A 255,903-nucleotide genomic window follows, 5' to 3' on the forward strand; every position below is an offset into this window, starting at 1 on the left:
TACCAACTTCAAATAACCTTTTATTAACCATTTTAACTCGATTAGAAAATTGATGGCATATTTAATAAGCCATTTATTTAAAAAGATACTCTAAATGTTCATAATGCAGGAATCTATGTAAAAAGCCTCCTCTAGTCTATATTGAACATTTTTTTCATATAAAAAAAACGAAAAAATACAGTTGAGATGCAATCTGCGTGATTTTTATGTGTATATGCTGGGGAATAGGGCATGAACAGGTGATGAAATTTCATGCTGTGGGATGAAAGTGAGGTCAGTTTAAGGTTAAAACGGTAAATGTCTGCATGGAACACACACAACACTGCGGGGATTAATTAGGGGTAAAGGATCCTTTTAAAAACCTAGACCATTAAGGGGCTAAAGATTCATCTGTTGTCAAATCACATAGCACACAGTTTTGAAGCTCATCAAAACAAATAAATACATCGTCATACCCTTTCATTCAGCCTTAATCCCTACTATCTTTCTCTATAGACAAATGTATTTAATATATCATATTTAGCAATATTTTATCTCATTTGTGTTGCAAATGTTCTGAGGGTTTTTTATATAAGTATAAATTCTACAAATTTTCTAGACCCTGATTCAGTTTAGCTGCATTAATGTTAGCTGTCATTTGTGAAATCTGAGAAACATTTTAAGTACATACACAACAGAAGCATGTTCTGGGATGGTTCTGTGAATAGGAATGAATAATGGTTAAACTAACATTGCAGTTTGCATTAATTTACATTTCAGTGGATAAATTGATACCTAACCATTGACATACTTGTAGTTTTCCTTTTATGAGCTATAGCCCGAAGGTGTGTTAATGATTTAAACATTCGAACATGAAATTCCACAATTAAAACCAAAAGTGAAGATATCTTTAAATTCACTTGCACTAAAATCCCATCTAGAGCTGACCACTATACACAATGAGAAACTTTTACATTCGGGATAAATATTTCAGAAAACTTTAATCAGAAATGTCTGGTCGTTTGTTTGCTTTTCACATTTATGTATTATTATTATTTATTATCATTATTAAGTTTGTAGCAAAAAAAGTATTGAATGAATGTAATAGCTTGTTAACCACTGTGCATTTATTGTTTCACGCAGGAGTCATCATTAAAGTGAAATAGGAACATACTGTGTATATTTTTGACTTTAAATGCTACTGATGTCTTTGCCATGCTGAATTCCAGTATTACCTCAGCAGAATGAACTTTTCTTGACCTCGGATCCCCGAAAACGGGTTTTCTCTTACACTTGTGCAACTTTTGCAGTTAACAGTGTATCCTTCTCTTCCAAGAAAGGCGTTTTATTTTCTCATCCAATTATCACGATGCTCCAGAGACGCAGTGAGCTTGTGAGGTCTTCAGATTTTCGGAACGGGAATTATTATAATCCCTTTGGAAAATCAGACTTCTTTAAACCGCTGGATGGAACAGTAAAATATGCAGGACTGTAGCGCCACCTGGCGAATTATATCAACTGCGGTTGAGGCTTTAGCACTGGCTGTTTTACTCACCAATTAACGTGTAATTTTCTTTTTAGTCTCTCACTATCATTCTTGTTATTATAATCATTGCGATATTTTAAGTTATTTTTGTGTTTTTTAAGAAACGGTTGTGCGCCTTCCTAAAGAACCCCGAATAAGTGTTGAAATAAGGGGAAGAAAAGCGCGCAGACACGCTGTGTTATCGCATACTTGACATACTTCAAATATTTAATGTGTATTCAACAGTTAATGGAAGAAGCCGAACGGAAACACGCCCCCACCCCACCCCCTTTTTAATTTATAAACTCATTGTGACTCTTTTGCTTGCCTTTTTGTGTGTTTTCCTTTCCCAGTTTTTTTTTTTCACAAGACCAAACATTACAAATGATTGTGCCGTTTTGTTATAAACGGTGCCTTGGAGGAAACATGAATATTGAAGCAGTTCCATGTGCTCAGACATACATAGTTTTCCATGGTTCGATTCACGTACTGGAATTTCCAGAGGAAAGAAAATCAAAATTCTAACTTTGGTGGACATAAACCGATTAAACATAAATTAGGAGTTTTTATTCTGGCAAATCTCTAACTATTAATAATGACAATACGAATTTGACGGTGTATTTAGACGATCCCAGAAAATAAGTGGCTTTAAGAGCAAGTCCTGCAGTACCTGGCCGATCTGTGTATCTCGGCTCATTCGTATTATTTCATAAAAACGTCTGTTTTGGGGTCTCTTTAATTTTTAAAGACAAAACTATATACAGCTTTATGCTTTATATACAGGTAGACGAAAAACAAAGTAAGCGAGGTCATTGTCATCGTCGCGAACTTGTTTTCTTAGTGGGATCGACTGAAATTCGGATTTGTAGCAATTTAAGTGTTTCATGCTGCTCTTTAACAGTACATCGCTTGCCGCGATTTTTACATTAATAACCATAATATGTTGTAAAAATCGTGACATTTCAGCGGAAAACACTATTTCAATTTTAATTCCTTGGAGGCGCCGGATGAAAAGGGGTGCGCACACACACACACACACACACACAATTCTAGTGTCACTTCAGTGAAATTTTCCAGAAGCGCAGGTGAAGCCCCCGCTGTAAATGTCTCCTCGTGCAAATAACTACACTATACTTAGTCCAGCAAGGTTATTATACACCGCTCTTTTTTTCCTCAGGAGATACGGGTGAAGTACATAACCGCAGGGACTTTTGAGGCTGCTTGACGAAGTATGAAAGTATTAAGCATGAAAAGCTTCGGCAGAGGAGGACGTGTCCCTTCTTCATCACGGTGTGGATCATTTTACTGAAACATTGTATAATATTCATGAAGCGGCATCATTTTCATCAGTTTTCTGAGCGGACGAGAAGGATGAGCGCTCAAACTTCGTATCTGTGAGAAACAAAAAGAACATGTGCAAACAGATTCATTCGTTGAATAAATAATCTACGAGCAGGCCTGGGTTAAATTAGAAATTAAGTAAAAGAGAGAAAAAAAAAAACGCTCTTATTTCATTTGTATGTACTCTTAGTCCAGTTAAAACGTACATCTTCAGTTTTTGTTAAAACTACATGAAACATATAAGAAAGTAATGTAACATTTACAGTAAAGTGTGACCACAGTGAGTATTAAAAAACGTACGCAGCATCGAAGAAACAATCGTGTCAAATGTAAGTATTCCTAAGAGTTCGCACCCTTCACAGCAATCCCGTACAGTAAATTCAAACTGAGCACTGATTCACTCTCTCTATATATTGTATTTTACATCGCATCACCACCTCTGCGCTCCTCTACACTTCAGTCCACGTCACTATTTGCCTTTCATTCTATTTTTGCTTTTATTTTACTCTTCTCAAATATAAAAACTCAGATACCTGCCTCCCTTGTGATGCAGGGAAAGTTGATGAAGTATGATTTTGCTGGTCGGGAATGTGTGCAAAAATTGTTCACAAGTTAAGCAGGGAAACTAAACTCAGGAGAAGGGCTGATAGTCCTGCTGAAAAGTGAAGAAATACTGAGCCTCGGGGACAATTTGAAATCATAATAAAAACAGTGGCAGCCTGCAGTTGAAGTGCAGGAATAAATAAATGTTGCACAATGACATCCTTAGGATGGAATAATGTGATCTGATGAGAAAAAGTGAGGTCTTCTTAGTTAGAATTTCATCAGTAACTAAGCTGAATGTTGAATCATAAAACTGATCACAGGTCACTGCTCAGGTTTACTGTGACACTGGACACTTTTACCATAACCAATGTGCTGAAGTGCTGGTTAAATAATGAACTTTACTCGTGAGCGGTAGGGAAATCAGGTTCATCTTAAAATCAGCCTATGTACACATTCAAATACTTATCCATGCAGATAATACTGTTATTTATACAACTATGTAAATTAATATCTCAGTATTTTATGGGTGCAGCCACTGTGTCATGCCTAAATACAACAAAAAGTGATCATATTTTTAAATCCTGGTAAGTCACTTATAAACATACACTTGGAAACTTACACCTTCTCTATGTAATCATTATAACATATTTAATATATCTGCATTTAACTGTATGTTCATTCCACCTCCTCTGCAATGCACATTAAACTTTTAGGATGAATGATCAAGTTTAATTATTCGTTTGGCTGTTAATCTAGAAGAAAACGCTTGTATTGTTTGGACTAAACGACGATTAGAGGTCATATGCAGTTGATGAGAATGTTTGAGTGTTTAACACTACAAATATTACATGGGTACCCCCGCCCTTTGGCTGAAAGCAGGCTCCAAGGGACACTTTATGTGTAAATATTCATAGGCATAATGCTGGTTCATGAATTATTTAGCTAAATAAAGAACTCTAATACTACAATGTTTTTATGAATCTTATAATTGCAGTTTTTAATTGTTATTAATCCACGCACAGTAAAACTGACAGCATTAAATTCTCTAGGAGTGTTTATATGGACCCCCATGTTCAAAATTAACTCTGTCAGAGTTGACTTATCATTTCTGGTGTTACTGCATATTTGACAGTTGCAGGGGTACATAAGTCTAACAGGAGGGACTGTGAGATTGAATGTGATGCTCATAGAGAATGAAAACCTATGAAAATAAATATTGTAGTTAACTGTTTGAAAGGTGTTTATACAGAATTAGTCATTTGGGCTGACGGTTGGGGTATGCTGCTCAACAGATACTATGCAAGCGAACTTACAGAAAAGTGACAGAACAAACTGCTTCCATTCAAATTGCTCTCACTTAGCAACTTTTGTCTGTGCTTAAAACTAGAATTAAAGAAAAAATGAAGAACATGAGAATAAAAGCAATGCAACTGCTGGAACTTCGGTGAGCATTACAGAATCTCTTCAGTTCTTTCACTCTTTAAGAGAAAAAGAGAAAACCCACATATTCACCACTCTACCAGAGAAATATTCTGTCCAGCATGTCCACTTCGTAACCTGATAACTCTGTATTCATACCTGTTGAATGTGACAACTAAACGTGATAGTGGTATGTTTCAGGTATTATTAGTCACCTTTACAGTAGGAAGGCCCACACAAGACAAGTCTTCATTTGGTTTACCATACATACTCTGTGCTTCTACAGATGACATTTTTTGTGCACTCACTGCATTGTGAGTTACCACCATGCATGTCACTTGAGACAAGATAAAACAAAGAAACAAACTAATTAATTAATGTTAAAATTGATAAAAAATAAAATAAATAAATGTGATATAGCATGCTATTGATTCATGCTAGACATGCTTATATACCCCTTTAATAATATTATATTAGAAACAATTAAGCAGTTAATCCAGTTGACAGCTGCATATAAATAATGTGCAAAGGTTTGTAGTGAACATTGTATTTTTTCCTGGAAAATGTGTCAAAGATCTGTTCATTTATTTAACAGTATCCTTCATGTAAACATCCAGGAAAAAGACAAAGAAAGATCTGATGTTCTGGCTTCTGTACAGTAAAAGGAACATCCAGGTAATGCCATTACAGTGTTACTTGAACAATATGTTTTTGGTAAATGCAAAACAGTAATATATGATTTCTTCTGCTATTCTGTATGTTTTTTTTTTAATAATGTCCAGTTCCATTTATGTGACATAACACCAAAACGTGCAATAAAATAAAAGCATGACATGATCTAAATAACCTTTCTGTATTTTTCCAGGCAAAATCCAGTGTCAGATTTCAGCTACCTTCCCTTCTGTCACACAATTAGCACATATTCTTGTAAGTCCCTTCATCATAGTACAATCGTCAGCTGCACTTTGATCTGGGATATATACTATATAAATAATATATATACATACATACATATATATGTGATACATCATCATGAGCCTCTTATATGTTTATATTTATATTTACTTAGCTGATGCTTTTCTCAAAAGCAACTTAAATTGTCAAGCTACCACTTAAAATTATTTACCCATATATACAGCCGCGCAATTTTTACTGCACTGCAGTGATTCAAAGTAGCATTTTGCTGAAGTGAATTACAGCAGGAGGTGGGATTCAGACGTGGTTCTCTTGAGTTCAAAGGCAACGGCTTTAACCACTACACTACCCCCTGCCTCCTTACAGTTGTAGTAAGATGGGAGACACCCCTAGGAGCAGGGGCAGCTGCTTGTGTAGTGGTGAGAGCTGCTGCCTTTGGAGCCGAAGGTTTCTGGTTTGACTCTCGCATACTGCTTTAATGAACTTGAGCAAGGTATTTACCCTAAATTGTTCCAGTGAAATTACCCAGTTGCATAAATGGGTAAATAATTGTAAGTTGTGTCAGATTGTAAATGTAAATATTTAGCAAGCGTTATCACAGCAGAGAAATGTTATTTTAACACATTTGAAACGCTGACTAAGAGCAGACAATCATGAATACATGCACCGGGTGTTGATATGAAGATCTGAAAATATTACGGACTGGTGGAGCACATGAGCTTTGCTCTCAACGGAATTCCACTGACTAAAAAATGAATACATGTTTAATATGTGTCCTACAAAAACGTAAAACACACTTTAAAATTATCATTTGAATTTGCTGATAACACTGAAAAGAATAGCACACCTTTGACATTCTTGCTAGTTTGGAACCATCACTTGTGACCAGAGCTCCAAACCAGTTTATTTCTTACCTGCTGAACCCCACAATTCATGAGTCTGTAATCACTTTTTGTTTAACAGAGTTGTCCAATTGAATGATAACCATAACAAACTTAACCTTTCTGAACAGATCACTAAAGAATCCTTCCTCCTCAGGACTTCACAGTAACCCTTTGGGCTTCTCATATTAAAATAGTTTTGTTTCTCTTTCCAATTTCTCACTCTTCGTCTGTTGGTCCTGTCACCTTTTGTTAATAAAAAACAAAACCTCTAGATAATGTATGTGTATTTTACTATATTGTCACAGCATAAAAATATTTTCAGACAGTGATCTTTAATGTGGTTATCTTAATTTTATTTAGCATTATTATTGATTGGAAAAACTGGAATATTTTTATGCAGTTAACCAATTAAAATTTGAGGATTTAAAATATAAGGAACAATAGCTAGTAACTTTGTCTACCCAATTTTCTTTGTAGCTTGCTTCCATGGAAATGTATAAGTTATGCATTTCAAATGACTGTCTGTACATAATATCTTGTATTCTTCTTTAATATTCACTGGTAGTTAATTATTAAAGGTATGTATTTGAATTATAATATACTGGTTATACAGAAGTAGGCAAAGCAGGCATATAGCCCCAGGCTAAATTCTTCCATTATCCATTATTTTCCAGCCTCCAATTCCTATCTCCTCACCTTCTATCTTTATGTCATCTCCAAAAACAGTGAGATATTCCTTTGTACTTACCGTCCCCTCCCCACTTTGTCCACAAAAAAATCACCCCCTCAATCTGTATGGGTACTGCTTCCTTGAAGTAGGATGTCACACTTGTCTTAAATATAATAAATTGCTATCTTCAAGGCATCACTGCATGCCAAACACTCCTGCAGAAACCTTCCCAGTCCGCTGTGTTCAGCCTTCGCACGTGTCACACATCCTCCTGCACAGAGGGCTTTACAGTAAATCATTAGCATTGTCAGATATGACTTGGCCAAGAAAGGAGGCCAAGAGTTGCAGTAACTTATATGTGAAAGGAATAAGTAATGGTAAACAAAGAACAGGCAGCTGGTCCTCGCTGTCTCTCAGAATGCGCGAACAAAAGCAGCAGCAGACGGAGGCATTTGTCTTAGCTGTCAGGTGGCAAGATTTAAAAAGTGAAATTATTAAAAATTAGGCCTTTCTTAATTTCACTTATAATTTTTTCAGTGACTTAGCTGAACTAGTTGTCCTTTCCCAAATAAGACATTAAAACACTGAACATTCCAGTAAAACAGATTTTTGGTTTTAATGGAATGACAAAGAATAAAACAGAGATCAGGAGGTTTATGATGCCATGAATTTCATTTTAGTTTTATAATGTTTAAACCTTAAGAGACTGGTCACTTCTGTTAATATTTAGCATACCTTTTAAAAACTCAAAAACAGGTGGTAATCGTTGAAGGTAAAACCAAGTGGAACAGTTTTTCCCCCAAGTCATTAATGTATTTTGTACGTGATTGTAATAAAGCAGCAAATGAATTAGTAACTAAAGCACAGGTCAATTTATTAAAACCCCAGACTGAGCTATAAAAAAATCTTCACTGATTCATTTACACTTTTTCATTCAGAAAATGCTTTTTCCAAAGCGACTTCCAATGAACACCGTCAGCCCACACATGTGCACCCAAGGTGACCGACCAATAATTCTAGATATTGTACAGTACTCTACTTACACGCAGTCACTCATTTATAAACCAGTGAAACATTCTCTCTCATACACTATGGGCAATTTAGTTAGTAATTCTCTTGAAAGAATGGCTTTTGACTGTGGAGAGAAGCCTACAGAAACATGGAGACAACAAGAAACTTCACACAGACAAAGTAGTCCATCGAACCCATGTTCTCTTGTAACACACAGGTGCTGTGAGACATCAGGACAACTTATTGTGCCACCATGCCAGCTAATTTAGTCACCTAATCTGTAGAGGGAAGGGTAGATGGTCCAGGAGTGAAGAAGACTACCGAAATGTCCTCGGGGCTTTGGGGAACATTAGATATAAAGCAACACAAACTATTCATTGACTCATTCAGTTTTAAAATGTCATATAAAAGACAAAATGTGTTTCTGATATCATGTTTAATCATAATCATCATGGATTTAAAAACTGCATATAATAACATTATATAACACATAAATTGTTTTTCACACCAATTACAACTGATTTTGGCAGTAGTAATAGCAAATTTTTTCTTCCTAGATGATTTTAAGCATTGAGATCACAGAGGTTTTAATAATCATATATCGCTTCATGTTATGCTTACATCTGCAGTTATAGAAACAGTATTAAGTATCAAATAGTGCAATTTATCACACACACATTGGCTGAAGCCATTTGTCCCGAGCAGGGTCGCGGTGAACCAGAGCCTAACCCGGCAACACAGGGTGTAAGGCTGGATGGGGAGGGGACACACCCAGGACGGGGTACCAGTCCATCACAAGGCACTCAGAGTGGGACTCGAACTCCAAATCCACCAGAGAGCAAGAACTGGCCAAGCCCGCTGCACCACCACGTCCCCCATAATATAGCAACAATTCATATTACAAGTGAAGTTTTGGATATACTGTATATTAGTTTTGATATACAGTCAATGTATTTATAGCTAATGGATGAATGTAACCGAAGTTCTGGGTATTTGGTGTTTTATTTCTAAAAGCTCATTTTAGACAGCATTAGTTTTCTTTAATAATGTTTCTGTCCACATGACAGTAGGTTATTAATGCCTATTTCCAAAAGAAGCTTTATGTAATCCTTAAAAATGATTAACATGTCCAAGTTAGATCCAAGTTTTGAAAATATTATGCTTTAATGACAAAATGTTTTCGTGACTTTGTGATATTACAATATTTCTGTAAATTCAAATAAGTGGCCTCTGTTTGTTGTAAGAAAATGTAATAATAAAGAATAATAACCAAATGATAATGGGTGTTTAGCGGGTTTCATATCTCGGGACAACATATCCTTTCTTATTGTTGCTGGTAATGTAGCTGTTTGCTTCATTTAATATTGGGAAACATTAAGTTATTTAATTCGGTTCTTTTTTAATTTAGATAACAGACAACCTTATTACAGATTCACTTCAAAAAACATGTAATCATTTCTCCAGTCAGTTTTGTGTTCCTAGAAAATCTCTGAAATATTGAGTAAGCACATATAAATTAGCAAATTTAGATATTGCCATTCTTTTTTGAAGAATGCATAAAAACAAAGACTTTTTGAGGCCTCAAAACTAGGGATAGCCACACCCGTTATTTTTAATTGGATGGCAGTTTTTCCATTATACTGGGAAATGTCAGATAGTTAGTGGTCCAAATAAATTATTTTAAACTGTCAGACAGCCATTATTCAACTAGATAACAAAAGTGTCATTAAAGCAGCCCAAGAACTTTGGAGGTAGAAATTCTCTCATACAAGTGAAAAGAAAAATTGTAATGAAGATCCTTATATGAATTTTATAAAATTAAAAAAAAACAGTACTAAGAGAGTTTTTTTTTATGTTCATTTGAACACATTTGCCTACATCATAAAGCATTGTATTCCATGTGAATAACATGCTTCATATTGAGATTTTATCCTATGGATAAAAAAGTTTTGATTTGTTTTTATCTCATTTAAAGGTGTTCATATGTACCCTTTTATTTAGATGTGATGATGCTCCAGTCTAATGAGGTTTTCTGATATGAGTGGATTAAAATGGTCCTTATCTTTCACCAACTAAATATGTTTCATATAATGCACTGCAGGCTTTTTTTTTAAATTACCACAAGCACACAGTTACAGCTGAACACTATAGCTTTTAAATGTATGTATGTATTTTTCACTTGGCAAAACATGTCCTGTACCACACACACATCATCTGAAACCACTTAGCTCATACGGGGTCACGGGGAGCCGAAGCCTAACCCAGCAACGCAGGGTGTAAGGGGACACGCCCAGGACAGGACGCCAGTCCGTCACAAGGCACCCCAAGCAGGACTTGAACCCCAGACCCACTGGAGAGTAGGACCCGGTGAAACCCACTGCACCGCTGTGCCCCCTCTTGCCCTGTACCTGTTTTTTTAAAAATGATCTTGTTTTGATAAAAGGGCATATGTTACAAAAAACTGTCAATTCATTAAAATGCTAAAAGTCTAAAGTCTAAAAGTAACTTCTGCATGACTCATGTCAAATTATTGCATCTGTCCATTTTAGATATCAACTACATTCTGATATTGGTACATATTAGTAAAGCAAGTTTTTGCCTGTTATTTTAATAACATCAGTTCCTAGTTGCTTTAGCCAATTTATTTTTTGTGTTTTTTATGTTCAGAATAGATAGATAGATAGATAGATAGATAGATAGATAGATAGATAGATAGATAGATAGATAGATGTTAAACCTGATTGTATTATGTTCAAATGAAAATGATGGGCAGATATAGCTAATGTGTGTCGCAGTATGTTAGTGCTATTTAATGTTTGCATTTAGCATGGAACACATGGCCTTTTAAATCACAATTTTGCCTCAGTTATTTTTAAAGAACCAAGCATAAAGTGGCCTAACTGACTGAGCAAAAGCAAGAGATAGCATGAAAGGAAAAATCTGATTTTTTTTTTCCCTTTTGATTCAATTTAGAAATCTGTTTCATAAAGGTACAGCAACTTGTAAAAAGTTTATGGTAAAAGTAGTGGATATTTATAATTGAGTAATTTGATATAAATGAATTAGCACCTCAGATTAACTACATATATCTGCCTGAAAATTGTTATGGGGAATAAGGATATGAACTGACATAAATTGTGAATTAAAAGGAGTAAATCAATGTAACCAAAATATCAGCCTACATAAGGCTTATCTCGTGAGAAAGACCCCCTCAAGAGATATTGACGGTTCAAGGATCAAGGATCTGACCAACCGCTAGAGGGCAGGCTACTCCTTAGGTGAACTGTCATGGTGGATGTCAGTCCACCTTGGGTTTTGTCGATTATCTAGAATGCTGCACTAATTGAAGGCATGTCTTCATTTTGATGGGAAGAGTCCCTTTATATATTCTTGAATCAGCATTTTCAGATAATTACTGGTTTTATACCCATTTCCATTCCATCTTTTAAATGGGCCTGGTGTATTGTATCTTCGGTCCTCCTAGTATTGACCCTCTGCCAGTCCCATGTACTTCATGGCTACTATAATGTATCTATTCCAAGATTCACAAACTTTGCTATGTGCCTCTTGCCCAAACCTCCATCCCATTGCCTACTGTACAAAGAGTGTGGTCCTTCTCTACTAGCTCCTTCTGCCGACTCTCAACACCAGTTCTGCTGCAATTTGCAGCCTACTCTGTGTCTTGGTTCACCTCTGTTTCTCCTGAGGATAAGTCTTCTTTAACATGGAGCTCTAGCCCTGACCATACACAGAAGCTTGAGGCTCAAATGATGGTGTACCTCCACTACTATAGGCAAAATATAAGGCACCATAGGACATTGAAGAGGTCTTGGTAGGACCAAGTCTTCTGAATAAATCAAATTAAATTTCTGAGATTAGGGATTATACAAAATACCAATTTTTCCTCATTGTTGTTTGTTAGCCACTCCTGAAAATGTGTGTTTAAAATATTTAAATCATACATAGCTAAAGAAATATATTTCAAAGCCATAGAGACTGAAGACATCAAACTTGTCAAAAATATTCTCAACATTTAAGAAAAGGACTTCTATATCTGTTTAATGTATTCTTTCCACACAACCATTTTGCTCTGAACTTCCTAAAATATGGAAAACATCAAGCCATTTCACAGCTGTGATCTCATCAGTATATGACTTCCTTCTCACACTCCATTACTTTGTTCATGAACATGTAAGTACTTACCGATCAACAACATTAAAACCACTAGCAGGTGAAGTGAATAACATTGATTATCTCATTACAATGGCACGTGTCAAGGGGTGGGATATATTAGGCAGCAAGTTGTCATGGTTGGTTCTGGAAGGAAGTAGCGGACCCAAATGCGGAGTGGAATTCATGATTTATTCAGGGAAATCCGAGAGCCTTCGTCACAGGACAGGCAAAAGGTCTTCGAGGCGCAAACATCGTTAAAGGGGCAATCCAAGAGGCAAGGTTGGTACACAGGCAAGAGGCTGATGATCATAAGGAGGCACTAGGACTAAGGAGTAGGGTTATGGGATGGGGAAAGGACTCAGGGAGCAGGAAGGAGTAGAGCAGTAGTAAGGAGATCGCAAGCAACAAGGCTGAACAAGGTTCCACGTCAGCTCCTGGTCTGACGCTGCCTTTTATGCATCAGTCTGAGCTGTGCCCCAGGTGTTCCACGTTGGCTCGGTGGCGTGGGTGTGGCACAAGTGAACAAGCAGTTCTTGAATTTCCTGTTTTGGAAGCAGAAAAAATGGGCAAGCATAAGAGTCTGAGTGACTTTGAGAAGGGCCAAATTCTGAAGACTACATGACTGGGTCAAAGCATCTCCAAAACAAAAGGTCTTATGGGGTGTTTCCAGTATACGGTGGTTAGTACCTACCAAAAATGGTCCAAGGAAGGACAACCGGTGAACGGGTGACAGCGTCATGGGCGACCAAGACTCATTGATGTGCATGGGAAGCGAAGGCTAGCCTGTCTGGTCCGATCCCACAGAAGAGTTATTGTAGCACAAATTGCTGAAAACATTAATGCTGGCCATGATAGAAAGGTGTCAGAACACACAGTCCATCGCAGCGCACTGTGTATGGGGCTGCATAGCCGCAGATTGGTCAGAGTGCCCATGCTGACCCCTGCCCACCGCTGAAACGCCTACATTGGGCAAGTGAGCGCCAGAACTGGAATATGGAGTGATGGAAGAAGATAGCCTGGTCTGATAAATCACGTTTTCTTTTAGATCATGTGGACGGCCGGGTGTGTGTGTGCGTCATTTACCTGGGGAAGAGGTGGCAGCAACATGCACTATGGGAAGAAGGCAGTGGATGCTCTGGCCAGTGTTCTGCTGGGAAACCTTGGATCCTGGCATTCGTGTGGATGTTACTTTGACCTGTACCAGCTATTTAAAGATTGTTGCACACCACGTACATCCCTTCATGGAAATGGTATTCCCTAATGACAGTAGATTCATTCAGGAGGATAACGTGTCCTGCCACACTGCAAAAATTGTTCAGGAAGGGTTTGAGGAACATGACAAAGAGTTCAAGGTGTTGACTTTGCCTCCAGATTCCCCAGATCTCAATCCGATTGAGCATCTGTGGGATGTGCTGGAAAAACAAGTCCAATCCATGAAGTCCCCACCTCACAACTCACAGGACTTAAAGGCTCTGCTGCTAACATCTTGGTGCCAGATTCCACAGGACACCTTCAGAGGTCTTGTGGAGTCCATGCCTCGACAGTCAGAGCTGTTTTGGCAGCACAAAGGGAACCTACATAATATTAGGCAGGTGGTTTTAGTGTTGTCACTGATTGGTTATAAGTAGATATAAGAGCAATATCGTCAAGTTTTCGGATGAGGAAGATTAACCTATCTGTGACGTGGGCAATATGAGGAACTCAACATGAGGAAGTGATACCAGGACTTACAGGAATTCATTCTTTCTCTTTCCCATTATTGCATCAAAATTATTAATATACAGACAACTAATAACCACATGTCCTGTCTGATTTCAAAGGAATGAAAGAACAGCACTTCCACTGGTGTAGGCCAAAAAAGTTATGAAGACCATCTCCTTCTACTTTGTACTTGACCAGTGTTGAAAATCAAGCTTTTCAAGCCTTGTGCAAGACTCCGCATTATGAAATGGGTGAGGGAGAAGACATTCTTGTGCTTGTGCTTTTAATAGACAATGCCAAACCTCGGTCTTTTCTGACCAGCACCATGGGGACCACCAAAACACTGGCAAACTGTTGACTTCACTGTCAAGCATCCCTTGAAATAGGGTGCACAACTCCAAGCAGAAGGTTAGGTTGACATGATGTTTCAGCTCTCTTACCAGCGGGGATCAGATGTAACACAGCAAAGGTTCAATCATATTCCTTGTTGTGCTGGGAAAACACACCTGCACACTTCTGTAGGGGGGCCTCCAGCCTCCCCTGCTGGCAAGCAGTCAGCCTTTTCTGCAATGATGAAGCAGACATTCAGCCTAGAAGGCAATATGTCAGCCTTTACCCTATCTTCAGTGGTCAGCTTCGGCACAAATTGCCTTGGAGTCTTTGCATCCTTAAGGGTCCAAGAAAGGGAAAGGAGTCAATGAACATCAGGGAGCAATAGCGCTCAATAAGTGTGGGGGTAAAATGGTGGTGCATATATTTTTGCTTCAGTAAAACTAAGCTTGTATACCCGCTTTCTGAGGCGACATCTCCCTTTATTTGTGAAAAATTATTTACTGGCAGTGAGACTTTTTTTTTAAAATTACATGCTGAATGATAGTGTTAAAAAGAGCTTTTTATATTTTTTGGATTTCCCTTCAGACTTCACTTTTAAAATCTCAGTTTTCCTCTCTAACAGGCGGCAACAATTATTCATTTTGTACTGACAACTGAACAAAAATACTACGCCAATATTGACATAACATGTCCCTATGTGATTTTAATGGTTTTAAGGTTTTTAACATTTTGAGTATTTCATATTCCGTGTGTTTTAAGTGCCTAGCTAAGATAATGTACTATATAGTAATTCCATTTATTGAGGACCAACCACGGAAAGGAAAAGCTAACAGCAGAAATTTCAAAATAGGAATTTCGATTGATGATAAAATGCACTGTGTCCCAGATATTTACAATTTTCTGTGAATTTTCACTCTTTTCCTGTCCTGCAGGTGTTTTTTCGAATCAGACACAGTGACATGTTAAAATAAAACTCAATGAACATCAAATCAAAACAAAAAAATTAACTAAATACAGAACCAATGAAATCATTTATTATAAAAACTGCAGAAAATTTCATTCCAAGAATACTTTTAGCCATGGGAAGCAGAAGACTGTGGTTAGGAGGTATAAAATATGGGTTTTGATACTAAACAGAGATTCTATATCCTACATGCTATAGTTAAGTGTGTGAAAGCACATTATTATTGTGAAGGCAATGGACATCAAAATGGTACTGACACATGATATTTTGAAATTCCTCTTAATACATGTTTTCTTTAGCTGACACTTTTGCCTAAACCGATTTGCAATCTTTGATCCATTTTATAACTTTCGTTTAGAGCCAATAAGTTAAGTGTTCTGGTACACACAGCTTAATCCACAGAAACTGAGTACCTGAAAAAAAATCCTTTTTTTGGACCACACAGTGAATATACAAAGGGGAAAACAAAAAGGACTTTGGAGTCATTTAATAACAAAGCAGATGTGTAAAACATGGCATAATAGAATAATAACAAAGAAAATGTGTGAAGTGTTGCAGGGTGGGATGCTATTAAATAAAACTGTGTTCAGGAACAAAGGGACTTCAGGAAGACAAAAACAGCTGCCCTTCCACTAGTGCTGTTTGTCTCTCTGTCTCCCTACTGGTAAAAGAGAACACATAAATAGGCATAACGAAGCAATCATGTTCTGCAAAACTAGTCCTTGTTGGCATGCTCTCCCCTTTAGCACTATGAACCAATGCTTCATGACACATGCATTAAATAGGTTTAATTGGTCTTGTTTTATTTTGCATTTTATGTAAAATTTGATCTGATCAGAGATTTGAAGCTTCATTAGCAACTATTCCTAATTCCAAAAGTGATCACTCTAGAGTTTTATTAAAGAACATTCGCTATTTGTGAACATCAGCGACATGAAAAATACCTAGGTGGTCGCTGAGGTACAGACTGAAAGAGGGAAAAATCCATTTTGCTGTATATTCTGCATGATATGGTAGTACAAAAAACAATTAATGACTTATTAGTTAACAAGGAGAAAGGCAAAAATAAGATTTGTGTAACATGTCTGAACTCCTGTTATTGAGACACACCCAAGATTGCTTTAGTAGAGGCCAAGCACTAAACCATGGCGGTAGAATTCGGTATGTGAGAAAGAAGAAGTTACAAAGTAGTATGAATAAAATAATACAAATCAATCAGTTCAGGGTAAGTAACTTGCTAAAGGATTCTAGAGCAATAGCGGGAAGTAGAACTTGAATTGATAACCTTCATGTTACAATTCTATGTCCCTAACCATTATGTTCTATGTTCTCTTCTGGACCATTATTATAGCCGTCTTGCAAATCATAGGTGTTACATGCCCTTTGGGACAACACAAGGGACACAGCTCACACCAGGTAGCAATCAGCCAAATAGCTCAATCATTCACATACAAGTTTTTAATCAATATAAAACTTCTGAAAACTGGCAGGAGAAGGAGATGAGGCAAACTCTGAAAGGAGCAAGGATGGCTGATAAGCATCACTATCATTGATAACGCTCAGCTTTATTGTGTTTATGTTAATTTTTACGGAAGAATAGACATTTCCTTCAGCCCCCAGGACAATAACTTTTTTTTAGATTTCACCACAAAACTGCATCTGGATTAATATATTGACAGGAAATCATCTATTAGTCTTATTCTTGTAACTGGAAGACTAATATTACAGATTCACAGTGAAATTGTCTTGTTTGCTGCGCACTGTTAATTTGTCTAAATGTTTATTCGTATTAAAAATGCACCTTTGTACATGTTATGCAGGTAAAAAAGTATTTTTTATCATATTTTTCAGGAAGCTGTGGGGATCTTTATATAAATCCACAGAATTTGTAAAATAATATATGTATGTGTTTTTAGATTCCTTCGGCTGTTTTGAGCTTTACTGGTCATATTTAAGAATGCAGGCTGACAAATGATCAATTGTAATAAATTTATGACTCACAAAAATGATTAATAGACGGAGTCCTTAATATCATCCAATCTTTTATTCTTGAAATATTTAAAAACATAACTTTGATAGTACTTCCATTTTTTGGTACAAGTTTGAGTCCCATATAGTATAAGATAAAGTCAAAAGCAAAGACACACTCTTAGACAGAAGTACTAACAACACCAGCACGTTACATAAAGCCAAAATATAGACTGTAGCAAAATAACTGGAATCATATTAAAACATAATGTGAGAACTACCTTGTGTTACCTACTGATGTGTGTACAGTTATTCAGTGAATATGAAAGTCTTTGAAGGACTTGAATGGATGGAACAAAAAAATATCATCTTTCATTGCATGGTATATTATGTTCTCTTTTTCTGTAAATAAATACTCAGAGATTCAACCCCATGCCACACGTCTCTGGTGTACAGGTAATATTCTCCTTGCATGACAGGTTAGTTGGTGTCTCAGAAAGAGATTAAATAGATTTCACCTTGTTAAAGAATATGACACAAAAATTGAACAATTTAGATCAGCATAGTTTGTTCAACTGGTCGTTTCTGGTGCCCATGCACGGCTCTTAACACATAAATGACAGATATGATCATTGCAAACGTGTTGGAATAGAACTGCGTTTATTTCCTATATGCAGGTTATGGGTGTACAAAGTCTGGCAGAATTCTTTAAAAGCATTAAGATTTGGCTTGAACTCTGGTGCACATATTTATTGACTTGCTATAATGACTATTAGAGTTAATATATGTAGATTTAATTTCTGATGAGTGACTATTTGACTGCTAATTTTACTAAGATTTATGGCATGCTTTCCATCTCCCGAAGGCAGCAATACTTTTATCTTTAATAAAAGAGATGAGGATATAAATCAGTTTTTGTCAGCAGTTCTGATTAAGATTATGAATATACTGTATAAGGGAGGCTAAGCAAACTTGCTCTAGATCCCTCTATACTCCACCAGATCACACATAAACAAACCCTTATTTTATTTATCATAATTTCTCATCTGCAGCAGTAGGGTCAATGTACCATAAAGCTATAAACCGTACTACAGCTGTGCATAAATTCAACTGATGTGTGTCTGAAGTAACTAATTCATAGGGTAGACTTTAGAAAAACAAGCAGTGAGCCCTGAAATTGCAATACCATAAGGCATTAAATTACTGAGCACAGAATCAAGAGTATTCTTAGTATGTCTCTTCAATGGCTGTATTAAAAAGAGGGAGAGTTCTGCCTTTGGGAAGTACTGAGAAAATAAAAGGTAAAACGAGTGAGCCTTATATTTAATGACGAAGAAATGGCTGTATTATGTACACAATAAGATGAGAAACACGGTATGAATTTCATTCTGATTAATGAACATTTTGAATTCTTTCAAAACCCAACATATTTCTTATTTCATCACATTTTTCATATGCAGCTGATATATCTATATCTATATATATACTATCCCTTCTCATTCAAACACATTTCAGTTTTATGAATGTTGCAATTAATAAAAGATTTCATTTATATGACTCTCATCCGCAAGTCCTTGACAGGAAAGTAGTGCACCCAGAGGAAGCCCATTCCAATACGGTGAGAACATGCAAGTTCTACACACACTGAGCTGGAATCAAACTTACAGCAAGTCATTCCTTATAGTACCTAGATGGTGAGACAGGTGAGGTTACCTGCTGTGCCACTGTAAATGTTAGGGATAACTGTGTACTTCTTATTTTGTTACACTATTTTTTATAAATGACAGTATTTTTTTAATGGAAAGACTGAGTATTAATAGTCTGACAATATGTAGAGTGGCACTGATATTAGGTCTCCAATGAGACATAAAGCACGATTGCAATGCAGGGGTGCAGTTCCAGAAATCACATGACTACATTTTTAATTTAGCCACTATCTTGACATGTTTCTGTGAGGGAACATCCCAAACTTCCTTCAAGTGTCATCTGCTTTGTACAGCAGCGAATCAAACTGCTCTGTTGAGTCACAATAGCTGGATGGTGTGAGAGGAGATGGGTTTGATCCCTGCTCAGTCTATATATAATTTGTATGTTCTCCCTGTGTTCATATGGGTTTCCTCCCAATGTCCAAATATGTAAGTTGGTGATTCCCAGTTTTGCATGTGTGTTACTAATGTAACTCTTTACATTTATTCACTTAGCAGATGCTTTTGTCCAAAGCAACTTACAACAGATACAATGTACTGTTACTAGCCCACACACCTTATTCACCAAGGTGACTACATTGCTAGATACACTACTTACAAGGGGTTACTCATCCATGCATCAGTGAAACATACTCACTCCGTGACACTCACACACTATGGGGGAACCTGAACAGCATGTCTTTGGACTGTGGGAGGAAACCAGAGCACCCAGAGGAAACCCACACAGACACAGGGAGAACATGCAAACTCCACACAGACTGAGCAGGAATCAAACCCACGTTCTCCCGCACCACCCAGGCACTGTGAGACAGCAGCACTACTCACTGTGCCACCGTACCACCCAACTCTTGTGTGTAAATGAGTGATTTACTGTATTTAATGTATCTAACATTGTAAGTCACCTTGAATTAACAGGTATGAGCTAAATACTGTATAGTATTTATTGTAAGCAGTAAGTTGCTTTGGAGAAAAATGTCTGCTATATGAAAATTTTATAATAAATCAGCTTGAGTTTTGAGCTGGTCGACTGTATGAATATAAGGCATATATTCCAAAATTCAAGAATAGTAGTTCAACTAATTCAAATTCCCAACTTACATGGAAGGAATACAGCAGTACCAGCTGAAACCAGGTATTGGAATATTAGAATATTGTAAACTATTAACCCATTTCTGAAATGTCTTTTATATCAAAATTCATCAATAGGGATATGTTTACATGTTTGGATAAGAACTACATATATTTTAAAGGCCAGTTTTTAAAGGGGAATAGCATTGGGCAAGATGTTGTCAAGGGAGATTAAATTGATTTCTATGGAGAAGTTATCCAATCTGGAAAACACCTTCTGGATGTTGGGAAATGGGAATTCGCTCACTCACTCATTATTGTTAACCAAGTCAGGGTTGCAGTCATGTGAAGCCTATCCTGGAAGGACAGGCTGCCAGAATAGTCAGGGTACACACTGGGTGGGACACCAGTCTATTGCAGAATACAGATTGAGAATTTCAAATTGGTTAAGCCAAAAGATGAAAGAATAACTGATAGAATGAACTTTATTTAAAGGATGTCTCACAGCAGCTAGATGTAGTTTTCTTCATCAGAATACGTAGAAACAGTCCTTGTCTCCCTTGCTCACCATAAATTAATTGATTTTGCTATCGAAAACAAATTGATCTTATCAGTGCCATTAAATGTTCAGGAAAATTCCTCATACTAAGCTTTCCAAAATGAAAAAATATCATATATAAAATAATGGGTGTCTTGTTAGATTTCCATCTTGTCTAGAATAGAGGAACCTACAGTATATGTTTCCTAATGCGGGCAGATGATTTACTCTTGATAAATAACTTTTTTAAATTCATTAATTTCATGAAACATGTCGCTTCAGATGAAAAATAACTATTAGTGATTTTGCAAGTTAATAAGTCTTGTTCATTAGACTGCATCAGTACACAGAGATGAATAAATAATACAAGCCAAGCCAGTAGTGATTCTGCTAATTATTGTTCTGTGAAAGAGTAGTAGGTCACCTTTAGCAGAAAAGCGTTAATTTGAGAGAGCTATAAATATTTTGAAATGTCAGACCTCAGGATGACTGTGTCAGGCAATGTCCAAATCATAAATTAAGTACTGAAAAGACCATGAAAGAAAAAAATGGCCCTTTGGTATTTTAAAATAATTTCTCATAAAAAAAATATAATGAATTAACTTAAAAAAGAAATTAAAAATGACAGATTTGTTTATGAAACTATGTTCGCTCTTGGAAATTGCATACTGTTTCCCATTTCTGATGAAAAACTTTTAGGTTAATAAGAAATTAACAGGTACACACAAAAAGACAAAGCATATACCTATAAATGTTTTTTAGTAAGAAATACCACATACATTCATTTTACATATGAAATGATAAGTGGTATTGCAAAACGTTAAATAAATGGCAAAAACAAAGGAAAGTGATGGAATAATATAATTTATAACTTCATTACGTACTGCTGCAGCGAACCTGTACAATAAATAAAAATGAAGCTTCATTACCCAAATTAAGGAACCAAGAATATAAATTAATATTTCATTTTAATTTCAGAAAACAATTAATGGTTGGCTTGGCGGCCTAGAGGGAAGCACTGGCGGTGCTTGGCGTCTGAACTCTACGTTCAGATGTGGTTTTGATCAGGCTCAGCCTGTGTGGAGTCAGTCATATTCTCCCCTTGTTCACACGGGTTTCTCCTGTCATCCAAAGACGTGTTTTTCATGTGAATTAGTGACTCTAAGTACCTCGCTCGCAGTGCGTGAGTGAATATGTGTGTGTGACTGCCCAGCAATGGGTCGTCAGGGTGTTCCCTCCTTGTTCTCCTTCCCCTATGCTTCCAGGAGAGGCTGCATTAGGACAAGATGGTAATAAAAAATAGATGGATGGATTGTGTATTTATGAGTTAGTCAAATTTACCTGCAGCTTTGCTTGTTAACTATCTAAAGAAAGTCAGAGGCAATATTTCAGTATAGTTCACATCAATGCTAAAAGAAACATATTCATTTCAAGCACAAATTCCTGTGAATTGATTCTTCTGTTTTATAAATAGGATTAATTTCTCAGCATCCATGAGCAACATCTCACATTTTAAAGGCTGTCATTTGTTTGCGTTGTCTCCTAGTACCGTTTTAATTCTTGAGTTCACGTAGTTCAAGCTCTACTCTTCAACTATACTTTTTCCAGATGCTCAATTTAGCATGTGTATAATAAGGTATTGTCCAAAGATACTGAGAAATTTTTCTAGTGAGACAACAAGGATCAAGTCTTGACAGCCATGGAAATTAATGGGTATTTGTATCGAGAACACACACACACACACACACACACATTTTCAGAACCGCTTGTCCCTTACGGGGTCACGGGGAACCGGAGCCTACCCGGCAACACAGGGCGTAAGGCCGGAGGGGGAAGGGGACACACCCAGGACGGGACGCCAGTCCGCCGCAAGGCACCCCAAGCGGGACTTGAACCCCAGACCCACCGGAGAGCAGGACTGCGGTCCAACCCACTGCGCCACCGCACCCCCTGTATCAAGAACATTTTTCTGGAAATGTAATATCGAAACATAAGAGATGTTAGTAGCACAGCATATCTATGTAGTGTTTACTGCTTTTTAGGCAGTATCAAAAAGTTTTCTTTTCAAATCAATAAAAGCAAACAGTTATAAAAGCTAGTGATTTGTGATGAAAAAACAGTCAGGTACTCATACACACCAAGTTTTACAAGAATTCAAGCTTTATAAAGGAGCCAGCTCAACGGATAAATATTTAGGTAGGTGTTCTCATTTTGTATTTTGAACTGGTGTTTGGAAAACTAATGTGCAAATATTGCAAATTATTCACTTTGAATGCTTTAGTACTTTAATATGTGAACGATTCAGTATTTAAAAGTAGGAACATGGTATAAAACAGCGTGATGAATGAATGTCTACAACTTGGAGACGACAAATGTGTAAAGGCATTCTGGTCCAGCTGGGAAAGTTAGGAATGATTTTTCTTGATAAATCATTGATTTTTAGTTGGAGACTAATTTATATATTCTCTGTAGCAACACAGAATTTCAGATTGTATTTACAAATAATAGTTTGTTGCCAGAGGGTGCAGTGGCACAGCAGGCTTGGCTGAGTCCTGCTCTCTGGTAGGTCTGGGGTTCGAGTCCTGCTTAGGGTGCCTTGTGATGGACTGGTGTCCCATCCTGGGTGTGTCCCCTCCCCCTCCAGCCCTGCGCCCTGCGTTGCTGGCTCCGGTTCGCTGCGACTCCAGTCAGGACAAGCGGCTTCAGCTGGTGTGTGTGTGTGTGTGTGTGTGTGTAGTTCTTTGACACTCTCATATCATATTAGACAAATGACAACCATAAAATGAACTGTCATCATTACAACTGTTGTGTGTTTTATTAAAAATATCGCCAAAAAAATGATGGAAATAAAGAGAAATCATCACTGTTTGTCACTTGGAGACTATGTGCCTCCCTGCTTATTGTATTATGTAGAAATGTGTGCGTTTTTAGATGGCTCTGCCTGTAGTTTGGAATTATTAAGTTTTCAGTTTCTTTATTCCCAGTATTTACTTCTTTTATTTCCATGCCTGAGACTCAAAGATAACATCTCAGAATCCTGTGAGAGGTGCGTTGCTTTGGAGACAAGCATCTGCAAAATGAATAAATGTAAATGTAAAAGAGTGGTCCTGCTTATTTATCTTCGTTTAATTTATTAGACAACATTTTTATTGTTCTCCATTCTGTATATAGCATGTGATATTTGTACATACAGAACAATCATCCAGAAATTATTTTTTGTTCTGATGCTCACATGTCATATAAAATTTTCTTGCAGTTGTACATATCTGCTTTCTGATGAAGGATAATTTTAAGTCAATAAAATAAAAGAAAATAAAATCTGATGAAATAACTTACTGATGTTTTGACTAAGACTGTAAGATACTCTGAATTTCAACCATATTATTTCCTGGTAAATGTTAATGAAAAAATAATAATACAATACAATGTATAATAATGTAATAAAAAATCATTTTAGAAACTACTTTAGAATGATTTATGCTGGAAGGATGTGTATTGTAGCTAATGCTATGTTGTTATGCTCGAAACGCCATGATAAATTAAGGGAATTTCAATCATAGTAGCCCTGACAGCTAAACAGCTAATCTGATCAATTGTGTGCCCCAAGAGCAGGTTTCAAGATGATGTTTCACATGTATGAAGAGAACCAACCTTTTTTGACAGGTTTCACGTCAATGGCAAATACTAGAGCTTACAATGAGGTTTCACTAAACAGATAAGGTTGGTAAAGTGACATGCGCAGGTAGAGTATTCACATGCAGTCTGTTTTCAGCTTCATTAAATTGCAGTGGTACACAGTCTGCTGACAAGTTGAGGACAGTTCAGAAATCTCACCCTTCAGGTGTCCTTTCAGATTATTATTTGGAAAAGCCACCCCTGTTATGTCTCACGAAGTATCCTTGGAAACAGCTAATGAGGGGACAAGCACAGCTTGCAAATTAGTTTATTACACCTATATGGACCTGCCTGAAATATCTCAGTTTTCTGCAGACTCCCCATATTGTGTTACCTTGCCTTAAATCAAGACAGTACATTTATCTGAAAAACAAAAAATGAGTGACAAGCTGTCTCTAATTTGAAAGGAGTTATGAAAATGATCACCTAAATAAGGGATGAATTCTCTAGACAGCTTCATGATTTTCTTTCTTGCACTGTATAATTTCCCAAGCCTCCCATGAACTTGTCACTACTGAAATGAAATGAAATTCACAGTGTTTTCTCCTCATTGGTAATTATACTAATAAACTGATATACCTTCTACAAATGCACAAGTCTTCTATATTGCCTTATTAGCATACATACATAGCATTTTTGGCAAAAATTGAATGGAGCCTCTTTTTACTATACTTTTTCTATTCTGTGTTTTCCCCAAAAATGAATATGTAAAAGAATGCAATGATTGCAGAGAGCTTTGTGTCGTGTATCTGGCTCTGTAAGTCACCTTGGATAATGGTGTCAGTTAGATACTGGTTAATAACCATCGCAAAACACTAGACAAAAAAATATGTTTACCTTTGCTAGATGTAAATAAACGGAAATGTAAACATATTTTTTGTAATTAAACATCCACCACACATATTAAACGATTCTGGTGTCCCACGGTATTTCTGCATCTGCTATGAGATTGAGATAGCCAGCTATTTTGTATAACACAATAAAATTGGGAGGCCATGGAGATGAATCTGGAGAGGGTAAAATAGAGACAAAATGAACAGTATCTCAGTTAACTGCAAGTATGTTCCAGCAATTAAATCGCAGTAATTTATATATTTTGACATGTATATTCAATCACCGTTCCTTGTGAAGACAGTTATCTCATTACCCAGGATTTAATGAAATGCAGGTATACAGTTTCTGAGATTATTGGAACAAAAATAAGTTATAAACCCTGGTTCATATGCCTCTTAATAAATTTGTCTGGGAGCATAAAAGGAGGGCAACAAAAAGAATGGGAGATTTTACAAGTGCTTCATTATATATAATTTATTTCCCACTCTTAGTCAAGGAACATTTGTTTCATTTGCTTCGCGTCATTTGTATCGTTATGGTGATCAATTGTGCAAAGCATAGTTTTATTGTTTTATTTGTGTCCCATTTTTAAATTAAAGCTTTTGGTTTTCTAGTTATGTGAGAAAAATGTCATTAATTCATAGGCAAATGTCACATTAAAAAGTATCCAAAGAGACATAGTGCATAGCTAACATTTTCAAACTGTATACTCACTTCAATAACTGGATTTAATTCTAGCAATTAATGTTGAGCATTTTTAGAAAAGGCCCTACTTGGACTGTGTCAAGGTGAATTCTTGCACCAAGCTCAGGTCATTATCCACATCACTGTCTGCTAACCTACACAAAATATTTTGATTTTAAAGTAAGTATACTCCATCAGTATCCCCTCGTACTGTTATCACCATTCACTATGTTCTAAATATCACAAAGAAGACAAGAGAATAAAAGCATATCTGAATCTGTCCTCCAAAGTGCTGACAGAACCAGATGTGGAATAATCTTCATTCTTTCTCATAAGTTATTTTCATATTGTTTTCATTTTAATATGATTAAAATAAAAAAGAAATGCTTGGCCTATGTGGTATAACATTGCTCAGACATATTTTAAATTGTAATATTTGGTCTCATATGGCATTTCTTGTGAGTGCTGACTGTTTGCTGTACAAATTTTAAGGTACAAATGAAATTTGTTCTAAGTCAGAATTCTTGTTACATTTTCATTTATTCATTTAGCAGACACTTTTCTCCAAAGCGATGTACATGTGGCAGAAGTCTTTGCTGTACGAGATAAATTTGTTGTAGGATTGTGCTATACCTCGGAGATATTTCAAGTTTTTCATTAATTCCTTATGTTCATGTGATTACTGCAGTGTTTGATATTTCATAGCGCTTATTTCGTTTATAACATTTTTCTAAGCATCGCTTCTAATAGCTCTGGACTGTTTTACAGTATTTGACTGCATCATGTGACAGAAAGCTCTAGGCAGCAGACTTAATGAAGGCTCGTGATAAAATCTCACTGCTACTCATTACTGAAAGAACAATGTTTATCTCCTCCTTTGAGCTAATTTAAGCCTGTAAAGAGCATTTGCAATTCTGAACAATGATGGAAGTTTTTTATAGTGTCATCTTTCAGTTATACACGTCACAAACAGCCATGGGCACATAGACATATGCATTTGTTTCACTGATTTTTGTACGCTGTACATGCATCAATTTCCTAACAGCTGGATTTAACCAACCAACATCAACACCCACTTGTCCCGAGGCAAGCCAGAGCCTCTCCTAGGAACACAGGACGCAGGGCTGAGGGAGGAGGGGAATCACCCTAGATGGGACACCAGTCCATCGCAAGGCACCACAAGCAGGACTCAAACCCCAGACCTACCACACAGCGGGCACCGGACAAGCCCGCTGTGCCACCATACCCCCCCAAGCTAGGTCTAAAAATAAAATAAATACACATTCAGTTTTTTGTATTAAGCTATAATCATGTTTAATATGTTTTAAAATAACTTTGAAATACATTGTATAGCACAGTGGTACAGTAGGTAGCACTGCCAGCTCACAGCATCTGGACTCTTGGGGTATATTTTTGAATCCAGTTTAGTCTGTGTGGAGTTTGCACACTTTCACTGCGTGTGTATGGGTTTCCTCCAGGTGACTCAGTTTCCTCCTACAATCCATAGGTATGCATTGAAAACGAGTTGGTGTTACCGTCTAGGTCCAAAGGCCTGTAATATTTTGTGTGTGTGTGGAGATGTATGTGTGTGTTTCTCTTTCTGTATCTGCAAGTGGAGCTAGGGAGTCTAATTGACATCCAGCAATGCTGGCCAGCAGAAATGGAAAAAGGCTTATCAGCCACATGGCCACCTGACCAGGGACAGGCTGACTCTTCCAGAAAGATTTGTGTTCTTGCTGGTGTTATCAATGAGCTCTGAGTGAACTGTGTATTTTATATGGGATTTTGTTCTCGTCCATATGTGCAGTGGAAGTGGTGTGAGGGCTTTGTAAAGAATCGGTAAAAAACCTCAGATGTGTATTATGTGTGATATATGTGCAAATACTTCAAGTGTAAACAAGCAACAGATACAAAGGGCTGAGTGCTGTTTTCTTTTGTACAATTTTCTCCTCTTTTTATTTAGTCAAGAGTCACGTTAGATTGTTGTATTTTTGTTTGTTGTATTTGATGGGGTAGATAGTGTCACTAAGGGTAAGGTTCACTTTGTTTGTCGTGTTTGCAAGTCTCACCTCTGAAGAAATGGCTTATGGGTTGCCAGTAGTCAATGAAGCAGATCCCATGGCATTTTGAAGGAACTGATTCCTTCTGGTGGTAGAGTCTCAATAACCCTTTATTGCAGCCCAAAGCTAGACTGGCCATTAACAATTGGTGACGGTAAATTGCCCGTAATATGTGTATGTATGGCTACCCTGTGGTGGACTGGCATCCTGTCCAGGGTGTACCCCCTCCTAGCCTTGCACCCAGTAATCCTGAATTAGCCACCAGACCATCATAACCCTGACAAGAACAATGGAAAATGAGCATATAGCAAATTTACTCACATCATCTAGTGTTTTAAGATTTTTTCCTTTCCAAAAAAAAGTTTAATTTGTTAAATATCTCTTCTTATCTGTGTTTCCATTAAAGATGTCATAAACAGAATAAAAGTATCAGAATGTTGTGGGACTAAAGGATTTGACAGTCTTGGTTTTCTTGACAGGAAAGGTGTCATCTTGGTCTTTTAGTACAGGTCCTTAGCTTCTAGCTTCTCTATCCACGTCCTAGACCTTATCAAGTTGAAGAAAAATATGATGGGGAAAAAGAACTGAACATCCTAGTCACCTGCCTCCATTTGAAATTGCTCAGACAGTTGTTATGACATTTTATTCCATGCTTTTTATGTGAACAAGTGTTTTCCACTGTCTAATTCATAGACTAAAATAAATAAATAATAAATTACTTTACTGTCAAAAAGCATAAACATGTAACTTTCTGTTAATGTGCATTGTCAAGCTCTTCAGTGTAAATGAAACAGTCAAAAACCAGAAGTGTTTTTTTCACATGAATATAAAGAAAAAAGTTTGTTGGCTGTTCTGCATAACATCATTTCAGTAAACAGCAGTTTTAAAATTTCATTACCTTCACAGCCAAACACAAAGTTTGCATATACAAAGACAACACTGGGTAAATATTGCTAAAAAGCAGAATATTAATGTTCAGGACCAAGTTGTCAAAAAGGTTCAATTACCACCTTTGTTTTCATTTTCCATCTCCATTTTACCAAAATTCTTCAATCATAAATGAAGAATTCTATTTAACAGTAATGATGCATGTATATGCATTTATCCACACAAACAGTGCATTATACTATTCATTGATAATGCAGTAGACTGGAATAATAAAGTACTTCATGGGCGGAAAGTTAGGGGTAATCATTTTTTTGCAGAAAATTAGTAACTTCTACAGCATTTTGTCTTAATTATACTCAAAGCAGACCTTTACATCTATCCAGAAGGAAGTAGGTGGAATGACAATTTGATTACAACGTGTTCTTTTTTGTACCACCAAAGAGGTTTATGTATGAAACAGAGGGAAAGTACTTATTACTCGTAAGTGCTGTGCTGTTGCAGTCTGGGCGAAGAGAGCTGTTAACAGATATAATTTGTGCAGAATAGCTGGAGGAAAGCTTTTGATATGCAGAAGAGCTGACCCTGGCTCTGGGCCTTTAATTGGGTTTTTAATTTTCCAGGCCAGCTGACAGTATCAAATATGATTCTGTGCTTACAACGATGATTGGAGGTGGTGTGCCATGAGTGCTGTGACCACCACTGCTCAGTGCATTGCAAAGAGCACAGCTCTAAAGTAAGGAGGCAAGGGGGAAAGAGACAGAAATGAGTCTAAAATTATCTTAATAATCAAGCACAATTCAAACATTCTGTTTTACTGTGCAAAGGCCTGGAGTTTAGGGTAATGACAACACCACCTACATAATAACAGAAGGGTTGCAAAGCTGTCTATGAAAGCTCCTTTCACTTCTGCGCCTCTGTTATTACTATTAATGCCGAGTAACAATGCAGAACGTGATTAAAGTTGTTCTTAAATTCTACCTACATTTTTATTTGTACACCCAGCTGAGCATGCAATAAACAAGTACACTTAATGCATTTAATGTGAGCCAGCACATGAATGAACAGAGTTTTAAATTTATGGCAAATTTTTAAGAGTACCTTGAATTATATACTGTAAATACATGAAAATGAAATAGAAGCTGGACAAAGTCATCCTATTTCAATACAGTACATAGTTTCAAGTCAGAAGTATTTAGTTACTTTAGTCAGGAATTTTAAATCCTGTACTGTATATCCAAGCATTTTTTTTCATTTTGAATGTTCAGCTTCAAAGTAAAATAAACATAAATATGTATCGTTTATAGTGGCTTTTTTGTGAAATGAAAATATAATGTACCAATAATGCTACAACACTAAAAATCCTTTTTCATTATTCACTACTGAATTACATTTACTTAGCAGACGCTTTTCTCCAAAGCATCTTCTAACAACCTCTATGTAGCATTATCAGCACACCTTATTCACCGCGGTGACTTACACTGCTAGACACACTAGGTCAGTCATCCATACATCAGTGGAACACACTGTCTCTGTCACACACACAGATATTATGGGTAAACCTGAAGAGCATGACTTTGGGAGAAAACAGGAGCACCCAGAGGAAATCAAAGCAGACATGGGGAGAACATGCAAACTCTACACAGACTGAGTGGAGATCAAACCCATGTCTTCTTGCACCACCCAGGCACTGTGAGACAGCAGCGCTACTCACTGTGCCACCCTGCCACCCTGAATTGGGTATTATTGCATGTTGTGCAACTTCCAGCATGATTATACAGGCTCATACACACTTCTTATACAATGTGCACTGCCAAAAGCAGTGGGATTGGGAAAACTGACTGTTCAACAATCACATTCTATATATAAAACTCTTTGGCTGATGCAAAATGCATTTTTGTTTATTGAGTTACATGTTTCTTTAGAGAAGAATATCTACTAAATGGAAAAATTTAAATGTCCAAGATGACTAAGAATGTAAGGTTTGTATACAAGAATGTAAGAAAAAATGTGAAAAAAAATGTGCGGGAGAAATTCCTAAACAATGATATATTGGTAAAGCTTAAATCTTTCAAGTAAACTTTCACCTGCTTCATGCTTTCCCTGAAATTGGATTTAAATGTCTAATTTTTAAGCATATGAAAACAGTTTCATGATGTCATTTGGCCATTTTTAAATATTTGTGTGATCAGCACTGGAATGCTGAGATTTTTTGTTGGAAGACTACTACGTTTTGATGGAATGGAAGATCTGAGACTGGTCTATGGTTCTTCAACACATTATAGTCTGTTTGGCTTCTGTGGCACTCTTCACATTAAAACAGCTGGAAAAAAAATGTCTCATGGCAAAGAGGTGTTAATTATGTTAAGTCAAGTACTAAATTAAACTGGTTTTGTATTACTTACAGTTTCTTATGCAGACATTCTTTATCTATGATTTTCAGAGGTCACAGATTTAAGGTGTTGAATTATGCATTATGGCCAGTTGAACAGTTCAGTACTATACTGACTATATGTACTAATACCCAGTCACAGAGTGATAATTCTCATTAGAAAACTTGATAATAATTTGCTAATAGTTTAAGTAATTATGCAGCCTCTTAAATCCACAGGGTAATTATTAAAAATGTAATATTAATTTAATTGCATAATTTTCTGTAATTGAGTATTTCAGAAGGTTTTTAATGTAAACGTCAAAATAAATTACAAAACATTGAGACTTTTGGGAAAAGGTAATTCCTCCAAAGGCTTATCTTAAGAAAATATATTTTTCTTCTATTAAGAAGCAGTAGCCTCTGATTGAAATAAATCCCTATTATAATTTTCTATTAACATAAACAAAATATTGTTATTTTTGGGGACTCATTGAAGACATGTGTTTTTTCAAAACAATGAGGAATCAAAGCAGTGCACTGCTGCCAGTATGGTATTAATACCTCCCTGTTCTGAAAATAAATTCTATGTCATATTCTGAAGTGTTATTCTTTTAAAAACATTTTTTTCAATAAATTATAACTGCAGTGTTTTTGAAAGTAAGTTGTAGTCAGTTTGAGAACAACATGAAAACACAGAACCAAAAAGGGTCCTTTGTTTAATATGTTCTAGTTAAAAGTCCATTTTTCTTTTGTAAAACATAAGGTTTGATTGACAGGGAGTGAGTCCTTGTTTTTTTTTTTTTTTTTCTTTTTTTAGCTTATGAAGTTGTATAACTGTAATTGTTTAAGAAAGCTGTCAGATGAATGCATCTACAGATCTTCGTCTAATGTGAATTTAACGAGAACATGTAATTTTTGTTGTCATAATTCAATCCAACATCTTGCCAGTGGCTTAGTATATGCATATTCTGTACATTTAAGAATTTGCTGGCTATGTGAACAAATTCTAGCACCATTTTATGTGTCACTTTGTGTAAAATCTCACGCACACTCACATACACACTCACACACACACACACCCACACGCACACACTCACATACACACGCAAGGTGTTAATTGAGCTAAGAACATATCTACATCTGTGTAAACATTAATTTTCAAGGCATATTCAGCTTTGATTGATGTATATGCACATCAACTTGAAGAACAGGTTCAGAAGTGAGATATGAAATTTAAATTAGATCAAAGACATGTGAGGTATTGTTTGAACACCCCATCCACCCTGTCAAATTAATGGTCTTTGTAAAACAGCATGAATAATGCCTAGCAATTCCCATATAGGTAGACAGATAAGATATTAATAGGAAATCATCACCTAACAACTGTCACCTCAGTCCTCTGATAATGTTCCTGATGAATAGAGGAGTTCCTATGTATAACATGTATTGCCTAAATAAAGGGTTAGTACAAAAGTGACCACAGTAAAATACTAACCACCAAAAGAGGTGCCATAGATTCTTCTATTTGTTTCCTTGGAAAAATCCAAACATTTGAAGCTCATTCAAAGAAACACCCATAGTCTCCAAAATTATGAAGTCTTTAGAAATCCTTTGAAGAAAATGAATAGCTTCCATATCATCTGATGGATCAACCAGAGCTTCTAGAAGCTTCAGTTATATACAGGAAAACCAGATGTTTAAAGGCTTGTGTTCATACTCTGAAAGACCGTACAAAGCATTAAGTTTTTCAGCAAAATCAATCTTAAAGAAAAGACAAAAAAAGTCAAAATTAAAACAAAATATTGAAATGTTGAAGCTTTGCTAAAAATAAACATACAATCAATATTAATTCAACACAGATTCCGTATTCCATTTTTGAAGCTATTTCATTACGCCATCCAAAATGCTTGTATAATTGAAAACTACAAAAAGCAGTTTTGTTTATCATGTCTGTTGTTAACAGTTTTGGAGCCAGTTTTAAAATGAATGGTGTAGTATGTAATAAATTGGCTGCAGCATTAGTGCAAATGTTGTTTGCAAATGTCAATAATTTTGGTTTTCTTTTTTAATTTTTCTCACTATTTTTTGAAGAAAAATGCATATAAAAAATTGCTTAATCTTTTCAGTTAATCTAACAGTGAGTTAAATGCTTCAAACACTCAGAAAAATTATGATTTTATTTTTATGAAATCAATGTATACTGAAAGCAAGTTGTCCATGTTTCTGCAGCTTCCCTTATTATTTTCCCTTTTAGACATCCACCAGCTCCTGCTGTCCAACCTAAACCCAGCCCATGGTGTAAATAATATCCCAAGCCATCTGATTAATTTATTCTGCTATAAGCATTTATTTTTTAACATCACTTTCTCAGTGGGAGCCACATAACATGTATTAAAATCATTGAATTGCATAAGCCAGTCCACAGGAGAATAGGTGCATATCACTGCATGTGGCACACTCTATATAGTCATTCGAAAGCATCTTTTTGTTCAGACTCATCCTGACATAACTTGAAACCCTTTGTTGCGGTGGATTTTTATTTACTCTCTCCAAAGAAACACCCAAAATTCAACATTTATAAAGAGATTATGTAGGTCTTTCCTACTGATGCTTGGGGTGCCTTGCAACGGACTGGTGTTCCATCCTGGGTGTGTGTACCCCCCCCCAACCCCCACTCCCCCTTCAGCCTTGCGCCCTGTGTTGCCGCAATAGGTTCCGTCTCACTGCAACCCCGCTCGGGATAAGTGGTTGTTGACGATGGATGAATGGATGGATAGATGGATGGATGGATGGATGGATGGATGGATGGATGGATGGATGGATTATGAACAAGAAGTCCAAGGCTGAAAGTTGTCTGTAGTTGCCAACACGATAAAATGCTCTATGTTACACTTTATAACTAGTTGAAACTAATAAAAGTTTTTCTTTTTATAAATGTTTAAAAACACACACACACACACACACACATTTTCAGAACCACTTGTCCCATACAGGGTCACGGGGAACTGGAGCCTAACCCGGCAACTCAGGGTGTAAGGCCAGAAGGGGAGGGGACACACCCAGGACGGGACACCAGTCCATCGCAAGGCACCCCAAGCGGGACTCGAACCCCAGACCCACCGAAGAACAGGACAGCGGTCCAACCCACTGCGCCACCGCACCCCCCTATCTGTTTAAAAACATGTTTGCTTTTTTTGAATGTTTCCACAGTATTTTTACACTTGCTATATTGAACATCACTGATTACTCCGGATAAAAAAAAAAAAAACTTGAGGAAAGGTTTGCACTGAAAAGTACTGTATACTTGAACTATGTGAACTCACACACACACACTTTCAGAACCGCTTGTCCCTCACGGGGTCCCGGAGCCTACCCGGTAACACAGGGCGCAAGGCCGGAGGGGGAAGGGGACACACCCAGGACGGGACGCCAGTCCACCGCAAGGCACCCCAAGCGGGACTTGAACCCCAGACCCACCGGAGAGCAGGACTGCGGTCCAACCCACTGCGCCACCGCACCCCCGCAACTATGTGAACTCAGTAATTAAAAAGTAACTAGGAGATCATCAAAACAAATGACAGCTTCATGAGTAAGCTAGATAGTTCATTGATGCCATGATACACACACACATACACACACACACACACACACTTTCTGAACCGCTTGTCCCATACGGGGTCGCGGGGAGCCGGAGCCAAACCCGGCAACTCAGGGCGTAAGGCTGAAGGGGGAGGGGACACACCCAGGACGGGATGCCAGTCCGTCGCAAGGCACCCCAAGCGGGACCCGAACCCCAGACCAACTGGATAGCAGGACCCGGTCCAACCCACTGTGCCACCGCACCCCCCGCCCTGACACCAAGATAGCAAGGCCATTTTTTCAAAATGGAAGAAACAATTTATGGATGGACGGATGGTATGCTTTGAATTAATACTTTTCTTCTGATAACTTCAAAGTGAACTGTTCTGAAATATTGTCTCAACTTTTGGAGATATGTAACAAGCAAAGCTGCAGGTAAATTTAATGAATACTCCATCCATCTATCCATCCAATTCATCAATCCATTATTATCTTGCAGAAAAAATGGCCTCATTTGATTAGTAACAGTTTCTGCCTAGCCCCACTCTGGAACAATATCGTTAATGTCATCAAGTTGATTTGTTGAAAACAGCTGATCACCTCTCCATTCTTGTTTTGAGGCAGTCACTTAAACATGAAATAAAAGATGCTTTATTAGAGAAGCTGGTGGAACAAAATGTCACTGTCTCACCTGTGTTGTCTTATGCTACTTTTGGGGAGGAGGTTACCTCTGTTGCACACCCCTATGAGAGTTTAGAGGACCAGAATGTAGGACCGATGGATGCGAATTTGTCTGAAGCAGAGGTTCAGGTCAAAACTCATTTTCTTTTTCTCCCGTGTTCACTGTGTCTGGTAATTGCATTCGGTGCGTTTGGCAAGAATTAAAGCAGAAGTGCGGGAAAAAGCACATCAACATGCCCTTGAGTTAAAGAAACCGGAGCTCCATATGTAATTTGAATTGAATGTGGTGAAGGGTGAGTTCGCTGCTGTTACCAGTGAATCCTCTGGTAAGCGTACACGGTCTGATTTATTTTACACCAGTTCTGCTCATATCAGCATTCATATCATGCTCATATCATTTGTTGCTCTGTCTTCATTTGATGTCAGCAGATATATACCTCTTGTTCACTCATTCAGAAAGGGGGAAGCTGGTTCTCATTTTAGCGTGTTTGTGCATGTAGCAAGTTCATACAACAATCTAAAGATGCCTGCCCTTTATTTTTGCATATTTTGCAATTCAAATTAACCGGAAAGGCTCGGGGAGTTTGTTCAGCGTTTCCTTTGGATGCTAGATTTCAGTAAACACTGTAAAAGATACTATTCTTCACCCTATACTACTACTAGGGGCTCATTTCAAAAATTCAGAAACTAAAGGAAATCCCAGAATCAAACATTTCTTGTGTACCACCAGTACAGCTACCAGTTTTAACTCGTTGTGTGAACTGGTTCTGTTGGAAGACTTTAAAATGGTTTGCCTGAATGTGTAGTAGAGTAACTCAATGAGCTAAAGGTAGTATGAAATATATCAACCCTAAGCTGAACACCACACACACACACACACATCATCTGAAACTGCGTGTCCCGAGTGGGGTCGTGGCGAGCGAGTTGATTCTTAAGCAGGGCCTGTCATTGTACCTGCATGCTTGAGTAGCTCCACATTGTGTTTACTGGTTCTGTGCTTCTGCTGCCTGTTCCCAGTGTGTTCCTTGCACTTCTCTGCTATACATTTGCTCTGTCTTCCAAGTCTCTAAGTTGTCATGTTACCCAAGTGTTTCAGTCACCATGTCGTCCTAGTGTGATCAGCTTCCATAAGAGTTCACAGTAGAAGTCTTTACATCTTCACAGCACAGAATCGGCACGAAGTACCTTCATACTTTGTTCTTACACAGAAACTCTGCACTTGAGTTCTCATGATAACAAAATATAATGTGAAATAGTATGTCTATGTCTACCTTACTGAAACACTGGCCTAGATAGTTACGTTGTTATATTAATAACCTTGTATTTAACTATATAGTAATGAACCAGCTATGCTCCTCCACATGAAGCTTTAAGGAAACAAAACAACCCCCACCCTCTCCTTACTTTGATGAAGGGCTTTATAAATGTGACACTAATATATCATTTCTTGCTCTGTTTTCAGGTCTACAATGACGCATCACATTTGCACCTAGTGCTCTTGTAAAGAGTTGAGTTAAATGGTATATCTGCCCATTGAAAACAGTATCACTGTGCTGGTATAGTGCTGTTCCAAGGACCAGTAACTGTGACAAACATTAATTCAGCACTGCATGTTGAATATCCAGATTGTCTTTGCCATACAATTCAACATGTTGAAAAGATAAAATTTTAATAAGAAAAATGCACTGTTTCTCTACATCCTATCCAAAAACCCGAAAATTAATCTATCCAAAAATAAAATTGCATGCTAATCCAGTATGTCACAGATTTTTTACAATTTTTCAACACTTAAAAAGAATAGACAAAATAAATAATTTTACTCATGAGGGTATATTGGAAATATGTCTTACATTCATTGCATCATAGGAGCAGGAGACACTGACATCTTTCTGATCCATTTTGTTACTTTGAGCAATTTCTTGTAAGCGCAACACTGAAAACTGCCCACAACAGAAAGACAGTACATTGTATATGTGACTTCCACAAACATATCAGCTCTTTATTATCTCCAAATAGATAAGCAACTCCAGGTGAGTGCTTCTGCAAGAGGTGTTGCTCTTGAAAGTTTCAGTATGTTTGCTGACACACACATATATAAATGTATTTTCTTACAGTGTTTACGAAATGCTTCGTTTTAAATATGTCTGAATTAATTGATGACCTTGCTAATGGCTGAATTTTAATTTTTCTATTAAATTGTTCATTGGCAGCCTCTACAACAGTGTCTGTAGCGTTTTGGCATTGTATTCCTAAGGTTAACACAACAAATGATTTATGCCCCCATTACAAATTTAATAGTATGTGTATTTTATAACTGTGTTAAATTTAGACTTTATATTTGCTAAAGTAAATAAATATATACTGTTTTTTAAAATAAAATGAGCACATGGTTACCCTGAAAACAATAAATTTTTCAAAATTAAATGAATTTACAAGTATCTAAATGAAACTGCCTTTGCACGATACAGACATCTCAGAACTAAGTTATATAAAAAATTATACAGAAAATCCATTACTTTTCTGAAATTGTAATGGTGAAGATGATTTGTCAGAACGTGAACGAGTAACTACAGACATTAAAAACCTATGAAATTATAGGTTTTTCTTTGGATAAGTACATGAACAATTAATCGGTACAGGAACCAGTAGTGCCTAGAGTAATGATGAAGCTGAACAGCACTGGAAAGCTGTCCAGTGAAAAAAAGAAAAGCTTTGCATTCTAAGCAAAGATTTCCATGCATTTATTTTAAGATTTTTATTCATTTCCTGAGCATAGTCATTGCATATGGTAATCCTTTTAATGTCTGCATACATTTCGGTGCAATAAAATTAAAATATGTATTTTGCACTCTGGATCCAGTTCAGTTTTGTAATCGACCAAATTTAACAAAGAATAAGAGAATTTCAATTAAATAATAAAAAAATAAGAGAATATAATTCACATTTTTGCCATTCCATCCATTTTGGAATGGCAAAAACATGTGACAGATTTGAACATACAGTATGATCAAAGCTCATTACAAAATGACAGGTTGCAGTTGGTAACAAGCAAGGCAAAGATTTGGAAAAGATTTTTTACCACTGAGATAATTATAAAAAGAAGCTATTCACTATCATTGATTGCTTGTCCATGTTGTAGAGCCTATCCCTAAAGCACAGGACAGAAGGGAAATTCAGGAACATTCTGGATAGGACACCAGTCCATTGCAGGGTAGCCACACACTAACACTTATAATCGACAACTCAGAGTCTACAATTCATGAAAGATGCCTTTGGACAGATATTACAACCAGGAAAATAACTAGCTAGCCATTAAAAAAATATTTTAGCACTCATAGAGCCTCTCACAGTTATGATAAGTCTTCCCATCTGCAATGCCCCAGACCACGTGTCTGATGACCCCACCTGTGGCAGATTCAGGAGGCAGGGTATAAAGATGCTGCTTGGAACACCTGACCGTGGAATCTCAGCTTGAGAAGCCGCAGTTCACTGTGATTATGCTGAAGTCTGTTTCCCTGTTTACCTTCCTGATACCTTCTCCCTCCTCTCTCTGTGCTCCTGCGTTTGGTTCTCCTGGCTAGTAGACCTTCTGCTCTGCAGCCATGACTCTCAATTTTGTGTGGTCCCCTGAACGACATCCAAAGATCGATTGACCCTTGCCTATCCCTGACCAAGTTCTTTGTCTGACCCTGATCGGAAATAAAACACCCACGCAAACCCGAGTCCGTTGGCTTGGTTTCTGAGTTCGGCCATGACACCAACCTTGTCTTCAGAATTTTAAAAATGCTGAAGACAACAATTTAAGACATTCATAAAATATATTCTTCATGAATCTAGACAGTAAACTCTTGAAAACTCTGTTTAAACCCCAAGCAGTATTGGACCAACCTTCATGTATGTTTAGTTGATGCTTTTCTCCAAAAGTGACTTAAAATTATTTACTCATTCATATAGCTGGGCAATTTTAGGGTAAGAACTTTGCTCAGCAGTAGTATACAGTTCAACAGTGGGACTCAAACCTGTCCAAAGGCAGCAGCTGTAACCACTAGAGTGCTAGCTGTCTACTGTGGTTTGTGAAAATGCCTTTTCTGAAAGTTCATAAAAAATAGGATCTTAGGAAAGCATTGGTGATTTCAAGATATTATGTCAGTGCAAACTGATGTTAACTACTTAATATGGGATTCAATATAAAGACAACAATAGTTACACTACATCAATCAGCAACAACATTAAAACCACTGATATATGAAGTGAATAACATTGATTATCTCATTACAATAGCACCTGTCAAGGGGTGGGATATATTAGGCAGCAAGTGAAGAGTCAGTTCTTGAATTTGATGTGTTGGAAGCAGAAAAAATGGGCAAGCGTAAGAATCTGAGTGAATCTGACAAGGGCCAAATTGTGATGACTAGATGACTGGGTCAGAGCATCTCCAAAATGGCAGGTCCTGTGGGGTGTTTCCAGTATGTAGTGGTGAGTACCTATCAAAAGTGGACAACCAGTGAACCGGCGACAGGGTCATGAGCACCCAAGGCTCATTGATGCGCGTGGGGAGCGAAGGCTAGCCAGTCTGGTCCGATCCCACAGAAGAGCTACTGTAGTACAAATTGCTGAAACTTTAATGCTGGCTTTGATTGTAAGGCATCAGAACACACAGTGCACGCCTCAGCCGCAGACTGGTCAGAGTGCCCATGCTGACTCCTGTGCCAAAAGCGCCTACAATGGGCACATGAGTGTCAGAACTGGACCATGGAGCAATGGAAGAAGGTGGCCTAGTCTGATGAATCGTGTTTTCTTCTAGATCATGTGGACAGTCGAGTGAATGTGCATCATTTACCTAGGGAAGAGTTGGCAGGAGGATGCACTATAGGAAGAAGGCAAACCGGTGGAGGCAGTGTGATGCTCTGGCCAATGTATGCTGGGAAAGCTTGGATCCTGGCATTCGTGTGGATGTTACTTTGACCTGTACCAGCTATTTAAAAATTGTTGCACACCACGTAAACCCCTTCATGGAAATGGTATTCCCTGATGACAGTAGATTCATTCAGGAGGATAACGTGCCCTGCCACACTGCAAAAATTGTTCAGGAAGGGTTTGAGGAACATGACAAAGAGTTCAAGGTGTTGACTTTGCCTCCAGATTCCGCAGATCTCAATCCGATTGAGCATCTGTGGGATGTGCTGGAAAAACAAGTCCAATCCATGAAGTCCCCACCTCACAACTCACAGGACTTAAAGGTTCTGCTGCTAATGTCTTGGTGCCAGATACCGCAGGACACCTTCAGAGGTCTTGTGGAGTTCATGCCTCGATGAGTCAGAGCTGTTTTGGCCGCACGAGGGGGACCTACACGATATTATGCAGATGGTTTTAATGTTGTTGTTGATCGGTGTATATCATCACTGCAAAGAACTATATGACATTTGAAACACCATAAATGATTAGCCTTTTTTTAAATTAGCAAGCAAAAATGTTTCTCAAAATAAAAAATAAAACCCACCAGCTGCCTCAAACATGTCTGTTATCCATTGATTTGAAAGCAACTGCCCAATAGTTGGTGCGGTGGCACAGTGGGTTGGACCACAGTCCTGCTTTCCAGTGGGTCTAGGGTTCGAGTCCTGCTTGGGGTGCCTTGCGATGGACTGGCGTCCTGCCCTGGGTGTGTCCCCTCCCCCTCTGGCCTTACGCCCTGTGTTACCGGGTAGGCTCTGGTTCTCCACGACCCTGTATGGGACAAGCGGTTCTGAAAATGTGTGTGTGCCCAATAGTTTGAGATACTAATTATACGCAGAATATCCATGTACAGAGGATGCTCCTTTTAGTACAATAATGTGCTATAGTTTTCTTAAATGATGCTACCCATTCCTAGATAGAATTTATTAAAGCAAGGCATATCAAGGACAACAAAAAAGTATTCAGTTACTTCATCGTATACTTGGTACCCTGTATCACATTTACATTTTTCATTTTGTTGATGCTTCTTTCCAAAGTGATTTATACCATTAAGCTACTTACAGTTATTCACCCATTTAGATGACGGGACAATTTCACTGGAGCACTTCAGGATAAGTACCATGCTCAAGGCTACAACAGTTGGAGGTGAGATTAAAACTTACAACCTTTCAATGTAAAGGCAGCAGGTCTAAACATTATGCTACCAACTGCCCCATCTTTCAAATGAGCGTGTATTGTAACAATTCTGACACTGTAACTCATCTTTATAAGTGACCTCAGACAAAGATTTAAAATAAAACACACACACACACACACACACACACACACACACACACACACCTTCTGAATCGCTTGTCCCACACGGGGTCGCGGGGAACCGGAGCCTACCCGGCAATAAACACATAAAACCATAAAATTTAGTTTTTACTGTTATAATACTGGATTATCTAGATAACAAAAGAAATACTTGTCTGTACTTGTAATGAAATAAAGAAAATACGATTTCTCATTGTTCTTTCTTTTAATATTGAGATTTCAGCTAAAACGTGGCACCACTGTTTTTAAGTTTTTTTAGCCAAAAGTATATCTTTGATTTTTTTTTTATATTTTTGTGCTACCGATCATTGCCAGTATTACCAAGTACTGCTGCTGTCTCTTGGGGATTAAAATAGGATGGACAAAGCATGGGAGCACTGATGCCAGGACACTTAAGTCCTCTTTATACAGTGCATTGGGCCAGACAATAAGAACACTGGAGGCAGGGCTAAAGCCTGGATGATTACAAGATCAGCCTGTACAATTACCATCATTTAAAATTTAAAATGGCCATTTGTTGGGCAGTAGAGCGTCCTCAAAAATGAGGCTAAAGTCTAATTTACACACTCCAATGAGACAACGACTATGGTTTCAGCCTGGGTAGGCAGCCCAGTCATGCATAAGAAAATGACTGAAAGCCTGACGAGCCCTGCCAATGGTATCCCACTCTACCTTTCTTCCATCCTTCCATCTTGTCCTCATCTTCTTAATTTTGCTTTTCCCTTGTCTCCCCTCTCTGTTTTTGAAACAGCTTACATTTGATTTCACAACACATTTGGTAAATGTGAAGTAACACACAAAAACTGGCCGTTACCAGTAAATAAATTAAGGTTTTGTACCAGTAAAATAAAAGATAACTCCTCCCCACTCTAGATAAAAACCTAAAGCAAACTTTATAGCTAAGTGTCTTAAATTTAGTTCTTTAAGTCAATTTTCACTATATAGTATAAATGTAAATGTACAATTTCATTTCAATTAATTTCAATTTATTTTTACATTTAATTTAAAATGATTACTTAAAGAATCTGCATAATCCACACAAAAGAAAGTTCAGCTGATGCATTTCACCAAAGTCACTTGCAATTTTTTACCCCTTTATAGATCTAGGTAATTTTATTAGAAAAATTCAGGATAAATACACTGCTTAAGACTACTACAACCAGAAACAGGACTTAACCCCGCAATTTTTGGATCCAAAGGCAGTAGTGCTAACCACTACACTACACTTCCAGCTGTCCTTCATTAGTACATTCACAAATATAGAGATTTAGCTGGATATTCACGGCTGCTTGAGTTTGTTTCAGACTGATCACTAAAGCTGTTTGGTAGAAAAGTTTGACAGATTTTTTGGCTTCAGACATGAAAATGAAAAGGAAATTGAATAGAGAAAATATTCAACTCTCATTTTAAAATATGAGTATTTATTTTGTAAAACATTTTTTTTTCTTCATATTTACCACAAAAATGATCGTAGACATAGGTAGTTTGTTGTGTCTTTGACAAAGTAGTTCTCAGTCTGACACAATCTGAGGATCACTGTCATAGACTAATGCCAGCCAAGCTTAAATTCTTGTCATTTCACTCAAACACCACACATGATACTCCTTCAGCAATCAGCAGCACTTGTCACTGTCAACCTATCATTACTGGGTAAGTCATGAATTATAGCCTCTGCTTTAGCTAGTTTGCATTTCACACCTTTGGAAGATCCCACCAAGTGTCCAGGCAAGGCTCTCTCTCCTCATCACAGAGCCTTGCTGCTGGGGCCACACTAGAATCAGTACCAAGTCCCCTCATCTTCTGCCTTCAGATTAAATCTCTTGGTTCTGTTGTCTCCTCCCATAGCTTCTTGTGTGATTGCTATGCTAAGGACTCCTGATCCTTCCTGTTTTTTGCTGCTGACATGCAAGTATCCACCTTCATTATTGCATGCTTCGCTGACATGTCTTCCTAGACCTGTGAATGCGACCAATCACCATTTTTAAGTGAACCTGTCCATGACAAAGATAATTCTCATCCATACCATTACTTGACTCCCTCTCTCATTCTAGTTACTATACCTCGCTCATGGCTAGACTACCACCTCATGCTATTGGACCACACCGTCTAATTCAGAATGACATAGTATGACTTGTCTTCAGACTACCTTGTTTTTTCCATGTCACATCTCTTCTGGCAATCCATCAGTAGTTGACAGTTGAATAGCAAATTATGTTCAAAGGTCTGGTACTGGTACAGGTACTGAGCTTCCTGAAGCAGATCTCAATCTTACTTAAAGACACACAAGAAGCCAACAAAAATCAAGAACTCTGTAACCTGCATCCTTGGGTTGTCCAACTGTTCTATATCCAAAGGTTTGGAACTTACGATTATGTTTATTTTCAAATTGACCCTGATTGGTGGAACAATTTCCCTTTCACTATCAAAATGCCTCTTGTCTCAACTGGCTAGATGACTGTACACAGGCTTGCTGTGCATCCACCTAAATATTTGCAGATAATCTTACAGTATGTGTTGCTCTATGTTACTTTACTTGTTACTTCATAAATATCTTAATTCATTAAGATGTCGCTATGGAACATGGAGCTTAAGAAAAGTCACCTGACAAAACCCTGTGGGACTCCAGCTGTGAGGAACTGGGGAGTACAAAGTGTCATCAGTTCAGATCTCATCTATTCTCATCTTCTCCAAAGAGGCAATGAGGATGTGTCATATGCCACTGATAGGTCAAGAAATAAAGACTGAAGAGAGCCCAGTAACAATTACAGAGAGTTGCCTTGAAACTAAACTGATGCCAATGTCCATTGAGGAGATCATTGAGGGAAACAGTTCCGAATAGTTGCCTAAGTAAATAAAGGCATTAACATTATTAAATTGGTATGTATCCGAAAGAAAAAACTGATATCCCAAATATAGCTTAATTTTGCTATTGAGAATTATATAAAATAGCATTGTACAAATAAATTCAGATGAACAACTATTTTTTTTTTTAAATTATATAGTTAAATTTGAGTTGCTGGACACCTGGTCAGCAGAAATTCTCTTTAGCAAACAATGCCGTTTAGAAAATACTACGTGATGTACTTGTCCAGCAGAGAAATCATCTTCTGAGTGGTCAAGCTAACACACCAATGAATGACCAATGTGCATAAATACACACATTTTAGCTTTAAATGATGAAATGGTTAGCTTTACCTTGAGCCATTTTGGAATGTGTTACACTGGAACAATTAAAGCTTAAGACTTAGGTATTTTTATATAAAACTACTTAATGATAACCCTGTTTGATATAGTTGGTTGTCTGTAAATTTAAGTTCTCTTCTGTGGAACACTTCTTTTCTGTAGAAATTCATGTAGAGGGATGCAATTTGCAGCTTTCACAATATGGGGGTTCAGTCACTAATTAAACCCCCCAAATGTCCTGTTACAGCAGCTGCAAGACTTTTACATTTGGTTAGTTAATTTCTCAGTGGAATGAATTTATTGGCACCTGTAGCCAACTGTGAATCCCAGAAGAGATTTTCATAAGAAGGTACATCGCTGCAAGCATAAAAATTTCACGAGCAAACTCCTTTCTGTAACTTGAAACTCTTTTGAGCATCCAGCACAGTCAGTAGGACTACTCTAAGCACCATGTCATTATATTAAATGTAACCTTTATTATTTTTGCTCTTGAAAGTGACACAACTGAGAAAACAGAAAGCAAAGAATAAGAAGGGTCATAAAATGACCTTATATACCATATTCCATTGTTTTTATCAGTGTTTTCCCTCCATTAAGCTTATGCAAGTTTCAGCACACTGTAAGTCTAACAACCGTGATAATGTGGTCCAGCTTTCAACTGTAACACAGCTGTGGAGTAACATTTTGCATCTGCATCTAAAGCTCAAAAACCAATTGTTTAGAATTTGCAGAGAAGCTTTTGATGTATTGTATAACAATAATAATTTTCATTGTTAGGAAGCAGTGATCACTATATTCCACACCACCAGTGAGTGACACTGTGCAGGTAAATTTAAGGAAAAGAAAAAAAATGAGAAGACAGCAATAAATAAATCACTGCAAAAAGTTATTTGTTTATATATTCCATTTCAGCAGTTTTTTTATGTATCAATAACTACTGATAACAAGTAAGAGAAGATAACATCGCAAGCATCTTTGAGCATAGAAAAATTTATATTTGGTCTGAAGTACATCATCAGAACTTTGGTTTATTTTTCATTATGTCAGTAACTGTATTCACCTACTTAGTAATACTGATACTACTGATAATGTTGCTTGCTTCACTTTACTTTCAGTAAACAAAATGTAAAACACATCATATCATATGAATCTCATAAACAGATTTCCTTATTGTACAGTTGCTGGGACAGCTGGTAGTGTAGTAGTTGAAGCTGCTGTCACTGGCCTCAAAGGTTACAGGTTCAAGCCTCACCTCCTACTGCAGTATGCTTGAGCAAGGTACTTACCCTAAATTGCTCCAGTAAATTTACCCAGCTGTATAAATGGGTCAATAACTGTAAATACTTTAACACTCTAAGTTGATTTGGAGAAAAGCATCAGCTAAAAGAATGAATGTAAAGTCTGAGACCACTGTAAGGTTTTCTCTTCTAGAATTGTGACTCTTCCTCTGAAATGCAGTGCTGAACAGCAACAGCAACATGAATTTATTTAAGGTGTTTTTAATATATTTTTGGTTACTGAAACTGAAGAAGAATGGTCAGTATTAAACTGACAGAGGAAACTAATATTCCAGTAGTTCCTCAAAGTCAGTCATCTAAAAAGCATTAAAACAAAGTCGCCAAACAGTCAACTTCAAAATCAGCACCCTCTTGGAGCACTGAATGGAAAATTTTGTAGCAATAATACAACTTGCATAATTAAATTTTTTGATTCAGTCATGTGACAGTATTTGATTAAGGTTAACTGTAATTCCTAATACAGAGCTAGTAATGGAGTCATTAACACAACCACTTAATTAACAACTCTTAAAATCAATGTGTGAATGTTTTTAGAGCTTTCTCTCAGTCTTTCTCAAAGTCTAAAAATCTTTAGAGACACAGTGAATGTAGGCTTCTAATGAGCTATTGTAGAAAACAATTAACAGAAATATAACAGAGTGTGTGTGCACATGTGGGTATGTATCTCAGAATAAATTATCAGAATATACAGTATTATTCTTAATCAGAGAACATTAACAATTCCTACTCTAATACAACAGTTTACTTGTTTACATAAATAAAATTTTCCCTCACCTTTCCTCTTTTTTGCAGTTTTCCATCCAGCCGAAATTTAATCAGAAAGGATCAATACGATAAAATATATTTGTTTGCCCAGAAAAAGCCAATTTCTGTAGCATTTCATGTGCCTGGGTAATATTATATGCTTTAATCTTGGTGTTATCAGCACCAAAGCCCTTCACTCCCGGGAGATCACTGGGTTTGTCACTCGCCTTAAGGCACCCTGAGAAACAGTGGACTGAGTTTAAATGGGTTCATAAATATAGCCATTTTCTTCAAGTAACTCATCGTTTTTAAGTGCATTCATGATGTAGTTAACTGTATCTCTCAAATACATAGGTACACACATTATTACACGCAAAATTAGGTTAATATCAAACATATTGAATACCCAGAATGTAAAAATGCTGACAGACTTGTACAATTCTGACAGGCCTAAAAAAACACACTGGGCTCTAAGAAATATTTCAGGATTTAGAAGTATTAGACAGGTTTTGCGTTTGAGATGGATTTTCCATACGGGTTTAGAGTCCACTGGAGGGCTCACACCTGCTGTCAAGCGAGTTGTGAGAAAATGAGGAGGATAAAAGTGGGAGACAATGTTCAACATCTGGCTGAAATTCATTCCTAAAACTAATTTGGTGCTTAGAGCGGTGGGCTACTTAGGCTAATCTGTTGATTCCTTGAAACGGTAAATTAGCCGAAAAGTTTGAAGGGTAGCATCAACGATCAGCAGCACAAGATGGACGGTAGAAATGTCCACATCAGTGACAAGGCCTGGGGTCTTAATAGATATAAAAGGGGAGTGCAAAACAGGAGCACAGATGCAGTAATTGCGTTGACAGTAAACAAGGGTGTGAACTAAATACAAGGATGTCCGCAACAAACAAGGGAGTGGATGAAATACCGGAGTGCAGTGAAGTACAAAATAAATTTTGAATTTAGGACCAAAAGTCAATGGACTAACTAAACAACTCGGAGACCTAGTGTTGAGCGTATCAAGTTAGAGGCAGTGCCAAGGTTGAATAGAGCAAAGGCCTGAACTGAACAAGGAGCCGTCTTCATCTAGTGTAGAACGAAGATGTGATCAGGGTGGCTGCGAGGATGGACGGCAGTGGGTGCGAGAACAGACGGCAGACAGCAGCCGGCTTTGGGGCCGATGGAAGCCAGCAGCAAGGGTGGATTGAGGCGGGATTTATTATGAACGGCACAGGCGTGGAGATCAGTGGGGGTTTATACAGTTTGTGCTGTGCATGATTACTACATCATAATAACCATGGCCAGGGCTATGGTCTAACACTTGTCTCTCAAAAATATTTCTTCCAAAGCACAAATTGTACATTTCCAAACAGTCGTTTTAAAAAGTTGTAACTGCATTATATCACCTGCATCAGCACTTGATGGAAGCCTTTCTTTTTCTAGATATAACCACAAATGAGGTATAGCTGCTCATCAGTATCCACCAGTGATGCCATTTTTTTAATTACAGTACACAGAGTATCTCAAGCATTATTATTACATTCACTACAATGTTGTTTACGGTCACCCAGTAGAACTTGTGTCTGCATTTCTTTTTCTTTGCTGTCCCTTAATACTAATGTGCAATTCTCTGTTTAAGGATGAATGAATTATGTATTTATTTCAAACTTTGAAGAAAGTATGTTTAAATCCCTACGTGCATTTCAGTAAGTTCAATTCCTTAAAAAGAGGAATTAAAAAAAGGAGAGCGATGAAACAGGAAATGAAAAAAGAAGAAGCTTAATTGGTCTGAAAGGACCGACTAACACATTTGTCATTCTATTGAATTGTAAAAATTAAAACACCGGCCTCAACCTCTGATGGAAATGTTACAAATGAGGCTTGCAAATGTGTAATAATTGACAGCTATTCACAGTGGCACTTCCCAGCATGAAAGACCACAAAATGGAGAAAGTTTTCAAGCTGTGTACTGATTACAACAAGGACAGATCTCGGCTGGAGGAAAAATGTTTCCATGATTCCTGAGAGAATAAATTTGCACCTATGAGGAGAAGTCATGTCCTCAACAATGCTGCTCTCTGACATACCGAGCAATGCGCTTAATTAAAAAGATGGCTAATTTGCAGTCTCTCTCTCTCCAAATTGGAATCCAGTTCACCACTGAGCTTGTTAATTTGCCCAGGACACAACCTACTGAGAGGGAGCCTGATGGTTTTCTAAATGACTGGAAAACAGATCTCAGCATCTTATTGATGCAACAAAAAGAACAACTTAAAAATGAGAGAACAAATCGAACTTGCATTATGGCGTCAAAAATCTAAATACACAAGAACAGCGGGGGATGATGAGACCATACTGATACTTCTTTCAAGATTCTGGCTGGACAAAATATTTTTTTTATTTTGTGCTGTATTTTAAAAGTAAAGGGAGCTGTGAGATGGTTTTCACGTTTCACTGATCAGCAACTACAAAAATTAAGTAGAAAAAATGAGGCTATCGCTAACTGTGACTTGTCAATCACCCTTTCGCTCAAAGGTATAGATGGGGCGTTTAAGGTTTTAAAGCAGATACGATTATCTGTAGGCAATCCTTTTATCGGTGTTTCTTTAGAAGTCAGGCTTTTGGGTGGGATGTCAAGAAAAAAGTGGAGAATGTGTTTAAAGGTATTTAGAAGAAGAACTGTATACAGCAGCTCCTAGTCATCTTTCACAAAAATGTTGGAAATCATCAGATTCAAGATGAATAACGAATGAGTCAAGAAAGTTCAAATAGCAAATATTATGCAAACTAATCTGAAAACAAAGCATGATCTCTCCTTGCGACTTATGCGTAATGTGTCAAAGTTGTCCTCAAGTTACTTGACAGATATTTGTACAATTTTTTCTATCATGTGGAGTCAAGTAGCAAGTCCAGGGATACAAGTCTGGGATTGCAATGTGTACAAGAGTCACTGGACATCTTGATCTATCAGCATTGCTTCACGTTAGCAATGGTCGATTATGCAAATCACTATCTTGTACCAGTGGTCTTGACAAAGTTTTTTTCCCAGCGATTTTAATGAATAAGAGTAGTTCTGCATCATGCATACTTTGCAAGTTATAGAAATTATTGCAAGTGATATCTGCCCAAATTAGTATTTTCAAGAAGGGGTTTTGCTTGAATATTTCAGCCAATAAACATTGAAGATAAGCGTCTGTGACTTTATAAATTTTTGCGGTGAGATTGTTTGTAATTCACTGTACCACACTTCCAGAGTGGCCCCTGTGACTTCTTTAAGTACATGTTTGAGGATTATACGTATCCTCAACAAAATGAGATTCAGCACATCCCAGACTTGACAGCAAAGCCCATGCCTTGGTTTCTGTTGCATGTGAGTATTTACGTCAGTCATAGGAAATGTGATGATGGGAATCCTCAAGGGATCTTCAGTCACCAACATCTGGTTTTCAACCTGAAGCAATAAGTAGTACTAGTAGTTCTCTCAAATGCATTAAAATTATTGATCAAAAATAAGAATTTATGTAGAGTATCATTTTCTTTTAGATATATTTTACATGTTTTTTTTTTCCTGTTGGTAATAGTAGTGATACAGTGTTAGTTTTACACATTTTTACAGAAAAGCCTAAAATGTATTTGATATCATTTATCCCTAATTTATCCCTTTCTGTGTTCTAATCCTTGATATGATACCATTGGGCTACTTTTTGTTTCTATTATCACACTTCTGCAGAAAGTGAATATTTGCATAAGTATCAAATGATAATGTAGTATCATTACAATGGTCTTGGGAAAACGGGGGACTGCCATCATTACAATTTTTCTGAATTATATATTTTTAAACTATATTCCTTTTTCTTTTTTATTATTTTATATTAAGAGCACAAAATAATACAGGCTTTTAGAATTTTTCTGCAATTTTTGTACAGGGGTACATGTAACTACAGCACCATTCATTTGTCAGCCACCTCTTGAATACAAGCCGATTATGGATAACAACCACATTACAGCTTGATACATCAAAGAGTGAGCTTACAGAGCACAGTGGGAAGCTACTCTGACGAGTTTTGGATTCTAACAGCTTACACTGGAAACATGTTATGCACTAAGTATGTCATTGCCAGTGCATCCTGAATCATTTGCCTGAAGACCCCAATGGCATCATATGCTTTGAATGGTTTTGCAAAAATGAGACGGATTGTTGAAAAAATGGATTTTCACTCAAGAAATCAGTTGTTTTTTTTGTTGTATTTAGAAATTTGACACAAAGAACTGCTTTGTTCACTGCAATGACTGTTTATTTGTAGTAAATTCAAGTGTTGTTTCCTTTGAATACAATCTGAATATGTTTTTTCTTTACTGATAAAAATTTCTTAGGAGTAAACATGATGTTAATGTGGAGTGATAGAAAATTTTATGCTATCTTGTTTTTTTGGTTTCAAATGCAAGTATTTTTTGGTTGAGGATAACAGGAAGATTAAAGGTTGCTAATAATTTCTTTTACAGCTTACACCAACAGATCAAATAACTTTATATTATTAATTTGGTTCTTGAGACAAAACAATTCACAACCCCAAAAAAAATGTATACATAAATATATACGTATAATGTTTCACAGCCCATCAGCCACATGGGGTCGCTATACAAATGAAAGGAAATATTAAATTTTTAACATTCACTTCAGTAACAAACCTGACATACAGGTGTAGCTCCTCATAAAATAAGCCTCAGTTTGCTAACATGTTGGATTTTGTACTGTTTTAATTTTAAAAAAATAAAATAAAATTGTGGCGAATCGTACTGAGAACGATAAACGTTTTTCTTCAAAGTGTCTTACAATGTTAAGCTTCCAATTATTTACCCATTTATACAGCTGAGAAATTTTTCTTGGAGCAATTAGAGTAAGTTCCTTGCTAGATGGTATTACAGCCGGCGGTGGGATCAAACCTGCAATCTTTGGATCCAAAGGCAGTAACATTTTTGTATGTTAGAATACAATTTGGAAACATACGTAATCAAAACACGTCTGACATTCATTTAACAGACAATTTTGAGATAGATAATGGCAATAATAAAATTAAATACAGATAATTTAAAAACGTCTGTTTTTTCAATTGACTTGCCCTCTTTCTGGCCAAGATCCAGCATAATGGATCTGACTTATCTGAAGCCGCAGAATCAAGGTAAAACTGTAGTTTTGCCTCCGAATCAAGATAGAAACAGTCTTGATTATGGACCATTCAACTAGATATGGGCCAGTACTAGCCTGAGAGTTGTGAGGCAGATCCCACTATCCCCTGAAACAACCAGAATTGAGCCAGAACCAGACTAGAGATCACACAGATCTGCTGGCTCTGGATGAATAGCCTGGGGCATATTTACCCAAGCAGAAAATTTATATTGTAGCTGCAGAAACCTGCAATGTATTTTTCTGCCTAAAAATCACTACTATACACATTCAGGGAATTTTTTTGTATAGTCTTTAAAATAGCACAAAATTTAGGTTATAGTACTATAATGTACTGCTGATTTGTTTAATTCATATCATTTGGCTATGACACAGTGCTGTACATTAAAATGTACCAATTCAACATTTTTTCATCTGGTCTTTGATAAGAACTGTTATCTCAGTATTGCATGTCAGTTCTGTAACCAAAAAGCTGCTGTGCAGTCAAAGAAATGTGAGTTTGTGCTGGTATCAAGAATACATTTAACTACATCCAGTTACACACACACACACACACACACACACACACATTTTCTGAACCCCTTGTCCCATACGGGGTCGCAGGGAACCGGAGCCTACCTGGCAACACAGGGCATAAGGCCGGAAGGGGAGGGGACACACCCAGGACCCCGCCAGTCCGTCACAAGGCACCCCAAGCGGGACTCGAACCCCAGACCCACTGGAGAGCAGGACCCGGTCCAACCCACTGCACCACCACGCCCCCGCATCCAATTACAGTACTTGTCTAATTTATTAGGGTCCATGAATGGAGCTCCTTTTTATTTTCATAAGAATCGAAAAAACAAAAAGAGATTTGGGTTGTAGCTTTGCATTTTCTGGCTGTACTCCATCTCACGCCCAGGGATCAGATGAGATGAGCGGTTGCCTGTAGAAAGAGAGTGAGCGAATGGGTAAATCCTTTGCTAACAAACCCACACCAAAATGAGAAGGTAAGAATCGTTATTTTGACTACTTAGTTTTGACATTCCAACTTCGGCAGGATAAAACATAGAACTAAAAATAACATATGGTTATTGTAATTGGTCAACCAGTCATAACTAATGACAGAATTGATGGTAGATGTAGACACCATGTACGCTTATCTCAAGGAACAAAATTTAATGAGGTTCCACAGGATTTAAGTGAGTATGATTATTGTTGAACCTGAAAATCCTGTATCCACATATCCTGTACAACGACATGCGTTAAATATGAACTGCCTGTACCTTACTCTATATTTATAATCTAAATCTTATTGTTGTATTGCAACAATGAATAAAAAGACATAAATATTACATCTGATGATACACTGACTCCCCATGCTATGAACAGTTGATGTAGGAATTTTTCAACGTGTTTTTACAGGTTTCTTTATTTATAGCTAAATTTTCTTCACTTAGCTATTTTCTAAAATGTGTTTGAGCGAAAGCAGCATGTATTCACACACCGAGCCAATAGATGTCAGTAAAGCACACCCAAACAGAAAAGGGCTGTGGGACCCCCTATCTCAACTTACTTCCACTTGTGTCTGCACTCTACGAGCTTTGCTGCTCAATAACCAGATGATGAAGTTATCCTACAAATCAAGTATTAATTTCTAAAGCAAAAGAAGCTTCATCGTTGATGTTAGCCACCTAATTATGAAGGTAGCTTAAAGTGGGGGTTGGAGAAGGATAAATGAAACCTTTTACTGAAAGTATTTTGAATTGTTTAGTGAACACTGCTCCAGTCAACTTGTGTCTTCTCACATTCCCAGAATAAATGTATTAAAAGTGCCTGAAGTCCCCTTACTTTTAAAATGCTGAAAAGTTGAAATATCTGCAAAAATATGCTATAAGAATGTACTGGAGTAAGATAAGTTTTGTAAATGAACTTGTCCCTTTCACCCTCTTTTGCATCATTGGTTTTGTGTTAAGTTCTAAATGAGCCACAACAGCATTTTCTGTTAAATTCAGTTTAATAAGGCTTTTTATCTGAACTCCTGCTATGTCAGTCCTGTATACTGTATTTAGCTACCTTTTTTCCAATGTTTGGCACAATACTCTCCTTTAATCAGTATGTATTTCATACTCATCTCAAACTCACTCAGACAAATTAAGACTGAAGCAATTTGTTTAGAACACGTTTTACAGCTTGACACTGAGCACTCTGACACAGTACTGTCTCTTTTCCCTATACTGAACTGTGGCAAGAATATTCAGCTATTGTATTGTGCTTCAGTTGGATGTCTTTTTCATTTTCACAGTGACAATGAAAATAAATAAACTTTTAAAATCTCATCTGCACCAGCCTCTGAACACACATGCATAGACGGGGAAGTGGAAATGATTTGAGTGTCATTTTTCTGAAAGAAATCATTAATAATCACATAAGTAAAATAAATCATTAAAAATAATTTTTTCAGGTGTAGCTTAACTGATGAGAAATCATGCAATTTTTTGCACAAGTTAGAACATTTATACCTGATATTAAAGACAAAATTTACACACACACATACACACACACACACACACACACATATATATATATATATATATATATAAATGGAAAAGCTAAACTATGGGAATGTATAAGGCCTGACAATTCCTTACTAAACTGGTCCATTTAAAATGAATATATTAGGAGGTGAATTGCAGATTTATAACCAGATCTGGAAAAGCATGAGTTTAATGTAGTCAGTCTGATATTGTTATCAGCATCATTTGCTTTCTAAAAGCCAGTCGGGTATATGAATAGTTGGAGTTAAACTATGGTACAGAAGCAGGAGTCTCATTTTGTACTCCAGGCAATCCTTAAGGAGTATATAGCAAAAGGCAAAAATTAAGCATCTTTAGAATTAGATCAAGTACAAGGACAAAGCAATATACAATGTTCAGAAACGCTGCAGTAGCTTCCTCTTCACATTAAGATTTGCAAGGGTTTTAATCACACATAGTTCCTTAGCTAAATCTACCCTTTGTTCTAGGTTGGTAACTAATACTAAATTCTACAGAGCATTATCATAGGCCTTGCCTGAGACAGTATATCTCTGTAATCCAAATCCAAAACACAGCACAGCCTATATTAATAATTTATTTCAGCCGTTCCAAATATGCAGTGTATCTGACCCAAACATTTTCCTCCGTTTATTTTCGCTCAATTTTTTTAGCATTCTGTTGTTACCGTTGTTTAATCCAGAAAATAAACTTATTTGAATACTTGAGGATTAAAGAAAATTTTACACTTCCAAACATCAAACAGAGGAACCGTGAGGTGATAAAGACACTAGCTCAGTAAGGTTTTCCTTGACTTTTTTTTATTTCTTTAGGCCATTTCTTTTGAGTGTTTTAAATACTCCAAAGGAACAGAAAACAAATTATTCTGCTATTATGGGTGCTGGCATTAGTTATTATTAAAACTTTACTGTGGAAGAAGAAATATCAGAATAATTCTTATTCTATGCACAGTAAACACCAGGTTAACTGTTCTGATAGACTGATAGAAAAAAGCAGGGAACAATACCCAGCTGAGACAGTAGCATTACTGAAGATGAGAATGTTCTATTAGAGATATGCATTTCTCGTACAATTACAGGATAACAGATTGCAGGTTAATTTTCTTATGCATTGTCTCAAGTCATCTAATAAAAATTAACTGAAAATAAACAAGGGATTACAGCAAAGGCACAAAATGACACAAAAAGGGAAATGTAAAAAATTACAATGACTTATTGTAAGAAGTGACACACTTATTTGAATTGTCAATTATTATATCAAAATAAACGAGTTTGTTATTCTTCTTGGTGAACAATGTTAATGAAAATGTGACTTTTCAGTTTTTACTGTTCTAGTTTCTCTTCAACATACTATTATAAGTTTTTGTATTTATTCAAGCAAAAAAGCAGAGATTGGCATTGTTTAGAATCAAAACACAACCGGAATAATTAGCTGTGTGTACTAACACGTGTCTGAAACTGCCAGACGTGAACATGTTGACAGTAACGCTCCAAATAAACGCTGCTTCAAAAATAGCCTATACTCCATAAGCAACAGAACACACATTGGGTTACATCATGTCACAGCACAACCTAGTTTGATGGAACAAGGAGATCACCCTGTATCACTGGGCATATTTTGAACATAGCAGTTAACTGATATTGCTTTGGAAGCAAGTAAACTGGGCTAAAAAAAAAAAACATGCATAGGTACAAACCCAACAGTGGGTTGTTTTAACAAAGCATTTTAGGAAAGCAGGGTCTGTTCGATTAAGATCATTTAAATTCATGCAAGTGTAATTTAAATGCTTTTAACCTCTTTTCAACATTAGGCTTCACAAATGATCGCTGTACTATCTGTAATGACTGCCTGGCATGCTCAAAAGAAACTGCAACTTGGGATGTAATCTTTATTGCAGGTTATCCCAAAAGAAAATACATATGAAATGGTCATGACGAGCATCCAAAGGGCACACCCTCCCATGTATCAAAAACAAATACAAAAATCAAAAGCTAGTCATAAAATTCATTCAGTTCAGTTTCTGTAATGTATCATGAAATCTATGCTAGTATTATTGTACAAGTTGTGATGGAGTGTATTATGCTACCATGTACATTGTTAAGACAAAAAAATTATTACGCAGTGCTTTTACTGTTTGATTAGCTGGCCCAGGTATTGCAAACACATGTTTGCGTTTTATCGAATAGTTTAATTAGTAGCGCCGCTATTACGCAGAAAATTCACTCTACTATACACCCACGTCTCTTCATGCAAATCTAATGAAGTTTCACAAGATGCTACAATTAGTGTACTTTGACATGACTCAAATGGTGTGTTCAAAATATTCCGCCAGCAGAATGCCAGTTTCAAGTTTTCAGTTTTCACATTTACATGGAAAAAGTAACGGACTGATTCTGCATATCGTGTTTGTTGGAAGTTCAACGAATATACAGCAGGTGTGTAACAGACATAACTTAAATGGCAAAGTGTTCAGAAATTCAGCTGAGCAAATCATGGGCGTAGAATTAATGGCTGGAGTGAGGACTTTGATGGGAAATAAAATAAGTAGGAAAATGAGGTGTAGAGCATCTTGATAGTGAGTTTGCAAAAGGAATTTCACTTTATATGCAGCCTGAATAGACCATTAACCTTTTCTTTTCCTAAAAATGTCACCTTCTTTTGTCATCAAAGAGACATTTCTGTTCCGTATCACCTAATCTCTGTGTGCTCCTATGTACTCCTAATTCTGAATAAATGTTAATAGTAAATGTCTGTGTTGTTTTCCAACAAGCAGCCAAGAGCCAAGGTCAAAGTTTACTCCAGCCAGTTACTTTTCTTCCCTTTTCTGTTTTTATGGCTATGCTTGGGTGGGTGGGGGGGGTTCAGAAGCTGAGGCTCGCCTGTACAGCGAGATGCAGCACATAGCATTCTCGCAGTGCTTCCTTGCTGTTATCTGAGCTCCCAGTCTTTTTTCTTCTGATTATACTAGAACTGAATCCTCCATTTGGTCACACTGCTTGCTCCTCTATGGTAATCTTTGAGAAGATTAACCCTTTCATTAAAAATGCTTGAGCAGGGTCAAACTACCTCCTGGCTCTGGACTTCAAGCCTGCTTTGATCTATCATCTATGGAAAAATTATCAGCAAATTCGAAGCCTTTTCATGTGATTTGTTTTTGTAAATTTGTAGAAATTATTCCTAATCCTGTTATGTGGTCCAGAGCAAATCTGAATTAATATATGAGACTTTTGTTATGTAGTGGAGGGATACTAAAGGAATGTTGAATGCAAGTCCATTCTAAGTGATGGGAATGGAAACACCCCATTAGAATGCCTATAATCCTCAGCTAGGTTTTTCGTGAATGCCCTCATTTGTGGCCAAGCGATGCCATTCACTTAATTTAGAAGAGAAAAAATACTTTGTCCCCTAATGTGGAAACTAGAGTTCACTGGCAGAAAATGGGTAATTGTGACATTACCAGTGGACGTTATGGCATACATTATTCAGCTGTGTACCACACATAACTGAGGGAGAGGAAAAAATTGCAATTTATACACTTTCTATCTCCTTTTCATGGCCAGACACCTCATCGAACAAAAGTCAGTGTCTAAACCCAAATCTCATCTGACAATGCATAGCAGCCTGTTCTATTTTCAGCTCTTTGTGGTGCCAATCTACTATCTCTTCCGTGACATTTTTTTTTAAAAAGAAACAGTACATTTCCTAAAGATTCTGCCCCATGCAACTTCCACAGTGCATTCTAGTGAATAAAAATAGATCCTGACTCTTCACTCTTAATACTGGGTCTCATGCTACCTCTTTAATGCTAACTTTATGAAAGGTAATTATGACAGTTAAGCACATCGATTAAATATAAATATAAATATATACATTCTTACCTAAAATATGTGTTAATTTTTAGCAAGCATTAAACCTTGTCATTTTCATTCTAAACTGTTGCACAGACCTTTTCTTGATACAGAATGTGCACAAACATATACGGAAAACATGCATAAATGTAGTTTTTATACCCATCTAAAATCTTGATAGAACTGCAAACTCTAATTCAATTGCACTAAAGAAGACTATTTCATTAATATGCAGTGTACTGTATACTTTCAGCATTACAGGAAGAACAATTTCACTAAGTTCCGAGAAGCACTTTTTAATTAAAACGTAGATTTAATTTTTTAATTAAAAAGTAAGTTTTAAGCCTGTATTTGGTGGAAGTCCTTTTTGCACCAGTATAGCCATGTGCGAAGAATTGTTTTGGTGAAGTGCCTAGCATCTTCACACAGCAGGATGGTGCTGTTTTTACCCATTCTTCATAGCAGAATAGCTCAAGTTCTTTCAAGTTGAATGCGGTTCATCTATGGACTGCTTTCCTCAAGTCTTGCCACACATTTTTAATGGGATTCAGGTCTGGGCTTTGACTGGGCCCTCAAGGACATTAACTTTCTTCGTGCTGAGCCATTCCATTGTTCCTATTGCTTTGTGCTTAGGATCATTGCCCTGCTCAAAGGTGCATCTTCTCTTGAGTCTCAGGTCTTTGGCACACAGGAGCAGTTATTCGTCTAGGGCCTGTCTGCATTTCTTTTACCATTTTTCACCTCAATGTTCACATAACTTTGTGCCCTCAGTATTGCTAAACATCTTCAAACATAATGCTGCTACAACAGTACTCTGCTATGGAGATGACAGAAGGTAATTGGCCACATGTGTTACATGCCGCACATGCTGCTCTTCCTTAAGGCCAAAAAGTTTCTTTTATAAGATGACAAACTCTTCCCCTGCTAGCATCCAATATCCTTTGCATGTTTGTAAGATATGTGGCTTTACTTCAGTAGTGGCTTTGTTCTAGTCACCCACCTCTTACGGACTACATTTATGTAATCTTATAACAGTTGAAAAGTTAATATTGTCCCCAGTATTGGCTTGGAAAGCTCTGCAGGAATTTTAAAGCAACTGCAAGACAGAAAAAAAGTCATGTCTATGTACAATTAAACACCTATCTGCTGTTTTCTTTTTTGCCTTTCTGTCTAGCTGCCTTTTGTACAGTTAGTACTCCTATGATCCTGACTAGAGGCAGCTTTAGCATATTGTTAGCACTGTAAAGAACTCGATTTAAACTCTATTAACTGCTAAATTAATCTGGGAATGAAAATAGTTCCTAAAATATCAGACACAGGCACTGTTGACAGTATATACCAGTCAAAAAAAATCTGGACTGGAAAATAGAAACAGTGGTTACAGTGCAAAGGTTACTCACAGGGACAGATATACAATTAACATGATATCTGCTAAAAACCACTGTGTGACTCGACACTGGGTCAGGGAATGACCAGATATAAGGCGATGCTGGGAGGTCTGTTTCATTTTTGTTTCCCAGAGTTAACTATATAAAAAAAATATCTCCGCTAAAAATAAAAAGGGATTATTTTCATTCTGTGTCTCCAACAAAAATGAAAAGGCACTTCTCACCCAAGTGAAATGCAGAAACCAACTTCAAAAACAAACAAAAAGTAACTCCCTGCTCAACAATCACCAGTTTTAAGAGTCTCAGTAAGTGTTAAATGATTGCACCTGTATTCATTTCTTAATGATAATAAACTGTCATGCAAGTGTGGCCATTAGACAGGAAGATGGGGCCTTGGCTTCAGCTGCTGCTTGCCATACTCCTCCCACCTCTGGCTAGGAGTCACCCCAGGCACAACCTCCGCTCTGCTGTGTAAATGCCCCTCCTCGGGGAGGTAAAGTCCAGAGCCTGGAAAACAAAGATGACCACATGGCTGTGCCCTTCCCCCAACAGACTGGAGCGAGTCAGACAGCTCTCCTATAGATTTAGGCAATGACCCTTTAAAACTAGACAATCATAAAGTCACCTGCTTGGAACTGGACAAGGCCAAGGTGAAGGCAGTAGATCCCACTCATTACAAAAGTGGGATGGCCGTTCAATGGCAGATAAAGGCAGCTGCAGTTCCTCTGGATAAGCCAGGAGCACTCCCTCTGGACGTGGTCATGGGTTCTATTGAGGGGCAGACGAAAGGACCAGCAAGTATGCAAAGACATCTTCTTTGAATGCTTACCACTTTCCAGCCTAGGGCAGTCCCTGGTTTCAGACTGCCAGGAAAGTAAACAGGGTGGCGAACTTGAACCTGGGCGTTCCATCTGCATCATCTGGACCACTCTTTAAGATGTCTTAAGAGGTGACAGCCCGGAGGAATTTTTAAGTGTTATAACTCACTGGCCCTGCTGAGCCCGATGCCAATACCTGAACCCTACCGGAGCTATCATTCTCTTGCAGCCAACAAGAACACTGTGCTCCTGTACCTCTGGGCACAGTGTGGGCCCTTTCACAGTTGGTACAAAATCAAAAGTTCTAGTTTTGGCTCCTTAATGATCGAATAAGGTCCCTCTGTGGCTCAGATCTGATTAATCCTTGCCAAGCATTTCAGAGGTGTTGCAAAGCCCATCTCTTACAAACCCATTTTCCTCCAAATAGCCTAGCTAGTGTATATTTGCATCACACCATCTCTCATGATCAGCTGTGTATGTCCTATCTGATTCTTAACTCTATAGGCCACTACCTGAATGATTTCTGTCAAGAGAATTATATTTCTGTACCTAAATTTCTGTCTCTTGTTTCATGCATTTTTCTACGACTTCAGCTGTACACTGGTTGGGAAAAAAGCAACTGCTACATGAATAAATGTAAATGTAATACATTCCTCATGTAGGTACTCCATTGTATGACCTATATAACTTGCAGATACACTGCTCTTCCAATTTTTTTATGTGGACAGTCTTCCTGCGCATGGAATACGGAAGGAAACGCACCTAGGAGCATCAACTGCTTCTTTTTGTTACTGTTCCTTGTGCAGGTTCCGAGAGGACTTCAATCAGTCATTCACCAATCGCAGACCCTTTCCGGAACTGTAACATCCTGGAATTTGGCATCTGGTGGCAAAACCCAATACCGACTGAAGCCAGGGCCTGTCGTATCTAAAATTCTGTCAATAAATCTTAGGTATGAGGCAGCAACAGGTGGACATATGAATCAGATGAGTATATTTGTTCCTTCATCATCCCTCAGAGGATTTAAGACTATCCTTGAAAAATGGTGCAATTCCCAACTTAAGGACTTACATGAATGAGTTGCCCTTGTAGAAGGTATTCAAGTACTTGATAAAATGTATTTTTAAATATTTTTCCACTCGTCTGTGTTATTAATAGCAAGTTATTTCTTAAATTATTACAGTTTTGAGTAAGTTATTGTTCCATGTAGTTTAAATATTTTTTATTTTACTGTCCAGTGTAATTCATAGTGTGTTGAAGATATTTTAAATACTTCATTAACAAAGCTAAAGTTTCCACTGATGAAATGGACATCCTTTGTTGACTGTTCTTCACCAAGCAATACTTGGAATGAAAAGATAATACTTGGTAAATTTCCTCAAAAATATAAACATAGATTACGGTAATATGAGAAGGATTTCACAAGATGATATACATTTCATAAATTATATTTTCAGCATTAACGAACATCCATATGCAAAAATTTGCTGCAACAATTAATCCTCCAGGAAGTCAACCCAGATTTTTCATTTATAAAACTTCTGTTAATATTCTCAAGATACTCGGAGTATATTCCAATGACATTTATAAAGGAAAGTAAAACACAGCAGAGGAGTTCATCAGTTAAGTCTTTAGGGGAGAATCTCTACAACAGTATTTCTGTCCAAAGTCAGATTGATCTATATTATGTGTACAGCTGTTAACAAGGTCACATTAGTTGAGAAATCCAAGTATCTTGACTACCAAAGTAAAATGGGTACTTCATTCTTTTCATTACTGGGTTCTGCCCTAAAATGAACCCTATTATGATTATGTTGCCATTATCTGTGCTCATAAAATAGTCAGTAGGTCACAGAAGTAGAATGTACTAGAAAATTCAGATTTTGACTTTTATTGCTGGATGATATTGCTTCAGTGCAAATCCATATGGCTAAGGAGACATTATCTCCACCATCTTTACCCTTCACACAGCATTACAGATTTCGCTTTTGTCAAAACTTGTGGATGGTTAGTTTTTTTCTTCTGTTAGACTTCATATACCTTAGTTAACCTTAATAATTTATTTAATAAATATTTTATGTGATAGAGACCAGTAAAGGTGTACAGCGTGATTTTGACTGCATTTTACGTTCTCCATTTCAAATAAAACTTAAGAAAAAATCTTGAAAAAAAACAGATAAATTATTCATTTTGTAGTGAACATCAAACATATTCATGAATATGACTTAAGACAGGTCAAAAACATTTTGCTAAGACCTTTTCATTTGTTGATTTTTACTCTCTTCTTCCTGAACTGCCAAGGGAGTGTTGAAAAAAAGAAGAGTAGGTTAGAAGTGGATGTCCTTGAAATCCAAAAAATTTATTACATTACATGCTTATAGTAACCAAGCCAAACTTTTAAAATAAATCTTCTCCGAACCATTAGTAGATGTCACACAAACCTTCAAAGGTGTGAACTATTATTTGACACTGTACTAACAGACTCACCTTATGTGCATTTCATTGTAAAATATGTGTTTACTCAACTGCAACTGGGGCTTGGAAACACACAAAAAAGCCTTCTTTATTTCTTATATTTATAAAATATATGAGGCAATTTTTTTTTTGAAAAACAACTTTTAAATACTTTTACATTTATTTTATAGTTTACATCCTGTAATTTCAAAACACTAAATACTGTTATTTGAAGGCAGTTACATTTAGTTTCAGGCATTTTGCCACACAATAAACGTATGTTTTAAAAATCTTATTTGCACAGACACTTTGATTAAATCGAAAGTTTCAAGGTAAATGATGAGAGGAAAAATGGAATACAGGTCTGAGAAACAGTGCATACAAACATGTTATGTGTAGTTGATCCCACACATGTGAACCTTAAACCTGGATTTAAAGGTGTCCTGAGCAATTCTGAGATTCATGATTTAGTTTGAATAAGAATTTCGTTGTTTTTCAAGGATAAGGTGGGAATTTTGCAAGACTTGTAAAAAAAAAAATGTGTGAATCTTTTGCGGCGCAGGAATGTATTATTTATTTTCCCATTTTCTCTCTGTGAAAAAGTAATTGTTCCATCACACCTAATAGCTGGTTGCATCACCTTCAGTTCCAGTGATTGCAACCAAAGGCTTCCGATAATTGAAGAACAGCTCTTTACAGTATCGCTGAGGAGGGATGAAGGATTTTGGTTGAAGATCTGAAAACATTCAGTGTCAAGATTTTGCAACAACAGAGGAAATCAGGAAGGGGCCAATACAGCACTGTAGTTTCAGTATTTAATTATTATTAAGTAAATACTTATTTTTAAGGAAGCATGCTGTTTTTAATTAAATATGTATGATTCTATAAGTAATGGAAGTAATGCAAGTAAATATTTATGGAAATCCAACTTCTGATGAACTGCCAACAAATTATACAACCTCAGAAAAATGGAAAAAGGCAGGGTTTGTAGTTGGGAATCATTTACTGTGTTTGTGGCAGTCAATGTAAAATATTAGTGTCTGCATCTGCATGTGCTACAGCTAATTATCATACAAAATCAGTTATAATTTAAGGGTATTAATAAATGAGATGTGGAATTATGTGGAATATACAGCCAGACACTGAAATGGATGAATTCAAGTACCTGCTCACTTGAAGAATCACAAGTCCCTTCAGAAACTTCAGCTGGCAAATATCACATATTCTATATGTCCATCTCCTTAGATACCATTCTGTCTGCCAATCATGTTACATAACAAAAAACAGACTATAAATAAAGTTTTATTATCTGAAATCTTAATAAGAAATTGTTTTGATAGTATTACTGTGTCAAAAGATTGGATAAGAACATTGTTTCTTGTCTCTGGATACTGACCCAAATCTAACATCTAAGCTCCAGAGGTAATCTATGAGCATTGTACTCTATAGCTTCAAGTAAAGAGCTACAAAAATCGTTACATTCATTGACTTTTACTTAGTTTAGATGATGCACAAGCAGGAATATCCTGCTGCAATAAAAATAAACCTCAACAGACAAAATTATGATAAAAGGATATTAGCCAGAGGATATATATATAAGCACTACAGAGACCACAGGCACTCAGCACCAAGTCATGACACAGCAGTAGTAACAGCGGTGAGCACATGTAATTTTGTATTAACATAACTGACCTTTTGGCTGAAAAACATAATATGACACATAAAAAACATAAACATAATGCAAATAATACATTGAATCACTAGGGGAAAAAGTCTTACAGGAATCTAAGATGTAATAAGTATGATTTTGATCATTCCATTCTTCTCTTATTCCGACTCTTCAAGACGTACGTTTAAGCTCTATGTCAGTAATGACATCCGTGGGTCCAAAAACCCTCTCTTGAATCTGATTAGCTGTGTGTTTGAGGATAGTGTTAACTAAGAAAGGGAAACCTTGTGAGGAAACAGTGTTTAGGCCATGGGATGCAGCTGGTCAGTCGAAATGGTTACATATTTCTTGGTCATTATTAGACAATATATTATCATACTTGCACACAGTGACTCTCATCCTAGCCCACCCCAGCCCTCCAAGTTTAAACAGCTGGCAACCTGCAGTATGGGCTGGTGGAATTCCTTTGGCATTGTCCAAACATCAAGCTCTATGGATATTGGAAAAAGAGCAAAATATGACCTAGGAAAGCATATATTTTATATTGTGCAGGGGACCACCTTAATTCAGCTAGCTTCCATAGTGTTAACAGCATGTATGTAGTGTTTGCGATAACAAGATGAGGAACATTGCGCATGTTTTTGGGATGAATCAAGATTGAACTGGTGCTTGTGGAGACTATGTATACGTTACCTATTAAAGCTCTGTGTGAGCTTTTTACAGAACATAAGCCTAAAGTAAATCAAGGAACTGCCTTTTATCTAAGCTTTTAATGATTGTGATTTAGTGGTGTAATTGAACAGTTGGAAACAAAACATATTGCGACCAGACTTCTACTTCCTATAGCATTCATAAGCGAAAGAGCCGGTGTACTTGTACTGCTTACTTACCATTGTACCGTAAGCATTTGCAACAATGCTTTATTTCAATACAACATGCAGTAAATTGATATTAATTTTATTTAGGAATTAACATGATGTACTTTGCTGTAAAAAAACATGGGATTACTATGTGATACTTGTTTCAGTTACTTAGCAGAATAAATATTACCTTTTAATGACATTTTAACAGAACATTCTTCAGCCTGAGAAGGTTAGTACCCCTTGCCACAAAGAAAACCAGGTTAAATGGTTAACACCTGCAAATCCTGCACTGCCCTCTGGGAAATTTCCCTTTAATCCCAAACCTACTGTAGCACAATCAAAACAAAAAAACCTGAGCGCAACATTTCAACCTCCTCATACAAACTGTGGCCTCATGGGAGGCTGAGATGTTCTGTGGATGAGCTTGAGACAGATAAATACCTAAATGATGAGACAGGCTGGGAATGCGCAAATGGTGTCTAACCATCGCCGATCGCCTGCAATTTGGCATCATTCTATGAAAAGCAATTTGCAGCAAACCCAAAGCAGTCAGCGCTTATTATTATAATTTCAAGTGTGGCTTCCGGAATGATTAATGACAGTGTCAGCAAAAACAAAGCCTTACACAACTTATCTCTCGTACACCTTCTAACCAGGGCAATTGAATAAGAACTGAAAAAGCAGACCTGATAATGAGACGAAAAGGAGACCAGTTGACCACAGTGATGCCAAGCTGTAGCTATTCTGTAATTTAATATATGAACACAGACAATATCTGCACATATGTACAGTACAGGCAAATACAGAAGCACAGACATAGATTTAAGTATATTTCTTCTGTATGTATTTATTAAAAATCACCCAATGATTATCTGTGTAAATTTTCCATATTGATAAGAACTTAATTAGATACCAGAGCACAGGATAAAATTAAGATGAAATTCTAACAGCAAAAACACATTGCTGGATCACTTCTATTAATGTGGCAGGCCATGGTACCATATATTCGTTACCTGAATTATGTGGCTTTTATCAATTTTTCATATACTCCCTACCATTAAGACATAGATGTGGGAGTAACAAGAGACTGGATTTCTTAGTCTCCGTTTTTTGTTAAGTTAAAGATAATTGGGCTCCGCCGCTGACAATCATGGCAAGGTTTTACGCTATATGGAAACCGTGGCTGTCATAAGATGCAGAAGACAAAACCAGGCAGATCGTGCCATCTAGTGGTAGAGTTTGACACTGCAACCGGCACTTCTCGTGGGACCTGTGGGAAAGCAAAGTAGGCAGATTTTGCCATCTAGTGGAAGACATTGGTAATGCAGCATCCGGAGAAAAAATTAAAACGATTCAAATTAATAACCGTTTTTAATTCTAATTAATGCCTTATTGCTTAGATACTAGACAAAAATTATAGGGATCAAAGAGAAATATAAAAGAAGAAAGTAATGCGGTAGCTACTGTAAATAATATGTCCGTTTTTATTATGATTCTCTTGTTTCAAATTCAACCTGTTTTTTCAGGCTGATGTAAATGGAATAATTTCAATAACACATAGCAAGTGCCGCAATTTATACAGTTAACCTGGAAGTCTGTAATGCTTAGACTCGTTCACGTACTACCTATTGTAGTTTTGTAGTTTAGACACAGTCTGCAATATCATTTTCAAAGATATTAAGAAATGAGAGTCACAGCGCATACACTGTATGTACATTTTTAAACGGGAAAAATTTAAGTGAAATTTATTTTAAATCAAAATAATTTTTCATGGAAGTTAATTTTGCTGTTCACGTAAAGTTGCAAGTTAAACTACAAATATGTTGTATTAAAAAAATAAAATCTATTATCTTCTTTCGGATATTATTATCACTGCAGCGCAACTCTCCACTTAGATTATATTATTTCCCCCATTTATTCTGAATGTATTGCATGCTGCTGGATAATCGTGTATTTCCACATACAGTGCTGGGATAAATCGCTGTAATGTGGCGGGAATTTTGGTGACGCAAAACAGTCGCGTTCGGTTGAAACCGTGATGAAAGTTTCAACTGTTTGATGCGCGGAAGGGAGTGCGAAAACTTAGTACGAGTGAAATACTGTGGTGCTCCCATTAAAAGTGTTTGCGTTCCGCATAAATGTGGTCTGTCCGTGTGGGATTGCTTGAGATCTTTGAAGCGCTCGGTTTTGTCAGCTTCCTTTTGTGTGGTACAACTGGAAAATCAAAACAAAATGAAAACACCCAGAAGAGTAGCTGAAAGGGAACGTCGATATAAAGTGTCGCGAGTACAGTATATATATGTTGCCTTACATGTCCCGCCGTTATTATTATATTCGCTTCTGTGAAGCGGGGCTTGTGTTGTGACGAGTGCTCTAGAGATTCTTTTAATAAAAACTGTAAGGAAACAAAATCTATACAAACGTCTAACAAAGACAAAAAGAGAACCTAGGGACAAGACATGAAGCAGAAGAGCTGTCTTCACGTAGTCCCACATTTAGACGAGCACACGTTTAGCAACACTCATCTCAGAAGCCAGGTCTGATGTGCAAATCAATGTTTGAATGTGTGTTTATGAGAGGAGAAATTTGCCTCCTGTGCGCTACATTTTTCAGTGTGTACTCATCCATACACCAGGCGTGAATAATATAATCCAGAATTCCATCTTGGAGAAAAATATATACTGTATATTTAATTCTTTTCAAATTCACATTTAACTTTTTTTTTTTTTCACTTTTTATATTTTACATGTATAATTAGTTTAGCAGACGCGTTTCTTGCAAAGCGACGTACATCTCGTGGAATTAAGGACAATTTTTTTCTTTAGAAATCGTAAACAGCGTGATTCGAAATTTTAAGTGTGTGGAAGAAATTTCTTTTTAGCGGAAAACGGATCGGGCAACAAAGCAGCACCGTAAATACAAGTACTGTACGTGCAGCACGTGCCCGTGGCTCGCGCGTCGTCCGCCTCAGTTCTGCTCCAGTAGCAGCGCTGCCAAAAAGAGAAGACCTGCAGTGCCACCTAGCGGCAGTAGTGCAGCGCGACACCCGCTCGGGCGCAGCTCTGCGACGTCGCCGCTCATTGTGGAGGCAGCAGTATTTTTCTGGAACTCATCTTGACTTGTATTTACCGTAAAACAGTCATGCTTTGGCGGACTTAAAGTACCAGATGTATTTTTAGATTTCCTTCACGAATCACTTTTTCGAAAGACAGACCAGTATGTGTGGAGAAAATACAACTGAAACTTTTTTTATTATTATTATTATTATTATTATTATTATTATTATTATGATTATAAGAAGAAGAAGAATATGCATTTTGGATACAAAATGAGGATGAAATAGAGGTGAACGCATTACACAATGCAAAGTGGTCAAAGTGGAGACTAGGAGAGAAAGGCTGTAATGCCAGAGGAGAATCTGGATTTAACAAAGTGCCATGAAAAAAAACAGAAAAATAAACTGCATATTCTTTCATTATTTTCAAGGGTTTTGTCAGTTATTTGAAGCTGTGGAGTTTGTATGTTCTCTCTGCATGAGTAAAAGAGTTCTGGATTGCCCTGTGATGTACTGGGACCAGGAGGTACCCTGCCTCATGCCCTGTGCCTCCAGGATAGGCTCCAGACCACCTAAATCCTGACTTGGGCAAGTGCTTATTGAGAATGAATGAATGAATGAATGAATGAATGCTTGGGACTTCATTGGGTTTTGGTTGTTATTAGGATGAGGTTTGAAATTGGTCTTATTGTTACTGATTCCTGTTTATTTCTGAACATTTTGAGATTTTTTTGTTGTTATTCAGTTTCCTAGGTGCGTGTTAGTTTTACATTTTTTGTAGTTGGGAGGCTAAAAAGTTCCGCTTTTTGTTGCAGTTCTGTTTTAAGTTTGCAATGACGGGAAGAAAAATTTCTTTCAAAATTCACGCATTCCCGCATATGTCTGGTCATTTCTCTCACCAGACATGCCTCCAGGGGTAACACTTGGTATCAAAACTATTAAGTGACTGCACACAGGGTGTGTGAACAGAGGTGCTTCCCCAAACGCACAGCAACCGGTGCTATTATTTCCTGCTATCATATAAGCATTTGTACAAAGAGGAGATTTGCATGACAGGACTCAACAACCGTGTGTTCACTCAGTGAGGACACAGGCTATGGGGCTGGATAATTATCCCAGCAACAGACTGGAGAACCAGTTCTGGCATCAACCTCTTGGATTCAGTGATGAACTAGCATGTCTGTGTGCGGAATAGCTGTGCACAGGATCAGAATCAGAATCCGATTTATCTGGTCAAGTATGCACACACATACAAGTAATTTTGCTTCAGTTTCCAATGGCTCATATTGTAGAGTAGACAAAAAATTGTGGACAATGAACTTCCAGGGGTTATGGGGCTGAGACTGACAGCCCAGGTTCTGGTAGCGCTGATGACGATGGGCCCAGTGTTGAGTTCAACCATCTTTACAATCACCATTATGTCAAGACCCAGGACTGGACTGGAGTGGAAATCAGAGGAAGCCCTAGGTTTGCGTGTCTACTGGGGACCTCATTTCCCTCTGAGCTTATGGGATGATAAACATCCCACACTGTTTCAAGAGTTTACCTGAGGGACAAACATTCCTCGACTGCAGTCTTGACCTCTGAAGCACACAGCTGAGTCCCAGCCTTCTCTGTGGGAGGAGTTTTAGCTACTGCTTCCAAGCTGTTTTGTTGACCATTACAGCCAAAGCTGGGGTTCAAGGCATAGCTCATAGCTACTGCCCTTCCCATTATCTAGTTTATGTCTCAGCCTGTATTAGTGATCCTTACTGACACTGTACCAGTGGCTCTCCCCAGGCCAAGCCAACTCCTGTCCACACTCCTTTGCTGGTAAGGAGATGCCCTTTCTCATGGGAAACCCATGGGAAACCTCTGATGCTATCTGCTCATTCAATATACCTTTTCCTCCCTCCCAAAGTGATCCAAGGTGGGTGAGGTGTAGCAGGGAGGAATTTTGGCCCCCCTCCAACTCCCAGAGTGGCAGCCACACCTGAGGAAGGCTTAAGAGACAATACACACCAGGTGTGGCCAAAAAAGCCCTATATTTAAAGAGATTAAGAAGGAGTCTTTTGGCTTGTAAGGGTTCAGAATTATTGTAAATAAATGACATTTCAACTGATTTAACAGAAATGTAACAAACATCATAAATCCACCCCAAATGTGGGCACTTCCTGGACCAGACATACCCCTGCATGTCATGTGTACATTATAAAAATAAAAAACTATATACGGGCTAAGACTGAGAACTGAGGAGAAAGGGTGGGGGGGTTGGATGCTCATAGCTTTGGTACCAGGACTCAGTGGGGTTATTGCACTCTCATTATATGAGCTATGGTTTAATACGAGTTAGGATAAACCTGTCATTTGAGGGGTTTAGCACACTGCTGCATGTTTTGTGTGATTGCTTTGTTAAAACAAGCACAAGTTTAGTTGATTTGGGGCTACACCATAGATAAGCTGGAAGTACTATAAAGCTATGTTTGATTTGCCCAGCACAAGACAACACTGGATAACAATGACATACTGTATATTGCTGTTTACAGGATACTTCATTGGACTTTCAGTTCTCACAAATATATTACATGCTCTGTTTTTAACTACAAATTAGCTAATACAAATTAATTGATTAATTGATGAATTCATGCAATCTGATGGCTTGAGTTTTCTTGGCAGGGGGAATATTCCATTGAAAGAAGACCCAACACTCATCTTTATGAGACTTCCGCATCAGCTATTTGTCAGAGTTCCTTATGTACTCCATAGATACTGAAGGATTTTAAAGCTTTAAATTTTAGAATACGTGAGTTGTGAGATCTGTCTAAATTATGCTGTCTTTCTTTAAACCTTTGCTAAACCAGTCATACACCAGGTTTAAACCTCAGAAAAAGTGACCCTAGTGACAGCTCAGTGATTTCTACATCACACAGCAACTGGGTTTAGTTTAAATTTAAACTAGTGATTTAAACCGCAGCTCCCAAGGACACAGCAATCAACTTCAAGAAGCTGTATGACTTGTTCAGGTTGAAGCTTGTTGTAAATGCTAAACACCAGCAAAGGTAATGACAGAGCAACCGCCCCAGTGTCTTTAAGTTTGATGAAGTTTATAGTTGGCTTGATGTGTTCCATTTTTTGTGTTGTTGGCTTTCTTTTGTTGGTATTATTGTGTTTGTGTTGGCATTAATTGTGGATAATGAGAAGGAAGAACAAAAGTCCCATAAATCTACCCATTGTTGTTCCCTGGCTGGTCATTTCCTAAACCTGGCACAACCCAGCCTGCTACACCATGTTAGAAAACTTGTAAATATTTAAAATGGTGTGGTATAATTACGCAGGCTGCAGTGCAGGTATTAACTCATAGTACCCCACCAGAAAAACTGCCAGGAACCAAAGAGGTACATGGAATGCAACAGTAGACACATTGGCAATAGGAAACCAAATATTACTATGCATTATTTAGCTGACACCTTTGTTCTCAGTGAGTTACAGTAACAGGTTAATGCAAGACAAAAAAAAAGGCTTACAAAGCTGCAAGACATCAATGAGCTCAGTCTAGGATGAGGTATTGTGTTGAAACTAACACAGAATCCACATTGCACAGGAACTAACAATCTTTTAACAATTCAGTAGAAACAAATGTACACCACAGCAATTCAACAACAATCAGCTACAAAAAACTTGAATACACAAGCACATTTCTTAGTAGAACAATAATATAATACATGGCAGGGGATAAAGGAAAGGTTCTCCTCACCCTGCTGTTACAATATTTAAAGAACTTTGTTTTGAAATCAGTTTATACAAATAATTAAGCTCTTGTCAGGAGGAGCTATATGAGAAAACATTTACACAGGAATCAGGAGGATCAGTCTCAAAAAAGGTCCTCCTGAGTGCGCTTATATGAGCTGGGGAGGAGGTTTTGGTTCATGGGCTCCCCAATTAGGGTCTGGAAGGTATGGTGGTGCTACACTGCCTACAGCTGTAAAAGGTAAAGAAAGACCAGGTGTTTAGTTCTTTGATTATACTATGTAATGTATAGCCTGTATAGCGTTTACATTTCAGAAATCATAACTGATATACTAATATAAGTTATTAATAAATTAAATTATTGCATCTGCAATTTGTTTGGTATCTATGGAGCTTCACTGTTTACTTGCTACAGTGGAATAATTGTCAGGTTTTGAGGCAGCCCCACCACCCCCTCACCCGCCCATCTTAAGACCATGCTCTCAAAATATGCTCCATAAGAGATTGGATCAATCTAAAATTAGCATACACTTTAAACAACATGGCTGCAACACTCAAATTAAAACATATTATAAATTTATTTCCTTGAAAATGTTTAACTTGTTTTTAGCTTTTTAAATGTGATGCTTCAAAAAGTACTTTAGCCGAATGACCTATTGTTGCAAAAAATTCAGCTGCTGCTGAGGCCAAAGTTTACATGAAAACATCGATATGGATTATTTGATACTGTCAATATATGTCAGAAAGCCATTATTGATTATCCATTTTTATAAAGCAAACTAGTTTCATATATTATGAAATCAGAAAAACGGATACAGATCATTGGTTTTCTTGGCTTGAACAAAAATTATGACATTGATGCTCTTGTATACATTATATACCCTGACTTACGATGATTCGACTTACGATTTTTCAACATTATGACGTTGAGCCGCTGATAGACATTCAGTAGAAACTGTACTTTAAATTTTGATATTTTCCCAGGCAAGTGATATGCAGTGCAATGCTGTCTTGCGATGCTGGGCAGCAGCAGCGATCTGCATCATCCAGTCTGTCACAAGGTCACTATACAGATACCCCCCCTATCCACGTTGTGTTTTGCGCATCCATAATGTCACAGAAACATCCATCTGTGTCTCCTGCTACTGGTGGGAAGAAGAAGAGGGGAAATACTCTTGGAGAAACTCAAGATAATTGCCCAGCATGAAGGCAGCAAGCCCATGGCCATCGCACGTATGCTAGGCTATGATGTTCTGTAGGTTGGGTGTATTAAATGCATTTTTGACTTACAATGGGTTTTGAAGAAACGCAACCCCATCATAAGCCGGGGACCACCTGTATACATAGCGATTGCTCCTTTACTGTGACAGTGAGTGCTAATCCAGTGTAAGACAGGATAGAAGGCAGGCACATGAGAAAGGGAAACATGGTCAGTTTTGGTTGAAAGGTGAGGTAGGTTAGGTTCGGTTACGCTAGGCAGATAGATAGATAGAATTTCCACACCGAGGGTCAGTGTTTTTATCATAGAAGCCTCATTAAGAGACTTAGCATGTTGATGGTGGAACTGGAGTTGCTGCTTTCAGTACACAGTATCAGTGCTTACAAAAGTTGCTGTTTTTTAAGCATGCTTTTTTGGTGTCAATGTACATGTAAGTATCTCTTAAAAATTATTTTACATTTGTGGTAATGCTAATTAAACAAAACTGCTCTTTAACTGATTTTTTTTTTTTTTTTTTTAATCAAAAGCAGCATGCATTTCCAATCTATTATGGAACCTACGTGATATCATAATCGGTTTAATCGTAGTCCTACAACTTGTACTTCTAGTACAAGTATCAACGTGCTCTCTAACCTAGTATACGTAGGTTCAGTACGTCAAGCTCTGTCTGTCAGAAACACTCCGATACGTGCCCTGTGTGGTAACCGAGCAAGAACTTCAGCCCTTTTTGAACGTCTTACGATATGTCCCGAAAGTTACGACAGAACAAAAGCGTAAGCAATATTCAGCTTCTAGGAAATCCCGGGAACGGCCCAGGAGTAACTCTGAACTGTAACCACAGGACCGAAGGAAAGTTCTCTATTCCGACTCATTCTGCCTAGCGCTCAGTCCTCCACTGCACCACAGTGTATTTCCAAATCTTTTGGTACCGCCACACTAAACAGATATATAAAGTTAAAACACATGCAACCCAAAATCAAATATATGATGATGCATTGCCAATTGCGGTGATTAAGTTTTAAAATATAATATATCTCAGCGGACTCTGTCCATACAGAATATGGAAAGTCAAAAGGGTCAAAAAGACTAAATCGACTTAATACCAGAATCACAAAGAGTATTGGCCAGTGTGCTCACGCACACAATGAATTTGCTGTGGTTCTGTAAATACTGGAGGCACCCAGAACCACAGCGAATTCCTTAGTTATGTGCGTCAGCAGACTGGCCAATAAAACTCATTGTAATTCTGTTAAGTCGATTTAGTCTTTTTGACCCTTTTGGCTTTCCATATTCTGTCCTAAACGCCTCGGGTAATCCCATTTCGTTCCGTCATAATGAAACCTAGGCTAGTGTGTTACTGGTAGCCAGTAGTCTAATTATTCTTGATAATATTTTTAAAAGCAAGCAATGAAAGATACTAGTTGTAAAAATGTTACTGCGCATCCATAGTCGTAGCGCAAGTATTTTTGTTGTAGTGTGAGCTTTGCTGCTACTGTCACAGTGTCAGCTGTTAGCTAGCCTGCCTGAGGAGATTCTCGAGGTTCCTCTCATGCCAAATAGCACTGAGTGATCTTTTCTCCGGAACCAAGAGCCGTACAATAATTGCAATCACACTTAAACCAAAAGGTTAATCGCAGTCGTTAATTTACAACAGGTTTGACGCGGTGACAGACGACGGTCACAGTCAGCGGCCGCACACCGTAACTGTATCCCCCAGAGAGACACCATATTCGCGCAGGCGAAATTGGGCGGGCGCTGATATTGACACGCCACATTTTTTCATGACGGGGATTTCCAGAGGAAGTAAGACCAAAGGGGCTTTCCAGTGCGCTCAAACCTGACATCAACAGCGCGGAGGAGCATGCTCTGGAGACTCCTGTGCCAACATGTTTTCCATCCCCTTTTATTATACACTATTTCTGCAATAATCATTCGTTTTTCTTCGTAAAATATATGACGACCGACTGCCGTCGTTCCGTTTTTGTTCAAACCCTTCGAGCGGGAGGATTCGCGCCGAAGCTCCGCTTTGAAACTAAAGAACTGCACGACGGTCGCGATTTCATGTAAGTACTAGCCCGCCGTGGCATCTGTTTTAATTCCACATTTGTGAGTGTTAACAAAGATCGGCCCATAAAATAAGTTATATGTTAATTTGCTGTTTAACCAGTTGATTTGACTCCAAGGAGAACAACAAGCACAGCCGATCTAGTCGTCAGCAGGCTGGATTCTCCACTCAGTGTCATACTGTACTGCATGGACCATGCAGTGGCATTTGGTGGGGCATTTTGTTGTTGCTCGGCATTAAAAATTACAGCAGTATTGTTACAGATGCATGATTTTTTTCAGCTTATTTAAAGATAGGTAATGGTGTGCATTGTTGTGCTGTTGTGCACAGACAGATGCTAGCAGTAAGCAGATGTGTGTTAGTGTCACTTGTTCGCATTACTGAAATACTGCTAAATAAATGCTGTGAGAAGCACTTTTGTAGTTAATAAATCCTAATGAGAGAATTTAACTTGAAATAATCGTTTTGGTAGTAGCAATAGTAACCGTATGCTTAGTAGTATCAAATAGTCAAGTCTGTCTAATCAACAGCATGTCTACAACAAGAAGTAGTACATGTCATGTGGATCGTAATTGGAGTTTTAAAAATAATACTATTAGCACATTAAATCACAATGCTGGTTTAAGAGGTTGTCTTATTTCCATCAATTTGCCATGGTTTTGGCTCCAGACACAAGTGATTGTGATACCTTGGGGGAAAAAAGCAGTTCACGCCAGTTCTTGAGCTGTGCTAACTTGCTTCAACGCAAGCGTACAGTGCGACACAACTAGACTAGTGGTGTACTTTAATGTGTCCTGGTTTTTCTGGTTAAACATCACCACCTTATGTTGAAGTTAACTTGATGTAGCACTAGTCACTAGTGGTATGATATTATGACAGACTGAATTAGTGTCTTCTGTATCAATTAGTGGTATCATACTCAGGCATAGGTACTTAGTAAATTTACTAATTGCCTTGACTTGATCTGTAACCAGTATACGTATTGGGTTAAGATGTTGATTAGTACTTTTTTAATTTCTGTGGAAATTATTTGAAAGTGGTTTTTAGTCCATGTGGTTAGTTAAAATGTGGTTGAAATGGTTTTTATTTATTTTCCGTTGTACTTAAAATGATTGGTAAATGCTGACCGTATCCAGCAGGAGTGGTTTTTGTTTTTTAATTTGAAATAATTAAAAACTAACATTGTATTTGGAGAAAATATTATTGATATATTTGGAAGATTGTCCTTAAGAACAGGCATTGGGGATTCTGCCTACTTTTTTATTTATTTGCCATTTCTTGTTCTGAGAGATGGACATCATCTTTGTGGAAGATTCTTGGCAGACTGGGAATTTGCAGTTGACATAACTGAGGCTAAGCTTTGTGAATACAGTCTATTGTTGGTATTAACCTTTATTTAGCTGACATTTTTGTTGAGGGTGACTTACAATTTTAAATAATGTACTTTACAATGACTTAACCTCTCATACAAGGTGACAGTCCTGAGCATTAAAACAGTACCTGCTGCTGCAAAGCTACACTACCTTCATCTTCTCTCAACTTTACTTGTATTATACTGCATTCTTGGGGATGACAAGGTTCTGAGGGTAGCTTTATTTTGCAATGGAGTCTGTATTTCAGACACTGGGGGTGGTGTCAGAAAGTGAAAAAGTTCTGGATAGGCTTCCTGTCTAGCTACCATTCAGAAGTTCTTGAACAGTTCATTCAGAGTATAGCATCTGATGAAATTCAAAACAGCTTGTTGACTGGTAAGCAAAACAATAGTCTGTGTGTGCCATAATTAATAGTTATTAAATGGGGTTTTAATACATCAAAATACATTTTCCGATGCTGTTGTTTGATTGCATGTTATCTTTGGCTGCAGTAGATGTGGAACATATGTACAATGATTAACATACTGGCATAGTATGAATGACATTCCAAAACCGCTGCTTGTCTTGAATAACATTGTACAATTCTTATTTAGAAACTGTTTATCTGAGTTTATACATGATTGCCTTTAGAGGCATGAAGAAGTTGTTGTTGTTGTTGTTGTTGTTATTATTTAACTCACTGAGTACTTTTAAACCAAACTCTGGAATTTTCTTCTTTAAACTAAATATTATGGTCTTGTCGGCAGTTTTCAGATATGTGCAAGTAATACATTTCCCTGTAATTAATTGCTTGGATGAACTGGACAGTAAGAATAAGAAGGTATTTTAGTTTCTGTATTTGTCTGCTTATTTTTTTTGAGTTTTGGTTTTGGTAGATGGCAGTCAAGGGAGGAAGACAGGAACTGGCTGATACAGTAGATGGAAAAGTCCCTCGAATACCACCGAACAACAGGAACTGTTCAGCTACCTATTAGTCCACAGCATTCAATCAGTGTGCTGTCCTTGTTGGGGGAAGAGTGTCCAACTTGGGGAATGTCCACACACACACACACACATTTTCAGAACCGCTTATCCCATACGGGGTCCATAGAATGCCTTATTTAAGCAGCATACATACAGTAAAATGCATCATCTGACTAACATGTTTAGGTTCCCTATTCCAGAACACTGAAGTTAATTCCAAAAATGTTCTTCCCCATTTTCATATATACAGTATCTTAGAGGTTTTAATATTTTGCTTATGTAATGCAATATTACTCATCTATATGTATTTTCATTTAAATAGCTGTTAATTAAGTAGGGCTGAAGCAGATGGGAGCCAATTCTGTGAATCATAAGTAAATGAGAGAACGGTGGAAGCTCATGCCAAAACAGGGAGAAAATGTAACCACCAAACAGACAACACCAGGGCTAAATTCTTATACAGAAAATTGAAGCTGTGAACATTTTAAACCACAGTAATTTCCTGTCATGGCTTGTCTAAATATAGAGATTTATATTTCTGCTTATAATTCAGACATTACAAGGTTAAAAAAAAAAAATTTAAAATTAGCCAACAGGCTTATTTTTCAGAAATAAAGACACATTTTACAGTATTCAAGAATTTGCCCCCTTTGGTTTGCTAGATTGTTAGAAATAGTAATAATAGTTTATAAGGGTTTTTTTTTAAAAAAACTCTTCATCTCTGTACAGTTAGTGATGTAACTGAATTTACTTAAAAGTTTAAACATAGGTGGTTTGAGTTGCAACTGTGGAGACAAAAGCAACTTTTGAAGGTGCTGTTGAGGTTGGTACTGCAGATGGATAGAAACCTAAACCAGCATTATGTTTGTCTTTCTGTGCAGTTTACATAGAGTGGTAAGGAAAAAAGTTTTACTGGAAAGAAACGGAACGCTTTCTGGGTTTGTAAATCTGATAATGACTTCTGTTGCAAGGCAGTCAGTTATTATTCCTGTTCAGAATGTAATTATCTTAATAGAATTCCACTGGTCTCCATTACGGTCATCAGTGTACACATTTGATAAATCTGGGTATACATTTTTTTTCTGTTACCACACAGTACAATACACACCCTGTGATGAGATGGTTCTGTTGGAAAGAATCGCTTCTACAAATTCTGGAAATGGTTCTGTGATGATGTTCTTGAGATCTAAAACCGTTGTAACACAGGAGTGAATATTTACTAAAATTTGACAGCCTTGCATTTCAAAGCTTTTTTCTGTACAGTCTGTATGGAAGAGTCTATCTAACTGGTTTGAAGACCCCAAATGATTTGGAAGTTCCAGTGTGTTTGTATTAATGGGTTTTAGTGTTTTGCCATCTTTCAGGGATGACTGAAATGCAGGCTTATTGCTACTTTGATGTTAATCTTTGGAAGAGGACCCCACATTTCGTTCTTTCTTTATAGACACTTTCTAAAGTTTTTAATATAAACTTAAATGTAGATTTAAAATTAACATTTAATTCACTGGAACTTTTTTAAAGTCCTGTACACCTGCAACATTTTCTGGGTTATTGCATGCACACACATTCAGTCACAAATGCAGTTATGTATATTGTTACTGTATTACCCACACGTGTGAAGGATAATGAGTATAATGAAGGATAACGAGTGCTTCATTGACTATAGGAGGCAGGTTATCTGAGAAGTTGATAGTCTGCATGACATTGAACATCAATATAAATGGTCCTCAACTTCTTCATGTAGTAAGTGTTGTTGCTGCATATGTGTTCAGCTTCCCCCCAGTGACCTTTCAGTGGTAGAGTGGCTTTACATTTATTCATTTAGCTGATGCTTTTCTCCTAATTGACTTACAAGTTAAGCAACCTACAGTTATTCACCCTTTTATACGGCTGGGTAATTTTTTACTGGAGCAATTTAGGGTACGTACCTTGCTCAACAGTACTACAGCTGGAGATAGGATTCAAACCTGCAACCTTTGGTTCCAAAGCCAGTGGCCTTGACCACTATGCTACCAGCTGTCAGCTTCATTGAGGTCAACAGTAAATGGCTATAGTCTACTTGGAATGTAACAGTAACACCCAAGTGGTGTTTTGCCATTGGCATCTTTTCGTATAGCGTCGCTTGAAGTCTAGAACATGCATGAAATAAGCAACATTTCTTTAAGTGAGAGTTATATAAAGTAAACTCAAAAGCCTGAAATCACCTGCTGGAAACTAGTTTTTTTTCTATGAGGATTTCAGCTGACAAGTTTGAGCAGGAAATAGCTGACATTTCTTCCCAGCTCTTCTTCAGCAGTTCTCAGAGATGTAGAACACTTGTGGGTTGCTTTGATTTGACTCTTCTATCCAGTTTGTCCCACAAAAATATTGCCTAGGTGAACTCAAACTTCTGACTGGTACTGTAGCTAACCAGCTGCTAAGTTTCATTCTCGCTAACTTATAATAGCTATAGTATGCCATTCTAGTTATCAGTAGGAAAATGCTTGAGTAGCATTCATTCAATTGAGTGGCTGAGCTGACAAGAACTGTTGAATATGAAACTTCTAGTAGTGAAAGATGAATAGCAGTTTGCAGTGAGATGTTGTTTGTTGTGAGTACAGTTAATGTTTTCTAAAGTGAATATTGAATAAATGGTGATCATTTTAGTTTTTCAATTCTCAGTTGTATTTTTTTTTAAGGTAGATTCCAATATCACATCTGACTGTATTGTGATGGAAGCAGAAATTTCAACCAATATTGTTTAGTACAAATCTGGAAGGCCAGGCAGGAAAAACAGCAAAATTGTTTACATTAATTTAATACATTTGAGAGGTTTAAAATTTAAAACATTTAATACAACTCTTCACCCTGTTTAATAATTTGTTTTTGTAACTATACATTTTAATCCCTAGAGTGTTGATATAGGTTATTTATGAAACTTGAAGATCTGGTTTGAATTTATTTTAATTTACAAGATGATGGGTGTTAAGTTTATGCTTCCACCTTAATTAACACATGCAGGTTTATGCTGCAGACATCAGTTACCCACCTTTTCCTTTACCATTCATTTACTACACTGAAAACTTGTACACAGTCTTCAGTCTTAACATTTGTCCTTACATGGCATACATCACTCCTGCTCTTCCTTTCTAGATAATCACAAAGTTCACAAAATTAAAAATTTAATTTTCAATCCTGTTTATGTACAGAATGACTGGATTGTCACTGATTTTGAGAAGAGCTTGAGATAGGTTGTATCCATGGTTACTGTCTTTTTAGGAATGAGATTCAAGTGAACCTTCAATACATGCTCATCCTGAGAGGGATGATGTAGCATAAAAAATGTGTATTTTACCCTGTTGTCTATGGTCACTTCTTTGTTTACATCCTACTTGGAATTCCTTAATTTCTGTGCTGATTTGACCAAGATGATAAACCTAACTTTCATGTGGTTTTCTTTGTCATTTTCTTCAGATTGCTGCATTGTCCTGGTGCTGCTACTTGAGTTTACAGAGATTTAAACATTTTTCAGTAAATAAAGGATTCCTCATGTACCGTTACTTTTTTTTCTTTTCCCTTTCTGAAAATTATTACGCAACTCTCCATTCAGTGAACTTTTTGTACCATTTTTACACAGGAAATTCCATTTGCATGTAACAGTATGTCTTACTGGCAAAAAGGATAACGTACATCCTTTTTAAGATCACAGGTAAGAAAACATCAAGCTTTGAAATGTTAGAATTTTTCCAACAATTACCTGTTGCAGTCTATTGATGAAAAGCTTAAAATTTTTATGACCAAAGGATCTGTAACTGCAGAGGTTGTTTGCTTTTAAGTTTTATGGGTTCCTCTGTACATTGTCCCCATGACATCTGTTATATGCAGCTAAGTTTTTGATTTGGTTAATACTATCTTTTGATGGATTTTATTGTTTACATACAGACATATTTTTGAGAAATACTCCCTTACCCAGTATCATCAGAAACAGGACAGCTTTTTTCCTCTGTAAACTTATCTGCTCCCTCTTATTTTGAATTTGTTACTGATATTTCTGAGACATTTCTCTTGAGCTGAGTTGACTTCTCTGACCTCTGTCATAATTTCTGAAAAAAATCCCCAGAGTGATAGTTTCTTTTTCAGCTTTAGGATCTGTTGCATCAGCATATCCTTTCTTGCTGCAGCCATTTGCAGTGCTTTTTCCACTGTGGCTTATTATTTTTCTCTGTCTGGTGAGAAAAATGCCTGAGAAGAGTTACTCTACATACATGCTTCAATTACCATACCATGGACAGATCAGTATAGTATTTTCTCATAATAATAAAACCTTATCAGCAGCTTTTGTGATACACTATATTGTGATGGTAATAGTATCTGAATAGACATGGCACAGTAATGTGTACAGATATTCAGGATATTTTCTGCTTTGAAAAGAATTGGTTATGACTTGAACTCCGTACCTGGGTAAATGGGTTATTAATATGATGGTTGGCCACTTTAACCTTGTGCAATCAAGATTTTGACAATTAATGATGTGTGTCAAATAAGCAGAAAGTGTACTGGAAAAGATATAGATTTACACTTAATGAGACCACTACTGAACAACACACAGAACAGATGTTTTGAAAATTACCACAGATTTGGATTAAAAAAAAAGTTTGACCCATTCTCTTCAAGAACATTGTAAGCCTCACAGAGCTGGCACAGGTTTGTAGTATGGAAATACTTTTATGTTTCTGGTATACAAGGCCATTGTACTGACACACAACCTGGACTCACGAGCACAAAACTGGACCTCTGAGCAGAAGGAGAATAATGTGAGCTATCATATTTCACTCTTTCCTACACATGAATGGGTTTATGTGTTAGAAAGTCAAAAGATGCCTTCAGTACACATTGTCTGTTGCCACCTGTTTAAATATGATGGAGTTCAAGAAAGATTGAAGCTCTTCGGATGTCAAATGGTGGCCCTGTTCCTTAATAATTAGACTTGGTTGCTTTTTAATATTTCATATACTCTTTAAGCATATTAAATATATTAGCATGATTATTTCTACCCTTTTGTTGTTCCTCCTCAGTGTTTTACTATAGTTACTCAGAGGTATGAAGCAGTAACACTGTTAAGCTTTTTAATTGGCATTGAAGGTGACACTGTTCTGTATGTATTCTGTACATTTGTTTTTTTTACATCTGTGCATCTGCTAATGAACGGTTGTCATTTCATGATGAGCTTGCAGTATTTTGTAGGAATAGAAAGTGTGTTTTAATCACTGTGGGGTTTGCTGTACAGGCCTTGAGAGTTAAAACCAACAAAGAATTATTTTGCTCTTTGCTTCTGTATTATGTGGGTAGGAATTATAATGGAATTGTTATAAAAGTTTAAAAATTCAGATCAAAATAAGGAAATTAGTTAGCAATGTGATATTGCCTGTAAAAAATGAGACAAATTGTTCCAGGAAGTTAACTGCTGTGGATTTCCCCCATTGGTTTCCCACCATTGCCCCCACCTGACAATTTCAGTCTTGAAACATTTTCTTTATCCCTTGTGAATGTTTGGCAGCAATACAGAGTTCAGTTTTGTTCCATTTGAAACGTTACTGGAAATTTTAACAAAGCTTTGAAATATCCATATTTACAAATGCATAATTTACTTGCTATAACCTGACTACCTGGTCAGCTGCTTCCTCCACAGCCATGTGATTAAGGTGTGTTATTGTACACTTACACATTATGATACCTGTTCATTGAGTTTTTACAAGCAAGTGAAGATTAGTGTTGCACAACAGTTTCCAGAAGGAATAAAAAAACTGAAAAATCCATATTTTTGAAGGTAGTTTTTTTTTTTTTTGGACCCTCAACAAAGAAGATTCAGTAGACAAAAAACATTGTAATTGCAAACTAGAGCACATTTGTGCATGATTTTGTCTCTTGATTATGGTTTATGATAACGGAGAAACTGTTGTCCGTAGTCTGTATTTAGGATCTGGTCAATGGGTGGTGGTCATTTTTTTGGCAGTAACAGTTTATAATGTATATAGTTTCCTAGTGCATCTGAGATGCCTTGGAAAAAAAAATGTGATGGAAGCTTCTCATTTAACTCGTATAACTCTGCTTTGTAATGCAGCCTGTGACCAAAATCTATAGATCAATTCCAGACACAATCTGTCCACGGCAAAGCTTCAAAGTTTGAGAGGAATAAGACAAAGTGAACAAGCAGCACCTTCAACCCTCTTAGATCACATATAAAGTTCATCTAAAATGTATAGTACATGTTCTCACATACACACTTTCTGAACCGCTTGTCCCATACGGGGTCGGGGGGAACCGGAGCCTACCTGGCAACACGGGGCGTAAGGCCGGAGGGGGAGGGGACACACTCAGGATGGGACGCCAGTCCGCCGCAAGGCACCCCAAGCGGGACTCAAACCCCAGACCCACCAGAGAGCAGGACCCTGTCCAACCTACTGCGCCACGGCACCTCCCGTAGTACATGTTCAATATATGTTAAATGTGTTGCTAAAAATTTTAGAGAACAATGTTCTCGTTGCTTTTTTTAATCTATGTAAACAATTTACCTTAGTCATGAATAAGGTGCCTTTTGTGACTCAACACAGGGCTTTTGCACTTTGCTGGTTTTTGAAATGACAACACAGTACCTTGTCTTGTATTAAGGTAATGTCAGCAGGACGGAATGTGGACGGGCGGGAGTTACAGATCCCCCTTCATCAGCGTCCTCCTTCCCTGGCGCAGCGATCCTGGACTGAGCCTGGATTCCTGCCGCTTCAGGGGGGCTTCAGAGACCGCTTTGTTCTCCCACCGGAGCCCAAATACTGCTGCGAGGCATGCCACTTTGTGCTGTGCAACCCAAAGCAGACCGAGTGTGGACACCGTTTCTGTGAGACCTGTATCTTGGACCTGCTCAGGTGAGGGTTTGAAGACCCAACATGCACAGATTTATTTTATTTATTTATTTATTTATTTATTTTTATGAATGAAGTGTTCTCTGTAGAAACCAGCAAAATAAATCTCCTTTAGCAAATATACTTGTTATATATATGCTCCACTAAAACCTTTACCGTTTAAGGTATATTAACATAATGAAATTACTGAGCCTACTTTCAAGGACTGCGGCAGTAATGATACTGAGTCACATGAACTTAAATATGGGAACAGTACAAGGCACATTTCAAGTATTCAAACTACACTGGATGGCGTTAACATGCACTTTGTTTTCTCTGAGTGATCTGGCTTTTTCGCACAGTAGGAAAAAAGTGTTGTTGGTGAATTTTTGATTCTGAATTGCCCATGCTATCTGCATGTATTGTGTGTGTGTGAGTACTTTGTGATTGACTGGCATCTTACCCATGACATACCCTGCCTTACTACCTATATGACAGGCAGAGGTGCCTACTAATTCAGTCCTGAATTGCAGAAATGGTCATTGATGATAGGTGGATTCAAGCTACGAATTACTGTTACACCAATTCTCCAAAATATGTAAATAGCTACTAATACTCAGAATAGTTGTACTGTCCCATACATCATTTTTGTTTCAATTTCATTTCTCAGGTTTTCCTAAAGAATTATTTAAAAAGAAACTGGTTTTTCAGCTTAAACCATTGAATATTTAACAGCTTTTTGTCACCCTCAGTATGATTTGTTATAGCCCTGAAGAAAATCTGAAAACAATGAAAAGTATTATTTTACAGGAGCTGTTTTCTGTCATGATTATGGAACAAAACACCTGAATTTTCCCTATGAAATTGCAGATATTTGTTGTTGGAATATTTGTCTTTTAGGGATTTTTGGTAAATCTATGACTTGGTGATCAGTTTTCCTTGGGTTTCTTTGGGTAGTGTTTAGAAATTATGCTGCAGAGTACTGCTATAAGTCTCAATGTTTGTGTTCACTTTTTTTTCTTAGTATAAGTTTGCTATCGAACTAAAATTCTGACTTAGGTTTAAGGTCTTCATCCTTTGCTATTATTGTGATATCATTGACATGTCAAAGACAACTGAGATTCCTTCCAGCAGTTCTGAATCCCCTTTCCTCCTCTTTAGTCCTACTTCTCTCATAATACAAGTTAAAAAGATATGCAGTCTTTTCTTAAAAAGTAAAATGCCTTGCAAAAAGAAATCATAACAGTTGAAACAACAAACTTTAGTGCTGGTGACAAAGATATCAGTGTAGTTCACAATGGTTGTCGTGTAGAATCAGTGATCTAATAGGGAATCGTGATGGCACAGCAGGTAGTGCACCATCATAAATTGCCTTGGACACAGGTTTCAGCTAAATACTATTACACTGGCTTACAAATTGTTACTTTCTAGAATGCCCAGGAGGGGTGGGCAACCACTGGCCTGTGGACCCCCAGAGGTTTTTTGCTCCCTCAACCTTCAGTTGGGAGTTTTTGTTCCTTTCCCCGGTGGCCAGTAGGTATACTTATAGCTCTATAATAAGTTCTTCATTATGGTAGCCATTAGTTGATTGTCTTCTTTGTTTGTATCAATTTTTCTTGCTGTATGTCTGTGTTAAAGCGCTCTGTGTCACTGTGTGAGAAGAGCGCTCTATAAAAAAAATAATAATAATATTAGTTAATAATCATTGTAAGTTGCTTTGGAGAAAAGTGTCTGCTAATTGAAAAAATGTATTGGAGAAAACTAGCAGTTGATGAATATGCAATAAAAGATCTGGGGAAAAAAATATTAATTTTTCCAAAGAAATCCACTAATGTATCAATGAGAACAAAAATTAGAATTGTTCAGCGAATAATACTGTCAATAACACTGTATGGATGTGAAAGCTGGACAAAAAAGCAGGATAGGAAATACTTATACTTAGATGGTGCTGAAGAGATTTAAGGATGCTGTGGACTGCCAGGTAAACATACAGATGGATCTAAATAAAGCCAGAACTACTATTGAAAGCACATGTGATGAGACTGATATTATCGTTCATGCCATGCAGTGGTTCTCTTAAAAGATGATGCTGCTGGGAAAATTTGGAGGAATAAGGGGACAATGAGAAACTAGACAGATGCAGCTCCGACTCCTTTGGTTGTCAGGGTGCATCTTTCTTTACTGTATAAAATGTACTTGTTATTTCATTCTGTTGAGGATGACCTTGGCGTTGAATTGACCAGTTGTTGTTTCACTGCTGATCCTTATTCCTGTGAATTTGTTTATCCATTTATATAGCTGAGTATTTATTCTCTTTTACTTATTTTAAAGCAAACGGGATCCTGTTTGTCCTGTAGACATGGAACCTTTGTTTGAAGACAAGGTATTAAAAAAAAAAAAAAGCCTCAATGCATACCTTTTTATATATTTACATACATAATAAAAGTATTTTCATTCAATCTGTGTTGCACCATGACAAGCTTTTGTCATTTTTTTTTTTTCTTTTCAGATATTTCGAGATGTATGCTGTAACAGAGAGATTATGGCACTGAAGGTCTACTGTAGGAATGAGAAGAATGGCTGCAAAGAGCAGATGAGTCTACATCAGGTCATGGTGGGTTTTTTGTTTGCTACCAGTTCTTTTTTTTTTTTTTTTCTGATGGTGTCTACATGTATACTAAGGAATTCTTTAAAATTATTTCAATTACATATTAAATGTACAGCATTTTGTTCCCACTACAATAGACTGCATAAGGGTAATTTACTCCATATCTATTCTTTCACATTAGCATAATTCTGCATTTCTTAGGTTCCTGACTGCTTTCACAGTTTACAGAATGTATATTGGATTCATAAATATGTTCAACTTAGTAATACATGTATGAGTGTTCTTCACCAACACTTTTGTAATCTGTTTTAGGGTAAGTGACTTATTGGTTTTGTAATATTCTTTTGTGTAAGCCATTAGTGTTTACCTCTTTCATATTAGGCTCAAGTGTAATTTCTACTAAGTGGTAATTGGTTTCTGACTCTCCTTGTAACAAACCTTTTCTTATCTCACAGGATCACTTGAATGTCTGTCCATATTTTGAAGTCCCCTGTCCTCTGGGAAAGTGCAAAGAAAAAATGATGCGCAAAGACATGCCTGACCACTTAGCCTGGAAGTGTAAATACAGAGAGACTACGTGTGAATTCTGTAAACACAAGATGGCGCTAACGGAGATACAGGTAGCTTCCACCACATCCCTTCAATCCAATATTCGGTATCCAGTTTATTATTTCTTTTTTCTCTCCTTATAGCTTCATGACTTACAGCTTGTATAGATAGCATCAGTAGGTTCTCTGTGCTCAATTCTGATGTACAAGATCAGTTTCTGATTTACTGAAATTGACCATTTCTTAGTGCCCAATGATGATTTTTTTTCTTTTTGTGAAAACTATTGCTGTAAAATACTAACAAGTACAGTTGCTCCCTGACATACAAACATAATTGCATCAAGTTGGTTTGTTAATCATAAAATTTGTAAGATGAATGTGACAGAGTAGACAGGGCCATGTCACCAATTCTATGTATAGCTACTCGTGTAATGTATGCTGGTGGTATTGGACTAAGTGATTTTGACAACTGTGTGTCTGTTCTGTATCCCTCCATCTCTTGGTGAAATGCACATTTATTTTGTCTGTTGTACATCAGAGAAAAGTGTCCTCTAAATAAATGCAGTGTAAATGTCAGCAGTCTGGAAAGAATCCCCAAACCAGGAAGTGTCTTGGAGTGCTGCATTTGAGATGGACTGCTTGATCACCCAAGCAAAATCAAGCTTAATAGGAAGTAAATTGGCCAACAGTCCCTCCCGGACAAATGGTTTGTCCTGCAGAAATTGTCTTAAGAGGGATGCTTCTTTCAGCTTTTCGTGTAGTCCCACAATCTTAATTTTTTATGATTTTTTTTTTTTAATATATTCAAATTTGTCCAGTTTCACTTGATGCAACTCAGATTTTCGCTGTAGAGCGGTTTTTGACTGAGCCTGTGATTCAGCCATCTTCTGTAAAGCAGAGATCCTGTGTTCAGTTCTGATTTGATTTTTCAGTTGATACTGTGATTGCCCAACTTTGTTTAGTTTCTATACTACTTAGTTTAGTTTCCATATTCCTCTGAACAGAGAGGATTTGGTTATGTGTCTCTCTCTCATCCAAACTAGTAGATTTACATGTGAAGGTAAGCTAGTACAGTTGGCAACAGAACAGATGGCCACAGCCCCGATTGCTTGTTATCGAAAGATTCAGATGCATCCTTGACGACCATCTTTGATTGTGTGTTCTGTATCGGTCCTTTCTCTGGGGGCTCCTCCCCCACCTTCTGAAATCATTTTTAAGAAAAAAGTAATCCTTGGAATGAAAAATAAAATTTTGTCAATTGTGGTAAATCAAAACTGATACCGGGGGAAAGTGTAAAAATTGTGAGACTCTGAATCAGAGTTTTAGTTTGAGTGACCATCTTGGAAAACAACCCTGTGACAAGTCCAAGGCAGCAATTTCTAACTACCCTCTCTCAGCAGAAGGTTAAGCTTTGGCAAGTGATTTAAACTGGTACACCAGCAATCTTTCTGTGACTGAAAAATACTAAATAGTCTTTAAAAAAGTTTGAGTGAAAAGTGTTATTCAAAAGTTTGTCAGGGAGCAGCTGTAGGGCAGTGATCTTATTTATCCTTTTCTCATTTTGTGTGTTTATGGCATTTTATTGAGTGGTGTCTTTAACATTGAATTTCTACTTTTGAAGAAAATACCTAATGTTGGCACAGAAGTAAGCAGAACAGCACAAAGTTCATATTGTCTTAAAGACCTTGGACCTCAAGCTCAAATTTGGGCCCAATCAGTGTGGAGTCTATATTCTCCTGGGGTTTTGAGTGCAATAAAAGATCTGGGGGGAAAAAAATACTAATTTTTCCAATGAAATCCACTAATATATCCATGAGAACTAAAATTTGAATTGTTCAACAAATAATACTGTCAAGAACACTGTATGGATGTGAAACCTGGACAAAAAAGTAGGATAAGAAATACTTAAGTCTTAGATGGTGCTGAAGGCTTCCCTCTCTTGCTCTAGTTTCTCTCTGCTTTGCAGACTCCCTGATCAAAACCGTTGCCTTAAATTAGTAAAAATTGTATTGAAAAAGTAAACAAATTGCATACTTAAAATATATAATCCTTCTGGAGTATTGAAATGTGGCATTAAGGATAGTGTAATGGCTTGGTTGTGTTGGTTGAACACTAATACATTTTTGTTTTCTAGAAACACAAAGAAACTGTCTGTCCTGCATTTCCAGTGGCCTGCCCTAATAATTGTACTTATTCTTCTATTTTAAGAAGTGAGGTTAGTCAAATGTATGGTTAATATTACTTTTTTTTTTCTCTCTCTCACTGCTAGGTGTGTATATGGAGAATATGTTGAGAAAATGTCAACATTTATTGAATTACACATTAATTTTACATTAAATATCCTCTGTAATTGATTGTCTCAATCCAATGTGAAACACAAATGTAGTAGAAAAGCAATATTCTTCTCCCCTCCTCCGTTAACGCTTAAGGCATCTGTTTTGGCTCTAATTCATTTCATAGATGTTTTAAATTTAAGGCTCAGTTTTAGCCTCTGAAACTGAGGAAGACTCATATTTCAAACCTACTTTTATGTAATAAAGGGGGTCTATAATAACTTTTGATAAAATCTAATCTATTTAAATAGCTTGATAGAAATAATACAAAAATCAATGCTTATTTATCTTCAAATTGGTGAACAATTAATATGTCTGTGACACTGAATATTAGTAACTGGTGGCATCATCTTGAACAGCAGTGACTGTAACCAAGTATTTCCTGTAATCTAGGGGACCCTCATCCTCATGAGCCTAAGGGGCTGGGTTTTGTTCCAGATGAGCACTTAATTGCTCAACCTATATTGAGATTTCCGTTGAATGTATTGCATACTTCAAATCACACTGAATCAAAAGTGATAGCTGAGAAATAGTTGTTGTTTCAAAAAGGGTATCTCCATCAAACCATGGAATTTCGAAAATGTTGGGTTTGTTGTACACTAACATTTCCTGAGCACTGTATTTATAGCTATTAATTATCACTCTTTCAGTTATGTTACATGTGGTATTAAATAAACAAGGTACACGTGACTTATGGTTTATGATTGAACTTCTGAAGAATTCTTTTGATACCCTCAAAGACAACTTGTCTTTCATTAAAGGATAATATGATATGTTCTTAAAAACAGATGTGTTTAACAGTTGAGGTTAAAAAAAAAAATAACTGAAAAAAAATTTTTCATTACCTCCTAGCTCTCCAGTCATCAGCATGACTGTCCAAAGGCACAGGTCAGTTGCGCCTTCACACGCTATGGATGCACATTCAAGGCAAGTCTTTCAGTTCTTTCATCGTTTACCCCCTAAATGAATTGAGTAATATGTAATGGAAAATAAGATGAAATTCTTCAGGCCCATAAAATTATGACCCAAGTTCTGTACCACAATATCACAACAAATAATACTTGATATTGTCTCCAGAAAGATTTAAGATCAAGTCATAGAAGTCAAAAATAGGTATTATTTAACTTGATAAACATATACCATCACTTTTAATTAATGTAATTGTTTATTGCTCAAATTTATATAGACCTTAGTAAGATTTAATGCAGCTAAGTGTTATTTGACATTTTCCCTTCTTTAGGGTCTCAACCAGGATATGAAAGACCATGATTCCAGCTTTGTCTCAGAACATCTGCGAATGATGGCAACCAGAAATGCTGCACTTGAAGCAAAAGTAATCCTAGTCAAATTTCTGAAGTAGTCACTGGTGTCCCTACAGGCTGTGTCGATACTTGTTTAATAACTTTGTTTACATAAAATCACTCAAGCATATTATTAACTGGGTGCCAGACCCGTCCACTTTTTTTGCAATAATGGGCTTATGTAATTTATGAAGCTTTGAACAAAATTTTTCCTATATGATTTTTATCTTGTTTTGTGAAAAAAGTCCACAAAGCTGCAAAGCTTTTTTTTGTGTGTTTCTGATAAATATTCAGCAACTGCTTGTTTCCCTTCGAAAAGGTAGCGCAGGGCCCACTGTGTAATCATTTACTAGGTTACCACCTGGTCTTAAAGGGTAGTAACCAACCTAAAATAGTGTAAAAAACACAATACTGGGAAAAAATAATTAAGAAATTACAAATATCCCTCAATATTTAGCAGTAATGAACAGTTTGTAGAATTTTATCCAGTGCTAGTTTAAGTGCTATAAGTGTAAAGACTGTCCTTCCACATTTCTATTTGTTAAGCTGATACTTTTCTCCAAAGCAACTGATAATGTTAAGCTACAACTTATAATTTACCCATTTATAAAGATGGGGAATTTTTTTACAGGTGCAGTTTAGGGTAAATATGCTTCTCATGGGTACTACAGCAGGAGGTGGGATTTGAACCTGGGTCCCTTGAGTGCAAGGTGGCAACTCTATACTATTGGTACCTGTTGCCCATATCACGCCAGGAACCAATGAATAACTATACACAATCTGTAAATACTGTTCACCACATAACCCTGTCCTGCTCCTATTTCAGGTTGAAGATGTAAAAGGGGAGCTGCAAGAACGATACAAGGTCCTACCAGGTTTGAACTCGCGCCTATCAGAAATGGAATCTTGCCTTGAAGAAATGAGGGAGAAGAGCAGACAGGTGGAGCAGAAGCTATCCAGTATGCAAGTCAGTATACTATTTGACCATTTTCACTGAAATAACTCATTCTTATTGTCTGTTAATTTATATTGCATTAGAGAAATGGAAAGGCAAGAGGGGACCATTGAAAGCAAGACCAACTTTGTGGATAAGGTCTACATGTCTAGGCTAAGAGAAGACTAGTACCTTAAATAAAAATTGAAGCATTTTCACTGAGTATCCAGAAAAATCCATTTTGACAAAAGCAGATCTTATTGTTTTTTATAAAAAAAGAAACAGTAACTATTATTTGTCTTAACCTAATCAGAAGGTGCTGAGCTCACATACTGAGAAGATGCTGGAGATAGAGCTGGAGCTGAGATCACTACGGTCAATGCGGGATGAGGTGGAGTCTTTACGGAATAGTGTGGAAAATATCCGATCCCGTGTGACAGCTTTGGAGTTGGGACAAGTGGGGACCAGCTCTGGAACACAAACCTTAAGTGAGTTCCCAGCTGCATACTGTTCTACAGTGTAAAGAACCTTAATTATTCCAATAGGAATAATTCGCAATACTCATAACTAAACAATCTAAGTCTTAAAACCCAGTATTCTTTAAATATTTTTAAATGTTTCAAAAAAATTTCAAAACACCACCACCAATTTGCAGATTCCATTACACTACCATGTGTCTTTTTAAATACCTAATCAAATTTATTAGATATGAATTTAATAAATATTAACAGAGGAAGTAATCATACTGTTACTCAGAATGGTTTATAGTTAAATCTTTTTTCCCTTATGTGTGTCTGATGTCCAGTTTGTTTTGTAATAAATCAAAAATACCTAAACTGAGGACCTAAAATTAATTCATAACAAAAATGATTTTCAAAATCAAACTTGGATTTTAGTACACCTTTTAAGGTTATTTTTTTCCTGTTTGTGGAAATATTTCAAAACAGAGCAGATAAGACTTTATATAACCTAGTTATCATTTGCCTTCTCTTTTAACATTAAGTATTTGGAATATTTATATAATTAGTTTAATCTTAACTGCATACTCTACATGACACCTTAGCTAAATGGTAAAACCAAATATCCATATACAGGTGGTCCCCGATCATGTCAAATGTCGTTAAGTCAAAAATGCATTTAATACACCTAATACACACCTCTGCATGACAGACTGGGAGATGCGGATCGGTACTCATCGTAAGAGAGTATTGCTCTGCACATCGCTTGCCGGGGAAAAAAAATCTAAATTCAAAGTAGTTTCTACTGAATGTTTATCGCCAGCTCACCATCGTAAACAAAGTCAAAAAAAACCGTAAATCGGGAATCAGCTGTACAGACTACATTGTGACAGAATGACAGCTGGTAGATTTTAATATGTACTACATTTAAACTACTGCTCACTTGTCTACTGTGTTTTTAATTATTTAAAAACCATGATTTTAAAATTATTGTTCAGTTACAGTACTGCTCAAAATATTTGTGGAAAATCAGCCATACATGTAACACACTGGCTTTTTGCATCTCTTGTTTAATTGTAGAAACTTTGGAGCAGCAAATGTCCCGGCATGACGACATGCTCAGCGTACATGAGATTCGCCTGGCTGACATGGACTTGCGCTTCCAGGTACTGGAGACAGCCAGTTACAATGGGACACTTATATGGAAGATTAGGGACTATAAGCGGCGGAAGCAGGAGGCGGTGGCATCCAAGACTCTTTCTCTTTATAGCCAACCTTTTTACACTGGTTATTTTGGCTACAAGATGTGTGCCAGGGTCTATCTGAATGGCGATGGCATGGGTAAGGGTACGCACTTGTCACTCTTCTTTGTCGTGATGCGTGGAGAGTATGACGCGCTGCTGCCCTGGCCCTTCAAACAGAAAGTGACACTCATGCTAATGGACCAGGGACCAGCACGTAAGCACCTGGGTGACGCATTTAAACCTGACCCTAATAGTAGCAGCTTTCGGCGTCCAGCAGGTGAAATGAACATTGCATCGGGATGTCCACTTTTTGTGGCCCAGACAGTTTTGGAAAATGGCACGTACATCAAGGAGGACACTATCTTCATTAAGGTCATAGTGGACACTTCAGACCTTCCTGACCCCTGACTTTGAACACCATCAAACTCATGGCTACAGTAAATGTGAAATGCTGTAATTCAGAGTGTCCTTAGAGATAAGGGGCAATAGAAGGTGATGGTAAGGAGAGGAAACCTGACTGAGAACACTGTGCAAGGCCTCAAGCACACAGGGAAGCAAGCAGATGAAGGTTGGAGGAACAACTGAGCTCAGCTTGGATTACATTCACCATATACCTGTCCTGTCACTAACTGCAGAGGAAAATACAATTTTATAAAGGCTAATAAAATTGGAATGATGAGGTTGAACATAGGTTGGTGAAGCAGAGTTAAATGAGTTTAATCTAAAGCTGAGGACAGCTTTGTCTGAAGAGGAAATTAACTTACCCTGGTGACTGGAGGGGAAAAAACTCAAATTGTTCACATGGGTGAAGTGGTTGAAGAGGGATCTAAGTCTGGACATCAGACTTGGAATAGGAGGAGGGTGATTTCTGTACCTCAAATTTAATGTTGGGATATTCATACAGGCTTTTAAAAGCTAACTGCAATTGAGGTATACTAAGTAAATGAAAAGGAGGTGTATTGTGTATTATGGTACATTTGCCATAATTAATTTATGGATTACTGTGGTAAACTACAGGTACAACTGTATTCATCCAGTTAGGAAAGCATACATTTATCACCAATATGAAATTGCTTTTTTAAAACTTTTTACTTCATGTAACATGATACAGAAATAGATGCTGTGCATCATTATTTTTAAATTTGAGAAATGCTTACAGAACCCTCCAGAGGATGTTGTGCATTTTTAAAATTACATAAGATCTTTGTTTCTAACTTTATATGTGCTAGTTGGATAATTTTAGTTTTATGCAATCAAGTCCTCAAAGAATATTTAACGGCAAGTACATTAGCTAATATGGCCGTTGATGAGCTTTAAAAGCTAAATTGTACCCAGGAACCGATTATTTTTCCATCAAGTAGCAGTGATTCAACCCCCTCAACAAATTCTAGTGGAGTGATTTTGCAGAAGGAATGAATGCAGTTACGTAATGTAAGATGTACTATGCAAAGAACTTTTCAAATGAACAGGAACATATAACAAACATTGGTGAGTTAGCATATATGACTTTCAATATAAGGCAGCTGTAGTGGAAACTCAACCCAGTATCTGCATGCTGAACGGAGTGTTATGTTGACAGCAACAGTACCTTGAAGAACATAACAGGACTGACCTCTAAAGATGATGATACTGACAGATGAAACAAGCTCGAGGACCCCTCAGGCCCTGCAAGTGTGATGCTGGTGATTTGCCTGAGGTGCACAATTTCATAAATGGCTATAACTCCTGGATACACCTGAGCAACCTTTGATAAACATTTCAGTTGTCACATTAGGTCCAAGCACCTCCACTGATCAATTAAATGTCTTTGTTAAATTATAGAACTAATTGTCTTGAAATAACATACAGTACCTTCAACCAGAATTTGTCCCTGTGCCACCCATGAAACTCAGCACACTTGCCAGAGCCTGTTTCACATATGAATGGTAAAACACCTCTTTTCAATGTTTCAAATAAGCTATCAGCCTTGTTTAAGGGTGCTCCATGTTGAAAGAAAACATATTGAATATGACATGAGGTGGCTATAAGTACACAGTGCTTGCATAGAGACAAGAACATAATTATAGTACCTGGAAGTATAGTAGTACCCTTGAGCAAGGTACTTATACAGAATTGCTCCAGTAACAATTACCCTACTGTACCCATGGGTAAATAATTGTAACTTAACATTAAGTTGAATAAAAGCATCAGCTAAATGTATTCCTCCTATGTGATCTGTTAAATGTAGTATTCAATTTCAGTTTATTTTTTATGTATAATGAACTTCACATGATAGTAGCTCCAGTGTTAATACTCAAACCTCCTACCTTTCTTGTAATATCCAATACACATACAAAGACATAATCACTGACAGATGAACAACATTCAGAAGGAGGCAGTATGTAGTGGTTAAAGTAGATACCCCTTACCTTGGAGGTCACAGGTTCAAATCTCACCTCCTGCTATAATACCCTTAAGCAAGGTACTTTGCCTGTATTGCTCCAGTAAAAATACCCAACTGTATAAGTGGGTAAATTATTGCAGGTAGTTTAACATTTTAAGTCCCTTTAGAGAAGAGTGACAGATAAGGGAATATACAAACATTCCAGCTGTGGATCACTGGTTGTCAATCAGATCAATGCTACAAGTTTGAGTTCAATACAAATACATTGATACTGACTAAAATAGAAATGGTTACACGTTGGTTCTACATTTCCCAAGTCTTATAAATTATATATTTTTAGAATAAAAAAAATAGTTCTTCAGATTGACAAAATGTTCCATGTCAGTTTTGGTGAAAACTGGAACCATGAATTTATTCTTCAAAAAAATGTTTAAAAAGCCATAACTTATTTCTCTTACAAAATAACCTTCCAAATAATTACTTCCAACACAATATCATCTATTTTGAGCATTCGTGGCACACCACACTAAAATTAATATACTACATCCAGGCCTTCACTTCAGCAACAGAAAATCTGCAATAGCTTCTGATTTCACCTGAATACAAAACACATGACTTAATAGTGGTAATGGTCCGATCTTCCCCAAAAATCCCTTCCTCTGTGTCCATGGTAACCCCTACCTCCTCTCATCCCACCTCTATCTCTATTATGCCAACCACCTCTTCCTCCACCATCCTGCCTCTTCTGCCATGTTGGCATTTCAGGTAAAGGGGCTTCAATTTCTGATGGACGTCCACCCCGATCAGGCACGCTACCCATTAAAACCTACCAAGAAGGGTATAGGGGAGATATCAGTAAAATGAACACTGTGCACTGGCAAGAGCAGCATTCTCATTTCATGTGGCAGTGTTTAAAATCTAAATAATGTACCTTGTTAATGGCACATGCCGTCTTCTCTCGAATCAATCCACTGCTTGTCTTCTTTAAACTGCGTATGTCTTCTCTTGCAGCTAGCAGATGACTAAGGCTCACAGATGCCTTAAACGTCAGCAAATATCTCAGGGGCTGATATGCTTTTGCCATTCTGTCTATTTGTTCCTATAAGAAAACAACCATTATCATTTCCCTTAAATGAACACAAGGACATAAATGATAATATAAGACAAATGCATAAATATAACAAAAATGACACCAGTTAAACACTGGGAATTCCTTACAAAACACACACACAAACACACACACACACACACTCTGGCTGAAGCCGCTTGTCCCAAGTGGGGTCACGGCAAGACGGAGCCTAACCCGGCAACACAGGGTGTACGGCAGGAGGGGGAGGGTACACACCCAGGACGGGATGCCAGTCTGTCACAAGGCACCCTAAGCAGAACTCGAACCCCAGACCCACCAGAGAGCAGGACCCGGCCAAACCCGCTGTGCCACCACACCCCCTCCTTACAAACATCCAAATAAAATAACTTTTGGCCCTAGTATAAAACTGTAATATGTTAAGGGATTTTACACAAAGGATTCAGGGAACAGACATGGTAAATATATACAAACACACACCATATGGTGTGAACTCTACGTTGATTCTCACAGTAGTAGAAACAAATACTGTAGCCCTAAATATGATTTTTTTTCTGAAGAACACCATACTCAAAAGGTGTTCAGAGTCAAAATTTCATGCAGATAAATGTAATTGTTCCAAACTAGGATGTTTGCTAAATTCTCACTTTTGGGGGAAAAAAATAATTAAATCACCGAGAAGGGAATAGCCATAAAAAGAATCCCATCTACCTTTGCTCTCTCTGACCAACCAAAGGACTGTACAGTGACATCCAAACGCTTAATTAACATCCTTCGTCGATACTCGTACTCGGCGCAAAGAGTCGAGTTAATCTGCTCCAACTTCGCCTGTGGAAACACAATTGCACAACAGTGAAACGGAGCACAGAGGGATAAAATGATGGTAGTGCACCAATGTAAGACCCACCAGCTGCATGGTCAAAGAATGGACACGACCCTGCATTAAGGTAAATACAGTAAGTCTACATTACGGCAGGATACCAGAGGGAAATTCACTCTTGTACTGTTCCGTTCCAATCGTCATAAAACTGTTTTTTGTAACAACTGTCCTTTGATTCTTTTTTTGTCTTGGTCTTCTCCCTTTCGCTTGTCCATCCTAAACAAGGCAAGTCCTTAAAGTACACAGTTCAAATTACCACCACTTATATGTGGCAAAAAACTACAATGAACATAAAAATAACTGTGTAAAATACTACAAATTAAGTAACATAAAATGTGCATACTCAGATGTACTGCAATTGCAAAAATGTTAACAGGACAATCCAGAATTTGTCAGATCACTGCTGCAGGTCAACAGATGGTAAAGCAACACAGACATCAAGCATGTGTAAGAAATTTTAACACACATCTAATGTGGAGTACAACAATGAACTCAATAAACAGCAGTACTGCACCAAATTCTGGTTTGTTCAAAGGTAATACAACAATCATAATTCAAGGTAAAAAATGTAAGTGACGAACAAAAGTCCCTGCAGTAAGTCTTACATTTTAAGAAAATCATAAATTATATTCAAGGTTAACAAGTATGAATGTGTTTTAAAATTCTGTTTGTGTACAGTAATGTTACCATCCTTGGGGAAGATGAAGTGTCACTGAAAACTTCGAAACGTCATACGGTAAAAAGCCAACATAACAAGAAAGCACTGAACATCCTGTAATTCACAGTACCCTGAGACGTGAATGAGTCCTTTTTCAGTCACCATACACCTAAAACTCCTAAAACATTTACACCTACATTTACTGATGCAGTTTTCCAGCTAAAAACATTCATGGTACATTGATAAAGTAAGTGGATTTATTTGGCTCTTAACATGTTGAGCAGACAGTCCAACGATAAATCAACAGTAATGGATAATAATGATGATAATATTGTATATAAGGAGAAAGATATTTAGTTGCACATTGTGTACACATACCCACTGTCCAGGGTTAAGGGAGACCTTCAAAGCAGGCTTGCCAATATGCTCTTTAGGCAGGTCTTCTAACAAAAGTTTCATCTGCAAGGAAATTCAGAGAAAACTAACAATGTTCCTGATATGCATTTCATCATAACATCACTCTAATAACTAAGGAACTGGACTGGATTGGTGATGTATAAAATATATGCACAATTTACAACATAACTACTGTTGTAAATATAAACAACATTTATTCATATAATTTCATTGTGTCATGTACATTCATATATTATCTATGCATCTCTATGCCTGTATAGCATATTCTTTTTATGGCAACAGAGTTTAAATATTATATACTATGCATTCATAAAGTATGCCATGGTAACAAAGTAAAAACAGGATTTTATACATTTTTTAAATTATATGTCTACTGTACATATACACAAACAGTATTTAAAAAGTATTCAGACTTATGTATTCATTACTTTTTTATATAGCAGCCTTATATAGTTTTTTTTTTTCTTAAATTCGGAACTCTACTACTACACGTTTGGGAATAATCCACCTTGCTTTCAATGGCGGAGAATATGTCCACTGCAGATCGTCCTTTTGGCTCCGAGGGCTTCAGTGTTCTGCAAGTGACCCTTAGATCCTGCAAGGCTGTCCTCTCTTCATCCAGCTCACAGCTGTGCAGATGTTTGCTATGCATTATTTGTGCAGCCTGCAGCTCTGAACTTAAAAACACTGTGGAAATAAAAGTAAATATGGAGGATATATAAATTACCATATAGAGCATCAATTTGACTTTGCAAAACTATTTAAGCTTCTCCAAATGCCCTGAAATGTTTTGCTCTTTGAAACTGATAGTATCTCACTCCATGTCCTTATGCAGAAATATTACTGTGTGCGCAAAACTTAAAACTAACACAAAAAGAAAATCACAGCCACTGATGTTACCGACATGGCTACTGAACAGACCTCCCACAAACACCATCAGAAACATAAGTGCAACCCTAAAAGTAAATCACATGGTATTCGTGCTTAAATTTCTGGAAGACAGAAGTATAGCAGTTGTAAACAGTGGCATGACAAGCTAAGCAAAATTGATGAGCTATGTTTAGTATTGTACACATTTACAGCATTTTCATGAATATTCAGACAAAGACAAACCTCAACAAAAGTGTCTGTTTTAAGGGTAGAATTGTACGGTGTACTCAAAACAGTGAGTGCAAAAGAAATTGTATTTACTTACAGTTTTCCTTTAACAATTTCATGTATTCCTCTCCTTTATAGCATTTAACATTTCCAGACAGCTGAGTCAAGGTTAATTTGTAAACTCAGTTGAAATAAAAACTAGTATTTAAGCTCAGGAAACAGATTTCTATACCTCAGAACTTCATTTGCAGAGTCTCCATTAAAAACATAGCTACTGTAACAAATTAAAAAAAAAAAAAAAAAGGGGGGGGAAAATAAGTAAAAAAAAAAAAAAAAATTAAGAGGCCCATAAATGGTGCTAGATTATAGCTGAAAATCACATCTACACCTCATCCCCTATACACTGAGATGGGTGTAAGAATTCCAGCTTGCATCATGAAATGATCAAATCGGACCGTTCTATAGAATTAAACAAAATTTGCATTAATACGGCCTATATACCAATGTAGGACAACTGAATACATTCAAGCTTTTCATAAAATTTAAGGCATTTTAAGACTAAGAATCTACAGAGAACCTGACAGATATGCCAGACAAATAGGGCAGCAGGTATTGTAACATTGAAAGGAGCAGATCTGGAACCAGAATAATAGTTCAAATCCCAGGAGGGACATTTCCCTACATACCCAAGTTCTTATATTAAAAAAAAAAAATAAAAAAATTTATGTAAAAGTAAAAAGTAGGAAAAGTTTCTTTACAAAAACGATCAGAGAAGCCTCAACAGCTAACAACCCGACAAGCCACTTGGTACTTATATGCATTTAATTACACAGTGAAATCAAACAATCGGTCCCAAAGTGCCCAGCATGGGGATGCCTGAGGTCCTTACTCTCAAACTGCCATTTCTGACTAAGCCATCTAATCAGTTTTAAAATAAAAATACTGATTCCAAACACCCGCTACAGGGAAGTCAGACTAGAGATGTCAAATATATTCCGCTCTTTTTATTGCCCGTTCTTTTTTTTCTTTAACAAGCACAGCATTTTTACTGAGGTGCACAGTTATACCATTTTCACTTGTGCAGATAAAGGTTTATTTATTAATGTGACAATCCACTTATCCATTCATTATCTTTCCCTTGCGCCTTCAGGGACTGGAATACAGTCATCATGAGATAAATAACAAAGCAGTTATTTCCAATCATTAAGTTTGCATTTACAAAAAATATTTTACAACCTTTGTTCTTTTATTGGCATGACTTCAGCAGCTGCTGAAAAACGTCTTGTGATCCAACAGATGCTATTTTCAGTTCTGGGAATTTTGGAGATCTAGTCTGATCTTGCATGAACAAAGTGAGCATTACACATCTCACTGACTGATTTCACATCTGTCTTTTGCTGTTAACTCCAAATGACACTGGCAAAAACTTCTTTAATACACTCAGCCAAAATACTGATGATACAGAAAGCATAAATCCTGGGATTATAATAAAATTAGGTATTTCAATGAGCGCAAGTCTATCAGTCACATTTTTAGATATTTAAGATTTCTTATATATTCCCCCTTTCGTTTTTACCGTCTCCCAATATAACATCTTTAAATACAATTGACCTGATGCCCATACTTACAAATAAGCTTGAGACAGCTGTCTTTATTTTTTAGGGATCCTAGTAGGTTCTCTGACATGAGACATGGGTACGGACAGGACATCTCTTTCAGTAATCTGCTTATCTGTAACTGAAGTCCATCGGTATCATCTGGACAAAAAATAAACAAGCTTACATTTTCAGATCATGACACTTTAAAGTTTTCAAATACTGCACCGTTTTCAATAATTGTTAAAGAGAAGCAAACAATGTGAAGTGATAATGTGGTCATACCTGCGTTGATGGGAGTCCATTCTTCCAAACTGCATAAGAGCTTAAGTCTTAAAGTCAGCCACAAGCACAGACTGGTGTATTCAGGTGAAGAAAAACCACACTCCGATGCTTTCAAAAGTACCTGCTCATTATTTAAAGGACCATCATATCTATAAATGGAAAATAATTATTATTAGCTAAATATTAGTTGCACTAGTTCATATTACTCGAATAAAAAGGAGCAGGAAAGTAGATGTTACTGTTCTTCTCTGATGTCAACGGTACTAATTTCAACATACATTTCTTGTATATATCCATTTTTAAACATGGAAAAAGAGAAATAATTAAGATCTAATAATAATAATGAGAAGAATAATAATGAAATCCATCACCTTTAAAGTCTATGTAATTAAAAATATATGCTAAAAAAAATTTAAATACTGCAGAACAGTTTTATTATAGATGTCTTCCCCAACTGCATAAATTTTGAATATCATTTAGCTATGACAATTCACTTGGGAATTTCCATGTTCTCAATATTTACTGTGGTAAGTACATTCAATTATCAGAAAAACAACAAATGTAAAACCAATGACCAAACAGATTTCAGTGAATATGTAGATAAATCCCTACATTATAGTTCTAACTCATTTTTATTCATATCCAACTGCCCCTCTTATCTATTTGGTGTTTTAGATGTCTTTTTTCTGTTTTAACAAAAGAAATGTAGTATTTAATTCCAGATATACAGATCCGGAATTTACAGTAAAGTACAAATTAGGGTTTGCACTGCCTCTGTTTAAGCAATAGAGGATCAGAACACTGAAAAATCGACAACAGGGATGCTGAAAGTGATCAATTTGGACATGCTACAGAAAAGGTCTAGGGAAATCACTCACTGCGTGAGGCAAGACTTAATAAATTAAGCCTGGGGAACATGATGGAAAGAAAACAAATAGACATGACCCTCCGGAGAAAAAGTTTGAGAGGTCAGGCCTCAATGAAGAAAACAGTGACATTTTCAAATAATCACTTCTGTACTGTAATGCATCATCTTCATCTCCTCTGGAGGGACTCATCATGAGGAGAATGGGGGGAACTGACAACGTAGTGGTTGCCTTTGAACCCAAAGGTTGCAGGTTCGAATCTCAACTCTAGTATCCTTGAGCAAGGAACTTTACTTACCCTGAACTGCTCTACTAAATGGCTAAATAATTGTAGCTTAAGAGTGTAAGCTAGGGGGGAAAAAGCGTTAGCCAAATCATCATCATGTCACTGACTTAGTCCAAACGCTCTCCAGGTTTACATGAATTAGCTGACGTGATGATGCTTTTCTCTAGCGACTTGTAATCCTTTTACAACAATTATTTGAGCAGTTAAGCAGCAGTTATTACCGTTGTCTTTCAATATTAAAAAATTTGTCGACTAAGAACAATACCTTGGGGGGAAACAAAAAAAAAAGTGAACATAATCATGCACTGCTTCACGATTCTATCGCGGCTGCCTCAGCCTCAGTGCACGAGCTGCTGAGCGCGCCGCAGGCTGCGCGCCAGTGCAGTGGCCACGCGCGCACCGTTTTCCCGCAGTTTTTCCTCGGCTTGCTTACCCGAGCTGTTCCAGCGCGTCCAACACGTCCAGCTCCATGGCGCGCGCGCGCATACACACGTAAGTACGTACGTACGGGCTTCGGCTCACATCCCACCGCAGCCTCGTGCCGGATCTACCCCGCGAACCACCTTCTTCATTCTATCAGCGCGACTGGAGACGAAATTCGGACTAATCTCTAAGTTTCATAGCGCCCCCTACTGGACTGGAGTCCTTGAAGCTGTAGTTACAGTATTATTATTATAATCAGAATCAGAACGAGCTTTATTGCCAAGTATGTTCACACATACAAGGAATTTGTCTTGGTGACAGAAACTTCCACAACACAGACATTTTATTATTATTATTGTTATTGTTATTATTATTATTATTACACAAAGAAAAATATAAACATGGGCAGCACAGGTTCTGGGCTGTGGTTCCCAATCCGGTTTAGTCTGTATGCAGTTTGCATGTTCTTTCCGTGTGCGCGTGGGCTTCCTCGAGGTGCTCCGGTTTCCTCCCACAGTCCATGTGCTTCAGGTGGACTAGTGACTCCAGATTGCCCGTGGACTGTTACGAGGGAGAGCGAGAGGGACGCTGCCCTGAGACTGACTACCGTCTTGTCCAGGTGTCCTTGTCTAACACAACACTGCCACCCTACACATGGACAAGCGCTTGTCAAGAATGAATTATTAAATGAACGAATGGACACACTATATATTCGACATATTCCAACATCTCTTGTATTTTATCATATTGTGCTGGATTTTATTAGAACTCCAAGGACACCGCATAACATGTGTTGAGTGTGTTAATACGTGCCGCTGTTCAGTGGCGCACGTGGGTGGGCGGTGTTCGTGTAACCGTCACGGATAGGTAGCTGGTAGCGTAGTGGTTAGAGCTACTGCCTTTGGACCCAAAGGTCGCAGGTTCAAGCCTTACCTCGGACAATAGTACCATCGTTGAGCAAGGACCTGGTACTTACCCTAAATTGCTCTAGGTAAATAATTAACCTCATTCAATACTAAGCCGTTTTGAGAAAAGCCTCCGCTAAATGAATCAATGCAAACCAAATTCGCACGAAAAACATGCAGAGGTGTGATGCTCCAGTTCAAAAGCGTAAGACAAAATTACTAGTTTGTTTTACATCATGCTTTACTATTTTACATTTTCTCTTACATTATACTGTAGAAGAGTGGACGCTATGGCGGTGTTTGTACTTCCGGGTCACTGCGGGTGTGACGGTCCAAGAGTATCACCGCTGAGCTGAGAGAAGAAACTTCCGGGATGTATTGTTGTGAGTATCGACCAACTCAACTGTCCCACGTGATGAAGATCAGTCAGATACTTTTGGGAAGTGACAGCCTCACCTCACAATGGGATGAGACGAAATAACTGACCCTATTCTTTTCTGCACACCTGAGACAAGCATCCTATTCGAACAGGAATTTGCAAACACAGCGGATCACTAACACCAAGCTACTGCTCCGACATTCATTGCATCAAGATTCAGTGGCGGTCCACGTTCTGTCTGGACAAATCCGTGCGTAAAAATGAAAAGCGCCGGAAAAGAGAGGATGGTGGAATGTAAGCAGATGTCTTTAACTTTCACATACGTTTTGTAAAATGTATATTATACATATATATATTACTGAACTGGTGGTGTCTGATTTGCGAAGAGCATCATTTATAGTAGTACTTATGTTGGCAAGACACAATACATTTCCTGTGTGCGAGTGACAGTTTTTCCTTGTGTGAATAAACAATTAAAAAGTAATTGGTAAGTATAAGTAAGGTTACCAGTGTGCAAGTAGCCGCAGAGACATGTCGTTGTGACAGTGAGTGGTACAGTGTGGCTCTACTTTTTTAAATCCGTGTAGCGGACGCTTTCCTCCAACCTTTTACAGCACAGGTGAGCAAAGCGCCGTTCACAACAGTCGAGGAACTGGTTTAGGTTCGAACACCCAATCACAAGTTGCACTTCTGTCCGATCGATCGATCCCCCATTGACCCCTCACCCCCCGGGTCCTGTGTTCCAGCCGAATGCGCTCCCGCGAGCGGCAGGAAGCAGATGTTCACGGGCAGCGCGAGGAAGCTGCGAGACACGGCGGCGGATTGGCACAACCTCATGCTGAAGTGGGAGCGGCTCGGCGACGAGGGCTCCGCGGCCGCCACGCGCATCGTGAACCTTTCCGTCAGCAAGAGGTTCCTCCTCCTTCCGCATCACGTGTCTGACACTTAGCGCGTAAGGAGCCCGTCGTGGGCTCTCCTACCTTCACCTTGAGCAAGGTACTTACCCTGCATTAAGAGGGATTCATTTAGCTCACGCTTTTCTGCAAAGCGACTTGCAATGTTAAGGTTACAGTTATTTATCCATTTACAGCGGGGTAATTTTTACTCGAGCAATTTAGGTAAGTACCTTGCTCAAGGGTTAGACACAGCTGGAGGGTTGGGCTCAAACCTGCAACTTTTTTGGGTCCAAAGGCAACAGCGCTACCAAGGCTACTTGAGATGTTAAGCTGCCTACGCTTAATTTACAGGTGGTCCCCGATTTAGATGGGGTTACGTTCCGTGAAACCCATCATAAGTCAAATATCGTAAGTCGAAAATGCATTTAATGTACACCTCTACGTGACAGACTGGGAGATGCAGATTGGTGCCACTGCCCAACATCGTGAGAGAGTATCGCACCCCGTATTGCTTGCCCAGGAAAAAATCAAAATACAAAATTCAAAGTAGTTTCTACTGAATGTCTATTGCCAGCTCACTATTGTAAAGTTGATAAAAAATCGTAAGTCGCACCATCGTAAATTGGGAACCACCTGTAGTGGAGTAATTTTCAGGTAATTATTTTGCTCAGGGGTACTCCAGTGGGACATGGGATTTGAACCTGTGACCTTTGGGTCCAAAGGCAGCAGTTGTAAGCACTAGGTATGAACAACAAATAAGTAAATCGTGCTACTGTAAAGAGCTTAACATTGTAAGTTGCTTTGGAGAAAAACATGAGCTGCATGAAAAAATGAAATTAATGTAATGTAAAAGCACTTAGGATGCCTGCTTCGGACACCAAGATTATTGATGGTTGTTCTATGTTTAACTTCTATGCAGAATAGCAAGATTTTATTACCGCTGTTATCTATGATGTCCAAAAGAAACTTAAATGTTAGCTTTATGTTGATTTACCCATGTATACAGAATGATATTATGTTTTCAATTTAGAGTAAGTATGCTGTAGGGTACTTTGGGACTGCATGTTCTCCTCATGTCTGTGTGGGTTTCCTCTGGGTGCTCTGGTTTCCTCCCACAGTCCAAAGACATGCTGTACAGGTTCCCCCATAGTGCGTGAGTGACAGAGAGAGAGTGTGATTCAGTGATGTATGGATGAGTGACCCGGTGTAAGTAATGTATCTAGCAGTGTAAGTCACCCTGGAAAAATAAGGGGTGTGGGCTGAAAACACTACATAGAGTTCATTGCATGTCGCTTTGGAGAAAAGTGTCTGCTAAATAAGTATAAACATATTAAATATACATCGAGAGAAGAAGTGATTTGGATGCAGACACGTGATTCTTGACTACAGTCAATTTCACATACCACTGTATGAGTGGCTGTATGTAGGCTTGTCCACGATTAAACAAATTGTCGGAAAAAAAAATGAAGCATTAAACAAACTGCACGTTTGAGAACCTAGGAAATCCGAAGAAGTAACTCCGAAAGAGGCGTTTTGCGACCCCTCTTGAATGTAGAAAGAGATTCACATATGTGTTAAACATTGTATTAATTAAGATGACCTTGGTTTTAAAACTTAGTATACAAGCCAAACTTTGTAAGTTGCTTTGGAGAAATGCATCAATCTTAATAATTAACACTACGTAGAGTTAATTGGAAGTCGCTTTGGAAAAAGGTATCTGCTAAATAAATAAATGTAAATGTACTACAGCAGAGGTGGGATTTGAACCAGCAACCTTAGGATTTCAAGAAAGGGCCCTAAACACTGCCTTGCACATTGCCCCAGTACTAACCATTCATTTCAGTATCAAGGAGTGTCTAAGTTTTTGTATTCGTAAGTACTTGTATTTTGTTCCTTTTTCCATATCTGTTGAAATCAGGGCAGAGAAGGATGTGGACATTACAGCAGAGGATGATACCTCATTTGTCAATGAGCGATCAGGAAGTCATGCAGAGCTTGACAAAGACTTGCAAGATGGGTGCAATGAGTTAATGAACATTTTGGAGAAAATGGTGAGTTGAAATGTATCCAAAAATCTTTTTGTAATCAGTTTACAGCAGAACAGGGTAGGGTCAAGGAAACAGGATGCAAAGAAATTGCTGATATATGCAGATACATAATACAGCAATTCAAACAATACAGTAGAAGGACAAAAGGCTATGTTTAGCAGGGTTAGTCAGATAGTACCATCTACGAAGTTCCAAAAGGGTGATCAGTCATTCAAAATGTCAGCTTTCTAGCGGAACACAGACATTTTGAACCAAGGACAAAGCTTTTGGAGTTTCTGGTATAGACCATTGCAGTAAAATAAATTTCCTCGGCAAATGTGCAAGATCAATCAGCCTAAGTTCCATAATGTCAGCAAAAAAAAAAAAAAGTTAGGTTGTGGTTTAACAGGAATATATAAAAATCAGACTTTTAGTTAAAAATTTGTAGACTAGTTCAATGAACACCCACTGTTGGCGTAAGCTTGCATTCTATCACATACACAAAACAAACATGTAAAAGTGCTCAGTGCAGTTTTGTATTTAAGGCACAGCTCAGAAGTCCCCAGAAATATCCTATGAAGACATACAAGAGTTAGGTAAAATCTCAAAATTCATTAATAGAACTTTGAGATTTTTCCTGGATGCTGAGGAAGGTGTAGATAGTTACAACTTTGGCACATTTAGAAAACCATTCATTGTCAGTTGAAGTCAAGTCAAGGTCATCCTCCGTGTCTGCCTCTGCGCATCATAAGACAGGTACCATTGTTTGTAAAGCAGTCTATCTCATAGAAAGTGTACCTCTGGAACTTTCCAGGGAGATGAGCTGTTTTTTTCCACTTCATTCAGCCTACATTAGACACCAGTATTTTTTTTTCTTTCCATATTTAGGCTCATATTGTATTTAAAATGGAGAAGATTTCATCTTCTGTTAAAGGAGTATGTGCTCTTGAGAAGTTCCAGCAGGAGCAAGGAAGAAGTTCTGTTTCACCGCTGTTTCAAACTTGGCCTGTGACACGCTTTGGTGAGCATCTGTTCCTATTAAATAGTAGTTTTGTAAATTGTTATGATGGGTAGAAATATTATGGTTGTACTGTATTAAAGAAGCACAAATTACCTGAGCACAGCAGGTTGAGTTCCATGTCGTATGAAGGTTTACTTTTACTCTTTGTACTTTATTTCAGCTGATTTATTCTAACAAAATGACATTGGGACAGGTTATCATATTAAAAACTCTTTAAAGTTTATTGATCATAACTACTATGATATTTTTGAAAATGTTAACTTAATCTCACTGGGAATCATGTGGTGGGTATTTTGGGCCTTTCCATACTGCAGAATATGTTTACAAAGTAGGTACATTGTTTAAAAGTATTAGAACTTTTAAAATGTACATTTGGTTAAAGTTGTAATGATAATCACAAAGTCACTTTGTCTTCATGCAGTTCCTTTCATAGAATTTTATTGTTATTCAGCTATACATACCACCTCTGTGCATAATTAATACTGTCACTGTGTAATACTGTCAATTCCTGTTGCTTACATCCTTAACGAAGATACAAATGGGGTAGATATTTTTCAAAGGCTATAAGGTTTTGAAAATGTTTTCAGAAGAAAGTTGTTTATATAAATTTTGATTTGGTTAATTTCATGAAGTGAAGAAATTAACAATTAGATGGTCATTTTATTTCCACAACAGCTGGAAAAGAATTGGTATAAGACCACCGGTTGCCTTTTCAGTGGACAAGTGGTTTCTGGCTTTTTTTTTTTTTGCCAGAAAAAGATTCCCACCATAATAATGGTAATTTGACTCTCACAATGGGAATTCACCTCACTGGGTGAGTTCATGGAATGAATGAACATTCCAGCACTTGAATTCATATAGCAACAGAAAAAGTGAAGTTGTCAATGCTGCTAATAAATTGCTGAGATAGGGCTTTTCAAATTTTTCCATAATTTGACTTTATAAAAGCTACAGGCAGCTGTGTTACAGAAAAAAGCAGACTTTATACAAATGAAATAGCTAGAAAACCAGCAGAACACATGAAATGTGGATTACACGAAGGTAGCAAAGAACAATGCTGATCTTGCACACTTTAAAATCAGATGACATGCAAAAATTTTGGAAATGTTTAATATCCATATGGATGAATGATCATATTTGGCTTTGTAGACTTTCCCCCCCAGTCATGATACAGAAAATTGTTAAATAGGCTTCACACAGTATTTGAGAGGAAAAAGACAAGTCTAGATTTTTTTTTTTTAAAGGATAGAAAAGATAGGATGGGTTACTCAGCACAAAATCTATTTATATTCATATTTACATTTATTCATTAAGCTGATGCTTTTCTCCAAAGCGACTTACAATGTTAAGCTACTTACAATTATTTACCCATTTATACAGCTAGGTCATTTTACTGGAGCATTTTTAGTGTAAGTACCTTGCTCAGGGGTACTACAGCTGGAGATGGGATTCAAACCTGGAACTTCTAGGTTCAAAGACAGCAGCTGTCTCTTCTAAAAGCTCTATTCCTTGATTGAATAAAGTATTCCAGCAGCAACATTTACATTTGTTTCCATCCTAAAATGAGTGTTCTCTTGACTTACCGTATTGTACTTCAGCAATAAAGTGTACCAAATTGGTCTGTTTTTTTTTGTAAAGTGTTCCATGAAATCTAGTTGTGGAGTGAGAGGAAGTCAGATTTTAAGAACACAAAAACACCCTTCAAAGTTTTTGAAGGAATTTTCAGGAAAAGCTGTTGTACAAGTTCAACTCATCTAAAAGTGGTGCATGGTCTTTAAGAGTAATACAGTATTCCTACCCAGCAAACCTGTTCCATAACTGAAGGGTTTCACATATGAACAAATGATTCCACATTGATATAAGGCCATAGGAGCAATATGTAAACTGAACCATTTAAGGCTGCAGCTGAAATGTATACATTTTTTTCTGAATAGTGCAAAAACTTGGATTGCATGATTTTGCTTGAGATGCAACTTGTATGATGCCTTAATATTTAAATTGAGTTCTAACATTTTTCATTTGTATATTTACATTTCCCTTTAGATGAAGTGTCATCGAAGTTATATGAATCCTACAAGCAAGAACTGGCGCTGAAGCAGACAATTGTTAAAGAAATAGCCCATACATCTGATCCTGATCTTCTGTTGGTTTATCTCTCATCATGGCTGCATCAGCCCTACATAGAGGATAATACAAAGCTCTTGCTTGAGAGCTTGCTGTTGGAGACAATGCACAGAACACTGTAATATGCACACAAATTTCTACAAGGATCTCGTACAAGTGTTTGAAAGGGGTTGTTCCTACAATAGCAAAATAAGCTGTTTAATTAAAATAAAGTACAACTCTGATACAAGGCAATTGTTAATGGAACTTGAACTGACTTTTACAGTACAAAACAAAATTAAACCCTTTCTGAACTCACATTTAATGAAAATGAGCCACTTTTTCATATGTTTGAACTCCCTTAATGTAATTTTCACAATGCAGAATGTAACATTTCTAGGAAAAAATCTGTAATATTAAAAAAGTAGTAAAAAATAGTGCAGATTTTTAAACTGAAATTGAAAAACAGATCAATACAGTGCTCCATAACATCACAGTTCTATATTTTATGCCATTTCAAAAATAATGTATACAAATTTACAAACAATTCTTATTTATAAAAATGTCTGAAGTGCAGCTACGTGTGCAAGGTGTCAGTGAGGAGTCTCAGAGACGAGAATGCCCTCGGTGTGGCCTTCTGTTTCAATGCCCAGTAGTGCTTGTACCGTCTCCATGGCTACTCCCTCGGGGGCACGGATGTGCATTGTGCCATTAGGGTTTGTGACAATGACAATAGGGTCAGCTGCAAGGCTTTCTCCTGTATGGTGCACGATAAGCCCATCCTCTGTATGGAAAAAGACCTGGTCAAAATCATTCTTCTGGCTTTCCTCCCCCACTTGGAATTCCACTGTGCCTCCTAAGGAGATGGTGCTTTCCAAGCTGCGTTCCTGCTCAAGGCCATTAACAGTTTCCGTAGGTGGCTGAGGTTCCTGAACACTGGTCCTGTATGAATGATCCAGTGGTACAACATCTGTATTTAACACCTGTTCAAGTTGATTCATCTGATCTGCAATGTCGGAATCATTCAAAACATTTGATGTCTCCATCTCTGTGGCAGTTTCAGATTTTTCCGATACTTCTGAACAGATTTGAGGGACTCCATCTATTACCAATTTATGTATGTCTTCTGCGTTTGCAGACTCTTCGCTGGGCAGATGTTCCTCTACCAAGTCCACTGGAGTAAAATTGGTTTCGATACTGCTGAAAACAACTTGAGACTTGAGGGCCACAGCCTCCGTGTGTGTTTGTGTCTTTGAGGATGGTTGGAGGTCTATTATGGATAAATGGCTCTTTGACTCCAAGAGTGCTTGCTGATGCCCACGTGGTACAAACTCCATATCTGCAAAGAAAGTGCATAAAAATTAATGTTATAATTTTACACCAAATACCAACAGGTGGACTTCATTACATTATTTATAATAGTACAGCACAATTAAGTGTATGGAACTGCAGTACCCATTATTTTTTATACATGTTTGTCTCACTGGTTTCAGCAACTATTCATAATGGAGTAAAATTACTACATATAATTGAATTATATATTTATCTGTGTATATTTAATGTCTACAATAGCTTCTGCAAAAATTCCTGAAACCTTTTCTGGGAGCCTCAGACAGGGAATGTCCATTTTCGGCAACCTTTTCCGTCACAATCTGGTCAAGGTACACACCATTGCTTTCCACAGAAGTATTCTCCAGTTTAAACCTTTTAGCTGGTGGCAAAGTCTTGAACTCCTGAAAAGGTTTTTAAAAAATTAAATCAGGAATCTGAACCAATAAAAAGCCTTCTTGTACAACAAAACAATACTTAACACATGGAGCCAGAGGGTTACTATGTTGCTCAAGGTTACAAAGTGAGCAACAGAGCTTGACCAAGAACCCTTCAGTCCATGTCCAGATACACTAAAGTCACTGTACTACCTTCTACTAGCTTTGGCTCTAACTAAAATTACACAATTGTTTACCGGACACTGAATCTGATAAGTTTGGGCAGCTGATTTCGTAATGGTTAGAGCTGCTGCCTTTGAATCCAAAGGTTGCCGACTCAAATCCTACCTATTGCTGTAGTACCCTCGAGCAAGGTACTAACCCTATATTGCTCCAGCAAAATAACTCAGCTCTATAAATGAATAAGTAACTGTCGGGAGCCTAAGACTAAGTTGCTTCGGAGAAAAGGGTCGGCTAAATGCACAAGTGTAAATCATGGTATCTTTTCTCACTAGAAACATCTCACATACAAGCCATCTCTCCAAGCTAGTTTATTTAAATTTGTGCAACTCAACTGTGCCATTAAAATATTGTCCATATGACCAACAGGTGTATATGGAGTGTAAACATTCAGGATACAACCTCTGAATGGTGCGCCTTTTTAGATGGTGGACTGATTTCTTTGCTAACATCTTCTGTTTTTTGATTCCCTGGATCAGAGCAGAGGAGCTTGGGAATAATCACTGAATCCTTGATGCCAAGGCTCAAGGACACCTAAGAGAGTTAAGGCCATTGGCACGTCAATTACAAAGGAACATGAAAAACATACTATGCAGTAAGGCTACAGTAACAGAAATACCAATTAATGTAGATACCTATTCAGAATATATCTATTACCTGAGGATCATTAACCTCAAGGGGAGTGTGTGGTCCTGGCATGCTGTAGTGACTCTGCGCCATCTTCTTCACCTGACTGTGTAACTGCTCAAACTCCTGGTAAACATCTGAAAACTGAGGTGTAGAGGAACACCCCTTGTCCACCTTGAGGAAAGAATGTGATATCACATTGCTGTGAACCAAAATTTTAAAACTAAATTTTCCAAAATGAAAAATCCAAAAGATAATGACCAAAGAGGAATTATATTGAACCCATAAATAATTTACAGCTTTGTCAGGTAAAGTCATTTTTAAAAAAAAAAAAAAGTTATCACTGTAACACTAGCTAATTTTTCATTTCAGAGTGACAAGAGGCACAGTGGTAAACCCTTTGAGTCCATCATTATATTATTTTAAATTAGGAAAATCTTTGTTCTCTGAAAAACATTAAATAAATCTGCACTATACTGAATATTCAGCAATCATCTTAGAGTCCGGCTCAATGTATAGCTGCAAGTTTCACCAAGGAAAAACTCTTAGACCCTCCATTTAATCTCAAATAACCTCCCACAAAAGCAGAGCAGAAGTTACATTTGATACCAAAACTAAGTCAGTACAAGTTTCAGTAAATTAGTTTCAGTTGTCAGACATGCTTCCTAAAATGAAATGGTCATTTAGAAAGATTATGAATTTCAGTTGAAAATAAAATTTAACCCATACATGCAACAACAAAAGTCAGATTACTATGCAAATTGACTGAAATGGTATACAAGACAACCCCTTAAAAATGAATCCAAAATTAAACCAACTGCATGCCTTTCACTCACAAATGTATACTTGTATATATACTGTATACTATCATTTGTAGATGTCCACAACCACAGCTGGATCTTCTGTTTCAACAAGGGTAAGTCAAAAAGCATCTATAATAATCTAAATTAATTTTCAGTAGATTACTGTGAATATTCTGATTTTTCTTAACATTTCATTATGGTATATAACTAACCAGTGAATATTTAATACTATTTGTCTCCTTCCATCTTGTGTCCTGTTTGCACCTGGCTGACCTGTACATGTTGCTTTAAGCAACTGGAGGCAAGAACTTCAGCTCTAATCCACCCGTGGGGAAAAAGCCTAATAAAGCAGGAACACAAAATATGTTCAGATTTCCCCAAAAATAATTTTATCATCCCCATATGTACGCCAAACTTATGCGACTGCTTTTTGAAGTGGAAAGGCAAAAGTTTAAGTTTCTTCCTATTTTTCATTTAATTTCCTTTAGAAAATGCTTTTTGAAGTGTAGTACAATGACTATCAGCTGTAGCAATTTAGCAATTTTATTATTCATGATTACCTTCATAAGTAGGAACTCCCAGACAGTCATCACCTTTGCCAGGCGAGGGAGAACCATCTCTATTAATTCTTCATTACTGCACTTCTCCATTACCTAAAAAGCAGATCCACACGATGTACAAAAAAAGAATGCTTAGTGCAACTTCAAACAAGTAAACCAGAAATGCAAGGTGTAACATGGGGGATGAAGAAAAAGCCATTAAATCATGGGATCATGGAAGCACAATACAGCAAGTGATGAAAACAGTACTATGGTATGATGCACTACAGTCTCAAGAGGAGGAGTCTCATAGCAAAACACGCAATTTTGAATAGTACTTTGTAGTACCTCTTTGAGAAGAGCCTTTTTCCGCTGGTTCTGCTGGTCCATGCTTGTACCTCCACAGTGTTTTGGAGGACGGCCAGGTCTTCCTCTCCTTCCAGCACGCGCACCAATTTTAGGTCGGCCAGGTCTACCAGGACCCTTGGGTCGACCAGGTCCACAGGACTCTCTCTGCTCAGATCCAAGATGTGTTCCTTCAACATGTAAAGGTTCGACCTAGGAACAGGAAAAACAATAGCAGTTAAAGCCACTTGTAACAAGGTGAGAAAGTTAATAGTGCCACTATGCATCAAATAAAATAAAATCATTTAATAAATGAAGATAAAGTAAATTTTAAAATATATAAACACTGACTTTCTAGGTGCAAGAGTAATGTTTTAAAGGGTATTTAATAAATAAATGTTCCTAAAATAAGAAAAACAACTGTTACTAAAGAGTATTCTGCATAGAAAATAAAATATTGAGCAATTTGGAATTGCAAATAGTCATGAATACATTTACTTCTACTGTCAAAAATTCAAAGTAATACTTTTTCATTATATTTCTGGCATAGGGATCATTTGAAACAACTTTACACATCCACTTCTTTAGAAGTAAATGTCTCTAACGGGACCTTACCTTTTGTTCATCTTGCTGTGCCAAGCCAGCAGTTGAATCTGTTGTGGAAACCGCTTCTGGTGAACTCTGAATTTGTGTAGTACACACAAACACTTTTTCTACTGCTGCTTGCCCAGGTGTCACCCGAGTGTCTGAGTTTCCTAGTGGGAGCATTGCAGAACCTGTCTCAGAGACTGTGCCCTGCTGTTCCAGCTGTACTGCTACATTGCCTTGAATGGAAGGTACCACTTTGTGTGAGGGATTTAGTCTATAGTGTCTAGACAAGCCTCCGTTTCCGATATAGGCTTTATCACACGTCTCACACTTGAATGCTTTAGGGTTAAGGTTTAAGTTCATTGTAGCAATGTTGCTGTTTGTTTCTTCACCTTCCTCCTCCTCCATACTTATCTCAGAATAGTCATCTGAGTCAGACTGATGGCCATCCGCTAGATCTTCTCTCTTAATGAACTTGTAGTCCTTGACCTTATACTTTGGAGGCCTAGACACCCGACCAGACCGGGTCTTGATTTTCTGAGGCCTTTTAGAATGTTTCTTCTCCTTTTGCCTGTCCTTCTTCTCTACAGTAGATGTCAAAGTAACATTGGAGGAACTTGTCGTGGTAGATTTTACAGCATTTCCATTGATAGGGTTCTGCAGAGGTATCTTTTGGAGCACAGGAATAAAGTTACCCATGATGGGTTCAGGTCTCTGAACTAGCAGTTGGATTGGTGGATCTCCAGCATTATGTAGGAGATATTGGTGTTCCCCAACCACTGGTGCAATGTGGATAATCTGAGGACAGGTGACATTTACACCAGTAGAGACATTCACTCTGTTAGGTAGCTGGTTCACAGATACATTTTTCTGTTGGAACACGGTCAAGGGGGCTATTGGCCGCTCCTTCACTTCCTGCGCTTGGGGCATCTGGACTTGAATTTGAATAGTTTCCAGCTGTTGGTACAATAGTACATTGTTAGAACTTCCAAACAATTTTAGCAACAAAAGAAACCCAGTTTCATAAAGCAAAACTTCAACTTTCTCAGTCACAATAGAAGAGCATCAACATTTGAATCAACTTAAAAAGTTTTAAAAATCAGAAAAAGTAAGCATTCGCACTGACGTTTGAAATTTAAACTTTACTGAAGTTATGCATAACTTGGGTAAAAATTAATTTCTCATAATATGATGTTAGTTTCCTATAGCTGTTTATGTTTAAAAGCCCTTTCCAACCAAATAAACTGGAAAATTTTCTGATTCACGGGATGTCCACTGTATAGAATACAGCCACCAAAATTCTTGCACTAGTTGACCGCCTGCAATGTCAACATTATAGTATGTTAATGCTAACAGAATGACTCAGCCTGACAGTAATCATTAATGATAATATCCTCGCTAATTATTAAGATTTATGCATTTCTCCAAAGCAACTTACAAAGTTTGGCTTGTACACTAAGTTTTAAAACCAAGGTCATCTTAATTAATACAATGCTTAACAAATATGTGAACTTCTTTCTACATTCAAGAGGGGTCTCAAAACTCACCTCTTTCGGAGTCACTTCTTCCGATTTCCAAGGTTCTCAAACGTGCGGTTTGTTTAATGCTTGATTTTTTTTTTTGGACAATTTGTTTAATCGTGGACAAGCCTACATACAGCCACTCATACATGGTACGTCACAAATTGACTGTAGTCAAGAATCACGCGTCTGCATCCAAATCACTTCTTCTCTTGATGTATATTTATTATGTTTATTTATTTAGCAGATGCTTTTCTCCAAAGCGACATGCAGTGAACTCTATGTAGTGTTTTCAGCCCACACACCTTATTCACCAGGGTGACTTACACTGCTAGACACACTACTTACATCATGTAATGCACTTTCTGTATTGTTCTGAGACGCATGTCATTTTGTAGAAAAACATTTGCTGAGTAAATGTGTAAATGAAAACGGGCAATTTGTTTAAAATTTGCAAGTTAAAATTACTCTAACGTTTTAAGGAACCCTGGACAAAAGCTGCCATACAAATGAAGAGCCACATCCCCACATGGGCCCCTCTCTCTCAGCTCTAAGCGGGACTTTTATTATATACAATGTAGTGGGGAGCAGGCAGTGAGTGTCCCTGAACTGATCGTCTAGGGTAAGTTCATTTGGAAGCTGCTCATCCAACACATGATCATGAGCAAAGTAAAAGATGACGTGGTAAATAAAAAACCATGGGATCACCGCAGCAATCAGTCACTCTGAGAACATAACAGAGGCGATCGCTGTGCCCGTGGTGTCTGTCAGTCATGACTTCGGTTCACACAGACCTTTTTTAGGCGGGTCCCGTTCTGAGACTGACTCTGCTGCTGCAGGGCCACCTGCTTCGCGGCGTTCTGGAGCTGCTGGGAGGCGTTCTGCATGATGGTCAGGGGCTGCGGCTGCTGAGGCTGCACCGACTGCACCGACACGCTCCCCGGCTGGCCCTGGGACCCCGCCGCGCACAGCGGACCCGCTGCTTCCAGCGGAAAGCGACCGGCCGGCTGCTCGCACACAGCCGTCCCCGGGTCCTGCCGCTGAGCCGCCACATTCTGCTCCGCGTGTACGAGCAGTGACGTCGACGTCTTCTGCGATCTGCTCGTCACCTGCTGGATCACCTGCTGCAGCTCGCTGGGGGCCAGTGGTCCGCTGTGCCCGGGACGGGCCGGCGCTGCCCCCTGCTGCTGCTGCTGCTGCGCCGGTTCCGACACCCCGGCGTCGGCCTCGCTTTGCGGAGCTTCCAGCTGCTGCTTCGACAAATGCTCCACGAGCTGCTGCTGCTCCTCCGCTGTTAAACCGGTGCCTTCTACGAAACTGCCATCGGGCTGAACGTATATAATGGTGGTGGTCTCCGATGGGACGGCGTTCACGAACTCGGCGGACACCGCGGCGAACTCGGCAGTGCCCGCCTCAATGGCGGCCGACTCCGCAAACGACGTTAAAACGTTTCGCCCCAGAATCAGCTTGTCGTTGGTGACGATCTGGTAGTCCTTCTCCAGCAGCTCCGTGCCCTCTTTCGTAGAACTCCAGTACTCCAGAATGCCAGAAGTTTCCACCGCAGTATGTGCGGCGAGTTCCACGAAGTGAGCGTCTCCCCCGTCCTTCTTCTCCGACAGAACGGGCGACAGCACAATGTTCTTTGCAAACGCCAGTTTCGCATCGCCCGGCTGCTGCAGTTCGGTCCCACTCTGGCCTCCTCCGTCCGCCGCTCCATTTCTCGTGTTGCTTTCATCCTGTTTGTCCGCCATTTTGACAGGGCTGAATGTTCAGGCAACGACAACAAACCCTAACCCTCCGTATTTTACCCCACACAAACGCGTCCAAGGGACGGATGCTTGTTAAGAAACGACGTATAAATAATTCTTCAAATTCTAACAATTTAACGTTATAACAATACCATCACTACCTTTTAAGACGTCATAGGAAGTGTTGGCGCAAGCATATTTTTCTTCAGCTACTATTGGCTGTTAGACGTGCATGTCTTGCGGTAGAAGCTACAACTTCCGTTTTCATGAGCCAACCATGTTCAACCTCTGCAATACAGTTATTCAGAGTGTAGATGGTTCGCCGTTTAGGACAAAAAGGTCTCGGTGCTGAAGACGAGGGCTTTTTAATTCATCTTGTTATATAGAGTTGGAAAAAATAAATGTAACACTGCGCACAACTGGACTCGGACTTTGATGTACTTAAATCACGGTGACAAAAAAATCTACAGATATTGTTCGGCTTGAATACCAATAAACGACATGTGACAACTATATATAAGGAAATTATCTGGTATTCGGCATTTTATTTGAGTTTTTAAAACCAACATGAGTAAAAACACATGTCAAGAGGAAACTAAGTATTGAAATTTACAAAATAGCTTTGGAAAATAGTTACAAGCCTGTGAAATTATCACGAATGTGAGCAACACACTATTTATTGCATGGCTACTGTTCCAAAACTGCTTACTTAAGTTTGAAGGGACATACATTAAACAAAAACATTGACAAATGAGTGGTTGAGAAAGAAGGTAAAATGACGAGTCTTTTCCTTATTACAGGTTCATGCACAGAGAAAGCCAGAGGGTGACTTTAATCCACGTTATTTGTCACCAGCTGCAAAACATGGTGGTAAATCCGTAAAGTTATGGACAGCCATTTCATGCAAGTGCAGCATTGATGTAAAATGACAATATGAACTCTTAGGTGACCCGGTAAACCTTATGCAAACAATTCCTTTATGATGTTGCTATATTCACATAGAATAATCTAGAAAAAATTGCATACAAAAGTGCTTTCATGACCGGCAGTAGAATAAAGGCATACATATTTCATGATACACTGGGACACTATAATCGGGTTTCTGCACAAATTATTGACAATTCGATAAATACGAAGAGAACCACTTAAGATCGGGGCCTGATGAACAGCATCAAAGGTTGCATTTAGGTCAAACAACATAATAATTTAGGTATTTCCAGCACCAGGTGAAATTAAAATATCATGTACAACATGTGTTAATACTGTTTCTATGCTGTGACCAGGACAAAAGCCCGACTGGAAGTTTTCCAAGTATATTATGCTGCATGGTTGTGTTTGCAATGCTACAAATTTTTCGGATTTTTGACAGAAAACAGCAAGTTTAAATTTCGATGAATTCAATTTCAAACTGAATTTCCCCCGGGGATCGATAAAATTACCTGTGTTTATGTGTCTGAAATTGATCTTTGTAGAATAGGATCCCACGCTACTCAAGGGCACCCCTAGGGGTTGAAGATAGGAATTGTACCCTAAAGAGTCTACATTTGGATAGGGCCTATCGGTATCGGGATATTGGATACTGGATATCAGATAATAGTACGGATTAGTGCCCTAATGTCCTCTATGATAATTAAGATGAAATTACTTAAGCAATGCACACAATGTGTAGTAGTGTCGGAAGCAATGAGACTAGAGCCCAGTCTCTTTTCATTCACAGAGCCTGAAATACAATGCCTGTATCCTCTTAACTATCCTCATCCCATACCTTCCAACCCAACCCACCCTGGACTAAAACTAAAACTAAATACAACATCAATAAAGGGTCAAACATAGAACCATATAGTCCACAGCAATATATCTGTGTTAAATAAATACATAAAAATAGACAACAGGAGTAAAATGATGCAAACAAGACAACAAAATGATACAAACACTCAAATAAAAGCTCTATCAGAATAACTATTCCATCTTTACATATTGGTAAAGAAATTGGAGGAGCATTGTTAAGCCTTTCTGAGGAAAGTTCAAGAAATAGGATGTCCAGTAATTAATTTATGTTTTAATGATAAATTATGGGGAGGAATCCAATGTTAACCAATGACCTTTCTGACTGCAGTCATGCTTGCCAGTCAGATTTTTTGAGTCCTTTCCTTGATGGGAAATTTTGAATAATCATTAAGAAGATGGACAGCAGCATCCATGGGAAAGTATACACCAGTCAGTGTTGATATAGTGTCAATAACCTCAATACAAAAGACATACTTCTGGGCAGTCCAACACAGTGTGAATAAAGATGTCCAGTGGGGCATGTGGACAGTTAGTATAATAAGGTTATAGAACCAACCCCATTACATGTTGACATTAATGGCCTCTAATTAATTATTGGAAAAGATCACGGAGTTATCATTGGTGAAAGTAATAGTACTGAATCACTTTTCAAAATTTCTGCTGGTAGGTAGTAAATAATGACCTGAAAAAGATTAATTTAATGGAATTACAGTTACATTTTAAGCATCAACACTACTATGATGAGATCAGATGTAAAATAAATTCACTTTAAATAACACTTTGCCTTGCCTTTGACCATTTCAATTTAGGCATAAATATTGTTAATATTTATTAAATGTACTCAAACGGACTGGCTTCTTGTTTAGGGTGAACCCTGCCTTATGCCCTAATTCCTCCAGGGCCAGCTCCAGGCCACCAAATCCCTGCACTGGGTACGCAGTTACTGTACTTAAAAGAATGAATAATCACGTGTATTTTTGCCAACACCAAAACATTAAATTGGCAACACAGCTGATCAGATGATCATTAGGGACTATTACACTATTGAAGACCAGCTAATACCAGTATCTCGTCTTGGATGTTCACCATGTCAGGTGCTGTGAAATTACTGCAAAGTTATGCTAAAATATTATATAATTATGTTAAAATATGATATAATTTACATCCATTCAGGTGTCTTCTCTTATATGGAAATTGTCTAATCACTTTTTAAATGCCTCTGTATCTCTTGTGCAGTGACAGTTTTCCTTGACCCACGTAGGCTGTATTTGCCTTCTGCCCTGTTCTCATATTTCTTTTGTTTTTCCTTGAAAGACCAGAGGAAAATTCAATCCCTTTCTGACAGCCTCATAAAATACCTAAAGTACATATACTTAATTTTAGTTGTATAATTAATTTCTTTACTTTGTATGCTAAATAAGTATAAAAATACAACTCTGCTTTAATTTTCTGCATTATTTCGACTTTTGGGTCATACCAACAAACCGTCTTGATGATGGCATGCAGAATCCATTGGCGATTCAACTTCTTTCCAGCGCCATGTTTCTTTTCTAGCTTTACTTTGGTCTCCATGGTAACAGGACGCCTCCTCTTACTGACCCAAGTAGAATGACCAACACTCGGGAAGCGGGAACACCGCACAGGAGCTGTCCATGTGAATTGTATTAAAGTACTGTAGTGTAGTTCCGCAGTCCTGTCAGCCTGCATTCATTCATTCATATTCATAACATAATAATAATATCTTTGAAATTCACAACGAGAGAAGCAGATCATCTACTGTTAATAAATAATGAAAAGTAAAAAGCTGTAATTTTGCTGAGCGCACTGGTTTTTGCACAAAACACTTTTTCTTATTAAACACGTAATTTTATTGCTTTAGTTAGAGGGAGCTTATTCTATGAAATGTCTAACTTATTTTTTCTATTTTTCTATTATATTTTACACAGTAGAGAGTAAAAGAGCAACAATGAGAACGCCACAACGAATATAATTTATATTTTTCCTTTTTTTGTTTTTATATATATATAAACAAACAAAAAAAGAGCTAGGGGAATATAAAAAAAACAGATTACAGTTTAAATGAAACTGTTGGAACGACAGAACAACTAACTTGTGGATTTGAACCCAAAAGCTAAGGTCGCACGTTCAAATATCGCCTCTGACTGTAGTACCCTTAACTTAAGCAAGGTACTTGCAGTACAAAATTACCCTCCTGTATTAATGGGTAAATAATTGTAAGTACTTGTAAGTCACTTTGGAGAAAAGCGTCAGTTACATGAATACATGTAAAAGTGCGAGTGACTTTTTTTATTGGTGGGGTCAATGCAGCACTGTTTGATTTCACTCGAAAGCGTGCCTTTACGGATATAGAATTTGGTTAACTACAGAATTAGACTGATTGAACACGTCACGTTACGGCAGTAGAGGCACACAGAACAGCCCCGGGTGCTGCAATGCAGCGTCTGAAGATGCCGTGAGCCGATGCCGCTACCGCGTAGCTGCCGCCGCCGCCGCCGCCGCCGTTGCGCAAGTCATGAGGGTATAAACACACCAGACATTCCACGAAACCATTTCCGGCGGGTCAAATGGCAGTGTGTCCGTGTGTTGCTTCCATACCGTCCAAGCGAAGGAAGGGATGTCGTTGATGAGCACTGCTTTCTAACATCATATGCTTTTCTCATATGGACAGGTTTGTTCACAGAAATACCTGAACTAAACATTAAATGAAGTTGTTATTTCCAGTTGGTCCCTGAAAGAAGCTGCTTGTATTCAGTGTAAGTGTCAAGTGAATCATGCAGAAATAATCATCATCATCATGATGATCTGTTTTGTTGTTGTTGTCGCCGAGATCATCGCTGCTTCGCTCGTGCATTTTGCTTTCATTATACAACTTACTGTCAGCTTGCTCCTGTTCTGGTGTTTACCAGTGACAGAGTGTAATCTCAATGTCTTCACTGAGTGACAGCTGAGCTGGGTTAACCAGAAACTCGAGATGCCTGGGGCAGGTGCGATCATACGTGTATGCTGTACAAGTCTCGAGTGCTCATTGTGAACAATATAACCATGTTTAAATGATTTAGTGCATATAATAGGCTGGTGGTGGTGCAGAAAGTTTATATCGCGGTCTCTTGTCTTATTCTCTCACAGCAGGGTGTGACAGAGTTGCTCGCCAGGAGGATACACTTTGTTTTTATCAGCAGTTACGTTGACAAGCCAGCCTGTTTTTTTTTTTTTTATTTTTTTTTTTTAAATCAATCCCTATGTTTTATGTCGACTTTAATAATTGTTTCGTGATCAGTATTTATTTATATGGTAATATTACAATGACGTGTTGCTAACTAGCCTGCTGTTTGGGATGTCGATGCGACAGGAATATATGTGCATAATAACACGATCCAGACATTTACAGGAATTATATATTATTTAGTACACACTAATATATATACTTAATTTCATATAAGGTTAGCCTTGTACGTTAAATCAGCAAAAGAAAGGAGGTTTGAGAAAACCTGTCACAAGTATTGTGTAAATCAGAGGCCATCCCGCCTTGTCAATCGGGCGCGCAAAACAGCGCCATCCGGTGGTGCGCTTGGGCATCGCAGTCAATGGCCCTCTTGGTTCCTCTACTGCACAGTTGAGAGAAGATGAGCTGTCAAAAGTTTCATAATATAATGCAGAAAAATTGTGCTTGATCTGTATCCCAAGTATCTGAAGCTCCTGGCCTGTTTTGAAATGCACTTTTGTTTATTCTGAGATGTGCAGTGCTTTGGAGAAAAGCATCTTGCTAAAGAAGAAATGCGAATGCAGAATAAAAATAAAAAAAAAAAAATGTTTTATTCAAAGACTTTATTGGGGGATTTTTGTTTATTATGTTAGCTGTTTTGGATTCTGCTGTTCTTCGTTTTGCCAAAGGAATGAAAAAGAAAACTGTAGAAGTGAAAATTGAATGGCTTGACCGCCATTCAGTTTTTCACTAAATGTGCTGAATCTGCATCTTCATCAGTTTTTGTGATTTGGCTGCATACCAGCTGGTGCTTTTGGCTCTCACATCTGTGACACCTGGTGCCAAGCCTCCTGACTTGCAATAGGCCATAATATATATTTTATTATGGATCTAATTATTTATGAAATATTTGAAATTCTGTGCTCATCAAAGAAGCTACAGTATGACACATGCAAACATGCATTAACTTGTATGTCTTATATAGTGTGTACTTTACTGTGTCTCTGCTTTGTGCTTAGATCTGCATCCAGTCATGGCAGCTCACCATGCCCAGATGACCCTGAAGGAGTTCTGTCCACTCTACTACCTGTACAGCAGTATCCCTGGCAAGATCCAGAAAGGATTTCGCTCCATTGTAGTGTATCTGACTGCTTTAGATGTCAGCAGTGATTACATCGCTGTGGGTAGCAGCATCGGAATGCTCTATCTCTACTGCAGGCAGATCGGCCAGATGAATAAATACAGCCTCGAGGTACGTAGATACATATCCACTTATCCACCCTGCACAGACACATTTCTCTCTTCTCCCTGCTGGCAAGAGGTGTAGAACTATTAGCACTCGTGTCACAAAACTCAAGGACAGCTTCTACCCACAAGCTGTACACCCATCCGCAGTAACAGCTATACAGAAAGACTTGACCTGATGTGTATTTCTGTATACATAATGGCTTGTTGTTGTATATAATGTTGCATATACTGTATCAGTGTTGTATTCACTGTCTGTGTTTATTGCCTGATTTGTATTTAAAAGTTTTACAGGCTGTGGGAGGCACGCTGGGAAAAATTTCTTTGTTTGAAGCACACCCGTGCTATGTATATGACAATAAACTTGACTGAACTGAAACTTGACTTTTTAATTTGCTTGGAGCAGATATAACCTAAATTGTCTTGACTATCAGTTGCCCTTTTGCTGATAGTGAATGTATTTCTCCCTTTGGGTTTGTACGTGCATGTTTTTCAGGGAAAGATGGAGACAATAACGACAGTGAGACTGCTTAGTTGTTTTGATGATCTTGTGGCTGTGGGTACTGCTTCTGGTCGGGTTGCAATCTTCCAGCTGGTGTCACCCTTGCCTGGCAGGAATAAGCAGGTGATATAAAATTATTCAGCTGAATTTCACTTGGTTTAGAAACTGCGGTAATAGTATGACGAGCAATTATCCCGATCTTTTAAAAGTGATCAGACGTGAAATTGCACTTTCAAAGAGAAAACTTCAAGTAGATTGACCTGGCAAATGTTATGTGTTTTTTACCTTTCTCTGCCCAAGAGTGAGTGAGTTGTATTTGCTCTAATGTCTTCTGAGCTGGCTTCCTTTCTGATATTGTGCATTATGCATTTTTTTTTCCTTGACTTTCTGTAGCTGAGGCGCTTTGATGTGGTCGGTCTGCACAAGAGTACAGTGACAGCGCTGGCCTGGAGTGCCAATGGCATGAAGCTCTTTTCAGGTGATGACAAGGGCAAGATTGTCTACTCTGCAGTGGATCTTGACCAGGTACAGCTCATTTGTTTCTTCGGATTTGCTCCCACTGCATACAGTCCCTCCTCCCACCACATTGTTCCCTACTTGTAACTTGTTCATATCCTTTATAGTAATAGAGAATCAAGGATTACTAGTTGTGCATCGCAAATGGGCTTCATTTTAGAAACTGCAGCATGTTTGATATAAATGTTCTATAAAAGGCAAAGGGTTCAGTTATACAGAAGCTCCCATAGTTCTGAACACAGCTGTGGCCAGAGTGGTTGTAGTTAGATTTGTTTGAATAAGCTGTAAAAGCTTAAAAATACATATGTTCATTGATTTATTTAGGTTTTGTAAAACTCTTGGATATAGCTAGAGCAAAAACTAACTAGGTTATTGTTTTTACTGTAGCTGAAGAAGCCACATAAAAAATGCTTATTGTGCTGATGGATGCTGTACGTATCAAGTTCAAGTGGATTTTTATTGTCATTCCTCCGTATAGCTTGTATACAGTGGAACGAGATGTCGTTTCTCCGGGACCATGGTGCAACACAGAACACTACACAAGACTACATAAAGTGCAAATACACAAGTACTTATTCCCAGTATATATATATATATACTGGTTGGCATCTGAAAATAACAGTATGGTTCCAACAGTATTGCAGTATCCCATAAAAATCTAGGCTTTCTGGACATACAGTACTAGATGTACAGTAGTCCACACACAAAGCGTCTTTCAATCGTTAAGATTAGAAGGGGCTGAACATGAGAGCATTTCAGGTTTGATTTGTGCAGTTTACATATTGTAGCATGACAGGGTCTTGTATTCTTTCTAGAGCATTTGTTTCCTCATGGCTCATACATGAAGTGCTGCGAGGGATCATTTGTAGAGGACCTAGACTGCCTCTTAGGGATGGAATCACTCTACCTCTTGTAATGTGATCTGATCTTCATTTACCAGGATAAAAATTTTCCATATTCATAACTGCTTTGCCTTGCCAGGGTACATGTGTCCCCAGGCTACTGCTGGAGGAGACTTCGGCTATAGTGCAGCTTGAATACAGCCAGAAAATGCTGCTGGTCTCATCTAACCAACGTTCTCTGCTGTTCTACACCCAAGATGAGACCTTGCATCTGATAGGCACCAAGCCTCGTAAGAGGTATATTGTCATTCTTTAAGGGAGTCATATATTTAATATCTTTACAGTGAAGCAGTGTGTTGTGAGGTTTTTTTTTTTTTTTTTAATACAGTAATTTTACACTTGTGATAACTACTGTCTTTCTGTTTTGTTGAAGTAATGGAAAATTTGGCGCGTGCTTCCACCCAGCCCTTTGCAAGCAGAGTGACATGTTGGTGTATGCAGCTCGGCCAGGGCTACGTCTGTGGCGTGCAGACATTGAAGGAGTAGTTCAGGACACCCATCTACTGAAGGAGCTCTTTGGCCAAGAAATCCCGTACTTTGAACTGTTCCCACACTCTGGACCTATTGGGGGTTACCGCCCCCCAGAGCGCCAGCTGGGCATATTGAGAAGCTTCATGAAGGAGGACTGGGTGCTTAGCTGGAATGAGTACAGCATCTATTTACTGGACTGTCTCAGCCAGGTAGGATAGAAATATGGAAATGTTAGTCAGTGGGCTTATGGTAAGGATCTGCCCTGGCTAATGCATAACTATATTAATGTTTGCTGTGTAATACTTGCAGTAGCTTCAGTATGAAAGAAATGCAATTTAGGATAATGTTTGCAAAAAAAAAATCACTGAAAAGAGAATTTGCCTCCAAGTATATCCATATTTTGTCCTTCTCTAAACAAATTGTCTTCTACTTGTACAGTTAGCAGTGTCTTTACATCTGCCCAGCATAATAAATCAGTAAGAACCACACAAAAAATTTAGGATTCAAAGCAGCAAATGTAGTTGAAATATATCTCACAAAAAGTTGATGAAGAATTGTGCCAAATACCCATATGTTCATTCATAAGAAAATGAAATGTTAAAATAAATAGTTAAAATCGCAATAACGGCAAAATATTCATCTCCTTATGTCGCTCACATGTCCCCTACTTGAGTTACACCTTTCCCCCAGGGCCTTGTAAAAATGTGTATTACTTATTAATTATAACAGGAATAAACAGCACAAGTCATCAAATGACAAATTACTAAATATTTACTTTAAGTTTTATGAAAATTTTTTGTTGATTTAAACGAGATCAGGCATTCAAAAATATCGATAAACAGAACTGAAATCCATAAATGAGGAAGGAGCCAGTGTTGAACCCCTAGGATGTTTTTTTTTTTTTTTGTTTTTTTTTTTTTCCTGCTAGTACATTCAGCTTTATTAATTTAGTTGACTCTTTTTCTCCAAGACATCCATTTCCAACATCTGCTCAGCTGCTTTCTGGTTTTGTTCTTTCCTAGGTCATCATTGGGGGACTTGACAGCTGTGGAGATATAGTTTCTGTCTCTTGTACAGAAAATGAGATATTTATTCTAAAAGGAGATCGAGACATCATTCGAATTTCCAACCAGCCCGAGGGCCTGCATTCACATTGTAAGACCCTACTTATGTGCCATTGTACAGTACTGTGCAAAAGTCTTAGGCATTTAGATGTTTCACAAAAATATTTGTTTAACACTGTTATTGAATGACTTTTGCATTAGTGTCAATTGGAAAGAGCATCTTTTAGATTTCCAAGCATTCCTTCTGCAAAAAGTTACAAAAATACAGTAAGGGTTTTGTATGTTGTTTAAAAAAAGAAAGTGTGCAACACACACACACACACACACACACACACACACACACACACACACACACACACAGAGTCTGAGACCGCTTGTCCTGAGTGGGGTCACGGCGAACCAGAGCCTAACCCGGCAACACAGGGCACAAGGCTGGAGGGGGAGGGGACACACCCAGGACGGGACGCCAGTCCATTGCAAGGCGCCCCAAGCAGGACTCGACCCGACCCCCAGACATGCCAGAGAGCAGAACCCGGCCAAGCCTGCTGCCACCTCGCTCAGGATAAGCGGTTGTTCACAATTCATGGTTACTAAGCTTTGTAGGAAGTTTATTAATTAAGAGCATTATTCATGGAAGCGTTCTCACTTTACAGCTTTTTCCCTAACCAAGTTCCTAAAACTTTTGCACAGTACTGTATATATGATTTAGTTTTAGTATTGGCAGCGTTTGTTTAGTATTAATAGACTGAAAGGCTGCAATGTATCACATTATATTAGGTGCAAAGACAGCTAAGAGTGATGTGGGGTGCATGGGCTGAAATGCATCTTCCATCTTTGTTTAGGTATGCAGTTATGTATAGTATAAATTATTATTCACTCACTATCAGTAACTGCTTGTCCCAAGTCAGGATGTCAGGACTGGAGCCTTTCCCAGAAGCACAGGACATTAGACTTGGCAAGTCTGTGGCAGTGCAGTCACACACAGTCACTCACATATAGACCCATACTAGAGGCGAATCAGAGCCACCAGTTTACCTGAAATACATGTTTTTGGACTGTGGGATGAAACTGGAGCACCTTGAGGAAACCCACATGAGTGCAAGGAGTGCATGCAAATGGTGTTGACCCTCTTCCTGATCACACAGCTTGGGTGCAGTGAGACACGTATGCTGCCTGCTACACCACTATGCCATCCAGTTCTCAATGTCATGTTATCTGCTCTATAAAAAGAGAAAATACTATTGATTATTTTCCCCCAAGTTAAACATATTAAGGAAGTCTTTCCAGATGTTATAAACATTTGCGCTTTTAAATAACTTTCAACTTCCTGCGCGTTGTTCAAAAACCATCTGCAGAAATCTTTGATCAACATGAAACCAGTGCTAAACTGTCTTTAGCAATATGCTGAATTTAATTTCTGAAGGATTAGGTGTTAAATGTTCGTGCCACCAACATGTAGTGAAATTAATGAAGTAATTTTCCTCATTCATTCAATTACACAATGTAACAGAAATTGTTTTTTTTTTTTTTTTTTTTTTTAAAAAAAAAACATTTCTATTCAGTTTTGTTAGATTAACCATACTTTTGGTGTTATTTTGTACTGTATTTCAGGCCTTATAAAAATATTCCACATTCTTGAAATTAACATTTTTTTCGCAAATTTTGCCATTGGGTTCTAAGCGCTGATTATTCCAGTACCTTTTAGGATCTGATGCTTTCTAGAATGTTCTGCTGCTTTCTAGAATCTTCCAGTGGCTGTAAAACTAAGCTAAAACTGACATTCTACAAGAACTAGTGGTAGTTTTACAATCACTGAACTTTAACTAATCTTAATCAATGGAAAAATTGACATGACTAAGAACTTTGAGAAACTTTGTTGTGTTGTTATTCTTCTGCAGGTTATGATATCTCTTTGCGTCTCAACTCTCCACGAGCAAACTCCACTATATTGGTTCCTCCAAGTGGCACCGTGGAGACAGCCCAGCCAATTAGGACTATGGCTGTCGTCTCGGAGCAAAAGGACAGGGCGCTGGATGGAAAGGCAGAGGAAGAGAATGATGAAGTGGAGGAACAATGCAACATGGGGGATGGTAGAGTTATTGTTCTGGAGAAGCTGGTAGTGAGTGAAGGACCCGAGCCGACTGGCAGCACCTGTACCACTGAGCCATGCAGTCGCAGTAGCTCCATTACATCCTGCGACAGTGCTCTGGGTCTGGCCGCTGTCAGCGAGCAGTCCACCTCAGACCTCTCCTCCAGCCGCTATACCACCATCACTCAGGAGGATCTGCAGCAGGAACTAGTGATTAAGGCTATCAAGGTTAAGAGAAAGACAAAGCGGAGGAGGCCAGGTAAGTTGGATCACAATGCATAATGATCAGCTCCTGCAAAATGCTGCTTTTCTTCTACTCTTGGACAAAGCTGTCAGCTAAATAAAGACAATTATTATTTACCTAATTAAAGAATAATTTAGTTGGCGCTGACACTGTGATTTGTGTTTTGATCAACAGTGTTTGTGGTATTCTTTATCTCGCAGAAAGTGGAAACCGGATCTCGGATCAAAACAGCTGGTCGGATGGCGTTTTCAGTCAGGAAGGTGGAGGCAGCGATGGGACCTGCACCCCTGTGTGTGAGCTTGCATCGGATAGAACTAGCCTGCTGAGCAGCAGCGTGGATTTACAGAGTAACGACTCCCCTGATCAGGATGGATTGATCAGCAGGGATTCCCACTGCAATGACCCCTTCACTTTGCTTATCTCTCCAGATCATGCTTTTTGTGGAGAGTGTCAGAGCCCTGAAAAAAAATGTTTGCCTAGTATGGGACTTTGGGGGACCCCTACTTCCTCTCCACATCTTTCACCTTCCCAGGTTTTGGATGAACACTGCTCTACACAGCCAGAAGAGAATGGCCATGAGCAAGTACAGACAGAAAATGGAAATTACTCTGAAGCTATTACTCCAGATGTGGACTCACTCCTGGAATGTACTTTTTCATATATAAAAGCAGCTGCTGATGGGGACCGCAGTGAGGTGCTGGATGCACCAAGTCTGGACCCACACCTAGACGTCTCAGACTCTAAAACTGTGGAGAGCAGAGACCCAATGATCTCTTCCACTATCGAACTGTTACCTCAGTTTCGCTACCCAGTCGAGCCAGAGCTGTCGGTTTCAAGTGACGATGATGACATCTATGGTCATGCAGTGGCTCGCTCTTCCTCCAGTTCTAGCCTAGCAGACATTCTGCATGCTTCCCATTTCCAGAGCTCCAAAGGCAAGAAGACCGATCAAAATGAATCAGACATTCACAAATCCGATCAGGTATTTATCTTTCAAAGTATTTTGGAGAGAAATCCTTTATTAATATAGTGCTTAGATTTATTCTGAGATGCTCACATGCTCAATGATTGTTTTAAATAGTTCGTATTTACCCTTGAGAAAGCAAAACAGGTAACGGATGTACATGTCGGCAGTGACACTGGGTTTAATGTGTAAAATTTAGAAAACGTTTTAAAATGGTCTATGTACAGTTTCTACAAAACGTTCATATTTGGTAATAAATTAATAAATAATATCCAATCTTAGCTACACATTCAAACTCAATGGAATTAATTAATTCAGAAAACATGGTAATTTATATATTCATGACTTGAATTTCTTGCAGTAGTGAGTCTGCTTCTCATGTGGGACTGTTCTTTCCTCTTCTCTTCAGTTAGCGGAGAGCTGGATGGGGTATTCAGGGCCAGGCTGTGGAATCCTCAGTCTAGTGGTTACTGACAGGTACATATGGTGCCTTGACTTCAAAGGAGGGCTGTACTGCAGCGCGTTGCCAAACGATGGTATCCGCTGGCAGAAGTTTGAGGACAATGTCCAGCAGGTGGCAGTGTCACAATCAGGTAGGAGTAAGAGCTTGTGGTCCTTGAAATGAGTTTTAAGATATAGTGAAACTAATTAAACAAATGAAACAAGTAAATAGTCATAATGAAGTGTTAATTTCAGGGTCACTGCTGTGGAAAGTAGAGCAGAAAACCAACAAGGCCTTTGCTTGTGGAAAGGTCTCCATCAAAGGCAAAAGACACTGGTACGAAGCCCATACCCAGACAGCCTTTGTGGCTCTCAGTGATGACAGCGCTTGGATCATCTGCACCAATGGAGACCTCTACCTACAGACTGGTAAGTCCAGCATCTTTGGGTAATACAAATTTGGTGAGAACACACAAATTCCACTAGTCGCTCAATGACTGGTTTAATTTAGAAATGTACACCAGTAAGGGGGTGCGGTGGCGCAGTGGGTTGGACCACAGTCCTGCTGTCCGGTGGGTCTGGGGTTCGAGTCCCGCTTGGGGTGCCTTGCGATGGACTGGCGTCCCGTCCTGGGTGTGTCCCCTCCCCCTCCGGCCTTACGCCCTGTGTTGCCGGGTAGGCTCCGGTTCCCCCGTGACCCCGTATGGGACAAGCGGCTCTGAAAATGTGTGTGTGTGTGTGTGTGTGTGTGTGTGTGTGTGTGTGTGTGTACACCAGTACTTATTTGACCATTTATGAAATATTGAACTTCTTTTAATTGTGCACATAATTATATTGATAATCATGAGTTAACTGCAAGTACATCAAACTGAATTTGAAATTATTTTTTTAGGGCTTATGCATGTGAATCAGTGTACTCTGACAATGTATGTACACCTGATAAAGGGGTGAAATGTCCGATATTATTTAGTAAGGCTGAAATAAAATCAGGGTACCGTGTCAAGTGAAAGGGCAGTATTGATAATTTCTGATATAAAAATAAATATCTGTTTGGAAGTGCATGGTATTATTCTTTAAACATTTTTGATGTTCAAACATGTCTGTGTCTATAGGACTGAGCGGAGATCGTCCCTGTGCCCGGGCCGTGAAAGTGGACTGTCCATGTCCTTTTGCCCAAATCACAGCAAGGGGCAGTGTGGTGTGGGCTTTAAGTGAACAAGGAACGGTCTTTTACAGAGAGGGGCTCAGTAGCTTCTGTGCTGAGGGGGAGCAGTGGAAGTATGATACAGTCAGGTGTGTATATAGGGGGGGAAAGCAGGGTTTCCCCAAAAAATGATTCTGCCAGATATGTAGATATGTGTGTTGTGCTGTAATGTGCAGAAATAGATTTGGGGTTTTAATTACTAGCTTGTAGTATTCCCCCGTTTCACTGGTAGTTTGCACGTGTAAAAAATTTGTATTAACCTAACATAGCCTAAAAGAACTGTGAATTTTTGCTGATTCTACTTCTGTTTCCCTTTGAATTTATTAATCCTCTTTCTTCTTTCTCACAGTGAAAGGCAAGGTCTGAAGCCAGTATGCATTTCCCTAGGGTGTCAGCATACTGTCTGGGCCTTGGATAACAATGGAAACCTCTGGTTTAGGTCTGGCATTACTGCTAAGAAACCCCAAGGAGAAGACAAATACTGGTGGCAGGTAAGGCTACAGATATCTAAATGCAATTTCTTTTTTTTTTTTTTTTTTTTTCCTTTCCATTTGGCGTTTTTTAAGATGTGGTATGGGTGTATATTTTGTCATGAGTGTTATCAAAAATTTGACATCATGCCTGTGTTTGAAATGGATAACCTTAATCTCATAATTCTGTTTTAGGTCAGCATTACAGATTATGTGGTATTTGACCAATGCAGCATCTTCCAAACCCTGATCCAGGCAACTCAGAGTGTGGCAACTGCCACTAAGGCACCAGTGGAGAGAGTTGCAGACCGCCTGCGAGTTGCTTTCTGGCCCCAGCAACCCCATTGTCAATTTAACCTGGTCAGTGCCAACAATAATGGAATATGGATTGCATCTAGCCGGAACGACATTCATGTGGCCAAGGGTAACCTCATTGGTATGAACTTTTCCACCTATACTTAGTTTTCATATTCCTTTTCTTGTCAAAATTATAAATGCAATGTCACAAGTAGTTCCTCTACTAGTGTACATATTACATTGCTGTAGGATTTATGTCAGACTGAAAAAAAAAATTTCCTCATTATTAGGTAAGATACTCTAAACCTATATAATGTAGCGTTGGGGGGGGGGGGGCATGGTGACGCAGCAGGGTTGGCCAGGGCCTACCGTGTGGTGGGTCTGTGGTTCGAGTCCTGCTTTGGGTGCCTTGCGGCCGACTGGCGTCCCGTCCGGGGTGTGTCCCCCTCCCCCTCCAGCCTTGCGCCCTGTGTTGCCGGGTTAGGTTCCGGCTCGCCGTGACTCCACTCAGGACAAGCAGTACTAGACGTGTGTGTGTCATGTAGTAAAATTTATACGTAGGTTAATAAATGAAAAGCCAAATAGTGCAAGACAATTTGGAAAAAACCTAAACAATCTAATGAATTATTTATTATTATTAATAATATTATTGTTGTTGTTGTTGTTGTCATTCATTAGTTTCTCTTGGTTTTTTCCCAATTGTCTTACACTTCTGTAATAATAAACCAATGAATGTTTTTCATTTACCAGTAGGTATAAGAATATCTGTAGACTTAATGTATAATGTGTGTTTTTGCCTTCAGGTACTTACTGGAAGAATGTTGTCCCTAGAGGAACGGCCTCCACCACCAAGTGGGCCTTTGTTTTCTCTTCAGCTGCATCAACGAAAGAAGGTGACTCACTACTTCTAATGTATTTGTGACCACCGTGTCAGATGAGTTTGTGATGTCTGCCTTATCATTTCACTGTCCTACAGGGAGTTTTCTGTGGCTAGGACAGAACAAGAAGGACCTTTTGTGTTTGTGGGACCAAGATGCACAGCTGCATCCCTCTACAGTACAGTTGCCTGCTGAAATTGAGATGGTTCAGCTGTCTGCTTGTCGCGATGCTTTGTGGGGGATAGACAGCCAAGGGAGAATTCACATCCGCACCTTGTCTCCCAGTTGTCCCACTGGCATTCACTGGACACTACTTGACCTAAGCCAGCTTGGTGAGTGGGTCTTATTTCCTCCGTTATGCTACTAATAGATTTGTATTTGAACCATAAAGCTTAGAACAACCGCTTAATAAACTGTTTGCACATTGTGCTGCCATTGATACTTTACGGTGGGTTAATGTGAGAGAAAGGAAGATTAAGGAAAAACACGATTAATAATTAAGTTCTTGAAGCAGCAGGATTGAAAAAGTACATTGGCTCCTCATGGTATAAACGGATGAGAAGCGCTTCCGAAGAGATTTACATTTTCTAGTTAATTTTATTTTTATTGCATTTTCTTCAGGGCTATTTTTATGAATACTGTATCTCAGTGTTGCTCATCAAAAGTGGCCTGCATTTCTATGTCCAGCTGATAGGTGTCAGTAAAATGCACTCTAACAAAATCAGGGTGAGAGACCAGATTTAATTCGGATGACTTCTGCAGTGTTGACAGCCATTGTCTGGTGTTCGAGAGTATTGGTGATTACTAACGAGATCATGAAATTCGTGTATGTTTATGGGATGAATCGGTCAATAATCAGTACCAAATAGGAGTTTGTATGAACAGTATATTTATATTAATTTCCTTTACAATGGGCTGTTATCTTGCATCATCTCATGAGGTAACGTGATTTGCTTCATATTGCGAACTGCAGCCTAAAGGGCAGTTCCACTCACTTGCCAAAAAGAGAAATGCCACAGTGTGTCTGGCAACTCCTGTGGGAACATATCTGAATTGCACAGGACCACAAGGGCAGACAAGTGTGTAATCTGAGACGAGACCATGGTGACTGAATGCAAAGAGGAGTACAGGGCTTCATCAGAGTGGAGCTGTAAACTAAACAGAGCTGAAAATATGTTCTGGCATTTGATGGTGATATAAATAGCAAAGTACATGTCACTGAATGAACAAGCATTCAGTTTCCGGGATAAGAAACATTCCTCCTCCCCGACAAAGCGAGTGCAGTTTTTATGTGGCAGTTTATTTAATCCTATGAAGACAGTAAAATACAGTATTTAAACGTGTGTAAATAAAAAAAGACAGTTACTGTGGTGTTATGACTTATGTATTGATATATTATGTAAGATGTGATGGATGGCAGCTGGTGGTCTAGACCCAATTTTAGCCTTGGTATGACTGACCACATGATGGTCTGGAGGGTTATTTAAACTGTTCAAGATTGGATTCTGCTGACAGGTTCACAGTGTGTAGCCTTTCATGGAGTTGGTAAACTGCAGTACTGCACTACCGTACTATTGGCTGCAAGGAAAATATTAAACATGCTTTCGTAACAGACTCTGTGAATCATTTTATCACGTGTGAAATTTTAACCATCCACACGTGTATTTACATTTGTAAATAAAATGTAGCGTATTGCTTTAAGAAATAGCTTTTAGCCTTTATAACAATTTTACAGCTGGGAAGATCTGCCAAGCTGTATATGCTGTAAATGGTCATTTCATGCCATAACGGATTAGACTAAGAGATCAGAACAAAATGTTGTTCCCATGTTGATATTTAAAGGTATAGACACATAATGCAGGGGGGGGGGGGAAACTCATTCTATTTTTGAAATGTAGCCTTTACACTTCTATTAAGAATGGTGACCAGCTTGACAGTTCTGTCACATGGTCAGATGGAATAAAAATTGCTTGTTATGGCATCAGTTGAAAGTGCAGGAAGTGTAGAGAAATTCTTTTGTACAAGTGGCAGAATTACTGAAATGCTGTATAAAGGGATTTTATTTATTGTGGTTAGATGTAAAGTGAATGACTTATTGCCTTCTCCCAAGTTTATAGAGCTTTACAGTCATAGGTCACAGTGAAATGGGAGGTGGAACTGTAGGTTCATCGTTTTCCTAACAAGCTATGAGCTATAAAGTTACGTTGCATTTCCAATATTCACAGTATTAAACCTTCATGGTTTTACTTAATCTCTTCCTTTCTCGGTAGTTAAGGTGACATGCATACCACAGAGTAACTGATGACAAAATAATTACATGATCATTTATCTCATTTTGCATTTGTCATGTTTTAGTGTACTAGAATGAGTTTTTATTTTTTGTTTTCTTTGGTGTTGCTTGACGTTACACTGCTTTCGGTGGCATTGCTTAACAACACTGATTTTTTGCAGGGAATGTGAGGCTTGTTAGTTTTTCCTGTGGAAATCAGAATGTGTGGGCATGCGATGAAAATGGAATTATTTATTTTCGGGTTGGCACCCAGCCGCTCAACTCGAGCATGATGCTCCCTGCTTGGATCTGCATTGAACCACCAGAACAGGTATGGGATTGTCTCACGTAGTGTGCGGTTCTGAATTAAAACAATTTCAGTACAGAGCTTTTCATGTAAACAAGATATGGTGTTCTTTCACAAAGATGTGTAAATATTTGTGACCTTTGTGGACCACTGAAAAAATTCAGTTTATTTTTATAGAGCGCTTTTCTCACGCAGTGACACGGAGCGCTTTAACACAGGTATAAGACAAGGAAAAACAGATACATCAGATAAGAAATAAGGAAGACAGTTGACTACTATCATAATATAGTACTTTCATAGAGCTATAAGTATGCCTACTGGCCACGGAGGAAAGGAACAAAAACTCCCAACTGAAAATCGAAGGAGAAAAAACCTCTGGCGGTCCAAAGGCCAGTGGCCGCCCACCCCTTATGGGTGTTCTAGATTGAGTAACAATTCTAAGCCAGTTAAGTAATAATGATATTGATGCTATATGGTATCTTGAATTCCCAGCTTAGCATGGTATGTCTTGTGATGAAATGCATAACCACTCAGGTTTATCAAATGCAGCTTTTAGAGAAGCGCTATCTTATTTGCGATTTATTTGTAAAAATGCTGCTGCTGGCGACTCTAAACTCTGTGTATTTGTCAGTAGTGTATGTGATTGTCCTCCCGTGGACTGGTGTTCCGTCCAAGGCCTGTCCCGTCTTGTGCCTGCTGTTTCCGGAATAGGCTCCAAACCACCGAAGCCCTGCATTAATCAAGTGTTCGCTGATAATGAATGGATATAAATAGTGAGGGTGAAGCAACTATATATGCCGAGTCTTTTAAAGCTCTATCCGCTGTACCCACTGCACACAGTGAAGAGCGCTAAATGCAAAAAGAGGTTCACGTAGTTAACACGTCAGCTTTTGCTCTCTAGTGTACTGTGACTGTTGCCATTATTGTTGTACAGCTACAGCCATTCTGTTGGAAGTACGGTTGAGGAAATCCTAAGCTTTGGTTACTTGTAATAGTTGGGCCCCGGTCAGAAAAACATAGTGGTATAAGAGATGACTTGTCATCGATGCATCAGGACATTTTGCGTGTTACCTGTCTTCACAGCCAGTCGGGATGCATTTGATTAGTGTTCATACAAGTCCCAATGACCGCATGCTGTGGGCCATTGACAGCAGGGGAAATATACATGTGCGTACTGGAATCTCAGAGGAGATGCCTGTGGGCACAGACTGGGAACATATTCCAGGTATTCCTCTTTTCTCTAATAGCTGTATCAAATCACCCAGAAAATTTAGAGGAGTACACAAATTTGCTGTATACAAAATTATTATATAGAGGAATGACAAAAACCCACTTAAACTTGAGTTAAAAAAAAAAAAAACTATAGGTGAGCAAGAATTTTTCAAATGTATCATATTGAGACAAACTAGGATATGCATATTTTTAATTGCTTAGCGCTCAGGCAGCCAACTCAATCGACATGAAATTTTCTCCCACACACAGTTACCTGTGTAAATTTGAAAATTTACTATGCTTTTGAGTCAGACTTTTTCAGAACTTCTCATTTTCTTGTGGTTGGAACCTATATTTCAATAACTAAAATAATGTGATTTTTAAGCTGGCTTAGGCGGTCATTTGTCTATAATGAAGAAGAGTATTACTCTTCATCCTATAATAAAGATTCTATGTACACCATCACAGGTCTGCAGGCCAGTCATCTTGCTCTGAGTGTAAGAACTGTGTGGGTGCAGTGTCCCAACGGGGAAGTAGCCCGGCGCTATGGCATCACGGATAAGAACCCAGCAGGAGACTACTGGAAAAAAATCCCTGGCTTGATCAGCAAGCTGACAGGTGATTATCAAAAATGAATGTGCAAAAATGTCAAGTTATTTTCTTTTTTACCCATGGGAATGAAATGTATAATATTGTGGGTACCTTATTAAATGTTTAACCAGAACATTTTTGTGGTGTTATTAGGATTACCTGCTCTCTGTGAATGAAGCATTCATAAAATTGGTAAAATGTTTGCTCCACAGTGACCCCTGAAGATGAATTGTGGGCCATCAGTGTCACTAGCAGTCTGATTCGTAGACTGACAAAGCCCTTCCAAAACAACATCTCCAAATCCAAGACCAGTTTAGGGTCCATGGGTTGTGAAGATCTGGAGGATGAGTGGGAGGTAATTTAAAAAATAAAGTGGTTCCATAGCTCTGCAGTTTGCACTTCAGTTAAATAGTTTTACGCTTTAGTGGATGAAAATTTTTGTATTTTTAAAATAAACGTGCAAATATCAATGAGGGAAAGAGAGTGAGAGCTTAATGTATGTTAGGATACAGAGTGTCAGGGCCCTAATTTGTCAAAACTAAGTTGCCGGAAGTATTAATGGCCTGAGTTTTGACATGTTCTGATTACAGGTGGTCCCGATTTACGATGGGGTTACGTTCCACGAAACCCATCGTAAGTCGAAAATGCATTTTATACACCTAATGCACACCTCTGTGTTATTAAAGACTGGGGGATGCGGATCGCTGCCGCTGCCCAGCATCACGAGAGAGTTTCGCCCCGCATATCGCTTGCCTGGAGAAAAAGAAATCAAAATTCGAAGTATGGTTTCTGTTGAATGTTTATTGCCAGCTCACCATCGTAAAGATGAAAAAATTCTAAGTTGAACCATCGTAAATATGGGGACCGCCTGTATGTATATTTTGTTTACTGTTCTTTCAGTATATTCCATTTTATTATCATTTAGTTTTTTAACTCTGATCCTGTGAGCACACTGACTTGTTTTCTGTCCTAATATTTAATTTGGTTTGGATAGGATTGTTTAGAAAAATGTGATGCTAGTAAGTACGTATATGTGTGTAATTAAGAGGTACAGTTCCATGTATCCAACCCTCTATTTTTAAGTTGCTGCTTATCCTATTACTTGTGGTGATCTAAAGGCTATCCCAAAAAAACTAATGTCAGGGTACACCCTGAACGATATGCCTTTTCAACACACGGCACTCACATGTCCACAAACCACTACACAGATAAACACTAAAGGGAAGCTGGTCTCCAGTATACCTTAAAGAAATGAGGTGAGCAGAGGATACCCACTGAATTACTGGAGAACTACCATACTCTAGGGGGATAAAAGGGCTGCTTTTAAACTATGAGCCAAAAAAATCGTAATAAGGTAAAAAAAATCTAAAAGCTACTGTTTTGTGCAACATAAAATACTGGAGTCAGTTTTGAACATTATTTTAGGTTTTGTTAAATGTCCAAAGCCCCATTGTGTGCATTTGCGTGTATTCATTGTATTTATTTAACTATTAAAGATTTTCCTTATCCCTAATTTAATAAAAAACTAAAAATTCTAGTCCACTATTTCTCAGTCCAGGCCCATAGAAACCCACTGTGTAGTCTGATTTTGTTCCTGTTAAGTTCTTCTAAAATGGTGAAAAGGTAAACGGTGCTAATAAAACATTCGGTTTATAATTTTTTTTTTTTTTTTTTTTTTAAAACATAAAGTACTTTTTTTTTGTTGGAACTAATCAGCCCTGATGGACGTGATTTTTCAGAAGCTGAAAATGAGTAGCCATAAATCTTCTCAACTGCCTGTATATGCTGGTTTTTGTTCCAGTGAATACACTGTGTAAAGACATTTAATGTTGACCTCAAGTAACAACTATGAAATGACTAAATGAAACAAAAGCAGTGTATGCATCATGCCCAAACAGCAATTCAAATAAATTCAGTAGTTTTCCTACAGCTCTATACATAGACTAGTAATAAGAAATGCACTTTCCATATATTTAGTCTCTCTAGTCCTTATTTGAATTGTTTAGCCTTCAGTTTATTGTTCAGAAGGTGAATGTTTACATATGTAATGAGACAAAATACTGGACTTCTAGAGTTCTCTTTTTTTTTTTTTCACTGGTATATACAAGCTTGCAAGCATGCCATGCTTCAGTTATTTCTCCTTTATGAACTGAATAAATTCTGCATAATAGTGAAAATTAGAAGGTGGTAACTGGCGTGAGGCTGCCTTGCCATAAGAAGTGGACGGTCCTGTACGTCATTGTTGTGGGAACTGAACTGTCATTTTCATTTTTCATGTACAAGCTGCTTGCTATATTGTTTTGAGAAATTTTCTTTCTATTTAAACTATCCATGTAAAAACGTATATTTTGAAGTATTAAATGTGACAAGGTTTGTATGGTAATGTATTGTAAACATACTAATATTTTAATTAACTATAAAGAATAAATGTCTTGTAAATACCAAAATGGTTACATTAGTTTAATTTGAAACACGGTACCTGATAGATATGTTGGGTAATGTGCACTATGTGAAATGTGGACCTTTATTTGGAGCTTGGCACATTCGGTGCATTCTATGCCTTTAATTCACTTAAAAAAAAAAAAAAATTACTTAGGTAATGATTTGTCCTTACGGTGTACAAGATATATCGTGATGCTGTGCTGTAACTCCACAACAGAAACAAGCACACCTCTTCTTTACTGCAAAGACTGGATTTTAAAAAGGAATGTTACACTGATTAGTTTTAATCTTATTAATACTAGAGTTTTGTTTCAATGCCTCTTGTTAACATGTGGTGTATTCCTAAATAAAGCAGTTTACAGTCTAACTGTGCTGGGCTGGTAGTTTAAGTTTTAAATTCAGCTCTTGACTTTTTTTTCCTGAAAAAATATAAGCCCACAAAGTTTTTCAGTGACAGCTCAAGGCAAACCATGTCCACACAATCTCAGCCCTATTCGCTGTGTATGGCATCCTCAAGGGGATCAATAACCTTAAGCTAATAACCTGGTGCATTGCTGCCAGTGGAGTGCAGGTCAAAGATAGAACAGCACTGTCCGCTCCCAACCACCTGGGGTACGGCCCGATACAAATACCCACAATGTTTATTTTAAGGTTAAAGCATCTTACGTATGCAACAGCCATATTGATATTGTATATTAATATATATTACAACCATTTCAGTTACAGGGTGCGAGGAATACAGGATGAAGCTGTAGTAAATTCTCAGACTAGCAGTTCATGCCAAGGGACACAAAAATGAGTGTCCATTCATTCTGTATAGTGTCCACTCAGCTCATTTCTGGACACACCGAAATCCTTTATGCTTTTTTTTTTTTTGGTTCAGCAAAACATTTACTGATCACCTGCATGAATGTTTACATGTACTTTTTACAAAGTTCAAACAGGTTTTCAGAAGTTACTCAATGATGGAGGCACTTGCTGTGAACTGATGCCGCAAGAGTACTGTATCCATGAAGAAATCACTGCAAAGCTGATTACTCATCAGACGTAGAATCACTCGAAAGGTGTCACTTTAAAAATGACTCGAGAAAACGTTTTGAAAAATAAAGATTGTCCGAACAGAACGGGAACTTTCCCCTCTATTTAAGCCTTACATTATTTACAGTACTTAATGATCACCGCAGTGCTGTTCAGCGCAAGCGCCAAGAAATGAGATTTTAGTCTGGGCGTGTCATTTCTGTGGATTCTTCGCGGCAATCCGGACACACACACGGACACACACACACACACACAGTCTTGGAGGAAGTGCGCACAAACTTTCACACGCTGCAGTGAGTCACTGCGATCAGCGGAGCCTGAAGTCCAGCGGCTTCAGGAAGTCCGGCAAAGGGAGCGAGTCGAGCTGCTCCCCGGGCACCGACGTCATCAGCGTCCGCGTGGCGAGCACGAAGAGCGACGGGGGCGCCGAACCCGACAGCCACTGGAACGCCTGCTCCCCCAGCAGCGCGCGCCACGGCCGCGGGTTCTCGCGCAGCTCGCGCCGCATCTGAAAGCGGAACAACTCGCGCATGAAGAGAATAAGGTAGCCGAGGCAAACGTGCTTCGTCCGCGCTCCCGCGCTGCTCTGGTGCACCTGGCGCAGGAGGGAGTCCAGCGGCGTGTCCCCCTGCTGGTCGGTGACGTAGGGACAAGCGGCGCTGCCGAGCAGCAGCATCACGCACTCCGGGCGCACCAGGTCGCACGCGATGTGCAGCGCGGTCTTGCCGCCTTCCGCGTGCACGCAGCTCTGGCTGTTGACGTAGTTGCGCCGCTCCTTCTCCGAGAAGCTCTTGGCGGAGTCCAGGATCATCTTGAGGATGTTGGTGCGGTTGTAGCGGACGGCCATGGCGAGGTGCGGCGTATTGGACGACTGGCAGCAGCAGAAGCTCCTGCTGGGCATCTCCAGGGCGCCCACGGAGTACCTGTTGAGCAGGTACCTGGCGTAGGGCTGGTGGTCGTGCACGAGCGCGTAGAGCAGAGCCTCCGAAGGCGTGTACGCGCACGCACGCCGGTCGTCCTCCCAGTGAAAGACCTCCATTTTCCGCATGTCCTCGAGCGCCCACACGGGCAGCAGGTCGCGCACCGCTTGGTAGAAGGCGAACGAGGACTTTTGGCACACTTTCTTGGACTTGTAGCCAAACCCTCCGATGTCCAGAGGCATGGTTCGCTTCCAAGGCCGTCTTCTAAGTCTTATGCCTGCCTTTCTTCTCTCTCTCTTTTTTTTTTTTTTTGTTGTTTTAAACACACCACTCACTCACACGGTTGAATTTGGAAAAGAACCCCGGAACCCGGCTTAGACTCGCTCGGCGCGGGCAGCTTCCAAACGCTGGCTGGAAAAATGGTCCGGCTGCCTCCTTGACTTTTTTTTTTTTTAAATCAGTAGTACCGTGTTCCTAGTATTTTTTCTGAAACGGACGGTTCAGTGACATTCATGATTCTGCCAGTTACGATACACTTTCGGGAACAAGGACTGCAGGTACCATAGCGAAATTCTCCAGATAGACTAGACTAGACTTTTCGGTCTTGTACTGTGGACCGTATGTATCGTCTCCTTACTCACTATTCATTTCCCACCTGACTCAAGAATGGAGCTCCCGCAACTTTCCTTTAATTAAAACAGACAGACAGCACTCCCCTTCTGTGCAGGAAACGGAGAAGAAAAGACTTTTTTTTTTTTTTTTTTCTTTTTTTCCGGATTAACCGTGGTCTCCTCTCCAGCACCAGAGGCCGTCGTGTGCCGCTCGAGCTTCTGCAGTGCGACGGCGGCTCGCAGCACTGACTGAGCTCGAGCGCGAGCGCAGGCAGGTGGCCATTGCGCGCGTCACGCTGCGCTCCATCCCCGCGCGTATTATTAGCGCATCAGTGCTGCGCAGTTATTACGAGCCATGGGACGTGCGCGTCACGGGTACATTTTTTCCCCGCGCTGTCCTACTTGCGCGGGACACGTGTCTCCCATTGCGCGTTTCCACTGCTGATGCGATCGCAACTCATTTTTGATGTTTTAGTAACACCCCAAGTGTAACTGTATTAATAATTTCGCTTAAAAAAAAATAATACATACATAGGATCATCCGGTAGCACAGTGGCTCGAGTCGTCGGTCGGGTTCGAATCCCGCTGCTGCTGCTGCTGCTGCTGTACCCTTGGCCTTGATCAGTGTTGAATTGCTCCCGTTAAAAAAAAAAAAAAAAAAAAAAACTCATCAATCACCGCAAGTGGGATTTATACAGAGCTAACGTTGTACGTCGCTTGGGAAAGCGTCAAGTAGATGAATGAATTTACACACACACATTGATTGACTGAAGCCGCTTGTCCCAAGCGGGGTCAGGGCGAACCGGAGCCTAGCCCGGCAAGACAGGGCGTGGGGCTGGAGACACACCCCGGACGGGACAGCAGTCCATCGCAAGGCACTCCAAGCAGGACTCGAACCCCAGACCCGCTGGAGAGCAGGCACAGGCCACGCCCGCTGCGCCACCACACACCCTAGCCCCTGAATGAATTTAGGCTGAGATAATAGAAATAAAATGCATGCATACATGCAGGGGCGCCAGGGGTGTAAATACTTACCAGGTTTCGCGAGGCATCAAAAGTGCGAGCGATACAGATTCACAGAAACACTGAGCGGAACTGGACTTGCTTCAGCGCTCCTTGGTTATACATATACAGGCACTATTTGGCATTCTAAGAAAAAGTCATTTTTAGAAATTAATGTTAAGCTGCTCGTGACATAATTATATGCCGACCAGTGCAAACTGTTGTTTCCTCATATTACAGATACAGTTTGAGTGAACACAACACACTATAGTACCTGCACAAAACCCCATTTTAGGGTTAATTGTACTAGGGGCGGTGGGGGGTGCGGTAGCGCAGTGGGTTGGACCACAGTCCTGCTCTCCGGTGGGTCTGGGGTTCGAGTCCCGCTTGGGGTGCCTTGTGATGGACTGGCGTCCCGTCCTGGGTGTGTCCCCTCCCCCTCTGGCCTTATGCCCTGTGTTACCGGGTAGGCTCCGTGACCCCGTATGGGACAAGCGGTTCTGAAGGTGTGTGTGTGTACTAGGGGCTCAGAACACTAGCGCCCTCTACTGGTCGCCCTATCAACATGAACACGCACAGAGAGGGAAAGTCCATTTGGTGCGTCAGCCTTCAGTATCAGCATAACTAACCCTTAAAATCTGTGTTTAATCACTGAAAATCACGGACGTTTTCTTCGACCCTTTTGTTCATGCTGTTGTGAACATTAGCGAGTATAATGATATCACTTCTTTGCTTACTTGAGGGATACTAAGCAGTCAAGTGATTAATGCTGCTGCCTTGTCATCTGATGGTCGTTGGTTTGAATCCCAGTACCCTGACCGAAGTACTCACCCTGGATTGTGCCTGCAAAAATACCCAGCCGCATGGAACAGTGAGTCACTGTTAGTAGATCAGCATACAAACAACACTGATTTCCTTCGGGAAAGAAGCTTCAGTTTAACGAACAGGAGATACCACTTTCAAATCAACTTATGTAAAAACAAGCAGGCACCTTAAAATGATGGATTTAAGCACAAATCATTAATATTCCCGTTAACACATTTAATTTAGGTGGGTCAGTGAGGGGTTTGTTTAAGGTGTGGTTTTGGGAGCTACAGAGAGTACAATGAACTTGTTCCTCTAATGACCATCAGTCAGAATTTCTGAAGATAATGATGTTTCAGCAACTTTTTTCCACAAAATTGCACATTTCCTGTTCATGAAGCCACCCAGTAAATGTTAGAAAAAGCACCCCGGACACAACAGGACTTCAGAAACACCTTCATTCAACTCACCTCCTGTGTTTACAGCTGGATCCTGGTGTTTCTCACTGTTGTCGTTTCTCAGCGTCAGTATTGTCCTGTTACCATGGAGATAAGAGGGTGTAACAAAGCTTCAGGTAACAGGAAGATGAGGATCCTTGCAGACAACAAGCACACAGAGCAGTTTGTGGAGGCAGCTTTAATTTTCAGCAGTTTTAAACTAGTTATGATGCAACTTGAATTAAGAGTTTTAGAGAGTATTTTTTTTAATACTTTGGGTCAGCTGGTAGTGTAGTGCACCGCTACTGCCTTCAGACCAAAAGGTTGCAGGTTTGAATCCCACCTCCAGTTGCAGTACCCTTGAGCAAGGTACTTATCCTAAATTGCTCCAGTGAAATTACCCAGCTGTATAAGTGGGTAAATAATTGTAAGTAGCTTAACACTGTAAGTTGCTTTGGTGAAATCAGCTAAATGAATACATGAATATATGGATATATACAATATACAATTATTGCTCTGGTAACATAACTGATAATACTTGCTTAACAGTAAAACACTTGCTTAATTGTAAAAACAAAAAAAAGAACAGGTTAAAAATTCTCATACAAAAGTTACTTTGATTTAAATGAGTTTTAATATTCAGATTGTATAAATGAAAGACTCTTAATACAACTCAGCTGCTGAGAAGCCTGCAAACCCCAAATTAAGTCCCCATAAAGGAAATGCCTCATAAATCAAAAGTAGCTGTAAATAAAACTCCTTAAGCTGAATTCTCATATCTTGGGGTATGTCACTATAAATTTTCTTGAAATATAGCAGCTGACATTGTCACCAACAATAATGCACAGACTAAAATGGAGTGTTGAGGAGTTCTTTTATTCTAGTAATATGCATGAATACATTTTAAAGAAATTAAAGAAAAAAAAAATCAGATATTTAAACAAGAAATTTAATCATGCATGTCACAGGACTTGATAAGCTTGTGGGTAACATTACATTTTAAGAGTAAAAATACTAATTTAAGGCAGGACATCACTGATTACACAATACACACATTTAACCCCAGCTTGAAAAGATCATCTAACTCCTGCACTGTATTTGACAGATGATATGGGCATATTCTATCTTTTTAAGGACAATAAATTAAGTTAAAACAGCAGCAATGCAAAACAATGTTTTATTCTAAACTATATAGATATACATATATATATATATACACACACACATATATATACATATATATATATAGTCATTATACACGATGAGGTAAAGCATGTGGTGCCCAAGTGCAATGCTTATTTGTGCTACAGGTACAAAAAAGCAAAAACAAAATATCTGCTTTTACACAGTCTGCAGCATAGTAAAACTGACTAAATATAGATACGGTTTCGGATATAAAAAGGTTCATGTTAAGATTCATTAAATGAGACTTCAGTGATATAGATAGGTCTTTCATTATTTTGCACAGGAAAAAAAAAGGGGGGAACAAAAAAAAAAGTCTTTATGGCACCAAAACTGATGTCACATTCTTTGTAGTAGTAGTAGCAATAATAGTAATAGCAAAAATAAACGTTTTCCAGCAGTAAAATTTTGGGAAAAACGTTTTGTTACTTAAACTGAGGATTACTTGTGAAGATGGTGACACTGAATACCTAAAAGTTAAATGCAAGACATTCCCATGCAAATAGATTCACAAAAGTAAAATAATTGCATTAAATACACTAGACTAAATGTAACAATGCAACAAGGGTCGCTCAACTCATTAAAAAAGTAATCAGACTGCACTATATTTGATAATTAAACATTTATCTTATTTAGAACTATGTACATATCTTAAGTTCTTTTGAACAGTAGCAAAATATGTCACCACTGGCCAAATAATGACATCCTGAGGCTACATGAATGATTCTACTCCCACTTGTTTAATCTCAATTGTAATAGGATATGAGAACATACTGTATATAATATCTTTTGTAAGTATGGTATTATTTACATGTCTATCCAATAAGTAAAACGATGAATTAAAATGTATGGCACCTGGAGAAGTAACACAGACAAGCCCCCAAAACACGCACGCGGAACAAGCTTTTTACAAATAGGTGAAGTTTCCGAAGCAAATTATAACTCAAGAGGCAAGATTTAAATATAATTTTATGCAAGACGAAAGGCACTGTTTTACATTGTACTTTCTGTTGTCAAAAATAAGTCAAATTGTTGCATTACAATTATTTTGTTGGGAATGTTGATTTAGTGCAAAGTGTAACATCAAGGTATGAATATCACAGTAAAGAGGCTACAGTATTTGGCATGGCTGCCTTTAAATTAGTCAAAATTGCAGTCTTGCCCTAGAATAAGCAAACACGTTTTATTGACACATTTAAATAAGACATAGTAGCCGTCAATGAACAGAGCGCAATGTCTTCTGAGGTAGTAGCACTCTAGATCATGTTGACTATGCTACATATCTGCAACAACACAGTCTTGTCTGCCTTTTACTAATAATACCAGACATAGTGAACACATGTTAGGAATTCCCTCTAAAATCCTTTCCATCTATTTGGGGCAATGCAGAATATTTCTTGAAACAATAACATGGCTCTGAAAGCAATATATTATATTTTGAAGACAGCAAAGGCCTTACGTAGGTAGAACTCTTCTAAAATACATTTCAAGTCATTACGGGGTTGCTAGGAGTAGGTTGATTTTAATTATAGCCTGTATATAAACCATTTCAGAGTGGATGAGCAGCTATGAAACTGTGCAATCTGTTTACCTAAATATGTGTTAAGCGACCCTTTCAATTCCATACTTTCATTCCATTCAATGAAAACAGATGCAAACACAAAATACCTGCTTCAGGTGTACATGCAGACAATCTGAGTTTCCCCCCAACCTTCAAGCATAAATCAAAAGGGAAATTAAAAAACAAACTGCATCTTATCCTGTAGCTGGACAGCTAATAGGCTGAGTCAACCCAAAAGACTTAAAAGTAAAATAAAGAGGTATTAGAATTACAGTGCAAAAAAGATGAGAAATTCAAGCTTAATACACAAAATAGCACCAAACCAAAGAAAAAAAATGCATGCAGGTAACTGAGGTATTCCAGTGAAGAGAGCCTATTGCTACAAAATAAATATTGTAAGCTGTGTCGGAAGTGAGCTTAACCAGAGGCTGATGTCCATAGATCTGCAAATACATACTTTCATGTATGCAATCCTACAGCATTGCAACTGCTGCAACTTTGGTAAATGAAGGAAATCTGAAACTTCCATTACGAATATTCCATATGCTAAAAACTTTGTAGGTGCTAGGTTTTTATAGATGTATCCAATTTTTTGTATACAAAATCTGCAGCATATTTTTCAAGGGATATGTCTATTGTAATATCAAAACTAAAATTCAAATAGATGAATCAATGGAAAAAAAATCATGGTCTTTTAATGGTCACTGAAAATGCAATTCTTGGTATCAAAAGACATTTACTGAAAGTTAAGTCTAACATTTTCTTTCTATTGTATAAGTAACTGTACCACTTTTACATTGTTACAATTCATCCAGTTGTGTTATAGTACACAGCTACACGAACATGCATCCTTGAGTGTCGTACAAAATGCTGATATGTTGAATGGGAATGTTGTATTTATCTGTTTCACAGGGGATAATTAAGTAGGGCTTCTTTTTAAGCAAAATGCCCCCTAGTTAGTTATTTTTGTGCATCAAACAAAATGTTAACTGCCCACATAATACAGAATTAGATACAAGATGAAATGTTTGCTTCATCTAATCTAATGATGTCTAAACAAACAAATTAAGTGCAATGATGATTAAGTGTGCCATCTCAAGACAAGATATCAAAATGAGAATGTGTCTTGCTTCATGGCTTTAGTCATTTTTAAACTGCTTTTTAAACTGGCACTAATGCACAGACAGATTTTATTCATTAATTTATAATTTTGCTTTTACTATATACAATCTGACAACTCACGTATTTTTCCCTTTATTTACTAACAAAGCAGACTTGAATTTAAAAATGAACAAATTAAAGAAAACCAAAACAAAGCTAGACCTGACATTTTTACCTTTTTTTTTATTAAAGCACTCATGTGATTAAACAAAGCAGGGAGGAAAAAAAAGGGAAAGATTGTTTGCGCATTTTTAAAAAAAAAAAAAAAAAAAAAAAAAAAAAAAAATTAACCCATCTTTACAAATGTTAATGAAATTCTTTACAATTTTATTCTGATCGTTTACAAGAAATATCAGTGTAAGGTTAATGACTTCTTTCTGCAGCAAGCTATTGTCAAAGAAAACTGTGGAGTGTGCAGCTCAGTTATTTGGAACCTGAGGTTGATTTGCTTTGAGGCTACGCAAGGCTCTCCGTGCGGCGGCTGACTTGGCGATCCTGTAGCTGCGGCCGACACCTTTGAACTTCCCCTTGCCTACCACCTCCACTGTCACCCTCACCTTGCCATCATACGTCCTCTCAGCTGGGCTATAAGGATTCAGCCAAACACATGAGATTTGGGTTATTATGTCCTTACTAAATTCACTCAAATTATGCAGAATACACAGTACCAGTTAAAAATTTGAGTGCACCTAGGTAAGTATTACAATATCAGTATTATATGGGATAAGCATGTGAGACATTCTTTCTTAAGAGTACAGGAAATACAGGAGACAGTTTGTATTCATTTCTAAATATACTTGTATATAAGATACAAGCTGAACGACACACAAGATGCAAACCTGAACTTGGCAGTCTCTGGTTCCATTTCAAGCAATTCCCGAACAGGAGAACGTGGCACATTGGCTGAAAATTTCTCTGCAGAAACAAAAGAGAAAGAACAAAAGACACGCTCAACTTATACTGACAAAGAATAAAGGGCCTGAGTGCTTGAAACCTGCTGTACACTCAAGCTTACTGAAGGATGTTTTTATTTTTTGGAAGGGACGCATTTCGGCGGGAAGCCTTCGCCGGCATACCCGTATGTTACAAGAAGTATGCTATATACAGATATGCGGGGACAACAACGGGGATATGTTTTGAGAAATGTGTTAGGCGATTTCGTCGTGCGAACATCATAGAGTGTACTTATAAAAACCTAGGTGGTATAGCCTCGATGCAGTCAAGAGGCGTAGTAAACACGAGATTTATGACGCTGCTGCCAGCATAACAGCATTGTTTTACGGTAAAATTTTTATAAGTAGAAAGAGTACACTAAAATAACAAAGTACAGTATAGTAAATACATAAACCAGTAACACAGGTGTTTATTATCAAGTATTATGTACTGTACATAATTGTATGTGCGATACTTTTATACGACTGGCAGCGCAGTAGGTTTGCTTACACCAGCACCACTACAAACACGTAACACATTGCGCTACAATGTTATATCACTAATTGATCATATTTTCAACTCCACTATAATCTTATGAGACCACCGCGGTCAGTCGTTAAACGGCACATGACTGTATACACTTCTAACATCATTAAATGGGAAATGTCATTGGGTCAACCATTTTCAATTTCAATGTTACTAACATACTGCTCAGCTTGCATGTAAAATTTCTAAATAAAGAAAACCTTTCAAATAATTCTGAATTTCTGCTAAGGAATTCCTGTTACTCTCAATACGTAAAAATGTTAATTATGTACCTATAAGTGGCCTCATCATTGGATAATACACTCTCCAAACAGTCTCCAGTGACATCTTGCTATCCATGTAAATTGCACCGGCAAGTGATTCAAAGATATCTCCCATTGCTTTAGGAACTTCGATGTCTTCTTCTTTTTCCTCATCTTCCTCAGATCGTCGAAGCTACAAGCAACAAAATTGTTATTTCCCTCTCAAAGTTAACAATACATACAATAGTTTTGAAAGAGATTACAAGTAAAATTAAGGTAATTTCCATTTTATAATGCTTGCAATTTGAAACCCACATGCCAAGTTTGTATATTCATAAATTAGTTAACTCGAAAGATGCTGCAAAAGTTTCTTCAAATACACAACAGTGTCTGATTCTCAGATTAGCAAGCATTTCTTTCTTCCCTTTATGACATAAAAGAACAAACCTCCGAATCCATTCCTTGCATTTCATTTTTTTCCAACTGAAACTGCACAAAGTCATCAATCACATGGAATAATTCCGGAGAGACTGCTTTGAAGTATTTGTGGTAGTCGTACTTGACAGCCAGAGAAGCAAATATAGTATTGTTAACAAGTGCAGATCGTAGGTCTGTCAGCACGCCAGGTGAGTGCTGTCGGGGATCTTCATAAAGGTGCTTTGTAATGAGGTAGTCTAAAATTGCATCACCAAGAAACTCCAACCGCTGGTAACAATCTGCCAATGATAAAAAGCAGAGCGTCTTACACAGTAAAGAACAATAAGTCACGTTATGATGGATTTCCCTAACAATGAAACACATTTTATCTATGTTTTATGGTATAAGATAGTCATTACGGTTATTACGTTTAATAGCACAAAAGTTTTTACCTGTGATGGTATTATAATGGTATGAAGCATGAGTAAAAGCCTGAAGGAGGTAGGCTTTATTCTGAAAAGTGTAGTTGATTTTTTTCTCAAAATTCTCAAACCCCGAGATCAGGTGGTTGAGAGTGTCCTCAGCATTTGGGTGGTCAAACATGCAACGAGGTGGTATCTGGAGCCAGCCATATTGTAAGACCTTGGAGCAATCATTCCTGCTCTTAGGCAGCTGACCATCACTGTCCTTTAGAGTCCTTTTTACCACAGGCAAGACCTTGAGCCCAAGTGAACACAGGAACATCTGGGCTGCCCTCTCTCCACAGCTTGTGAGGTAACAGCCCAACAGGGCCTCCACACAGTCAGCAATGCTCTTATCGGCAATGCACTGCTCTGTGTGCAAGTCATAGGAGATGGACTGCTTGCATGTCTCTGCTCCACAGTTCTCTTCTGAGGGGTTCCAGAAGCCCACCACAAAGTCATCTTCTTCACCTGCTTTACTGGGGTCCAAGTAACACATAGCATCCCAAGAGCTGTAATCAAATTCATCAGCATCAGACTGGAAGTGTGAGCTAGGAAATGGGGGCCTCTTGGGAACCTTCCAATCAAAGCTAGGCTCAGAAGGGGGGAAGCTACTTAAGGAGATCTTCCTTCCAAAGGCACCAGATCCAATTAGCATGTTGTCAATAAACTTGATGTGCTCCTGGTAGTACTCAAGATCATCTTCCATGTTCACTTCATCTTTTGGCTCCTTCCACATAATATCGTCGTTTTCATCAACAGCATCCTCTTCATCCTCATCGAAATACTCATCTTTTCCATTGGCCAGGAGATCATCTTTTACCTGTGGGGTAGAACAGAAATGAAATGTTTTTCTCAAAGCTTATAACATGCAAACAGGACTGCATTTTCACATTTATTTTAAAATTTAAGTCATAGGAAGTTGACTGCCACTCTTACAGCTTAACTTGATTTGGGGGGGGGCTTAGCTTCTTTCATAATCAATTCAGTGTTAAGCATCACCAATAGTTTAATAAACTGCTTTTTATGTTAATGACAACACAAATGGATCACATTTTTTGTCATGGAAAGTCATCAAGCCAATAAAATATTAACACTAAGAAATAAATTTCAAACAATAAAGCAAAGCATATGAAGATTAGTATAAACTGATATGAAACAGACATACCTCATCTGAATCCCACTTGTTAGTGCTGCTCTTGTCTTGGTTCACTACATAACCTGGCGGCAGCCAGTTCACAGGTGGATCAAAGATGGACACAACCATGCGACTTGGAAGGCCTTTCTTCTTTCCTAACCGATACAAATTACAATTGCTGACCTGGTATTTTGGAAGAAAGTAAAAAGATATAACATTAAAGAAAATAATTTCTGTATAGCAAAATACTTCAGAGTGCAAAATAAGTATTTTTTAATCATGAACAAGGTTCCATGTTTTTGTTTGAAGAGTTGAACAGTTGTTTCATGAAACCCACTGCATGAATGCTAATACTAACAACATAACAATACTTTAGTATTATAAGTCATTATTTGTGATACTACAACTTCTAAAAAACACACACACACACATTTTCAGAACCGCTTGTCCCGTACGGGGTCACGGGGAACCGGAGCCTACCCGGCAACACAGGGCGTAAGGCCGGAGGGGGAAGGGGACACACCCAGGACGGGACGCCGGTCCATCACAAGGCACCCCAAGCGGGACTCGAACCCCAGACCCACTGGAGAGCAGGACTGCGGTCCAACCCACTGCGCCACCGCACCCCCCTTCTAAAAAACATTCCAGAAATATTCTGATTTTGATGGTGGCTACTGATGCTGAATTTAATGCTTCCAACCTGGATGACCCTACAAATATAGAGCTGCAAGAAAAGAACTGCTAACAATTTTGAGGCTGTAAACTACAACAGATTGAGAGCGAGGTGCTGCTCAGTTTTTAGCTTTCAATAAATTACATCATGCAACCAATAGATTGTATAAACAACTATTTACTATAATTACCATTTTACTAAGAGTGCCTGTACAATATACACTACAATTGTCCTTTACTTTCTAAAACACTCTTTTTGAGCACATTTTAATCTGAATGATTTTTAATGTGTACATTTACACATTGCTGAAAATTGTGCAATAACTGCACATTCTGTGAGGCACTTTACAGCTTGGAGTTATTTTTCAGGCTGCTCACCTTCTTGCTCCTCATATAAGAGAGGCGCCCTTCATGGGCATCTGGATATGTACAAAACAGATAGGTGGTGATGGCATGTTTTAGGAAGGAATCACCCAACATCTCCAGCCTCTCCAAGTTGAACCCATCGCTGGCATTTGAGAGGGTCAAAGCCTGCAGAATGAGGCCAGGGTTCGGACCCAGAGTTTTAGGGGAGTCTCCACAGACAGCAGATGTGCTGGCTTCAGAGATATCTGAAGAATCTGACAAAGGTGATGTGGAACAGGTTGCCACCTCGGTCACCTGGCAACATTCTGAGGTAGGTATCTTAGCATGTCCAATATTTGATTTACACCCTGGAGTACATTCAATACTGGAGCTGGGCTGGTTCTCAGTGCTCCAAGAGTGCTGCACAGGAACTGAGGTAGAGGTTGGTATAGGTAATATCTTATCATGTGAGCTGAGCATGGAACATTGGCATTTTTCAAGTCCACCAAGGGGCCTGACATTGCCCATAGTGCCATTAGTGAGGTTCCTGGCACAGACGCAGTTCAGTTTCTCTTTGTTGTCGTCTTGCAGCACGGGACCAGCCACAGGGAAAGTGTCAAACTCAGGCTTTTCTATGAGCCTGTTACAGTCCAAAGATTTAACTGCACCATTTTTTGATGAGGCATCTTCCAGAGAACCTTGACAGGCAGCATTGTCAGGGGCTACAGTTGTGCTGTGCTTACAGTAATCATCATTGTCTTCCATGCAGGTGCTGGGACTTGATACAAAGGCCTTGCTGTCAATGGATTTTTTCCAACCAAAATCCAAGTTTGGGTACCTAAGACAAAGATAACAAAAAAAGAAATCTTATAAATCACCAGGGCAACTGGTAGTGTAGTGGCTGCCTTCGAACCCAGGTTTGAAAGTCACAGGTTCAAATCCACCTCCAGCTGAGTACCATTTGTACATAAGGTACTTGCTATAAATTCCTCCAGTGAAACTGCCTAGCTGCATAAATGGGTAAATAATTGTAAGCATCTTAAAACTGTAAGCCGCTTTAGAGAAAACAGTGTCAGCTAAATTAATGAATGTAAATTTTGAGTATTTATATGGTTGATGCATGTGGGATTCCAAAAGGATCTATTGTTGGTCATTTGCTTTTCTTATTGTATACGCCCCATCATTGACAGAACTATTAGCAGGCTTTCACAGGTTTCCTGATGATGATATCAGTATTTTTTTCTTGCTGGGAGAAGTCAGATGAGTTATAACAGATGTGTAATGTTAACTGATGTAACAATGCTTCTTACAAAAAAGCCTCTAAAGCCCAGCCAAGTGGCTTGTAAACATCAGTTCTCTAGTTCTCCTGCGTTTTATGCACCTACTTGAGCGATGAACACCAGTGTATCAAGTGGAAAGAAACAAACTAGGTTTACTTAAGAATCACATGTCTGCAGCCATGTCTCTTTCTCTTAATGTAATGCACACATTGTATTTTTGCTTTGGAGAAAAGCACCTGCTAAATGAATAAATGTAAATGTAAGTATGGCCTTCAAAGCCTTTCAAGTAAACAGCAAGGTTATTCCTCATTATTTATATTATATATATTATACATAAAGATTAAGCTAAGATACTGTGCAGAACCCTCGAACTCAAGCTTGAGGAAGACACACACACCACCCCATGTGGGGGTGGGAGAGATTTTTTTTTAGTAGTTAGAAATACAGTACAATGTATACATGAATTATTTGTAGATGTAGCAGTTATTTGTACATTCACTGGTAGATGATCAGTCAAAATTCTGAATTTCTACTTTGTTTTCAAAAGAAATATTACATAAACAAGAAAATGTTACTGCACTGAATTTAAAATTCTGGATAAAAGTGTGAAGATAAAAAATTAAAAATTACCTGAAATTTGGTGGCAGAATTTGTACTCCCACACCAGCATCACTAGCTGTCTGGGCTCGTAACTCCTCTGCTGTCAGGAGGCAGTGTAATCTATAGAGGATGCTGGGAAGGCAGACAGCTTTTCTCCACAAGGAGGCAGGTATTGGGTGAATGGCACAAAGCTCAGGAACCAAAATCTGCATTAGAAAAGGTCAGTAAGACATCAGTATTCAAATTTAAAACATTTACCTTGCATAAACTTTTGCTATTGAAACAGGTGGAGAGCTTCAGAAACACACATTGTTTTGAATCTGACACGATGCTTTACCATATCAATTAACTATACATACTGAAGACTCCTGCACTGAATACAAGAAAAATTTGTAATTATAGCCACTAGGACATGATGCAGATGTTGCTGGTCTGAGTCTGCCCGTGTTCAAAGAAACCCATTAATAATTTATAGCCTACCAGAGCACTCAGGTGAAGCTCCTGATCCACTACATATCAGATGATACGTAATACTGGTAACCCACCTACACCTCTTCCCTTGGCTCTGTCATTGCCTCTCACGGGTTCTTCTATCACTGCTATCCTGAAAATACCCAGCTCTTCTCTTTCCCCCTTCCAGCTACAAATGTATCCTCCTGTATCGCAGCTTCTCTCCAGGACATCCCTACTTGGATGACTGATCAGCATCTATAACACAACCTCTCCAAAGCCAAAATCCTTCACCTCCAAACAGGTCCCTCCATCTGTTGGGAACCCTGTCAAATTGGACACTTGCTCATTTCATTTGCTTCCTTGGTCAAAAGTCTGCAAGTAATAACTGACTCAACTCTCTGCTTTTCACACATCAAAACCATAACCTGGTCCTGCAGATATATCCTACATAACTACAGGATCCACTGTTATCTGACGACAAACTATGCAGGCTCTGGCCCAGGCCATGGTAATATCGATCCAGTACTACTGCAACTCTCTACTGTATGGTGTTATGGCCTCTGCCATCAAGCTTCTCTAGCTAATCCAGAATGCTGCTGCACAAGTTGTATTTGACCTGACACAGAGTTCCTTTTATCTCCTCTCGTTTTCTCCCTCCAGTGACTTCCTGTAGCTTCTCACATCAAGTTAAAAATTTTGGTTATGGCCTAACAGACCTATCAACAGATCTGCTCCCAGATACATGCAAGATGCCAGACCTTCCAGAAAAAATTACTTTTTCTAAAGGCGCTTGAAGAAGAAAAAAAAATATTCCAACTCAGTTATTAAAAGTGAACTTAAAATTACAGGTGGTCCGGAATTTATGATGGGGTTACATTCCGCGAAAGAATCATAAGTAAAATGCATTTAATACACCTAATACACACCTCTGCGTGACAGACTGGGACATGCGGATCGCTGGCGCTGCCCAGCATTGCACCGCACATCACTTGCCCGGGGGAAAAAAACAAAATTCAAAGTATGGTTTCTACTGAATGTCTATCACCAGCTCACCATCGTAAAGTCGGAAAAAAAAATCGTAAATCGAGGACCAGCTGTATACCAATACCAAAAGTATTGAAGGGAATTGGCAAGTCTTCTCTGAATGAATACTGACAAATAGCCTACAAAAAAATTACCCAGTATAGAAATGTAAATCAAAGTCACTTGTCTTAATAACATTAATACCAAGGTGATTTAATCTTACCATTCCTGATTTTACTGAAAGAAATGTTTTATGATTTTTGTTTTAAAATGCATCAATGTAAATTTGCATTCATCTATATATTTCTCAAGTAATTCCAACAAACTATGACTCATTTTAGAATGAAAAAATCCTATAACACCTGCTTTGTAAATGCTAATATTATAAATGCTAATGCATTTTAAATATGTATATTTACATACATTTGTAAATGCTAATATTAAAAAGTACAGAACAGTGATCTGCTTTGATATTGTAGTTATGTCCCATACAATAAACTCCCTGGCAAAATGCTCACATAATTTATGTATGTTATATTTTCCTTAAATGGAGAGGGTTTTTTTTTTTTTTTTAAAAAAAGACAAATCCATTTCTCGAGGACTGTACTGCGTACTTGTTTATTTTGCAGACTTTCCCACTTTGCTTTCCTTTTTTCCGCACTGCTGAGGGGAAGAGCTTTGCCTTTCTGATTAAGGTGCCGAGGGGTTAAAAGGTTTAACCTGAGGAGAAAGCAAGTAAATCAAGTTTAATTATATGTAGGGAAATTAGACTGAATCAGTGATATGCATCTGTAAATTCCCGTTCTTCTGACAGCAACACACCTTGAGGATGTGTGGTCCACATCCAGAAGTGGCTGGTTTAAGTTGGACAGGTCCAGGTTATACTTGGTTTTGTAGTACTCAGCAAATGTCTCATATTCTGGAGAGGGGAATTTACTAAGCGGTGTGAGATCAGTATAAACGTCGGCTACATAGAATCTGTGAGGCTGGTCAAAATTGCGGTACCTAGGAGAAAAGATATCGTGAATTCAAAACATACATGTACTCTACAAGATTAACAACATTATGTTATGCCTTTTTTTTTTTTTATATGAAAGACCCCTAATTAAAATACTCTCAAGATCTGCTAACCTCAAGAAACAGTCTTCATATCTCATTGCATATCTCAGTCTCAAGACTCTTGAAAAATGTAGTTAACAAGTTTGTCTCTAATACTGAAGTAGTGCTTTGGTCTCCAAAGCTCAATCAGAGAGGATTGATGTCCACTAACAGGTTTCAGCTATCATAAAGTTGACAGCTCAAAACTAAATTCAGCCTCACAACAGATGCAAATAATCCAATTCATCTAAGACATTTTCAGACTTAAAAATAAAAACAAAACTTTATATTTAAGTGTATCTATTATTCCATCAGAAGGAAATAATTAGCATTTAAAAAAATCTACACAACATTATGCTATGGCAAGTTGCAAGAGTCAAGACAGGGAATGTGGTACACTACTTCAATATGTGTGGCTAATACTGCTGCACAAATACTACAATAGTAGTACGCATAGCTACTTGGTCCATTGGTTAACCGGGCTTAAAAAATTAACTACATTTATTTAAAAATCACAGAACTGAACCAGTAACTGCTCAAAAGCTTAACTTATATATAAATATAGAAAAACTGAGAAAATGCATATTTATAGGACATCTTTTTTTTTTAAGCATACCTTGGAATGATAACTGCATCCTGGTAGTCTTCCAATTTAAATTTGAATGGGTTCTGCTTTGTGTACTGAGTGTTTGGAATGCCTATACGAGCCTCGGATTTTTCAATATCTTCCATGAACTTAAAATCCAAGTCTAAGGTGTTGGTTCCCTCAGCTGAAAACAAGTTGTACAAATAAGGTTAGCAGTTCATCCAGAACATTATTGTATACAGAATCTATACTCAGTGATTACAGGAAGTATGATGCTTATAAATAGAAGCATTTAAATCTGACTATTTGTTTAAAAGAACATACTAACACTTTGGAAAGGAAAGACAAGTTCAAAAATAAATAAAAACACCATGTATGTTAAGCATTTACCTCTGAAACAATATGTAGTAGAAGTACCTGTGAAGTATTTAGATTAGTCTGTAACAGCTTGCAAGAACTGGATCATTCAATACTTGTCTAATATTTCTAGAAAAAACTGCAGTGTGTTCAAATCTGACAAAGACTGTCAGTGGTTTTCAGACTGTCCAGTACAGGCTTTGATACAGCATGACATGAATATTTGACATGATTGTTTTTTTTGCAATTTTTAAAAATGTACATGTACAACACATTTATTATTCAGGAAATGCTGCGACCAACATAGTGATAACCCCAGCCATGTCACTCACGCAAAGGAACAAGATCCAGTTTGTGTTACCTGGGTGTCCTTGCCACAGAGGGGCAGGCATTGTGAGGAATGAAACCTCAGTCTCTATCAGAGGGTGCAAGACAAACTGCCATTCACTAGCCAAGAGGAATTCTACATTCCTGTTCATTCTGGCATAATTTTGGAGCACTGGAACACTTTCTGTTCCTGACTTATGCTAGCTGGATTTTCAAGGACTTGAGTATTTGGCTCCATTCATTTGTCCTTTATCCTGGGTAGCTTTCTACTCTTGATCTATAACTCACAAAACGCATTATACAAACTACCCGTATTGATGAACTCCTATTCACTATGAATTCTGAAAACAACTGAATGTACCAGATCTTAAGACCTTTTTGGACTATAGCTTTAGCTTCTTCCCCAAACACACAAAACTCAAAAGTTTGTAGCAGCTTGTGGTGATCAGAACAAAAGAAAAATTTTAGTTAATAAGTGAAGGACAAGGCAGTGAAAATTTCCTATAAGCACTTTATAGTGCAAGACCTCTAAATATCCAGACTTCCAGAATTCAGTGCATCAAGGTATTTACATGTAAAAAAAAATTATTAATCATACTCACCAACATTAAGAGGTAAGACACAATAGGCAGAGTCTGCTTCAGTGGGTTTGAATTCTAATGCAGGCTTTTCCAAACGGAGTATGTGGGAGAATATATACTGGTGCAAACGGGTGATCAGTTCTAGCTGGGAGGCACTGAGCGTGAACCCTGACTTCTGGAGCTCAATGGAGATAGTAACCTCACCAGACCGCGTGTACACAGGAAAGTGTGGAATCTGCAATATAAAAATATAATTCTGTAATACAAAGCACAGTACTAAGAAAAAAACAAATGTCAACGTCAAGGAGGATGTTCCCTAGTTCCTATTACATATCTTTGCTTGACACTTCTACTACCTAACAAAGCTCATGGAAGCTGTGCTATTAAGTATCGTCTCCTCGGATAAGAAGAGAGGAAAAATGGAGAAAAAAAAAAAAAACTTTAAGAATCAACCAATATAGTATATACTTTACATAATGTGCAACTAAACATCTGCTAAATGAATAAATGTAAATCAGCCTCTGAAACTTTCATCTCCCACCATACAAATCTATCTTGTTTCATATCTTTGAAGCAAGAAACATGGTTACAGTAGGCCTACATCCAAGAATTAGTACCTGAGGTATTGGTTTTGCTGTCAGTATTCCAAAGCATCTTGTTGTGTCCTCTGGAGGGTAGAGTTTCCTCCTCCGAAAGTTAAGTTCATCAGGTAGGGGGGTTGTCAGTACCATCCCAATCACATACAAGTAGCAAGATTGCTCAGGCATCGGATAACTGTCACGAAGACATTCCGGAATCTGCAATGGATAACCAAGCCTTAAAAACACATAACTGAGATACATGATGGCAAAAAGGTTCAAAAGCCGTTATAAATAAACACTGCAGTGTGTCATAAACAGTACTTACTGCTTTTGGGTAACACTGTCTCCTTTTTGTTGACCCTGGTCTCCCTGGTACACTCGTTTCCTCCTCATCATGCAAATCCAGTTCTTCCTCATATTTCACTGTCTCCTTTCCAACTGGCATCAAGTGGTCATCCAGTTCACCTAGAAGTAAAAGCAGTTATAGTCAGGTGATTATTAAATACAAAAATAAAAGCAAAAAGTTTTGAAATAAAAAAGTTATAGTCGCACACAAGATACATTCTACATACTATCAATGGTACAATTGAAAATCATCACAGACTACAAGCCCCTGCCACAGGCCTGTGATGATGACACATCCCTCCCAGATGCACTTAATGAGTTCTATGCACGGTTTGAAATGCAGAATGAAAAGTCTGCACACAAACTACCCACACCTCCCAGTGACCAGGTGCTCTATCTGTCTCCAGTCGATGTTAGGAAGACCCTATCTAGGGTTAACCCACGCAAGGCTGCAGGTCCTGACAACATACCAGGCCGAGTACTGAGGGACTGTGCTGAACAGCTGACTGATGTCTTAACAGACATCTTTAACATCTCATTAAGCCAAGCAGTTGTCCCCACATGTCTCAAGTCCACCACCATCATCCCAGTACCAAAGAAGTCACCTGTGTCCTGCCTGAATGACTATCGTCCCATAGCACTGACCCCAATCATGATGAAGTGCTTTGAGAGGTTAGTCATGCACCATATCAAATCCAACCTCCCCAACACACTTGACCCGCTCCAATTTGCATACCGTCCAAACCGCTCTACGGACGATGCCATCTCCTCCACTCTCCACCTGGCTCTTACCCATTTGGAAAACAAAGACTCTTATGTTAGATTGCTGTTCATCGACTTCAGCTCAGCATTCAACACAATAATCCCACAACAGCTCATCAGCAAACTAAACCTGCTGGGCCTAAATGCCTCCCTCTGTAATTGGATCCTGGACTTTCTAACCGGAAGACCTCAGTCAGTCCGTGTCGGCCACAACACCTCCAGCACTACCACAATGAGCACAGGTGCCCCACAAGGCTGTGTGCTCAGCCCGCTGCTCTTTACGCTGCTGACCCACGACTGCACTGCCAAGTTCAGCTCCAACCACATCATCAAGTTTGCTGATGACACAATGGTGGTAGGTCTCATCAGCAACAATGATGAAACACCCTACAGAGAGGAAGTGGTACAACTAGTTGAATGGTGTGGTGCAAACAACCTGTCCCTCAATGTGAGTAAGACAAAGGAGGTTGTGATGGACTTCAGGAAGAACTGTGTTGACCACCCCCCACTGACCATCGACAGCTCGACTGTGGAGAGAGTCAGCAGCACTAAATTCCTGGGAGTGCACATTACAGAAGACCTCACCTGGACCACCAACACTACATCACTCTCCAAGAAGGCGCAACAGCGGCTCCACTTCCTGCGCCGACTTAAAAGAGCAAGTCTCCCTCCTCCAATCCTCACCACATTCTATAGGGGAACAATTGAGAGTGTGCTAACCAGCTGCATCACTGTCTGGTACGGGAACTGCAGTGCAGCAGACCGCAAGACCCTACAGCGGACAGTGAACACAGCTGCAAAGATCATCGGTGCCCCTCTCCCCTCCATTCTGGACATTTTCCTTGCACGATGCTCCACAAAGGCCACCAGTATCGTGAAAGACCCCACTCATCCCTCTCACAGTCTCTTCCAGCTCTTGCCATCAGGAAGATGGTATCGGAGCATCAGAGCCCGCTCTGCCAGACTGCTCAACAGCTTTTTTCCCCCAGGCTGTGAGAGCCCTCAATTGCAATCACCTTGCCACCCTCTGAAACCTCATCCACAACCTTAGCTCCTGAAACCAGGATCCACTCTCCCCCCCCCCAACCAACCACATCACACGCACCACATGTAAACTGTTGGATACCTCCTGTGGAAACACACTCTTTTCCCTTCCATATGCAAACCAACTGTTTTTTCTTTTCTCTATATGCACCAGACACTTTCTTATAAAACCTCCAATGTTACAAGGACTTAACAAGATAACACAAATGTTTACTTGTGAATGCACTACAAATCATATTGCACTATTCCTTCTTAAATACCTCTACTGCACAGTTATTATGTAAGTACTTGTATTATATAGTTAACTGTTTATAGTATATGTATATTTGCACTAAATTCAGATTATCGACTTAGTAAATTAGTTATGTAGGTCTAAAAGCTGTCCTTAGGTCTAGTGTTGCATGTTTATATTTATGCTTATTTTACACAGCACCGTGGTCCTGCGAGACACGACATTTCGTCCCACTGTATGTCCACACATGTAGTGGAATGACAATAAAGCTTGACTTGACTTGATTGCTGATAAATACATAGGCTGTAGTTACAGCACAAGCATGCTGTACGCATTAAAAGTTTGCATTCTGTGTGGACTGTATAAACCGGACTTCTGTATTCTCTTTATTACTGAGAATAATGGAGAATTAAGATTTTCTGTGGACTTCAGAAGAATAAATTAGATGTAATTTTGTACAGGTTTGCTACAGCACAAATAGACATAACTAACATAACCCATAAATGTATTATAATTCAAACACCCAACCACCCCCTCTGTACAGGCCTTGAGTACTTCAAAATCCCAGAAAAAAGTTTTACCACAGTATTTTTTTTTTTTTTTTTTTTAACTCTTACTCTAATTGTATTATCAGACAAATCAGCACACTGATTTTAAATGTGTGCGACATCCCACTATGCAAAACACTGTGAGCAATATTTTAGAAGAGTAAGATAATTCTTTACATATTTTAAAAAAAGAACAGTGCAATTACCCATTTTGTGTAGTTTTTCACAGCAAAGAAGTGCAACAGCTTTTTCTGACAATCTTGCACAACCCATTGGAGGCCCCTGGAAATGTAAAGAAAAAGATTTAAACAGACAAATAAATTAAATGTATACAATATTACCATGAAAAAAGGAAAATGTCTATTAAAACATCTTTCAAATCCAGTCCAAAACTATATTCTGTGCATGTGCACACCAAATTAATATCACTCACAGTGACTGGAACTCTAAGAGGGGAATTGATAGGAAGATAAAGTGTGGATCTGTAGTTTCCATCTGGCAGTTCTGCAGTCTTGCACTTTGGAGCCAGGTGTGTAAAAGGGTCACTTGGTAGTCTGGCGCAGTACCTGCAATGAAAGTGGCATGTAGCTTTCTTATGAAAGATCATATAACTTAAGTGCTCTTTATTTGGGAATTCTGAAAACAAAATCTCAATGTCTGAGATGCCTTTCCATATAAGTATTACAAACTGATAAGTAAATTATTAATCAGAATCCAGCAGAACAGACTATAGCATGTAAAAACAAGCCTGGTGTCTAGCAACTGATGGATCATAACATATGGAATTACAGTTTCAGCAAGGTCAACATAACTACTGTTTATTAGAGTCTTCTAAAACAAAAGTTTTAAAACCTTTTTGATGCAAGTAAAAAAAGTAAAAGGCAAATAAAACTAACTTTGGATTTATGAAGAAATCAAGTTATGAACAGACTTTCTGTTACAGTTGCGTTTATAAGTTGAAGTACTGTTGCAGTACTGTAAATATTTCCTTACTATAACATAGAAATTTTAGCCTGAAATGAATTGAGATCTTTTTGAATCCCCAACAGAGCTGTCAAGACTTAAAAAACATACCTATTGACATGTCCAATTGCGGTGTTGATAGTAACTCTGGGGCCACCTTCTTCGGGGTGCAGCACATAGGGGGGTAAAAGATTGTCATCGTCCAGTACATGCTCTACTTCAAAGTCACTGCAGTCTGCTGATTTAGAGCATTTGTTCCTCAGGATCTATTTTCAAAAGATAAAGAATATGTAAGTGTTTTTTTTTTTTTTTTTTTAACACACACACACAGTGTCTGAACTGCTTGTCCCATTTGGGGGTCGCGGGGAGCCGGAGCCTAACCCAGCAACACAGGGTGTAAGGCTAGAGGGGGAAGGGACACACCCAGGACAGGACGCCAGTCTGTCACAAGGCACCCCAAGCAGGACTTGAACCCCAGACCCACCAGAGAACAGGACCTGGTCCAACCCACTGTGCCACTGTGTTTTTTTTTTACCAAGATAAAAATTCTCCAGCATGTTAAATGCTCATCTATATGAATTACCTTTTCGATAGCTTTGTATGTTTTTAGGTCTTCCTCAAAAGTTTTTGTTCGCTCGGTGTCCGCAAGCATGATATAATTGGAGACTGGTGCTCGTGCTCTCCCTTTAGACTGAACATAGGAACGATACTCGGTTGGCAAATCAAATCGAACTACCAAATTGCACTTTGGAATATCAACTCCCTCTTCCACAATACTGGTTGCAATGAGCAGGTTGGTCTCATGAGCACGAAATTTCCTAAGAACCTAAAAAAAAGAAGAAAAAATGTTTAGTCAGCAAGACTGAACTTATTAGATATTTAAATCTAAGCAGACAACTATTTTTTCACCTCCTCTTGTTTTCTAAATTCCACCTCCATCTGTTTGTTGCGAGGCTGATTCTTCCCAATGCTGTGCCCAGTTATAAAATTGCTGCTGATGTAAGCAAGTTCAGGGTCTTGTTTCCCAGCTTCTTTTATGAGTCTGGAAAAAAATTTAATTATTTAAACACAAACTTTAATATATCCAATGTTTATATTCCTAAAAATTTAATTCATGACAAACGAATTTTGATGAAAACATTTGAATTTTAATCTCACCGGTTTAAGACAACTGCTGTATACCGTCTCTCCACAAAAATAATCCCACACAATATGTTGGTGAATGGGGAAGGAAAGCTGGGCTCAGGCTTCTCTTTCACCTCAATTTCCTCATCTTCGTCATCATCTTCAGAATCACTCCATGAGACATAATTATCCTGATTGCGATTGTTGTACCACTCAACACTTTCAAACTGCTGTCGTTCAAACGGCTTGTACTCTCGAAGAATTTCTAGCAACTTTGTTACTTTTGGAGTCACAAACTTTAAGTCCAGGGAAGCAGGTGAAAAGTGCTCTTCACAGAGAGCGTGGACTTTTCTCAGAATTGTGTCTGTAAACAACAGGAATTTTCGATTTATGTCCTCTTGCTCATGTTTGATATACTTCTGCAGTTCCCTCACCATGATTCCTGCCACCTTGTCTGCACACCATGGGCCAAGCACAGTTAGCACTTCTTTGCAATCACTCAGCACCTGAGCATGGGCATAATCAGCAAAACTTTAAAAAACAGGAAGGAAAAGACAATCTTCGACAGTACATGCATTAATATACTACCCGCCTGACAAACATCTACAAATAGTATATATTAACAGATGAATTTTCGTTAGGGTTTAATCTTCTGCAAGTTCTGACTGCTTCTTACAATGCCTAGCATTACTAATCATCTATATTGCAAGCTATTTTGGATAATAGCATTTGCTAAATGAATGCATTAATGAGCATAAATGTAAAATTACATTTTTAACCTAAACAAAAAATCAAAACCAAGCACGTACTGTGTTAAAAACACATATATATGCAAAAGTGAAATTCCAACCTGTTTGGAAATGAAAGTTGGATCTCTGTCCTCTCGATTTACAGGTATGTTGCAGTCATGGAGAAAATTAATTGCTTCATCCAGCTCATCGAGAAGTCGTTTGCTGAGCCCACTTTTGTCCGTGTAGAGTCCGCAGTCCAGCACAATCTCACGAGGTTGGGAAGCATACCTGCAGGAAAAGTAACATGCAAATGTCATAAATAACCTGCATTTGGTCAAAATTTAAAAATGCACATAAGGAACTCTTCCTGAGGGTTTTTAATTGTGAAATTTTTATGGAAGAAACTGATATAAACCACATATTTCTGTAAGCAGTGAAACACTGAATGTACCTGTCCAAAACAACAAGGTCAGTAGCAGTTTCTGCATTGCTTTTAAAGATCCTCTCCAAATTCTGAATCTTCTTCTCCAATTCTGATGGATCACATTTGCCATTTAAAATGGAAGCCGTGAGACCCAAGATTCGAGGACAGCATGAGTTCCCCTCACATACCTGGAAGTGTATAAAATAAAACCCAGTCATAAACATCTGACATGTACATTACTTTTGCACAAACTACATCATTCTACTCCGAAATACTTCATTATTATTCTTTCCTGGTTATGTGAAACTTTTATCCAAAGCAACTTACAATTTTTAACATTACATTTATTCATTTAGCTGACACTGTTCTTCAAAGCAACTTACAATTATTTAGCCCTTTATACAGCTGGGCAGTTTTTTTTTTTTTTTTTTAAATATTTATTAACATTTATACAATTAGACATTTTAGCAATTGAAGTCAAATAAATGGAACAATATAAAGTAATTTCCAACGGGTTTACGTTAGATCTGGACCTTTACCCTCCAGCCAACATTTAATTCTTTTGCTGCCAGAGAAATGGCGAAACATACAAAATACACTGCATTAAGCCAGAGATTCTTAACCTGACATCCATTAACCATTTTGGTTTCTGTGGATGAGCTTCTGATGGTCCATAAAAAAAAAAAGATTTTTGAAAAAACTTACTTGGGGGGGATTCACCAACTAAAGTTAAAAACAATTTTTAATAACTATACCAATACCCTATTAAGGTAATTATATTTCAATGAAACAAAAAAAAAAAAACTATATTTTCACCAAATTTATTGATGACATTACCGTATGAAGGGTCCTTAAGTTTTAATCGGATTCTTAAAAGGGCACATCTTGTAAAAAAAAAAAAAAAACTAAGAACATATATATTAGGCAAAATAACTGATTGCTGAGGTTTGAAATAAATCAGCAAGAACCTAATTTTTTATAGTAAAAGAAATTGTGCTTTAATTCACATCAATGCATAAACTCAAAAATTACCTTCATTATTTCCCGATAGGGATGGTCCATAATTGCAAGGTGACACTCATCAAAAACAAGCAAGTTGATTTTTGACAGTGGTAAAACTCCATTCTTCAGAATACTTATAAAAATGTGACATGTCATAACAAGTACCTTTAAAATAGTAAGGAAAATAGAAAATTTAATCAGAACAATTTATAACATTTTATTTTCAAAAACATTTCCACATAAAATCCAACACTTGGAACACATTTAACAGAGTCCATAATCATATGTAAACATCAGTTTTTGAAACTGCACCTGGTTTTCAATTATTTCACTATTCCACTGTTCATTTGTCCATAGCAAAGTGCTTTCAACACTGTTGTACTCTCCAACCTGAAGATCTGAATGTGTCCGAACAGCAGCCGCTTGCTGGACCACAGATGATTCTTTTAAAATAAAAAAAATAGCGTTAAAATACAGCTGCATCACACAATTCTAGGTTGAGTGCAACAGACACCTTGAATAACTGATTTTATAGCAAAACCTTACAATGAAAGCACCAAAACCTTTTCAGAAGAATGACTTCCTGTACAGTTGGCCAGGACAGGCTCAGCATTCAAAGCATCATTGGATTCGTGAGTATGTATAGATTCAAATTTCTCTCTTTTCACAAAGGTAATTATTTATCCACCTCCATAATGCCAGTCAAGGGCCAGTTAGCTCTTCAACAAAGTGACGCATCATTTCACCGGTATGATTATTCTCACTTCTAGTATATCAGTAACTTGTAAATGTTGTAATTTGTCGTCACTTACCAATTGTCTTCTCAGTATAATTGCATTTTATTGTTACGTCATGTTTGTTTTGTGTCATAACATGGAGGCAGCACGGTGGCACAGTGAGTAGCGCTGCTGCCTCACAGCACCTGGGTGGTGCAAGAGGACGTGGGTTCGATCCCTACTCCGTCTGTGTGGAGTTTGCATGTTCTCCCCGTGTCTGTGTGGGTTTCCTCCCGCAGTCCAAAGACATGCTGATCAGGTTCACCCGTAGTGTGTGAGTGACAGAGAGAGTGTGTTCCACTGATGTATGGATGAGTGAACCTTCATAAATAGTGTATCTAGTAGTGTAAGTCACCTTGGTGAATAAGGTGTGTGGGCTGATAATACTACACAGTGTTCAATGGAAGTTGCTTTGGAGAAAAGCGCCTGCTAAATAAATAAATCTGAATAAATGTAATACTGAACTGTCGGGTTTGAATTTCCCTGCAGGGATTAATGAAGGACTAAATAATCACATTCTATTTTACAAGTATCCAGATGAGGGTAAAAAATAAACAAAGGGTTTAGAATTTAAAATAACCTATTTAAGAGGTATAGCCTGCCATTTCAACTACCATGTGCTTTCAGCCTGAAACGTTAACATCTTTTCTTGCACCTTCCTTTGTTTTTTGACACTCAAACTATTGAGAATCCACACAATGTAGATGTGAGAAACATATAAAACAGTAAATGTAAAACAAGAGCACTACAGTTCTTACCTGTATTTACCAAGAAAACTGTCCGTTTTCCACTTTCTGTGTAATCTGCTCGGATTTCATGGGAGAGCTGTTTTGTTAAGAGTACTGCAATAAAGGTCTTCCCTGAGCCAGTATTTAAGCAGACTATAGTATTGTGTTCAAGAGCTGCTTCAAGAAGTTCAACCTGTTAAATACAATTGTAAATTCTACATCACGTGACATTTTATGAGCCCATTGTCACCATTTTCATATTGAATAATTATTAAAATGATTAATAAGGAAATAACTTTCAAACTGATTATGTAAGATAATTTCACTGTTAAAATCCTTCAACTGTTAAAAACTAACAATTATCAGGTAACTTACCTGATATTTCCTTGGGGTGTAAATATTGTCATGGATAGCCTCTTGCTGCCATGGGAGACCAAGAAAGGGCCCCATAGATGAGGGCGTTGGGGGTACAAGCTGTAGTGCAGCCATGCTTATAAACCGTAAAGCAGGAGTCTCCACTCTTCCAGTGTTTATCTCATTTCTTTGCATTAACCATTATCCCTTTGTTATCAGGAGTTCTGATTAAGGAAATAATAAAAAAGAGAATTATTAGAATGAAACTAAACAAAAATGAAAGCATTACACTACATACAAAAAATGTTCAACCCAAAGACGACAAGAATATAATTCAAAAACTCAAAATGAAACTTTTGCAATAAAATTTGAAAAAGACAACTTACAATTCAGGATAAAGAAACTTTATTACGCGATTAGGTAGCTTGGATTCTGAGCCCCATGTTCTGTTATCTCAATCAGCTTATGTTGCACGTCAAGGGAAAAAAAAAATCTGAAAGAGACATCGACCGTGCATTACAATTTTAAAACCTATAATTAATAATCTGACAATTTATGGACAGGTTAATTCTAAAAATTTTATTTTCTTCATGGATGGAAATGAATATATGCCAAAGTTTTCCTCAGCCCTAGAACAAACTGCATTTAAAAAAAATGCATGTTAAGATTATAACCACAACAAAGGGGAAAGTTTCCTCTGTACATAGTACTTTTACAGGACCTAATACATAGTCACTGCTCTCCCTCTAAAATGCGGGGGGGATAAGAGACTTTCTTCTTATCTCATCTAGGGCTCCACTCCTCATTCCTGACAATGGTGCAGTACAGTATTGACACATAAAACAATATGATTAATTCATATTTGCAAAAATTTTCCATTATGCCTATGGTCCAGCTTATTCCTTCGTCTTAGAATACAAACCTAACTCTACAAGCTGCCGAAGTGCCTCACAACAATTCAACCTTTTATAGAGTACGGTACTGTAACTGATTCAGGTTAAGAAACTTGATCAAGGGTTGGATTCAAACCAAGAACTGTGAGATTGCAAGGTGTCAAACCTAACCATTATAATACCTACACTGTACTAAGGCTTCCACATCAAAACGTACAGCTTAGTATGATGCTCACAATTACTCAATGTTGAACACATGGCCTGAGAAGGAAGATAATACATTTATTAACCAAACTCATTGAAAAGTATAACTAAAATCCCTATTCCAGACCACACACCGGGTATCTGACCGATCAATTTTATAGCTAAACAATGCAGGAAGCATAATTTTTAACCATTCATATGCCATTACTCTGAAAATGTCACACTTGACCAGATTTTTCATTCATATCAGTTGCACTGGGTTTCCTATGAAAATAAAGGTATATTAGAAACTCAAATGATAACACTGCTTTTATCAAATTTGATTTCCATCACAATAAGATGTTTTGCCAGGTCTTAGCAACACGAACATATTTTTAAAAATTGCATCATCACTCCTGTGAAGTTCCATGAAGACATACAAAGACTATTCATTCTACAATAATTCAGCACAATCTGGCACATTGTTTGACATTTGGAGTGTAAATGTCACATCCATAATGCCATCCAAAATGCCAATTCACACAAGGAGACAGAGGCAAACGGAGCAATTTGCATTTTGCTACTCTGGATATTCCTGATATTCAAAAGATTGAAAGAAGTAGGAATTTCAGTGATTCTTTATAAGAAATGAAACATGAATTTCTGCCAGTGACACCCCAAAGACTGACAGAAAACAGTGAAGACCTAGCACATGCTGTTTACAATCTTCCTCAGTCTTACAAAGGTATTTCATTCTTGTAAACCCCTTTGTAAGTTAAATTCTTATAAATTAAACATGGAAATACCATTGGTTTCAATGTAAATTTTAATGTGTTCCTGAGCACCAAAACTATCATCCACACACACACACACATTTTCAGAACCGCTTGTCCCATACGGGGTCACGGGGAACCGGAGCCTACCCGGTAACACAGGGCGTAAGGCATCCATATATGACAAAATATGACTAAACTCCATTAAAATGAACCAATTACTTCAATACTTATCATAGGAACACAAGAAGACAATTTCAACAGGTACTCTTTAAATAGTGTATGCTTGCCTAATTGCATGAAATTTCAGGTTTTTAATTGCTATTGCATACCATATATTTCAACGCTCACAAACAATACTCACTTAAATATAATATTCAAGGTTTATAATTTAGATGTTTTGCACAAAATCAGTAAACACAAATGAAATGTATAATAAATGCTAAATGAATTCACAGTCACCACCAAACAATCAAACATCATCTGGATCATCCAAAAGGAGGCCACAATTACTAATTAGGGGTCATTATTACCAAGATCATAACAGGTGAAACCAGCAAACAAGGGGTAATGGTGGCTGACAACTTTGAGCAGCAGCCAAACTATAACTGCAAAGAGCAGCACATGGTGACCCTGGTCTGGTGACACTCAGCTGTCAGGAGGTATGCAAATTCAGTCCTCATAAACACAATGTATTAAACAGGGATATTAATCTTAATAAAGCTGAACTCTAGTAATCGGAGTGGGTGTATCTCAGAGTTTTAATGTATCATGAAAATACAAAAACACAATGAGTAAATAACAAGCAAGAATGTCAGCCTGTCCCATCAAAGCAAAAACACCTTTCCCAAAGGTTAAAGATGTATATAACTGCTAGACGTGTGCTTAATATATTTGTCCAATTTCCAAAAACATTTTTTTCTCTGTGTCTTTATTAAATAAACACATGTTTGTGCACAGAGTCATGCATACTGTGCTTCTGAGATAGGCTCTGAACCAGTGACCTTGCTAGGACAAGTGTGTGATAAAAATTAAGATTGTCTATCAGAAATATATCAGCACATGAAGGATATCAAAATGTTATTTCAGAACTACTTGAGCGTAATACAATATTTAATAATGTTAAACAGCTGAAACTCAAGTTTGGAATCTTGCAAGTATTGTAATAAGTTTAGTCATAGTGAAACTTCTAACAGGTATAATGACAGTAATATACAAAGTGGAACAACATGTAGGAGGACTACTTTTCAAATTACATACAAATTAAGGTGTCGGTGTGAACTAAAGTGACAAATGACAGATCTGCATATCTTGTCAGATTTTCATCTTTTCACTGGGACAGCCTTAGACTGGAGCAAAAATGAATAAACAGAGGAAATACAAAGTTGCTCCACTCAGCTTACATCCCAGCATAGTGCCAAAAAAAAAAAAAAAAAAGAAAAAGCACCACAAAGAGTAACACACAAGAAGCACAGACCAAAATGATGTTCAGGAAGGTAGATAATGTTATATGTGTGGAGTGTGAGGTATAGATGCTTTAACTAATTTGTTATTGCTCCGATATAAAACTACAGTGTTGCGGTATTTTGTAGGATGCTGTACGTACGTATTACGGTAGAACGTTGAATCAAACACAGCAGTAGCAGGAGAGAACAAACGGGTTTTCTCATTTCTGTAATAAAAAAAAAGGATGCAAATAGCATTGTAAATGATTTTTAATGGTTCAGTATTTTCTTTTAAACATCTTTTTCTCAACTTCATTTTCAGTTAAAATGCATTCTTTTGCAGATCCACTGCCATAACTGCAGTATTAACATGGTCACCAAAAATGAGAAATGTACAAAAAAAAAATAGCAAGGACCATACATGTACAGGGTTTCACTACATACTGCAAGATGAAGATTTAGCTCACAGTGGTGGGTTGGGAGAAAAAAAATAAAAAAATAAAGGACTGGAAAAAAAAGTGACAGAAGGAGAAAGTATCACATTTCTACATCCACTCAAAAGTTTCTAGGCGCCAAAAACTTCCTCCAACACTGTTGGCAACAGGGTCTCTTAGTTCATTTACAATGAATGAAAGCTTGACATTTAAAGTTGAATAACTATAAGCAAACGAGAACATTTTTTTTTTTTTTCCAAATTCCTAAAGTTTTTCGAGGTCACAAACCAAAACTTACATTTATTAATTTCGAGTAAAGTTTTCTCATAGAGAAAACTTAGAGTATGCAATAAATAATGGATGTTTAATTTGCAAAGTCCAGAAACACATCGTTTATCTTTATGCACAGAAACACGTCCACTCCAGGACATTTTTTTAAGACAAAGTAAACTAACATAAAAAAACCGTTAGCATGATGATTTTGCCCTCAGATTAACTTGCCGTGATTTCAAAACCACGCAAAAAGCTCGTCAGACAAGAAGACTGACAGGAAACTTCGAAGAACAAATCGTCAAAGGAACCGGAACGCGTTAGAATTCATCTTTAAAACTGGAGTTCGTTTTAAATTGTCCGCGGGGACAGACAACCACAACTACTACTACTACTACTACTACTAATACTAGACTAGCTGCGGGTGGTTAGCGACAGTCAGCTTTTAGGTGTCAAACTAAGCTGCTTCCTTGTTTGTGCACCTCAGCTCAGGCACTCGGCTGACAAAACGCACAGCTCTGTTCACGCATATTTATTTACTCATTTGTTCGTTTACACCGCTTTTTTTATGCTGACAAACCAACCAACGTACCTCGGGGGGGAGAAAAAAAAAAAAAAACACGCGCGCGCACGACGGACAGGTAGGCCTCACTGCGACCTTGTACCACGTTACTACCCAAAATATAAAACTGGGCTGGCCTCTTCTTCCCACACGATATCAATTGTATAAATTTACAGAATATTCAATTTTTATACTGGCGGAAGAGGTTTTTTTTTCCCCCTCTTAACATTTTTGCGAGGCGCAACTTCGCGTCGAGCAGCCAGCGTAGCGCCGCGGGTAACGGTGAAGGAGAGCCGAGCCGAGCCTCCTGCTAACTGTGCTGCTACAAGTTCTATCACGATGCACTTGAGCAGCCTGCTATGGCTGAGAGAGCAATCATGGCCCGGAGACAGTCCGGGTATCGAACCTCGTAACTGGTACATGATATACACGGCGCAGAAAGTGAAAAACACGATTATCCTGCGAGACCTGGTTCTGCTGAAACATGCTGCGTAGCTACACCAACATCATCATTGTTGGTGATGCAAAACACGATCCATCACCCTTCAAATGATAGCTAAGCTAGCGTTAGCTATCCGCCCGAAACGGGATGACTTACTTTTATTTGCATTTTAAACCTGCCTTACCCCAGAAAAACGCTTAATTTTCGGCCTCCGGGATAAAATGTCTTTGAAATGCGCGAGATTTCGTTTCATCCATTCCGTCCTGCTCCCGATAGACTAGCGCGCAACACTTCCTTCTACCTGGTCCTGGGCCTGCAGTAATCAAAATGCATAAGCTACGCAGGGCTACTAGCCGTATTGTTCTTGAACCACGCTTGGCTTCTGCATTTTGCGTATTGTGCGTTGTGAATTTGCGTTATCTGCAGTGGCGTGCAAGCGGCAAATGAAACGAGCGTTTTGATTGGTCGTTCTTCGCGGACGGCGGCTAAGGGAACGGCGACGTGTTCACAGCCATCGAGCGTGTGTGTGTGTGTGTGTGTGTGTGTGTGTGTGTGTGTAAGGCGATGGCAGAGATGTAGTGGCCACGTGTCCATCCTCCACGCTACTACTGTGACAGTTTGCGTGGGGAAAAGTCAAAACAAAAGGCATTAATATCAGAAGAAAGAAGATGCTTACACCGAACACGCAGTTGGCGTTAACTGTCGGCATAGTGCAAACTGTTTTATTATAGAGCTCATTAATATTACAGCTCAGTAAATAAGTTTCTACATGGGTGGTAAGTTGCACGTGACATGATGACAAGTACACACTGCAGGTCTCCTCTTTTTTTTACTTTAGTAAGCATTAGTTCTCCAATTGGGTCTTGAAAGCCTTCTGTGATGGTCTGATGAAGGAGGTGGGTAAGGCTCTGGATGATTTTGAAGCTGACAGTCAGGTTGGAGCACACACACCACTTGTCCCAAGCTGGGTCACAGCAAACCAGAGCATAAGGCTGGATAGGACACACCCAGGATGGGATGCCACTTTATTGTAGGGCACCCCAAGCAGGGCTTGAACCCCAGACCTGCCAGAGAGTAGAACCCAGCTAAACCCATTGAGCCACTGCATCCCCCAGGTTAGAGCCCTACTCATCATAGGCAGTGATGGGGCATTTGTAGTGAGATTTGTCAAATGTAGGAGGGCGTGGTGGTATGGCAGGTTTGGCTGGTGCCTGCGGTGTGGTGGGTCTAGGGTTCGAGCCTTGCTTGGGGTGCCTTGCGATGGACTGATATCCCCTCCAGGGTGTGTCCCCTCTCCCTTCAGCCTTGCACCCTGTGTTGCTGGGTAAGGCTCCAGCTTCCCATGACCCCCATCCAGGACAAGTGTTTGTTGATGTTGGTTGGACCAATTGAACAAATAGAAGAGGCCTCATTCCCCACATGTGTTATTATCTTTATCTCTCAAAGGACAAATGTCAGTCTCATTGCACACGAGTGCCACATGTACTCTTAACATACATTGCAATAAGCTGTTGCTCCTCTAACAAACACGTTACACAAAATTGTGTAGCCGGGTTGCAAACGTTTCATTATTAGGTAGAAAGTTCCGCATGCATCACTTAAATAGCCAAGTTGGACAAAACAATCAGGATGACTTACCAAGGAGAGCTATGCATAGTTTATAAGATATGACCCACCATAATATTAATATCCTATATGAATCATTACCTAGTGAGGTAACTAACAAATCAGAATGACTTACTGAGTAAAGCTACACATACTGTAGTTTATAGAATATGTTTAGCTTTACTCAGTTAGTCATGCTGATTTGTTACTTTTTATTTTGCCTTTTTATTTGTTAGCTATTTGAATAGTGTTACTTTGTATCTAGGTTTTCTTACTATAAGACAGTTGGTAGTATAGTAATTAAACATAATAACACAATTTCCTCTGAGAAATGCGTTTACCCTGAATTGCTCTACTTTAGATATCTTGTTGTATAAATGGGTAAACATTTGCAAATCATTATTTGATAAAGGCATCAGCTTTATAAGTGATCTAAGTGTTCATCTTGGGCAGCGGGAAGTGTGGTGGTTAAAGTTTTCCCCTTGTTGTCAAAGGACATACGTTTAAACCCTCAATTCTACTACCTTTGCCCATGGCACTTGCACTGAATTTGTCCAGAAAAAAATTGCCCAGCTGTATAAATAGGTAAATAATTGTAAATACATTAGTATACAAACCTAACATTGCAAGTTGCCTTGGACAAAGGTTAAATTCTGTAACAATAATACTTAGCACACTGCTGTCTTTTCTTGTTTTTTATGTATTTTATTAGTCTTGTTGACAGAATGTGATGTTATTGATACAGCAATTTTAATGTATTGAAAATACACATATATTTTTGTCAGTTAAAACTTTATAGCTCTTAACATTGATCAGAATTCACATAATTCAGAACATTGGAAAGCCTCATTTGAATCAAATGAACTTGGTCCTTCGGTAGTTTTCCTGCCTCTTTTATTTTTACTCAAGTATATCTTTGAATAAGAACTTTTGAGTATTGTTTTTGTGTACTCTTCTCACCCCTGCAAAGGAGTGTGTAATACACAGAATATGTGTGAAGAGATTTGAACACTTCTAGTGTCTTACTTCAGTATAATTTGTGTGCTGCCCAGAGCGCTGCCAAATGCCTGCAGAGTACAAAATGTCTGACAGTTTTCACATTTGGGTGACTTTATACACATTTTATTTTACTTGAGCTGTTTTCATGCGGGGATGCGCTGGCACAGCGGGTTTGGTTGGGTCCTGCTCTCTGGTAGGTCTGGGGTTCGAGCCCTTCTTGGGGTGCTTTGCGATGGACTGGCGTCCCGTCCTGGGTGTGTCCCCTCCCCCTCCGACCTTATGCCTTCTGTTGCTGTGACCCTGCTTGGAACAAGCAGCTTCAGTCAACATGTGTATTTTCATGTGGAAACTGCATGTCAGAATAGATTCTATTATAAGAAGAATTTAAACTGCATCTTGAAATTAAGTCTTTGTTAGTAGGAACCAGTGCAAATTATGTTCCGTTCAGTTCGGTAAAAACCGGTGCGGACTATGTTCTGTTCAGTTCGGTAAAATTAGCTGGGTTTCTGGTACTACTCTAGGCCAGGGCTTGCCATAGATATAGTGCACAACTTCCATTGCCCTTCTCTCAGTACAGATAACTTTGCTTGATAGAAACGTTTTGATAAGTTCAGAGTTTGTGGGCCAAGTTCATCAACTGGAAGAACATATAAAACTTTGCCCTAGATGAGGCAGATGATCTCCTGTGATAATTTGCCTCTGTGATTTAGCTGAATCCCACCAACCCCAGTGTCCGTAACAGCAGCGACTAGTAGTTCTTCCCTGGGTAATTGTTAGAACAGGGTCGGTCTGCTCTGTGATTAGATACCCGGCACAGCAGGCGACAGCGTGGATTCAGCGTAGGTTTTCTGTGCACAGCAGTTTGCTTGTTGTTGCAGATGAAGTGCTCATTACTAGCTACTCAATAGTTACAAATGTGAGAACTCTCAATTCTCACACTACAGTGGTTTCAGTGAAATATCCCCCTGGAGCCTGGGCTTCTGACAACGAGGCCTGATTAGATTCCATTGTCAGCAAAGAAGTTTCTGCCTTGATTGTCCAGTGCCGGTGTTAACAACGTAAGGTCCGGGCAAATTTAATTTTTTTAAGACCTTAATTTTACCGTGCAACAAAGAAAATGAAGATATTTAATTGTATCTGGCCGTGTGCCGATGTTGCGTAGAGGGGAGGTAATCAACGGCCGGCCGCAGCATTCAAAAACTTGTTGCTAGAAACTTGATGTACATTTTTTTAACAGTTGGTATAACTTCTTGGAGCAGACTGGTTATGATAGAAGAAATGGGTTCCATCATAGCTGGAAGGCATCGGTAGTTTTGGTGAAAATTATGAAAACAAATTCAAGTTTCAGGTTTATTGTCATAGGTACAAGTACCGTGTACAAGTATCATGAAATTCTTCTTGAATGCTTCTCTGCAGACTGAGCAAAAACAATAGAAATACTGCACAAAACAATAACAATGACAAGGAGGTATGCTAATAACAATAACAATAAATAACAGTAACAATAATAACAATAATACTAGTAAACAGCCAGAGAACTCAGAACATGAGAATGCTTAAAGTGACAGTGTAATTTACCAATGTGCTTGGGTGGAGGAGTCCAACTCTAGTTACTAAAGGTGGCACATTGGTTAGTGTTGTATACTCTTAGAGTAGTGGGGTAAAAGCTGTTCCTGTACCTACCGGTGCGGGTTCGAATAGACCTGAGCCGCTTTGCAGATGGCAGAGAACAGAAAAGTGCCTGTGCGGGGTGACTATGATCTTCCATGATGCACATCGTCTAGGTGTCCTGGACTGCTGGTAGCTGTGTGCCGATGATTCCCTGAGCTGTTTTGACCACCCTCAGTAGGGCTTTCTTGTCCTGTATGGAGCAGCTGCCACCCCAGGATGTAATGCATCCTGTGAGGACGGACTCCACAGCAAACCTGTAGAAAGTGGTGAGGACTGTAGTGGACATCATGGCTTCCTTCAGACGCCTGAGGAAGTGGAGACGTTGATGGTCCTTTTTGATGGTTGATGGTGTGTGCTCAGTCCATGTGAGTTTGGCAGTGAGGGTGACCCCTAGGAATCTGAAGCTGTTGACCCTCTCTACAACATCCCCTCCTATGTAGATGGGTGCATGAACTGTATCCTGTTTCCTAAAGTCAATCACCAGCTCCTTAGTTTTACTGACATTGAGAGACAGGTTGCTTGCCTGATTGAGTTGAGCACCACCCATTCCACAGTATTGAGATCTTCTGTTGGAGGCTGCTGTTTTTCGTACTGTTAGATAGTAACCCAAGACCTTTAAGATGGGACATGCCTCAGATTACATGATCACTCATAATAATCATTCATATTATGTAATATTAATAAGTACTGTACTGGCAAAACATAGAAGGAAGGTTTATCCTACAGTAAGAATCAAACATTCCACTACGAGCCCCGTGTCAAAAATCTGAAACCTGGATCTAAATTACATTAAAAAAATTCTGCTGTATTTGAACGTGTGCTTTCTTTATTATTAAACAACAGCTCACTGGTCCATAAGACAATTCTGGTTAATGATACAGTAAACACTGAAACTGATTCTACCAATTCACAGAAACCTGACTCAGCTCTTCACATACCGTACAATATTTCCCGCTGAAGCCTCAATGCATGGGGTTCCATTTTTATAGCAAGCTCACAGTTTTGTTTAATGAAAATGCAGACAATGTGACAATGTCTTGGTAAGTTTGATTATTTCAGGGCACAAATATTAGATGTAGAAATTAAACTTTTCATTTTTCTTACGCGAATTTAGTGATTCTACCTCAAATGTAGCTATTCAGTTTGATTATAACTGCTATATTGGCTAAGTAACATTTGCAGTAGTGCTGGGACAGGTATTCTTGGAAAAAGCTTTGTATTAATAAAAAATTACTTTGGGTTTCAGCAATTTGTCCAACACACTGGCACAACATGCTAGAATTAAACATGGAGTGGATTCTGGGCATGTTTCTGTCACCAATAAATCAGATTGTAACTCTTTAGTCACCTTTAATAATAACACATGCTACTTTAAACTTCAGTAGCAAATCTGAGTTTGTGAAAATCAGCAAAGTGGCAGGATTTAAATATAGCACTGAATTATATTATTTTGTACTACAAAAAGCTCTCCACATAGTTTGGTTTTATTCTTCATGCTATTATCTGCCGCTGCTGTAAAATCATCAAGAACAGCCACTGTTTCATTTTCAGTACTATAGTTATCCTCTGTGGGTACTAACTACATGTACTGTATTATGTATCAGAACATTGACCAATTCAATATTTTTACCAAATTGCATACGGTACATTTACATTGTGTTCTATGTGATAATTTTTTTCTTAAACAAGGTACAGTTATTATGAAGGAAGGGTTAGGGTTAAGAAAGTCAGATTTTTCAGATTGTTTTTAGATGTTTCGGGCCATTGAAAAGGCATAGATTAACACATTTTTCAGATAGAATAACATGATGTTTTGCTCCCGTGGCAAAAAAAACATGCGGGGGTTAGAAAAGAGCCCTTGAGTGCTTCTTAGGACAGTGAGCTTTTCTAGGTTCTATAGATCTATCTGGGTTTGGCTTTGGTTTCTCTCTCATTTAAAACACTGTTCCTCTTCTGTCTCTCTTACTTTTACTATAAGAATTTTTTTTTCACTCTATGGATTTTAACCACACACGATGGCTTTTATGCGATTTATTAAATAAAGACTTTTCCAAAACGGTCGAGACTGTGATGAAGGGAGAGACGATAAGTCACGGTTTCGCGGTGCGAACAATCATAACAGGAGGAGCCAACGAAAGCTGAATTCGAAGAACGATTTAATCACTTTCACCTCAAGGGGCAGCATTGTCAACGAGACTCACACTCATACTATATTTCATAGCTGGTGCCTTCTTGGTCTTCGCGAGTGGATGGGATGTGTCAGGGGGTACAGGTGACTTTCACGCACTGCGCTCTGTCTGCCAAACTGGACCTACAAACATGTCTCTTTTTCAAATAATTACTGGTTGATTTCCTCTGTGGGGGGGTGCGGTGATGCAGCGGGTTTGTCCAGGTCCTGCTCTCTGGTGGGTCTGGGGTTCGAGCCCTGCTTCGGGTGCCTTGCAATGGACTGGTGTCCTGTCCTGGGTGTGTCCCCCATGCTGCCGGGCTGGGCTCTGGTTCGCTGTGACCCCGCTCGAGACAACGGGCTTCAGTCAATGTGTGTGTGTGTGTGTGTGTGTGATCTCCTCTGTCATAAATCCTGCAGCACAGGTCTGCATTATTATCACACATATTCAATCCACAGCCGTTTCATATACAATACTCTTTGTGTTGTATTTTGAATCTGTTTATTATGTAATTACATTTGATTTCTCATCCATTTCCTTTTGTTTTCAAATATTTGCTCCAAGCTATAGAACTTTTCCTCCCCTCATTAACTCCAATTAAAAAGGAAAAAAAAAAACACTCTACAAATCTACAACTCAACATTTGCAAATGAAACAACCACAATACCAACACGTAACTCAATATACTCAAATAACAAAGCCATATCAACAAAATTCAATAAACTGTCGAAAACAAACATTATACACCAGTTAAAACAACGGATACCAATCATGATCGTTTTGCTTTAACAGTCACCAGACAGCTAAAAATCCACACTTTCAAAAACTCAGATAGAGTCACTACTCCAAAAACCATCAGACTCCAAAGGTACTCGTCACTGTCAGCATCTGCAATCCATGTCATATATTAAAATCACACAATAGAAAATAAAATTAAATACAGCAATAAATAATTATCAATAAATATACAGCTTTTAACCTTTGAGCCAAATCTGAACAATTCATTTTAAGTAAGTTAAACAACAATGACAACAACAATCCATCCAGTTGCAGCATCTGTTTGTCCTGAGCAGGGTCACGGTGGACCGGAGCCTATCCCTGAAACATAGGGCAGAAGGCTGACGGGTGGGACACCCTGAATGGGTTCGCAGGGTAGTCGCACATGCACATACACGCTCGCTCACCCATTCACACGCTATGAGCAATTTAGAGTCACCAGTCCACCTGAGCTGTATGTCTTTGGACTATGGGAGGAAACCCACACAGACATAAGGAAAACATGGAAACTCCACACTGACTGGGATCAGACTCATGTTCTCTTGCACCATTCCGGCGCTGTGAGGTGGCAACACTACATGCTGTGCACCTATGCTTCCCCGTAATAATAATAATACACATACACACATTGGCTGAAGCCGCTTGTCCCGAGTGGGGTCGCAGCAAGCCGGGGCCCAATCCGGCAGATCTGGGGGGAGGGAACACACCCAGGATGGGATGCAAGTCCATTGCAAGGCACCACAAGAAGTGGGACTCAAACCCTAGACCCACCAGAGAGCAGGACTCAGCCAAACCTGTTGTGCCACTGCGCCCCCAAACAAAAGTTCTTGTGACTTTCGCTATCTGCAATCCATGTCATATATTAAAATCACACTTTCAGAAAATAATAATGTATTGTTAGTGTTATTATTATTACAACTAATGTACGTGCGTACATCATCTTGGATGATGTTCCTACGAGAACACTGAAACATTTAGGCCTGTAATGGATTGAACTCCTATATTTCGTAGACAACACAAAACTTGAATAAATTCGGGAGTAAAAGAAATCTGTAGCAATGCCTTGTAAGGTATTATAAAAGGTTCTTCGTGTCTGTTATTTTGAATCAGCTCAGCATGGATCATTTGCACCGAGCGGCTTTTCATTGGTGCGATATAATGCAAAATTGCAGAAATCGCGCGGTCAGTACTCATTGTGACCACGAGGTGGCAGGACAGGCACAGATTTTTCAGTACAGCGGCGCGCGATGACACGAGCGGCGCTTCTCGTGTTTAACACGAATATTGAAAGATGTTTACATTTCTGCTGCACATGTATTCAGGAATCCACTAAATCGTCTTCTGGCTACACGGTAACCAAAACCCGCGTTGAAGATGAAATTGTTTTACACCTTCACTTACATGTCCTGCCCCCAGTCCTATTGGAAATGTACTTAAATTCATAAGACATCTGGATGTATAAATGTGAAAATATATTGAAAACGTTTGCTGAGCAATGAAAAAATAATAATAGCCTATAGTCTTAGGAATGGAGCCAATTAAAGTCAAACATGGTGGATAGTTGTTTAATATAACCTGGATTTAATTTGCATAAACTTAACATTTAATTTTTCTCTTTATAACAGAATTCTAAATAATTTTACAGGGTGGCTTGTCTATAGAAACTAATTCAGGAGGATCCAAGTGTAATGTGTAAAATATGTTTGGTGAGACCTTACAAATAAATCTCCAGAAAGCATTCTTTGGGGAAAAAAGCTAAATGTCTTTTAAATATGAGTGTTCTTGCTTAAATAAATATGGACTTTGCTAGTAAAATTCACTGCATCATTGCTGTGACAGCTTTCAGAAACTATTGCCACTATTTGTTATATTTTCCTTTTTGTGATACATATTTGCAGTTTAATCAATCAGCGATAAGTAGCAACATGACTTTTAAAAATCCAAAAAATGTGATGTTCAGGGTTAGAAAATGGGCAATTAAATGCAAATGCCAGAGTTTCATAGAAATGAAGAGATCTGTATCCACTGCAGGCAGTCTGTAGAGAAGACACATTGCAGCATAACGCTATAAATTCTTTACACCTGCCGTCTCTATAGTCACCGCTTGTTCTCTTTGCCTGAATTGCCAACATTTAGTCTTACTATCCACTGGGCACATTACTGTGTTTTATTCACAAGCCTTGGTGCCATTGAACTTGCTAGCTGCAAGAAATGTATGAAACAGAAAATACATCTTAATTCACAATTCACCTTAGTTTTCACATTAGTTTTGGAATTTAATGGGATTCAGCATGCAGGTCAGGAATGAGATGGGCTTTTGAAGATCTCCTGGGGAATAAAGGCTTTTTTTTTTCCTTGTAAGGATGGCTGTGAGACTTATCCTGTATGTACTCTTCAGAAAGCAGCAGTGACTCGAGGAGCCCAGGCCGTTGCTAGGCAATGGCACAGACTGTGGATATGATACACTGATTCAAACAACCATGTGATGTGAATACAAAGTCATACACAGAGCCAACAAATTTCAGTTCCATCAGGCAAGCATACAATACATGAATGAATGCATCAGATATTCTGCACATTAATAAAACAGATGGACTGCTATAAGTTTGATCATTTTGCATATCAAGACATGTAAGGTCAGCTGTCAAGCTTTTCAAAGTCTAGCAATTGTCTGCGAGTTGAGGAAAATATATGGACCTTAATTATTTCCAGTGTAGCGTATATAATTATATATTACCAGCATATGAAGAAATGAGCCTCCATTACCTGTGCAGCCTAAACGTATATGATGTATGATATGATTTGGAATACATCAGATATCAGACTCATCTGAACTGTTGCAATCAATGCAGCTGCTGACTCAGATCAAACAGTGGACCCACAGTCAACAATCAATGCTCTTGTACTGCTAATGAAAACTATATGCTTCTGCAACACAGTCAGGCGACATGAGCTCAGTATCACTGACTAATAGTCTGAAAATGTCATTTTTCATATGGAGGAAAGGGATTTTGAGTGTGTATTTTCATCAACAACATTTGCACTTTGTGATTATAAATTGCATAAATTGCATTGTATGTATACATATACAGTATATATATATATATATATATATATATACATATATACACACAGTTGCAGTAAATATGCAAATAAGGTGTTGAATTAGACTTCAACAGTTGTTTCCTTGTCAAGTAATATAAAATTGATTACAAGATTTTTTTTTAGATTATTAACAAATGCAAGTGTTATAAAACACAAAGTTCACTAATAGAAAGTATGAAAAATACGGTAACTACTTTTCGTCCAGCAGAAACTGTTACAAAACTGTTTTTGCTTTGTCAAAGTCCAGACTTATCTAAGAATTCTTAGATATTTATATTCATAAAATTTGTGTTACTCTAACTGCTAGAAATAAGAAGTGTTGGTTGTGCAGAAAACAAAGACCACACACTGTATGGGATTTAGGAACGTGATCTAGGAATCGTGGATATTCTGATAAAAGTTTTATGCAGCTACTCGTGTGATGAACATTGGTTCATATGGTGGAAAGAAACAAAATGACTGCCCTTAAGAATCACACCTCTGCAACTATGTTTCTTGTTCTCATAATGTAATGCACAGACTGTATTTTCTATGAGATGTACGTCGCTCTGGAGAAAAGCATCTGCTAAATGAATAAAATGAATGCAAATGTGTGTGTGTGTGCTACATATGTATATTTCCAGCCTATCAATTTTCAGTAGCTTTCCATGCTTGGTGAAAAGCAGGCAAACCCTGTGAATAACACATTCACACAAAAACATGTACTTGCACACTTATGACAGTTTAGATCGATCAATTCACCAAAAGAGTATGTTGCTGGATCACGGAACGCCGTCAAATGGCCCACATATTAATTATCCAATACATAATTTACACTCGCATCTAACCATTTTGCAAGTCATAATTCATTTTAAAATGGATAGATAAGAATATGTAAATTTTAAGCATGTAAGATGTAAGCATTTCAATATCCAGGAATGATCTAGGTTGTATTTTAACGTTTTAGCACCTGTCAGATTAATTATGACATGCACTAATGGGACAGAAATAGCTGTGGAGAAGGCACTAGGGAAGCAAGTGGGGAGCGTAAGCACTGAATCTTATCCAATGACACTATGCAGTGTGAGAGGAGCAGGAAGCACAGTGATTAAGGACATGAACTTGAAGGTAGTTGGGTTACGTCCCAAAAGGGGCTCTGCTCCTGTCTCTTCGAACACTTAGCCTAAATAGCTCAGGTAAACTATACAGGGAAGACCAGGTACTGTAGAGGTTCTGGGTGTTGCCTTGCAATCTGAAGGTTCCTGGTTTAAATCCCATTCTGGCTGTTATACCTTTGATTATACCTGAATGTAAATGTATGTAAATGTACTTGCTTACCCCAAATTACTGCAGAAAAAAAAAATACAGAGCTGTATAAATGTAAAACATTGTAAAGTTTATTATATAACAAAAGTAAGTTACCCGGACAACGCTGTGCAATAAAAGTCAATACTTTTTTATTCATTTAACTGATGCTTTGTCAAAGTAGCTTGCAATAATATCCATTTATATAGTTTAGGTAGTAGTTTGCTGCCCAGAGATGTTTGAGAGCAGGAATACAGTTGCACTGCTAGTACGCCTCTGTCTAGACGAAAGTCCAAGTAGCGGTGCTGCCTCACAACGCCTGTGCTGTGCATCAGGATATAGGTTCGAATCCAGACGTGACGCTGTAAGTCGCCTCGGACAATGTTACCAGTTAAATATGAGTTAATAGTTGTATGGTGTTCTGGAGTAAAGCGTCTGGCAAATACATAAATGTCAGTGATACAATAAGAGTCATCTTTGTGTTTCTTTATCATATCCTATCAGATTGTATCCTATCCTATTGTATCGTATCATATCCTATCGTATTGTCTCCTATCATATCATATCCTATCGTATCCTATCATCTCATCTTCTATTGTATCATATCCTATCCTATTGTATCCTATCGTATCCTACCCTACCCTACCCTACCCTGTCCTATCCTATGGCTGTATCAACACAACCTTAATTAGCCATGAAGCGCACAAACAAATAAAGTGCGATGCACTATCTTTCATGACTAGTGTAAGCATCACAATGCACTTTGTCCTTCCCAGATATTAAGGTCACGTTTAAATCAAATCCTTTATTTCCCAGACCGCCGCGCTGCACAACAGCGCTTTGCAGGTGTACTGGGGGCACCAGGCCCCTCGGCTTCCTCTGCTCCTAATGATGGGCTGATTGACCTTTGACCCGCGCAGTGTGCGAGAGCGCAGGGACACCCTCCACCCCAACCCCCACCCCCACCCCCACCCCCACCCATTGCCTCAGCCCTCAGGAGGAATAATGAGGGGAGACGCAGCCGCACCGGCCAGACGGGCGAAGCTCGCGGCACCTCCGGGTTTAAAGGCGGACGGGCGCGTTTCGGGAGCCCATTTCACACACATAACAGCCCGCGCTTAACATTCACATCTCTCCTACTTTGTGTCTCCCCCTCCTCTTGTTTTCTCTCCCCCCCCCCCTCCCCCCACACACCCCTAGTATCTCACACATTCTGCTTTTTTTTTCCCCGGCACCATCCACCCAAGCTGCACGTCGGATTTAGAGCTGCTCCCGCGTTCATACATTTTTTTTTTTCTGTTTCATTGTACGCACACTCGCAAATAAAGCCAAACCTCGAGATTAAGCTAGCAAACATGATGGCGGCAACTCCCATCCAGCAGAACGGAACTCATAGTGGGGTGCCGATAGACTTAGACCCGCCGGACTCCCGTAAGAGACCGCTGGAAGCGCCTCCCGAAGCGGTCAGCACCAAGAGGACCAACACGGGCGGTACGTAGCTTCGCGGAGCTCGCGGAGCCCGCGCGCCCGCCTGCCTGCCTTTGTGCTCGTCCGCGTCTCCGCCACTGTCACACTCGCCAGCGTCCATTCGGGCTCCGCTCGCAGCGCTCACACACACACACACACACACACACACACACACACGCACACACGCTATCTATCTGTAACGGCGAAAAAAGATAAGCGTATAAAAAGAAACATGGCGACCACTGTTCTGCATGCACTGTTATCCGCTCTTTCTATTAGTTTATTAAACCGCTAAACCGGCGCCGTGAGAATAACAAAATGTCGGGGCTTTTTTTCTTGCTGCTGGAGATAATATCCGACTGACTCTGCCGCGCGTCCGAGCCGAGCTCCGCAAAAGTCAATTTACCGCCAGTTTTGTCAGGAAACAGTTCGTCCAGCTCGCGAAACACTTCTTTAAAAATCCGCGCTCGTTACTCTCTGCGGCTTTTTTTTTTTTTTTTTTTTTTTTTTTTTTGTGCACGGTATTGTTATTCAGTTGTTTGTCACAGTTGCCTTGCCTGCTGTGCGGTGGAGACGCGTCCCGACAATATTATAGACGCTACAGTCACCGTTTATTAAAAGATCGACATTTGCTGGGTTGTTTCGCTTTTACCTCTCAGGAAGCCGGTACTGAAACAAATCTGCCAGCGACATACAGATGCGACATTGCCCTTCGATGCATTTTCACATTGCTGGACCCCGTCAGTCGCCTTGTCGGTGGCTTTTCGTTAATAAGGGGTCGTCTGCAGCCGAACGAACGGGATCCCTGTGTCACTCGACGCGCGCTTTCGCTCTTTCGGACCCGGCGTCGTCCCCCCCCGGCAGGAGCTTCCCTCTCCTCCCGCTCGCTTCCCACCTGCTTTTCGTGTTTTCCTGTTTTCGGGAGCAAGCCGACGCTCTAAGAGAGTGCTGGGGGAAAGAATACTCTTAAGAGGCCCAGCACCGTCACGCTGAATAGCAAAATGACAGAAAATACGCATCAGTTCGTTTGAGCGGCAGCCTGCGATCATGCGATCATTCAATCAATGTACCAGTCGGCTGGAGGATCCTGCATTTTAGCGAATCAAGTAAACAAAAAGGAGCCCGAAATAGTGCACTGGACCTTTCTTTACACTTGTTTCGCGGGGTGTCTTAAAATTGTGTTTGTTCAAATGTGCCGCACGTTTAGGTGGCACTTTGTTCATCTGACACCTTGTGTTGCGGCTGGCGGTGCGTCGGGGCGCCGCTGCCCTCTTTAGAAAACACTGTTATCAATCAGGAATCCGGAGTAGATCCGGGGAGCCGCTCCGCGCCGCCCTCACGCTCACATTCCGGGGATAATGCTTCACACAAAGGACGCTGGAGTTGCAAATCTCAGTAAAGATGGCTCTATTATTTGAAAAAAAATGTTTTTTGTGTATTCTTGTCTCATAGAGGAGCATTAAATCATAACCATAACGTATTTCGGCATCATCCTCTACAGTGTACACGTAGACAGCTGCAAGGCTGCTTGAGCTCGCTGTCTGTAAATGTTTGTGCTGGTTTAAATGTGCATTAATGCTTCTTTGTCTCTCCCGGTTGTTTTTTTTTTTTTTTTTTTTTTTTTAATTTTTACAGAAGACGGCCAGTTTTTCCTCAAAGTACTAATCCCTAGCTATGCTGCTGGATCTATAATTGGGAAAGGAGGACAGACGATAGTCCAGCTTCAGAAGGAGACCGGTGCCACCATCAAACTGTCAAAATCCAAAGACTTTTATCCAGGTAGGCGGTGTGTTCTGTTTGCCACACTCTTGATATGTAACCATAATTATTATTTTTTAATTGCAAATAATATTTTGATTGTGGATTTGGTGACCAGGTAATCCAAGACTGATTTGGAAAGCTGGATGTAAATGTCCATTGTGGGGGACATGGGCTTTTACAGGTGGAAATGTTGATGCTGACAGTCATTGACGAGCCTGCTGTCACGGGCAGGGCACTAGGGTCATGCTCTGGGCAGGTTTTTTGTTCTTCCCCCACTAACAGTAGGTGGCGTAGTGGTTAGGTGTCGCTGCCTTGTAATGCGAACGTTCTTGGTTCGAATCCCGTTCCTGCTGTTCTATCTCTTTTCTTAAAATTGCGCGAGTGGAAATGTATTAAAGAGTTAATAACTGAAAAGTTCATTGTTTAACATTGTAAGTGGCTTTGAACATAGGCAATGTTACATTTTCACATGTCCGTTTTGCGGTTGCTTCTCTGCCAATTTGTGTTTTTGATATAGGAAATGACCCGTTCGTTGACATGATAGGTGTGTAGTGGGCTATAGCGCGGGCAGATGCGATGTTGCAATCATTGTTGCGATTCTTTTGCTCCGAAACGTCGGTTTTTTTTTTAGCAAAATTCGTTCAATGTGTATACGTTCACGGAGCCCTGCTCAGTTTTTTTAAGCGTATAATTTTAGGTTTACTACTTTACATGGGGAGGGCGGCGTGACTTAAGACAGATGGACAGGAATGCTTCACTTCATCTTTACTCAAACTGTTGCGCACATCGAAATGTGACACCTGAGCGACCGCTGCTCTGTATCTAGCCTCTGTTATTCAATCATTTACGGGTGTATATTTTTAATTTATGCCTGGCGATGATCGCATTCGTTTCTTGACATGAAGCGATTCGTTTACCTGGGGTTTTTCTACAGTAAATCTGGTCAAATGCCTTCTTTAGCGATACAAAAAAGGCCGTCTCCTAGGACTGGAACTAACAGTGTGGTGGTCATCAGTCCAGAACTTTCACCTGTAATTGTGACTGTTAAAGGCGGTAATGGAAGTCGGGATTATAATTGCTGTGCAAACCTGTCCCCCCCCCCCCCCCCCCACACACACACACACACACACACACACACACACACACACACACACACTGTAGGCCCACGTATTTTAGCGATTGTTACATAGCAGCCAAAGAGTGTGTGTCTCACACTGATATAAAACTACCTGTAGCTGTACTTCCAACGTATCTTTGCGTTTCACAGTTGGCAAATATTATTAGGAAAAAAAAAAAATTTATGCAGTCCTTGCGCATAAATGGCCCACAGATCTTTATGATCTCGGGCCAGATGTTGTTCACGGCTTTCCGATGCCAAACAAGCTCCGTGTTCACGATATTCTTCTGGACGGGTGGGGGAAGTGGTGGTGGGGGGGTTCGGGGGTGGAATCAACAAGCTCGTGCCGAGGTTCCCTTCCGCGCGCTGCTGCAAGACAAAGAACGTGCGGCACGGTCCGCCTGCACAGTAGCCGCCACATGCGCTACCAGCACCGGTACACTCATCTTTTCAGCAGTAACCCTAGTAAGGTCGAGGGTCGGGAGCCTTTTCCACGTTAACGTGTACGAATGACCTTTAAACCATTAGACAAGTTCGTTTCGAAACGATCAAGTGGGTCCAGCAGGTTGCCTGCTCTACTGGTTAAGCCCCACTGCCGAAACATTGTTGCGTACATTCCCTTGCAGTGCGAAGGGTTCCGGTTCGAATCCCACTCCTGCTGCAGTTCCCCTTGATCGGTACTTTGTTTGAATTGCTCGAATACGAATGTCATACTGTATCAGTGGGTAAGTTGTTTTTTTTTTTTTTAGTTAATTATCTAGCGCTGTAAGTTGTCCCGGACAAATGGCTTCAGCTAAAATAACGGTTAACAGTGGGCTGTGTGTTACAACAATGACAATTATATGGAGATCAATAATAAAGTGCTGAAGTGACGCAGCCCAGTGCGTAACGTAGTTTAGAGCGGTGATGATGATGATGGTGATGATGAGGAGGAGGATGACGACACGAACCGCGGGGCACCTGACAAGCACTGCAGGGGTGCGATCGGTAGTGAAGCGCGCGGAGAGAAGAGCTCAGCCAGTGGCGATGCTGTAGGTAGAACCCGGACCGTTGAGTGAACCACTGGGCTGAACCGGGACAAATAAACCCGGCGATGTGCCGCACTGTGTGTTTGACACAAGAGCACAGCCAGTGCCCACACTACCTGTTTCAGTTAAGACGGACTATATTTAGAATTTCCTTCTTGCCGAATAGGACAAAACACTGGTGCATTAATTCATTTATTGTGACCTAAAATATTCGAGGCTTTTTTAATGTTGAGCGCGTTTTGATATGTCGTTATACAAGATTTTAATTTGTTTAGCGTTTTGCTTTCATTTTGTATTTTTTAAATTTAAATGCAGGAGGAGTGTTTTGGGAGAATGTGGTGTCTGTGAATTAAATGTAAAATAATGGTCAAATTAGCGGAGTTCCCCCCCCCCCCCCCCCACATACTTATCAGTAAATATTTGTGGGGCCATGAATAATTTAACACTGTGTTAATTTAAGTCCCTGCAATTTCAGATGAATGTTATTGTTTCAGGCAATGGCTCTGTAAATCTGAGAAGATGCCTGGCTGTATAAGTGTATCCAAGTTATGCTTTTTAGATTTTGAGGGTGTAGGCTGACATACCGCTTAGTTTTAATGAATTTGGGCATTCTGTGTGGTTAGATTTACCATCTTTGCATGCTGAAGATATGGGTACAGTTGTTACATGTGCACATATGAGCCTGCTGGATGTTGGAGGGATCAGGGGCTCACACTGTGCTCAGTTCCCAGGGCCCATCAGATTCAGCCTCCTTACTCCCACAGATGCTTAGGAAGAGGAAGGGCTTTTTTCATCACATTTCTCCAGCAGAGCTTTAAGATCCTCCCACCCCTGATGTAATTTTATTAAAACAGCCTAAAAAAGTCAGATAAGGACCTTTGTTTCTCTTTGATGCCTTTGTCTTCATTGAAGCATGGAGTTGAAGAATGCGCACATCACAGTAGTTCCTTGGATGTCACTTGTAGAATGTGTCTCAGATCTGCTGAAGCTCTACCTAAGTTCTGTTGTCGCATTTTTGGCAAATCATTCTCTCCAAACTTTGACATTTGTTTCTGCATTAGAAAGAACTTAATTGTAATGAGTATGGTTAGTTTGGTTTTGAGGACAGTGTGCGTCTATGTAAATTCACCAAGATGCAATAACCTGGGTCTTACATTAACGGTCTTTCTGTAGGTCAGTGCAATGCCTTGCGCAAAGGCATCTGCCGAATACAAGAAAAAGAATAGCAGCAAAAGCTGCTCATTCATGTGCCAAAAATGTAGGGCTCACCTTTGTGTGAGCTCTATAATACTACCATACTTGCCAAGTTGGATAATGTTAGCCATGCCAGATATAACACATTCAAGAACTGTACGAGCCCCACCGTCTCCGATACATCGATATTCAAAGCAATGTCTTTTCCACAAAGTAAACTAAACTTTATTTGCTTGCACTGTGTTGCATTTCTTAATAATACAGAATAATACGGACTACTTATACTGATTATGCAGTGGTAGGAGGATTGTCCTGTTTTTAGTAAATTGTTGGAATGTTTAGTATTGTTGAAGTGTTTAGTAATTGTTGAAATGTCTAGCGCTTTTTGCACAAGTCTTGCACACGTGCACTTTATGTAGTCTGTGTCGATAACTGTGTTGTTTTATGTAGCACCACGGTCCCGGAGGAACGTTGGTTCGTTTCCACTGTGTCCTGTACCAGCTACATGTGGTTGAAATGACAATAAAGCCTCTCTTGTCTCTTGTCTTGTCTTGTCTTTAAACATAGTTCGGTGTTAAAGTGCTGGTCGTATTATATTCAAGGGAAAAGTTGTTACTTGGACACCTGAGGTGTAAAAAATGAAGTTGTGTCTGTAGTGTGCTGAGGAAGGGGGTGAGCACAGGAAAGTAATCTGTCTCCATTTGGACATGATGCCTGCAGCACCTATTTTGTATCTGTTTTACTATGACATAGAACAGCTGTGAAGTATAGTTTTAGGCTGTTTCCAGAACAGCATTATGAAAAATTGCTAAATGATAGTTAAAAGTGAGTCTGAAAATATTTGAAGTTACCGCAAGGAGGTTTCAAAGCTTGATTTATTAGAAACTTTTCCCTGTTACTGAGTGACGATTGTAATTATTGAAAACAGGTTAGTTTGATATTTTTATGCAAATTGCACTCTGTTTTAAGGAAGTAGTTTTTTTAGGCATATTTCTCATTCTAAAAAAGAATTTAGGTGGTGATTTTATTACTGCTGTTCAACAGAGCCATTTGGCACAGACAAGTGATAGACTTCAAAATGAGAAGCACTGCTTGTGTATCACTTATGTGCTTTATTTCACATAGTCTGTCAGAATCAGATGTCAGTTTAATAAACACAGAATAAACATAATTGGCTACAATGAGTTAATCTGGTGTTTGGTGGCAACACTATCTTGTTCTATGTAATATTTTTTTAATTCTTTTGAATCTGACATAGTAGATGTGCTTTGATATAGTGCTTGTTTCAACTTGCCTGTTTTATGGTAGTTCAAATATTAATCAAATCTAATGAAATCTAAAGGACTGCAAAGGATACCAGCAGGATAAATTGTCAGTAACTGTGTTTGTAATAGAAGGCAATTTTATCACAGTTATTAATATTTGTTACGTAGTTTTTTCCTTTACAAAATATGACAGTACAGTGATTTAAGTAGTTTGTCCTCTATAAAGATCGACTGAGATGCCTCTTACAGGGAACTTCACAAGTGTTATTCTAAGGCCCGTTCTAACGCTTACCAGGGCATCAATCAGCTTAGGCTTCATCCCTGCTCCCCATAGCATCCCAACTGAAGGTCAAAGGCCATGCTCCTTATAAACAGAGCTAGCTGCTTCCAATTTTTGAAATGGTCCTGGCATTGAATTAAAACAACTTTTCAGGTTAGATGATTCAGTAGTTTATTTACTTTTTATTTTGGAATTTGGTAGGTATTTTAATGTGCCACCTCAGTCTTTCACTTAAACCCGGATAGTATTAAAACCAGATGCAGCACACCTTACTCTTTAACTTTCACCCTTCGTAATGAAAGCGCTTGCTATTATATTTTATAAAAACAAGCTGTTGTTCTGCAGCGCCGATGGAAAATTTTGCGGTGTCTTTTTGTTTACTATCTGTTATGAAGACCGATAGTAAAGGTTGCTGCTTCATCCCAACACCTGTGAATGTGAACTGGTGATGATGATGATGATGACAAATCTTAGCCAGATTACAGACTGTGAAAAAGTGTGAAGTGGAAGGGAGCAGGACTTTTTATTGTAAACATTTCCATAATTTATTTGAAAAATTTATTGCAAAACATCAACCACTGTTAATCCATCCATCCATTTTCAGTAACTGCTTTTCCTAATCAGGGTCACAGGGATCCGGAGCCAGTTGTGGAAACGCTGGGCGCAAAGTGGGAGGGGTATACGCTAGAGGGGACGCCAGACCGCAGTTAATGACAACATTAATTTATTTAGTTTCTTCATTTTTGAACATTAGCATTTTAGATGCAAATATATGAATAAATGCAATGGACTGATCTGTTTAAGGTATTGGCGTATGCGCAGGTAGGTGTTATTAATATTTGTCCATAAAGGCAACAGGTAAATTTTTTTGGCTTGTGTTAATTAAATTTTGGATAATAACTTGATTTGACTCTGTCCACCAACTGACAATTTGATAATTTGACTCCACAGGGCCCACTCTGCTCTGCACAAAATAAGTGTTGGTAACCTACTTAGCGGACTTTTCGGAAATCTTCTAGCAGCTGAAGACCATAGGATTCATTCGATTGTATGCGACTTGAGCCACATTGAGAGTTCCAAACTACATAGTTTTGTCACCCCCTTGTGCTAAGTGTTACGTTTCAAAATGTCACTGCAACACATTTTCATCTACCAGGATATTTATATATAACAAACAGTTTTTATGCAACGTTTTGTATCTAATGTGATATATAAATGAATATGCATTGTTGCTCTATAGCATTATGCTCACTTCAGTGACTTCTTTGCCGTACAGTGTGTGGTATTACAATTTTCCTATGCTTTGTCATTATAGGTAGCAAACAAGGTATTTTCTGTTTGATTATTTTGTTAATTGTATGATAATTATTGAAGTTTGTGAAATCCCTGGGCAACTGTAAAACAATGCTAGGAAATAAAATTAAGCATATGTATGATACGTAAATTATACGTTTCTTAAATTTAAGGCAAATTATGCCATTTTCCTCCATTGAAAAGGACATATATAATTATGGATAAAACAAAAATTAACCATGTTGCAAAGTTCTGCAATGTGCATTCATTGTCCAACAAGGTGAATTAGGGAATCAAATAAAGTGCTGATGTTGCCTTGGAAAGTCAAGCTGTTCTCTTTTGTAAGAGGCATGCCAGTTTTTAATTCTGGATTTGTCTGTTTGTGGCCCTTGAATCAATAACACTTTATCTTTACATCTTGTTACTGTTTTAATGGGAATGTCTTTGATACTATTTGTTTTTTTGTAAATGTGATGTGGTTGATCCATTTGGAATTTTTTTGCATAATTCTTATGTTCCTCTTGGTTAGAACCATTATAGCTATAGCCATTCTAGACCCTTTGGAGGAAAAATTCTAGTAATTGGATTGCACTGATACCTTAACGAAAAACTTCATTGCTACAGACAAAATTTTGCAGTTAATAGATTGAATCCTGTCTGTTTTTTAAGTAACAATCGTTCTTCGAGCTAAACTGTGGTTTGTGTTTGTTTTGAGTGTTTTAGCAGTGCAGAGTTCAGTTGGTGCTTTATAAAGGGTCATGGAGGTGGCTACACTAATAAACCATCTATGAAAATTGGCATGAAGGGCTCTTCAGTTTAGAATGCATCAGAATAATTTTATTTTGATGTTGCATTTTTCTGTCATTTGCATTTGCCAGAAAATAAAACAATAAGACCAGTTGTATGCAGCTGTTTTTTTAGCTTTTATTTCTTATAGTAACAGCAGTAGCTATTGTAAATATTAAGCACTGCTATATATTAAGTAATTACTATAAAAATTCCGCTGTACACATTATAATTATTATAATAAGAAAATTTACTGTTGATTTACACTTAATATCTGCGCCTGTTTATGACCTAAGAAACAGATGTATAATCATAATGTCTTTCATGTCAGCTTCACAGCTTATAAGTAGATGTGCTAGGGTAAAATTCAAAGTGGGTGTTGCGGAGTTAGGAAGGGGCTGGTTGTGTTCTAGAAGGAGTCTGAGCTGAATGATGAATGGTGTGATTGAAGTTGTTGCCTAGGTAACGGGCCCTGAAGATAGCTTTTGCTGCAGTGTGTATGATTTCTGTACCGAGACTCAGCCAGTGGAAGCCTGTTCAGGCAGCTTCACCCCATACCTGCCTTCCATCCTGCATCCCTGTGCATCGTGTACCGCTGTATGAGTAGACCATCAGATGTGAGAGGAGGGGTACTTGCTCTAGCTGCTCCAAGCTGTCAAGATGGCAGCTGCAAGGCAAATACTTTTTCCGAATGCAGCCTGACAGTATGGGCCTAAGGAACATCTAAGCAAAAGTGTGAAGGGTGACTCTAAATACAATGAACTTGGCCCATGTGGGCTTCACTGATGACCAGCCTTTGCTGTTTGAGTCTCGGTAAAGAGTATAGTATTGAGTAGTTTTGTCCCTTTTCGGTTATCAAATTAATCTACTGTTTGTCTCTTTAGATTTCATTGCTATGGTTTTGGCTGTCTAAGATAATGAATAAGAGGCTGTCATGAGCAACAGGGATTGAATTTCCCTGTGTTGTATCCCTCAAATTTTCATTCAGTCCTGCTCTCTAGTCAGAAAATAGGTAGGAAACTCCCACTCTTACGTCTGAGCTGTTAAAATACATTGCTATATAATTACATCGTTTGACTCAGTGGCATAGCAGGTAAAGCTGATTGGGGGTCGTGGGGTCCGAGTCCAGCTCAAGGTATGTGGAGTTGTGTTCGCACCCCCCTGACATGCACAGAAGAAGGCACCGGCAGACCAGCCTTGCCTATGCGAGTGGTCACTAAGAGTTGAGCTCAGGTCGATGGCACATCCATCCATCCCTAATGACATTAAATGGGATAATAATAGGACTGATAATCAATAAGTGCATCTTAGATACATCTTAGGTACATTCTAAAAAATAGGATTAAAAAATCTAAAATAATAGCAAACCTGATAAGAGTCTGCATTGCAATTCCACATTCTATGCTTTACAGTATATTTCAGCAGTGCTATTAATTTAGGCTTTGCAGTTCCACAGTCTATATTTAGCATTTTCTCAGCAGGTTCATATACTCAGTATATTTTATTGTTTCACTGATCATTTGATTGCATATCTTAAATTAATGAATTTATTTATATATACCTGTACAGATAACAAGCATATTCCGTTAACAGCATTGTTTTCTGTAGTTACAAAATTTACATTTTTACCTAACTAGTAGTTAAATTAACTGTCTTATTTACAAAGAGAGGCTGTCAATGATAGTTTATCCAGTTCAACTTGGATGAGAAAACTTAGTTTCTCATTTGTGCTATATTAGCTAGATGATACTTGTCCAGAGCAACTTATTTTTCTGCCAGATCTGGATATTTGACTAGAGCAGTTCAGGTTAAGTACATTTTTCAAGGGAACTGCAGCAAGGACCCCCACTGGATATTAACCAGAAACAAGTCCTTGCTGTCATTCGCTGCATGCTACCTGTTGCTGTGTTAATGTTTGTGGAGTGAGACAACTTCATTTCAGTGCATTTATAAACAGTTAATTTATTATTATCTTTTCTTCAGTACATATTATATGTGGTCTGCAGTGTTTTTCTTTAAAAATCCTATCTTAACATTTTAGCAATTTTGTGGTTTTGTGAAAAGTACTAGTAGCCCATATGAAAATGCAGCAAAAAAATTAGAAATCAGTGATATGATTTCATTGTTCAGACACTGTGGTACACTTTAAATTTCATACTCTTATGCACTGAATATTAAAATAACGTAATTAAATATACTTAGAGGTATTATATTTTGTTGTAATTTAGTATTCATGGAATACACTTGTACAGACCATTTTTTTAAGGGAGATTGTTACTAGTGCGGTTAGCATCTATTAGTTAGAATTACATATCTGTTGTCATTCAGATTTTAAAATACATTGATGTTTTAGACATTTTAGTGTAAAATTGTTAAGATGTACCTAAATCCCCCATCTGATGAAACAAAGAGGGGGGAGTATAATGCCAACACACGAAATTCAAGCCTTAAGCTGAATGAAGAAATAAATCTCACAGATTGATTTAGTGATCTTTGGATATCATAATGATAACTTTAATAATAAGAATGGAAAAAAAATCAGTTTTCTCAAAGGGCTTTGCTGTTACTATTGGGCAAAACATGTAATCGTTTGCTTTAAATGTACTTTCTTTGTCCTGCTTCTCATAATAGAGCTGATTATTCTCTTAGAAATGTCTTATATGCCAAATGAAGTCAGGACTGGGTAAATACAGTCTGTTCTTAGATTTTCAGAAGACATTGTTTTGCTCAAAAACAGGGTTATAAATACTTCCAAATTATGCTTAAAAGGACGTTTTTATGGTGGAGCTGTATTTTAAAACTGCTTCATTATTTATCATTCCCATGTGTTGTGAAGGTAGCCAAGAACTGGAACACTGTTTTCTCTGAGATGATCTTTCTGACTTGTGCTGCTCACAGAGCCCTAGTTAACACCTGCAGGACAGACTGAGCACTGGTTCATCTGTGTTGCTAAGCCTGCTCTGTTGTCCTGGAGAAAAATACAATTAATTGTGTGCGCGGTGGTGCAAAGGGTATCGTACGAGATCCAACCAAATACGAGGTTGCACAGGTTCATGGAGTGATTCTGATCAAAATATGAATAGGGATGCTTTAAAAAAAAAAAAAAAAATACGGGAAAGCAAACGGAGGAAAAGTACAGAAGTGTGTATAAAGCACATGGCTGGTAGCTAATGAAACGGGCTGATTTATTTTATGAGTTCGCAGTTAAAAGACTGTTCATATATTAGATTTGTTCCGAATCTCGTTTTGTGCGTGTGATCTATAGTAGTCTTTCCTGGACGTGATTTGGATGACGTGTAGGAACCTAGCCTCGGGACGGCCAGAAGACCTATGCCAGGACGCCCTGGGTTCATTCAGAGGAGAAATACTGGCCTGGAGGTAGTAAATTTACTATATGTTGACAAGAATTTGAACTGGCAACGTTCTGGAATTCCATGCAGGCTGAGGGAGACTCTAGCTGCTCCATCAGACAGACAGCCAAAAGTAGGTTACGGCTTGTCACACTCGGGGAAACAATAATATTCCCAGCCATTCAATAAAATCACATATAAACATTTAACTAGCATTGTTCACGAAGACCCTATTCCTGTAATTATTAGATCACTTTACAAACTGGCCAAATATCCTGTGCAGGAAGTATAGAAACATTGTCTACATGCCGGTCAAATGCTTCTCCAGTTTACAGTTTCATACAAACCATTTCTACTAGTGCATTTACTAGTGCATCAGCATTTCATCTCTTGACATTTCAACTTGAATCCTTCTATGTCACAGGGCCAGTTCGGTAATTGCTCTGCAGCCTGCTTATGTGTGCAAGCTAATCCTTTTTTTTTTTTAGATACGCGTACGATTTGTCATTGTCCCGCGTCTGCGTCGCATAATTATCCGCACGCAGCGAAGAAAAGAGGCCCGAAAACTCGGTGTTCTCGGTTCAGCCCTCGGAAGGTGTCCTGCTTTAATGGGCAGGGCCACACTTTTTGAGGATGACCGGTGGGTATAACTTCTGGGGATGACAGTTTTTCAAAGGGTAATGGAGGCAGGCCTTCAGGCTACTTCCATGTTTGGTTGCTGCCTGAGCTTGAAGCTGAACAACATCTGCAGTGGCCTGATTGACAAAGCTCTCTCTGGGACCTGTTCCTGCCAAACGCAGCAGGTGGTGCCCCCCAATCCTCCCCCGCCCCCGCTGCTTTCAAAAGCGGTGCAGCGGCCCGGTTGAGCGAGCCACCGGGGGCTCGGAGAGAGGGGCCTTGTGTGTCAGTTTTTGGCTGTTGGTTTCCTGCAGGTAATTGGGCAGGGCTGGTCAGACCCGTTGGGCGTTGGATGGCTCATGTTGCATAGCAGCTGTTGTGGAGAGAGCCCCGATGCCCCAGGACGGCGGCGGCAGGCACGGCGCCCAGTACAGCCGCTTCTGCTTGGTCTTCCTGTCTCCCAGGTCTTCCTCTCCCCAGCCTTGCTTCGTTCTCCCACCGCTTCTCCCCCCTTCATTTTGTTACCATTCCTCCCCTAAAATGAGCCATTTAAAAATAAATCTCATTGAAATCACTTTCCTTACCATATCAACAGCTACAGACAGTTTTTTCTTTTTTTTTTTTTTTTTTTTTTTTTTTTTTACCCAAGCACTGTTAATACTATTATCGCTCAGTAACATCTTGGCAGATTATAGTTTTTTCTGCGTGGAAGAGAAGGAGAAGGTAAAGAATCCACTCAGCAGTCGGAATAAAGTGGGAAATTTGGCTTCATATTTGGAAAATGAGCTATGAAGAGTAGGGTAATTATAATTTCAACAGGCTGTCATAATGCTTTTATCTAGTTTTAGCAACAAGTGTTTAAAAAAGAATCAATGGCCTAACAGCTGAGAAGAGAGCCAGTTGGTACCCAAGGGCTGCCTAATGGCACACGTGTTGAGGTACACTTACTGTGGCATGACTAGTTAAGATGCTTGGGACTGCGATTATGTGGTAGCCACCAAACAAACTCTTTCACCTCTCTCTGTCTCTCTCCCCCGGGGATAAAGTTGTGCCCTGTTTGCAGGGTGGCAGCATTGGCTTTCTCCAGCGCCTCAACTGTGAGAGAGAGAGAGAGAGAGAGAGAGAGAGAGAGAGAGAGAGAGAGAGAGAGTGGGGCTTACTCTCTAACTCAGATCACAAAAAGAGAACGCTGTTTCGCAATGCTGCTGAATTATTTTGTTCACTTTTCATTTTAAAATATATAGAAAATGAGTCAAGTTCTTAATCTTCTCTTTTCCAGTACATTGGGTACTGTTTACCAGTTCTTTGTAACTTTTACTGATATCGTTAAACTGTGTTCGTGTCCATGACAGGTGCTGATCTTATATATTCACTCTGTCACATACTGTTCACATTGAAACAATCATACATAGTTCACATTCATTGATTTTTTTTTTTTTTTTTTTTTCCCCCACGCGCATGCTGATTTTCTTCTCACTTCTGCACACTAATATTGAACTCAGATTAACATATTGATACTATCTGCACAGTAATACTGGTTTTACATCCATTCGCTGATAATGCCCAGATTAACTTCTTGAAGTCATTGGCTTTTTTCCGTAAAATAATGAAAAAAATGTTGTTTTAAACTATGGAAAAGATTCCCACCATCTAAATGTACTCACAGTCCAGACTTGCAGTTTAGATGTGTTGGCAGCACTAAATTGCCCATAGTGTGCACGTATGGCTACCCTGAGGTGGACTGGCATCCCATCCAGGGTGCACCCTCCAACAGCCTCACGCCTAGTGATTCCTGGATAGGCTCCGGTCTGCCGCAACCATGACCAGGACAAGGGATTAGTGAAACTGAATGAATGAACTCTGGAAAAGATACCCACCATGTACATTTAGAAAATTCAGATACTGTGTACACTATCTGCACACAGCGACTGAGCTTCTGTCTACAACACTGCTAGAGAACCAGCAGTCTTTTACCCAGAAAATGTCTCGGTAAAGTATCTGCTGAACCATTTTATTCAGAATTGTATTATATTTTTGTACTTCTCTCAGTCTTATTATGTTACTATACTAACAGAAGGGATATAAAACTGTGTGTTGTGTAAAAATATGTCCTGTAGATAATGGACCTTATTACTAATTCAGTATAGCTCATTTTTCTGATTACTTTTGTATATTAAAATAAATATCCAAAAAAAAAAGAAAAATTTTTATCGAACTGAGCAGAATGTTTTAGCCTAAATTGATTGTAAATGGGAAATTTCTTTGTGTCATTTGAGTTTTTTAGTCACTAGCTCAGATTAATATTTAATGGACTTCAAAAAGTTGAGTTTTATACACATTTTTCACATAATTTCATATATCATTAGTCTGTTTATGATTGTTTGTGTAAAAATGTAATAGAATGAGAAAGACTGAATTAATCAAGAGCTGTTAACAGATGCATGACTGCAACTTTGTTGATGTTTTTAAACTTCAGGATGATGATTTCTAAATATTCATTGGGCTACACCTTGTGTTATTGAAAATAGTTTTTTCTTACTTCTGATTAAGCTATTACCCTTTTTGTCAGTTCTGTTGCAGATGTAATTCAGTAAAGGCACTGTAGGCAGCATGAATAAAATGATTATTAACATTCGCCAGTATTTAGCTGACACATTTGTCCAATGAGATTTACAATGCAAGAGATACAGCACTAAACTCCCTATGGTCATTCACCCGTTTACCCTGCACTGCAGAGCAATGTAGCACACTCACTCATGCAATATAGGCAATTTAGAGTTGCCGCCTTAACTGACGCACGTTTCTTTGTACTGTGGAGGAAAACCCTCACAAACAGGGAGTATGTGCAGAGTACACACAGCCTGAGCTGGATTCAAACCCGTGCTTGATCATACAGCTCAGGTGTGGTGAGAGACCAGTGATACCTGCTGTACCACCCAGAATGTTCTGAATGCTTGAGTAAAAAGATTACATTTCAAATATTAAAATGGTAGGGGGGTGCGGTGGCACAGTGGGTTGGACCACAGTCCTGCTCTCCGGTGGGTCTGGGGTTCGAGTCCCGCTTGGGGTGCCTTGCGGCGGACTGGCGTCCCGTCCTGGGTGTGTCCCCTCCCCCTCTGGCCTTGCGCCCTGTGTTGCCGGGTTAGGCTCCGGTTCCCTGTGACCCCGTAAGGGACAAGCGGTTCTGAAAATGTGTGTGTGTGTATTAAAATGGTGACAAATTTCACATGTTAAGAGATATTTGGAATAAAAATGTGTTTTGACTAGCGACTGGCATACTGTTTGCTTATCAAACTGTTTGAGGTCACTACTGAATTTCTGTGTATTCCAGTTTTGTGTTCTAAATGTGATTAAATGAACACTTGAAGAAAGTGCTTTTTTCCAGCAGCATTAAATTATGTTATCAACAGAAAACCAGAAGCCTTGCTTTCGATGTTGGTCAGAAAAATGCTGATGTATAACCCCACCAAATGGACATCTCCTGTAATGTAATAATCAATTTCCTTGATGTCCTCAAGTGGACTTAATACATTGAAGGTAATGGATGTGTCAGAGGTTATTTATTTGAGTAATCTTGCACTGAGATTATACAGCAGTAGTCCCCCCACAACTGCTTGATGTGTTGTTTAAGTTCTCTGTTTGAAGGATGCTTTGGAGCAGGTGAAGTGTGATGTGATTTAGAAGTTTACTTGTAATAAGGTGCTGTGCTGAGTCTCAGTGAACCTATGTGCAAGTGAGAGTGTAAAAGTCGAGAAATTAAACGTAGTTTTATTTAGAACCTTACAATGAATGGCAGGATCTTGTTCCGTGGATGTGCCAGGCATGGAGGAAAAGGGGTTTTATGGTCCAGAGTAACTCCAGCCCAACAGCTCGTCCCCTGTGCTCCTCCCTAGGCCCTATCAGACTGCCCCAGTTTCGGAGAGTAATGAGGAACACATTCCCCATCCTCCGCGCTACTTTAGGGAATCAGGAAATGGGTCACTCACAACAGCATGGTGTTATTGTCGTTTGCTTCGCTGTAATATGGCTGATGTTCTCTTGCAAGTGCGGTAATCACTCAAGGAGGGTGGAACTTGTATTGTCTGTTTGGAAATGCGTCATGGTTTTTCCAAGATTGTTGGAAAGTAAGCCAGAATCATGCAGATACTGGAGTAAGCACTTATAAAATAATTGATTTAGTCTCTCGAATGTGCTTATGTGCTGTTTTGGTTGTTTCATAAAAGCATCTTGATCACATGTCTGAATTTTTTATAACCTAAATGGAATTCCATTTACTTTGCAAGTCAGAGATGCTTAGGAGGTTATAAGAAATGAGTGGCTCATCTCAGCCATAAGAGGATCTGATTTAGTCAAGGCACATGCATGTAAATGTCTATTTGTAAAAGATGAATACATAAAAGTTTTTCTATTGTAAGGCTGAAAAGTCTTTCAATTTGTAGTTAATAGAGGCAGGAAAGAAAAACATTCTTCTAATAAAAGGAGAAAGCAAAGATCACTGCTTTAGTTCAGTGTGATCTCTTCATGAGGGGTTGTTACAGTTCAAATGTAAGAGAAACTTTGAAATGAAGACAATGCCAGACATATTGACCAATGAGAAGCAGTGGAAGGAATTCTGTACCAGATACTAACCAATGAGCAGCAGTGAAATGAAATAAATGCCAGAAACTGACCAATGAGAAGCAATGAATAGAAGACCAATGAGAAACATTGCAGTGAAGACAGATTTCACTAAATTGTCTTATTTTGCATCCTGCCTCTTGCATAGAAACTATATTGTAATACTCACCTGTGTCAGAATTTGTACATCTAGGAATGAATTGTCGTTGAAGGTCATCATTGGCGGTGTACTGGTGCGCATGAAACTGGATGGGTGATTGCCTGAAATGGCTTGATATGTAGTTATTATTTTGCCATTACTAGAAATGCCCAATAGAAGTGAAGGGTTCCCTAAAAGAAAACATGAAATGTATGTTTTGCGAGGGCTGGACAAAACGACCCTCTAAAATTGTTCAAGGCACTGACACATTTGCCTGCTATCTTCTGCAAATAGCTCAGCCTAGATACTAGTCTTTATATGGCCTTATTTGGTCTAACTAGGCTGCACAGCCGTGCTTTTCATGCACAGTAGTAAATCATGTCCTTGAGTGGCCTGTTAAGGACAGAGACAGGTCAGTTCCCTTTTTTTTTACTTTAATTTGGTTCCAGAATAACATGCGTTTCATTAAAGTCAATAATTCTTAGTTTTAATCTGAATTAATGTAAGTGTTGTTCATTCTAATACTTAATTATTTAAATTTTTTTCTCCATTTAGGGTTAATTAGAAACGGTTTTTGTTCTGGCTGGTACTCAGAGTTTGCTGTTATAACAAACCTGTGTGCAGCAATAAATAACCGTCAGTGATTTATGATAGCTCAATATTACATTTTTTGTGTAACTGCATAAGGAAAAGAAAATATTTCAGCTTTAGCTGTCCTAAATTTTTTCTGAGCTAATTTATGTCCATATTCTTTACAATTTTAGAAAGGTTATTTCAGGAGCAAATAGCATCACGGTTGTGAAATTAACACAAATGATAGCACAGACAAGACAATTCATTAAGACAGCTAACGATAATTGTATGCATTCTGAGAAAACATTGGTCACCTTTAATATTTAAAATAGTACCTTCATGTGCAATTATCATTGCTTAAAAAATAGTATTCGTAGAGCGTAAAGTATTTGCTTTTGTGTTAAAAAAATCCAATAATAAATTGTTCTTAGACAGTGTCCAAGTTGAGGCAAAGAATTTTTGTTACTTGTTCCATTCCTATACATCTCAGTTTAAAGCCTTTAAAGCTATTCAGTGAGAAGAAGTAACAATGCAGTATATTCACTCCTTGGAATTAAATGAATCAATAATTTAGTTTTTTTCCCTCAGATCAATTCTTCAATTTTGTGCTTGATCAAACTTGAATTGGATTTGACCACATACTGTCAGTTCAGTTGTGAATAAATCCAGCCTCTTCTCTGCTAGTGGAAAATTCCTTTTCTTAACTTTTGTATTATTGTACCACAGCTGCCAACAGGAAAGGAGGATGATCACTATTATTACTAGGAGAAAACAGTTTATATACTGAATTCACATATCTCCTGTTGTCCCAATATGTTTTATTGTAATTTAATGCCGCTTTAGGGGGTGCGGTGGCGCAGTGGGTTGGACTGGGTCCTGCTCTTCAGTGGGTCTGGGGTTCAAGTCCTGCTGGGGGTGCCTTGCAATGGACTGGCGTCCCGTCCTGGGTGTGTCCCCTCCCCCTCTAGCCTTACGCCCTGTGTTGCTGGGTTAGGCTCTGGCTCCCTGTGTGTGTGTGTGTGTGTGTGTGTGTGTGTGTGTGTGTGTGTGTGTGTGTGTGTGTGTGTGTGTGTGTGTGTGTGTGTTAATGGTGCTTCTATCTATGAATATTAATTGCGTTAAATGTACTTACACTTTGATGAGCAACTGTGTATGTGTAGGTAAAGGGCATTGATAGCATTGCATTCAAAACAAAACCAGGAACACCAGAAGCCACCTGTCACAAGAGGAGAAGGGATAGTGGAAAGACCTTCACCCATATGACACCCCAGGCAATGAGTTTGACACATTACAATTTGAAAAAGAACCAAGATCCAAACCCAGACACACACATCATCTGAAACCATGTGTCCTATACAGGGTCGCAGGGAGCCGGAGCCTAACCCAGCAACACAGGGTGAAAGGCTGGGGGGGAGGGGACACACCCATGTCATGGCACCAGTCCATTGCAAGGCATCCCAAGCAGGACTCAAACCCCAGACCCATCGGAGAGCAGGACCCAGTCCAACCCACTGCGCCACCACACCCCTGAGATCCAACCTGGAAAACAGTTTCTGTTCTAAAGGGAGTTGGGGTATAATACAGTATATTCAGATTCATGTACTACTCATAGGGTGGCCCAAGAGTTAATGCATACAGAGAGGATGAAATTGGATAGACATGTAAGTACAGTGAATCACTTCAATGAATCACTTGAAACTTTGCTGTCAGCATTGAAAACCTTCCTTCACAGGATACTGACATAATCTAAATAATTCTTGAAAGGATCTGTGTATGTTTTAACAAGATCAAATTTACTTGGAAAGATACAGCTGAAGGCAATATGTAAAAGTAAATAAAAAAATAAACGTGAATTCTTGGTTTAATCTCATATTTAGCTTCAAGATAAGGCCTCTGATGTGTGGCACAATTTTTAGGCACCACTAGTGTTTTAGTAAAGAATAAGAACTGTGCTTTTAAATGCCAATATCTGTTGCTGTTTTTCCCAGATGTTTAATAAATTTGTTGTCATAACACATAACAGTTGGAATTTTGTTTTTTCCTCAGATATGCACATGGGTCCCTTTTAAAAATGTTTTCATGGGAATTAAGTCTTTGCTTTCCAAGTTCTTTTAATATCAGAATGAAACACCCCATTCATTCCCAGTTTTGTCAGATTTATTTACATAATCAGTGAAATTAAGTACAAGCATAAGGAATTAAATGTACCACTTTTTATTATTCTTTATGTTTTTGCCAATTGACACTGTGTTCATAGTATTTTTAGCTGTGATTTACTAAGATTAGTATTGAATAAGAATGAAATTAGTGACGATTTATCCTCAAATCGAAGTATGCTTTCATAAACACCATGGTATTTGACAGGAATTAAACAAATTAAAATGAAGAATAATTTTCAGCATTAATATAAATTATTACCACCTGTAATAGTTTCTGAATTTTTCGCTGATGGGTTGTTTTAAGTTCAGTTTCTTTGTTATGATTTGAACATTTTGAAGCACTTGGCACCCAAACAAGCTCCGTCATTATTGTATTGTGTCTGGTATAGAAACCTATCTATAGCAGTAAAAAAAAATGATGATTGATGACTCAAGTCCTAGTAAATTCCACAGGACCCAAGGACCCATGACTCACAGGTGACAATATGAAAACCAAAAGAGAGCAGCTCCTTGTAAAAAGAGTTTATGGACTACACAGGATGTTGACTTCCCTTGGCCTTTCCATTAAATACACACACACACATTTTCAGAGCCGCTTGTCCCATACGGGGTCACGGGGGAACCGGAGCCTACCCAGCAACACAGGGCGTAAGGCCGGAGGGGGAGGGGACACACCCAGGACGGGACGCCAGTCCGTCGCAAGGCACCCCAAGCGGGACTCGAACCCCAGACCCACCGGACAGCAGGACTGCGGTCCAACCCACTGCGCCACCGCACCCCCCTTCCATTAAATATTTCAATTAATTCATGTGGCATTAATGAATATTGTTTTGACTATTATATGATATCGTTGTCCTTTATCTAGAGAATTATGCTCTAAGGCACAATACCCTATAAGTATACTGATGGAGTAGTGCAGCCCTATATTTAACATTAAGTACAATCAATGTTTATGTATCTACTATGCTCAGTAAAACAGCTTATGTCCATGTAAACTTTTATGGTATGCCTAAAGACTTCTGGAAATCTTAGTTATTTTTGTACCAGTTCAATTAAATTTCGGATCAGTGACCTCTGGGCCCTCATCTCTGTTGAGAGGCCTGGATTGCATAGGATAGTCTCTCAGAGTAGGGTCTTATGTGGTGCTGGGTCATAGTTATGGGCCTTGTGTGGCATCTTGTGCCTGAACTGCAGAGAAGCAATCAAGGCTGAGCAGCCGGACGAGCAGAATTCTAGAAGAACAAATCATGTTCTCATGAAGGGCATACTAGACAGCAAACCTGTTTAACATTGATTTTCTCTCTGCTTCTGTAGCTAGTTGTAGCTATTGAACCCCCCCCCCCCCCCCCCCACTGGTGTATTCCATCATTTTAAAGACTGCATAAATTAAAAACTTGTGCACTTTATGGAATTATATTTCCTAACCTCGTTACACCAGGGCCCTTAACTGAATGAAGTGAATGTCCTCGTTATGTAGATTTGTTGGCTCTTAGTTAATTTTAATCTGTCTCCAAGGCAGCTTTTGTTGCTTTTGATTGAACCAATAGTCCTGCTTCCTACACAGCTTGCTGTAACACATTTCTCCTGCCTTACTCTCACTTACTGTGCTCTACACTGTGAGTAATACAAGCTGAAACAAATGTGATGTCCATTTTAATCAGTGTGGAGATCATGTCTAAATATGTTGGACTAAAAGCTTTGTGAGAGAGCTGTGTCTAAAATTGACCCAGTCTGATTGATTGTTTTTACCAAATGCCGATCACAGATACTGGCTTTTTTGAGCGATTCCTACAGGTGCTTATCGGAATAATAATTTACATTTACGTTTACATTTACATTTGCATTTATTCATTTAGCAGACGGTTTTGTCCAAAGCAACTCACATCTCAGCAAAAGTACAATTTATGCATTACATTAAGAGAGGGAGACCTAGCTGCAATCATGAAAGTCTCAAGCAAATAATAATAATAATAATGTATGTGTGTGGATGTATATTATATGTACAGGCCACCATAGATAGTATTCAAACCTAAGACTGTACGCCACAGGAGGAAAGCATCATCTAAATGAATAAATAAAGGTAATATTTTAATAAGCTTCTTTCTTTACTTAGATGCCTTTTAGCTGCTTCCAGTTTACACCTGAGAATTATTACCCATTATATTCTGTTTGTGTTTCACACATACTTAAGATATGTTACATGAATGGAATCCTGTGGTAAATTAACCATGCCTGTTGAGTCTCTGCTGATGACTTGTTTTGTTTTATGGACTTGCAATACTGTATTGTATGCGATTTAATTAGATTTTAATTTAATTCAATTTGATATCTTCTAAATGAATAAAAGTAGCTCCTATAAAATTATTGACACTTGAATTTTTTGGAAAAAACTCTTTAGTTTTCTCTCAAAGTAAGTTGAAACTGATCAAAGTATCAGCACAATTTTAGGTCAAAGTAACTGCAGTCAAGGGCTTCCTATAGTCATCATTGAGTTTTCTGCGCCTCTGTACTAACAGTTTGTCCCACTCTTTTGGTGTTAACTGCTCTAGTTGTACTGCATTTGAAGGGTTCCGGCTGCTGTTTTTAGGTCTGTCCATGGGCTTTCAATGGGATTTAGACCTGGACTCATTGCTGGCCACTTCATGAGTCCAACATTTTGTCTGCACCATTCCTGGGAGATTTTTGAAGTGTGTTTGGAGTCTTGACATGCTCAAAGATCAATGATCTTCAACAGAGACTCAACTTTCTGACACTGGGTATGACATTGCACTCCAAAATGCCTTGGTATTCTCCTGATTTCGGGATGCCATGCACGTGGTCAAGGCACCCAGTACCAGAAGCCGCAAAGCAACGCCAAAAAATCAGTAAACCTCCATCATGTTTCACTGTAGGGAAGGTATTCTTTTCTTTGAAGGCTTCATGTTGTTTTTGCAGAAATAGAGATGATGTGCATAGGAAAACATGACTGTAGTTTGCCAAAACACACCTGAACTGCCAGGATCCTTCTAGGAGAATGTCCTGTGGAGAAATCAGGCCAAATTAGAGCTTTTGGGTAAATCACAGCACCATTAGAGAAGACTGTGAGTTATTTGCAAAAAGTGCAAGCTTGCCAATATTTTTGGCTGTGACTGTACGGTAAATGTATAATAATGACTTATTCAGTGAAGAAACTTGCAGTAGTTCAAGGTTTAAAAAATCTTATACAAGGCAACACAGGTGAGCTACACAGACATACTTCCTTACGTGTCACTGCAGTTAGATCTACATTCTCTGTGTTCCTCCTTTGCAGTTCTCCACCAAGTTCTACTGATGGGTACTGACCCCGTGACCCTCGCAATACCTTTGCCTCCTAGTCATACCAATATGTGTGGCCCCTTCCCTATCCCTAGGAGAAGAGGGACAATGCTGAAAAGGTGGAAAAGGAATGATGATGACACGTGTCTTCCTTCCTGGGCTGTGTGTGCAGCGCGTGCAGAGCAGAGAGCCGCGCTGTGGCAGGGACGGTGTGCAACGCGAGGGCAGGCAAGACGATCAGTCTGTGCTGATGCAGCTGCTGTCGCCCATCAGCCTGGGAATGCGGGGCTTATTAAGCCTTTAATCGTCTGCTCCGCTTTTACTCTTAAACTCAGATCTTGCATCAGAAAGCTCGTATGGCACAGTAAAATATTGCTTTACTTTTAGTTTTAAGTAACACCGTTTTAAGTACAATTTATACAATTAGCCCTCTTCAGTAAACTTTTTTAAATACTTGTAAAACTGTTAATCTGGAGAGTTGAAGACGAGGCTACTGGCAACACTTGATACTGAAGTGTCTGTGACAGGCAGCTTTATTGAGATTTCTGCTATAAAACCATGTACATGGAAATTTTTTTTTTTTTTTTTGGAGCTGCAGCCATAAACCTTGCATTTTAAAAATCTGCCTCTGTGAAAAAGGAGCTGGCGCAAATTACATCTCTTCCAAGACGATGACGTACAGCCTAACTCGGCAGCAAGTCTAGAGAGAGAGAGGTTGTTTCATTTTCCTGGGGAAAAAAAAACAGATTTGAAAAGAGAGGAGTGGAGACTCCGTGTTTTCTTCTGGTGCCTTCTCGGTGCCATAGTTTCAGAGATGCGTGGTGACCACTGCAGGCTGCGGCCCTTACTGGCGCACCGGCGGCCATTTTGAGCCATTGACTGTGCTGTTTCCCCCCTCAGAACCGTTTTCGATTTTTGTGGCACAGAACTTGGAAGCGCAGTTTCTAATGACTGTGCTTTTTGATCAAAAGAATTCCATTAATGTGAGCAAATGTGGTTTGCCGCTACAAGCATGACTCATCCGTGGCGTGTCACTGTTCAGACAGACTCCGCTGTCTCCAGTTTCTAGGGCTGAGTTTCCATTAATAATTTGTGCAGACAAGCTCCCCGTGATCGAAAACAATCAACATATGTGTGCATTCAGTTCTTGATAGTGCCCGAATCCTCTTAAATTGCGTGACGTCATATGGAAAATTGTTTTCAACTGGAAAAAAGATGTGCAGCAAGAGACAGAAAGGCAGGCAATATGAAAATCGCGGGCCTCTTAAAATAAGTGTAGTAATCGTGTTTGCAGTGGGTTATTTTTGCTTTTATCTCATTAACCTCAAACTAAAAGTGTATCTCTTCCAAGATGCGCCTAGTACTTTGAGGTTGTTTTGTAGCCGTAACCTTGCTCGAAGGTTTTGTTTTTTTTTTTTGAGTTTATGTAAACCTGCATTTGTTCTGTAGTAATTTTGATAACCAAAAATATTCACTGCTGTTAACGTGTTCGACCGAGGGAGGTAATGCTTGGTTAAGTGGAGATTTGCGGCTGGCCCTGAGAGTCATGCTTTCTGCAGGTTTTTTAGAGACCTTTCAGCTAGTAATTAATTTACAGATGGAACACCAGGTGAGGTGAGAACCTGTCCAAATAATGACTTGAATGAACAGTTTTGTGTACGGTGAGAACTGGGGCCCCTGCAGCTCTCCAGGACTGGAGATCATCACCCCTGCTGTAAAGCTTTGGAAGTGCTGCTGGGTCCACTGCTATTTGGCTGTCCTTACTCTCGCTTTGTCCCTGACAGCATGCTTCCATTGGATCAGGTATCCTTGTTGGCGCTTAATTTACTGTATGGTTTTCAGGGCCTGGTCTGCGTGGTGCTGGATAACTTTGTCCGGTGCCTTTGGGACAGACTAAGGGTGCACTCTCGTAGAGGTGTCCGTCCTTTGTCTTTCTCCCTCTCTGTGTCCTGTGGTACTCGGTGTATTACTGCTGGTGTAGAGACAGGGACCTTCCTACAGCTACTGTGAAGCGAATACCAATCTCATCAGAAGAGAACACCCTGCTACCTTTTGCCATGGGTCTGATAACCCTGTGCACACAGATTCCGAATCCACAAACTAGGATTAGGGTTTTCAGGCGTTACCTGATGTTATGTCTGGTTACACTGGTATTACAAACCGAAGTTTAAATCATGTTGTCTCCTGAAATTTGTCCAGCCGTAGTCTTTTTTGCTATAAATTATTGTTACTAAGTGGGGGTGCGGTGGCACAACAGGTTTGGCTGGGTCCTCCTCTCTGGGGGTCTGGGGTTCAAGTCCCGCTTGGGGTGCCTTGTGATGTCCTGTCCTGGGTGTGTCCCATTGCACCCTGTGTTGCCAGGTTAGGCTCTGGCTTGCCGCAACTCAACTTGGGAGCAGCGGCTTCAGCCAATGTGTGTGTGTTATTGTTATTATGTTATCCACCCATCCATTATGAGTCACTGTCATGGTGGTCCAGAATCTATCTTGGAAGCTTCAAGTGAGGCAGAGTACACTGTGGATCAGATGCCAGTCCATTACGTACACACAAACATTCTTAAACACTCTCATTCACTCAGTGTTTCACACATTTAGGGACATCAGTTCACTTAGAATACATCTCTTTGCACTCTGGGAGGAAACTGGAGTACTCAAAGAAAACACGAGAACATGCAAACTTTCAAAAGACATGGCTGGATTTGAACCTACAACTTAGGAACTCTGCGACACCAACACTACCTGCTGTGCCACAGCGTTGCTATGTTATACAAGAGAAATTTGCAGCAGTTACTGTCAGTGGTTCCGGTGTGTTCCTTGTCATCTACATAAATTTGGCTTGTGCAAAGATGTAGTGCCTGAGCTTGATGTAACAGCATAAAAGTTTCCTGTTTGCGGATAATGGTATGATCTGAATCTATTCCATAGCCCTGCAATCTGTTTGTTTTTTATGGGACATGGCTCCCATCTGTAGCTGTGATTCCCAGGCTAAGTCTCTCTCCCTGTGGGCTGGTAAAGCATAAGGTGCAGGATATCCTACAAAGTCCTGTAAACACAGAACTGGGAAGAAGAATCTTCTGGAGGAAAACTGTGGGCAGTTCTTTTCACATGTTTTATTTTCCTAATATTGACACAAGTCTACTAATCAGACTGCATGTTATGTAAATCAAAGTATACACTCAGTAGTAGGAGGGTGCGATGGCGCAGTGGGTTGGACCACAGTCCTGCTTTCTGGTGGGTCTGGGGTTCGAGTCCCGCTTGGGATGCCTTGCGACGGACTGGCGTCCCATCCTGGGTGTGTCCCCTCTGGCCTTACGCTCTGTGTTGCTGGGTAGGCTCCGGTTCCCCGCGACCCTGTATGGGACAAGCGGTTCTGAAGGTGTCTGTGTGTACAGACTGCATGTTATGTAAATCAAAGTATACACTCAGTAGTCTGTAATTGTGTGATATTTGTACTGTTAAGAAGTACATCATCATACAGTGAGTCATTTGAAAAAATGATGCTGTCAACAGAATTTCTGCCTTTTGAACTCCACATTTTACTCAATAGTTGTGATGCTTAGAGGTGCACAGGCATATGCATTTATTAAACCATTCATTCTTTTTCTGTGGCCAAAGCAACCAACCAACCAATGTTAACAACCACTTGTCCCGAGCGGGGTTGCGGCGAGCCGGAGCCTATCCCGAAAACGCGGGGTGCAAGGCTGAATGGGGAGGGGACATACCCAGGATGGGATGGCAGTCTGTGGTCAAAGCATTTATGAAATACATTCAGTCTGGTGTGTACATATAAATATATAAAAGATATAGCTAAAAGTAATGTTGCATTATTTTACTTTAGTTTTTAAAAATGCTTTTCTTACCTTTGTTTCAAGTTGCAAGACTGAAGTTGTGTTGTCTTGTGTATTCAATGAATACAAGGAAATTCTTGTACCGTAGTCCTCTTTCATACAGTTATATATATTGCGCAGTGGGAAGTACAAGGACGGGTCATAGAGAAAGATAAAACAAACAAGAAACAAACAATAGTGCGGAACAAGATAATAATGGTCAATACGGTAGTGTAGTTCAAATACAAGACAATGCAACCATACAATTTACAGTACAGGGGGATATAATATGTGGAATGGATATTTAAAACTTCAGGTATATGGCATAAAAAGTGCAAGATGGCAGTGTGTGTTCACCTCTTAGGCTTAGAATTTGGGTATTGTTTATACAAGGCAGGTATGATTCAGTTCTGTGGTTGTCAGGCCAGCGATGTTGTGTAAGTACAGAGTAAGAGGTTCTGCTTCAATTTCACACATGCCTGAGTGATGCAGTCACTGTGCTCTGTACATATTCTGCAGGCCGCCACGTATTCCCCTCCAGCTCAGTGATCAGAACTCCTTGAAATGTGTTTGTGATAATACTACAGTTTAGGACTTGGCTTTTATTATCATTCTCGAATCCTTAAGCCACATCTCACTTGGTGTTAGCAGATGTAAGATGCATTCAAGCGTGTGTGTTTGCTTGTTTATGCCAAAAGACCAAGCTCCGCACCTCAGCGCGAATGCTCCAAGCAAACCTGGGAAAGATTTAAATGAAGCGTACGAGGAACACCTTGATCATGGTGCATTTTAGTGTTTTTTTCATTGCTGTGAAATGTAAATGTGGAAAGCTCAGTGCAAGAGTCAAGTGTACCTAGAGTGGAAATCTATTTGAAGGTTTGGGAATCCCTGGTGTAAGAGAAGATTAGGGTGATTTAGGGGGAGGTAAATATTAAAGCATTTCTATTGAAAAATCACAAAAATGTGATAACAATGTAAGGGGACTTCTGCATGTTCACTATTCATTCATTTAGCTGATGCTTTCTATAAAGCACCTCACACTGAGTTTGTACACTTAGCAACTTATCTACTTAGACTCCTTGGTAACTTCTACTAGACCAATTCAGGGTAAGTACCTTGCTCAAGGGTACAACAGCAGGAGTGGGCGTTCAAATCTGGATCTTTCAACTGCTAGGCAACAGTTCTAAAGACCATGCTGCCCTGTAAGATTTTGGAAGTGTACTCGAAGTGAATTGAAAGGGAGCTGACCACGTTTTCAGTTTGTGCCCTAACTGTGTTCATCGCGGCATGATCTCAGTATGAGCGCGCGGGTACTGTGATATATCGACCCGACTCCTTGTGAAGTGATCAAGAGTCTGTGTAAAGTGTGCAGTTGACTCGCAGAACTAATTTCCAACAGTACCGTCACTCTCCAGGCATTGATAAATGAACAAATTATGTTAGCATTTGAATAATTTAAAACTTGAACTACATCTGCTCTCCGGCAGATTTCTTGCTGCATGAGAGCAGTGTGTGTTTTGAATTACGCACTAGACCCTCCAGTCCTGCCTTGGCTCCAGAGCAATGACTTTCCAGGCTTTGCAGGACTCAGTCACACATGTACGCTTGGTGGAGAATGTGCTCTGTTCTATACTCAGTACAATTGGTCAGACGAAAGGGCCCCTGGGACGCAGCCATGACGCGGGCTGTCTCACACGAAGGATTTACCCTCTCTCCACACCGCCCTTGCTCCGGCCCGGGGTAGATTAGCAGCTTTAGCTCATCGATCACTCTGTACAGCAGCAGTTGTTAGCAGCACCACGAGGATGGTCAAAGCAACATTTATATAGAAAGGCCTGCTTTTGAGACTTAACAGAGTTTAGCTCATTGTCATTGAGCTATTTATACCACACACACCCCCCACTGTTGGATGCCTTGCAGATGCACAGAAGCACTCGTCGGGAAAGAGGTTCAGCGAAACTGGTTACACCACGGAAAGACAAATCTGCTGCATATGTGTGTGTGTGTGTGTGTGTGTGTGTGTGTGTGTGTGTCTCTATGTGTGCCTGTGTTATTAAGCACATGTGTTTGCCTGTATTTGTGAAGGAATGTACAAGTTCATGCGAGTGGATGTCAGGGCTTGGAATTTCACACATGGTGCTGATAGATTGTAAAGACCTGGAGGTACATGATGCATGTGTGGATTTCTGAGGTCATTAGGGGAGCATGAGTTGCTTAATGGAGGATGTAAGTGGAGATAGGTTGTTTGGAGTGGAGCTGGATTTTGAGATGGGGTGTGTGGGTGACTTTGGATTTCCATAAGAGGTGTGTATAGCTAACCAATTGCCCTAAAGCATTTAAATTTAGTCTCCTCCCCTAAGAACAATGTCAGATTAGTCACCTGTGTTTAATTCTACCTGAGCATCTAATGTGTGTAGGTGTGTGTACCACTGTGTGTGCTGCTGCCTTAAGCCGTGCACATAACCGCAAGGTGAGAGCAGAAAGCTGAAAATAAATGGAAGGATAAAAATAATAAATAATGTAGCATAAGTGCATGAACTTTTGTTTTTATGGGCAAAGTAGGTATTGAGTACTAGACAGATGTTAGATTTTGTGCCGTTCAGTTGTTCACCATTTATTTGCTTCCCTCTACTTAGTAAGGATAGAGGTTTCCAGGGAAACATGCTGTTGTGATCTCCCTCCAGGCTGGAGGATGCAGTCACCCCTGTCATTAATGGCTTTAATCATGTGGAAATGATGGATCTAGGTGTGGATTTGTTGTGCAAGAAAGGCCTTGAAGTAAAGGCCAAGGTGGCAGAGTGTATCTGTGAATGTAATGCAGGAGTATGATTTAATGGTGGCGTAGCATACTTAACCTGCCAGGTTGATTTAGCTTATTACCATTTCTTTTAAGGCTACTGTTTTAAGGGAAACCATTAACTCAGTAAATCTGCAGCCATGATCTATTGTGACCTCTTGGAAGCTCTGTTACATACCTCTACTGCAGACTTCCAACAAGTTGACTACAGCACTGCAGGTATACGACACTGGGATTTTTTCCCACATTCCCTCTGAATGTAGGTGTACCTTTATGCACTCCTTCACCTCCTTAAAGTGAAAACGACAGTTAATGAATGACAAGAATGACAATTTCTCTACTTTTGAGGAAAGCAGGGGGGTAAATGAGCTGAGGCACAACCATCTACAGGTGACTGGGAAACCATTATTACATTTGTTTTGGCCATTTCATTGATTGGTCTACCTTGTTGTAAGTTGTATGTGCTTGAATTTTGGATCATACTACTATGCACCCATCTCTAAACAATAGATTAATTTTTGATCTTTTCACCTATCCCAAATGAGCACATTTGGGGAGCACATGAAATTGTTACAGGATTGCTTATGTCTTAATTTCAAAACCGTTCTGTTATTATAGTAGTTCAGTGACGGTTTTAACACTACTCAGAGAGTATTATGTTGTTTTTCCGCACAGCTGCTAGAAACAATAGCACTTTTAAGTCCCGCGTTTGCTTGCTGTAAATTACGTCCCTCTGCATTGCAGACTTTGAAAAATGCAACCCCGCTTTATCGGAGTATACTGTAAATCTGCAGGAGTTTATTGCAATTTCCCATGCATAGGGATACATTGCTTCAATCTGTATTTGGAAGCGTACTGGAAAGGGAAGCAAAGCTGACATGTGGTAAATCGGTATTTTAGGTTGGTTAGTTTGTCAGCAATGATTTCAAAGTCCAAAACAATGTGCAGTGCAGGGATAATTTCTGAAGAAGAGCAGCTGAAAAATCCTTGACACATACCAAAGAAGCAGAGGTAGACACCTATGATGGACATTTGCGTAGCATAGCGTCAGGGTGGGCTTTTGGATTAATTAAAACATATTAGGATTATTAGCACTATTTATGGCGCTTGAACATTGTACACTGATTGGAATCTTGCAGGGAAACAGGTAACGCAGCAGTTTTGCTTTTTAAAGCATGTGACTCTTGTGTGAATTTTAAAGACATCTGCTTCTTTACAAAATATCCAGCTTTATAAGTCCAATAAAAGGTTCTCTGGTAGGTAAATACAAGAGCTCAGATAGTGGAATAGATGTGTGACAGTTGTGGTACGGTTGTTCATTTAGAGCACAGTGAGATCATTTTGATCTGCGTGGAAAGTTGTTCAGAAAAAAGGTCTTCCGATAGCCAAGTGCGAAAAACAAAATAGCCACCCATGTCATCAGAGAGGTCTGAACGAAGCACTCGCATCTGAGACACACTCCTCCGTAATCGCCTGTGCTGTTAAAATCTGATTAGGAGTACCAATAACCAGAAAGCGGCCACTTCAGGCAACACAATCAAAAGGCAAGTTGCTGTCAAGGCAGATGAACACTCGCAGGTATAGAAAATAGTTCCGTGTATCCTCAGAACCACTTGAATGTAAGACAAAGATTCATCGCTGGCGTACAAGCAAGAAGGCGCTTGAAGTCTTAAATCTGGGCAGCTGCGGAAGCCCTTGGTTCCCGTTGTGCTGCTCTGCGACAACCAACCGGAGTGTAGTCACTGGGTCAGTGTGAAAAGTGAGATGTGATTTGCAATGATGCTTCTGAATTATACGCACTGGCACGAGTCCTTTAAATTTCCCCCCAATTTGTTATCTTTTTACAACGCGATCTTCTTTAAAACGGCATAAAAGTACAATAATTGCATAATGACGAGTTAAATTATTCCTCAAAAACTGCTAAAGGTTATTCAATTAAAAGTGCTTACATCAGTGTCTACTTTATATTGGCTGGGAAAGAACAATTCTACATGGAACCAAGGCAATAAATTGGAGTGGATGTCTTTCAGATAATGTCCCATCACAAGAGCGTAGAAATCTGCCTCACGCCTCCAACCCAGCAGCCTGTGTAATGCTGAATTTGTGCTGGGAAAGTGTTACCGGAGTCTGCTTGGCTGCTTGATCTTTGTTGCATCTTACTATAAAAGAGGACTTTGCAACTTTGGTTCTCTCAGCCTGCAGGCTACGATGGCTTGGTTTTCTGCCGAACTTTTAATTATTCAGCCTCGACTGCAATTTTGATTGAGTTTGTCGTATGACTCGAGTCGTGTTAAACGGAATGTGCTTTCTCGACGGCTCGTTAATATTTTCAGTTGCATTAACCTAAAAGAAATTTTGCAAAACATTTACATCTGTTCCAATAAACTATTTTCCATTATTTTTCCTCATCTGTGGAGCGTAGCGCTGCTTCCGGGGATGTAGGGATCGATCCGGTCCTGTAGGTATAGTGCTCGACGCAGCCATGGGAAGCCAGCACACCTGGGCCACTGACATTCTTCTACTCTGCAGGTACCACAGAGCGCGTGTGCCTGATCCAAGGCACAGTAGAGGCTCTGAATGCTGTACATGGCTTCATCGCGGACAAGATCCGGGAGATGCCCCAGAATGTGGCCAAGACGGAGCCTGTCAGTATCCTGCAGCCCCAGACCACCGTAAACCCCGATCGAATCAAGCAGGTGGGCTCCCTGACCTGTGCACCAGGGGCACAGAGTAGCAGTCAACACAGCTCACCAGGCCACGCATGCTTTGTCATTCTGTTCCAGTCTTGATCGGGGAGTCACTTTTTGTTTTTGTGTCTAGTTTATGCACTGAACCGAAATCACTGCTTGCATTTGGTGAGTAATTGCCTAGCAGATGGGTAAAATGCTATCAATGACCATCTCAAACCTGTCATCAGCCAGCGGTATCCCAGTCTGGAAGATGATATCACCGCACATTTCCCACTGTTTATTTCTATACACACAACTCTGAGGGAGTTACATGTTTTCATATTTGCTGAAGCTTTGCCTAATTTACAAAATGTTTGTTTTTTTTTTTTTTTTGGATTAACTTTCTTACTCAGCAGCAACAGTTTATTGTAAATGGAGAAGTTTTTCGATTGGGAGGTAAGTGACTTGTATGCTGTTGCCTTCTTTGGCGCAGTGCTGATATCACAGATATAGGAACCTGTAGACTGTAAATTTCTACTGTGCCATGATGTGGGCTTCAAGGTAGCATGATGTAAGAGTAGTAAAGACAGGAACTTGGTTTTCCAGAAAGGCTAATCAGAAACCTATAGACCAGATGATGGGTATCACTACAGGGTTTCCTTAGGAGAGAGAGTTATTTATTCCATTTTTAATGGTACCAGGGATAAAGGTGACGATTAAAAGTCAAAGCTGTAAAGTTTTCCTCTCGTAATAGTTCAGATGCTCATAAGCCAAAAATGAGTTTTTACTGAATGAACTACGATCAGTGGTATGGTCAATTCTGCCAGCAGCTGTTCCTGAAAATGGCACATAAAGTGAAATATGGTGGAATGGGACTGTTTCCTGGTGGTACGGTGGCGCTGTGGGCAGCAGTAGTACCTAACAGCTCCAGTGCTGTGGGTTTGAATCCAGCTCTGTTTGCGTGGAGTCTGCAGGTTCTTCGTGTGTTGACGTGGGTTTACTCTGGGTACTCGTGGTTTCATCCTATACTCCAAAGATATGCTTTTCAAGTTAATTGGTCACTCTAAATTGTTTTTAGTGTGTTCATATGTGAGTGAATGAACGTGTGTGATTTCCCTTTGATGGTCTGGGGTGCGGACCATAACTCACGCATACACGCAGAACGGACAGTTCTCACACTCTACAGACGATGCAAAAATGCACTATGTATTTTATCTTTTAAACGTGGAAAATCTAATTCAAAATTTGCAGTAAGAGATGACTGAGAGGCAATTCTCATAATGTGTCTGCTGTAATCGTTCATAATGATTGTAAAGCTTCTCTACTGAGGTGCTGTATCTGTAGTGTCATTTGTGATGAATAGGTAGTAATTCAAATAATCCAAAATGATGATATTCCTTTCAAGACAATTCTATACATTTCATCATTTCAACATTTAAACTGATTTGTAAGGTTTTTCGTTAGCGGCGTGACGATATAGCGAGTGGCACTGGTGCCTCATAGCTCATGTGGGTTTGGATGTGAGCTTGAGTTTGTGCGCAGAGTGTGCATGTTCTCCCCGTGATCGCTTGGGTTTCCTCCCACAGTCCACAGATCCGTGCTTCATGTGGACTGACAACTTCACATTGCCCCATGACTGTGTGTATTTGCCTTGCAATGAACTGGCATTCAGGGGGTACCCTGCCTCATGCTCTCTGCTTCTGGCATAACCTCCAGACCACTTTGACCCTGCTTTGGACGATTAGTTATTGATAATGAATGGTAAGGCTTTCCTTTGCCTTTTCTGCACTTTCTCTAAAACATTAATATTTTCCTTTAGGGCTCATTATTATGATAGATGTTGGTTTGGCAATATGATAAAAGTAACAAGACTTCTGAGACATGCTTGCGAGGGGGATACAAGGGATCTGAGATGTATAGGGGCAGTCATGCCCTGCGTGTGTGTGTGTGTGTGTGTGTGTGTGTGTGTGTGTGTGTGTGTGTGTGTATGAAAGAGGCTCGTTTTTGCCTTGCGTGGTGCTTAACATCTCCAAGGCCCTTGAATCTTCAATTGAAATTTTTGTTCTCACATAATCTTTCTCATGTGAGTTGATAGCTTCTTATGTGAATTTCAGGGTACAAATTACCTGTGCCTCTAAATGCAAATGCTTGTCATGCACCTCCATTTACATATCTGAGTATTTATTTTAAGGTCATTTCAGTTGTACAGTGATGTTTAATACTTGCAGTATAGGAACAGAAGTGGGGGGAAAAAAATTTTCAAAAACCCAAACTCCTAAATCGTTTTTATTCAAAAACAATTCATCTTTGATTATATGGGTTCATTACAGAGCTGTTTTCTAGCCCAGATGTCTGATCCAAATTATGAAAAATCCATCCCGCTGGTGCTTACTGCATAATTTTAAGCAGTGAACATATTTATTGTATTTTTAATATAGTGTGTGGTTCTACTCTATAATAAACATTATGCATATGCTATTTGGAAAGGAAAAACATGCGCTGCATCTGACACATTTCCCCTTTCCCTGGTTTAAAAGTTAACAAACTAATAATTGTGTACTTCCACGTTTAATTTTGTCCCCCCAATGGGCAACATTCGTAAGCATTTATGTTATTAATCATGAGTTTCAGTGTGTATGACCTTGGTTCAAATGCTCTATACAAAGGTTTCCTAAAGACATCATCTGATTTGACATGTTTTTGTGTTGGTCATGCAAAAATGTGTTGAACCATATTTCCTGACCAAGTTCACAGACTTACAGTTGAAAATGATCTCAGACCTTCTTAGTCACAGAGACACAGTGGATTCATTACTGAATGTCATTTTTTGTCTCCTTTGATTTTCTGGTGAAAGGAACACAACATGCCAAAATGTCATATCTTCAGTTCAGGTATGAACCACTGCATGTCAGACCCTTCCCATTTCCATTTCCCCCATTCAGTGACCCCTTAAGGAATGTTTTAATGTTCACCCCTTTGTAAAACATCATTTTCCCAAAATATAATGATCCTTTGCAAATAGTCTACAGTCACTAGTAAAGACATGCTTACTGAAAAGCAAGGAAAAAAAAATTAAATGCCTATGGTTCTTCATTATTACTCTTTAGTTTATACAGTTGGGCTGAAGAACGCATATTTTGATCGGTTACTCATTAAGCATACAGAATTTGGTACAAACAACTTTTGCTGTCTGGCTCACAGACTGTTGCTCTTTTGCTGTACATGTTTATACATAATTTCCTAATTGTTAGAAACTTGTCATGTCTACATTGGTTAGAGCTATTGGTAAGCAAGTGCTTTATGTAAATTAAGCTTAATTTAGGGTGCTTTTATTGATAGGGTACATAGATCCCATCACCAAGTGAATACTCTAATTTATCCTCTAGTCCCCATACCTTTGACAATACCCCTATTTCATAGTCACCCCAGACCTTCAGCCTTCCAAATATCATGTCCTAACCCTCCCAGTTTACCCCATTTGCTGCCATTGTCATTGGAACCCCTGAGGATGTGGGTCACCACCTTCATCCACCTGCACCTTCATCTGATATTGGCCTTGCCTACGCTGCTGAACATCACAACCCTGGGCACTTTAGGTGCACAGCATGAAGACCAACCCAGTTCGACTAAGATTTTTTTGCTCTCTCTGGGCCTGTCCTACTTTAGTTTTGGTGTGTTTTTATGTATTGTTGTTAAAAAAGGAATCTACCAGGTCCGGGTTGCTTTTACCTTGTAAGTATGTCAAGCATAAAAATCTGGTGGAGTTCAAGTCAGATACTCTAGGTTTGTTTTTCTCAGTATATCATCACTATCCTATATAAAGGATATGAATATCATAACAGTCTTATGGTATCAAGTCTTCACAGAACTGTAACAATTAATCCACCTATTCACATTTACATTGACTAATGTTTAATTGGCTCTTAATCCTTGCCTGAGAATTGTTGCTAATGTATGGGCATGGCCATGGAGCAGGTGTGTGAGAGTGTCAGGTCCTTGGGGATGAGCTAGGGCTACCCTGTCACCAAAGAGAATGTTCAGATTTTGAGATTCTTGTGCATGAGGTCCTATACGAGTAGATTTCTACTAAATAGTGGTAAAAAGTCTAACAAGAAAAAATCTAAAAGTAAAATTGTAAGCAAATTTCAAGTAAATATAAACAGTACCTGCTTAAATTTTGCAAGACATACTGTTGCTTAAGAGCAGTGCCAAAAATGGTTGGGCCTCGTTTCCAGTTAATATAAAGTACTTGTTTCTGCAAGTATTTTTAGATGTGTTGCCTCTTGTCTTGCACAGAGCAGGATGTTCACTGATTATTTGAAAAATGCATATATTTCATATATATTGGCACAAGTATACCTTTTCATCATTGTCTTTTGAATTTCGTTATGCATTTCCTTGTTTTACGTGTTATAGAAGAACTTCTAGAAGAAGTCTAAAGTGCGAATCAGTAAATATATGCTAGTTTATGTGTGGAAGACTGAAAGTGTTTTGCTCATTGGTTTGGTGATTTGTGCTCAACCTGCTTTGTTCCCAGACATTGCCATCCTCCCCAACTACCACCAAGCCCTCTCCATCTGATCACATGACCACCTCCAGGGCCAACCAGGTACAGTATCATACTCTCATCCCAGTCATGTCCTCCTACCGCCAGCTTTCTCAGCAGAAATGGCCTTGTCTCCTGTGGAACACAACCCATGATGAAAGGAATGCTCAAGTCTTCCAAAAAGGAGGGAACTTTTTGGGATATCACTGTGTCAATGTTTGGTATCAAAATAATGTATATAAATAATCACATGACCTGCCTCCTTCTCCTAGTAGTAACAGGTTACCTCTGAACTAATTTGAACATGTAGATACCCCTCTTTATGCAGATGACCTCTGTTTTGTTTTAATAGGTCATTTGTTTTAGTTAAATGAAACTGTGTGGTATTAATATGTAAAGTTGCATTGGTCAAAAGTCTAAATAAAGAGGATTTTGATTTGTGTTACTGCCTATGATTCATTTAGTGATTCGGTTAGAAATACAGGTAGTTGGGTCTAATTAGCTTGGTGCCGTTGTGAACTGTTACTAATACTGTGATTAACCCACTTGCCACAATACTGTACATCTGGTTTCATGCAAATTTTCATTTATTGCCACAGCATTACTGAACTGTGAAATCTGATAGTGAATTGTCAAACTGTTTGGAGCGTTAAAAAAAACGATATCTATGAAGAGGCCTTATCCATGGTGTTCCTCTGTGTGCTGGGGTTGTTGAATGTGCTGGAGACTCAGGCAGCAATAAATCTGAATATATGAACTCAATGTGCAAGACAAAAGACAAATCCTTTTGAATAATCTATGCATTCTTTAATCAGTAGGACATTGTGTTATCAGATTGTTGTATTGTGGAGGAAGTGTGATTGTTTACTCAAAAGTAATGGTGAAGGTTTGTGTTAATATGGAATTGCAGGAACTTTTTGACCGTTTTATTGCTTATTTATTGCGCAATTACTTTTTAGAAAGGAATGAATTTCTCATTCACCTATTGATTCTGTTTTTAGGGTGTAGTCAAGGTCTTTATTGTGAACGCCCAGACGGTGGCGGGGACGCGTACCTGACTGAGGACTGAGCAGATCCGCATTTGCTGCGGTGTCACTCAGGAGGCAAGGCTTTTGTAGGCCCACGCTAGAGCCTCCTTACCATTAACTAACGCGTTCACTGGGTGTCAATCCTACGCTCCATTGCATCAGCTGCAATGGCATTGCGTCTTTCCACACACTGCTTCGGTGACAGATGGAAAATCTCTGCAGACTTTGCAATATTGCTGTTTGGCCTGTGGGCAGTCTTTTTTTCTGTTTTATTCCTTTTGCTCATTTTTTGCTTGTTTGCTCTGCAGGAATGGGTTTTAGTTTAAGTAATCTTTGATTCTTCAAAATTACGACGTAATCACGTTTCATGCACTGCCCAGGTTTTTCCATTAATTTTTAAACATTGCAAACCTTATTTTAGCAATACCAGGAAGTTTGTATTGTTGTAAAAGCTGTTTTTTTATCAGAAGAGTTACAGGAGTTGATCTTATGTTAATTTTATTTTATGTCTAACCATGTCATCAGAGTAGACATGATGAAAATGGACTGAACAGTTTTCAAGTTGTAGTATGAGGGAAGAACATACATTATGGAAGTTGAATTTGTCCTCATCCTTCAGTTTACTTAAAAAAGTGTTTTAATTGCCAGAAATAATGTTTCAATGTGTCAGGTACCATTGAACAATTCACAGTGTTTCCCTCTTAAAAAGCTGACACATTCAACAAGCGAAATAGTTATTTTCACCTAGAGAAATTTAAATGCTATAAACACCAAAATTGTGCATTGCTATTTTTTCATCTGCTCATTTGTTAAAATGCCTGTTTCATACTCAAATACATCAGTTCCCAATTTGACTTCACTCACTAGTCTAAAATAACTAAAATCTGTAGAGGGGCTGACTGGACAAGAGAACAGAGGTTTTTAATTTTCATGCATTTTTTTAGGGTGTTTTCAGATTAAAACACACACACACACACACACACACATTTTCAGAACCGCTTGTCCCTTACGGGGTCACGGAGCCTACCCGGTAACACAGGGCGTAAGGCTGGAGGGGGAGGGGACACACCCAGGACGGGACGCCAGTCCGTCGCAAGGCACCCCAAGCGGGACTCGAACCCCAGACCCACTGGAGAGCAGGACTGTGGTTCAACCCACTGCGCCACCGCACCCCCTCAGATTAAAACTGTCATAATAATTATTAAACAAATAGATTAGTCATGAGCATATTTGTCAGCATATAGGACAGGCTTGTCATTGGAATGACTTTGTTATTGTCCAAAACAATAATTATATGTTGCTCTCTCCCTTACTGGTAGGGTTGAACTGTGGTGGTGCCACAGTTGCGATGTGTGCAGTCATCTGTAAAGCATACTGATAGGACTAATATGTTGACATGAAAATGTGATTAATGGTGTGATTATGAGCAACCAGATAAAACAAAGCTCCAGTCTGTGTGCGCCACTATATTAACCACAGTCCCATGGGCTCCTGGCACCCACCTCTGACGCTGAGCTGCCTCCTGTACACAACAGGAGACACCGGCACACTTGTGCTCTTGTGTAAATCCTCTCCACACCTATTGATTGTTCTTCTTCAGCTGTGTCCAGCTCTTAAATGGCTTGGATGGATACACCATGGCAGAATATTATTGCTACAACTGCAAAGACAGCTACAGTCTGCAAAAACATGATGACTGTGCAATTCATTTGTATCAACTGTCATTTCCAATAAAACAGATTGCTTCCTTCTTACTCAACCCCTTCCCCCTTTTTTTCATCATGTTTGTTTTATATTTTGGTAATTACTGTCCATAACTGTTTTATTAGCACACATAAATGTTTATTATCAGAGGAGCTCAGTTAATGCTTATTCTCAGGAGATTTCATTGATCTGTTCTTCCCATAATGAGAAGTTAATTCTGTGATTTTTTTTCATCATCTCTGATCTTTTTTCTGATCATCTCTGGTCATCTGATGTGATCTATGACTTACAGTGATGTGACAAATGAAGTAAACCCTCAGTTCTATGTATTAACAGAAGTAGGACATAACTAGCCCTCATCTCATCCTCATCAAGTCCTAACAGTAAATTGATGGAACCTCACAATACAAATAACACATATCAGATTTTTTTTTTTCATTATTTGCTCAACCGAAAATAAACCAACATGTTGGAGTCAGAAATAGAAAAGTAAGCACACCGCAGATTCAGTAGCTTGTAGGACCCCTGCCAGCAGCAATAACTTGAAGTAATTGTTTTCTACATGATTTGATCAGTCTTTTATCCCACACTGGAGAAATTCTGACCCACTCGTCCTTACAAATAAAATATCAGTTCATTGATATTTGAAAGCATTGGTCGGCACACAGTTCTCCCACAGTCCCACCACAACGTGCCAATTGGGTTGAACTTAGAACTTTACTTGGCCATTCGAAAACCCTGACTGTTTTCTTTTTGAGTCAATCGGTTATAGATTTACTGGTGTGCTTAGTATCTTTGTCCTGTTGCATGATCCTCTTTTTGCCAGGCTTTAGCTGTCAGACACATAGTCTCATTTTCCTTTGGAATACACTGGTTTAGACAGAAATTCATAGTGGATTCAATGATTGTGATGCACTGATATCCTGTGGCTATAAAACATCCCCAAATCATCACCCCTCCACCATGAGCCTTGATAGATGGTATGAGGTTCTTATGGTGACGTACCGTGTTCATAACAGGCGCTTGGTTGTCCAGAGGACAGTGTTCCACAATTCTTGTGTTTCATTCAGGTGCAATTTTGCAAACTTAAGCCCTGTGGCAGTTTTCTTTCTCTAGAGAAAGGGTTTTCTCATGGATGCTGTTCATGAAAGTCATACGTGTTCAGTCTTTTTCTAATGGTAGAGTGATGAACTAATATTTACCATATTCTCAAGAGGTGTGTTGATGACTGGATGTAGCTTTTTGGTACTTGACAATTTCAGTGAGCATCACATGATCTGCTCTTTGGGTGAATTTTCTGGGGTACCTCCTCCTGGGTAAACTGACAGCTGTCATGAATGTACTCATTTGTAAATGATCTTTCTCACTGTGGAATGATGGAGTCCATATTGTTTGGAAATGTCGATATAACCTTACCTAGACTGATGAGTAGCAACAATTGCTTTTAATGTGATCATCAGAGATATCTTTTCTGCTTGGCATACTGTGTTTACAAAGACTTGAACACTCCAGACCAATCCAAGTTTTTGAACTTAATTATGTGCACTTGATGAGCAACTCTTATTACCTTCTTATTAAGTTCTTATTACCTTCTGAACTGATGTGGCAGCAGAAAGCGTGTGCTTACATTTACACACAGGGTTTCTGCGCTTTGACATTTTTGTTTGAGCAAATAATCATGAAGAGGGTGGTACAATGAGTAATGCTGGTGCTTCGCAGCACCTGGGCTGTGGGCTTGAATGTGAATGTGAGGTTTCTTTTTTTTTTAAGTTCCTACTATGTAAAGCCATATACTTGAAATAGCGTGTACTTTCTTTTTCACATCACTGTAAGCTGTTTGTTTCTTGATGTCCAGTTTCCTCGTTCCTTTGTAAAATTTCAGAATAACTAATGAACTAATAAAACCCTTCCCTAACATCTTGTAAAATGTTACGATTCCTTAACAACTAATAAATACCGGTAAATCCCATACTGCATATGGTATGTGATTTTTGCCAAGCATACAATAAGGTGTTATGCAGTATTTCCCTTATAAAACTTGAAATACTTGATGCACTTTACATTTTCTTAAAAATTATTGAAATTCTTGACAACTAATAAAGCGGTAAGAATTTTCCTAATAAACCGGAGTTCACCTATTCCAAGATATCCTTCTACTTTTAAAATTCACACTTTCATTTTTATATCCAATTTTTTCCTTTCAAAGATTAAAGCCATTTCTGTTTCCCTGTTGTAATGTGTGCAGTCATGGTCTGGAAGTAGCTGTGGAGGACACCAGAAAAGGCATGACATTACGCCTCATGCATTAAATAATAAGAAGCCAGTCTTCCTTGAGAAAAGCCATACTCTTTCTTAGCTGTATTTCATTAGTGGACACTTGGATGAAAAACTAATCCAGTACATGAATGTAAACTAGTAAACTGGGATTGCTACATGTCTATGAAATTTTTACAGTTGTGCTACCAAAGACATTGCAGTGTGCCTCTGAAAATGTAAACACGTGTGTCAGCAATAAGACGCAGCCACAAGATGTACGTTCATCTGTGCTTTTCTCTCCTCCTTCCTCTTCACAGGTAAAGATAATAGTACCCAACAGCACTGCTGGGTTAATAATCGGGAAGGGCGGTGCGACCGTGAAGGCTATAATGGAACAGTCTGGGGCCTGGGTTCAGCTCTCCCAGAAGCCCGATGGGATCAACCTTCAGGAGAGGGTAGTGACCGTGAGCGGTGAGCCTGAACAGAACCGAAAAGCTGTGGAACTCATCATTCAGAAGATCCAAGAGGACCCTCAGAGTGGTAGCTGCCTCAACATCAGCTATGCCAACGTCACTGGGCCGGTAGCTAACTCCAACCCGACCGGCTCCCCCTATGCCAACACTGCCGAGGTGCTGCCCACGGCCGCCGCCGCTGCGGGGCTCCTGGGACACGCCAACCTAGCCGGGGTGGCAGCCTTTCCTGCCGTGCTGTCAGGCTTTACCGGGAACGACCTGGTGGCCATCACCTCTGCACTCAACACTTTAGCCAGCTACGGGTATAACCTCAACACCTTGGGGCTGGGCCTGAGTCAGGCGGCAGCCACTGGGGCTCTGGCTGCAGCGGCCGCGAGTGCTAACCCAGCGGCAGCAGCGGCAGCAAACCTGCTGGCCACCTATGCGAGTGAGGCCTCGGCCAGCGGCGGCTCTGCGGGTGGCTCGGCAGGCACGTTCGCGTTAGGTAGCTTGGCAGCTGCCACTGCTGCCACCAACGGATACTTTGGTGCTGCGGCGCCACTCGCGGCCAGCGCCATCCTGGCCACCGATAAGACCACGGACGGCTCCAAGGATGTGGTGGAGATCGCTGTGCCGGAAAACCTGGTAGGTGCAATACTGGGGAAAGGAGGGAAAACACTAGTAGAATACCAGGAATTGACTGGTGCAAGGATACAGATCTCCAAAAAAGGGGAGTTTGTCCCTGGCACAAGGAACCGCAAGGTGACGATAACTGGAACGCCGGCAGCTACACAGGCCGCTCAGTATCTGATAACACAGCGAATCACTTATGAGCAAGGGGTTCGAGCTGCCAACCCACAGAAAGTGGGTTAACACCTCGATCTGCTCTAACGGATCCCTCCTTTATTGATTCAAGAAGGATGTACTGTATTTTAAAGTCAACTTTTGTTTGTTTGTTTGTTTGTTTGTTTGTCTGTCTTTTCTTTTAATATATAATATGCAAATGAATGAAATTATGTTTAAGACATGTAATGTAAATAATGTGTTTTATCGGAACTTTTCTTGATATGTTTTAGTTCTCTATTTGGCTTGTGTATATTTGTATAGTGTTTCTAGTGTGAGAAGACCTTAGCCTGCCAGTTTACCAGCATTATTGTAGTTTTAAAAGAAAATCAACAACTGAATGTAGACAGGGATATGCGTATAGTTTGCAGTATTAGTTAGGACTAGGAGTCAAGCATAAATGAACTGCTGTTAGGTTAGGGTGCAGCTGGGGTCAAGTCCCTAAAGGAACGAGGCCAAAGCACTGTCAGGGCAGCCTTACTTCTTACATAAGGACATAGAGAAGTAGGAGATAACCTTTTAGGATTAAGTAACAAAAAAGCAATATAGTTGCAAAAAGCACTGTAAAATATTTTAAGGTTAAAACTGTGGATTATTGTATTTGGTAAGTTTACAAATCAGCAAAAGCACCTGCTCCCCTCTGAAACAGACCATGGGGGAATGCTACCTGGCCTGGAAACCCCGCCCTCCCCTCGCTCAATGGCCATCTGCAAAGAAGGCCTCTACGATTGTATAACCACCCCTTCCCCATCATCCTAAGCACTGGAACCTCTACACCCCCTCCTCTGGCCAGGGGTCCTGCCATTACTCCATGAGCACCCTCAATGTCCAGACACATTGCTGTTGATGCAGTGGATCGGGAATTTTATAAGGGACAAAATGTGAAAGTGCCAACACAATGACATTTTTTAATTATGTGCACGCTCGGTGATGCGTGTTGCATTTTAAGAGCTTCTATTTGGATATGTATAATTTGTCAACACTAGAAACATTAGTATTTGTGAATGTAGACTTTACTGTGAAGCTACCTGTGATGTTAGCTGTGCGCCCCGCAACGAGGGGTTCATGAGCATGGTGTCCCAGCCCGTGCCGTCGATGCTACTCAGTAATTTGCATGTATGTGGAGCAGTTTTATGTCACCGAAGCCAGAGAGTATTTTCCTGCATGCTTTGGGGAAAAAAAAAACCAACAGGCCGTTTCTCTCAAAAAGAGCTAGTGGGGGATAACTCTCACTGTTTAAATAGGTCATTTTTTCAGTCTGCCTTCTCCCCCCCCCACCTCAACTTTTAGCGCCCCCTTCTGTCCTTTATGTTCTTGAGTGCTAACCTGTCCAGGCCATCGATCCACCTGTCTTACCTGAGTTTGCCTGCTCTATGAGCACTCATGGGGCACCCACACCTGCTCTGCTTCATGCTGTGCATGCAGTCTTAAATTCAATGGACAAAAAAAAAAAAAACATAAAAAAAAAAATTAAAATAAAATCCTCTGGATCATCTGGTTGAGCAATTGAATTTGAAACCAAGAATTCCTTCCATCTCAACTTCAGCCCATTGATTCCGTCCATCCCGGCAGCTCTTCCTGTGCAACCAGTCAAAGAACAAAACCCTCCGCTGCTCGGCGTCCCAGTTCTCCTCCCTCCAGCCTCTTTCCGAACTGTGATTTCTGTCCTCATGAACTGTCCCTTTTGTTCATTGAACTATATGGACTCTTCATTTCATATTGATTTGCTGTGCAGTTTCCTTTTGGACATAGAGACAGCCTGAAACAATTACCTGCTTTCCCTTTTTCCTCCTTTCACTACTACGACGTCATCTCTGTCAAACTGTAAGTGTAGTCTAATTTTCCTTTTTTTAAACATTGGAATTGTTGTTTCATCTAGACGTTGTTTTTCTTAAAGTCTAATGCGTATTTTAGGATTATTTTAAAAGGGAATGATTTGCTTGTTAAATGACAGAAAACGCTGTAGTAAACTGTGTTACTTGGTAATGACTATCGTCAACAATTCTGTAGCTGTGCAAGTTTTGACAAATAGTGTATCTCGTGAAAATCAGTGGTTAGCTTTGCGGCTATTATATTTACTCATTTTATCATTATAAATGTGCTTAGTTCATCATGTAGCATCACTTGTCTCCCGTCTCATTTTTTTCCTTGCATGCCACAAGTCTCAGTTCATTTATAATACATTAACAATAAATTATACCTCTGTAAGTCTCCCACCACTGCCTTTGGTCAGCACTGAAACAGCTAATTCATCGGGGCCATAAATTAGCTGAGTGGCAATCACTGTGTAGTTTGGTTGAAGGGCAAAAAAATATTCTCAGCATACAAAAAAAAAGGTCTCTGTCCTTCCAGCCTCTCACTTAAGTGACCATATTTAAAATGGAAGCAATTCGATTGTGTCACTTCTTTTTATGGGCATCAAATTGACTCATCACAATTTTGATCAGTTTAACTAAAACCGACTGCTTGTGATTTCATTTAGCTGTGTGTCGGCGAGAAAGGGAACTGGACATATCGAAGGTCTAGATAAATGACCGGGACAAGGAAGCGGCAATGTTTGAGGGTAATTACTTCATCTGTGTCTCTAAGTAATTCAAAACGAGTACTCTGTGTGGGAAAGGGGAGGGTTCCTTCTCTGCACTGTAGTTAGATCGCAGTAAACGAGAATGCCTGTACGACGGACTGCAGCGGGTATTACGGACCAATAGCAATTTGAGAGCCCCGAACGAGAGGGACAGCCCTTCTGCCGTGAGTGGCAGCCTTGTGAATGGCAGCTACGCGTAGGTCCGGTTTGCTAGAGCGGGCTGGGAGAGTGTCGAAACAGAATTACCTCGGTCCTGCAGCATTGTGCGTCTCTTAATGCATTCTATTTCAGGGTCACTTTCAATCAATATTTCATTTACTTACTGAGATTGAATGGGTGCTTTGAGACAGTGCTGTTTATCACACAGATTGAACACCTCATTCTCGATTCCACATTTTTTCTACAGTGTTGGGAGCTGTCCTTTCAGCACCGAGAAATCGCAATTAGCGCACGTTGCTCGGCTCGGCTCATCTCAGGGCGTCGTTCAGCCGCACCGCACGCATCCTATCAGCCTCCTTCATGCACGGTTGACATTCTTTTGACACCACACCTAATGGTGATGATTTAGAACCCGTCTGCCCCACCTCACCCGAGACCCCCTCCCCCCCTTCCAGCCCCCACCTTTCTACCCCATATAATGATTGTGGGATCCATTTCTCTCATTAAACCAAAGACAGAAAACAAAGAGAACTTTCTAACCTTTAGTGGCTCATTAAGATTCATTGCTCACAGCAGGTCTAAGCTCTTTTTTTCTGCTTATTGATTCAGACCTCTCATTGCATCTGTAACAGCTGAGAGAATACGGTAGGCACGCCCCCCGTGTGCAGCGCTGCCACCTGATTGGTCTGTCAGTCTCAGGTGCCTTTCAGGTCCCTGAACTTACTGTCTCACTTTCTATGAAAGTGCTGTTTGATTAATGTTTGCGTTGCGTTGTGTAAACAGTGCTACAAACAAACTGCTCAACTTACGTTTTGTTTTCTTTTTATTTTGTGTACAAACTTAAATGTGTACAATATATTTTTCTATTAATAATAAACATTATGAAAGCATAAAAGATGGAAGCTTTAGTAATTTAACATGCATCTATTACTTCTACAACGTAAGTGTGACTGACTGATCGGAACAAAACTGATTTAGTTTTTTTTTTTGTTTGTTTTTTTTTTTGTTTTTTTTAATTCACATTTGCACAGTTCTATATTTTTTAGCAATTTTTGGAAATGTAGAATTCACAAAGGTTCTGCATCACTATACATTTCTTGGTTATCCCATCAAAATTATTCAATAAAAGTAATAGTTAATCAAAGAACATGGTTCTTTTTAAACAAAATGTTTTAATGGTGGATCTAGCATCACAGCTAATTCTATATTTTGCATCTTGTTGAATGTATTAGGACGCAACTCAGGTAGTTCTGTAATGCAATACAATGAATTCTGACTGTGAACATCACCAGATCACGGCGCACATTAAAAGGGTCATGTTTGACAGTTTCACTACGTTACGGATCTCTGATGAAGCATTTTTTTAAACTCCACAGGTTTCCACTTGCCTGAATTGCTTTGATGCCCATCACGTCAGGTGGGGTGTTGGGGGGAGCTGCTCTGTGGCTTCACTGGTTGATATGAATCAACACAACAGCCTCTGGATGCAGTCAAGCCTTGCTGATCTTAGCTTGGCCTCCTAATAGTTACATCATTTTAGTTTGTTTGTGGATGTAAGCTATGGACCATGTGTGAAGTCCACTTGATGAGGAAGTGGATTTTTAAGGGACAACCTTCTAAACCTTGCTGGTGGGAGCGAGGGGAGTCCCCTTCGTGCCACACCGAAAGAAGTGACTGCCCCAGACCGGCTGTGGACCAGCTAGACAGCATCTTCACATTTAGAATAATCCTACTGAAATTCCATGTTTGATGGTTAAATTGCATTCAACTAAACATGGCTTTTGACCTGGGATGTGGTTAGACTGATGTTGCATAGGAAACATGTGTTCCCACTTAAGTCCTTCCTAATTAATGCACTTTTTCTTTTAAAAGCTGCTTCGAAGAAATGCTTACCTGGATTCGACGAACATTTGAGTGACTTTTCATTATCTCATCAAAGTTCATTACGGACACATACACACGGTTGCGTGTTGAAATATAACCCATCATGTGATATTTATCGATATGATTAAAATTCTCCATAGCGAAATCATCTCATCAGTGCATCGTCTTAAAATAGTTTGTGTTTTTTATCCTTCGTTATTACTACGGATGCCACGATGTCCAGTAATTTCTGTTACAGCGTGTGCCGTTAAACTGGCACATTTCTTTTATTCTTTGAGTTAGAAATACGAGCTGCTAAATTAGCGTCGCATCGCATAGAAAACCAGGCGAAGGGAATCTGCCATTTCTTCATTGCGTTTTCAATTCATTTATTGTACATTGAGATTTCCTTCGAGATTTCCTTCTAATATTGCACTAACAAAGACCGTAGCAGATTGCTGTCCACACATTTTCCCACTAATAGTGAGAGAGACAGCCATGTCTTGGTGATGTGTCATTCTCATAGTGTCCGTGGTCCGTTGAGTGTGTGTGTGTGTGTGTGTGTGTGTGTGTGTGTGTGTGTGTGTCTTTTGCTGTGACGCTGTTCTCTGTTTGTATTTTCATGTCTGATCCATACATGTGTGCCCCAGTAATAATAATCGTATTTATTAACATTTTTGTATTTCGTTTATTTTCATTTTTCCAGTAAGAACGTGAATGATAAGTGTAATGCAGTGCAACAATAAAGCCTTCTTGCAGCAACACTTCATATTCTTTATGTTTTGATCCGTTACACAGTTTCCTGCTTCTCATTGTGGTGTTAAAACCCATATTTCTTTGATCAGCCTCTGCTTCCATATCTTTGAGTGTCTTTCGTTTTCCACAGCGTCAGAAATCACGTATGAAAACATTCTGAGCACGCTGCTCATTCCAGGAATTTTTGCAGACAATTGCAAATTAGGTCATTTGAACTCTGGTTGAGTTTATGTGGTATAATTATTTTCAAGGTATAAATGATTCTTTTTAGTCTATGTTAATCCAGTTAGCTATTGTAATGGAAGCAGGTTATATTTCAGCACTTCATTACAATTTTAAGTGCAAGCTGGCTGTTTGCTTCAGTACGGAAATTGTTTTTTTTTTTTTTTTTTTTTTTTTTTTTTAACTGCTGAGGACAGCATTCGGAGACAAAATATGCTGGCTTTCCAGCCAATTGTGGGTCATTTTCTGCTGGAACCCTCACGCATATTTCACAAGGTTTGCTCACATGCTTTCTGCATGTATCCTTGGTTTCCGGCAAATTCGATACGAATGCTGGCGGCGTGGATGAGATTGATGCTCAATACACTTATAAATGTAAAATATGAGGAAAACTGATTAGATCACTTGAAACACGCACCGAAGGTTCCTGCACTAAATATCTAATGCAGGTGCCCAGCCTCAGCACTGTAGTGCATGTGTAAACTATGCAGATACGAAACATGACTTGTTTAATTTTTATTTTTCTTTCGTTCATTTACTGTGCTTGTGATGAAATGAAAAGGTCACATGCCACGCACATTTTGAATTTGTACAGAAAAAAAATTCTGAGAAGTAATGCAAGTGCAAATCATTCAGAACATAACTCTCATACTTGACACATAGTTTAAAATGTCAAAAATGTCCAGAATGTCACAAAATTCTTCATACAGTGTGGTGCAATTTGGTAACTGTGAATTTTAAATACAGTATTTATAATTATTTATATTATAACTTCACTTATTTGTTTACATATGTTTCATAGGTCATTTTTCTATCTATTTAGCTGTTTAAAATGTCCCGTTATTCCTGCACGGCTCAGTGGCAGAGAATGCGGCTCTTTTTTCACCTTCAGAGTCTCAGAGCATAACACAGAAGAGCTTCTACTGGCTGTAGTAACAGCAGGTACCCGAAACACCGGTAGGAAGCAAAGGTGCAACAAGAATGCAAAGGCAGGAATGTCTGAGATCAGTCTGCTCAACTGCAGACTCTGATCTCTTCTTTACAGTCGCCAGTTATTCTCAACTTCAAGCGTAGTCACCGACCTGATGTGAAGTTTCCAAGAAAGGAGCGATTGCCTGCCTGCTTGGTGATGAAGTGCAGGCGCTATAGGATCACTGATGGCTTCACGTTCAATGATGATACTGATCTGTTTTACAGTGTTCCCACACCGACCAAGAATCTGGACTCTGGACGGATGCGAGTTGGTTGTTTATTTGGAATCGAAAATGCTATCCTGTACAGTTTTGGGTTTGTGCTGTGCGCTGTGTCGAAATGAGATACTACAGGTTGAAACTTCCTTGTGTAAGGAGTGTGTTCATATTTACTGGAATACTTGGTTTTAAGGAACATTCATTAAAGAGTTCAGCTGGCTGGAACCCATTTGTTGACCTTTCTGGAAGCTCCGCGCAAGATTTGCCGCACCGAAATCTGCGAGAGGAGGTTTGTATTCGCACGGTAACAATCCCTCACACTTGTTTCCGCAGCAGTCGCAAGGAGAGGTTTGTACCAACACAGCAAAGGCCCTTTGCCTTCGTTTCTGGTAGCAGCTTCACAGATTGCTATTTACAATACTTAACTGACAAAACATGTCATTAGTCAGTTTATTAAAGTTCCATTCGTTTTTTTTACGCACGTAAACAGCTTGTGAAAAGCGATGCAGTAAGAAAGAATAAATTATTAAGTCGATTTAGCCTTTTCTGTCCCAGATCTCTACTTCCGCTCAGAAATATGCAGACATGCACTCTATCGGCCATAAAATTTTCTCTTGAGGAGTGGGGGTTGGAGATCTCGACCAGACATTGCCACCCACCAGTATCATGAATACCTTTGTCACAACAGAAATCCATGTAGCTTAATGACAACCAGCCTGCTCTTAATCATCATAGCGAGAGTAAAACATTCAACCCAAGACGCTATAGCAATGGGATGTATGTAAATTTGCTTTGTGACTGAGGAGCTGTTTCCATGGAGACTAGAGCATTATTCTGCATGAGAGAAAATGTACTGTTCGGTGTAGCCAGGGACATTAACACAGCCAATAAGAGAATGGCTAGATCTTAAGGGAATCTCCACAGAATACATTTATTAACAGAACTAAACTTAAATAAACCCAATTTAAGCATTTATAATTACAAATATACTCTATTATTTTTATTAATCACAGATTCTCTCCCTTGAGAAAATACCTATTGAAATACCTGTTGGCATGTAGCTGACTCTACAGGTTCAACAGGACAAAATATTAATTAAAATTAACTCCAATTGTTACGTTTAACTATGATTAAAGTGAAAAGTACTTCTGCTTTCTGAGTGCTAGTAGTTTTCAGAATTGCACTTTTCACCACAAGCAGCACAAATGCTCTAGAAATTACCACCCACATAAGGAAATTGTATGTCTGCATGCCTCAGATAATGAACAATAGTAATTTAAATTAAGTGAAGCTGTGCAATGCTTACAAATTAGTGTGAACTTAATTGCTGTGTAGACACTCATATAGGGCTGTAATGAGACACAACCTTTTCATATCCCATGCAATCTGAGCCTCCGTGCCAGGTTGGTGCACCTGTAGACGCAAGGAGTATCACGGGGACTTGGGACTTATTAAGGTAAATTCCTCACCCTGACGCCAAGATCTTACAAAGACATTTAATAGCACTTTCTGATCTGAGAGTGTGAAGAAACTCATTTGAAGAATTTGTGTAATCTCATATCACTGATTAAAATTTCTCCATTAGGATGAGCCATGTGGGCCAGTGTTTGGAGTTTAATGCTTTATGAAATTACAAGGCAAAATGAGTTTCACCTCCATAATAGGCTTACTAGCTCAAGCCAGATTCTGAACGATGGCTCGGCCTGTGCTTACCTCAGTTTGTAATCTGTAGAAGAGCCTGTCTTCTTCCCTCTGCTGAATTACAATTGATTTCATTAGATTGGCAGTAATCCTGTTTTCTCTCAGTTGTAGGCTAAATTCTGATGCCCTGCATTTAAATCATGCTCACACAGGCCTGAATCATTCAGAATAGTTAATTCTGGGCCTTGAATTTAGGATGCCTTTTATAATGCAAATGTGTCAAAATAGCTTTATGAATCAAGCACCTTGGCTGGACCATGTAACTGTAAACAGGTATAAGCCTTTTAGCCTGGATTTCTTTGGACTTCCAAAGACTACTGAACTTTAATGAAGGGAAAATATAGAATTGCTTTCTTCCTATCAAACGTAGCTCAATTCCGATGCTATTTTTACTCAAGCCTCATTACAGTTGTGCATATAACCCCAGAATTACAAATTTCAGTATAATAATATAGAGCTATCTCAATACATTTGAAGGCAATGATTGGAAATTTCAGAAGTTAATAGTAGTTGTACTTTTATTCACAACTTCTATTGGTTTTTACAATTAAATATATAGATATGTTATTCCATGCAAGAGTGCCACAGATTGATCAATTTAGTCAGTGATCATTGACTCAACCATCAGTATTTCATATATTGTAGATTTTATACCATACCATTTAACCAGCAAAATGAGCAAAAGAACTAAGATATTGAAGGAAAGGTCAGTGTAAGTAGACATGTTAGATATAGGAGAAAGTGCTATAGACTAGAACTGTAAACAGCCAGTTCTTGCAGAATTAAAGAGCCTGGATAATACAAACTAATGTTCCTGCAGCTTCCCAACTTTTAAAAACTTTATAAGGTTATGATTTTGGAACATAGCCCGGCTGCAGTAACGATATGAGGAAGCAATTGCTTTTGGGAAAAGGAAGAGAAAAAAAAAAAAAAAAAAAACTTCTATTGAGGTAAAAGCAAATAAAAATGTTTTGCCGGGACATCTCCGAATGCTGAATGTCAATGATATGGACGCATTAGTAAACAAAGAGTCAGACTGAATTCCTTGTTCCTTGTGTATCCATTAACACCAATGCCCTCCTCTTCAGCAAGTCAAGGTAGAGTGTGCTCTTCTGCTTAGCCCATCTAACCAGCTTCTTTGCCTTGCTGCTGAAACCAAAATTCTACCAGTCTGGTTCTATGCATATGACAGGTGTAAGTTCAACAAAATCCTACCAATATAAATTGCAGATGGAATGGGTGAAAGTTGTTAAATGCTTTCTGAGCTACCTTTGACATAGCTGTCTGGCATTTCCAGTGAATTAATATACTACATTCCCGTAGTAGACCAAGACCAAGATGGTCTGAAGAATAGTCTGTCACCCTTGACAGTTCCACAGAGTCGTACTGCCTCTCCGTCTAAGGCACCATAGCAATGTTTAGAGAGAAAAATCTGTACATTGTATATACAGGAATTATTCCCAAAAATGTATTCTCAACCTTTCAAGCAACCAAAAATGGAAAACAAAATAAAAAGGCTTTTTTCTGATACAAAGAAGAGGGAAAAACACAAAAATGAACCTTTGCAAGGTCATCTTGATACATACTGTGTACATGCCCTTATCTCTTGCGCACATTCTTCCAAACAAGACGTACGCATCCAGTTTTACACCATCTATTTATGGGCTTCATGCACCTTGGAGGCTCAAAGACACTGGACTGTGAGGAGCGGCTATGGGCGGGGGGGGCGCAAGGACGAAGGTACAGCGCTAAATAACCTCCACGGAGTGCAGAGCCCTTCCGCGCCAGACTGCGTCTGGCTGCTCCGCTGCTGGAATACTAAACAGGCCGGGTTCCGCAGTCCCCCTGCCCACATCACTGGAGCTCACTCTCCACTGCTTTTTAACTGATGGTGATCATTTCATTTTTAATTATAGAGAGGACCCATTACACTGCAGTTTAGAAGCCAGAAGAAAATTGCCATTATTAATCATGTTGGCTTCCTCCTCACCATTTATTTTAAGTTCCATTGTCCCGCTGGTTGTTTTTAGTTCACTGTATTGAAAAAGACACACACATATGCCTTTATATATAACTTGCGCTACTGTTTGGCATGTTTAACTGTTGCACGATATCTTTTTTTGGCTCCATAATAGAAACAGGATCGGCACTACAGCATTTGATTTGCCTGCGGATCTCTTATCTATGGAATGATGTCCAGAAAACCAAAATAACCTTTTCTTCCAAGGGTAGGCGAGAGTGCTGCTATTTCACACAGTTGTAGGCTTCGGAGAGAATTTGTGAGCTTGAAAACATTTTTTTTTTCTTTCTTTAATTTTATCATTTTCATTAAAAGCACTGCAGAATTAGCTTCAGTATGCTAACATGTATTCTAGAAAAATGTGGGGAAAAGCAGGAAGAAAGATGAAGGAAATAAAATAGAGAGGGAAGGGTGTTGTAACGAAAATCAGAAATACAGAAATACATTTTAGCTGACTTAACAATGGGTAGGGAATTATATGAATGTGTGATGTGAACACTGAGGAGCTTTTACCATGTTGCCATGACAACATCACCATTGGATACCAACAACAGAAAAGTCAAAGCATTTTGCTTGGATGAGGGAGGCATATTGTAGGTGTGGTACAAGGGTACCTGTGTAAATATCGTGTATGTGAATGTGCTTATGATAGATATTTTCACATAGTTTATTCCATGTTTTCAATGAATGAGCAGAATTTGTAGTTTTGCAGAATATTCCTCAGCACTTCTGCTAAAAGTATTTCAGCTTTCAAGGAGAGTAATAGATAAATCTACTAATTTTAGAAAATATATGTGAATTACATCAGAATTTAATAATCTGGATATTGTATCACTACAGCATTCTAATATAAAAGCCTGAGGTGAGCATAAGTTAATGACTGACTGTTAGCAACAATGAAACATATGGGCTTATTTATTTTTTATATTTAAGCTATTTATTGAAACGTAGGAAATTGTCATTAAAATTTTTCATTCTTTTGCCACATCCCGAAAAACATGGTTTTCTGCCTTACTGAGAAACAGATCTATTGTCCACTACAATATCCAGTCAAAATGGAATGTGGAAAATAAAGGTTCGCCAACTTTGTTGTTCAAAAAAGTGTCGTTCACCTACTAAATGGCTGTGATCCATTAACCTCCTGTTCTGAGAGGCCAAGGTTCCTCTGGTTGAGAGATTGAAAACCAATACCAAGCTTAGACCTCTGCTCTCTGGACTGGACTTGATCCTCAGCTCTCTAGACCTCAAAGCACATTCGTATTCTTTGGAGAGCTTGTCACATATTGTAAGACACTTGCAATTAAAGCCGGCTAATAGAGTTTGAATAGATGTTTTTGGAGGAAAGGCAGGTTTAATCGGCACCTCATTCAGCATTAAGATTCTGCTTGCCTTTTCTCATTAAATATTGAAAACACAATGACTGGTCCTTTGTTCTTTGCCAGTACTGTTCAACGCAGCAAACTCATTTCCCTGACTCTGCAGTGTGGACATGGACATACGCAATGTGGACATCTGGGGGGAAAAAGTTACAAGCAGTCCAAAATGTCCCCTCATGTCAATGTCAAGAAATATAGTATGAAATTTCCAACAATAATTTGACAGCTCTGTTTATAAACACAATACTAAACATTCAAAGTAGAGAAACAATAAAAAATCCATTTTTGCATATTCTAACAAAAGCTGTAACTAAGCTTTACTTTGTACATTTACTTTTTAATTATTTTTTTAGAAGTTATGCCACTGGTTCATTTAGTGTTACTAATCATGATTAATTTACCGAAAAAAGTCACAGTTTCTTGGTTCTGTCCTGGTTTTTTTTGTTCCTTCTAATTTAGCTTTCACTCTTCAGAGTGTATCATTGATTTTTTTTTTTCAATCAATAATGAAGTATTGCTTAAGGTCACCGGCAATTCATAGACTGGACACCCAAAGTAAAAGCACAAATGTTTTATATAAAGTGTGGAACAGCTACTTTGTTCTTTGTGAGACAAATTGTTTTTGTCAGAGGAGTTTGCTTCAAAGCTCGTTTTTTTTTTTCTTTTCTTTTTCTTTTTTTTAAAGTAAGCTCACCACCGATTTCCCAGGCTTTTTTCATGACTGCAATACGTTAACTCATGAAGAACAGAAAAACACAAAACGGAGTACTTTTTGCCAGCAACTAGGGTAAATATTTTATTAAGTTGCAACTAAATAATTTACACTCCTCCAACATGTAGAGGCCCATCATGTACTTTAATGAACACACTCCTGTTTACTCACACTTACACATACCAAACCAGCCTCCTTGTTTACCAAGAAATACTATCTGAAACAGGGAGGCTGAGTCTAGGCTAAGCTGCACTGACATTCATGTAAGTCTAGTAGCACGTGCAGGTAAAAATGTCATATTTTTATTGATATACAGTTTTCCAGACTAACTGCAAACCTAAGCAAAGCTGCCTTAAAAAGCGAGATTACATGTAAAAGGCTTAATCCAATAAAATATCAAGAATATTTGTGATATTACCACACTATATCTATAAACAGTTTATAGCCACTTAACCTCAACCAGATCTGACTTCTGAAGTTTAATTTATGAAAACAGAATACAGAATGACACACCACAGTATTTAGTTTCACATTAAATATGGTTTGTAAAACAGAATAGAAAAATGAAAAAGAGGGCAACACAAAAAAATGTATAACTTTAAAGTGATTAATTGAAGTGTATGCTTGTTTTAATCGGGAAAGGCAGAATTTAGAAAAGCTGAAGTATATATGAAAGGTAGCAGGAAAGGGTATACACGGTGTTCTGTAGATGATGTAAACTAAAGAAATGCACAGTACCTTTATTTCACTGAAGGCTTCGTCCACAGTAGTAGAACTAGTCTTTGCCAGCTGGCAGTGATAAGGCCTTTTGTATGCACTGAAAATGCACAGATCACACTGTCTAACTGTCATATTGTGTGATGATGAAGCGCCTCGAGACAGCTTCATGAGAAAAATTGTGTATGTCTTAGGTAAAAACACTATTTCAAGTTCTGATGCTGTGTGCTACTTATGAGTTGAGGTGCTTTAATATAATATGTATGGAGGACAAAATAACAGAAACATTAAATGAAAAAAGTTTAACTCTCAACTAAATCATAATTACACATCCAGTTGCAAAAATGAGCGATATTCGGTTCATTGCCGATGAGCAATAGGTGTCAGCGATAAAAGAGGTTTGACAATCAGCACTTTGAAATGTTAGTTTTCAATGCAACATTAAGCAACTAGCAGAGCTCCACAGAGTCCAAATAGTCAGTGCCCGAATTGCAGGCACATCGGCCACGCAAACTGCAGAATTTTTTAACGTGTTGAGAGGAATCGTTTCAAAAATTCGGACAGCATATGCCGGACTATGACAAACTGCATTAGCAAAGAGGAACAGCGGTCGCAATTCAAAGCTCACCGACAGGGATGGATGGAGAGTTCACAGGATAGGTGCTAAACGCCACAAAAGTACAGCCTCAAAAATTACCAGAGTTACATCAGCAAAACTCTATGCTATGAGCTTCACAAAGATGGAATTTATGGCAAGGCAGCCAATCGGAAAGCACTTGCCCCCAGCACACTGAAAAAAGTAATATTTGCATTTAGTTATATCACTGATGCTTTTCTCCTGAATGGCTTACAATGTTAAGCTTACAGTTATTGGCTTATGATTATTGACCTGCTTATAAAGTTGGATAATTCTACCGGAATAATTCAGGGTAAGTACCTTGCTCAAGGGTACCATAGCCAGAGGTGGTGATCAAACCTGCAACTTATGGATCCAAAGGGAGTAGCTCTAACTACTACACTACCAGCTGCCCTGGTGGTTCCCCTACTGTGGTCTGATGAGTTTCTTTCTCCCTATTTCCTGCATTAGTTTACATTTTGAGAAAGCCAAAGAAGACCTTCAACCCACAATGTCTTCCAACTGATAAACATGGTGGAGGAGCCATAACGGTATGGAGGCAACATCCTGTGGGAGTCATTAGGTCAGATGATCGCTCTGCATGGTCTTGTAACAGCCAACGAATGTGAGGGCATTTTACAGAACCATGTTCACCCTATAGTGCAGACACTGTTGCCTCACGATGTTCTCATATTTCATCATACTAATGACACGATACACACAGCTAAACAAATTTAATGCATTCGTCTCCAGTCACCAGATCTAAACATCACTGAACCTTTACGGGAAGTTCAGAATCCTGGAGGGTTTTCTTGAAGAATGGGGCAATATCCCACTACACACAGTTCAGGACTTGTATTACACCATTTCAAGAAGGAGCGGAGCTGTTCTGAAGGCAAAGGGTGACCCTACTCCTTATCAGGTCCTTGATATTAATGTATTGTGATATGTTTCTGTTATTTTATCACCATCTGATTTTACGGAATCCAACGCGCTTAAGAATAACAAAGAACTTTTGGACCCACTTCCGTTTGTGATGTTGGCGACTCGGTCAGCAGTCATTCTGCGGTGTTTGCCAGTCAATATAGTTCAAGCAATATATTAGTTTTTGCTGTGTCAGTCAGCTGTCATCCCTCATATGTCAGTCGTATGTCATTCCAGCAGTGGGATTCATCTGTCATTCCTGCTGTGTATTAGAAAGCTGTATGCAGTGGCATTCAGCTGTAAGTCGTGCTGTGCCAGTCCTGTCACTTGTCCAGTGTGTCAGCAGCTGAGATTCCTGCAGTCTCTCCGGCAGCTGTTTTTGCAGTGCGTCAGGCAGCTGTCATTCCTGCAGTGCGTCAGGCAGCCAGAAGTTGTTCCTGTCATATCATCACTGACCATCTTTTCAACCATGTGTTTGTGACCTCCCCTTCCGCTGGTGAACTGCGAGAGGGTTGCAGAGATGCCCTCTTCTGTGTTAACTTTTAATGACTTCTCTAATGACCTCCTCATTTATTATTCATTTTGTTTTCAACTCAAAACTCAGGCATGGTGGTAAAACATAACCCATAACTTATACTGCAGCATAAATATTTATGTGAATATATCATTACTGTATGCCTGTGCAAGCAGCTGTGATGCCATAAAACCATCTTAGCAATCAGATCTTGCCTGTTTTACATTTTTATTGATTTCTAGCTTCCCCATTGATGTTAAGAAATCTAATTTTATTTCATGTCTTTACAAAGGATGAGGTCTAACCACAAGGGAAATAGACTGATGTGATAATAAGAGCTTTTGGGCACAGAGAATGAATTAACAATATCTGCCTTAGTGTTTTCAAACCATGTCAAACTGAAGAAAGCTGTGAAGTAAACAAAACTTGTTGAAACACTGTTAAAACCTGTGCGAGCTTCTTAATACCTGTAGGACTTCTTTTTAGCCTCTGTGAAATTCTCGTCCTCCCTTCCGTTAAGATCTTATCGTATATCTGACCTCTATTATGCAGCATTTATACAAACATTTCATTTTTCAGAACCGCTTGTCCCATACGGGGTCACGGGGAACCGGAGCCTAACCCGGCAACTCAGGGCGTAAGGCTGGAGGGGGAGGGGACACACCCAGGACGGGACGCCAGTCCGCCGCAAGGCACCCCAAGCGGGACTCGAACCCCAGACCCACCGGAGAGCAGGACTGTGGTCCAACCCACTGCGCCACCGCACCCCCTTATACAAACATATACAGCTGAATTGAATATTTATTTAAACTTATTTTCCTGCAGCTTCTCCTTCACACACATTCATTATAGTAGACATGCATTATATATAGACATGCGTTTTATCAGCTATACTTGAAATATACTGTGTAACACCTTCTTTGCCTCTCTATCTCTGGCTTCCTGAAACTTGCAAAGAAACAAAATAAGCTAATTTACATTTCAAATATCGTCTTGCCTTCGGCTAAAGACGCATTTTTTCGTGAATGTTACTGTAGGGTTTATTGTTACTCCTAGTAAAAACCCTGAACCAATTAAATGTTGTTAGATTATATTTCAGAATGCAGCTTACATGTGTTTTTCTTGTAATTATATAGCAACACCGCTCTGATGTAGGTTTCCTCAGCATGGATTTGTGGATACGCAAGAATACCAGAGCAAGTATCTGTTTATCGTGAACATTTGCCCCATCACGTACAGAACTGCATATGTGGAATTGTACAATCTTTCAATAACATATGAAAAACTCCCATCAGAAATTTAGAAATCTGAATGTTGACTGAGTTTTTCATGTACTCTACACTATGGTAGTCATTTGTAGCAGATTAACTGTACTCTTACTGCCTGGGCTTTTATAAACAATCTATGCCTGGAGGCATGACCACAGAGGCAGGGTGAGTAACTGAGGATTCCTGCATATGTACGTCCTTCTAAGAGCTTCTCTTCTGTCTTCCAGGTAAGACATAATGGTCTCCCAGAGGTCAGTTGGCTCAAGAAATTTTTTATCACTTTTCATTTCACGCAGCTGCTCTATAACAGTGACATTTGTCAGCTTCCATCTGCTTGCTAGTTATTTACAACTTTACCATCAACATACACAAATTCACGGACGAAAGGCCGATTTTACGTTACATTTATTCATTTAGCTGATGCTTTTCTCCAAAGCAACTTGCAATCTCGAGCTATTTACAATTATTTACCCCTTTATACAGCTGGGTACAGTAATTTTATTGGAGCAATTTACGGAAAGTATGTTGCTCAAGGATGCTACAGCTTTAGGCGGAATGGTGGCACAGCAAGTAACGTTGCTGTCTCGCAGCACCTGGCTCGTGCGAGAGAATGTGGGTTCGATCCCTGCTCGGTCTGTGTAGAGTTTACATGTTCTTCCCATCTCTGTGTGGGTTTCCTCTCACAATCCAAAGACATGCTGTCCAGGCTCCCCCATAATGTCTGACTGACAGAGAGAGTATGTTCCACCAATATATGGATGAGTGACCTAATGTATCTAGTAGTGTAAGTCACCTTGGTGAATAAGGTGTATGGGCTGATAACACTACATAATATCTGTTGTAAGTTGTTTTGGAGAAAAGTGTCTGCTAAGCGAATAAATGTACAGCCGGAGGTGACACTCAGATCTGCAACCTTTTGGGCCAAAGGCAACAGCTCTAAATTCTTTGCTACCAGCTGCCCCATGCATATATATAGAGTACATGCATGAATTCCAGTATGAAAATGTTGACTCCACTATTATTTCTGGATTTTAGAATCATGTTACTGAAAAAAATGTTGGTATTGTGGAGCAAAACTCTGTGTCTGCCTGTAAAACCTGCAGTAAACACTGCAAATGGATGAATTTATCTTCAATCTTATGTTCTTTCAATATTACAACTGTTGTCAGAAAAAAAATAGGTTAGCATCTCCTCACCTGCAAGGGTACATGAGACAAATGAACTGGTTCGTAGGACGAGAGAACTCCGACTCAGGGATTCTGGGTTCAGTAGTCTTTATTCTGGAGCTCCTAGGTTGGATGAGGTATCAGGGAGAAGGGGATGAAGACAGTATGGGGGCTTCTTTGTCTCTTACTCCAGGGCAAGTTCTTTCTCATTGTTACACAGAGGGCTTAAATAGGGGAGGCATGACAAATGAGTGTTTGTTAATGATAGCTGGATGTATGCCCTAGGGTGGCATGGTTACAACCATGGTAAGCAGGGGTAGACACTGTTGTATATGGTAGGTTTACCTAAGCAAGTATTGTCTGCGTGCCACAGTATAGTAAGCAAAAGAGTGTAGTAGATACACTCACTGAATTTTGCACACTTTCTTTCTTTATTTTGGGAGTAGCACAAATTTGCATGCTTCCAGCATAATAATAATAATAATAATAATAATAATAATAATTAATGCACTTATTCACCCATTCAAACTCTATAGTTACTAAAGTATCACCAGTCCACCTGAACTGCATGGCTTTGGACTGTAGAAGGACACCAGAGCACCCAGGGGAAACCCTTGCAGACACTAGGAAAAGACTTAAACAGACTGAGTGGGGATGGAACCCACATTTAGTTGCACCGCCCAGGCGCTGTGAAGCAGCAGCACCACTGGCTGTGCCATCGTGCTGCCTTTCTGAAGAATTAATTAAATTAATTACTCAATTAATTTAGTGAGTGTCCAGTAGCACTGTGGTGTTACATGTAGTAATAGTTCTAGTCTGTACTTCCTCACAACCAGACATCCGATTTTCTACTGTTTCACATCTTAAGGTACTGTCTCATACTTTTCCATCTAGTGAGATACACAGGTGGATGCATAAATCAAAACCAAAACTAAAGTAACAGCAAACATCCAAAAGTCTTCTTGTGTGGAAAGAGAAGTATCAGGTTAAAAAAAAAAAAAACCTGCTAAAGTATCAAATTACTTTGATTCAAATGATCCTTTTTATCATTTTGAACCTCTAGCCATGTCTATAATTTAAATATTCTCTAGCAGTTCATGGAAAAAAATATATTTCCCCATTATTTTAATAAATAAAACCTGTTCTTCCATGACATTTGCATTTAGCATGTATCTGGCAAATGCTTTTCTCCAAAACTAACAAACATCTGAGACTAAACAAAAGTGCTTCTTAGAACAGACAGAGGACTTAGATACTGTGAGTTGTGAGACAATGGCTGGGGGTAAAGTTAGCATGAAAGGCAGCTTCCCAGTACCCATCACTGCCAGGCCCTAATAGAATACTGAAGACAAGCTGCTGCCAATGGAAGGAAGTCACGGTGGACTTTAAAGCAGCTGCTTTGAAGATTTCAGGAGAGGTTCTGTCCATGCAGCTGCCTCTGCCTCACAACTGGGCAGAATATATATATATACATACATATAGATAGATAGATAGATAGATAGATAGATAGATAGATAGACACGATTATTGAACCAAAGTTCATTTCTTCAATGCAGCTGCTGTCATAGCATACATTTTCCCGTAGGTACCTATTGAAATGAGATACGAATATAAAAACAGCCTGATGAAAAATAGCAGGTGGTGCGGGACTAATTTATGAAGGTTTCATGAGCTCGGAAGGGAAATGGGTCCAAAAGACATGAATTTCAAGACTCTTCTTGGATGCTGCAAGGGAATCCATAGTTTTAAGGGGCAGAGGGAGTTCATTCCACCATGCTGATGCCAGGCCTGAGAACTGATGGGGTTTATGTTTGGGACTCCTTGTGAGAAGGACTAGCAGACAGCCAGAGGTGGAAGAGCACAGTGTTCTTGCAGGGATGTAAGAATGGACCAGGTTCTGTTGGTATCAGAATATACCTAGAGTATACCAATGTGTACAGTATGTGTTAAAGATGTTGTCCACATAAATACCTAACCAATCCAATGCTACATTTTGTGAGCTAACCAGCTACTGTAGTTTGTTACATAAACTTAGCCCAGCTAATTTGGTATTTAACCAGGCGATGGTTCATTTGAGACATCAAAACTGAAACGCTAACTCAGCTATTTAATATGTAATTTTCCACCGCTACCATTTGCGCTGAAGGTTTGGTTTGAATGTAACACTGAGCTTGTTACTTAATTTGTTAATACATTTACATTTACATTTATTCGTTTAGCAGACGCTTTTGTCCAAAGCGACATACATCTCAGCAAAAGTACAATTTATGTATTACATTAAGAGAAGGAGACATAGCTGCAGACATGAAAGTCTCAAGCAAACCTAGTTCGTTACCTACCACTTGCTGCACCGAGGTTCATCATTCGATAGGTGCATAAGACACAGGATAGACAAATCCCGATACCCACACCAATTTTTTTTTTATTAAATATTAAAAGATACACAAATGAGCGGTACAATACTAGAGTAATGGCTGAATAAAGGTTGTATCTGGGGATGCTTCTGGAGTTACGATGCGTGAACAGTTACACCATAATAGTTAGTAACCTAGCTACACAGCAGGAGAAGAGCAACCAGCATATAACATTTTTGGATGATGGATTCATGTACACTGAGGTTAACAACATCCTTTGGCAGACAATGCGTGAGAGGAGTGTAGGTGGATGTGTGGCCAGCATTCCCCCTCTAGGGTTAGGGTGAATGTGCAGTCAGTGTGCGTTTTGGATGGATAACCCACGCAAGTGCTGGAACAAGGAAGATTGGGAGTAACAATGGAAAAATAGTCAACTTTACTATAAAATATAAAAGTTGCAATAGCTGGCAAATACAGGTGGTTGGCAAAATAACACCTAAGAGTATTTTAATATCAAGGACCTGATAAGGAGTAGGCAACACTTTGCCTTTGGAATAGCTTCACTGCTTCTTGAAATGGTACCGTACGGGTCCTCAGCCATGTGTAAAAGGATAATGTCCCGGTATTCATAAAAAGCATAAATTTTTTAAGGGATGAAGGAGGTCAAAATCTTCCTCTCACTCTGTGCTCCAGAACTTCCCATAAAGGTTTCATGAGTAGATCCGGTGATTTGGAGGCCATAGAAGGCATCGGATTTGTTTAGCAGTGCGTCATTATCATTATGAAATACAGGAACATCATGAGGGAGCAGTGTTTGCATTGTAGGGTGCACCTGGTCCAATAAAATGGCCTTAATAGTACTATGCTGCTGTAAAGCCATGAAGAGCAATCATCTGACCTGAGAGAAGATGGCTATCCTTTGGCCTTCTCAAAATGTAAACCCTTCCAGATGCAGGAAATAGGGTGAAAGATGACTCATCAGATCATATTACTTTTCCCATTGCTCAGAGGTCCAGGTTTTGTGCTCTTTATACCAAGTTTGGCATCTTTGTCCATTGGCCTTGGCAACAAACGGTTTCTGAAGGGCAGCCCTACCATAGATTATGAAGCTGAGTATGTACAGTTTTTGTTAAGTCACAAGAGGTGTTGATTCTGTAATTTTTATGTTATTAATTTTTTTGGCCGAACTTTTGAACAAGCTTGGATCGAAATGTATCCAGAGCAGTTCTAATATTCTAAAGTGTTCTTGTTTTTAATTGGATTTTGTCCACATTTAAAATATTTTCATTGAAGATTTGAAATTTTGCCGGTTTGGCGAAAAAAATGGTTGAACCTTTTGTGGCTTAGGAATGCATTATTCATTTATTTTTACTTCTGTTAATGGTACTGTGGAGCTCTTTTTCCAAGAATTCGCTTTAAGAGCAGATCTTCAGGGAAGAATTAGCGTGTTTTGTAAGGGTCACAAACACCAGGAGGTATCCCTTGCGAGAACAGCAAAGTGCCCCTCCACCAAGACCTCACATGTTCTTCACACACAAGTTCCACATTCGCTAATCAAGGAAGACCTTAAAGCAGAGCCAGCAGAGGCAGTTTTTGTGGAATCCCGCTCAGCGTGACCCAGTTTACTCAGTGCTCGTACAACTGCTTCCCCAGCCTAAGTAGTTCTTGCGTTTTGTAATTGCGTTTCTTGT

The 255,903-nt window shown here is 38.9% G+C and overlaps 8 protein-coding genes across 15 annotated transcripts; 4 read left to right on the forward strand and 4 right to left on the reverse strand.

Annotated features, from left to right (window-relative positions):
* Positions 1–74,993: 74,993 nt before the first annotated feature.
* traf3 (TNF receptor-associated factor 3) lies at positions 74,994–96,573 on the forward strand. Of its 2 annotated transcripts, none has more exons than XM_018727821.2 (11): positions 74,994–75,824; positions 84,811–85,061; positions 87,369–87,420; positions 87,547–87,651; positions 88,101–88,265; positions 90,328–90,408; positions 91,379–91,414; positions 91,767–91,859; positions 92,654–92,794; positions 93,075–93,249; positions 94,300–96,573. In XM_018727821.2, exons 2-11 carry the CDS (start codon positions 84,814–84,816, stop codon positions 94,869–94,871), a joined length of 1,668 nt encoding a protein of 555 aa, XP_018583337.1. In that variant the 5' UTR covers positions 74,994–75,824; positions 84,811–84,813; the 3' UTR covers positions 94,872–96,573. The 2 variants fall into 2 exon arrangements, with proteins under 2 accessions (XP_018583337.1, XP_018583336.1); XM_018727820.2 differs by having other exon boundaries at positions 74,995–75,824; positions 91,379–91,453.
* Positions 96,574–96,919: 346 nt separating this feature from the next.
* On the reverse strand, positions 96,920–104,674 carry fam98b (family with sequence similarity 98 member B). The gene is made up of 8 exons (XM_018727468.2): positions 104,452–104,674; positions 102,867–103,015; positions 102,615–102,743; positions 100,397–100,575; positions 99,850–99,930; positions 98,645–98,761; positions 97,778–97,945; positions 96,920–97,672 (listed from the first exon to the last, which is right to left on the reverse strand). Exons 1-8 carry the CDS (start codon positions 104,502–104,504, stop codon positions 97,463–97,465), a joined length of 1,086 nt encoding a protein of 361 aa, XP_018582984.2. The 5' UTR covers positions 104,505–104,674; the 3' UTR covers positions 96,920–97,462.
* Positions 104,675–105,645: 971 nt separating this feature from the next.
* cinp (cyclin dependent kinase 2 interacting protein) lies at positions 105,646–112,127 on the forward strand. The gene is made up of 5 exons (XM_018727354.2): positions 105,646–106,019; positions 106,472–106,637; positions 108,540–108,672; positions 109,537–109,669; positions 111,713–112,127. Exons 1-5 carry the CDS (start codon positions 105,986–105,988, stop codon positions 111,913–111,915), a joined length of 669 nt encoding a protein of 222 aa, XP_018582870.1. The 5' UTR covers positions 105,646–105,985; the 3' UTR covers positions 111,916–112,127.
* A 90-nt stretch (positions 112,128–112,217) lies between these two features.
* Positions 112,218–120,431, reverse strand: znf839 (zinc finger protein 839). Of its 2 annotated transcripts, none has more exons than XM_029258220.1 (8): positions 118,935–120,431; positions 116,648–117,577; positions 116,036–116,245; positions 115,709–115,801; positions 114,376–114,519; positions 114,121–114,252; positions 113,442–113,505; positions 112,218–113,111 (listed from the first exon to the last, which is right to left on the reverse strand). In XM_029258220.1, the coding sequence occupies exons 1-8, from the start codon at positions 119,889–119,891 to the stop codon at positions 112,366–112,368; spliced, it is 3,276 nt and encodes a 1,091-aa protein (XP_029114053.1). In that variant the 5' UTR covers positions 119,892–120,431; the 3' UTR covers positions 112,218–112,365. The 2 variants fall into 2 exon arrangements, with proteins under 2 accessions (XP_029114053.1, XP_018582866.2); XM_018727350.2 differs by having other exon boundaries at positions 113,367–113,505; positions 118,935–120,430.
* A 3,845-nt stretch (positions 120,432–124,276) lies between these two features.
* tecpr2 (tectonin beta-propeller repeat containing 2) lies at positions 124,277–141,321 on the forward strand. 2 transcript variants are annotated; one of them, XM_018727258.2, is made up of 20 exons: positions 124,277–124,450; positions 125,919–126,151; positions 126,641–126,769; positions 127,040–127,171; positions 128,144–128,301; positions 128,438–128,744; positions 129,558–129,690; positions 131,498–131,947; positions 132,133–132,914; positions 133,306–133,489; positions 133,593–133,766; positions 134,450–134,630; positions 134,891–135,032; positions 135,207–135,447; positions 136,112–136,201; positions 136,285–136,518; positions 138,638–138,786; positions 139,846–139,987; positions 140,443–140,592; positions 140,778–141,321. In XM_018727258.2, the coding sequence occupies exons 2-20, from the start codon at positions 125,933–125,935 to the stop codon at positions 140,927–140,929; spliced, it is 4,149 nt and encodes a 1,382-aa protein (XP_018582774.1). In that variant the 5' UTR covers positions 124,277–124,450; positions 125,919–125,932; the 3' UTR covers positions 140,930–141,321. The 2 variants fall into 2 exon arrangements, with proteins under 2 accessions (XP_018582774.1, XP_018582775.1); XM_018727259.2 differs by having other exon boundaries at positions 124,277–124,365.
* Positions 141,322–143,604: 2,283 nt separating this feature from the next.
* On the reverse strand, positions 143,605–146,206 carry ankrd9 (ankyrin repeat domain 9). Its single transcript, XM_029258261.1, has one exon. It carries the CDS (start codon positions 145,205–145,207, stop codon positions 144,353–144,355), a length of 855 nt encoding a protein of 284 aa, XP_029114094.1. The 5' UTR covers positions 145,208–146,206; the 3' UTR covers positions 143,605–144,352.
* Positions 146,207–152,019: 5,813 nt separating this feature from the next.
* On the reverse strand, positions 152,020–177,729 carry dicer1 (dicer 1, ribonuclease type III). Of its 2 annotated transcripts, XM_018727735.1 has the most exons (29): positions 177,584–177,729; positions 175,853–175,918; positions 172,784–172,890; positions 172,419–172,621; positions 172,074–172,236; positions 170,852–170,982; positions 170,570–170,704; positions 169,565–169,725; positions 169,233–169,401; positions 168,416–168,888; positions 168,167–168,299; positions 167,841–168,083; positions 167,369–167,523; positions 166,728–166,860; positions 166,501–166,576; positions 163,689–163,828; positions 163,400–163,579; positions 162,804–163,017; positions 161,548–161,701; positions 160,656–160,838; positions 160,448–160,553; positions 158,388–158,563; positions 156,511–157,315; positions 155,491–155,643; positions 154,314–155,145; positions 153,892–154,160; positions 153,475–153,637; positions 152,563–152,638; positions 152,020–152,308 (listed from the first exon to the last, which is right to left on the reverse strand). In XM_018727735.1, exons 4-29 carry the CDS (start codon positions 172,590–172,592, stop codon positions 152,143–152,145), a joined length of 5,763 nt encoding a protein of 1,920 aa, XP_018583251.1. In that variant the 5' UTR covers positions 172,593–172,621; positions 172,784–172,890; positions 175,853–175,918; positions 177,584–177,729; the 3' UTR covers positions 152,020–152,142. The 2 variants fall into 2 exon arrangements, with proteins under 2 accessions (XP_018583251.1, XP_018583252.1); XM_018727736.1 differs by lacking the exon at positions 175,853–175,918.
* A 12,322-nt stretch (positions 177,730–190,051) lies between these two features.
* Positions 190,052–234,120, forward strand: LOC108919409 (RNA-binding protein Nova-1). 4 transcript variants are annotated; one of them, XM_029258224.1, is made up of 5 exons: positions 190,052–190,499; positions 192,111–192,254; positions 223,102–223,268; positions 227,779–227,850; positions 233,093–234,120. In XM_029258224.1, the coding sequence occupies exons 1-5, from the start codon at positions 190,364–190,366 to the stop codon at positions 234,098–234,100; spliced, it is 1,527 nt and encodes a 508-aa protein (XP_029114057.1). In that variant the 5' UTR covers positions 190,052–190,363; the 3' UTR covers positions 234,101–234,120. The 4 variants fall into 4 exon arrangements, with proteins under 4 accessions (XP_029114057.1, XP_029114058.1, XP_029114059.1 ...); XM_029258226.1 differs by lacking the exon at positions 190,052–190,499 and adding an exon at positions 190,998–191,870; XM_029258225.1 differs by lacking the exon at positions 227,779–227,850.
* Positions 234,121–255,903: the final 21,783 nt, after the last annotated feature.

The sequence above is a fragment of the Scleropages formosus genome, chromosome 15 (genome assembly GCF_900964775.1).
Source record: "Scleropages formosus chromosome 15, fSclFor1.1, whole genome shotgun sequence".
In the NCBI taxonomy this organism is placed as follows: Eukaryota; Metazoa; Chordata; class Actinopteri; order Osteoglossiformes; family Osteoglossidae; genus Scleropages; species Scleropages formosus.

Coding starts and splice junctions, on each gene's coding strand:
- znf839 (XM_018727350.2), bottom strand. CDS start 119,891: ATGGCGGACAAACAGGATGAAAGCAACACGAGAAATGGAGCGGCGGAC. Junction 114,253..114,375: donor TTGAGGTTAATGATCCTCAG/GTAATAGATATA, acceptor TAACTCTCTTAG/GTGTCCTTGAGCCTTGGCAT. Junction 113,112..113,366: donor GTCTGAGGCTCCCAGAAAAG/GTTTCAGGAATT, acceptor CTTTCTTTGCAG/ATATGGAGTTTGTACCACGT.
- dicer1 (XM_018727736.1), bottom strand. CDS start 172,592: ATGCAAAGAAATGAGATAAACACTGGAAGAGTGGAGACTCCTGCTTTA. Junction 166,861..167,368: donor GCAATTGGACATGTCAATAG/GTATGTTTTTTA, acceptor CTTTCATTGCAG/GTACTGCGCCAGACTACCAA. Junction 161,702..162,803: donor TGTCTTACCTCTTAATGTTG/GTGAGTATGATT, acceptor ACTTGTTTTCAG/CTGAGGGAACCAACACCTTA.
- fam98b (XM_018727468.2), bottom strand. CDS start 104,504: ATGCGCGCGCGCGCCATGGAGCTGGACGTGTTGGACGCGCTGGAACAG. Junction 102,744..102,866: donor ATGGACTCCCATCAACGCAG/GTATGACCACAT, acceptor TTTTTTGTCCAG/ATGATACCGATGGACTTCAG. Junction 98,762..99,849: donor CCCTTAACCCTGGACAGTGG/GTATGTGTACAC, acceptor GTGTTTCCACAG/GCGAAGTTGGAGCAGATTAA.
- tecpr2 (XM_018727258.2), top strand. CDS start 125,933: ATGGCAGCTCACCATGCCCAGATGACCCTGAAGGAGTTCTGTCCACTC. Junction 135,448..136,111: donor GGCCAAGGGTAACCTCATTG/GTATGAACTTTT, acceptor TTTTGCCTTCAG/GTACTTACTGGAAGAATGTT. Junction 138,787..139,845: donor GCATTGAACCACCAGAACAG/GTATGGGATTGT, acceptor CTGTCTTCACAG/CCAGTCGGGATGCATTTGAT.
- ankrd9 (XM_029258261.1), bottom strand. CDS start 145,207: ATGCCTCTGGACATCGGAGGGTTTGGCTACAAGTCCAAGAAAGTGTGC.
- cinp (XM_018727354.2), top strand. CDS start 105,986: ATGAAAAGCGCCGGAAAAGAGAGGATGGTGGAAT. Junction 106,638..108,539: donor AACCTTTCCGTCAGCAAGAG/GTTCCTCCTCCT, acceptor TGTTGAAATCAG/GGCAGAGAAGGATGTGGACA. Junction 108,673..109,536: donor TGAACATTTTGGAGAAAATG/GTGAGTTGAAAT, acceptor TTCCATATTTAG/GCTCATATTGTATTTAAAAT.
- traf3 (XM_018727820.2), top strand. CDS start 84,814: ATGTCAGCAGGACGGAATGTGGACGGGCGGGAGTTACAGATCCCCCTT. Junction 85,062..87,368: donor TGTATCTTGGACCTGCTCAG/GTGAGGGTTTGA, acceptor CTTATTTTAAAG/CAAACGGGATCCTGTTTGTC. Junction 88,266..90,327: donor TGGCGCTAACGGAGATACAG/GTAGCTTCCACC, acceptor TTTGTTTTCTAG/AAACACAAAGAAACTGTCTG.
- LOC108919409 (XM_029258224.1), top strand. CDS start 190,364: ATGATGGCGGCAACTCCCATCCAGCAGAACGGAACTCATAGTGGGGTG. Junction 190,500..192,110: donor CAAGAGGACCAACACGGGCG/GTACGTAGCTTC, acceptor TAATTTTTACAG/AAGACGGCCAGTTTTTCCTC. Junction 227,851..233,092: donor CCACCTCCAGGGCCAACCAG/GTACAGTATCAT, acceptor TCCTCTTCACAG/GTAAAGATAATAGTACCCAA.